This window comes from Ochotona curzoniae, unplaced genomic scaffold, assembly GCF_017591425.1.
Source record: "Ochotona curzoniae isolate NIBS_2020 unplaced genomic scaffold, NIBS_Ocur_1.0 contig_4692, whole genome shotgun sequence".
NCBI lineage: Eukaryota > Metazoa > Chordata > Mammalia > Lagomorpha > Ochotonidae > Ochotona > Ochotona curzoniae.
In genome coordinates this window covers 1,196,904-1,421,953 of record NW_024466361.1, presented here as the reverse complement: position 1 = coordinate 1,421,953, position 225,050 = coordinate 1,196,904, and the positions used below count along the sequence as shown (strand labels likewise).

General features: G+C 48.5%; 1 protein-coding gene across 3 annotated transcripts; it reads left to right on the top strand.

Moving 5' to 3' along the window:
* The first annotated feature begins 9,036 nt into the window (after window positions 1-9,036).
* Window positions 9,037-208,691, top strand: CHCHD3 (coiled-coil-helix-coiled-coil-helix domain containing 3). Of its 3 annotated transcripts, XM_040987487.1 has the most exons (9): window positions 9,044-9,248; window positions 17,461-17,548; window positions 47,336-47,417; window positions 82,143-82,260; window positions 138,174-138,188; window positions 139,407-139,490; window positions 170,582-170,652; window positions 202,234-202,369; window positions 207,985-208,691. In XM_040987487.1, the coding sequence occupies exons 1-9, from the start codon at window positions 9,168-9,170 to the stop codon at window positions 208,006-208,008; spliced, it is 699 nt and encodes a 232-aa protein (XP_040843421.1). In that variant the 5' UTR covers window positions 9,044-9,167; the 3' UTR covers window positions 208,009-208,691. The 3 variants fall into 3 exon arrangements, with proteins under 3 accessions (XP_040843423.1, XP_040843421.1, XP_040843422.1); XM_040987488.1 differs by lacking the exon at window positions 138,174-138,188 and having other exon boundaries at window positions 9,047-9,248; XM_040987489.1 differs by lacking the exons at window positions 138,174-138,188; window positions 202,234-202,369; window positions 207,985-208,691 and adding an exon at window positions 178,640-178,781 and having other exon boundaries at window positions 9,037-9,248.
* Window positions 208,692-225,050: the final 16,359 nt, after the last annotated feature.

Here is a 225,050-nt window from a genome sequence, read left to right as displayed (position 1 = left end):
ATTTGTGGACAAACAACATTATCTACTGATGGTCTAGTTTAAAAGTTCTGCTCTAAAAAGGAAAAAAAAAAATGAAGGGCAAGCTTAGTCTTCCTGTTCAAGTAAAGGAATACCTGGGCGTCGCACTTGCTTAGAAACCTCGAGGTCAGATCTTGTGACAGAGCAAGTTAACATGCTACCTGCAACACCAGCATCCTGTACAGCACAGGTTCAAGTCCCAGCTGCTCCACTACCAACCCAGCTTCCTGCCAGTGCACCTGGGAAAGCGAAGGGAGGTGGTCTAAGTACTGGGGCCCGTGCCACCCACGTAGGAGACCAGCTGAAGCTCCTGGATCCAGCAGTTGGAAGATTCTCTCTCTCACTCTGCCTTTCAAATAAATATATAAATGTTGTGTGACCATAGAAGTTGCATCAAAATCATGCTATAACTTGAAGCCTGACACCACACAGTATTTATTTTGTTCAGGAGTTTCTCTCTAGGCAGGATTCTGCAGTGAGACCCCCAAGCAGGCACGGTCAGGCTGGACTTGTCCAAACCTCATTGGCTCCCTGGTCTAGCACGTCATGTGAGCAGGAAGCTGAGGCTATCAAAGCAAAACCCACATGGAGAAGCAGAGAGCGAGGCAGAAGCTGCAGGCTCCTTGGGACCCGGCCCTTCCAATGTCACACGGCTTTGTCCCTGCTGCTCTCTAGTCTCTGAAGCAGGTGTGAGGAGGGGAGACACCTCAACAGGGATGAGACGTGGTCAAGAAAATCACATGGGTTGTAACTAGCAGAAACACCACACAGCAGTTTCTGGAACTTCACAGCTTGCCATCATCAGCACGTTGTCATAGGGAAACTGACACAACGGAAAGGCAGCTTCAGGTCTTGTCTCACGAGAGAATTTCCACGTGGACAATTCAGCAAGCACGCTGAGCATGCTGCAGTAGTCAAGAGAGGGGACTCTGAAAGAGGAAGGCCCGAGAACACGTGCCAAGTGGAGGGATGCACAATCTGCATGAGCAGAGTGACAACGATCAACGAGGGGGCTGGGACAAAACCTCTCAGCGGCCAGAACTGCAGTCCTGTCTGGCTCATGATAAAACAAAAAGCCATCACATGGGAGCGACCAGTAACTTCCTCCTGTTCTCGAGACAGAGCTAGGAAGTCAGAAAGGCAGGGTGGCCCTTGCTAAGAGCACCTTCTGGCCAGAGCGAGCCTCTGATGTCTCACTCCGACAGTGGCACAGCCCTAGCTGCCTACTGGCCCAGCCGTCACAGGACTGGCACACTTGATATACCTCCCTCCCGTCAGGTGGGCCACAGTGCTAGGGTTATGGAAACTGACCACCAGAGACCACTTGCTGGGCCCTGATGGACTCCTCTCTTGTGTTTTTAGAGAGTGACTCGAGCTACTGTTAGCACTGGTGGGGATGAGCAAGCGGGATGCAGAGGCCGACACACCGCAAGTTTTCTGGGGGCTCCCTGAGCTGTCGCAGCACCTCCTCCTCTCCTTTGTCTTCACCACTCGCATCTTCACCTGAGCCCTGGTTTTCTGCTCTGGCCAGCTCCCGCGTCACTAGGATTCCTTTCCGTGTGGTAGCGGAGGGGGGGTCCACCAGCAGGAGGCGAGAGCTGGTTTTGGTCACCTACCTGTCCCCACGGGCAAGCAGCCTGCGTGCCAGGTGTGGGCTGGAGTTCTTTCTTCTGCTTTGTACAACTCCTTTGGCCACCTGACATTCTGACAGAAGGCTGGCACTTGTTGAAGGCATTTTGTTCATGACTGAATTCCTCTCTGATCACCCAGGCAGCCCAGCCCTGCAGGTGGCAGCCCCAGGGAGCCCGACAAGCTCCCTCACATGCGCAGCACACTAAAAGGCCAGCACAGTGATCCATGAAAGCGACGGAGACGGCCCGAGTGAAACCAGCCTTTCGATGTCACCTCGCTCACTCTGTGTGTTTTGTTCCTGCGACGCGACTTGCAGATCACTGCCTGAGGTTTACTGATGGTTTCCTTCAGGGATCATTAAAAGTGATTTGTGGCCTGGCAGCCCTGCATTTCCCATGCCAGGAGTTCGGGACTGGGAAGGGGTGTGTCTGGAGCCCTGCCTCCTCTGGCTGATGTCTGCAGCATTTCCAACAGTCCCTGGGGATGGGGTGAAGGAGAGGGAGAGGAAGGGGGGCGTTTGTGTGGGAGGAATTGTTTCCCTGGAAATCAGGTGCAGAGGGTTGGGGGACCCCCACAGGCTGCTGCTTCTCTCGCTCCCCCTCAGGCTGCTCTTGTGCGGGGCACCTGGGGCGCCCTGGCTGTTGTGCAGCCTACATTCGGTGCCCCTCCTCAGGCAGATGCAAGGTTCATCTCACTCCACAAAAGCACCTGCCCCTCTTCATCCTTGGAGTGGTCCTCAGGTTTGGATGTGTGAGGCTTTTTTCTCCTTAGCAGGGATGAACCTCGGGAACTGTGTGGCTCAGTCTCAGGTCAGGCCACCCGCAATAAATCAGTCCCGCGACCAATGAGTCCAGCAATTTCAGTTGTCTGTGTAGATGTAACGGTCGGGTTCCGTGTAAACTCGATGAGCAGTAGTTTTATGGGCCGGCATATCTGTCCTTATTTCCAGTTCTTTCCCACCAGAGGTAAGAATTCAAGGTAAAGTCACAAACACAATGTCCAGGAGAGCAGGATTTGTTTAAAAGGGAGAGAGATTCCGCCCTGTGTGGGCAGAGTCGACCACGAGCAGAGGGAGCAGGACCCAGGGTGCAGACGAGCTAGAGGCATTTCCGCATGCCTTAGCCCTGTGACCGAGTGGGGTAGAGGACGCGACTCATGTATGAACGCGGTGTTCAGCGTGTATGAGGCTGTGCCCCACGCCTCACCCAGCCATCACCGTCTCCTCCTTCCTGGTCCCCAGGGAGAAACAGGTGCTGCTTTGGAAACTAGGTCTATAAGTAAGGGGGGGAATCACAATGCCATCCACACAAATTATGAAGAAACCTCTTGCATCTTTGTTCCTAAGAAGCTTATGAAAGTAAAAAGTTTGAACTCTAAGTGTCATAAGTCGAACATTTAAAAGACTTTTCTAAGCACAAATTTCAAAATAAGCTTACATTTTAATATTTCAGGAACTTTTGGAAGCCCTCAGGTGTGTGTACACACACATGGTTATGTTTCTATTTGTGTCTGCATCTGTCTGTCATCTATGTGTATCCCTTACTAACTGTGTTTCTCCGAAGAGCCACACACAACAGGGAACACTGCAAGGGACACAGGCCTGCCGATGCAGGTGTCACGGAGCTGCCCAAGTGCCCCGCCCGCTTGCTACTCCACTCTCCAGCCCTTGTCCCCACCATGCCGGGCAGCTAACCCCCGCTATCCCGTGCTCGGCTACACATCTGCCCTCCTGTCCCGTCCAGTCCCCTGCCCTCCGTCCCCTCCCCTGCCCTCCCCTCCCCTCCCCTCCCCTCCCCTCCCCTCTTCTCTCCCCTCCCCCCCTCTCCCCTCCCCTCCCCTCCCCTCCCCTCTCCTCCCCTCTCCTCTCCTCTCCTCTCCCCTCCTCTCCCCTCCTCTCCCCTCCCCTCCTCTCATCTCCTCTCCTTTTCTCTGCTCAAGTGTTTGGAACCCTGAACCCACGTGGGAGACTTGGAAGACTCTCCTGGCTTTGGGTTGGCCCAGCTCTGGCTGTTGTAGCCATTTGGGGAGTGAACCAGTGAATGGAAGATCTCTTTCTCTCTTCACCACCCCTGCTCCTCCACCCAACTCTTTCTTTACAATAAAATAATAAATAAATCTTTTAAAAATACTATGTGAGAGAGAGCTTCCTAGCAACCTGAAAGATGATCCTTACTGTACTCCATGAACGTAGAGTGGGGGTGGGTTGTGGTGATGGGGTTGAGCCGCTGGCTGCAAGGGCTGCAGCCATATTCCAGTGATGATTTTAATCTGAGTTCTTACATTTCTGATTCAACCACTTCCTGTGAGTCATCCTGGGAGGCAGTGGCTGCTGGCACAACTGGCTGGTCCACTGCCACCCATGTGGGCGACCCAGTTGCAGTCCCAAGGGCCTCAATTCAGCCTGGCCCAGCCTGGGCTGTTGGGGCATTTGAGGGAAGTGAATCAGGGAACGGAAGCACTCTCTCTCGCTCTCTCTCTCTCTCGCTCTCTCTCTCGCTCTCTCTCGCTCTCTCTTTTTCTGCCTTTCAGGTACATGACAGTAACAAACCATTCTTTTTTTGTTTTAGAACCAGTTAGAATGTGTTTTGTTTTTAAGAGATGAGAAAGCTTGCAGTCAGAGAAATCAGAAGGCATACCCTAAATCTCCCTCTGGGGCTTAACTCTGTTACTAACAATGTTAGGGCTACTTCTAAGACTTTTGGCCCCAGCTCACTACACCGAGTCTTTAAAAAAGAGAATGTACCTGATTCTCCTTCATTTCTGGTGATTCATCCAACTAATGAGGAACAAAGACCAGGGACCCAGGGCAGATGGTGAGTGAGCCAGCTACTGGACTCTATAGCTCCTCTCCACCGTCAGGAGAGAGGCAGCGTACGGGAGCTTTCCCTATTACCCTTCTGCTCCCTGGTTTCTCCTTCAGGGAACTCTGCAAACACCTGCAGCTCCAAGCTGAGCGGCTGCTTGGGGCAGGGGCCCTCTTGGTCATCACACAGCTCTCTGTGAGGCGCACACCAGGCTGGCCTGAGGTCGGACATGCTCTGTACGTCTCTGCTTGGGGAGGAAAGGACGTGAGGAGCCACTCCAGGATAGCTGGGGACAGCTTCTGTAGCGCAGGGCTTACCGCACCCTTCCCATGCTGTGTCTACTAGCAGTGTTCAACTTATTTTAAAGAGATAGTGAATAGCAGAGAAGATGATGTTCAGGAGGAATAAGGAGATGATTAAGGATTATGTAAAGCAATAAAATGGTTGGAAAAATTATTTAGACTCAAATTAGGTAACAGCAATTATAAGAAATGAGAGTAACACTGAATGATTAACAATTAAAAATAGACACAAAATAGTTTAAAGTAAAAAGCTATAATCAATAAAACAGAATTGCAATTAGTGTTTTAAAGTGGAATATAATTAATTAGACATTTTAAAGAGTAATTACTAAAAAGTAGAGAAACTATTATGTCAAAAACTATAATTGATTGAAATAATATTTTAGAAGAGATGAGTCTATCAATAGAAAAATGGATAAAGACCGTGAATTCACATAGGAAGAAATCCAAATAAAAATTTGTATTTGAGAAAGTGTTTAGCTTCATTAGTAATAAAATAAATACAAATTAAAACTCTGAACTAGTGAATTACTTATCGAGGTGTCAGTCATCGAAAACGCAGGGAAGCTACCAGGGAAGCGCTTTTGCATGTCATGCGCTTCAAGGTCGGACCACATATCTTGCCATTCTTGCTGTGGCTGGGGTGTGAGTCCAGTGATCTGGCCAGGGAACCCCACGAAACCTTGCCTGGGGTGACCTCAGAGTTAGCTAACGTGCACCATCTAGTCAGGGTCAGGTTTGGTCCCTCACCTGCACCAGTCAACGCATACACTGACGGATTGCAGCGTCCTGGTCAGTTCTGTCCCCACCCATCTCTCACTGCTGGGCTCTGGGCCCGGCCCAGCTCACCACATGTCTGGTCCTTACGCACAGCAGCGGGCGCTGCTCCTTAATCAGGGCAACTCCCAATAACCCTCATCAGGCCTTCCCCCAGCCCTGGTTCCTGTAAGTACCGGCATGTGCTGCAGCTTAGCCCAACCCAGCCCAGCCGCCATCCAGCTTTCGTGCATACCCATGAGAGCTGTGGCTTAGCTCAGCCTGACCTGCTCCCAGACCCAGTCCACACGTATACTGACGGGTGCTGCTGTCATGTGCAGCCTGGGTTGCTCCAGCCCTGTCTCTCATGCTCACCAGTGGCAGCTTCAGCCTAGCAGGGAAGTGCTTGCAACCCTTTTGTAAAATCTACATTTATGGGCCCGGCACCATAGCCTAATGGCTATAGTCCTTGCTTTGCATGCCCGGGGATCCCATATGAGCACTGGTTCATGTCTCAGCTGCTTCACTTCCCATCCAGCTCCCTGTTGTGGCCTCAGAAAGCAGTCAAGGACAGCACAAAGCCTTGGGATCCTGCACCCACGTGGGAGACCTGGAAGAAGTTCCTAGCGCCTGGCCTTGGATCGGCTCACCTCTGGCCGTGTGGCCACTTGGGAAGTGAGCCAGCAGACGGGAGGCTTTTCACCCTGTCTCCTCTTCTCTTTGTAAATCTGTCTTTCAGATAAAAATAAATAAACCCATTTAAAATCTCGTTTTTGAACACACCACAGTTTACTTACCATTCTAAGGATGATGGACATTTACTTGCTGCTTGGGACGCTGATGGCTCAGCAGCAGCGAACACTCCTGCACGTGTCTGTGGTCAGGGTTAGCTCTGACGTCTGTGATGAGCTGATGTGATGAGTGATGCTGCTTCCGTTTCCGCAGGGAAGGGGTACTGATTCACTCCAGGTCCCAGTTAGTGCTCTGCTGACCACATGCTTGTACCCTGTCCTTCCCCATCTGCACTTGGAAATCCTGTTAGCTATGCTTCCAGTGACCTTAACTCAACAGGGACGCCTGACGTGCGGGCCTCCAGAGCGCTGCTTCCCGCGAGCGGAGACGGCAAAGTGCTGGGTGAAATGGCAGTCGGGGTGGAGTCTTGCCAGGCTCTGATGTAAGCCGTGTGCTTTGGGGAATTCGCTCAGGCAAGAGGGCAATTAGAGGTAGGTTGTCAAGGTCACTTCCATTTTAAAATCTTCTGACTCCTAGTTAAATAAGAAATACATTATCCAGAGTCTTGTTTCAGGATGAAAGGTGAAATACACTTTTGAAATCTATTTATTTGTTTTACAGACACACACACCTGTCCTTAACAGCCAGGGTTGAGTCAGGCTGAGGCCAGCAGCCTAGAACCAACGTGGGCCTTCTACAGGCATTGCAAGCGAGGGCGGAGGCACTTGAGCCACCGTCGTCTGCCTCCAGCGCAGGCATTAGCAGTAGCTGGGTTAGAAGCTGAGCTGGTGTTTGAACCCATGGACTCTGCTAGGGCATGCAGGCATCTTAAGCATCGTCCCAGCTGCTACACCAAACACCTGTCCACTGCCCCCGTCTACCACCACTGTTTTAGAACATGTGAGCAAAACAGTTTCTGCGGAGTTGCCCGTGCTGGGTGCCGTGCAGCGAGCCAAGGCAGCACACCCAGGTAGGCCTTTGTGGAGGCTGTGTCTGCAGGGGCATTAACGACTCACATCAACACACAGGGTTTTTCTGCTGTCCGGCACTGCAACACAAGTGTTCCTACAACCTTGATGCATTCCAAGCATTTGTTATTTGGAAGTAAAGAGCCTAACCGCACTGCGGAGATCTCTCAAGCTCCATGACAGCTAGGTGTTGTTAAATGGCCAGGAGAATGTCCCTGTGCTCTTCAATAAAAAATGGCTTGAAAATTCATCAAGGCTAGAGGAGCCACTCAGGAGCAAGGACATGTAGCATGTTTGTGCTTGTTTAAGCCGCTTGGAGACCATGCCGCATCCCGCACAGAGGACCCCTGCAGGGCTGGAGTCTGGGAGGCCTGGGGGCTCTCATCATTGCCCTTCCTGGCCCTTACCTCAATGCTCAGCGTGGCAGCCACTCTACTGGAGCCAACGTAGCACGAGTTGAAAATGGAGTGTTAGGAGAAAAAAAGCTGTTAGGAGTAAAAACAGCGAAGTAAGAAAGTGACCAGGAGTCGCCAGAAAGCAGCTTTTTGGAACCTTCTACACATTTGGAGCAAACCTGAAGCCAGAGGATCTTGACAATCTTCCAGGGACGTGGCTAAGTCATGCCTCGCAGGGCTGAGCAGCACGCTCACCAGAGCTCATCCTCCAGGCTTGGCACATGTCCCGACAGGGGGGCAGGTCCGTGCGCACATCCCCAGACGGGGGGGCAGGTCCGTGCGCATTAGTGGACAAAACATCTCGTTCTGACGCTTTATTTTTAAATAAGGTGAAAATGAACACTCAGCAAAGCAATTGCTGCTGTTGCTGTCTCTGGGAGAAGACGGTGACGTGGTGTGTTAAGGCCTGCTGTTTATTGTTGAAAGGGGCAGCCTGGAGATAGTGCATTATTACCTAATCTGTAAGACACCTTAAGAACGGTGGTCACGTGCACCAGAGTGCTAACGGAAACAAAAATCAAGCATGTAGGTGGAAACCTCACAACCATGTCTGGTCTCGTAGAGGTGAAATACTCAGTTGTACCAGAAACTTTCCAAAACAGGTGAGCTCAACTCTGCTGGGTGCGTCTCAGCGGCCCCACGACCTTACGCTATTTTGTCAGTCACCTGAGTTTTCTCTGGCTCACTGTCACAAGTGGAAAGAGACGCCCCTTTGGAAAACACACCTCCCTACATACTTGGTGGAAATAATTTATTTTCCATGTTTTCTCATTATGCAGATGTCAAGACCACAGTATTCTAAAAATCTGCCGTACAAAAAGAAATACAACAGGTACGTTGTTACGAAATAGGGACATAGGCCAAATAGGTAAAAAATGTATACAAAGATACACACACATACACACGCGCACACACACGCACATTTTTACGGCTACGTTGTACTTAACGGGTGTGTGCACAAAGGAATCCAGGAGGAGGCTTCATCAGGAGAGTGCATCTTCCTCAGTTAGACTGTCAGTTCTGCCAAACCTGTGTCTCTGAACTCACTCGCCTGTTCCCAGAATACTGTTTTCAAAGCGAGGAAATTGAACTTGCAAGGTGCCCAGAGGGCAGCTACTTGGGCGTTCAGGACCACAACTCCCCGAATGCCCTGCGCTCTCCGTCCCAACACCCACCGCGCCTCACGGAGACTACAACTCCCACTTGACCCAGAGCTCCGGAAACCCAGTCAAACTCTCCCTGTTGCCATAGCATCCGGCGCGGGCCAGCCAACTGCTGCGCCCCGGCCGCCCGGAGGCGGGCCATCCGAGGGTCCGGCCACTCCGAGCGAGGCGACGGGGCGCGTGACCGGAGGAGGCGGGGCGCGGCGCCTTCTCCTTGCCCGGGGTCGCGGCCTGGCACCCGGCGCGCCCGGAGGGGTCCCGGCACGTGTGCGCGCGGCGCGGGCTGTGACAGCGCTGGTGCGCGGGCCGGCTGTCCGCGGAGCGGCAGGCAGGCGCCATGGGCGGCAACGCCAGCACCCGCCGGGTCACCTTCGAGGCGGACGAGAACGAGAACATCACCGTGGTGAAGGGCATCCGGGTGAGTTCCGGCGGGCGGACCCCTGCCCGGCGCTGCGGGCCGTCCCGGGATCTGTGCGTCCCGGCGCGGTGCCAGCCTGGGAGCCGGCTGCGGCGTCCCTCCCCTCGGGGCTCCGCGGGCACGTGGTGCCCCTCCGGCTCGACCCCGGCCGCGTGCAGCTGCCTCCCCGCGCGCTGGCCGGGGCGCCCTGTGGCCCCAGCGCTGGCACCTGCCGCCGGGCAGTTGCTCAGAGCAGAAGACACCACGACCCCCGAGGGCTGCGGGGTTCCCTTATGCCCTCCTCATGCACTTGGCACAGAAACTGCAAACTTGATCGTTCTCCACGGTGTCACTAAAGCACACGAACTTCACTTAATTCTGTCCGTTGCCCTAGAGTTTGGCGCTTCGCTTTCTGTTTTTCTTCTTCTTTTTTAAGTACCAGAGTGCAGCTAGTAAATAAAGTAGTTTTGACTTAAGGGGGTTAAATGATACTTTATATTTTTCTTCCTGTGACACCTACCAGGTCAGCGTCTGAATGAATGTTTCAATTATGTTTACTACTTGTTACTTGTTTACTATTTGTTACAATGTATTCAGCATTGAACGTGCTTACCAACTTTCCCTTCTTGGGGGAATGATTCAAGTCTTCTGTGTAGAAACAGACCGTGGAACTCTATTTTTGGGCTGTGACCAACATTTGTTGATATGTGAATTATAATAAGGACTATATTTTGCAATAAAAGATTGAAGGCTGCATTCTCTGTTACTGTGGTTTAGTAAACTGCATTTGATGCAGAGATTTTAAAGAAAGTCTTGCGTTTGGCTAAGGGTGTTCCACAGCTGAGGGTGGAGGAGGCGAGGCAGGAGTCTTAGGCGAGGTGGTTGGGTAGGAGGACACAGACCCAGCAGCTGGGGGAGGCTCCCAGAGGAGTGGACCAGACGGAGATTCCTCTCCCACAGGAAGAAATGCAGGAGCGGAATTAATTCTGGAAAGAAGGGTGGTCTAAAAATCTGTTTTAAGATTTTGAAAACAATCTCTGTATTGGCCAAGGAGCTAGACAGAGTTCTTGAGTGTTTACTTTCCTAGCAGGTTGTGTTTGTTGCATTCCTGGACTCCCGGGGGCGCCCGCTCTCCACCCCTCCCTGTGGGGCCCTTTTCTCGGTCTGGCCTCCCTTTGCCAGGATACCGTGCACCTGAGCTTCAGTTTTCTCAGGTGTGGAGTGGTGGGGCGGCGTCCCGGGTCCTGCTGCTGTGGTTGTTTTCTCTGGCCGCACTCGGCGCATGGCACACCGCTGAGTTGGTCAGTGTGCTCAGAGGTCATTCTCATTCCTTTGAGGTCACTGCAGTGAAACAGTTCTCAATTTCAGTCTTGGGCCTGTGACCTTGGGTAAGTCATGCGTCTCATCATGTTTCGTGCCTGAAAACAGGACTCCACTGTCACTCCTGTTGTTGCCTGGGACGCAGGGAAGGGCTTGACAGGCCTCTGGCTTCCTGTGGGTTTCCTTTTCTTTGCCTTCCTGTTTTTTTTTTTTTTTTTCAGATTTACTTATTTTTATTGGGAAGGCAGATTTGTAGAGTGGAAAAGAGACAGAAAGATCTTCTATCCACTGGTTCACTCCTGAAATGATCTCAACAGCAGAGCTGAGCTGAGCTGAAGCCAGGAGCATTGGGACATCCGCTACTGCTTTCCCAGGCCACAGGCAGGGAGCGGGGAGGGAGGTGGAGCAGCTGGGACAGGAACAGGTGCTCGTATGTGATGCAGCGCTTGCCAGTTAGCCAGTTGAGCCATCACACACCCTCCTCTAGATTTTTGATAAAAGGTAGCCATGATTTCACACGTAGAATTCTGGGAATCCCGGAAGTATTATCATGGAAAGAGGATGCTGTGAAAGAACTCAGACCTGAGTTTGATCTGGCTGTGCCTCTCAGAAGCTGTGTGGCTGTGGACGGGTCACTTTTGATTGTAAATGCAGATCCTTCAACTGGTTTGTGAGAATCTGACAGACCTCATGCTTGTAAGCAGCCAGCAGTGCCTCGGTTGGTGGCCTTGTCGGCACTGATGTATATCAGCTGTTAAGAGAACTGGTGGCCCAAGTGGATACATTCTACCCAAACTTAATTAGGTAAGAAGAGCCCACCGGCTGTGGATGCAGTGGGAACTGGATGCTGGGTTCTGTCCCTGTTGCCTGTGCGATTGTGTCTGGTAGTTTGTTGATTTTCTTTCAAGGTCGTTTTGTATCTTTCCGGGCTTGAAGGCATCCTGTAGTTTCCTTCCGGCACTGGGAAGGATGAGAAGCAACCTGTCAGGAGTTGAACTGCTGTCTCTGGTCGGCCCACTTGAGGCCCCACTTGGTGATAAATTCAGCTTGGCTGCCAAACCTGCGCTAGCTTTGTCTGGTTGTCTGGCTTTCCTGTCCTCGTGGTAAGAAGGGAGGCTGCACCAGCAGGTCCACTGTCAGAAGCCGAGCTCCGTGTTGTGGCCCTCAGTGAAGGGTAGGGCTTTTATTTTCATCTGTCTTAAAGGTAGAGGGACATTTAGTGAGCATCGTACCAGGCCAGGGATATTAATAGGTCATGTTTTCTCACTGAGGTTTGTAACAGCAATTTAAGGACTTGTCTACAATTGAACAGTTAAAGCTTCCGCTCGCCCCCCTGGTGTTACTGTTGTGATATTTATAGGGTCTGTGCTTTTCCCTCGTGTGTTTCCCTTTATCATTAGTGATTAAAGGGTTTTCTCCCCTCTTCCATGAACACCTGTGCTCTTGCACTTGGTTCCCGTTCAGCTCTGCACTGGCTCCTGCGGCTTGGATGAAGGACAGCCCGCTGCCTGGCTCTCCTCGCTGGGCCCAGAAGGAGTTGTTCTTGAAAGGAAGCCTGGGCGTGTTCATGGTTACACGTGCTTAACAGGATTTGTGTGTGCACCTGCTGTGCCTGCTTGAAAAGTATGCTTTTGACTCACTCTTTCACAAGTTTATCTGAAACATCAAAGCTGTGAGTGAACTCTTCCAGAGCAAGTGTCAGCTTCAGTGGTATCATTTTCAAAGTACTATTTATCATGCTTTCCAGGCACAGTGGGTCTCTGCAGCCCAGGCTCCCAGGAGCCAGTTGCAGCAGCGTGGAGATTTCTGTGCAATACAGCTCTGGCTTTGGGGAGTGTTGACCATTGAAAACGAAGAGCCTACTTCCGGTGGGCGGCTAGGGCAGATTCTGGAGGGAGCGCATCAGCAGAGACCACAGATCAGTTAGCCGTTGGGGGTGTTGAGGAATGTTGTGTGAATAATTCAGTTAACCACTGGATGATTGGCTCATTTCCACTTCAGATTCAGAGCACCGTGTTAGATGAGGCTTCCTAGGGCTCCAGAAAGTGTATGGCTTCTGTGCATGACAAATGCAGAGCTATCCCAGTGCTGTTGAGCAGGGTCGGAAATTGCATATTGCTTATGTATGGGTCTCTGTGAGTGGAGCACTCCCTCCTGCTTCCTATGCGTTTAGAGTGGTTTTGGAGCCTTTGGCCTAAACTGGTCCTTGAAGAGCCAGCGTGGGCTCTCACAGAAGGTGAGCCGTGCAGTGGGAAAGGAGGACCAAGTGGCCTGCCTGAGTTTGGGATGAGCAGCACAGCTGTCCCAGAGGTGGAGCCTCCCTTGTCTCCTTTGGTCCACCGCGTCCCCTCTTAGAGAAGGGGTTACTGCAGCTGCTCAGCTTGGCCGCGCCCTCCCTCAGTCTGTGAATCCGGGGTTCCGGGCTACTGGGTGATGTGCTTGGCCGAGTTCGGATGAGGACACAGCTGGGTGACACGGCTGAGTGGGGTCCTAAAGCCCCCTGGTGTCACTGTTGTGGTGAGGAGTGCTCCAGTGGATGGGTGGGCGATCGATCTCTCTCCCCCTCTGCCTATTTTTATTGCAAAAAGTCAGATATATATAGAGAGGAAGAGAGACAGAGGAAGATCTTCAGTCCAATGATTCACTTCCCAAGTGGCTGCAACAGCTGGTGCTGTGCTGATCCGAAGCCAGGAGCCAGGAGCTCTTCCGGTTCTCCCACATGGGTGCAGGGTCCCAAGGCTTTGGGCCATCCTTGACTGCTTTCCCAGGTCACAGGCAGGGAGCTGGAAGGGATGTGGAGCAGCCGGGATTAGAACTGGCGCCCATGTGGGATCCCGGGCGTTCAAGATGAGCGTGTAGACAGCTGAGCCATCACTCCTGACTCTGTTCAGCTTTGCGCATGAGTTCCTCAGTGGCTGCTGTTGGTTGTTGGAGTCAGCCAGCCCTGACGTCTTCATAGTCCTCCCTTGGCACTCAACTTCTCTTTCTTCTACTTGTATTCAAGAAAGGACTCTGGTTTTTTTCTTTCAAAGGGTGTGACTTCTGGGGTGAGATCCTCCTCTTTCTGTGTAACCTCCCTTCTTTGAGCCCCGAGCCAGAATAGCTGTACTGGAGCAGGCACTTCACCCAGGTCTCCCTGGGCTTTGATTAGTGCTGTGCGCAGTAAGCAAGTGTTGAATAATAACACATTCATGTGTGTTGGTGCCTGTAATCTCCTGGGAAGATAGAAAGCAGCTGTGGGAAGGCAACGGCGGGTTCTTTCCTTGGGACTGGCTCTGCCATTGGAAGTTTGTGCAGGGTACTGTGGGCACAGAGGTAGGCAGGGTTGAAAAAGCCAGGCTGTTCAGCTTGAGAAGGACCAGGAGGGTCGGCATTGTAGGCATGTGCCAAAGCAAGGAGCTGGCCACTTTCCAGGCGATGATGTGGAGGTCACCGGTGAAGGGTTGGAAGGCCAGGGTGACATCACCGTGCATCTGTTTATCCGTGGTACCATGAATTAGGTTGGAAGAAATTGGGAGGAGGAATGATGGAGTGCCTAAATACTTAGTGTTGAAGAACATGGGGTGAGAAAATGAGGGAGATGAGCTGAGGCCAGGTTTCATGCTCTGATAAAGAATTTGGGTGGAAATGGGCTGAATGAGAAAGGGGAGGAAGAAGGCATGTGTAAGGTGTGTCTGTTCCAGAAACGCGGCACAGGGAGGGGAACATTCCTGCCACCAAGGGCCATCAGGATATTTAGAGCATCATTTGTGGGCCAAATAAATTATGAAGTTAAAAATTAGCTTGCTATATATGCATCAAATCTGAGTTCCGCTTGCAGTTCCCTTGGTAAGGCCTGTCCACATGATGTCATAGGCTTGAAGTGTCCCCCAGGCTGAACAGCCCCCTGATGTGAGGGCTGGTGCCCTGGGGCAGTTCCATTTTTGGACCTCACATTTAGGGTACAGGTCTGGGGCTGCTTTTAGAATTTATGAATTTATCGACAGTATTTAAAACTGAGGTTAGAGGAAAGATCAGAGTATGTGGAATGAGAAGCAGGTAAGAGCAGGGCCCAGGTTGTGTGGCCCGGGCAGCAGTTACAGGTGGGCAGCAGTCTTGAGAGAAGTGGGAACTGGAAGGCGCGCACACGCAGGTGTAAGATGCTAGCGGGAGACCATGGAGAGGAGGTCTTTACACTTAGCAGGTGTATTTACTTAAGCAGATACTGAAGGCTCTGTGGCTAGTGTGGCTGTTACTTGAACGCCCCACTGCTGCACCAGGGTGAGGCTGCCAGGTGGAGAGTGGAGAAAATGGACACTGGGGGAAGTGTCCAGGAGGAGATCAGCCACTGGCTTGAATGTGGATGACTGCTGCTTGGGCCCCACAGCTGGTGAGAAGGGGACTTGGCAGTGATGACAGGTGAGGGAGGCGGCCTTGGGACAGCCCTCCCTGCGCTGTTGAAGCCGGGCAGGCCAGGGAAAATGACCCCTCTGGCTGTGCTTCAGTCTGACTGCCAGGCGTGTGAGGGGTTAACTAGGCAGTGCTTATGGCTTGCGCTGCGGCTCATCCAGTCGCTGGTTAACTGTGACCAGATGTAACATGTTATCGGTGATTACTCTAGAAGGCCTTACCGGTTTCATCACGCAGCAAGGTCTCTGCTGCCCTTAGACCGTCAGTTCCTTCCCTGGCCCTTTATAACCACTTGTCTACTCTGTGGCAGTGAACTTGCCTTTTCTGGGCTCTGCGTAAGCAGAAGGACAACACAGCCGTCTTGTGTGGCCAGCCTCTTGGTCCACCTGTGCCTGCCTGTGTGTCAGGATGTCACAGTCCTCTGTCGCTTGCCTGGAGAGACGGTTCTGTGTGTTGGTTTCCACTCCTGCTGATACGAATGATGCTCCTGTGAGGTCTTTGTGTAGACATGTGCCTAACAACCTCTTCGTCAATCCCTTGGCCTCCTGCAGGGTCCCTGCTGTTCTTGTCCCCCTGCAGTCTGTCCTGCGCCCCGGAGCCCCAGTGATTTCCTCAAGTCATTTGCCTGCCTGTGATCACGGAGTGGAGCCCAGCTCGGCCTGAAACCTCCAGTTCCCTCACTGCCTTCTCTTTTCATGGTGCCTCCTGTGTAGCTTCATGCTGCAGCCCTTCTTTTTTTTTTTCCCCAAATATTTGTTTTTACTTGACAGGCAGGTTTACTCTGGCTCACTTTCCAGCTGGCCGCAGCAGTCGAGCTGGGCTGGTTGAATCCAGGAGCATGGGAACTTCTTACACGTCTCCTGTACAGGTGCAGGGCCCAAAGACTTTTGCCATTTTTCATTACTTTCTTAGGCTGTCAGGGGGAGACTGGATTGGAGGGGAGCAGCCTGGACGTAAAGTTCGCACTGGTGTGGGATGCTGACAGCACGGGGGGTTAAGCTGTGCCCCACGGTGCCGGCCGCTGCTTGCTTCTCTGTTCTCTCACTGAAATGGCATTCATCATCTACCGGGGTAGGTGAGCGAGTCTGGGTGATGAGGTCATAGGGCAGCAGTAGCCTTGCTTCCCTGGACAGTACCAGCCCTCAGGTCCTGTGATGGCAGTGAGAGAGCTGACAGTGATTTGGGCTGTTGGCTCGCGTCTGCAGGCCTGGCTGTTCCTCGGAGTCAGCTCCCAGTCTCCTGCTTGGTCTCTGCTTGGGAGTCTCATGGAGGCAGACCCCCTTTCCTACCTATACGGAGAGTGGCTTCCGCATTCTGGAACCTTCTCCACCTACCCTCTTTTTTTTTTTAAAGATTTATTTTTATTATTTTTCTATTGGAAAGGCGGATATACAGAGAGGAGAGACAGAGAGGAAGATCTTCCGTCCGATGATTCACTCCCCAAGTGAGCGCAACGGGCCGATACTATGCCGATCCGAAGCCAGGAGCCTCTTCCGGGTCTCCCACGCGGGTGCAAGGTCCCAAAGCTTTGGGTCGTCCTCGACTGCCTTCCCGGGCCACGGGCAGGGAGCTGGAAGGGAAGCGGGGCTGCCGGGATTAGAACCGGCACCCATATGGGATCCCGGGCGTGCAAGGCGAGGACCTTTAACCACATGCGCCACGGCCCCGGGCCCTCCACCTACCCTCTTTTCCAAAACCCTTGGCCTCCTGCCGCTGGCTCGTCCTAGGGCTCTATATATACAGAGATGAGGAGAGACAGAGAGGAAGATCTTCCGTCTGATGGTTCACTCCCCATGTGACCACAACAGCTGGTGCTGCGCCAATCCGAAGCCAGAAGCCAGGAGCCAGGAGCTCTTCCAGGTCTCCCACACAGGTGCAGGGTCCCAAGGCTTTGGGCTGTCCTCAGCTGCTTTCCCAGACCACAAGCAGGGAGCTGGATGGGAAGCAGGGCTGCTGGGATTAGAACTGGTGCCGATATGGGATCCTGGCGCTTTCAAGGGAAGGACTTTAGTCGCTAGGCCACTTCACTGGGCCCAAAAATAACTGAATTTTAAAAAGAGCAATTGCATATGATTTTGAACTAGAGGAAGGGATGAAGAGAGGAAAAATTTGAATGTGTTTTAGGGAGTTTAGCAAGAAAGAACGTGCTAAGGGCTGTTGCAAAGTGGCTTCCGTCTTTTCCGAGGTTACACTCTAGTGTAGTAGAGTAAGTAGAAGTTATTTCTGATGAGTAGTTCGTGCATCAGGACAAGTAAAAAAGGAGTCTGGGGGACTGCATCCTGAAGCCTTACGGCTCTCGTGTGCTGCTTGGAGCGAGCCCAGTGTCCCCAGGCTGTCGTACGTGTTGGAGTGGATGGCCAACTCCCCTGACTGATACAGCCCTGGTGTGGGCCCTTCTGTGCTGCTCGGAGCGAGCCCAGTCCTCAGGTGTCGGACGTGTGGGAGTGGATGACCAGCTCCCCTGTTACCGCCCTGGCTGTCTGGTTCCTTTATCATTGATTTCATTTTGATGTTGTTGTTTCAGCTTTCGGAAAATGTGATTGACCGCATGAAGGAGTCCTCTCCGCCCGGCTCCAGGTCTCAGCGGCACCCTGGTGTTTACGGAGCCTCAGGTACTGCCAAATTTTCATTGTGCAGATTTAAGAAGAATCATGAGAACACCTGCTCATGAGTCAGGTTCTCTGCCTTTGGTGTCTGGCTGTGCAGCTCCCTGCAGGAGCGCTGGGATGCAGACTCAGGCTCCTGTGCTGACAGCCAGTCTACTTGGAAGTAGTCTTTGGAAATGCTGATTTTTCTTCCAATTCCTCAACTGTCTTCCAGGCTTTGGAAAGTTATTTCATGTTTGTGTGCATAATTGATTACTTGTAAAGATTTAGAAATAAATATTTATGAAATACTTGGAACTTTGAAAATACTGGTTTACTGCTTGCAAATTGTAAAATAGTTCAAGTGGATTTTTTAAAGCAGTTTCTTCTGAGTTCATGAAGATCTAGATTGTCGTACCTGATGTTTCTCACTAGTACAATACAAATGGAGGTGACAGTCTGTCTGTCTGGCTTGGATCAGAAGGAGGTGAGTGGAGCCCGAGTGTCTGTCTGTCTGTCTGGCTTGGATCAGAAGGAGGTGGGAGGTGTCACGTGATTTCTGGCCCTTTTCTCTCCCTGCCGCACTCACCTGGTCATTCAGCAAGGGCTTCGCACCTGCTGCGCGCCTTGCCCATTCAGCAGGTGGACAGGTGATGAGGATAGCAGCGAGACAGTAACTGACTGCGGCTGCACTGGGTGAGATTGTTGTGTGTGTGTGTGTGAGGGAGGCCTCCATCTGCGTTAAGCAGGTGAAAGGAGATGCCCCCCAGCGTCACGCCCTTGGCAGTTGTCATTTTCCCCTTCTGAGTCATTAAATCAGTTGCATTGAGTTTTTTTTTTTAAAGACTTGTTCATTGGAAAGGGAGATTTAAAGAGAGAGATACAGAGAGAAAGATCTTTAGCTTGCTCATTCATTCCCCAAGTGGCAGTAATGCCAGAGTTGGTTGAGCTGTTTGAGTTGAGCTGGTCCGAAGCCAGGAGCCAGGAGCTTCTTCTGGGTCTCCCACGTGGATGCAGGGTCCCAAGGCTTTGGGCCGTCCTCGACTGCTTTCCCAGGCCACATGCAGGGAGCTGGATGGGAAGTAGAGCAGCAGGGAAATGAACTGGCGCCCATGTGGGATCCTGATGCCTGCAAGGCAAGGATTTAGCCACTGAAAAAACAATGAGTGTATTTCAAACTTTTTGCAGCCAAGCAAACTTATCTTTTAATGCCATTTTCACATGGACTTGTTGTAGTCGAGTTTGTAGCACAGAGAAGACCCGGATAAATAAGGAAAGTTCTTGCTGGGCCAGCGTGGAAGCCTAGTGGCTAAATCCTTTCTCTGTAACTCTATAAAATCTGCCTTTCCAATAAAAACAAATCAGTCTTAAAAAAAAAAAAGTTGCTGTCCTCTTGAAGCTTCTTGGAGCAGTTTTGGTTAATTCATACAAGATGGGAAGTGGGTGTCTCCTTCCCTGCTGGAAGCTGTCGCACTCTTCCCTTCTCCTGGCTTGCAGTCCTCAGTCCACTGTCTTGCTGACTCCTGCTGACGCCCTGTTGGCTGCACTGGCCGTGTTACACGGCTCTAAGTGCATCTGGCTGGTAATAGCCGTACTGGACAGTGCCCTGGAATGCACCAGTGCTTAGCACGGTGAGCCCTGCAGTGGCTGGGGTTGTGGAGCCCGAAGGCTGTGTGTGTGTGTGTGACATGGTGAGCCCTGCAGTGGCTGGGGTTGTGGAGTCCGAAGGCTGTGTGTGTGTGTGTGGTTTCCTGCCCCTGCCGTATCCCAGCTGCTGTGCAAGTATTGGTTAGTGGAAACTTCAGGGACATTCCACCGAGGTCTGTTCTCTTCCCTCCATCTTGGGCACAGCTGAGCCGATGGCGCCATGGGCCTTGCACATCCCTGTCTTCCTGACTGCTCTGTCATCCACAGGCGCGTAGACAGACTTCTGCACACAGCAGGACTCCCCAGTGCCAACCGCACCCAAGGAAGGCACTAAGATGTGACACGATCTTTTGAAGTGAACTTGCCTTTAGGTTAAAAATTCAATTAGACTATGATTGCATAAATTAACTGTGATTTGTTCTTCTTGGAACAAAAAAATGTTGATATAAGTTGAAAGCCTCAAAATTTATGTTCTCTTTTGAGTTGTCTCATTTCAGGGTTTTAGTTAGTACTCAATAGATTTCTTGTAATTTATAATTTAGATGTGCTATGAAATAATTTTTCTAGCCTACAAAAATATATTGATGAAAATGTCACCAGCTTTTTTTTTTCCTTTACATTTTTCAGTGTCAAGTAAATTATTAAGTATGAGTTGAATGTTTAATGTTTATTATAAAATGCTTTCTGCCTCACAGGACTCTCACGGCAGCCTCGGGCTCCTCATCCTGTGGTAGAGGCAGTGTGAGGGGCCGCGAGCCACACGACCTTCTGCGCAGGAACCGAGTTTTGTCACATGCATGTTTTTTCCCTTAAGGGTTATTTATTTATTGGAAGGGCAGACAGAGGCTCGGCTGAGTTCCTTCCCAGCTGGCTGGGCCGGGCTGAGATGAGACCTGGTCAGGCTCCCACACGGGGCCAGAGCCCAAGGGCTGGGGCCGTCTGCTCCTTCTTAAGGCGCCCCAGCAGGAGCCGGGCGAGGGGCGGAGCTCTCTGGACTTGGACTGGTGTCATGCAGAATGTTGAACTCTGTGCCAACGCGCACGTGAGGTTTTGAGGCTATAATTTTTAGTGTAAAAGGAGTTGCTCTGAAGACTTTCCTGAAACTAATTTTTTTTTCCAAACCTTGCACTAGATCAATGACTTTTTGCCACAAGTATTTGCATACAAAGCTCTTTGGGCAAAATAATATTCTGGCTGACACACAGCAGATTGTAATTCCTCTGTAGTAAATGAGTGAGCTCTGAGGAACGGAGCTGTGTCCCCAGCGCCTCGCATTGTTGCTGCATTGTTTCAGCTGGATTCGGTTTGCTTTTATACCAGGCACGTTCTCTCCTAGGCTGACTTCAGGGTGTGCTGTCACACATGGGTAAGAAACTTCTTTTCATTAAAGTCTTGCATCTTTTGATTTAAAAAACCAATGTTGGGTATTGATTTTTCCCCTTTCCATCCTGGTCTTTGTTTTTTTCTGTCTTTTGGAGAGGTCAGATCTTTTGTGTTTGTTGCTGTTGCTGGAGGAACTGTGTGCTCAAATCAATATGAAAAACCCAGACAGGAAATTATATTAGGAGGCTATTTGCTGTTTTCCGGAGCCACAAGCAGCCAGGTGGCAATGACGAATCTGGGAAAAGAGACAAATGGGCTCACTTTATTATTATCCTCACAGCGCAAGTTTCTCTGAAAACCTCTTGTCATTGTGAAAAATAAGGAAGATTTGGCGATTTGTGTTAAGTATGTCACTAAGTATCAGGCAGACTTACGGGGAGCCGGGGAGCCGATGGGGGCAGGAAAGAGCAGAGCTCGAAGGAAACGGCCAATTTGGGGACACAGAATCATCTATGTGTTCTCTGTGTTTTCCGCCCAGAATCTGGCCCTTGTTTCTAAGCTGCTCTTTAAGGCTGTTTAGACAGAGCAAGTGGGCAGAGTTCAGAGGTGATGAGCCTCGCCCATTCCTCTGCCTGGTGAACTGAAGGAAGTGGCTGCGCCAAAGCTTGCAGCTTTTAGGGCTTGAAACTTTGTTGTTGCTAATGTGTACACTCTGTTTTTTTGAGGGTATGTTGTAATGCCTCATTTCCTTGTCAGTTTCTAATAGGAATATGTATGTCCACTATTGAATTAAAGAAACTAGATCTCCTGGCCAGGGTATTCTGCTCTTAAGAAATCCAGGAATGGTCCATGTGTGGCCGATGGTTAGGAACCCGTATCGTTTAGTTAGTTATGTCAGTCAGCATGTGTTGGCATGGTAGCCATGTGCTAAATACACATTTTTTGGTGTTTGTTTTTATTTATCACATAGACACACACACACACACACACACACACACACACACACACACACACACACACACACACACACACACACACACACACACACACACACACACACACACTGGGGTAGGGGAGGGGAAAAAGAGAGAGAGAGAGATATCTTCCATCCACTTGTTTACTCCCCGGATGGGCATAAGGGACCAGGGCTTGACCAGGCTGAACTCAGGAGCTTCTTTGAGGTCTCCCTGTGGTAACGGGGTGTAAGCCTTGGGCCGTCTGCTGCTCTCTCCCAGGCCTGAGCTGGGAGCTGGACTGTGGAGTGTCGGGGAGAGAACCAGCATCCCTACGGGCTGTCGGCCTTGCAGGCAACCTGACACGCCACACCACCACCACCACCTCCTAAGGTTTGTTGTTTTCCCATAAGACTGCAGTAGCTGTTGAGCAGTTCCAGCTAGTTTTAGGGTATTAGGTTAGAAAGTTGTATTAATTGCTCCTTCAGCTATACGAAGATATTGATAACATTCTCTTCTTTTTTTTCAAGATTTATTTTTGTTGGAAAGATTTAAAGAGAGAAGGCATAAACAGTGATAGTGAGATATTCTATCCATTGATCCACTCCGCAGATGTCAGCGATGGCTGGAGCTGAGCCCATCTGAAGCTAGGAGCTAGGAGCTTCATCCAGGTCTCCCGTGGGGACAGGTGCCCAAGCATTTGGTCTGTCCTCCGTTGCCATCTTAGGACAGAAACAGGGAACTGGATGGGAAGTGGAACATCTGGGACTGGAACCGGCGCCCATATGGGAAGCTGGGGCTGTAAGGTGGAGGATTAGCCAGTTGAGCCATTGTGCCGGCCCCATTAATACCATTGTCGTGGCTAAGAAGGCATACTGACTTTTCCAGTGAGATCTCTGCTCAGCAAATCTGAATAGTGAAAACGTGTGTTTTCCACTCTAGTACTAAATAAAGCTGCGTTCGTTTTCAGAGGAAAACAAGTAGCTCATAAATATCTTATTTGTCCTTGAATGATCCCTTCAGCAGCCACAGGCACGGCATCTGGACCCGTTGCTCCCGGTTCTTGAGGCACTGCGGCATTGTGGGGTGTGGAAGAGGACTTCCGAGTAGAAGAGTGTCGTCACACCGTAGGCTCTTCAGGAGCTGCAAGTTAGAGATATGGGAAGGGCAGAGAGGACTTGGGGGAACTTGGCGGTCAAGGGCGCCTCAGGGGCAGCAGCTCTGGACGCAGTCATTTGCCCATGGCTCAGGGCTCTTCGATGTGTGCCAGTAGCTGCATCACTCCTCGTGTTGGCGTTTGTTATAAAGAAACCTAAAAAATACAGGCTATTTTATCACTGAGAGAGACACTGCACAACATCCTTACTTTGTGACAAACTTAGTGACAGTGCAGTTTATATTCTGTGGCATTATGGGATGGCGAACAGGGTCAGGGAGAGCAAGCTGCCACAGGACGGAAAGGAATTCTACAAGAAAAGCTTTGCAAGGTGGGCTGTGTCAGTGAGTCCACCTCGCAGCATTTCTGTGGCTGGACACCTGGACTCATTGCCTCCGGCATTAGGATTTCACCCTTGGTCCCAGCTGCCTTCTGTGGAATCTACTGGGACCCTTGCCCTTGCGCCCTGTAGCTGCCCAGGGAGAGCCAGCACAGCTGCTGCCTGTGGTATAAAATGCAGCTGGCTGCAGGCTGCCCTGGGGCTTCTCTCGGGGGGAACAGAAGCATGTTGGTGAAACTTGCTGTTGTGGTTGACTTACGGATTATCAGCCTGGACTTTCTCATCGAACGCTTGTTATTGGGCGTAGCAGACGTCAGTCATGGCCATCACCAGTGGTACGTGTTTAAAAACCCAAAGGTAAAGCAGTTATCAAGTGTGGATTTTACTCTCGTGTTTCAAGATCTAAGATAAAATAGCTGACATTGGTGATGGGAGTGGGTCTAATGTAATAGAAAACTGTGATGTGCAGTGCAGAAAGCTACTAGTTTTTGGTTTACCAGTAAGACAGGCAATTGATAATGTTTTTTTTTTTTTGGAATTCAGCTTAACTTTGATTGGTCATCTGGATGGCCCAGACCTCTGGAAATAAATGGCCTGAAGGAATTTCTCGTGTGTGTTTTTCCTGTTGCAAGCAGAATCAATCCATTGACTTTCCAGGTTCAGCCAAGTGGGCTTTTGTTAGTGATATTTTTCCTTGTAATTTTTTTGAGTTCTGATCCAGTGTTTCGTTTCCTCCTTTGCCCTTCGTTGTCTTTGGTTTATGCACAGGTGCTGGAACTGTGCTCGGCGTTCATCCCGATCATTGCTACCAGGCCCGGGACATGTTTTCCAGCCCGCTTTCTAAGCTGCTCTGCTCCAGGGCACCTGACCACTGGTGACAGCTCCTGGGAAAGCTTTGGCAGCCCATTGGTCATCATGGTAAAGGTCTTCACACTTTGGCGCAGAATTGCAGTGGCCTCCTCAGGATACTATGGTTATACATGCCCTCATTCCTCTGAATGCATGGTTCATTAAGGCAGCGGCTTTAATGAGGCAGTCTCAGGTGGTTGGAGCTTGGTATTCCTCTGAGTTACACGGAGGCAATGATCGCTCTTGTTCCTACAAAGCAGGGAGGTGGTCAGGCTGTCCTCCAGGTGCACAGCTGCGCCCGGAGCCGGCTTTCAGGCCCTCACCCAGAAGGCTTGGGTTTGCTGATCTCTTCTCACCGAAGTTTTAGTGATCTGTGTGAAATCTGAAATCACTCGTGTTATTCCTGTGATGAGAAAGTTGTTTACCTGTCTAGCCCCAAGTGCATGCGCTGTCATTTCCTGCTTTCCCAGGCACATTAGAAGGGAGCTGGGTTGGGAGTGGTCACCCTGTGCTTGAACTGGAGTCCTTGTGGAGTGCTGGCACCTCATGTGGAGGCTTAATATACAATGGTGTTCATCCTACGGGATTTTTACATAGTTAATATTGTTGTTGACACAGCAGACATCTTGTGTCTTTATAAAAAAAGAAACATTAATCGCTATGGGCCATTTTGGAGGGTGGGCCTGGAGGATGATGTGAAAATCAGTTATAATCGAGCTGGGTTTGACTGAAATAAAAAATACTGGAGCTGAATGAAGTTCAGTAACCATGGGTGTTGTTGTTGTTTTATTGTGCAACCAGCTGGGCTATGAATTCTGAATCATGTTTTTGTAATTATTTAAACAAATTTAGAGCATAAATTATTTTAACAAAATGCCCCCCAACAGCCCTCAGTTTATTTTCTCCAGCGTTACGCTCTGCATGTGTGTGTTTGCCGTGGTGGTCAGGCCAGTCAGCCGTGTTTCCTCCCTCCCTCCTTCCTTCCTCCCTCCCTCCCTCCCTCCCTCCTTCCTTCCTCCATCCTCCCTCCCTTTCTCCTTCCCTCCATCCCTCCCTCTTCCTCCCTGTCTCCATCCTCCCTCCCTCCCTCCTCCCTCCCTCCCTCATCCTCCCTCCCTTCCTCCTTCCCTCCATCCCTCCCTCTTCCTCCTTGTCTCCATCCTCCCTCCCTCCCTCCTTCCTCCCTCTGAACTCCCTCCGTCCCTTCCTCCTCTTCCCTGTCTCCTTCCTTCCTCCTTCCCTCCTCCCTCCCTTTCTCCTTGCCTCTGTTCCTCCCTCCTTTTTGTTCTGGTGGAGGAAAGGAGGGTGGCCAGCCGGCTTTGCTTAACTTTGTGGAGTAGCACAGACACAGGTTAGGCAGAATGTTTCTCCCTAAATAATATGTTGACTTCTCTCTGCTTTTGTCTGATATCCTTTGAAAACTTTTTTTAAAAATGTTGCTTTAATATTTGATCTCAGAAATTTCTTAGTGTGAATGCTGTAAGATTATGGGAAGTTATAATCCTTATTCTTGGTTGTTCTTTGACCTTTGACATGTGTTATTAGTTTTTTAATAAAAAACTTGTAAAACATGGACTGTATAATTAAGCCTGTTTTCAAGTTTTAGTAATTTGTGCGATAAACACACGATTTAATGATTTATGTGATAAACACATAAATGAGAAATTATTTCCTCTAATTATTTTATTCCTATCCAGTTAACATTATACCTGTACAGATACAGCTATTGTTTCATAAGCCATGGTTTTTGGGTGAAAAATGATATTTCATTGATCATTTGTATTTCTCAGTACGGTCTTAGGCCTCTGAATCTTCTAAAGACCATGTTTTATTTTGATTTGAGGCCCACTGTTGGTCTTCCTGTCCGGTAGCATTCAAGCAGTTGAGCCTTCCCGAGCTCCCTGTAGAAGCCCACAGCTTCATGTGGTAGCTTGGTGGGCTGACGAGCAGGTGCCTAGACCAGCTGAGGTCCTCAGCTCTGCAATGGATGTAGCTGTGTGGTTTCAGTGAGCTGTACGACTTCATGTGGGGAATGGAGCGGTGCCAGTTGAATCAGCTCGAGTAAGGGTGTGTGTGTGTGTGTGTGTGTATTTGTGTGTATGGGGGAGGCAGTTCCATGATCCAAGAGCTTGAAAGTTGTATGAACTTGGGTAACTTATCTCATTTTCCTCTGGAATAAAATGGAAAGACTACTGCCAGTATCAGAAGGTTGTCATAGAGATCAAATGAGATAATGTATGGGTGCTAGAATATAGCAAGTGATCCATCACTGTCCCTTCCATCCTTTCTTCTTTAGCGTGGCTGCAGAGGGCTGCAGCTTTACTCCAACATGGGCGCAGGAGTCTCAGTTGCTGACTGAAGGTGCTGTCCCACCCCGCCTTTGTTTACTTGAGAGGACGAAGGAGGTGTAGACAGATGGGCAGACCAAGAGAGCTGGTTCATTCTGAAAATGCCTGAAGCACCCGGACCTGGTCAGGGTTCAAGGCAGGCATGAGGAACTCTGTCCTGGTCTCCTGCAAGGATGGCAGGGACCCAAGGACTCGAGCCATCACCTACTGCGTCCTGTGGTGTACAACTGGCAGAACCCAGGAGCCACACCTGGGAATTGAACCCAGCATTCTGTCGTGGGACCAGGGCATCCTAAGTGCCAGGCTCACCTGAGGCATGTTTAAGTGTTGTGCTAAGCTTTTATGAAGCATAAATATTAATCAAACATATGCCCTCAGACAGCTGTCTGATGCGGCTTTCCTTTCCTTGTTGTAGGCGCTAGAGTCTGAGTTGATGAAACAGCAGGGTGTGTTCATTCATGCAAAATTTAGTCCTCTTGAAAAATGCACCAAGATCACAGCCAAAAGGTATTCATCATGAAAATCTTGAATGAATTCATCATCAGATAACTTAAATAAAAGTTATTTCCTGACACTCTGTCACCGGAGTAACCCTTGAGGGCATTTTCTTATGTGTACATTTTTCTTTTTGCAGTGATTGCCGACTATCATGAAAATGGGGTGCTTCAGATGAATGTTTTGGGCAGGCTGATACGATCTACTTGGCCCTGATTGAGCATGGAGGAGCCGTGGGTGGTCCTCACAAGCATCTGTGCCTTGGCCTCTTCAGAGGCGGTGATAGCTGACGGTGTTGTGCTATCTCTCCTTAGTGTCCTGCACCCAGCAGAGTTGTGCTTCGGCCTTGGACTGGGTCAGCAGGTGTTTTCAAGGATGAGTGGTCCACGCAGAGGACTCGGTTTGTCTTGGGAAGTTCTCTGAGTTGTTACTGTCAGACTAAGAGGTGACTTGCAAACATGTGTGACATGTTCATGGGGTGGGTTTTGTGCCATAGTAGATTAAGCTGCTGCTGGAGACACCCACAGCTTTTGTTGGAGAGCCTGGTTCAAGTGCTGGGTACTCAATGCTTCCAGGCCAGCTTCTGCCAATAGCAGATTGAGTCCCAGCTACTTGAGTTCTGTCGTTCACCAGGGAGACCCAGATGGGGTTCCTGTCTCCTGACTTTGGCTGGCCAGGTCTTGGCTCTTGTGGACCTTTGAGGAGTGACACAGTGGGTGGTGGATCTGTCTCCCTCACCTCCTGCATGGCCTTAAAGGACGCTGAAATAGAGGCTTACGCAGCACTGTGGTTAGAGGCAGGAGCGTAGCTGGGGATGGCCCTTCCTGGGGTGTGACTTACAAGAACTGTGGGCTGTATCCTGAGATCTGCTCACTCTTGGGCAACTTGCCTTATTCCAAGTCAGTAGGACTCAAAGTACTTCCCTAAAGAAAGAATGGGTGTAGCCAAAGGAATGCTCCAGGATGATTTCTTGGGCTGACAGTAGGCTTCTGGATTAATGTGGAGCCCCAAATACTATTTCATTTTTATTGATGGCTGGACAGTGAGTGGCCTTTGCTGCTGTTGCATCCCGCAGCTTCTCTCCATACGTGTTTTCTGTACCTTGGGAGAGGCCTGCAGTGCCTGCTTTGGAGTCCAGCCGGTTGTCTCTGTTGGCACCTTCAGAGATCCATGCATGTAGGCATGAACGTGTGTGTGTGCACTTAGTTGCTGGCGGAGTTCACGTGCACTGTGGTTTGAATCTTCTCTTCCTCCTCTGAGCTCATGGCGGAGCTTAGTTGCTCTGGTTTTATGAGTGGTGTTCAGTGAGGAGCAGCCTCGTGTACCGTGGGCAGAGTCAGGCATCTGGAAGGCAGTTAGCTGGCTCTGGGTGGTCAGGAAGGGGCTGCGGCGTTGACGAGCTTGCTGGCTGCATAAGGAGTGGGAGAGAGGCCCCGGTTGCAGGCCACGCAGGCTTAGCTGTGCGTGGGCTTTGTCTCTGCCAGCCCGACCACACTCAACAGATGCCTAACCACAGCCGTGCCGGATCTGGATCCTCAAAACTGGGAGCCAAATAGACCTCTTTGTAAAACGTTAGCCTGCCTCAGACGGTTCACACTAGCGACTCTGGCTCTCCCTGTGGATGGCAGCGGCCCCAGCGCTCAGGGCGGCATTGGCACCTCTCAGGGCGTGTTCCGAGGAAGCTGGGGGGCGGGGAGCAGAGGGGCCCAGAGATGCTCCTCCCCAGTCCAGTGCGGAATGCGCATGACCCAGATGGTGGCTTGCACAGCTGCTTCACAGCCCCTGCCGGGATAGAGAGATTTTAACAATTTGTTGGTCGAAAAACACAAGCAAACAGCACAAAACGCAGTTTCATCACCAGTTTCCTCTCAGTACAGGCAAGCCTTTTCGATGGCTTTTTTGCCTAGGGCTGGCGTGGCTAGCAGGTGAGATGATGAGTGGATTATGGCAGTAATGTGCTTGTAAAGTACACCTTTTTACACCATTTCTGTGGACTCTGTCCGTTCTCCCAGGTGTGATTGCAGGTTATCTTTTTAGTATCTTTTGCTCCCCTGTGCTATTACTCCCTCCCCCAACCCTACCTGTTGCTTTAAAATAATTTACATAAGGGGCCGTGTAGTGCAGCGATGGGGCTAGGTGGCCTGAAAACAACGTGTTTCTTTCCTATAAAATTGAGTGATACTTGGGGTCCAGCATGAGAGCCTAGTGTCTAAATCCTGGCTTTCCGTCTGCCGGGAACCCATATGGCTGCTGGTTTGTGTCCCAGCTGCTCCACTTTGATCCAGCTCCCTGCTTGTGGCCTGGGAAGGCAGTAGAGAATAGCCCAAAGCCTTGAGATCCTGTACCCACATGGGAGACCCAGAAAAAGAAGCTCCTGGCTTCAGATCGGCTCATCTCTGGCTGTTGCAGTCACTTGGGGAGTGAACCAGCAAACAGATCTTTCTCTGTTCCTTCTCTCTGTATATCTGCTTTTCCAATTAAAAAAAATCTTTAGAAAACAAATTGCGTGATACTTACCTGTGACTGACTTAATTCTTAGAAGATTGCTTAATAAATAGAGGCTGGCTTGTTGTTGATTCCTGACTGGATAGTCTCCCCTGGGGGCGGGGAGCCGTTCAGAGTTTGCCCAGGTCTGTGGACGGACCCTTCCTGTGGCAGAGCGTGGACTTGTGGAGAAGCGTCGTCTTGCTTCATCTTAGTGTTCTAACACTGCCGCTTGCGTGAGGCGTGGGTTTGTAGATCAGTGATGGTGGCTGACAGCCCTGAGCATTTATAGCAACGCGGGAGAGGTGATTTGCTTGTCAGTGTCAGTCACAAATGGGGCTGTCATTTTTGAGATCTGTCCCTGAGCTGGGTGATGGAACCTTTGTATAGTTACTCACGGGACATTGTGTGTGTAAATGTCTAGAGTGAAAAGGCATTAAAATTTAAAAATTAAATGAAAGTACCTGAAAATGACCAAAGCACCAAAATACGCATTTTGAAATGTCTCGTTGCCTTTAAAATAATTTATGTATGTTTTATTATTTGGATGTGAAGCTTAGAATAGCTCAGTCAACAGAAAAAATTGTTGGCAGCTCCTAGACTTAACAAAAAAGTCCTCCAGAAGACTAGAGGGAAATTAGCAAGTAGAAGGGCACCGTGAGGGTAGGTAGGTCTGCGTTGGCCACCGCAGCCCTGCCATGTGTCGTGCAGTCTGTCTGCCCGTGTGTGATGCGGTGGAGACGCTGGCGCTGCTCCCATGTCGCCTGCACGTCACGCCAGGCGGCAGGAACCTTGTTTAGTGCTGGCAGGTGCAGAGCGTCAGGCGTGTCTTGGCTTGCTCTTATGTGAGAACGTTGGGCAGCATTTTGCACTTGGAATACTGTGTTTTATTGACTGAATACATCAGTCTCTGTGAGGAGCACTGTGTTATCTGAGCTGCTCATACCTAAGCTTCGCACTTAAACTGGGAATGATAAAATGCTTCCTTGTCAGAGTGTTCATTTTATATTTATGGGAAGACTAGGGAGAGAAAGGAGAATCTGAGTGAAATGAATTGGTTGTGGAGTTCTTGAACTTGCATGTGGAGTCCGTGTGCTCTGGGTCCCTTCCTGGCTGCAGGTGGCCCATGCCGTGACCTGCTGGGATCTGTGCCGTTAAGTGCTGGTGATGTGACACTTCCTCCATAGAGCCCTCTCCTGTCGAGTCTGGAGTTTTCTCCCAGCTGTCGCCCACACATGATGCTGCTGCTTTCTCCATCTTAGTTAGAAGTGTCCTGAGTACTACCTGGCCCATGCTGACAGTAAGATGCCATTGATATCAGAGATGTAAAGTGGGAATAAATGGGCACCGTCACTTCAGTGCAATAAGGCAGTAGCATAGCAATGTGATAAGGCCCTGGTCAGGGAGTCCAGGGGTTGACAGTGCAAGTGTGGCACATTTTATATGTGTACAATTTGTATATGTATATATACTATCTGTATAAACGTACATACATATGTGTATAAATCTATATATACATATGTATACATGTATACTATATGTATATATTTATGTTGATTTTAAGTGGTTTACACCAGAAATGATACTGCTTCTCATCCAGACAGTTGTTGTCTGATTGTTTAATTTAAATGTACAACTCATTTTTTAATGACGAGTCTTTAGTAACGGAGAGAGGGAGAGTCATATTTCCATTGGCTGCTTCACATAGTTGCAACTGCCAGGGGTGAGGAAGGCTGGGACCAAGAGCCAGGAGCGTGTTCTGCTGCTTTCCCCAGGCCTTCGACAGGGAGCTGCATTGGAGGTGGAGCAGCTGGAATAGGAGCCAGCGGCCACGGGGGATGCTGGGACAGGAGCCAGCGGCCACGGGGGATGCTGGGGCAGGAGCCAGTGGCCACGGGGGATGATGGCATTGCAGGTTGCAGCTTTATTTGCTGTATTAGGGTGCTGGTCCCTACAGTTATTATTGTTTTTTTTTTTTTTTTAGAGAATTTTTAGGAATTGTTAATTTATTTTAAAATATTTGAATGCATCGTCCAGCATAGTAGCCTGGGATCCCATATGGGCACTCTTGCATGTTCCAGTAGCCCCACTGCCCATCCAGCTCCCTGCTTGTTTCCTGGGAAAGCAGTTGAGGATGGCCCAAAGCTTTGGGATCCTGCTCCTGGCTACTGGCTTTGTATCAGCTTAGCTCCGGCCATTGCGGTCACTTGGTGAGTAAACCAGTGGATGGAAGATCTTCCTCTCTGTCTCTCCTCCTCTCTGTATATCTGACTTTCCAATAAAAATAAATAAAATTTTAAAAAGATTTGAAGGCAGAGGGTGAGATTTTGCACCTGTTGGCTCACCGTCCAAGTGGCTGCCAAAGCCAAGGACTGGGTTAGTCCACAGCCAGGAGCTGCCAATCCAGACCAGTTTCCCACGTTGGTGGCAGGGGCCGAGTACTTGGGCCATTCCCCACTGCCTGCCAGGGTGCCCGTCAACAAGAAGCTGGCATTGGATGAGGTAGGCCTTAAACCCAGGCACTGTGCTGGGGGTGTAAGCAACTCAAGTGGCCACTTCTCCGTGGTTCCCTGTACCTCCCGTTGGCAGTTCATCTGAGTGGTGAATTGGGCAGGAATAGCTCTGTGCTGTCCACCTGTCCTGCTGAAACATCAGGCTTTTGTATTGTTGGTGTGTAAATTATGAGGACTGCGTAGATGAGAGAGGCTTGCTGCCCTCAAGGTGAGTAAATGAGAACTGGACATAACCGCAGGTGTCAGGGCTGTGCCCAGACTTGAAGGTCTTACTATGATAAAGCATGCTTTGCATACTGGTGTCTTTGCAAAAAAACATATCTGAGTGTGTAAAAACTGAAAATCTAAGGATAAAATTATTGGCACTGTTTACACTGGGTTTATTAAACTGAATTAAATTTTCCTCCAAATGAGTTAAACCCATGTGTAAAGAAATATAACTAAAAATGTGTTTGATTCCAGATGAGATCAGAATCTGATTTGTTTTTCTCTATAGACATATATGTGTAAGTGAAGATAGAGCCTTAGATCTGTGCGTTGTATTGTGGTGTTCGGTCTTTCGCTTCTCGTGTCGTGTCGTGTCGTGTCATGGTGCCGCAGTCCAAAGCAGCTCGTGTTCTGATAATCACAGGACACGGAGGGGTAACGTGTTGTGAGAGCCGCTGCTGTGTGTTCATACCTGGCCTCTTAGCATGCTTGTGGAAAATGGAATGAAAACAAGTTGAATTTTGGTTCAAAAAATTTTTAAAAAAGATTTATTCATTTTTACTGGAAAGTCAGATATACAGAGAGGAGAGACAGAGAGGAAGATCTTCCGTCCGATGATTCACTCCCCAAGTGAGCGCAACGGCCGATGCTATTCCGATCAGAAGCCAGGAGCCTCTTCCAGGTCTCCCACGCGGGTGCAGGGTCCCAAAGCTTTGGGCCGTCCTCGACTGCTTTCCCGGGCCACAGGCAGGGAGCTGGAAGGGAAGCAGGGCTGCCGGGATTAGAACCGGCGCCCATATGGGATCCCGGGCGTGCAAGGCGAAGACCTTAACCACTTGCGCCATCACGCTGGGCCCCATCCATGAACTTTTTCATATTGTTTATCCCATTCAGAAATGTACAAACTCCAGAAAGCACATGGACTTACTCCATTTTAGGGAATATCCAGAAGTATACAAGTTGGGGCCTGTGCAGTGCTGAGGTAGGTGAAGCCTCTGCCTGAGCTGCTGCATTCCACATGGGCACGGGGTGGGAGACTTCGAGGGTCCTGGCTCCCGGCTTTGGATTGGCTCAGCTCCAGCCGTCAGGGCCATTTGGGGCAAGGGGTGAACCAGGGGATGAAAGATCTCGTTGTCTCTCTTTTTCTCTAGAACTCTACCTTTCCAATAAAAATAAAAATAAATCTGGAAAAGGAGCACAGATCTGCCTAAGTAGGTATTATATAACACTCTTACATGACCATGTTTTGGACAACATGTGACAGTGGAGTACATGTTAATTTTTTGGAGAAATCAAGGGAGAAGACAGTAATGGCAGCATTTCCTGTGAGGGACTCAGGAGCATTGTGGTCTTCAGTAGAGCTGGGGCAGGTGGGCTTCAGCCGCTCACTGCTTTGTCACGTGCTTCCAGCTCCTCTGTGCACTCATGTGCTTGACACGCCCATAGTGGGTCGGTGGTCAGAGCCTGGAAACATACGGGATACGCATGCTGCAAAGCAGGTCAGCACCGTCCAGGAACTCACATGTGTGTCAGGGCTCCGACACCAGCCATCACCCGTCACATGCCCAGGAGCATCAGAAAGGAGCTAGATCAGAGGTGGACTAATCAGGAATCAGACTGATGCTCCAACATCAAAGGCCGGCATCCCTGCCCGCTGTGCCACAGCACCAAGTTAGAAGCATTCCAAAGGGATTACCCAAATCACAGACATTTCAACAGATTATCAAGAAGTTTCTGAAGGTTATGTCTGTTGAGAAGCACTGGGACGTGCTTCTTTGTGCCTAGGGGGATTGTGTACACATTGGCACAGACTGCAGTCGGCTTGGAATGTCTCCACAGGTGTCTTGGCTCTGCTGGTCCTCTGCTGTTGCACACTTCGTTTCTCTGGGGGTCACCTAGCAGGGCGCCCGGCTCCCTGCTCCTGTTGGGGTGTGAGTGGAAGCAGTCACAGGGCAGACTGGACCTTGCGAATGATGAGACTCCCTCAGAAGGAGTTCTTCTGGGCTTACACCTTTAGCAGACTTTCATAGCCTGTGTTTACAGCAGCAGTATTTGTGGGTACTCGAAGGCGAGGCAGTTTGAGAGAATCTTGGGGAAATGCAGAAGTGTTTCTCCAGTGTAAGTAAGAGAAGCATTTTTAAGATTGTGCGAATACTGCTCATTAGGAAGAAATAGATGTGTTTCAACCAAGGTTGCTGTTAAGTGAATACATTTAAAGTGGATTATAGTTCTCCATTTACATCTTTTATAAAATTGGACATGCTGTGTTGGGAACAAAGGGCCTCTGGATATAATTTGCATTTCTTAAGAATGCAGAAAATCTATTATTGCATGCTTAAAATAATTATTTTCTTACAGAACGAGGCACTAATGCTAAAAACATTACCAGCACCTCAAATATATTCATATTTTCCCTAACTTATCTGCCCAGGCATACTGCTTTAGACCTAATGTTTATTTTGTAGCTGATAGTGGTAGTTCCCTCATGGACTGATAGCATATCAAAGAGAGTATTGAATAGGGCTGGAGTTTGCTTTGGGGCCCTCAGGGATGGGTACAGCCAGGGTAGGGCGATCTTAAGTCACATTCGAGTTTTGTGTGTATGGTTAGAGGGAGTAGAAATAGGGGAACAATGAATTCATGATCCTGCCCTCTTGTTGCTAATTCTCAATTTGTAAGAACCCATGGGAAAGATGCAGAGTCGAGAGGATTGGTGTTAGACTCTTACTGTTAAGCATGCTGCATGAGAAGACAAGGGGAAAGAATTTAGAGCATGGCTTCAACTAGTGACCATCTCAGCATACTTGGGCCAAAGCGTTTTACAGCATGCAGGAAGATGGTGGGGAGTCTGTGTGGTCCGTCAGACCATCCTGGAAGTAGGTGACTGCGTGGAGCCTGGAGGAGTTGCTGTTGTAGAAAGGTACTTCGGTCAAGTTGATGTGTGACCTGTGAATAGTTTTTTGGTGTGAGGTTTGAGGATTGCTTGCATAGGTTAGTTATGGGAGCTAACATGTAACCTGACCAGGTACTGGTAGGTCTCACAGCAAGGTGTTTTTGTAAAGCCCATTTCACAGGCGAGGAACTGACCAAAAGTAACCCATGGGAGAGTGGGATTTCAGATCTAGAGGCTCTGGTCTCAGACCAGCATTCCTAGCTGCTCTGCTTTGATTTTGTAGGAGGAAAATCACAGTCACACAGTATTGTTTACTGAGTTGTTGTAGCCCATGGCTGCCATTGTAGAAGGGATGGCTCTTCTGCAAGGATTGAGTAACTTGCCGTGTGGCTCACTACCCTGGCATGAACAGAACACCTCGAGGCGTTTCCAGTTGGTGTCTACATAGGGCGCGTTAAGTAAGGAACAGGTGTAGACTTCTGCCCTTCAGCTCCTGCTCACTCTTTTAGCACAGCCAGCTGAGCTGAGCTTCTAGCTTTTCTTCCAGTGCCTGTTCTCGAGGGCAAGGGGGAGCAGAACGTCGCATGTTTGGCATGTTTGAGCAGGATGTATGTTGTGGAATACAGGTCCCATTTTCTCATGGAGGTTCTGAGGTTACAGGGATTAAGAAGCTAGAATTTGGAGCTGGCGTTTAGCTTAGAGGCTAAGGTGCGTTCATCCCCTGCTCTAGGTCCATGGGTCTGATCACCAACCAGCTCTGCTTCCCAGCTCCAGCTTCTTGCTGGTGCTCACACTGGGAGGCAGTGCTGATGGTCCAGGTGATGGGTTCTCACCCACACGACCTGGAAGCAGTTCTCTGCTTCTGGCGTTGGCCTGGCCCAGCCCCAGGTTTTGAGGGCATTTGGGTGGTAAGCCTTCAAATAATAATTAAAAAAAAAAAAGAAAGAAAGAAAATCCATTGGAGTAGTGTTTTTCCATGCAGCATTTTGAGTAATTTGGTGGTACTTTATTATTGGTCCACAGTCTGCCCCATCTGAGTACACCTTTCCTGTGGCCTGCAGCTGGAGCTGCATGTACCATGCCATCTCTGCTCCTGTGTTGAACCCCGGAGCTCAGGCACCAAGCTGCCCTGCAGGCTGCACATGTAGTCCTTATCCTGGCCAGCCATGTGGCCAGCCGGAACTCGGATCACTGTTAGTCGGGGGGAGAGAGACAGACTGTGGAGGCAGCTCGGAGGGTGCCGCATGGGGCAGCCTCTGCTGTGTTCTGCCAGCAGTAGTTTTCTTTGGATTCCCAGGTGAGAGCGGAAAAGTGTCATCAGAACTGTTAGATGTGGGGAATGCTGTCAGTCCTGAGACGTCAGTTCCTTTCCAGATGGAGCTGCTTGCTTGGGGGTGCCTGCAAGCTCCATCTTGTCACTGGTCTGGAGTTCTCCTTGCGGTTTTAGTGACCTGATGTATCAACATGAATGAAGCGTCCACAAGACTTGGCATTTTCACTTTACATCCAGCATGACGTAAGCGGCGTCCGAGGGCTCCTCTGCTGCTGGGCAGGACGGGTAGTTTGATTTTCCTTTAAATCCAAATAAATAAGCTGAAGACCTCGCTCGAGAGGAAGCTGTAGGAGTGCTTGGTCCTGTCGTCTGTCGACGCTGCCTTATTTAGAAAGCTTTGCAGAAAGTGGTGGTTTTGATTGTGGTTATTGAGATACAGTTTCCAGGAATAAGCATTAAAAAATCTCCTTGTACTAGTAGTTGAATGCAAGGCTTGCATGCACTGAACAACTTAAAAAAATGAACTTTGGTATATTGAACAGTAACTTTCACTAGAGACACTACAGGCCATGAAACCCCAGTGAGAAATTGTCAGATTCCATTATGAGGAAGCAGAGCTAAAACTTGGCATGTATTTCTTACCAAGTATAGATCTTAGCATCAAGCAAAGAATATTAGATATTTTATTTTACTAGTGACAGCAAAGAATGTAATGATGAATATAATACAGTTTGAATTTACAGTTGCAGCTATCTCTTTTCAGCTTAAGCCGGTGGGGAGAAAACGGACGGAGAAGGCTCTGTGGCTGTATTACAGCCAGACGGGCAGTTTCTGGAGTGGGTTTCTAGGAAGCCCCCTCTGCTGAGACTGGAGTGGTGACTGCCGTGTGCAGGAGGTGGGTCTTGCCATCGTGCTGCCGGATGGAGAAAATGCCGTTTGTGGTTATCTCTCATTCCTGTTCTCCTGTTCACTCCCCAGTGGCTGTCATGGCTAGGCTTGCCTGCTTGATGCCAGGAGCCAGGTGCTTCTCCTGGGTCTCCTACAGAAGTACAGTTGGCAGCTTGACTTGCTGCTCCCAGCTCAGGATCATTGTTCCTTCAGACATGTTTCTCAGGATTGGCAGGACATTTTATGACCAGGTTGTGTTGTTCACTATTGACCATGTCAGTACTTTTTGGATATTTGATTTTTCTTCATGTGTTGTGTAATATGAGTTGTTGTACTTTTATAATATTTGTGTTTGCCATCAATCTTCTTGTTTCTAGAAGGAAAGCTTAATAGTCATTTAAATGGTCATAAAATTAATTTTGAAAAACACTTGGTCAACATCAATTGTACCTTACTCTTTAGTCTCCTCCTCACTCATCATAATTTCTGATTTCAGCACTGTTCAGACAGTGAGTGAGATTCAGAGCAATTCTTGTTACTGTCAGATGAAATTCGTTTACCACTCATTTGTGAACTTGGTGATCAGAGACTGCAGTACTTGTGTAACCGGACCTGGACCCTAAGCCCCTGTCAAGAACATAACACAGATTGTTTTTTGTTATAGGCTATGTTCTGTAGGTTTTAGGAGTTGTAGATCCTACTCTGTTGATATTCTGAGGATTATATGGCTCGGAATAGTCCTGGCTCAGGGCGACCCTGGCTCAGGGCGACGTTGAGCGGCATCTGATCCTGTTTCTGCGATGATAGCCAGTTTGATCATTCCCTGTGTTTCGTCGTGTGAGGGTAGCCCAGATGTCTGTGGGTCTCATTCTTTCCCTGCACGTGCTGGCCATGCTTCTCCTTGAGACCCGTTTTTCTGTGTGCTTGAGGTGAGTCAGATGTCAGCTGATGTTTTGGTGTCACCATCCTGTGATGTTTGTGTGGGGACTAACACACCTAGCTTGGAGTCCGTCACGTGTGGCATCGCTAAACCATTCTCACTGTTTCACAGCCATGTCTGATTCGTAAGAAGTGTAAGTCAAACATCTTATTCTGCTAAAGTTTAAAGCTTAACGTGGGGAATGCTTAGTGATTTTGTCCTGTTAAATTTTTCATAAACTTGGCCTTGCATGATAGCTCCATTGGCTAAACCTCACCCTGCAGGTGCCGGGATCCCATTAGGGCACCAATTTATGTCCCAACTGCCCTGCTTGTGGTGTGAAAAGCAGTGGATGGTGGCCCAAAGCCTTGGGACCTTGTACCTGTATGAGAGACCCAGAAGAAGCTCCTGGCTTCTGACTTCAGGATGGGATGTGGAGCAGCTGGGAAACAAACTGGCACCCACAAGTTATCCTAGTGCTTGCAAGTTGAGGATTTAGCCACTGAGCCATTTTATCAGACCCAAATAAATAAATCTTTAAATTCTCCATGCACTGTGTAACTGAGCCATATTAAGTGTTAACACCTGCAGGAAGATTGTACACACTCGGGTTCATTTAATTTCCAGTTTGTCCTGAAGGGAGAAGAGATCTCAGTTAATATGTACCAAGAGGTTAGGGAATGGGACACAGGTGGAAAGTGGGGGACACCTTGATCAGGTTTCTGTGAGGGCATCTCAGATGCCTAGCAAGAGATGTCTGTGAAGTCCTCTGTGTTGAGCCACCGTCCGTTTTATTTCCGTTAATAATTCCGGGGATGTTTTCCTCTGAGCAGAAGCACTTTTGTTCTTAATTGTTGTTATTTCACTCCAGGCAGTGTAAAGGACTGATGCCTTGATGTTCCAGTGCATGTGAAGTTGACAGAAATGAGATGCTGCTTCAAGGATGAGAAGTAGTTGTGCTGCTTCGCCCTGCCCTTTGTGGTACAGAGGCGGAGGCAGGTCTGGGATCTTAGGGCGTAATCCTGATGAGTGTCTTCGCTGCTGCCTTCTGTCCCCCTCACTTCACTTGCATCGTTTACTTCTAGAAACAGAGGGTTAGTACCTCAAGCGAAAGGGAGCAGTGCTGGGGTTTTGCAGTCCTCCCACTGTCGTGTTGTGAAGGTGGAAGAATCGGCCGTGAGCAGCAGTCAGAGCTTCCCAGTGGTGCGCGCAGACTTCTTGTTTTATTAGAGCATGAGTACTTAGGAGCGCGTGGAAATGGTGTTTTGTGAACAGTAAGCAGAGTTTTCTTGCTTCAGATGAAGGAATAAAATAAAAGTGCCATAGGTAGCACATTCTGGCTCCAAAAAAGGCTGATCTAATTATAAAAGCGAGAATTAAATAAACAAAACTCGGGATATTGCACTATAGTTTAATGAAACATGTACCAGTATATGGTGTGCTGTCTCAGCATTTTAGTATATTTGAACTATCATAAATAAAATATGATTAAGTGTGGGTGTAACATTTGAATTGCTTCATCTAAGACTTCCCAGGAGAGGCCATTGTTGTGCAGTGGTTGGCTGAGGTGTTAAATAGGTCCCTTCTTGGCATCTTAGCCATAATGGGTGATCAGTGCATGCTCGGGAACCGGAAGTCTGACGCTGTGACCTTCACCCTGTTTGTACTGCACTGTGGTCCAGGATCCGGAAGCAGGTACTTTTCTTCATTCTGAAACTCCCTGGAATTGGGTGAGAGTCCTATTTTCATTCAAAAGGATGTCCTGAGGGTTGGATTTGCTGTGGAAAGGTGGATGGCTTAGAAGACAGTTTTATTTTCAGCGTTTCAGTCTTTTTCTTTCCTTGTGCCTTGGTGGATGCACAGTGCAAGCCTCCTTCAGAAGGTTTTGTCGGTCAGAGTTTAACGCAGTAAAACTGGCTTTTAGCTGAATTCAGGAATTGTGTTATGAATAATGGATCTTCAGGCTAACTCCAGTTACAGTGTTTTAAAGAGCACACCTTCCTAGCCGGAGCAGAGCGGAGGGTTGCTGGTGGCTCTGAGTGGCACAGCGCTGGAGTTTCTGGTTAGCAGAGCAGCTTACTCAGGTGAGAACGTTGGTCTTGGGTGAAGCTCTGCAGCACACCTGCGTGGGCTGATGTGCCTCTGTTGCAGTGTGAAGCGCATATGTAGCCTGCCTCAGGGTGCTCGTTAGGAAGGTGGACAGGACTAGCCCGTGTGGTCCTTGGCTGTGCTGCTGTCCACTGCACGGCCAGATCAGTGTATTGATTATGTTGCTGCCTTAGGTGACTGCCGAGAAGCAGCAGCTAGCTGGCATCAGTCTCCAGTGCAGTGCCGCCCACTGCTGCTGGCCTGGCCTGGCCGCGATGCACTGCTCTCCACTCTACCTGAGTGCTTGTGGTGTTCTCACCCCGCTCTTTCTCCATTCTTTTGAAAACTTTGTTGGAAGAAAGGATGGTGACGGGCAGTTGTAAGCTGTGCTGCTACCCCCGTGCCACCCCCAAGTCCAGACTTGACCACTGAGTCCTAAGCACAGCACCTAACTGCTTCTGTTGGCTGATGTGTTTATCATGTCTGCACATACTATCCTGGTTAATTTCTTCCTTTCCATTCAGTTTTTTCTTTGTCTAATGAAGTTCATCTGATGGCTTTGTAAGGCCTGTTCTTTTTTTTAGCATTTTACTTTAGTTTTCTGTTTGTATAGTACACCCCCCTAGGCCCTGAATCCATCCATCCATTCCTCCCTCCTTCCCTCCCTCCTTCCCTCCCTTCCTCCCTCCCTCCTTCCCTCCCTTCCTCCCTCCCTCCCCCCCTCCCTCCCCCCCTCTCTCCCTCCTTCCCTCCCTCCCCCCCTCTCTCCCTCCTTCCCTCCCTCCCCCCCTCTCTCCCTCCTTCCCTCCCTCCCCCTTCTTAGCCCAGGAGAATTCACTGAGCTTGGATCTGTAATAGTCATTCACAAATCAGCATTTCTACCCAAGGCCCAAGTCAGATCTGAGTTTCAGGTTCAGATGCCTAATTGCCTGCCCTTCCGTGTGCTGGTTCTACCATTAGCTTCAATTGCCTGCGTCTGAGGCTGAGCTCATGATCTGTCTTCCGCAGTTGACCGTTGCGGGCCTTCATTTTCTGGCGTCTGAGTGCACCTTGGGCCTCTTGTGCTTTCTCCCTCGGCCATCTAGGTGGTCAGTTTCCCCTTGCTGAAGAGCCTGTGTCTGCCTGCATGCTCAGAGCCACGCCCGCTTCAGGTCCTCGTCAGCACGTGCCGGTGAGCTCTCCTGACTTCATTGTGCACCCTCAAGGGCCCATCACCGCCTGGGTCGCACCGCCATGGGTCCCTTCTGTAGTTGGCTGGTTGGGCCGGGTAGAGGCAAAGAATGTGCAGTGAGTTCCCGGGAGTCTCTGGTGCTTTGAGGAAGGGCGGCTGCACTTTGTGACCCCACCTCTTCCTCTGTAGTTTATCTGTAAGCCTTTTCCAGGTCAAAGTCCCCTGACACCCTCTTTTTTTTTCACATGGTTCCCAGGTTTTGCAACTTTCAATGATGTTCTGTTTTGTAACATTTCTTACCCCAAATCCTGCCTGGTTTCCAGTGTATCCACAACGTATTACCGTTTTTTATTTCCTACAGGCAAAGTTTATTTGGATTTCTTCCCATTTGTGTAACTTAGGACCTTGATCAGTTTCTGCTTTTTAGCTATAATAGATTTTGCTGTGTCCTTACTATGGAAGCCCAGTAGCACTGCGTTATTATCTGTCTGATGGCAGGGGCCGTTCTATATGTCTGCATCTCTTATAAAGCCGAGCATAGGATTAATCCCATGGGATTATTCCCGCTAGTGCACTGAAGGATCATTCCTCAGTTTGATTCCTCCAAGTGACTTGGTTTGGGGAAAACAAAACAAGCAACAAAACTCCATCTGGCTGATCTGAGAGCAGGAGCTTGAACTCGCTGGTGAACAGTGGGGTGTGCTTGCATGAATGCCATCTTCCTGCCTGTAGAAGCAGTGTGCTCTGGGGAGTGGGGCCTTCACATGTGCAGAGACCTGGTTGTGGGGGTGGTGGAGGTGCGGACAGTTGGGGTGTGGGTTGTATTGAGGAAGTTTGGGTGGCAGCTTTACTCTTTAGGAAGCCCAGCAGTGCCACTCTGCTGTGCCTTGTCCTAAAGCCCTAGAGGCTGCTTTTGGTAATTTGTTGGGGCTGTGACAGATGGGAGAGAGAGATTTTCCATGTGAGTCAACTCTAACCCTAACCTTCAAAGGAAACAACCGTTGGTTAACCTTTCATTCCTGCCTTCCTTGTAGTGTTGTGTCTGGACTGGGAAGTGGAGGCTCTATCCTGGATTATGCCCGCCAGTCTCTCAGGGAACACAGTTATGGGAGGGGGAGGTTGTGCTGATTTGGACCCTCATTCTACAGATGAGAGGCAGTCTCTGCACAAAGCCAGTGGTGGACCAGAACCCTTGTGGCTTCCAGTGTGGCCTCTGCTTTCGTGGCTGCTTCAGAAGCAGCTCTGAGCCTGGGCTGGCTGTGCCCTTGGTGTCGGGATGCAGTGGGCACGGGCTCGGCAGGTGTGTGTGCTCTCATTTGGGGTTGGAGAGTTAATGTTGCTTAATTTATAATTTTGTCCCCAGTGAGCAAAATATATCCATTTTTGAAACAAAAAAATTAAGCTGTGCATCAAAAAGCAATATCTAGAAGTAATTATTGTTTTTTAATTTAAATTATAGGTCTTATTTTCCTAGAGGGTTTGCGAAATCTTGCGGCTATTATTCAGGATATTAAGACGTAAAATACTAGATGTATCTGATTTTCAATACGTGTTTTACGAATTGTCTGCTTAAAATGTGGAAATGGTAGACTGAATTCCAAGCATGTCTGTTGCTCTGCAGCTTCTACAGGCCAGTGTTGATGTTTGTTTTTGCATGGAATGAACATGAAGCTGGCTTCTGTGAGTGCTGATTGTGAGGCAAACAATAAAATGGACATTATTTGCATATTATGCCATTCAAATTAGAAATTTACAAAGGCATATAAATCCTGATGGGGCAGTAATGCTGCAGGATCAGCCGTTAGCTTGATGCTGTTCATGTTTAGGTTGCCAAGCTCTTCGTTAACTGTGTGCCTCCTGATACAATATTTATGATTACGAATGTGGCATTAAGAGTTCTCCTGCTACTATCTTCATTAACTTTAATGTGCCAGGTATGGAGACAGATGGCATTTGTGTATATGTTTGTTTCCTAAGGGCTGTCTTCAGATATGATTATCCAAGGAGAGAGTGAAGGAAAACTGTCAGCCACAGTTAGACTCTAGTGTTGGCGTGTGCCAGGTAGGAGCTGCCACAAACGGATGATGGCAAACGATGACATTCATATCTGAGTCCTGAGATTTTCCCATGTTGCCTTTTAGTCCTCTCCCAGTCCGATGCTGCACCCAGGAGCAGGTCAAGACAGAGTTGAGCTGCCTGCTGTGCTCGGAGGGGTCAGTTCTGTGCTGCGTGTTACATGTGTCACACCTCATTGATTGTGTGGCTGCATCCACTGTCCTTGTGGAAACCATAAATGCTGCTTCTGTATTAATCAATTTAGCAGCAGCGAAAGGTTAGTGGGTGTTTACAGAGCTGGGGATTCGATGCGGTCAGCTTTGGGAGGGTCGGCCGTTGATGGACAGCCGGCTTGTGTTAGGCAGTTCCTTCCGTTCATTTTCTTCTCATAGCATGTTTTTATAGTTTCTTCCATAGTTTTAAACAACCATGTGAAAATAATAGACTTGACATAATTGGACTTGCCATGTATCAGCAAATGGTAAAACCAAAAAAAAAAAAAAAATAGTGCAGCAAAGGGAAAGTTCCTCAGTTCCTATTCTGGCGTCTTGCGAGGTGGTTTGACAGTCTGCATGCTGGTGAGCGTTACAGGGGAAGGGTCATGCAGAGGAAGTGAAGGTGTGGGAAGCTTGCAGAGGAAGTTGGTCTCTTAAGGCTCGGCGTCACTTCTGGTCACCATCCCAGCACCTGTCCTCAACCCTCCCTCTAACTTCATCAGTTTCTGGAAAATATGGAAATTTGGTTCTAACTAATGTAACACTGAAGACAGGTGAAGTATCTTAAATTTGTGCTACACTTTGAGGAATGAGACTGTGGAATACACAGTTCCCAAGAATACCTACCATCAAGTTCCTGAATAGAAGCCCTGGAATTCTTTGATTTTATAGCTTAGAGATTCAGATGGCTGGAGGATTAAAAGATTCCTAGACAGGCAGGATTTTGGCCCAGCGTTGAGCATCGCAGATGAGCTGCCTGCACGCCTGGTTCCGCCTGGATTCAGCTCCCTGGGCGGGCGGCAGGTGGTGCTTCCTATTAGGTTCCTGCCCCTGGAGGACATCAGGCTTGTGATCCTGACTCGCGGATTCAGCGTAGCCCTGTCTCCGCTGCTGTGGACCTTAACGGGTGAGTCCAGGGACAGGAGCTCTGTTGCCCTCACTTCTCTCTCTCCTTGCCTTTCATTTAAATAGAGCAAAATAACGCAAACAAAACAAATCATAGACATTCAATACAGAAGATTCCTTGTACTAATTGAAACGTTTGCTTAGAGCGTTTAGTAAAAAGAAGCAAAGAGAAGTTTGTTGGGAATCAAAAGCTGCTTTAACCATGCAACTATTTATTATTGTCAGTAATGCCTTCCAGTGAGCAGTTAAGGCCGTGCTTGGTGCAAGCAAGATGCTGCTCTGCTTGCTTTTTCCCTGCACGTTTTATGGTTACCTTGTAGCTTCTGTAATTGACAAAATGCCAGTGTTTTTGTTCATTGAGATACATTGACTGTTGGGAAGAAAATTATAGTGGTCTCTGGGCGGATTTAAAGACATGCAAGTATGTGAAAAAATTCTGTCATCTTAATACTTTTTAAAGGGAAGGTGTGTGTGTGTGTGTGAGAGAGAGAGACAGCAAGCGAGCGAGCAAGCACGGGAGAGAGGGAGAGCTAGAGAGAGAAGGCTGTGGCACCACACTTAGTGAAGTTGAAATAGTTCTGATCTCCGGGCAGATCTGATTTGTGTGTCTTGAACATTTTTCAACTTTACTCTTCTCATTTCACAACCTTTTTCCAGTTGCAGCGGATTTGCCTGGAAGCTCCCAGTGCTAATGGGCAAGCTTGGCCTTTCCAGTGGTTCTCTTCAAGCAGGCCAGCCTGGAACACTGGCCTTTTAGTTTAATAACCGCTTATTTGAGAGAATGCTCAGGTCCTGAGAACTGAAAGAGAGTCTTTTCAGAAAGGCTGCTTTAAAGAATGGTCTCCAAATGGTGTATCTTTTCCCCTGTTGTTTTCTGAATCGGACTCATCAAAAGAGATACACTGTTGCTTTCTGTATTGTGTTGATTTGAAAACAGAAAACATGAATCTGAGACTTGGTCTGGACCTGTTTCCATCCCTGGTCTATTTTCCTGCTGTTTGAGATGCTAGACTCAGTGTAGGTAATGTTGTACCTTCTGTTATTTTAAACTCTCCAGTGTATCTGAGGTAATTACTATTTTAGTTGTGACCCTGGACTTGACCCAGAAGTTGTGACTTGGCTACTTCCAGAAAGGCGAAAACAAAGGGATGAAATGGTAGGTGGTCCCACAGCGGGTGGTGGGGCTGGTGATGGTGGGCAGAAGGCTGTGGGGAAAGAACCAGCAAGCCTCCAGCATTCTTTCCACTGTCTGGGCTGTGGGACTTCCTCTCCATCCAATCAGTTCATCAGTGGGTGCTGGAACCCTTGCTTCCTGGAGCCTCTCCCAACTTGGTTGCATCAACATACAATTCAGTAGTTTTTGGTTTGTAGACTGTTTAGTCATCACTCTTACTGCAGAATATTCTCGGCATCTGAAAAATGAATGTGTCCTTCCTATCACTTCCCATTTCGCCTTTCTGCCTGCCCTACCTGTCCTGTCTGTGGCTTGGCCTGTCCTGGACATTTCCTCTCACTGGAACGAGAGAACACGTCTGTGTTTTGTTTTCTTCCACTTAGTATAATGTTGACAAGACTCTCCTTTGTCCTGCATGTGCCAGTACTTTATTGTGGCTGGGTAATACTGTACTGGATGGACATACCACATTAGCTAATGCGCATTTAGGTCGTCTCTACTTAAAGGATATTGTAAATAATGCTATTATAAATTATCCATGTGCAAGTATTTGTGTAGATTTATGTTTTCCATTTTCTTGGATATGCACAGTACCTGCTTCTCAAGATACGGGTGAGTTAATTTAGCATGTTGAGGAGCTGCCCTGGTGCTTTCCACTGTGGCTTCACCTTTGTGCATCTCAGCAGCAGCTAATGAGCATTCCAGTTGCTCCACCTCTTTACCAGCACCTGTCATTGTGTAGTTCAGCCATTATGAGTTTGAAGTCTGTATCATTGTGGCTTTGATTTGTGTTTTCCTAATGAGCAGTGCTGTCGAGCTGGCAGGGTTTTTTATTGAGCTTGAAGAATTCTTTCTGTAGAGAATATTCTGGACCTAAGTGCCTCAGCTGCACTCAGGTCTGCATACAGGTGACGTTGCACGCCAGCTCGCTCTGTGACAGTCCATAACTAAGAGACAGTACGTTTATGAATGTTCATGTCTTCTTTGTTGTTATTCATCGGCTGAACATTTAAAAAATTTTGCATATTCTAATTAATTTCCGATGTGTTACTACATAAGGATGGGGTAATGAGATAACAGCTGGTTTTCCTTGCAGAGGCTCGCGGGGAGACTCAGGCTCTGTGTGTTACTGATCCTCCCTCTTGGTCATCGTTCGGGTTGTGGGTTTCAAATGGAGAAGACAGAGTCTGCTTATGTCCTATTGAAGACCCCAAAGGAAGTGTGTTAAACTTGTCCCCCACAATAGCTATAAGAATCTCTACAAAACATCTCATTTGTAGCCTTCTGACTGGAGAAAAACCAGGCTTTCAATCCAGCTGGCGGGCGTTTCGAAAGCCCTGGCTGTTTACAGCTCTGTTCTCTCCTCTCCACTTGTTGACACTTGAATTTGAATGGTATATATTCCACAAAGCATGTTTTCAAGTCTCATGGGAGTGCCTTTTTCCCCATAAATGATGAAAAAAATGAATGTAAATGTGTATGGCTTCTGTAACAAATGCTTTTGTTAGCTGAGTGGTTATTGAAATGAGAAGATTTCAGTATCATTTTGTTCTCTAAAGTTCCTTCATTACACTTTGTTCCTGCTTTGCACATAACTGTCAGGCTTTAAGGTTAGGACATCATTTTAGAGAACCTGTACTCTATGGTTTGGTCTCCACCAGGCAGTAAGCAGCTCCTTGAGTTTATTATAAATTTTGGCAGGTGTGGAAGTTTGTAGGTGGCCAGGGAACTCGATTCAATTACTCCTGAAGTGCGCTAATTGGTCTTGTCCGCGGAGCTGAGGAGGTTCCAAGGAGCTGCTGACCGCCTGGCAGGCCTTTGCTTGGGTCTGGCCTCAGCCTGCTCCCCGAGGATGTGTCTGCCTTTGTGTTGAGCGAGTCACTTACCTTGTCCCCCGTTGCTCTTTCCTGATTCCAGTTTCTGATGAAGAATTGAAGAGGAGAGTCGCCGAGGAGCTGGCGTCAGAACAAGCCAGGAAGGAGGCTGAACATCAGAGACGGTGAGCTTCGTGGTATTGAGGCCTTTGCTGGGGCTTGTGCTTGCCAGACATTCTTAGAGAACTCATCATCGTGTGGATGAATCTTAGAATGTGACGAGCGCATGCCGTTTCTGGTTTTGGCTCGTGCTTATCAGAGCTCTGTCGTAATTAGCATTGTGTCTCGTGTGCAGTACTTAGCTGAAGAATACTGAGCCCTGCGTCCTTGGTGAGAAATAGTTTTGTTTTTTTTTTAAGATTTGTTTTTATTACAAAGTCAGATATACAGAGAAGAGGAGAGACAGAGAGGAAGATTTTCCGTCTGATGATTCACTTCCCAAGTGACCACAACAGCCAGTGCTGTGCCAATCCAAAACCCGGAGCCAGGAGCTTCTTCCAGGTCTGCCACGTGGGTGCAGGGTCCCAAGGCTGTGGACCGTCCTTGACTGCTTTCCCAGGCCATAGGAAAGGAGCTGGATGGGAAGTGGAGCTGCCAGGATTAGAACTGGTGCAGATATGGGATCCCGGCGCGATCAAGGCGAGGACTTTAGCCGCTAGGCCACGGCACTGGGCCCGTGTGAGAAATAGTTCTTGAAATAGTTCTTGGGAATTTCTTATCCAACCACAAAAGTTTCTGTGATTGAAAATGTTTTTGTCTTACATGGTTTTAAAATAAACATCATTATAGCTTATGCTGAATACCATATGCCATCCTGGTACCTGGATTAACAATTGCACTAATTAGTTTAATGTTTGCTTACAAAAAGGTCTAAGATGTTTCAGAATTCCGTGAGGTTGAAAATCAAATGCACCGTGCTCCCCTCCTCAGGGACCTTCGACTACCCTCCATTGAGGCTTCCGTTTTGAAGCCGTGATTCCCAGTGCTGCTGGTAGCAGCTGCAGAGGATGCTGGTGGAGTGTTTCTGTAACAGGTGTGGAGAGCAAAGCAAGTGACCACTCTCAGGGCCGCCGGCTGAACTGTAGAACTAGCAAGCTAAGTACATCCTCAGGTGCCGATCCAAAACGGTGGATCGGGCGCTTCAGAGAGCTTTAAACAGAAATAAAACAATGGGCAAAAAACAGCACAGACTTTTTGTTCTTGAAAAAATACTGTTTTGTAGAGATGTAAAGTGTGTACTTATTCATAAAAATATGTGAATGCATTTGGATCCAAGATCGTTCAGTGTTCCCATCTGTGCTGTTTGTGAAATCTGCATGTCATGCACAGTGCTAGGATCGGGGTCGGGTGAGCGTGCTGTGCTGTGAGCGCCTAACGGGCCCTGTGTCCGGGATGGGCTCCCAGGCCTTGGGGGAGCAGTGGGCCTGGGGCCATCGGGCAGACTTCAGCTTTGACTGCAGTCTCTTTGGACCTGAGCTATTTCAGCTGTACAAAGAGGGCTTTGGAAAATGTTCCTAATATTTCTTCTCTTTTGACAGTCTACTTAAGCTAATTTTTAAGTTCTACAAAACACATGGATGAGATTGTGTGTTAGATTAAGCCATCGTTTTCTCAGGAAACAGAAGGGTTACAGCTTGGGGTAGTGCTATCCACAGGGTCTGTGTATATTTCAGTGTTTTATAATTATTTAATTGGGTTAGGTTGATGGAGTATATAATTAGACAGTGAAGCTTGAATATTAAAAAAATTTCAGATTGTTTTGATTAAGAAGCAAGGGTAACTGGTGTGCAGTGGTAAAATTGCTTGTCAAATTTTGTTATTTTTACTTACATGTTGGTTTAATGTGGCATTCTGGCTGAGCCCTCGTACCTATTTGGCGTGCATTTCGCCTGGGTTTTTGTTTTAGTCTTCTGTCTGTGTGGTGCAGTCTTTTGTTAGACTCTGTGGTGTGTCTCCCTCTTGTCATTCAGCTCACTTCTGCCCCGCCCTGGTCCGTGAGAGGGTCAGGGCAGATGGGATGGGTAGAAGGTTCTGCTGAGATCTAATTTCATATCTCTTGTGGAATGGGGTTGGCAGCCTAGCAGTAACCTGGGCAAACGATTATTGATAAAGAATTTATTTTGTGTCGCCTTTAAGGCAAGCCAAGGAGGGTACAGCCTTTATATTGTAATTTTATTTTTTTTCTTAAAAGACGTGTTTTGCTCGAGGCCTCCTAGATACAAACTTTGCAGCTGCCAAGGCTTGGGGAAAAGTCTCGTGTTCCTCTGTATGATTGCTCCTGCAGGAATCAGTAGCTGGGTTTTCTTTCTTTCTTGTTCTTTTCCTCGCAGAGAAGGATCTTTGGAAAGGCACTGAGGAAGTTTTACGTGCAGCCTTTTTAGAGCAGTTTTCTCCAGCGACAGATTCACGCGCTGTTGTGTCTGTTGCCTGCATCCGAGTAGACCAGGAGGCAGTTGAAAGGTTGGTTCCTCTGCCACTGGGCGTCAGGTGGCCTTGCCCTGCTTAGCACGTTTTCTCTTTCACCCCGAGTGTACATAGGACCGTGTGCCAGCTCGCAAGTGTTTAGACTTGGGCCGTGGGCACATATTTATGTCTGGGAGTTTTGAACGAGCTTTTTGGAAAAGGACTCTGAAACTAATTTCTATTGTGATTCTCCACTTGTAGAATATTTATTTCCCTTGTCACCTTGTCAGGTCATCTGTGACACCTCACATGGTTTGGCTGATTCTCGTCCCATCTGTGACCCTCCTAACTCCTGTGCAAGCATGAGGAACAGGAGCAACCCAGTTCCTGCCAGGCTGGTGTGCGTGGTGGCAGAGCAAGTGTTCCCCATCTTCTCTAAGGGCGCTTTACATAGGGACCTTGTAAACTCCTTTGAAGACTAAAGGTTGAGTTGATGTAGGAAGCGTGGAAGTCTTTAGAAGCACATTATGTATCCCTAAAAGATCAAAAGGAAGATGAGAAACCCTGGCAGGGAAAGGAGTGAGTGACTCCGATTGAAGAGGAAGGCTGGCAGGGCAGAATGAGTGACAGGCAGCTGAATTGTGTTGAATTGAAGGTGCTGTTGGTTTGGACAAAATTTGAGTATGTTTGCGGTCTCACCAAGAAAAAATTGGCCACAGGTTTTTAACACAATAGTTTATCTCTTGGGATTTTCTTGACATGGCTCGTTAAAGACTGATTTTGGACTTTTCAAAGCCATATATCCCTTATGTATTCATAAAAGGAAAAAGTAAGGAGAATCGATGGTGACGATCGTTCCGAGCTAGGGACGATTCTGCTCCTGCAGGCATGTTTGACGAGGCTGTCACAGCTTGTCAGGTGGCAGCGGCATCTCATGGCGGAGGCCCGGAAGGCCGTCCAGCATTCTGTAATCCACAGGACAGCTCCTCCCAGTCGCCGAGAGAAGAGCCGTCTGGCTCACCTGTCCAGGCCCCTGGTGAGAAACCCGGCGTGTTAGACCAGTTCGACATGGCTGTTCCTCTTCGCCCTCACTTCCGGACCCAGGGTCTTGGCATCCCTATTTTGTCACCTGATAGCACGTTCTCTGTGCCACCCAAACCTTGGCAACACAGCATTCCTTCAAGGGTTGCTCTTCTGTTGTCCCTGGGCTTCTTCCAGGCTGCTGACATCAGTTGCACAGAGCTTGATGCTCTCGTGCAAGCTATGACAACTGCGGCAGGCCTGCGCCTGGCACACTGCGATCGGAAGATGCTCTCAGGCCTGTGGGAAAAGCGTCTGTCCAGGGCTTGATGAAATGCAGCCTGTATCCACTCCCGCCCATAAAATCTGTTCGATTGGAGCGACTTCCCGAGTGGCTTACCTTGTCTTTTCCTCTAGTGAAAAAGAAGCTTGGTTTCAGCAGTCCTGACTGGTACTGTTGCACACACTGAAATCTCATGTAGAAACCATTTGAACTGAAGATAGCGTGTGGCAGTTGGCGTTGGCTCCTTTAACTGTCAGCTCCCTGAAATCTGATGCTTACAGGGCTACCTCAGGTTGCCTTATGGGATGCTGCCCACTGGGCCGCCTGCTCGTAAGCTCTGTGACTGCACAGGTTGCATTCTCATTTTATAACTTTGTTCATGGACTGCCAGTTCAGGTTACAGGTTCACCCCCTTTGATGGGATGCCTGAGTCTGCACACTGCAATGGATCTGCTTGACTTGCAGTCTTAGTTTGGCATATTAAAACAAGTAGCAAAGTGTACCAAGAGGCCGGTGCAGTGCGTGGGCGAGTCCGTGTTGAGTGATGCTTTTGCAGCTGATTGGGTTGTGCTGTGGTTCGAGCAGGCCTGTGGCTGGGGCGTCAGGTGCTGCAGTTTCTGAGTTCAGACTTCTAAACTGTGACTTCTCTTCTGTGTCCTCCTGCCAAAAGTCAGTTTCTGGCAGCAAGAAACATGTGACTACTCTGACCTCTGACCCTTGGCATTTGAATTTCACCTCTTTAGCTGTAAGGCAAGTGGGAGCGTCTGCGTCTTGAATACCCTTTCTTCACAAAGCCACGAGCTGCCGTTGCTCTGTTGGGACTGGCTGTGCATCCAGTCCATTGAGGTCCATTGAGACTTCCCCACCTTCTTCCTCTTTAGTTATTTTGGAAAAAATGTACATTAGAGTTGTCAGAGCAAAAATAATTGATTTGGTTTAGTTTGTGGTTTAATTAGGCATATGCATCTATTTGGGTTTTGCATAGTTGTGTTTTTCGATGATGTCACTGCTGAGGACATCAGAAGGGCTTACACCTTATTATTTGTATATTTTCAGTTTTTCACAGTAGTGGAGCAGTTTATAGGGATGGTATCTTGTGTTTCAATTTGTTATATGTAATTCGTCTTGACTTTTATGGTTCGGTATTTCCGGCCCTTGGAGGTGAAGACCGAGGGGAGAGCAGAGAGCGCTGGGAGACCCGTGGTAGACCAGCACAGTCAAGGTCAGCGCCATGGAGGGCTGTCCGCCGGGCGTGTGCCGTGAGTGCTCACAGGTGTCTGCTGAGCGAGCAGTGGGATTGGAAAGTCTTACCCCTTTTCAAGGAAATGCTGTTTTATATATATATATGCTGTATATATTATATATGTATATTCTGTACCATGTTAACATAAATGCAGAGTGATTAAATTATGCTTTGAAGCCAGACCTTACCCAGAGACTGTAGACACTTAGCTTACACGTCTTTGTTTTAATGTAGCACAGTGTTGAACACCATTTTCCTGTCACAGGCACAAATTACACAGTTGTTAGGAAAATTACATGCCTTCAGCCTACATGTAATTTCTAGGTATATCATAATTTAGGAAAAAACCCCACAGTTCCAGGGAGCAAAGTACTGCACATAGCTACCATTTGTCAGGGCTCGTCATGGAAGTGTAGCTTGGCAGGGACCCGAAGGGATTGGTGGGCTGTCCGTGTTCTCATGGCGGCCAGAAGTGACACAAATGAGTTTCACTTCTACTTTGCAAATATTGGCAAGGGCAGTGATCACAGGAGTTGAGTGGTACCTCTGCATTGATGTTCCGCTCACGCCCTGAGCTCCACCCGTGCCACCTGCTGTAACGGGAGTCTGTTGCTGAGCAGCTGGCTTCCTAGGAGGTGGCGTTGGTTTGCTGGTGTTTGATCAGCTCCAACGTGACAGTCATCCCGTAGGTTAAAAGTCCCAGTAGGTTGTCCTTCTTGCTAACTGCATTTTATGTCTGCCTTGCTCCCACCCTACGCTTAGTGCGTTGCTGTTGTCCCGTACACTTGGAAGTCTCCTCCTGCTTTCAGGCCGGGCCCTCCCAGTTCTGACTGCAACAGGAAGAGTGCACGCTCACCACTCGGTAATCTTTGCTCGAAGATGCTCGAAGAGCCGAGTATGTATTACACACTGGAATCTGGTGCCATCTGCTCCTTTCGTCCTTATCTGTTTATTTTAAAGGCAGGGTGTTGAGCTGGGACGAGGGAGGACAATCTTCCATCTGTGATTCACTCTGCAAATGGCATTTACACCTAGAGCTGAACTGTCTGAAGCCAGGAACCAGGATCTTCTAGGAGTCCAAATATTGCACCCTTCTTTAGTGCTTTTGCAGGGGGCTGGGCTGGGAATGGAATGCCAGGACTTGAACTGTTATGGGATGCTGACTTTGCTACACAACACTGGCCCCAGCAGAAGCCATACCAGCCTTGCTGTGCCAGACCACATTTCTAAAGCTAGCCATGTTCTGGCATTGCAGGACCTTACCTGCTGCCTTTCTGAACTCCATCTGGGCTTCTGGCAAAGTGGTTAATGAAGTTTTGTTTTATAGGTTTCAGCATGGGCAGTTAAGTCTTCACTGTGGAGCTTAATAAATAATTTAGTTGCAGAACAAATTTGCCAATGGAAGGAGATTTTTGCTTTGTTGTTTTTTTTTTTTTTTAAATCCACATGGCTATAGCTTCGAGTAAAACTGTCAAAATACTGTCATGCTGGGTGAGGGTGATTGTTCTGGTGGATTTTGCTGTAATATGCTAGAAATTTTTCATCTCTTTATGAATAGACCTATCAACTGTTCAATTCAGTTTTCATAGAATTAAAGGAGTCCAAACTGTTATTCTGGTGAATTTTATGCAAGTTAGGTTATTTATGTAGCTCCCACACAGGTTTGTATTGGAAAAGAAGTTCCTGGAAATACTGAAGTAGTGACTAACTTCTGCTCACTGACTGCCTTCATTCTTATTCATGCCTTTGTGTTCCTGCTTTCCCCCTCCCAACCAGTTTGCCCTGTTGTCTCTGCTTTTATTGTATTATAGTTAAAGATTCATTTGTTCGCATGGCACAGTGACAGAGTGAGTGAAGAGAGGAAAGAGAAAGCGAGTGAGTGGGCAGGCTAGCTCCTGTACACTGATTTGTTCCCTGCATGGACACAACAGCTGGGACCGGCCCTCCACTCAGGAGGCTGGCCCTCTCTCAGGGTGCCCGTGCCCATGGCAGGGCCTCTCCACGCAGGAGGCTGGCCCTCTGTCAGGGTACCTGTGCCCTGTGCCCATGGCAGGGCCCTCCACGCAGGAGGCTGGCCCTCTGTCAGGGTGCCTGTGCCCTGTGCCCATGGCAGGGCCCTCCACGCAGGAGGCTGGCCCTCTGTCAGGGTGCCTGTGCCCTGTGCCCATGGCAGGGCCTCTCCATGCAGGAGGCTGGCCCTGTCAGGGTGCCCTGTGCCAGTGGCAGAGGTTCATGCCCATGGGCTCTCTGGCACCAGCTTTTGAGGTACATTGGCAGGTAGCTAGATTTGAAAGTAAGGCAGCCACCACTTGAACTGGCAGTCTGGTGTTGAATGCTAGTATCATAGGCTTAAGTGGCCATACCACATCGGGCCCTATTTTATTTCAAGAAAGAAAAGACTTATTTATTTAATTTGGAAAGTCAAAGTGGTGGGAGGTGGGATGGGGGACGAAGAGTCTTCTATGTACTAATCGCCTCCTCCAGTGGGCCAGGCTGGAACTCGGAGCCAGGAACCCCACCCAGTGTCCCACGTTGGTGGCAGGGACCCGAGCTCTTGAGCCTTTGTCTGTCTCCCAAGTGCATGATGAGGGAGCCGGATCAGAAGTAGAGTAGCTGGGACCTGAACCAGCACTTTGACACGACATGTGGGCAGTCTGTAGCTTAACACGCTGTGCCACAGGGCCTGCCCTCGACTTCCCAAATAGCTTTTTATATTGCGTCTCAGCCTTTCCATCCATACCCGTTCTGAACCAGTACTCTTGGCTGTTGAGAGGTGGTGTTTTTGTTTTTATTTATTTTTTAAAATATTTATTTGTTTTCATTGAAAAGTCAGATATGCAGAGAGGAGGAGAGACAGAGAGGAAGATCTTCCATTCACTGGTTCACTCCTCACGTGGCCATAACAACTGGAGCTCAGCTGATCTGAAGCCAGGAGCCAGGAGCTTTGTCCAGGTCTCCTGTGCGGCTGCAGTGTCCCAAGGCTTTGGGCCGTCCTCAACTGCTTTCCCAGGTCACAAGCAGGGAGCTAATGGGAAATGGGGTTGCCGGGATGCGAACCCAGCATGTGCCAGGGTGAGGACTTTAGCCACTAGCCTACCACGCTGGGCCCAATATTGTGTTTCTTGCTCCCATGCCACACAGGACAGTCTGGAGACCTTTTGGGATCTTACAACCTGGGGCGTGCTAATGGCACCTTGGTCTATAGGCTGATGATCTTGCTCAGCATGCCACAGTACAAGGCTGCTACCACTGAGTTGTTTAGTCCAAAGTCTTTATTTTCCCAGGTTGACAAACCTTAGTCCAAGCCATTGTGGTCTCTGTGTTGTGGCCGATGGACCCACTGGGCCGTTCTCTTCCTTCAGGCTGTTTATCATGAAGCATTGGTAGTGTGCTTTATTAATGTACTTCCATTCCTGTTGATTCTTTGCTGAAAGATGTCTAATAGCTTTTCACTAGATTTAGCGTGAAGTCCAAGGTTCCCCCTTGAGCTTTAGTCCTCTGCCTGCCTTTATCCATTCTTCTGTCCCCTGCTCACACCACCTCTCACTTCCAGCCTTCTCCTTGAGTGTCGGCCTGCCAGCGTCCCTGCCTGTTACCCCAGCACCCGCATGCCACCGGGCTGATTCCCCTCAGGACTCCCAGTTCCTCTCAGCCGCACTGAGAGCTGTCTCCTGTCGCTTTGTCCGAACCACTGCGGTCCTCCTGGAGCTCCCCGTCCTCTGCAGCAGGCGGTCCTCCCGGAGCTCCCCGTCCTCTGTGTCCAGCAGGCGGTCCTCCCGGAGCTCCCCGTCCTCTCTCTGCAGCAGGCAGTCCTCCCGGAGCTCCCCGTCCTCTCTCTGTAGCAGGCGGTCCTCCCGGAGCTCCCCGTCCTCTCTCTGCAGCAGGCGGTCCTCCTGGAGCTCCCCGTCCTCTGTGTCCAGCAGGCGGTCCTCCTGGAGCTCCCCGTCCTCTGTGTCCAGCAGGCGGTCCTCCTGGAGCTCCCCGTCCTCTGTGTCCAGCAGGCGGTCCTCCTGGAGCTCCCCGTCCTCTGCAGCAGGCGGTCCTCCCGGAGCTCCCCGTCCTCTCTCTGCAGCAGGCAGTCCTCCCGGAGCTCCCCGTCCTCTCTCTGCAGCAGGCGGTCCTCCTGGAGCTCCCCGTCCTCTGTGTCCAGCAGGCGGTCCTCCTGGAGCTCCCCGTCCTCTGTCTGCAGCAGGCGGTCCTCCCGGAGCTCCCCGTCCTCTCTCTGCAGCAGGCAGTCCTCCCGGAGCTCCCCGTCCTCTCTCTGCAGCAGGCGGTCCTCCTGGAGCTCCCCGTCCTCTGTGTCCAGCAGGCGGTCCTCCCGGAGCTCCCCGTCCTCTCTCTGCAGCAGGCGGTCCTCCCGGAGCTCCCCGTCCTCTCTCTGCAGCAGGCGGTCCTCCTGGAGCTCCCCGTCCTCTGTGTCCAGCAGGCGGTCCTCCTGGAGCTCCCCGTCCTCTGTGTCCAGCAGGCGGTCCTCCTGGAGCTCCCCGTCCTCTCTCTGCAGCAGGTGGTCCTCCTGGAGCTCCCCGTCCTCTCTCTGCAGCAGGCGGTCCTCCTGGAGCTCCCCGTCCTCTCTCTGCAGCAGGCGGTCCTCCCGGAGCTCCCCGTCCTCTGCAGCAGGCGGTCCTCCCGGAGCTCCCCGTCCTCTGTGTCCAGCAGGCGGTCCTCCCGGAGCTCCCCGTCCTCTGTGTCCAGCAGGCGGTCCTCCTGGAGCTCCCCGTCCTCTGCAGCAGGCGGTCCTCCTGGAGCTCCCCGTCCTCTGCAGCAGGTGGTCCTCCTGGAGCTCCCCGTCCTCTGTGTCCAGCAGGCGGTCCTCCTGGAGCTCCCCGTCCTCTGTCTGCAGCAGGCGGTCCTCCCGGAGCTCCCCGTCCTCTGTGTCCAGCAGGCGGTCCTCCTGGAGCTCCCCGTCCTCTGTGTCCAGCAGGCGGTCCTCCTGGAGCTCCCCGTCCTCTCTCTGCAGCAGGCGGTCCTCCTGGAGCTCCCCGTCCTCTCTCTGCAGCAGGCGGTCCTCCTGGAGCTCCCCGTCCTCTGTGTCCAGCAGGCGGTCCTCCTGGAGATCCCCGTCCTCTGCAGCAGGCGGTCCTCCTGGAGCTCCCCGTCCTCTGCAGCAGGCGGTCCTCCTGGAGCTCCCCGTCCTCTCTCTGCAGCAGGCGGTCCTCCCGGAGCTCCCCGTCCTCTGTGTCCAGCAGGCGGTCCTCCCGGAGCTCCCCGTCCTCTGTGTCCAGCAGGCGGTCCTCCCGGAGCTCCCCGTCCTCTCTCTGCAGCAGGTGGTCCTCCTGGAGCTCCCCGTCCTCTGCAGCAGGTGGCCCTCCTGGAGCTCCCCGTCCTCTGTGTCCAGCAGGCGGTCCTCCTGGAGATCCCCGTCCTCTGTCTGCAGCAGGCGGTCCTCCTGGAGCTCCCCGTCCTCTGCAGCAGGCGGTCCTCCCGGAGCTCCCCGTCCTCTGTCTGCAGCAGGTGGCCCTCCTGGAGCTCCCCGTCCTCTGTGTCCAGCAGGCGGTCCTCCCGGAGCTCCCCGTCCTCTCTCTGCAGCAGGCGGTCCTCCTGGTGCTCCCCGTCCTCTGTCTGCAGCAGGCGGCCCTCCTGGAGCTCCCCGTCCTCTGTGTCCAGCAGGCGGTCCTCCCGGAGCTCCCCGTCCTCTGTCTGCAGCAGGCGGTCCTCCCGGAGCTCCCCGTCCTCTGCAGCAGGCGGTCCTCCTGGAGCTCCCCGTCCTCTGTGTCCAGCAGGCGGTCCTCCCGGAGCTCCCCGTCCTCTCTCTGCAGCAGGCGGTCCTCCCGGAGCTCCCCGTCCTCTGTGTCCAGCAGGCGGTCCTCCTGGAGCTCCCCGTCCTCTCTCTCAGCCCCTGGGAACGCATTGGTTCTAGACCCCAGGGCAGGCGGAAGTTCAGACTGGCTGCCATGGCACCTGATTCCGAGCGTCCGTATGGTGCCTGCTTATTTTGTGGGTTCAAAGTTGTCCTGTGTTTTCCTGTCCTGCATCTGTTCTCCCACTCACTACTACCTTTGGTGTGTGTGTGGGGGGGTTGAATTTCTCATGTTTTCTTTTTCCAGCAGCTTGTCGCAGGCATGGTGGACACTTCGCAAACACAGGCTTTGACAGCTTTTTGTTTTTTTGCGACAAGAACAACGAATTCACTAGTCAGGGAACCAAGTGAGAGAAAAATGAAGAACAATATTAGAAGAGAACCCTTTGGGAAGCTGCACAGAAAATGTTATATTAAAATCAATATCAGGGCTTGACCTTTTGTGGTACTGTATATTTTAAAGCCTCCTATTGATTCTCTTTTAATAACATGTTTATTCTAGTTTACTGACACAAGCCTGGGAAGACTCAGAAAGCAGGGATCCAGTTCCTCCGGTGCTGGTCATTTCAGTTTGTTGTGGGTCTTGGGTGACTCCCGAGTGCGTCGGTTGCTGCGTGAGGCCTCCCGGGTGCGTCGGGTGCTGCGTGAGGCTTCAGTGTGCTGTCCGGGTGGCAGGGACTTCTTCCCTGTCGTTGGTTGAAGACTCTGCTGGCCTGGCTGTGACAGGACGTGACTTCTCTCGCTGCCGCTGCATTCAGAGTTGTTTTCTTTTCTGTCTGTATTTAGAGGCAGAAATGCATCTTCGTTGTTTTCTTTTCTTCTTCTTTTTTTTTTTACAAGTCTTAGAGTCTATTGGTAGCCTCGTCAGCTGTGATTGGGAGCATTTGGTGACAGCTATTTTGTATAAAGAGAACTATTTTACTGTGTAACTTACAGCAAAACATCAAACGTTGAGTGCTCGTGTGCTCTGGTTTTTTTTTTCCATGATGAAATGAGCAGAATTAATTTTCTCTCCTCATACGAATGATGGGAAGAAGCTTGCAGGCAGGCAGAACTTGCAAGAGGAGACCTGGAAGGTTGTTTTGTGAACGGCAGATTCAATGAGATCCAACTTGTAGAATATCAACTTAATAGGCTTGGGTGAAATAGGATGTGTGGATCTACTTCTTGGTTTTAATGTACTAGTCTTGTTGTTCATGGGACGTCTGATAACACATGTTGAGAAGCCAGACAGCACTTCCAGAAAGTCTGTAATGAATTAGAGGGCACTTTGAAAGGGCAAGTGCATTAGTTAAGAAGCAAAAAGAATCAAAAAAACCGGGATGCAGAGAGGTGGGGATGGTGGGCCAGGAAGTGATGCATTCGGGGGCGAGGGGATGGTGGGCCGGGCAGTGATGCATTCGGGGGCGAGGGGATGTGGGTTGGGCAGTGATGCAGTCACAGTGCAGGTGTGAGCTCTGCAGTGATGCAGTCACAGTGGGGATGTGAGCCGGGCAGTGATGCAGTCACAGTGCAGATGTGAGCTGAGCAGTGATGCAGTCACAGTGCAGATGTGAGCCGGGCAGTGATGCAGTCACAGTGGGGATGTGAGCCGGGCAGTGATGCAGTCACAGTGGAGATGTGGGCCGGGCAGTGATGCAGTCACAGTGCAGGTGTGGGCCGGGCAGTGATGCAGTCACAGTGCAGATGTGAGCCGGGCAGTGATGCAGTCACAGTGCAGATGTGAGCTGAGCAGTGATGCAGTCACAGTGGGGATGTGAGCTGGGCAGTGATGCAGTCACAGTGCAGATGTGGGCCAAGCAGTGATGCAGTCACGGTGCAGATGTGAGCTGAGCAGTGATGCAGTCACAGTGCAGATGTGAGCCGGGCAGTGATGCAGTCACAGTGGAGATGTGAGCTGAGCAGTGATGCAGTCACAGTGCAGATGTGAGCCAGGCAGTGATGCAGTCACAGTGCAGATGTGAGCTGGGCAGTGATGCAGTCACAGAGGAGATGTGAGCCGGGCAGTGATGCAGTCACAGTGGAGATGTGAGCCGGGCAGTGATGCAGTCACAGTGCAGATGTGAGCTGAGCAGTGATGCAGTCACAGTGCAGATGTGAGCCAGGCAGTGATGCAGTCACAGTGCAGATGTGAGCTGGGCAGTGATGCAGTCACAGTGGAGGTGTGGGCCGGGCAGTGATGCAGTCACAGTGCAGATGTGGGCCGGGCAGTGATGCAGTCACAGTGCAGATGTGAGCTGGGCAGTGATGCAGTCACAGTGCAGATGTGGGCCGGGCAGTGATGCAGTCACAGTGCAGATGTGAGCCGGGCAGTGATGCAGTCACAGTGCAGATGTGAGCCGGGCAGTGATGCAGTCACAGTGCAGATGTGGGCCGGGCAGTGATGCAGTCACAGTGCAGATGTGGGCTGGACAGTGATGCAGTCACAGTGCAGATGTGAGCCGGGCAGTGATGCAGTCACAGTGGAGATGTGGGCTCTGCAGTGATGCAGTCACAGTGCAGATGTGGGCCAAGCAGTGATGCAGTCACAGTGCAGATGTGAGCCGGGCAGTGATGCAGTCACAGTGCAGATGTGGGCCGGGCAGTGATGCAGTCACAGTGCAGATGTGGGCCGGGCAGTGATGCAGTCACAGAGGAGATGTGAGCCGGGCAGTGATGCAGTCACAGTGCAGATGTGGGCCGGGCAGTGATGCAGTCACAGTGCAGATGTGAGCTCTGCAGTGATGCAGTCACAGTGCAGATGTGGGCCGGGCAGTGATGCAGTCACAGTGCAGATGTGAGCCGGGCAGTGATGCAGTCACAGTGCAGATGTGAGCCAGGCAGTGATGCAGTCACAGTGCAGATGTGAGCCGGGCAGTGATGCAGTCACAGTGCAGATGTGGGCTGGACAGTGATGCAGTCACAGTGCAGATGTGAGCCGGGCAGTGATACAGTCACAGTGGAGGTGTGGGCCGGGCAGTGATGCAGTCACAGTGCAGATGTGAGCCAGGCAGTGATGCAGTCACAGTGCAGATGTGAGCCGGGCAGTGATACAGTCACAGTGGAGATGTGAGCCGGGCAGTGATGCAGTCACAGTGCAGATGTGGGCCGGGCAGTGATGCAGTCACAGTGCAGATGTGAGCCGGGCAGTGATGCAGTCACAGTGCAGATGTGAGCCGGGCAGTGATACAGTCACAGTGGAGGTGTGGGCCGGGCAGTGATGCAGTCACAGTGCAGATGTGAGCCAGGCAGTGATGCAGTCACAGTGCAGATGTGAGCCGGGCAGTGATACAGTCACAGTGGAGATGTGAGCCGGGCAGTGATGCAGTCACAGTGGAGATGTGGGCCGGGCAGTGATACAGTCACAGTGGAGATGTGGGCCGGGCAGTGATGCAGTCACAGTGGAGATGTGAGCCGGGCAGTGATGCAGTCACAGAGGAGATGTGAGCCGGGCAGTGATGCAGTCACAGTGGAGATGTGAGCCGGGCAGTGATGCAGTCACAGTGCAGATGTGAGCTGGGCAGTGATGCAGTCACAGTGCAGATGTGAGCTGGGCAGTGATGCAGTCACAGTGCAGATGTGGGCCAGGCAGTGATACTGTTTGGGGAAGGTGGAGGTCCATGGTGCAGTGCAAGCAGGGCAGCCTTTTCAGTTGTTCTCCGCTGTTGTGTCTTTATATGCTATAGCACCCTTGTGTCCACAGCAGTGGTGAAACCTCAGAAGTGGATCAGCATTCTGTGAGAACTAGTTTTTCTATTTATTTTAAAAAATTTTTATTTGAAAGGCAGAGTTACAGAGGGAAAAAGAGTGAGAGACAAAGATCTTCCATGCGTTGGTTCACTCCCCAAGTGGCCATAGTGGCCGCAGCTGGGCTGGTCTGGAGCCAGGAGCCACGAGCCACAGTGCAGGGTTCAGACACTCAGCCATCTTGTGCTGCTTTTCTGAGGCGCATTAGCAGGGAGCTGGATCAGCAGCTGAGACTTGAACCTGGGCCCACATGGGATGCCGGCACTGTGCTGCATGACACCAACCCCGAGACGTTTTCTTAGCACTGGCTCTACTTGCAGTGGTATGTGGCAGAGGGTGATGGCTGCTAGTGTGTGGTGTGGTTTTTCTGCTGTTTGCTGCATCCATGAGTCAGCAGAGTATTTTAATCGGACCTTCTTGGCTCTTCTGCTGCACTCTTCCTCTTCAAGGTTCTCTTCCCTTGCCGAACGGTCCGCTCTTGTAGCCTTGTCTGCTTTTCTGTGTTCTGTCATCACCCCACAGTTCACACATTCCTAGTGCCTAAGAACATTAGCCGGAGAGGACCACAAGGCTGCAGTTTCCACATCAGACCACTGCCAAAGTCAGAGCAGGTGCCTGAGTGTGGTTCTTTGTTCACGTTCTCTGTGGAGTGTGGGTGCACTTGGTGGCACCTGCTCTTCCCTCTGACCTCACTTCGTGTGGCTGAGTACAGTGCACACGCACAAACAGCATTTGGGAGCCTGGAGAAATGCTAGCTAGTGGTAATTCAGAGTTGGGGATCAGGGAAGAGCTGAGTTTTAGTCTTGGTGTCTGTCAGTTGAGCATGGGTGATTATCAGTTTACTTGAACTCAATGCTGTTGTTTTCGAAAATTGAAGCTACTGTAAAAATTGTACATACTGCTTTTCTGCTAGCCTTTTTACAAGGATCAGCTATATATTAAAATTGCAATGAACCCATAAACTGAATATGCTGCTTTCAATAATAAATTGTTATGACCATAACCGCTTCTCTAACTTTTCCTCTCTTCAGTAAACTCGCCCATAGTTACCAACCTGCTGATGGAGATGTGACACAGTCGTCCAGCAGCTCCTGGTGGCCTTGTAATCGTGATCAGACTCCGCTGAACCAGTGGAAAGAAAATTGCATTAGAAAAAATAGCACTTGAAAATTTTCTCTTCATTGCAAAGCATAAAGTTCAAAAAGTTTGTTCTCCCTCCTTCCCCTTGTTTAAAAAAGATTCATTTTATTTTCTGACATGAAAGGCAGATTTGCAGAAAGAGCGGAGGCAGATCTTCCATTCACTGAGTCACTTTCCAAATGGCAGCAGTGGCTGGAGCTGAGCAGATCTGAAACCAGGAGCTTTTGGGTCTCCTACGTGGATGCAGAGACCCAAGGACTTGAGCCATCCTACACTGCTTTACCAGGCCATCAGCTTGGTCAGAATGGAGCAGTCAGGACACCCATATGGAATGCTCGTCCCACAGGCTGAGGCTTAACTTCCTGTGACACAGTGCTGGCCCCCAAATTTCTTTTGATTTTTTTTCTACGCCAGATTTCTAAACTATTGCTCCTTGCGGTTGCGTTTCTGCTCGTGTTGTGTCATCTGCTGTTAGTGTGTTTCTCTTGCCCTCTTTTTAGGCATAGCTCATTTCTCAGTCCCTACTGTGACAGTGGTTCACCTCACCGCCAGGCTGGACAGTTTGATTCGTTCATTTCAGTCTTAGTTTGGTGATGTTTACATAGTTGAAAGGATTCATGTCCTTGTGGACCACTGGTTAGGGTGGGAAGGTCGAGGATTAGGGGAAAGTGGATGAGATCATTGTTTACAATTTTCTTTTTCTTCTTCTTGTATCTGGGGGAGGGGGCAGTGGGTGCTGCAGCCTAGCTCTGCCCAGCAGACCCCTTACTTAGCTGGCAGGCCGTGGCGTGTCCGGCTGCTTCCACACCTCGCCTGAGTTTTCGTGCTCACACTGGGAGCTGCAGCCCATCAGAGCGGTGCCCACAGTGTCCCTGCTTCCAAACCCGGATCTTGCACTTTCCCAGTGGTTTTGCAGTCTACCTGGACAGGACTTGCCCCCATTCGGCTGAAGTTTTAAACTATTTCTGTTGAATCTGACCTTTGCTTACAGGGCACCTGTGAATCCGAAGCGCACTGTCGCAGTCAGTTCTACTTTTCATCAACTTCCAAGGCTCTCTAGTCCCCTCGTCTGTGGGCGGGTGATGGATAGGATGGTGGGAACATTGATGTGTCTGGTTTTGTTTTGATGGTTCTTTCCCAGTAGCACATTAATTCTCATATTAAATCTTTGAGGTATCCTTCAGGTCCAGAAGTATTGATTTTCGAATGTAGATCTTGACGAAAATAATTTTCAGTGTGCCTGAGGTTTTAAAAGAATTAGAGGTAAATTGATTTATAAAGGTAGTGTCATGTGTCCATGTTTATCTGTTTTTGCGCCTCTCGGTCTGTATTGATCTTAGGTGTTTGCAGGGCGGGGAGTGCCCAGAGATGGCTGTCTAAAGGTGACTCTAGGCAAAAGCTGGACTGAAAGCTTTACGCTGCAGCAGGTTCGACCCAGGACATCCTGTAAATTTGAACGTGACAGCTATGTCATGTTCAGTGCATTGTCAAGGAAAGAGACAAAAAGTAAAGGTGATGTTTTTAGCCATGTGCTGCTTTTTCACCGTCAGATGGGAAGGATGATGGCACTCATTTCTTTACTTCTCACACGTTTGAGTTTAGTTTTGTGTGTCCTGCACAGATACATATTTTTAACGGGACCGCTGTGGCAGTTGTAATTCTTGATTTCAGAAACGACGGTCTACTTTGTTTCCTCCTGGGCGTGCTCAGAGCCGGAGTTGTTGAGTTTGCATCGCAAGGCCGTGTCTAAAGCACACAGTGCTGAAGCTCTGGAAACTCACAGGATGGACAGTGATGGGCGTCGCACGTCGTCCTGGGGACACTCATCCTGCCCGAGAGCGTGCCCTTTGAGGCTCGTCTTGCTGAATGTGTTTAGGATTCAGTATTTCCTGAACTGTCTGGATTTCCTCCTTGGCTGCTTGTCTCTTGTCTACTGCATTTCCTTACACACAGACACACACACATGGACAGACACAGACACGCACAGACACACACAGACACACACACACACGCACACAGAGACACACAACACCCCCCCTCACACACATACATGTCTGTCTTAGGAATTCAAATGTTTGTTTTATTTTTCAATAATTTGGCCATTTCATCTCACCCTGAAAAGAAGTGAAAGTGTATCAGAATGTCACTCGCTCATTTTTATTCTTGTTCGATCACTGTTTAAATGAATGGTGAGTTAGCATCATTGCAGCATTAAGTGCTGATGTGAATATATTGTATATTAGCGTTTCAGGAGGTGGTCATTGTTCTGCGGCATTCGTTGGAAGAGCAGCTTTGGTAAGGGTTCTGTAGCTATTTGAAAGGAGAAAGGACTTGTGCCTGTGTCCCTATGAAGTAGCAGTCCCCTTCCGAGTTAATTCTGTTACGGCAAGCTGTGGATGAATTAGAGGTGGAAGCGTGTTGTAGTTTCATCGTCTTTTGTTGTTGTTTTGTAGTGCTTAACTTATTCAAGTTATCTGTGTTTAGAGCATATTCCTTATGAACTAGTAGGTACTACAAATAAAATTATTTTGACACTAGGAAAGCCTAATCATAATGTATTATTATTATTATTATTATTATTCTAAAATCAAATCTGCCAAAAAATGAGAAGAGCCCCCGAGGCTCAGATTTGACTGCTGGCATTGTCCTTAGTGTTTGTAAGCTGTCATCTCAAGTAGGCAGCTTAGCCCTCTGCCTGGGTTTCCTCAGTTTGAAAACCAGAGTAGTGTATTTTCCAGTGATTAAATAAGATAACATGTGCAAGAGCTCTTCAAAGTGTTTTTTGGAAATGGAATTACAAGATAAGAAGTGTTCTGTGATTTTTGTTTGCCCCCCCCCCCCGCCCTGGTGACACTGCTGCAGCCGCTCATTTGGCTCTGAATGCAGCTCTCCTTCCTACAGGGTTCTTCCTCTGAGCCATCAGTGAGTGTGACGGCAGGTGTCAGGGTTCAGTGTCGCCTCTGGCCCGAGGTACCAGCTCTGAGAGCACAGGGTTTCTGACTTGGCAGTGAAGGGCTCAGGTGCTTCATCTGCAGGGAGCGGGGTGGGTCGTGCCACGCAGGAGCATCTTCAGGGCTGTTTGTGGGATCAAATGGGATTTGCAGGTGGAGAGCTTAGCACTGTGTAAATATGATGTGCATTGCTCCTTCCATCCTCCCATTTTCCCATCTACCTATGTATCCATCCATCCATCCATCTCAGAATTAGTTGTTCCCTGGTTGCATAGAGTGAAAAACCTCTCCTACATGTACCGGTTTTCATTTGCTCTCATTTTACTGTGTTCAAGGGACGTGGAGACCCTCGTGGTAAATGTAGGCCACTCAGCTGAGGGAAGCCAGCCGATCTGTCTCCGAACGAACCATTGCTTGTCTTCCTCCCAGGGTGCACCTGTGTCTGTGTCTGAGGTGCTGCGTGGGAGGAATAAGACGTGACGGCCTTTCTTCCCCAACAGATTTACAAGTAATTTAAGAAAAACTTAACCTTGAAAAATTTGAAAAATATTCATTTGACATAGGTTTTGGAATTGGTAGTGGTACTGAATGGTTGATCTTTTTAATATATTTATATAACAAACATATACAACTATAAATATATTTCTATATATTGATATCTGTCTGTCGGTGGGCAGAATCACACACACGGAGGAGGAGAGACGGGAGAGAGATACAGCTCTTTGTGCTGGCTCACTCCCAGAATGGCTGCAGTGGTTCAGCCTGAAGCTAGGTTGTGGAACTCTGCCTGGGTTTCCCATGTGGGCACCGGGGCCGTCTTTGAGTACCGTCCCGGGCTGCTAGCAGGGAGCCGGATCAGAGTGGAGCAGCCAGGACTCGATCTGGTGCTCATGTGGATGGCCAGCACTGCGTGATGTGGCCTAGCCTGATGTCCCACAGCTCCACCCCAAGAACTTAGACATTAGAGTAAGACAGCATAAATGTTTAAAGCAGCTTGATTTTTAAAATTATTTTTCAAGTAATTGTTAGATGCTGCTCCGGTGAAAGCAGGGAGATTTAAAACGTATGAGGGCTGTGATGTGAATAAAGGAATGATGTGTCAGTGGCAGGATCATCTGAGTTGTTTTAAAGAAGCATAGTGCTTTGCATGCTGTTCTCAGAATGCGATAAATGCCGAAAATCACTTTCATCAATGAGTAAAATGTGTATGCTGAACGGAGCTTGTCTTTTTTTCTGATTATAGAGATACTTGGTCAACTTTTAAAAGGTGATGTTTAAAATCTAGACATCAACCAGAAAGCACTTTACCTGTATGCATTCTAGAAATGAGGCGTTCTAGAAAGCACCATGGCACTACTGGAGGGGAAGGCTCTTGGAGCACTGAGGCTGCTCAAGAATCGTTCCAGAGGCGTGTTGTCTCCTCATATTGCTGTGACGCTTTCTGTCTGGCTTAGAACTTGAGCCAGTCTGATTCTGTAGTGACTGTTTGGCACAGGTGGTTACCATGCCCCGGCTGTGTGAGAAAGCCCGTCTGTTGGGGAGATGGTGCTGACAAACTCAGCACGAGGCAGAGGGGCGTCTTCCAGCCCAGGCTTTATCCGTGTTTGTTGAGTTGGCTGTTAGGAACTAACAAAAGTTTCAAAAATTGGACTTTATTTTCATCCTTTGAATAGTTTTTTTTTTTTAATTTTTTTATTGGAAAGGCAGATTTATAGAGAGACTGAGAGGATCTTCCTGCACTGGTTTGCTCCTGAATGGTCCATTGGCCAGAGCTGAGCCATGCTGGAGCCAGGAGCCAGGAGCTGCTTCTGAGTCTCCCACATGTGTGTATGTGGGCATGAATCAAATAGAGGAGTACTCCAGCCGATATGCTGCAGGAGCTGGCAGACTGGACCCCTCAACGGCCCTGGATTAGCTCTGCACTAACCCTCTTTCTTCCCCACCTTTGGCATGGACATGCGAGCTCCAAGTAATTTAGAAATTCTGATGAAGGACACTAGATGAACGGTGCCATGCCGTGAACACTGATAGACGCTGGGCATCCAGCTGGCAGAGCACCAACTTCACACGCAAGACCCCAGGTCCAAGTTTCAGCTAAAGGTTCGCCTGGCACCATCAGTCTCAGGGACCCTGACAAGTACAGTGAGTCCAAATCATATTTTTCTTCTGCATCAAATCCAGGCAGCTCTCTGAATCATTAAATATTAAATCTTATATTCAGGAACATTATTCACTCATTAATATTGCATTGCACTTTAAACTACATTGTTCAAAACATTGTAGGATGTGATGTCAGTCTGTCAGAATATATCACAAACTGAGTCATGTTCAACTAGGCAGAAAGTGGCCAACTGCACCACAAACATGTTGTAGCTGGACTTTTGTACCATGTACGCACTTTGTGTGGCGGTGGTCGAGGTCACCACCAGATGAAATGGGTTGTGGTGGGAGCCAGATGGAATGAATATTCATCTTTCACATAATATCTGCTCTATGTTCTAAGGAAATTTAGGGTTATGCCTGAATTTTTCTTTCTTGAGTTTTTATTTGTTTTGAAAGTGATTTTCATTGGGAATTGAAAGCATGAGTTGGCACCATTCTTGCTGCTCTGCAAGAGGAGTTTAGGTCCGGGGACGGAGGAGTCATCTCACGGAGTCGTCTCGGTGGTAACTGTCATGTCCGTGCAGCCAGCTGGCTGTACGTGGGGACTTCACATACCCCGCGGTGTGGGCAGTGACCGTGCGTGTGTCCTGGGAATGCCCCTGCTCTCCTGCTGTTCTAGAATTTGTCTTATGAAGGAGAAAGAGAAAAGCATTTATGGGTCTAAAATTGTTCCTTTGTTTAAAAAAAAAAAAAGATCAGTTTCTGATATGAAAATGAAAACTTGAATACATGCAGATGGAGAGATAGTCTTGTGGAGATGTGTGTGTGTGTGTGTGTGTGTGTGTGTGTCACAGCTTCTGGGCTGTACCTGCAGTATGATTCTATTGATTCTATTGATCCAGTGGTTATTGACCATGGGTTAGAGCTGAATGCGTGAGGTCCATCGGAGTGCGTGGCCGTCATCACACATTCTCGATTACCTTTACTGTTTGGGTGGAGGACAGATTAATTTCCCCACAAAGTTGGATTCAGAATGTAGGGCCTCTGGGTTTTTTGTCTTGAAGCCCTCCAGTTGTTATTTCAAACGTGCTGGAAATGGATATTGTGAAGTGAGTAATGAAGGTGGCACCATGGATTCCTGCTGGCTCAGAGTTAAATTATTCATTCTGTTAGTTTAGCTAACATGGTTCGTGCTGCGTGGGATTTGAGCACTGTGTCAATGACTAATACTGCATAATTAAAGAGCCTCGGCTCCTCGGGCCTGTTGTGGAGCTGAAGTTCAGAAATGGCTGATGTCATGGTGCAGATAGAGCTGTATTGGTCCTACATTGCTATTTGCCTAGTCGTTTTGCAGCTTTTTCGTTTCTGTACAGTGGGTGACACGTACTGCAGTGTGCCGGGGGTGGCTTCTAGAGTGTTCATCTTCCAGTGCCTCCTGCTTGCTTCACTCGCCGCTGCAGAGGTTTCTTCCCTCCTCGAGAAGCCAGATGTGCACACTCCCCAGCAGGGCAGCAAAGTCCACGTGGCTGGTGCGTGAGCAGGTGGGGACGGAGGGACGGATCACCACCTCTGGAAGTTCTCCATTTAGGAGACCATGTGGCCAGCGGTACCTTCACGGAACAACCTCCGTGTCCGTTTGTGACCAGCAGCAGTAGCCCTGCCTGACAGCAGCCTCTCGCTTTCCATGAGGTGTCATTTACAGTGTGTGTCATCATGATTGTTCAGTTGTATCTTGCCTCTTGCGTGTCTGCACTTGAGGCCATTCGCCATGCAGCTCTGCATAGCTTGGAGTGGCTCTGGAGGACCTGCGAGTGGAGAAAGGGGTGCGAGCTGTCATCTGATTTGCCGCTTGTCAGGTTGGCACCCCCTGCCCTTGCCCTACACGGAGGCACTGTTAGGGACGGTGGGGCCTGTGTGTGTCCGTCAGTATTGGAGTCAGACCATAAAGCATTTTAGTTTTGAGGTTCTTACAAGATCATGTAGTGCGTAGTGACTTCATTGAGTTTTGGGGTCATAAATCTAGAAAACAAATTCTACCACGTACATTCCCGTGGGATTTGACCAATTTATTTACCCTCTGAACTTGGGCATCCTTAGCTCTGGAAGGGGAACTGCAGCCACTCTGGGTGTTTATGAGGGGCGAATGAAACAATGTATATAAAACACTGCTTAACATCCTTGGCAAGAGGAGGTGCTTGATAGATGTAGCTAGTATATATGACATTATTGGTAGGAGAATGTTACTCATTTTCATTTGAAAGGCCTAAGTTTTATGTTAATGTCACTGATACTAGAAAAAGCAAAGAAAACAAGTGGAACTGGAAAGAAGCACGTAGACTTACTGCCTTCTAGAATGAATTGCAGTGATGTGTTCTGTTAGGTTCCTCTAGGGGCCTGGAGCCCATGTGTTCCTGCGGGTGCCTGATTGAGTCCCAGCCTCAGGACTGACACCAGCTTCCGGCTCACACGTGCTGGGAGAAGCAGGAGACGGCTTGCGTCGGTGGATCCTGGCCACTGCGGTGGCTGTTGCTGGTTCTGGGCTTCACCCAGCCTAACCTCTGCCATCGCAGGCATTTTGGTTAGTGAGCCAATGGATGGGGCTCTCTCGCTCTCTCTCATTGGCTCATAAAAGGGGGAAGTTTGGATACTTGTGATGTATCTCATGATGTCATCCTCTATTCTATGGTCTATGTGTTAGCTTTGTAAAAATGCCTTCCAGCCTGTCTCTCCACCATGTGTATAGTTGGCACCTGACCACTGCTTCCAGCCTGGCTCTCCACCATGTGTATAGGTGGCACCTGACCACTGCTTCCAGCCTGGCTCTCCACCATGTGTGTAAGTGGCACCTGACTACTGCTTCCAGCCTGGCTCTCCACCATGTGTATAGGTGGCATCTGACCACTGCTTCCAGCCTGGCCCTCTACCATGTGTGTAAGTGGCACCTGACCACTGCTTCCAGCCTGGCTCTCCACCATGTGTGTAAGTGGCACCTGACCACTGCTTCCAGCCTGGCCCTCTACCATGTGTATAGGTGGCACCTGACCACTGCTTCCAGCCTGGCTCTCCACCATGTGTGTAAGTGGCACCTGACCACTGCTTCCAGCCTGGCCCTCTACCATGTGTGTAAGTGGCACCTGACCACTGCTTCCAGCCTGGCTCTCCACCATGTGTGTAAGTGGCACCTGACTACTGCTTCCAGCCTGGCCCTCTACCATGTGTATAGGTGGCACCTGACCACTGCTTCCAGCCTGGCTCTCCACCATGTGTCTAAGTGGCACCTGACCACTGCTTCCAGCCTGGCTCTCCACCATGTGTGTTGGTGGCACCTGACCACTGCTTCCAGCCTGGCTCTCCACCATGTGTGTAAGTGGCACCTAACCACTGCTTCCAGCCTGGCCCTCTACCATGTGTGTAAGTGGCACCTGACCACTGCTTCCAGCCTGGCTCTCCACCATGTGTCTAAGTGGCACCTGACCACTGCTTCCAGCCTGGCTCTCCACCATGTGTGTAAGTGGCACCTGACTACTGCTTCCAGCCTGGCCCTCTACCATGTGTGTAAGTGGCACCTGACCACTGCTTCCAGCCTGTCTCTCCACCATGTGTATAGGTGGCACCTGACCACTGCTTCCAGCCTGGCTCTCCACCATGTGTGTAAGTGGCACCTGACCACTGCTTCCAGCCTGGCTCTCCACCATGTGTGTAGGTGGCACCTGACCACTGCTTCCAGCCTGGCTCTCCACCATGTGTGTAGGTGGCACCTGACCACTGCTTCCAGCCTGGCTCTCCACCATGTGTGTAAGTGGCACCTGACTACTGCTTCCAGCCTGGCTCTCCACCATGTGTATAGGTGGCACCTGACCACTGCTTCCAGCCTGGCCCTCTACCATGTGTGTAAGTGGCACCTGACCACTGCTTCCAGCCTGGCTCTCCACCATGTGTGTAAGTGGCACCTGACCACTGTAGCCAGTATCACCTCCTGTCACCCACTCCTCACCACTGTGACGTCTAACAGAAAGGTGAGCTTGGACTAAGGCATAGGCACTTGAACTCTTTGTGTTTCTTTTAAGATTTCAAAGGAGTTGTATTATAAAAAAAAGGCCATCATTATTCAGAAATGAGGCTCATTTTCAGAAATGAGATTGAATTTCTTTTCTAAGGCCAGTTTTAACTAGTCAGTAATAACTGCGATTATACCCAGCCAGATAAAATTTGATTCTTGAAGGCATTTATCCTCTCGTTGGAGAAGGTTTCCAACAGTGTTTGAGACCAGAATTGGTTTTACTCTGTACGTTCCTTTGAAGGGCTTTTGTTCTGTTCTTTGCTGCAGTGCCACTAGGCCCTTGCATCAGCTGGGCTTGACCTGAAGGCTGTGTCCTTCCCAGGACTGTAGGATGGGTGTGCTCTCTGGAACTTGATCCTGCACATCAGCTGTGCGATGTTGAATCAGCAGTGTTCTGAACAAACAGGCAGTCTGTCTGTTGCTTGATTATGTAAGACCTGCCCATCCGTTAAGTCTAATTGTTGTTAATTGAGATACAAAACTAGCTGTTCTGGTCACGCATAAAATGGCTTTTACTTGATTGTGTTTTAGTATTAATGCTTTTCATGCTGTGTATTTAGAAAGGCCATAGAGCACAGGGAGCACAATGAAACTTTGTGTTTTCTTCTTTTTAAACTGTTGTGTGTGTGTGTGTGTGTGTGTGTGTGTGAGAGAGAGAGAGAGAGAGAGAGAGAGAGAGAGAGAGAGAGAGAATGAGTGGCTGGACTCAGCAAGCTGAAGCCGGCATCCCAGCTGATGTGTGTGTGTAACATTATATATATTCTGTCTACTGGTTTACTCGTTTACGCTCAGTGGCTCCCGTGGCCGGGGCTGGATCAGGCCCAGGCCAGAAGCCACGGACTCGCTGGGTCTCCTAAGAGGGTGTTGGTGCCATCACCCTCTGCCTCCTTGGGCACATTCATAGCGAGCTAGATTGAAAGAAGAGCAGCCAGTGCTTGAACTGGTGCGCATGGCATGCCTGCAGTGTGGATGGTGGCTCGAAGCACTGCAGCATTGCACCACTCTTCCCTGTACCTGCACATCTTTACTCATGCACCAAATCTCCAAGGCTTCTTTATAGTAAAAGATGATATGGTAAAATTATTCCCTTTAGAGTTAATGTACACTGCCCTAGGTTGTCATATTCAACACTTTTTATTAACTCTACCTCAAATTCTTTATTTAACTCTTTGATTAAAAAAAGATAGGACATAAATTTTGAAGATGATCCCAGGGAGTTGGCGGCTTGAAGATCTCCACCATCTGGTCCGTTCGTGTCTAGTATAATCATTGCTTCTTCTTTGAAGGAAGTGTCTGATGATGGCGTGAGGCCTTGGCTGAGTATGAGCGGATGGCAGGGAGCACACAGGCCCCAGTCTGAATGCCCCTGCAGGGGCCTTCTGTCTTCCTTTTCCTACTCAGCTGGCAGGGAGAGTGGGGCTTGGGGAGACTGGAATAGGCACATTTGTGCCCTGATCCTCCTTCCAGGGGCTGCCAGCTTGTGGGCCACCTTGGAGGCTGCCACATTGTGAGCGGGTTCGTCCACCTTAGGGAAGCCTGGCAGCTGGACTCCCGGCTGGAAGGGTCCACACGTGAGGACAGGGTGGCACCTGCAGAAGCTGCAGACTGGCCCACTTAGCAAAGGTGGCCGCTGCCAGTAGCTTGCTGGTTCTCAGTGGTGCTTCGATGGCATCAACAACCGTTGTCACTTGATTTAAGCAACTGTCAAGTTTAAGATGCTTCTTGATTTCATAGATGTTAGGGGGTAGGGGAAAATAGCTGTCTGTGTTATGCAGTAAATTCCAGGAGATAAAGGGAAGAGCTAGACAAGAGGTGATAATTAAGTGATGTAAAGCGTTTTACAGAGTTGAAGACAGGTTGTGCTGTGCAAGCCAAAAAGACTCTTGATCCTAGGAGGAATTGGTGGGGAAGACGCACACCTAGTCCTGGGTTGCTAAATTTCCTGAAGGATAAAGAGAAAAAATTTCTAAGGCTAGAGAGAAAATCTTATAAGCCCCCAGACAGAAAGAGAGCTAATTTATAAAGGAAGCAGGATTATCACGGTTTAGGCCTTTTCTTGCACCAGACTGGAGGCCAGAGGATTCCTTGCTGGAGTCTCGAGACAAAGTGCAGAAAGCTCCAGCTTGGGGTTGCGCTCTCACTCCCCAATCGGGGTAAAAACGAGGGATTTAGAGAATTATTAATGTGAACAGCTAGCAGGCTGAACCTGGTAAGGAGACAACAGACATTAGTTTTACATGGAGGATTTAATGAAAGAATAGTTGATGAGGCATTTACAAAGCTGAAGAAAGCAGAAACAAACCAAAAACCTAACTCCAAGGAGCTGCTGTGTAATAGAATCAGTGTGAGCTTTATGTGGTTGATTTTCTGGTCACTGTGTCAAAAGTGAAAAGAAATAGGTGAAGCGATTTCTGTTAATTGTGTCCAGTTATATCTCAGATGCTCAAGTAGAATCAATACAAAGTCATTCTTCCAAATCCAGGGACTTCTCCGCGTGCAGCAGGCACACTTCGGGGCTCCATTGGCGCGTGCGGCTGAGGGTGGCATCCGTAGGTGGGGTTGGCAGGAGAGAGCGGCCACCTCCACCTGCAACATTGGGAACAGGTAGGAATTGTTCATATGCCAAGTATGGAGGAGAGACCTCTTGGCTGTGATGCCCAGGAGAGGGCTGGGGCGTGAGGCTCAGATTTCTGCAGGGTGTTAAGATTGGGGAGTGGGGTGCTGGGTGCAAGCCCCAACAACTTGCACACTGGATTGAGTGGCTGCTTCTGCTGGTGTGAGACAGCAAGTCTGACAGTAGCCCTGGGACTGGGAGTCCCTTTTTCTTCTCCAGCCTCAGGGTCTCCCTCGGGCACCCTTGTTGGCATAATCCAGCAGGGACTCAGCTGCAAAGAAAAATGAGTTGGAGGCAGCTCACCCCCAGGGCTACTAAAGGGGGCAGAGATGAGTTTCCTGGCTGTGTCTTGACACCACAGCCCATCTGGGGGTAACACCTGAAAAGAGAAGCTTTAAGAGCTGAGAGCTGCATATGAAGGGAGGTGGAGGAGAGAATGCTTTCGCTAGGAGCAGCCTTGCCTTGCGAACTTGGAGGTTGGACTGAGAACAATGAAGATTGCTGGAGTTGGAGAGGAGCCCCTGAGGATTTCAGAGTGTGGGAGTCCCAGCTCAGGGTTGGCTTAGGGATAAAGCAAAGGCCTGACATGATTTCCTCTCTGGGTTTAGGTGGGCAGTAGCAGGAAATGGGTTTTTAAACAGTGATAGGGGAAAAAAAAGTATGAGTGTTCAGATAGGAAGCAGCTACCAATTGAATAAAAAAGTACATAGATCTTTTGTGGGAATTGGGGAGGAAAATGGATGATAATGTAATACATCCAGGAAAACAAAGAAATGGAAAAAAACAGTAAAGTAAAATTAAAGAGTGATTATGATATAAAATGAAAGCGATACGTCAAGTATTCCCATTGTACTGGAGTAATCGAGAGTGCAATTACCCACTCAAAGATCATGGCCGCCAAATTTTCTTAACGTACCCACAGAGTTACAAATAATTTATGTGAAATGTTGCTGAAGCAATTTATTTTCATGATAATGAAAACTGACCATGAATGGATTGGCATAGCCATAGCAAACAGAAGGAAATGTGAGGATAGCGTCCAGGGCAGGTGTCCATCCACTGAGGAGGCTGCTGGAGGGTGCTGGGGACAGGGTATAGGAAGTACCTTCTGTCTGGGCATTTCCCTCCCACAGCTCTAAGAAGCATCCTCTCTCGAGCTTGCCCTTAAGGCACGGTTTCCTGTGTCTCCTTTTCCACCATTATTGTGCTTTATTCGTAGCTTTGTGATCAGTGGATACTGTGAGAAGACAATGGGTTATCTTGGTTTAAGATGCTTCTACATGTTCAGTTGAGACCCAAGAAAGGTACTGTTCTGCTAGAGGAACACAATGGCACTTTGGGGGATTTGATCATGAATTCCTGAGCAAGAGTGGTGCAGGGGCGAAGTCATGGTTGTGGTGACATTAACGTGTGAACTGAAGTTGGAGTGAACTGTGAACTGTTGTGACCGTGGCTAGATGACTCATACCTAATTTCAGTGTACTTTGTCTGTCTTTGCCTCAGCTGCCCAGCTGAAATAGAGGGACCTCATCAGTGGCGTTGGGCTTGAACGCTTCCTGGCACTTTGGACGTGACACCTGCAGCTATTGTAGATGTCTTTAGCTGCGTTAGTCTGCAGTTGCAGTCACGTGTCTGTTGTAGATTCCAACGTATTTCCTTTCGGAAATAATTAGAGCTGAGCGGTGTTAAGCTTGCTGTATTGCTTTTATTTTTGTGAAATCTTATTAGAATGCTGTATGCTTATTCTGCCATTATTTCTAACAGTCTGATAATTAGTTCATCGAATTACCCAGCTCAGCTTTTCTGTTTAAAAAATGAGTAGTAAACAGTATTTTGAATACTAGTTCAGCAGGTTCTGACAAAGTATGATGCATTAAAGTAAAAGTCATCATTAGCGTTAAACATGACTTTGGAGATTGCACTTGCTCATTTTAAACCATGTTTTAAACAGCCTCTCTGAAGTACCTTGTAGATATTGTCTGTGTGTAGGGGTCATGGTTCAACTCCAGATGTATCATCTAGTCAAATCACTTGAGTCAACCAGTCGTAGTTTTCCATTTATTCTCACCTGTTATCTGAGTTTTTTGCCAACTTTCTTGCAGTAGTGTAATGGCCTTCCCCATTAAATTATAAAGCAATTAGAGCTGTCTGGAATTACTTATGTATCAACACATGAAGCTAGATCTGTGTGTGTGTGAGTGGCTGGATGAGCGCTGTCCAGCTCCAGGCAAACATCCGGCCGTTGAAAGCCAGGCCCAGTGGCAAAGAGCTGCTAGCCACCTAACTCCGGCAGGTGCTCACACCTGCTACAGTCAAACTGAATTGAAGAGTTTCTTTTACAATCCCTACGAATAGTACAGGCTTTCAGGATTGTCTTTGTATGACCAGAAAGGTGAGTAGTATACTGGAAACTGTACATTGTTTTGGGTTTTTGAAACATGGCTCTGTAAGTCGGAGGGGGCTGTTTGACGCCACTGCTCGTGTCTTTGTTTTATTCTGGGTTAAAAATGGAGATAGCAGTTCCTCCTGCATGGACGGATGATAATGATGTTCAATCTAGAAAAAAATGCCTCACTGTAGTTATCCTTAAATTTCCTTTCCCACTTTCTTAAAATCTTTAGATTCTTCAGGATAAAATGGTACCAGCTGGTTTTTGCACTGGGACTGAAACACATAGAACTAGGTTTTACACCAGCTGTCTGTGAGAGCCGAATGGGCCCTCCCCTGCACTGGAGCGGCTATGCAGTGATCTCCACTGTGGGAGATGATGGCGCTGGGTGTGAGTCTGCCTTACTGAGGAAAGAGCAAGTGTGGCAGGGCTCGGGTAGGGCGACGGTGGCTGGCATTTGCTTCATTAAGCTTAGGCAAGCTATGCAATTACTTAATGCAAACAAGAAAAGTTTACACTAAACTCCTGCTTCTTTGCTTAAAACCCCAGAGAATTTCAATGAGGAGAGATATGTATTTAAAAAGAAGGAAATCTAAATGAAACCTAAATCAAGGGCTTAATGTAGAATAATGTTAGAGCAGGAGATCTGAAGTAATAAGTGGAGACTGGCTGGTAAACAAGGTGGGAATGTGTTCACTGAAGCACTTGGTGAGTTGAGTTTTTTCCTGAGATACTCTTGAATCTTTGGGAACCAAGCAAATAATGGAAGACTTACTTTATTTCCTGCCTTCCTTTTCACTTGGCTATATTCCAAACCCGTGAGGGTCTTGTCCTTTCTGTGTGTGTGCCCGAGGGCTACCACTGGGGCAGGCACGTTCAGAGGGGTCATGCTGTGAGGTCCAAACACGGAGAAGAACGGTGGACATCTCTCTTTCACAGATGGCCACTGAGTTGAGTCACTTGAGGGGAATCGGGAAGCCAGATAGGAAGCCCTTTTTTCGCTGTTGAAAGTTGCGAGCTTCTGAAAGGTAACCAGTTTTTTTCCCAGGGGTGTAGGTAGGCCATCCGCTGCCCTTCCTCAGGCACCATGGCAGAGAGCTGGGACTGGAGCCAGTGTTTGCGTAGGTGCCCCTCTTGCTCTAGATTTCCTTCTCAGAGATTGAAGTAGCGCTTGTTTTGTCACAAATAATTACCACATTGAGCGAGTCTTAGTTGCTCTTATTTAGTGTATAGTTTTTGTTAAGGAATGGGAAATGCAAGCATCACGATAGAAATGTATATTCCCATTGAGTGGAAATTACAGTATAAAATGTAAAAATTGTATTTTAATCTTTGAGTTTTTCCCTTGTTATCATCTTTCTCAAGGATTTTTATGGATCAGGAAATCAAAGGCTTACTGTGGTGTAGTGAAATGTTTACATCCGCCAGACCTTGCAGTTATATAGTTAAATCTTGACATTTGAAAGCTGGGAAGACTGAGGCGCACTGTGTCGTAGGGCCAACTTACTGTTAGGAGAGTTTGTCCTGGGTCCGACCAGCCAACTCCTTGAAGTTCAGTGTTGTGTTTCTTAAACAATCTTTGTGCAAAACATAAGGTTTTTCATATTTGCAGACATTTAAAAAAATCAGCTATTGAAGCATTTGTACTGTCCTTCTGGTAAGACTAAATGAAAATAATCATGAAATTTTTCTAAGAAAAGCAAGTGGTATTTTGACTTGGTATGCATCCCTGTCTGTCCTGTAACTTTGAGAGACTGAAAATGCAGTGAGGGGTCCGTGTCCTGTAGCCCTGCACAGTTGGGGACCCTTTGGCTGGGGCTGTGTCACATGTGCGCCCCCGCAGCGACACAGTAGCCAGGCCCTCCTGGGACAGCTGCCCTCCCAAGTGGCTTCTCGGTACCTGCAGGCTTGGTAGTTTGTTGTGTCTGGGACTGGAACCATGCGGGTTCATTGATGTTTGCACACAGTCAGCGGGTGTTTGAGTCCCTGCTCTGTGGTGCGCACTGTTGACATGACTGGACATGTGACAGGGACCAGAAATGGATCAAGTCCTTGTGCATGTGAAGTTCATAACTGAATGGACAAGAGAAAAAGAGGTCTGGGAAGGCTAGAGTCAGTCTTCAGTTTCAGCAGTCCTTGAAGATAATGAAGTAGAGAAGAAAACGAAGCAGGGAGCTGGATGGAAAGTGGAGCAGCTGGGACACGAACTGGTGCCTGTGTATGATTCTGATACTTGAAGGTGGGGGATCAGCCTGTTGAGCCTGGGCGCTAGCTCCTGTGTTTTTAAATGTTACCTATTTGGGAGAGAGAAAGAGAACAGAGTGTGCTAGCTGGAGCTGGTCAGGGTGAATGGGAGGTGGGAACTTGGTGGGAACTTAACCAGTGTCTTCTCTGCGGAGGCAGGAACCCACCCTGCTGAGCTGTTATTGCTGGGGTCTGTGTTAGGGGTCTGCCGTTAGGAGCCAAGCCGCTGCGCAAAGCCAGGTGCTCTCAGGTTGAGCGTAAGCATCGAGTCGGGCCTCTCAGATGCTGAGCTCGATACTCATCCCCGACTCCAAATTTTAAAATGTGGAGTCACTTAAAACTCCATTTGTACTCATGAGTAAATGCAATTAAAATGCTGTTATTAAAATAAGCAATGCTGTAAACTTTTTACACTGATATGGTAAAAGATAGATTTCATTTTATGTTCATGAAGTAGTGTCAGTTTTAATGAATGTTTATGTGTAAAATGATTAGCATAGAGCTTGGCCCTTGGGAGGTGAAGGACAAATGATGATAATTTTGTTATTTTAGTTAATATCTCTAAAATTGAGTAATGTTTTTGCAGGTGAAAAATTGCTTTTAATGCATAGTTTTAAAATCTAATGCAATAACTTTAGTAGTTATAATATCCTCTTTTTTTAAAAGATTTTTTTAATCTGAAAAAAAAAGGCATTTTCTCTGTGTGCATTCATTCCTCTGGTGGCCACAGCAGCCAGGGCTTCGCCTAGCCGAGGCCAGGAGTGAGGAGTTTCCCGTGGTCTGCTACCCGGGTGGCCTGGGCCAAGCCCCTGCGCCATCTTCTGCTGCTGTTCCTCGCTAGCAGGGAGCTGGGTCAGAAGTGCTGTAGGTGGGAGTTGAACCGATGCCTGCCTGAGATGCCAGCATCCCATTGGTGGCTTTGTCCAGCCCATCTTATTTTTGATGCCTGCTTCTCTTTTGCATGTCCCTAAGGTTTATTGGGTACAAGCACTTTTGCTAACGGAGGACTTTGGATTTTGGCTTTCGCGTGCATCAGGCTCACCTGCAGAGGAGCGGCTGGCTGGCTGCTGGGTTCAGGAGCTGTGTGGCGTGGCGGCTTCCCTCACAGTTAACCCAGTGCTGTGTGTTTATGGGCTGTTCGTCTTGTGTTTCGTAGTCACACATGTCTGGGGAGTTAATGTGGTGGCATCACTGATAATTGCTGAATTTATTACATGGCCCTTTAGAAATACACAAAATTGTTGTATGTACATGTGATTGTACTTTTTGCTTAGAAACTTTCCTAAAGATTAGTTTGTCATTAGAGGGTTTTGAAGTACAGGTTTTAATTTGTTTCTGTTTGTTAAATAACCACAACTTTGGGGATCACAATTTTGGGGTACATTTAATCTGATGATTTCATTTGTTGTAGTTGATTTCTGAGAATTCTGAAGTTTCAATATGATATGGTAACTTAATGCTAGTTATAGAAATGTCTTATCTTCCTTTGTTCTTTTCAAGATTCTTTGTGAAACTAAACTTTGACCTTGGTTCTGAGAAGGATTAAGTGCTCATCAGTCACGTAAGGTTTCCCGAAGTCTCCCTGACACCAGTGTAACATTTCCCCGTTCCTTCTGCAGGACAGCTCATAGCTTTGGGGATATGACGGTAGAGCACGGTCATTCTGCCGAAGAAGGAAAGGCAATCAGAAAACCTTTGTCCGTGAGATTAGACTGAAATGTTCTCTCCTTCAGTGATTCCGGAATGCCTTTATGTGCCAGCTCTCTGGCAAAAGGCAGTGCCAGAGCGTTTTTTTTTTTTTTTAAATCACATACAATGAGAGGTTCCAGTGGATTGTAGCTTAATACAGTCTGTTTGTGTCGTGAGGTTACTGATATAGTTCTTACAATCTTGGGGTCCATTAATATGGTAGTATGCTGTGCAGATCCAAGGAGCTAAATTCTGCCTGATTTTTGCTAGATTGTGTGTGATCCATTCTGTTTAGGAGCTCAGGGACAAATTGGAGTCCGTCCACCTGGAGGGCTCTGCTACGGGAGGCGTAGCCACATTTGCATGTTAGCCCTGTGTGAAGGAAGAAAGGCATCCTTGAGTCTGTCCTGTTGTGCGTGATCCTCCGAGGAGAGGGACCTGTCTGGCTTGTTCACTGCTGTGTCTTCACGGCCTGGCACGGTTTGGAGCGATGATGATGATTGCCTTCAAATATCCGTGCTTGGAGAAGGCTTGTTAATGAGCTTTAGGACCTCAGGTTTCAGAGGAGGCCCTGGCGGTGGGTGGGGTGTGGACTTGAGGTGTTAAGAAGAGGAGCTGGATGGAGTTCCCATATGCTCGGCCTTCCCTTGCCAGTGTGTGTGGCAGCTCCAGTGGAGGTCACAGTGGCGGTTAACACAGTGGTGGTTAGCGTGGTGGTGGTCAGCGTGGTGGTTAACGTGGTCGTGGTTAACAAGGTGGTCGTTAACACAGTGGTGGGTGACGTGGTGGTTAACGTGGTGGTGGTTAGTGTGGTGGTGGTTAATGTAATAAGCGTGGTGATAGTCAACATAGTGGTGGTTAACGTGGTGGTGGTCAGCGTGGTGGTTAATGTGGTCGTGGTTAACAAGGTGGTCGTTAACACAGTGGTGGGTGACATGGTGGTGGTTAACGTAGTGGTTAGTGTGGTGGTGGTTAATGTAATAAGCGTGGTGATAGTCAACATAGTGGTGGTTAACGTGGTGGTGGTTAATGCAGTGGTAGTTAACATGGTGCTTGCTCGCTTGCTCTTGGCTGTGATGGTTTTAGATTCTAGGTTTTTTTTCTATTAAATCTGATGTTCATTTCCACAGAATTCCATGTTCACTGACCAGATGTGCTGTCTAAATCAAGCCTCTCTTGTCTTTTCAGACTGAAGCAAAGTAAAGAGCTGGAACGAGAGCGGGCTGCTGCCAATGAGCAATTGACCAGGGCCATCCTCCGTGAGAGGGTGGCAAGTGAGGAGGAGCGTGCCAAAGCGAAGCACCTGGTAAGCACCGGGCTCCAGGGTGGCAGGGCATCCATGGGGCAAAGCACCTGGCAAGCACCTGGCATTCAGCACTGGGCTCCGGGGTGGCAGGGCGTCCTTGGGGCAAAGCACCTGGCAAGCACCTGGCATTCAGCACTGGGCTCCGGGGTGGCAGGGCATCCATGGGGCAAAGCACCTGGCAAGCACCTGGCATTCAGCACTGGGCTCCGGGGTGGCAGGGCATCCATGGGGCAAAGCACCTGGCAAGCACCTGGCATTCAGCACTGGGCTCCGGGGTGGCAGGGCGTCCTTGGGGAAACCCAAGCTCCTGTGGCCAGCGCTTTGCTGTTCTCTTTGCTTAGCGTGTCTGGATGTTTGCCTTTGACAAGTAGGCGGCGATTTGTTAATATTAACCACCCGGGACCCTCAGGTAGGTGACTTCAGAGGCACTGGAGGAAAATAAAACACAACTCAGAAACCGACGGGGACCCTCCTCCCCAGTCCTGCCGGAGGAAGGTTGTTTGTTTGCTTTGTGTCTGTCCTGCTTTTGGTTTTATTGTCTTTGAAACCTCTGGAGCCACAGCCTGCCTTCTCTCCCTGTTGGCAGCTACCAGATGTTAATCTAAGAAAACGCCAGCAAAGGTTGAGTAAAGCTTGTTTGATCAAGTACCCCCTGGGCCTTTGAAAGGGAACAGTGCTGAGGCAGGGCCGAAGAGGAACTGTTTTTCTTTTTAAGAGCACATGTAATTGTTTTTAAATGTCTTTTTTAATTAATAAAAAGGATTATGTAAAGTTTTTGTTTCACAAAAGCATTCTTAGTACGCCCATAGGTCTCCCACAGAAGGAGGTTGGCGCCGTTCTTTCTCCCTCTGTGCTGTTGCTGTTGGTGAGCGTGGGTCCTCTGGGTGGCGTCTGACAGCAGGAACACTTCCCCACAGCTCTGCACATCTTCCTGAGATGAAGTCAGAGAGAGGAAGAGGCAGCAAGAGTGAGCTCCCCGCCTACTCATTCACTACCTGGAGCTGGGGCCAGAGCCAGGCATCCACCTGGAGCAACCCGCGTTCCTAACGGGCCTGGCGGGGATCTGACGTTCTCAGCTGTCCCCACCCGTCTCTCAGCAGCGCGAGTGGCAAGCTGGCGTGGGAGTGGGAGCCAGGGACCAAACACAGACAACAGTGTGGCATCTAAGACGTAGGCCAGCCGCACAGCCCTGAAATGCAGTGTGTGATGCTCCTTGCTATCCTGTCTTCCGTGTCTCCATCGTGGCCCACTTGGCGAAGCGCTCCTGTGTTTGATGTCTGCAGCGTACCTGCTCATCTTTTGGTTAGCCTTCCCGGAAACCCAGACTGAGCCCGGAACTTGAGTCTGCTGGCAGTGCTGAGTGCTGCCTGATGCTCCTGCTGGAGCTGCTGGACACGGTTACAGCTTCATGCGAAAAGGGCCGGTGTTCTCTATTAGCTTGTAGTGTTTGCTGTTGCCTGATTTATTCATGTCAGTCAGGTGGACTCTTTTCCAGTTTCTATTTTGAAAATTGTAGTAGTTGTGCATTTTTATGGGTGTGAGCATTTGGCACAGTGTGTCCTGGTCAGGTCGGGATTGTCGGCATTTTCCTCTTCTGAAAGATCCGTTATTTCTTTGTGTTGGGAAGCTTGAGAGTCCCACCTTCTTTCCAAAATCGCTGTTGTGAGCTCTTCTCTCCTGTCTCCCGGGCGTTTCTTCCAGAAGTATAAGCCATGGCCAACTAGAAATAGAATAAAAGGAAGTCAGTGTGTGCGGTGAGCCCGTGACTCCGGGGACTGACCTGGGCTCTGGAGGGCTGAGAGAGCAAGAAAGATCCGCAGGCTTCCTGTTGGCCCATCCAGCCAGCAATGCGCGCTGTGCAGAACCCACAGCCAGGGAAAGCCGTGCGAGCAAAGCCTGCCGTGGAAGGGGTGCATTTCAGAGTTAAGGGAGTCAGTGGTGATTCGACCTGCTGACAGTCACGGCTGTTGTGCATCTGAGCCGAAAAGGGTTTTGGAGGAAGTTGAAACAGATGTGAATTCTGTGGGTGAAAGGGTGATTGTTATACACAACTGAGGTTTCCCAAGTGGAAAATTGGAGACTAGAACAGAGAGGGTTAATTGGTGCTCAAGGAACAGAGGGCAGAAGAATCCTGTATTGGTGTTTGTCTCAGCGTCTCTCTCACGTCTTGCCTTCACGCTCTGTTCTCCCAGGGTCCTGCTAATCTTCTCTGCATGTTCCACTTTGCACACCTTGCGTCCTAACCTTGAAGAACTCTGTGTGCCTTCTGAAGTCAGAAATGTCTTCTTCCCTTAGTTTATGGAGACAAATGCAACTCTGAAACTTTAATTCCAGACACACACACACACACACACAGCAATGTATGCACATGTGTGCCATGGTACAAAAAGAGAAGGATTCTTACAAAAGTGTAAATATGTGGAAAGTAGGAAGGTTACCCAGTAGCATCTGAAATGTTAATGTACTGATTAAAACACGCTAGGTCCAGCCTGTTGACTGTTAAGCGTCTGTTAGTGTCTCTCTAGCTGGCTAAGCCTAAGAAATTGACAGGCACATTTTTTGTGTCTTCCCTACCGATTCTGGAGTTATTTGCTGTAGTTGGCAGTCTCAGTGTTTGTGCCTCATCTGTTTCATCTGTTGTAATACTGGACAGATAGAATTCTGATAATGCTTGGGGGACAGAAGTAGAATTTGCACAGTAAGGTGATATCAGACTTCGAGTCCCTTCTATTCTCAGATATTTCAGTGTTGTCACGTGACCACTGGCATAGCGCAACCAGCATACCAAAGAATTCCCAATTTATTTAGCACATTTCCCTCTTCATTCTTAGGGCTTGTTATGACAGAAGATAAACATAGCTACAGGTCAGAAAACACAAAATTTCTCTCTTTTTTTAAGTTTTATTTTTTTATTATAAAGGCAAACCAGATTTATGGAGAGAAGGAGAGACAGAGAGAAAGATCCTCCATCTGCTGGTTCATTCCCCAGTTGGCCATAATGGCAGGAGCTGAGCCAATCTGATCTGAAGCCAGAAGTCAGGAGCCTCTTCCTGGTCTCCCATGCGGGCACAGGTCTCAAGGCTTTGGGCCGTCCTCTACTGCTTTCCCAGGCCATCAGTGGGGAGCTGGTTGGGAAGTGGAGCAGCTGGGACATGGACTGGCACCTGTATAGAGTCCTGGCACTTGCAAAATAAGAGACTGAGCCATTGAGCCATTGTGCTGGGCCCCACACAAAAATATTTAAAATTACTCACAAAGTATCACTATCTAGAAAAAATTCGTGCTGTTGTTTTTATATTCCTGTTCACTGTGTTCATATACAATATTTGTATTTGTGCTGTAAACATATTTCCTCAAGCACAAATGAAGGTTATATGTTTTGTAGAATTCTTTTGCTAGCCTTCATTTCTTAAAACATTTGTACTACATAGTAAAAATTTCCATACCAGTAAATGTTTTTGTATTGTTACTTTTTTGGTTGAATCTGTATCACTGGATTTTCTTCAGTTGTTAAAGCAATTCAAAAATATTGTAGCCAGTCTAGAAAATCTGAAAAAAACAGATAGAAGATAGGTGGTGCTGTAATTCCGCCTGTCATCCGTGCTTGGAGAGCTTTCCCTGTCCTGGCACAGCCGTGGGCCATGTGGACAAAGGCTGTGTGAGCCTGCTGTGGGGGGTCAGTCCTTTGGCCCCTCCAAGGTTGGCATCTTTCTGTGTGCTCACTTTGGAACTTTTTGAGTGATGGTCAGCATCCGGTGATTGGTTATAATTTAGCTCAGGTGCTACAGGTTGCCAGAAGCCAAGGTTGGCTTTCATAGGTTAGAAGTTGTCTGAAAGGTGTCTTATAGCAGACCTGGGGCAAGGGCCCGAGGGTCTGCCGCACATCAACAAGGTTTGGTGTCCTTTATCTGCAATGCTAGGCAGCCGTCATGTTTTGGATTTTTCTTCTCCAAGTGTTAGAGTGTTTGTATATTAATAATAAAAAATCTTGGTAATGGAACCAAAGACTGAACATGAAATTAATTTATGTTGCCATATATACACCTCATAGCCATAGACTAAAGCTAAATTTAAGCTGTGTTTTCAGTGTCTATGTATACTTTAAAAATATGTTCTGTGTGTAAAAAAAGGTTCTGTGTATTTATTTGAAAGGCAGGTGTGTGTTGGTGATGGGGCGGGGGTGAAGGGAGAGAGATTAAGAACTTGAGAACGTCCATTTACTGGATTGCAGCTCTGTGAATCCAATAGCCAACTCTTGGCCAAGTTGAATCCACAAGCCGGTAATTATATCCTGGTTTCCCACATGGATGGCAGGCATCCAGTACCTACCTGGCCATCATGTCCTGCATCCTCAGGTGCAATAGTCAGAAGCTGGATTGCAAGCAGAGTGGAGGAATAGAACCTGGTCTCTGGTGTGGGGTGCAGCTATGGGAACTGATGGCTTGCTTGTAGTGTCATCTTGGTGCCTGAAAGCTTTTAGAGTTTGGGTCTTTGTACTATGGCTATTTGTGGGGGAAAAAAAAATCACCTCTCTCTAGTTTTCCCTGGTTGTGAGAGCTGGCATATTTAGATGGCTGTGTGTCCTGCTCCCCTGCCCACAGCTGGCTTTATTGGAGCAGTTTGAAAGTCAATGGCCCTGATACTGCAATTTTAAGCTAGAATCAGATCAAAGCGCTTTTCCCTTTGGAAGAATGGCATGAACTGGGAAGCTGTGGGTCCCCCCAAGTCTAGAGGGGCATGCCAATGTCTCCTTTCTGGAATGAGTAGAGCCAGTCTTTTAATCAGAGGGTATTATCTGAAATTTCATGGAACCAATTCACTAATAAAATGGTTAATAAAACTCACATTAAAGGTACATTTCTTAGGAGCAGAAAAGCAGTGTTGTAAGAAGTGGTGACTGATTCAAAGGACAGGCCCCCGAAGCCTGTAAAGTTAGTGCAACCTGGCATGTTGTGTGTCCTGTGCACTCTACACGTAATCCAATATTTGCTGTGTCGTTGGACTTTTGGTTTTAGAGTTGTTCTTCCATTTTTTTGGTTGTTGTTGATTTTTTACTATTTGATTATTTTTACTAGTCAACTTATTTTTTTGAATTGCTCCTTTTTCTCTCGGATTAAACTGTTGGTTTAATGTTACTAATATCTTGTTTGAAATGTAAAAGAAACCGTGGGGCAGGCGTGTGGTGCGGTGTTTTAGTCACCAGTGAGATGTCTGTGTTCCCCGTTGTAGTGCTGGCTCAGGCCCCCACCATGCGTTGTGATGCAGGTTCCTGCTGATGCACCCGGAGGCAGCACAGGAGATCCAGGACTTGGTCCCTGTTATGTGGGAGACTGGGATGGAGTCCCACCTGCTGCTTTGGCTTGGCCTGTCCCCAGCACTGGCAGGCATTTGGGGTAGTGGACCAGCATACAAATCACACATGGAATAAAACAGGTTTGTGGGAAATGGCTAGAAGGATGCTCAGGGAAGCTTGAAGGACCTAATGAGGAGGGGATAGCAGGAAATGTGGAGACCACTGGGCTTGGGCAGTACCTGAACGAGGGCTGCTGACGAGGGTGCAGAGAGAAGAAAGGGGAAGTATTTGGGAGATTCCATTGCCAGAACTGTAAGGTTTGTTGATCAGCAGCTCTCTCATTCTGAATTGAAAATGTAGCCCTCCTTGCTGATGTGCGTGTTGAGCGGGCCCTTCGGTGCGGGGCTGGGAAGGTCCTAGCCTTCTGGAGCCCTTTTCTCATCAGCCCCCTGAGAGTGTTCATCTTCCCCCACTGCCCATCCTTCATGTCCAGGTTCTGTTCATTGCTGGAGGCGGAAGTTAGGTTAGCTCCCCTTGTTTTTCCTCAAAAGGTCTCTTGTCAAGTTTGTGGGGAAGGTCATTTTTGTTTTTCTCCTTTAGTTCTCACTTTTGGGTGTGGAAAATCTCATACAGCTTGCAGGGGCACAGAAGTGATGGTAAAAGAATCTGGTGGGAGAAAATGCAGAAATATAGTTTTTGCAAATTTAAGTGACTTTTTCACCAAAATGTCGCTTTTCATCCCCAATTTCCCTTTTGTCTAAAATGCACCAGAAGAATTGATTAATTTTGTGCTGTGTGCTTTTCAGTTCTGTTTTGTTTGTGCTTCAAACTGTGACAGTCAAAATTTCATGGTAAACAAGAAGAAGCTTTTGACTTTGGGGAACATGACAGAATGAGCAAGTTAAAGGAAGTTGATACAGAGACCACTACAACACCAGTATAAGTGAGGATCTGCTCAAATGCAAAGGCGCTGACTGCCCGGGTGGTCCTCTTGGACCGACCCCCAGGGAGCGTGGGACTGAGCACTGTGAGAGTGTGGGCAGTCCTTCGGCTTTCAGCATCTGACGCCAGGCAGGTGGGTGTCGCTGCAGTGCATGACTCTGGGTTCGTTCATTCTTTTTTTTTTTTTTTAAGTGGCCAACAGTCTTGAAAATGCTGTATTGAAATGTGTGACTTACGTGCAGAAGATGTGCTTGTAAAGACCACAGTTTGAAAAATGGGTTTTGAAACTTCTCAACAACCAATTGAATAAAAGAGATCCTCGCCAGCCCCGCCTCCTAGTGTGACCAGAAGCCTGGGGACCTGCCTCTGAAGCATTGCTCATTTCCGAAACGGAGAACACAGCTGCTCTAGGTGGAAGCCACTGGGGGTTTCAGAGAAGCAACAGTTTCTGAGCTCCTGGGTTCTTTCTTGGCATTTTGAAGTTTGGTAATATGCTGGTTGTCTTCCTTTTACCCCTGTGGTTTGGGTACGCCGTCAGCGTGCATTTGCTTTCAGTGCCTAAAATGGAGTGATTTTAGCTCTTGCTGTAGAGTCCTATTTCGATATAGAATTTCTAGCATTGTGAAGGAATTGAGCAGTTTTTTTTTAATATTGAGAATGAGATCTGGGATTCATTTACAAGTGCTTTTTAGAAGAGATTTATTTATTTGAAAGACAGCGTATTGGAGAGGGAGATGTGAAGACGCATTCTATCTTCTGGTTCATTCCCAGACGGCTGTAAGAGATGGGTTTGGGTCAGGTTAAGATGGGACATGGGAACTCCATCTGGCTCTCATGTGAATAGCAGGGGCCGGAGTGCTTAGACGGACCGTCCACTACCTTTCCAAGCGCGCTAGCCGGAAGCTGCGTTGGAAGTAACACATCCAGGACTTAAACCAGCACCCTGAAATGGAATGCCGGTGTTGCAAGCATCGATATAGCACTGACTCCAGGTGCCATTGTATTAGCTGTTATTGAGTCTGTGGCTAGAGAGATGGCTGCAGAGGCCTCCAGGACTCTTGAGTTCAGCCAGCCAGAATGGTTCCAGGACAAAGCATTGATGTCTTTAGTTTCCCTCATTGTTCTTTGTTGCTGCAGGTGCACTGCTGGTGGTGTGTGTGTGTGTGTGTGTGTGTGTGTGTGTATTTTCTTGCACCCTGGAGTTACTTCCTTAAGCATAAATACACTCACCGTTTTCTAGTGGTACTCTCTCCTCCGTTCCTTCCTGACTGTTTAAGGATGGCTTCTCCCGCAAATACCGAGGGGCAGAATTACCAAATGAAATCAGGCCGCCGTTCTCTGGAGAGCCAGAGCCTGTTTACAAACCTGCAGTATTTATTACATAGCTCATTTAGCCCATTCATCATTTTAATAGAAAAATGAGACATTTTAGATGATTCTGAAATAATTCGAGGTAAGCTACATAGCCCCGGGCAGAATATGATTCACTCAGCCGACACCAAGCTATTTTCCAAAAAAAGAAAAAATTATAATGGGATGATAAGCACCAATAATTTATGATTACTTATGGCAAACTTATCAGATGTCTTCATTGCCACAGAAATTTGTTGATTAGATTACACTTGTAGTGTTTTTTGGACCCCCTTCTTCAATCTTTTATGACAAATGGTTATAGAATTTCATACTTAGCTGTGTGTCTAAATATTCTTTGCTGTTCCAAATACTGGCTGTAAATTTAATTCCTACTTCTTAACATGAAGGAGCACCGGCCAGTGTGACTGGCTGGTCTCATTGGAGATTATAGTATCTCAATGTGTATTTTCTGCTTGGAAATTAAACATATCGCTGGGCCTGGCATGGCATAGCAGGTAAGGCTGCTTCCTACAGTGACGTCCATGATGGGTATCAGTTCATATGCTGGCTGCCTCACTTTCAACCTTGCTCCCTGCTAATGGAAGCAGTTCAGCAGAGTTGATTTTGGTTTTGATCAGTGGTGAGTTACTGCTGGTGTTAGGAAGGACGGGAGAGCTGTCACAGCCTGCACACGGGCAGTCAGGGTTACTGCAGGCATAAGCTAAAAAGGCCGTCAGGTGTCGTCATGTACACGGTGTTCATTCCCAGTAAGTGACAACACAACAGCCCTCTCCAGGATTACCAAGCAATCCAAACTAGAGCACAAGTTTTCCTCTAAGCCGTTTGGAGTTTGTCAAGTTGTAAATTTCAGTATTAATTCCCCAGCCCCGTGCTTTTTCATCCTTATATCAGAAAGGACACTTGATTGGATGAAGTGCCATGGTATTCATGCATGAAGTTGCTTCTTAAGGCTCACAAGAAAATACTTGCTATGCTCTTGTCACACTGAGAGGTGGTTGATGAAGTTCCAGAAGGACCTGCTTTGTCCCGGTAACCCTGGTCTTGCCCTTGGAGGACATTGATGTGTAAAGGCAGAAGTCTGCTCTGTGAGAGGAGTACAGCGGAGTCGCCACATGCAGGGAGGTCAGGGCTGTGTCAGGAACATGTGTCTGTGTATTTGTTACGGACATTCTAGCTGTTCCCTCATAAGATGTCAGTGAAAGGCACTGAGTGTTCCCAACCGGGGACACTTGTCAACACCCAGAAACTCGGCTTAGATAGTAATCTTTATTTCAGGTTGATTCCCATTTTGCCAAATGCTCTCCCTTATGTTCTTCATAGCAAAATTTTCCCACTCCTCATATGGGATACATAGTAGGGTCAACCATTGCAATCACTCTAAAACATTCTGTCTTAAATATGGTTTGCACATGACACGATCCGGTTGAGAACACGGTACTCGCTGCATTCACGACTTTCTGCTGTCGTGATGCGAGTTTCCGAAGCAAGAAAATAGGATGGACAAAAAAAGCAGTTTCATTTGGACATAGAGCCTGATGTCACTGCTGTGGGTGAGTTAAGGAAAAGTAACTGCCTGGGAAATTTTGTTTTCATGCACCAAAAATACTTTTAGCAGCATCTTGTAGCACTCGCTTGTCTTTGAAAGATGGAGCAGGCATCCCAGTTGTACTACTTAGCACTGGCGGCGAGTCAACACTTCTCTTATGCTTTTACAGGATTTTTCCAACAATAATTTCGTCTGAAATAGCCGCCTTGCCGTCCTCCCTCCCTCCCCTTGCAGGTACTGTTCGTGTGATTTCCAGCGGATAGCTTCCTTTTTCTCTATGTCTGTCGTTTCCATCTGGTTAAATGAGGACAGGGTCATTAATACACATTTCTTTCACTGGGTGAATAAATATAAAAATACAGGAGTTCTTACAGAATGCAGAGTTCTCTGTGTTCATAAATGGACTTTTTCTAAAGTAATTTTTTATGAATAATTTACCAATTCCAAGTGTCACGTCCATTTTAATTTTCTTTGGTTATTAAAAAAGACAAAAAATGAGGTTGAAAGCTTCTATTTTCTTGCTTAAATTGGGCTTTTGTTACTGAAAACTTACTCTGCTGAGTTGAAATGCTTTGGTCACAGCCATGGTGTAGGTGCTGGTAGCAGTGAAGGGCCAGAATAAAGGGGTCTCTTGCCTGGAAAGGAGAGGGTGGGCTCTGTCAGCTAATGTGTGCATGTTGGCTTGGAATACAAACTCATATTTGGTAGGAAAATAGACTTAAATTGATATTTTAAAATGCATACATTCAAATTAAAAGAAATTGGTCTACTTGGCAGGGGAAAAAATGACTGAATACTCTCAATTTGCAGCAGAGTGGAAGAACCTGGAATTGTTGAGCTAAGTGAAGTGGGGCAGACACAGGGACATGAGGGCTGTGTGGTCTTGCTCGTGTGGCTCTGCAGTAGCTGAACTGTTAAAAGCCGAGAGAAGAGAAATGGTCGCCACAGGCTAACCGGAAGGAAATCGGGAGATACTCGCCGAAGGCTGCATGCTTCGGAGTAAATCCTGGAGGTGTAACACACGGGGTGGGGCCTGGAGCCAAGAGCGCTGTTCATACGAAGAATCTGCTGCAAGAATACTTGCAGAAATGTAGCCACTTACAGATGAGGGCAGAGCTGTGTTAACACACTTGATCACGGTAGTCCTTATACACACACACACACACACACACACACACGATGTTACCATGTCTCGTCTCTAGATTTTATAAATTTGCCAGCTCTACCTAGTAGAGGCCAGTGACCTTGAGATGACCTTGAGGAAGAGGGTTTGATGGTGTTGCCCCCCAGCACAAAGGCTCACACTTTAATGCTACCTGAATTTTTGCTTGTTTCTGTGGTTCATTAAAATAGTGATTGATTTAGTTAGAAATGTAGTCCTGTTTATATGAGAGGAGGACGAGAGTTGCGGCCCCTTCTCTGTCGGTAACACTCAAGAGGCGGCCGTGTGTTCTGTCTTTGCCCTTTGTGCTGATGGTGATGATTATTTGATTTGCACAAGGAGCTTGGGATCCTGTGAAGACACCAGCTGGGCTCCAACCTCGAAGGCAACGAAAAGAACAAGTTCTGTGTCACACGCTCTCCCAAGCAGGCTGTCTGAGCTCTGTGGCTGGGGAGCATCTCGCCAGGTGCAGGCCACGGGTATCACTGTGCGGGTGCTCCAGCGCAGTGTCAGCGACTACTCCCCTCCCTTCTCCCCGTCGCGCCCCTCTCTCCTCTCTCTGATGTGCTTTTGGGTGAGGCTTGGGGACCTGTACACCAGGCCCACAGAGTGACACAACAAAGGCAGGCTGGCTCTTGAAGTCGGCAGGTCTCGTCCTTGTAAATTGCATGGAACAAATGCATATGTGTGGTTCAGATACATTTGCCTTGACAGAAATCTTTGGCTGGGAGTGGAAAAAGCCTCTGTCAGCTGTGGTGGCAGCAAAGGTGGCTGCTGTGGGGAGAGGGGCTTGCCAAGGCAGCGCGCGGCTCCCGTCTGCTCTGGAGACATGTTTGTGCCTCGCTTCTCAGCTTTGAGTTGTTGTAATCTTGTCTTGGTGTGCCAGCATTTGCGGAATGCATTAGTGTTGGTGTTTGCTTGGCGTTTTCACAGGATTCATTGGTGGGGATGGCGAGGGAGGTGGAGGGAAGTTAGCTTTTTGTCTGGCAAGGAGCAGAGTCTTGTGGAGTCCCCTGATGGATAGTGGTGAAGTAGCTGGAAATCACTGCACGTGCCTGTGCTGGAGCTGGCATCTCCGTGTGCCAGAGTCAGGACAGATGCAGGCGAACAGGTGACTGCAGTGGAGGGCACCTCACGGTGTGTGCTGGGTGACAGCTCGGGGCTGTTGGCGGAGGTTGGAAAGCGCCTGTATGTGAGCAAGTGTAACCCAGCCTGGGGCTCGAGCTCACCCTAGGTGGAGACGGAGTGCCAGTGTGAGTTGCCGCTGCTGCCACGTTATATCTTCCCAAAATAGACTTTATTAACCCAAAGTGGCATCCCCTCTTCTCAACTCCCCCTCTCATCCCCCTCACAGACCTTTTTGTCTGTTTGAAATGATTTTTTTAAAATTCATCTTGTTTATTTGAAAGGCTGAGTTGCAGAAAGAGGGAGGGAGAAATTGAGATAGGTGTCTTCTTCCTGCTAGCATACTGCAGCCAGGGCTGGGCCAGGCCAAAGCCAGGAGCCAGCAGCTTCTGCCGGGTCTCCCACTTGGGCATCGCGACCCCAGCACTTGAGTCATCTTCTGCTTTTCATAGGCCATCAGTAGGGAGCTGGATTGGAAGTGGAACAGCTAGGACATGCAGTGGTGTCCAGAAGGGATGCAGGCATCGCAGGCAGTAGCTCTACCTACTGTACTACACCTGCCGCCAGGCTGGGTAAGCCAGGCATCCAGAGGAGTATCTGTGTGTCGTGATAGTTGTATGTTAGTGTTTGTGCAAGGCACCTTCTGTTCTTAGTCTCTCCTGGTGTGCTGTAGTTTTCTTACCAGTTTTCACAGCAACCCTTTCCACCACCTGCTCAGCCCTTCACCCCAGAGCCTCCAGTGGTTGTGCAAAGATGAATGTCCTAATTTTGAAGACAAGGAAGCAAGTTCCTTCTGCTGTAATCTCTCCCAGATGATAAGGGGAGGTTCTGTCTGTTGATCAGCTCTTGTGAAGGCCACCAGGTGAAACTGTGCGACCTAGCCTTCCTTACCTGGGACCCAGGGAGGGGATGGCGGGCATCGGAAGACCTCATTGTGTGATTGGAATCACATCAGACTATACTTGCTTGGGATCAGCAACAATGCCCTTGCTTTGTGCCCAGTGGCTTAGTGAGGGTGCCTGCTTTCTTCTCCCTTACCCTTTGTGTCTCTGTTGATGTGTTTTTGTACATGGATTTCATTTCTACTTCAGTTCTTCAACAGTTACTTATTGAGGACCTGCTGCTTGCAAGGCACTGTGGTCTTTGTGTTGGGGATGAACGTGTGTAGCTTAGCTCTGTCTAAAATATAAAATCCAACCAATATGAAAACACCCAAATCCTTTGCTCTTACAAACTTTCATTTTGGAAGGAGGAATTGGTAAGACCATGCTTTAATGCTGATGCCTAAAGTACTTAAGCTGCAGCTGGGATGTGGAGCCCTTTTTCTGCCAGGGGCCATTTGGATGTGATGACACCATTTGCAGGCCTTGCAAAAATTATCAGCTTGAGAATTAGCGTGCTATAGATTGATTGAATCTTGAGCCTTGCCAGTTGCTGCCTTGCTGGGGCCAGACCAGATGATTTTTGTGGGCTTCTTACAGTCTACAGACCAGATATTCCCTAAAGGAGTAGAAACAGTTCATTCACTGAGTGATACTATAATTCAATATATTGATCGTATTTTGTGTCACTTAGCAACTGCAGAATACATTATAATTATTCCTTTTTAGTTTTCTATTTGATTTTGAACAACTTTGATATTGAATCAGAAGATTTTGAACGCATTTTGAAAAAACAAACACTGTATAAATAAATGGACTTGGCATTAAATAAATCTGGTTTGTTCTGGGTTCTCTATAGAAACCAAGCAAGCAAGCAAGAGGGAGAGAGAGATAGAGAGAGAGGGAGGGAAGGAAGGAAAAGGAAGGAAGGAAGGGAGGAAGGAAGGGAGGAAGAAAGAAAGAAAGAAAGAAAGAAAGAAAGAAAGAAAGAAAGAAAGAAAGAAAAAAGAAAGAAAGGAAGAAAGACAGACAGACCAACTTTCTCTGATTGTGGGGGCTGGCAGACCAGAGAGCTGGGGAAGAACTGGTATGGCAGCCCTGAGTGTGAGTGTGGTGGGAGGCAGGCTCACTCAGCCCTGAGTGGGAATGGGAGTGTGTGAGGGGGGAGGCTCGCTCAGCCCTGAGTGTGAGTGTGGTGGGAGGCAGGCTCGCTCAGCCCTGAGTGTGAGTGTGAGTGTGGTGGGAGGCAGGCTTGCTCAGCCCTGAGTGTGAGTGAGTGTGGTGGGAGGAAGGCTCGCTCAGTCTTGAGTGTGAGTGAGTGTGGTGGGAGGCAGGCTCGCTCAGCCCTGAGTGTGAGTGTGGTGGGAGGCAGGCTCGCTCAGCCCTGAGTGTGAGTGAGTGTGGTGGGAGGCAGGCTCGCTCAGCCCTGAGTGTGAGTGTGGTTGGGTGAGGCCTAAGGAACACTTTCTCTTTTGTCCAGGGCTTAGGCTTCAATGCCCAGCCCGACCTTGGCATCTCTTTGTTGGCTCTTGGAGAGTTCAATGTGAGCAGGCGTCCTGCTCTCCCAGCGGAGGGGCCAGCACCTACCCTGGCCCTTTGATTAGCACCCTGTGCTGCTCCTGGTGGTATCCCATCAGGGTGGTTTTACCAGAAAACCTGTGTCCTTGATGTGTCATTTCATTTTCCCTCTGCTGGACTCTGCCCTACTCCTGGATTATAATTCTCCATGTTTGCTTGTTGGAGCTGGCACTGTGCCCAGGCCCGCTGCTTTGCTGCAGCGTCTCCGTGGCCACGGTGCCTGGGCCTGTGTGCCTACCCACTTACCCCTTGAATAAGGTCTGCCTTCTATCCTTAACAGGTGGTGTAGGTCACAGCTTCTGTAACAGGCCTTCTCACTCAGGGGTAACCTGTTTACTCTAAGCCTACTGATTTAAATAGTAATCATGTCTGTGAACATGTGATCTTCACCGTGATGCTAGAGTGCTGTCTGAGCAGATGTGCGGCCCAGTCGGCCGAAGAAGTGGACTTGGAGTGGGACTGTGTCCACGTCCTGTGTGAAAAAGAAGTGCTTTGTGCCTTGCAGTCGAGTTTGCTGTAGAGAGCTGCATGTCCACTGCCCAAGAGTGGAAGGATGGGGAGATGTTTGCTTTTCCGAAACTGTAACTGTGGTTCTTTTACTTTGCAAAGGAGAAGTGAGCAGTGATGGTTGAAGAAAGCCACACACACACACACACACACACACACGCGCAGGCGTGCAGGTGCAGAGGTTCAGACCGTGCAGTGTTCCAGCTTGGGAGTTCTTACTGATGGCTCCTGCTTTGCACCCCTTGACATCGTTGTCACTGAGAGGAGAAACATCTCTGGTTCGTTGTGATGTCACAGGTGCTTTGCTAATGGAATCATGCTCAATGGGGGGGAGGTCAAAGAAGCCCAAATGGAGACGTAAAGGAGTCCCGCCATGTAGCAATGGGACCCTCGCTGCGGATGAGGCGAGGCATGCTTCGCTGTCCTGCTCTGCTGGCCAGACCTGCAGCTGTGGGGCTTCTCTTGGAATGTGCGGGGATGCCACAGGTGGCTCTGGAGAAGCTCTGGTGGCACTGTGCTGGCCTTGTCACTCGTTTGATGGCCTCAGAACAAATCCTGGGTTCTGATGGCTCTGGCGCATGCCCTTCTTCTCAACTGCAGAGTCCAGCGAGAGTGCTGTTGCCTGATGGCTATGACCGTCCACTTGAAACAGCAGAGGTATTTAATAAGACAGTACCGCTTGCTCAGCCCAACAGGACACGTGCTTGCTGTTGTGTGGATTCTGGCAGGTGCCACGTCAGGAAGGAGGAAAGGTCCCTGGAGCGTCTTCTGTATTTTCTGTGTTGGTGAACAGCGCCGAGGGCCCCTGTCGCACAGCAGGCACATGGTGCTGGCCCGTCGGCCTGTCATGGCGCCTCTGCTTTCCAGTTTTCGCCTCACGCCAGACACTTCATGCGTGCCTTTCATTCAGAGCAGCCACGTAAACATGCTCTCCGTAAAGCCTTCTTGGTTTCTTCAGCCCTCTCCCTGTTCCCCACACTCTTCATGTATGCGTTTTACAACTTGGGGAACCCTGTAATTTACAATCCAAACTGGGAACTGAGTGGTGGGCATTAGTAATTACGTTGGGACAATTCAGATGAACCAGCAGGGTGCAGGCAAACAAGACATTGCCACTCCATTTATGACCTCTCGGCCCGGTCAAGTGTGTGTGTGCACACTTCTGTTTAGGCCGTGCACTCTGTGGCAGGGCTGCACAGGTGTGCTTCCATCCCTGGGTTAACACGGAGTAGGAACTCATGGATGAATGCAGAATGAACATACTGTCTTTGCTGTGTGAGCAGGCCTGCAGGGACCTCCAGGAGGGCTGGGCTGTCCAGCGGTCCAAGGCTTGGCATGGTGGCAGTTTGAAGTCTCTGCTCGACTTACATGGCATCCTCAGAAGTTAGGTCTGATGTGTCAAGTAGAGAATGAAAGGGAAGTCTCTCAGGAGCAGTCTGGAAGGTGGAGCTGCGGCTCTGGGGCTTTCTAAGTGAACTGAGGAGCCCAGCTGGGTGAGCGAGCAGCCTTGCCTAAGATTCTCACAAGTGGCTGGTGACCCGGACCATGCTGACGTAGGCTCTTACGGGTCTGCAGTCAGTATAGATGCCTCTGGTGACAGAGTAGATGCCTTAGCGGTCAAGAAGATGGCACCCACCTTGGTAAGGCTACTTAAACTTACGTTGAACAGTGGACTCTGTAAAGGTTCTTTTGTTGAGGAGTTTCCATGATGCAGCGTGCAGGTAGAGTTCATGGGATTTTGCATGTAAATGAAGGACTTGCCATTTAAGCAGTCCTTGTCTCTGGCGAGAATAGGCAGCTGTTGGTATAACGAAGTGAGAGATTGAATATAATATTGAGTTTATTACCACCTTGTTCTAAAGTAAGTAAATAATGGATAGTCAACTTGTGCTTTATGGATGGCTGTAAGGTACCTTTGGAGAACACTTGGAAGGTTTTACCAACGGGGTGGTATTTTACTGCCACCTCCCTGTTGTCATTATTATTTAGTGCCTTAGGGCCAGCTCCTACTGAAAACGGAGAGGGTTTAAAATCTTTTTGTGGATAATGAACATTTGGTTTTACTGCCGTCTATAATTTGCACTCCGATGGCAAATTGTTAGCACAAACTTTTGAGCCCAGGGTATTATAACATTTTTTATCAGACACTTATGATCAGCAAAATCTATATAGCCTTAGTTTATGGCATTTTCTCTGAAAGTGAAGCTCTCATCTCCCCTTCCGGGGCCGGCTTGAGTGTTTTTCTCTCTGTAGTTAAAAATCCCTTTGGCTTGATATTACCTTCCTGGACAGAATTGTTTATTGTTTAATTCCTTGCTACACTTCCCATCCTTTACTCATAAAATCTATAGCCAGCTTTTAAAGTTGTGAATTCTGCACCAACCTTGTTTTCTCTGTCAACAGCAAACACAGGTGAGAAAAATGGGTACGGAGTCTGGCCAGATGTTGGAGTCCCCTTCTTAGGATGTTGGTAATACCCTCCCCCCACTGTACACAGAGTCACGGGGCTGCCCTGGGGATGTGCACTTCGGAAGCAGAGGCACAGCAGCCGTGGGAAGCCCTGAGCAAGGTGCAGAGGGCAAGGCGTCGGCCTCCTGCTGCTGGGTGTGCGGCAGGGCCATTTGCTGGCGACAAGTTCCTCCTATGTACTTGCTAGCCTCCTCCACACTCATCGTCAGGCATGTCATGCAACAGTCACGTTCTTCATATTTTTTTTGGAGGAAATGCCCTCCTTCCTCCCACCCCCTTACTGTCACTTCATTCTTTGGTCTTGGGAGAAAGGAGTCCTTAGATGGGAGCTCCTAGACTTGCCCTGTCTTGTGGTCAGGGTGCGTTCCCTTATTGGTCTCTTGGTTTGGGAAAATGAGAGAAGCCGTAGATGAGCACTTTGTAAAAAGGAGTTGCTCTATTTCGTGACATACAGACTTGTTTCTTGATGGATTTCTCATAGTGCCTGGTTCAGTGTTGCCATCAAACTGGGTGATCCACAAATATTCTGTTATGTTATTTGTTTTATTTGAAAGGCAGAGATAGAGAAGGAAAGACAGAAAGTGGGAGAGATCTTCCACCTGCTGCCTCACCCCCCACGTGGCCACAACAGCTAGAGCATTGCTGGTCGAAAGCCAGGAGCCACATTTGTCCAGGCCTCCCCTGTGGGTGAGAGGCCCAAGCACCTTGGCCATCTTCTACTGCTTCCTGGGCACATGCACAGGTGGCATGCGGGACTTGAACCATCACCCATGTGGGATGCCGGCCTCCTATCCAGTGCAGCACCGAGGGCTAGCGAGTCTTTCCTACAAGATAGGACTTCCTTTGCCTACAGGTTGCATCTCAGGTTGGAGACAGGTTAGTGCCAAAGCACGTGGAGCAACCTTCCCCACCTTCTTCATGGTTTAATTCCAGTCGCGTGTTAGAACAGCATTTCACCACTTCTGGTTTTGCTAATTGTCATGCAGATAAACAGAGGGGATCGTGAGGCTGGACTAAGAGGAAAGCTCAGGCTGTTAGGCTGAGGGAGCTCCTGCTGTTCTTGTGCCTGGAGTGAGGCAGCAGTAATGACTGCGCAGGTCCGGAACACCGTGTGACAGATCGCTGTGGCTCCCGCCGCCCTGCAGGCCTGTTCCCCAGCAGCTGTCACAGTTCAGTCATTAGCATACCTTTAATGGCTTCTTCTCCAAATAATTTCTACTAGGGTATTTAGAATGCATCAAGGAAAAATATTGACTTGTAGAGAAGAGGAATTCTAAATGTAGACAAATGGTTTTCATTCAGTCAGATGGCATTTTGATGAAATGGAGGAGCCACGTTAGCAGCCTGGTCCCGTGTTGTGCGGTTGATAGCACTGAATGCGATGCCTGGGAATGACTTTTTAGGCATTCTGTTATACTTAATTAAACAGAAAAATTCAAAGTTAATAAACCACCTAAACATAAACAACAACAACCAAAATACTAGAAGTTCCTGTTTGCAGCAGAGTCTCGCACGCAGGCCCTGGCCTGGCAGGTGCTTGCATTGCCTGTGGCTGGCTGGCCCACTCCGTGTCCTGTGCTTGCCCATTGGCTGGCCCACTCCGTGTCCCGTGCTTACCTGCTGGCTGGCTGGCCCACTCTGTGTCCTGTGCTTGCCTGTTGGCTGGCCCACTCCATGTTCTGTGCTTACCCATTGGCTGGCCCACTCTGTGTCCTGTGCTTGCCCATTGGCTGGCCCACTCTGTGTCCTGTGTTTACCCATTGGCTGGTCCACTCCGTGTCCCGCGCTTGCCCATTGGCTGGCCCACTCCATGTGTGAATCTTACTGAAGATCCCATTGAGGAAGGGTGAGCCTTAAGGACTCTTAATGTTTGCCCAGATTACATGTCATTACACTGATTTTTGAGGTTTCTGACCAAAAGACAATTTTAACAAGTATTTAGATGTTTAACATGTCTTGATAATGCCTTTGCAACTCTAAGTCATACTAGCTTTTTCATTACATGCTCATTTTAAAGTGCCAGATTTGATAATTCTCCTAGATATTGTGATGCTAAAAATGTTGTCAGTAAAATCTAGAATCTTCAAATAAGTTTTGAAAAGGAGTGATGGACCCAATGGGGTTTTAATTACACTGCATGGATTCAGCTCACCTGTCTTTTATGCGACTCTCTCAAGGGAAAGTGGAAGACTCGCTCAGCATCTAAGCAGCCAGTCTTAATTGCAGAAAGTGTCTAGAATCTGTTCTGCCATTGTGAAGTTTTGACTGTGAGAACATTGTCAGTTCTGTAATGGACGAAAGAGATCTTAAGCCATTGCTGCACGATGCCGAGGTGACGTGTGTTATTTAAACGTTAGTGGCTGGTTTTCTGCTCCGAGGTGTTGGGTATTATTGTTGGTCGTGTAAACACAGCAGAGACGCTAGTGTCAACCAGTTAATGTCCGCAGCTGGTTGACTAACTTCACAGGAGTTGTTGGATAGGTAGCGTCGATCATGAATCATCTGCCTTTCGTTGACAGGCGCTGTGGGTCCTCTCTGCCCCTCCCTCCACTTCCTGTCCTCTTCCCTCCTTCCCAGTGTCTGTGTCCTTGTTCGTCCCGCTGCACGGTCAGTCTCCAAAAGCCCAGAGAGGATTTGGCTTTGGGGAACAGCCTAAGGCTAGTGGCTGATGAACTTGGGGTCACTTTTTCAGTGACTACAACGCAGCGCATCAGTTTTCTTGTGTTCTGGAGAGGCTCTGTCTCTCAACGTACTGTGCGTGGTTGTGGAAAAGCCAGGCTTAGTGTTTGGTCATGACCACCCAGTTCTGTGTATTGCCTTGTCACCTGACTATGCCTGCACCCGCCTTTTTCCTGTGCTTGCGTCTGTGTCTGTCTGTGGGGTTGCTGTCAGTCGTGTTTTATGGTCTCAGTCATTTTAGAATTTTTAATGATAACTATATTATATTTGGAATATAGTAATTAAAATGATGTAACACTGTAGGAAGTCAACTTTCGCTCGATGTTTAATTATATAAACTTGCTACGTGTTAGACTTTTCTTTTTTGGAATATAACATTTGAGAATTCCAGAAAGGCGTCAGTGCTTGTTTTATGCAGCATCTTCGTGCAGGTCTGCATTTTTGAGTGCAGCGACAGTCCACATCACCGAATGCTGTATGTAATGCCAGGCTCGTACAGAGGAGGGGAGCGAGGGGAGGGAAGGTACTCTGCCATGCATGGTTTATTTCCTTCAATGTTTGATGACTGTTTAAAGTTAGCAGAAGATAAGTCATACATATAAGAAAGTCATTAAGATGTCCTTTTGTGTACTTGCTTTATTTTGCGCAGAAGCAGCAGTCCTGTGTAGGTTCTCTGGCGTTGTAAGTGCAGTCTGTTAGTGCTCGTTAGTTTGTGTGTCCAGGTGTGCGTGCCTCAGGAGCAGGACCCTGGTCCAGGAGTGGACGCTGGTGAAGCGAGTACTGGGTGCTTTAGGGCGGAATAGGGGTTGCTGGGAGTCTGAGCAGGAAACGCCCAGTAAAATAAAATGTACAATTTGCTTTAGATTAAAAATGTTTTCTAAACAGTGTAATTTAGTTTGTTTATTCATTTATCTCTCCATTCATTTGATAACATATAAAAGAGGCTATGAACTTAATAATAGAAATCCCGATTTATGAAAAAATACATGGTCATTTTGGAATACATTTTGATATCGTTTTTTGCATTCACTGTATGTTTATAAACCAGAAATATGAAACTAATGATTTTTTTAAAAGATTTATTTATATTTCCTGGAAATGCAGATTTACAAGAGAAGGAGAGACAAAGATATCTTCCATCTGCTAGTTCACTCCAAAAGTGGTTGCCATGGCTGCAGCTGAGCTGATCCCGAGCCAGGAGCTTCTTCCAGTTCTCCCATGTGGGTGCAGGGGCCCAAGGCTTTGGGGCATCCTCCACTGCTTTCGCAGGCCACAGGCAGGGAGCTGGATGGGAAGTGGAGCAGCATGGATGCGAACCTGTGCCCTTATTGATTACTGGTTGAGGATTAGCCAGTTGAGGCATCATGCTGAGCCGAGAGCACTGTTTTCTTTTGAAGGATGTACTTATTTCTTTTGGCTTAAAAGAGTTACTGAGTGGGTTGGGTGGGGAGAGGCAGAGAGCTTGCATCCTCTGGTTTACTCTGCAGATGGCTTTACTGGCCAGCACTTGGCCAGGCCAAACCAGAAGCCAAGAGCTTCTTCTGGGTGTCCCATGTGGGTGCAGGGGCTTTAGGACTTGAGGCATCTTCCACTGGGAACTGGGTGGGAAGCGGGTAGGGAAATTTGAATAATCCTTAGGGAGGAAAAGGCACATTATGATACATTATTTTTTCAAATTTAATTCAGAAAATCTGTGTATTTTGATGCACATATTGTTAGTAGCATGCATATCCAAGTAGCTTAGTTTTTCCTGGCAAATTCTCATGTAACAAAAAGCGTTGTTAAAGGAGATTGAGCTTTCTTGAAGAAAATGTTACACAAATAATGGCTTGCTCTTTATAGTACTAGTATTGTTAGGGCTGGCAAAGCAGGGTAAGCCACTTACATCCCATATCAGGACTCTGCTTTCTGAGCAGCTTCCTACTAAATGCATCAGGAAGACAGCAGAAGATGGTCTGTAGATGTTGGGCTTCTGCCTCCCAGGAGGAGTCCCTGATGGCCTGCAGGTGTCGGGCCTCCCCCAGGAGGAGTCCCTGATGGCCTGCAGGTGTCGGGCCTCCCCCAGGAGGAGTCCCTGATGACCACTAGCTGTTGGGCCTCCCGCAGGAGGAGTCCCTGATGACCACTAGCTGTTGGGCCTCCCGCAGGAGGAGTCCCTGATGACCACTAGCTGTTGGGCCTCCCGCAGGAGGAGTCCCTGATGGCCTGTAGGTGTTGGGCCTCCCCCAGGAGGAGTCCCTGATGACCACTAGCTGTTGGGCCTCCCGCAGGAGGAGTCCCTGATGTCCTGTAGGTGTCGGGCCTGCCCCAGGAGGAGTCCCTGATGACCACTAGCTGTTGGGCCTCCCGCAGGAGGAGTTCCTGATGGCCTGTAGGTGTCGGCCCTCCCCCAAGAGGAGTTTTAAAGGGTGTTTTTATGCTGATCCCCTTTCTTTGCTGGCTTTCCTCTCTCGTTATTGGCTTGGTTCCTTCTCACTTTATTTGCTACCAGTCCACTTACTGTTTGTGCATTGTGGATGTTCTGGATCAGCAGTGATCCCTCCCAGCCAGCTGATCAGGTGCCTCATGAAAAACGCTGTTACTATACAATGTTAGTTTGTTCTCCTGTGAACTTGATCCCACTAACTTTTGCTGGTTCGTTATGAGCAGGGAGAATTACGTGTGTGAATTCCACAGGGACATTTACATCATGCAATTCTCTCAGGAGGTTTCACGGATACTGTCATGCAGCGTTTTCATGTTGTAACATTGGCCTAGACCACCAAGTACCACTTTCTAGCTTTTCACAGTACTTCATGGAGTGCTTGTATTTCAGAAGCTGTCTGAAAAGCTTCGGATGCGTGAAGGCAACTGGATTCAATAATGTAAAATTGCAGTTGGGTTCTTTAGAATCTTCAGAGAACTGCAATTACTAACACTGTGAATAATTTTCTTTTTTTCTTAACGTGCAGTTGTTAGAGAACAATTTGGAAAATTGATGCTCCTGTCAAAAGTCTGGATGGGTAGGACACAGGCTCACTGTGGCTATGGCAACATGAAGAACCTACAACTTTTTCTAACTGTGAAAAATCTATTTTATACTCCATTAAACTGGTACTCAGCATAAATAACGTGTGCATTCGTTTTCTTTGTTGAGAAAGACACACTAGTCACAGTAGAGTGTGTTTTCAGGGTATGCAATTGTACTCTCCCTTTTCTCCTGTGTGGGATGGTCTGTGCCTTTCCCTTCTCCTCCTATCCTCACCTCCTCATTGATGGCTTGCAGCCAGTGACTGTAGGTCTGGTTATTGCAGAGATCCAGAGGACATGGCAGGGGGGCCTTGCAGCCAGTGACTGTAGGCCTGGTTATTTTAGAGATGCAGAGAGGACATGGCAGGGGGGCCTTGCAGCCAGTGACTGTAGGCCTGGTTATTACATACATCCAGAGGGCATGGCAGGGGTTCCTGCGACTTGGACAGATGTGTTCCCCAGCTTAACTGCTCACCAAACCTGTTCCTTTGGGTCCAGTCTTCTCATCTTCAGATCAGTACAGATCTTGCATTAGTCAGGTTTTATGTGTGTGTGATTACAATAAAATACTTGGCAAAACCGACCTTACAGAAAGGACTTAAGTAGCTTATAGTGTTAAAGGTTCAAGTTCAGGATTGAGTGGTCCCATTCTTTGGCCTTTGGTGAGGACGCAGTAACGGAGTGCAAGCAGAGAAGGGAAATTGTGGTGAGCCAGGACGCCAAGAAAGAGCTGCTACACTTGACTCAGGTTCTTTGGCGCAGCCCTGGAGAGAAGTGCTCTTCTAGGGCATGTTCCCAACTACAAGAGTCCACCGCCTGTAGACGGGGAATGTTCCATCCTCTCAGTGTCATCACCTCTGACTTTGGGATTTCAAGTCCTCCATGAGTTCAGGAGCCGTGTCTTACTCAAACTCTAGCAGGTCCTTGCTTGGGAGGAGTCAGTTGAGAAATCAGAGACAGATATATAGAAGTGCTTTTTAGTTTGTGATTCTATTCCATGTCAGATCCTGTTACTGTGGTTGTTTTAGTTCATGTTGACAAGGACAGGCAAGCCACAGACAGACTCTGCAGCTACATGCCAGGAGGCCATGGACAGCCATTAGCAGTCTCTCACTGTGTTCTATGCCTCCCTGGGGGGTCCCTCTCCTGGGAGTCTGCCAGCTACCTCGGGCTGGGCCAAGGCTGGTGCCCTGTGTTGTATTTTCGGTTTTGGAGCCTAAATGTAAGGAAACCTTATCTCCAAGAAGATAGCTTTTGATTGATGAAGATGGAGAGTTGATGAAGAAGGAACGTGTGGTTGGGGAGGACAGAAAGAGAATAAGGAGGCGGTGATTGGAGAGACAAAGGATCTCAAGGCAGAAGTCCACGTCGCGGTGTGATCTGCAGCCACTGTTGCTGTGCGTGGAGGCTGGCTCTCATGGGCTGTGCGATTGAGGACAAGGGAAGCCACTCCTGTGATCTGCAGCCACTGTTGCTGTGCGTGGAGGCTGGCTCTCATGGGCTGTGCGATGGAGGACAAGGGAAGCCACTCCTGTGATCTGCAGCGTGGGGACAATGAGCGCCAGGGAGTGTCACCTGCTGAGGATGATGTACATGTGGGTGCAAGAGCTGTCGCTCTGCTCTAGGAACCAGCCTTGCATGAAGCTGTGTCTTGGCTGAAGTACTGTTTTTTCGAAGATGGCTCTGAATCCTAGTATTGTGACTCTAAGTGCTTATTTCCACCACTTCCTATGCAGACATAGAAACGCTACACGGAGCGTAGAGTTGCCTCAACAACTCTGCAGCAATCTGCTGCCCGCCACAGCCTTTTCCTTGTGTCTGAACACTTGGAGCGTAAGGCTTAGGTGGAGATTGTCCGACCCCACTGCCAGGTGAGACTCAAGCAATCATGTGGTCTGGTCCTGCTAAGGCATCTGCCGGCAGAACTCAAACATCAGTACAGTACAGTAGCAGCACATGAAAGAATGGACGGAAACAGGTCATTCTTCAGGAGAGAGCTCATGTGACCTTGGAGCCGTTGTCCGTTCAGTGAGTGGCTTCTTGGTTTTAATGCTGCTTGGGTCTTAGAATGTGCAAGTCTCAGGGCTCAGCTTCCCCTTTGCTCTTTGTGCTGAAAGCAGCACCTGCAGGTAGGAACGACTCTTTACTCATCCGTTCTGGATGACAAGGAAGCTGCTCAGTAAGCCATCTGCTTTGCTCTGTCCCCATGGCCTGGTGAACCTGTGCCATGCCTTCCCCCCAAAACTGAACTCAGGAACTCAGCCTGTGTCCAGTGGTGGCCATCACAGCACCTGCTCCAAAGCCTGGCATTGAAGGAAGAGATACAATGCAAACAGGAGCTGTATCAAGGTGTTTTGTGGTAATCATTTCTAGTGTTGGTCTTGGTCCACCCTTAAAATGAAATGGGAAACCGTGACTCACTTCACCACTCCCTGTCCAGTGGCTGGAAAGGATGTAAAGACTGTGTGGAAAGAGTTCCCTTACTGCTGACTAAAAGTCTCATCAGGACCTAGGGCGTCTAAAAGGGAGTTCCCAGTTTTGTAGAAAATGCTCTTCAATGAAGATGTCAGAGAACTGAATTACACCTAAAATCCTGAGCTGTCTCTCATGTGTGTGCAGCCACTTCTAGCTCCTCTGTGAGCTGGGAAGTGTGAAATGCTTTGAAAACTGTAATTAAATATCTGAAATTGTGCTGCAAAACCACTATAAGCGTTGCCTCATGCAGTATTTCAGTGTTAAGCGCTAAAATGTAATCCGAGTAGCTGTGACTAATCTAGTCTTTATTTGTAACACGTTCAAATTAAAAGGCGTGTGTCCTTGTTCATGTACTTTCTCATTAGCACTAATATTGCTAATGGGAGTGACAAATGTATTCCATTTTCTCTATCACTCACGCCTTTTAGATAACCAGCTCCTAGGAGGCAGCTGTAATTCTCCCTGCAATACGTTCGTGGAGCTGTGCATTTAACAGTTTTGTTCAAAACAGGCTGCGTCCACAGGGGTTGTGAGTGGCCCCACAGAAGTCAGGGTGGCAGTTCATACAGATGGCAGCACGTGTGTGCAGCCCTCACACAATCATCATGACCGTTTTCTGAGATTCTGTACATAGAAGTACCCTGACGTGTTCAGAAAACAGTGCAAATGCGAGACACAAACGTTCAGTATTTAATGATCAGAAAGGTGAGTGCGATCGTTGTGATTGTCAGGTCTCCAAGAAAATGTAAATTTTCTTTAAATTTTTAAAGATACCTGCTAAGATTATTAAAAAGAGTGATAGGTGGGAGAGAGAATGTGAAGTGCTGTCCGATGTCGGTGCCTCACGGTTGAGGCATTCTATGCTGCCCCCTGGACACACGCGAGCAGGAAGCTGGAGGGAAAGCAGAGGAGCCAGGAGCTGTCATACAGACGGGGTGCTGGGGTCCCGAGTGGCACTCAGCCAGTGCGCCTCGTGCTTCCTGCCGTGCCGGAGGAGCACTGAGGCGTGGTGAAGTTATCCAGACTCCTCAGTTTGGCAGCGTGCTTTTAAGGAAAACACCTTCCAGTAATAAGGTACTTTGAAAAGGGGAACGTCCTTTGACTAATGAAAGACATGTTGTACAGTGCAGCAATATGAGCCATCTTATTAAATCTTAATCAGCAACAGTGTCTCACTAATTACAAGAGCTGGCTTATATATTGAGTAAATTGCTGTTTATAGATATTGGACTATATTAACTAGCACAGCTAATTGCCAGTTGCAGGCAAGGCTAGGATTCATCAGAGCTGCTGTGTGTGGCTCCAAGTGGGCATGGAGAGGCAGGTGATGACACTGGGATGTATTTATAATGCAGGCCAATTTCTTATGAAATGCATGTGGTATTGTTAGTTTCCCACAAGTCTGTGAAATGTGATTTATTTAATGCATTTCAGAGCCCCCATAATATTAAGATATAATTGAGATGTGAAGTAAAAAAGAATTGTATGCAGTCAGTGTGGTGTGTGAGTCATAGACTAAATTGCTTGTAATTTTAAAGGCACTTAGAGGAAATTTATATAATGCATTCTTGTGTTTGGCAAAGGGTATAAGAACAATAGTCCAGTTATTTCAGTATTTGATTTCTAAGTATAGGACTTTCCGAGTTGTTGTTAGGCCTCCGATAGCCGTATAGGTGAGCAAATGCAAGGCCTCTGAGCTTTCCCTTTCTGCCTCTCACGTAGCAGAGTAGTTGAGCAGTGTATCATTTTTATAAAGACCATAATCTAGTTTTTATACACCACACAACTGGATTGAATGACAACAACATAAGTGTTACCAGCATGTTTAGAAGGAAATCAGGTAAATGGTACTTGGAATTTTAATGATTATTGCATTGAAAAGACCGAAAATCACAGGTCTTGGCTTTATGGTTTAATTACTTGCTTAACAATTGCTAGTGATGCACTAAATCACAAGGCTTCCAAGCAAACAGCATCACTGACTCTCATGCCTGAGCAGCTCCAGTTTTCTTGACAATGGCCACCACACCATGTTTAACTTAATGCAAGCTGCGAGTTTCACCACAAGCAGTGGAGCTTCAAGCGTGCCAGGGAGCTGAGTGGTTCACCAGTGCTGACACTGGTGGCAAGAGTAACTTCGATATGTCTCATCAAGACCAGTTAGGGAAACAAATGGAATAATTATCCACATCCCTTTTTTGATATGGGATTTAATAATTGGCTTTCCAACTTTCCAGGGCTCCTAATTAATAGTTGTTTTTTTTTTTTTAAACACAGCAGGTGGTTTTTCTCAGTTTGAAAAAAGTCTGGAACTATGGCAAGATTAAGGTCCTACCTGCTCTTACAGGCCAGATTGTAAAGGCTGTTTCAAGGAGAGTAAACTGTAGGAAGCAGCTCAGCATTGCCAGTGTGAAAATCCAGCTTGTGCCTTTGTTGGCCCGTGTTCTTTGTGCGCTGGAGGCTGTGGCACCTCCGTGAGTGCCCTGCTCTCTCCCGTCTTACCCTTTTTGCCATGACCAGCTTTTTCTTTCACGTAGATTCTTCTGGAATTCAGTGAGCATCTCCGTTGTCACTGAAGGAGCAGCCACAATCTCGCACAAGAATTCCTGGCTCCTCTGCTTAGGATGCTGGCAGTGAGCACTGTAGCCAGTCAGCCCCTGCTCGTGAGCAAAGGCTTTGTACTGCTGGGCTAGGGTATTCACTAGCTGAAGTGGGTTAAATGCATTTTTGACTCATGATATTTTCAATTTAGGATAGGCTTATCAGGACGTAAACCCATCACAAGTGAAAGTGGCATCTTTAATGGGAAATGAACACGTCAGATGGGCATTTCGGAGTGGATAATTAGGTCTCGTACGTATTGAAGGCTTCCCTCATGCAGGCACGGTCCTCAGCACCCACTGCATGATTAACGACTGTGGCAGCATGCGATGATGGTATTGTCCCTACGATGGGAATAACGGGGTGCAAAAGGAAGTAATTTAACCAGAGTCCCCAGTCATCACGCACATCTGAGGCTCTGGGCGGCCTTGCTGTTTTCCTCTTGGGTATAAATAGGGAGTCTTAGACAGGGGTGAACACTGGTTTTTCCTGCATGGGCACTGAATGAGGCATGATCACTCTTGGTATAGATACATATTTGTAAAATTTTAACAACATTTGGCTCACAGTGTTACATGGTATCATGAGTGTATACACGTTCATATATAACAGGCAATACCGTATATGACTTATTCTGTTATGTAATGCCCTATTCTGTGTTTTCTCTTTTATCCTTTTTTCATTTAAAAAATGCTGGTTGCAACCCAGTGAAATGATTTGGCAGTCCCCAGTGGGTGGCAACCTGTAGTTTGAGAAATCACCAAGAAGCAGTCCCAGCCTTGGGGATTGGGCTTTGTGCTGGCAGGTGCCAACTTCCCCTCTCCACCGCCCATCCGCCTGTTCTCGCCCCCTGCCATGAGCACCACCAGCTGGCTCTGCTCCTGGGCGCCTTAGGTACTTGCACTTCTCCTGTTGTGAGCCCTTGACTAGTCTAGCCAGTGGGCATTGGTGAGGGATTGGATGCTGAGTGCGGCTGAGAGCGCTGCCGCGCTGGGCGACTTTTATCATGGTCCGTTGAGGGGCTGTGGAGTTTAGATTCCACCACTACGGCCAGAACCTGGCTTTCTGAGGCTTCTCTAGCTTTCTGAACTTTCTGCATGCCAGGCAGGATCCTTGTAACAGTTGAAGGAACCTGAAGTAGAAAAGGGTTTTTTTTTTTTTTTTCATTCTGCTAACCCCCTTCTTGCTCTGAACAAAATGTACCAAATGTGTTGTAAATAGAAGCTGGGAAGATACAAGACAATTTTATTATCATTTTGTAGGTCACGTGCGTGTCAGGTAGATCTGCCCACCGGAAGGCTGGCTAGGGGTGGTTGCCCTGTGTGCATTGGGCTGGAGTGAACCTGTGGCTAGGACCGGTACAGTGCGCCTCGGCACAGGGTCCAGTCCTTGATGAGCGGACATGGGCTGATGTCCACTCTGCCCTGGACCCCATTCCAGGTCTGCCCTTCCGATGAGAACTGAGTGTCCGCTCTCTGGGAGTTTCAGAATGCAGTAACAATGTGAGAAACAGTGGTGTAGAGTGACCTGATGTGTGCAGGTGGGCAATTAATTTTTCTTGCATAGAGATGCTAGATGTGTAAGCCCAGGCCCAAGGCAGAGGGCAGCAGTTTCAGTTCTGAGCCGTGTGCAGCTCGAGGGATGATGCGTCTGTGACTAGTGCTAAGTGTGGTTCTTGAACAGTGGCTGCGGCATTGCCTGGGACCATAGTGGGAATCCAGACTCCCCAGTCGGCTTAGACTGACTGAGGCAGAATTTGCCTGTTAACAAGATCCCAGGTGGATCCCTACACAAATTACAGACTGAGAAGTGCTAGAGTAGTGATGCTCACTCCGGCTGCTCTCAGATGGGCACAGTAAATCTCTCAAAGTGGAATAGCACTTAGCCAAGCCTGCAGTAGCCAGCCTGGGTCAGTCTGACGTCAAAAGTCAGCAACTTCATCCCTGTCTCTTGCGTGGGTCACAGAGGCCCACGCAGCTGGGTGCTGTATTGCCATCTTTCCAGGCACATCAACAGGGAGCAGGCTTGGAAGTGGAGCAGCTGAAACTTCAGTGGGTACTCTGGTGCACGCTGCTGGGTCCTGAAGTGCTATGCCACAGTGCCAGCCCCGCAGATCGCTTTAAACGTCAGCACATTTTTGCAGCTTAGAATCTGCGTAGTAGATTTATGGCACGAGTCAAGACCTGGATTTTACACATGACTTACAACGTGATCCCTGCGGTCCCAGACTTGCTTCTGGGGGTTTCTGTGTTAGCCTTGCTGGTTTGTCTGGAAGCTTTTCAGAATTGGTGCCCATAGAGTGAGCCAGGAGCTCTGTGTAGCCATGTGATCTTCATGGAATTAAGAGCAGAGCCGTGGCTCCAGGAAGGGACTCAAGGGGAAAGATTTTTGAGGTCCTAAGATATTTCCCAAAGTTTGAGCTGTGAGTCAGCATTTCGGAAGAGGGTCTCAGGTGGAACGATTGGAAGGTCCCCCAGATTTGGTAGGCTGAGAAATGTGAAGATTTAGCCAGAAAGGATTTGCGTGCTAACGAGGAGCCTGATGTGAAATCCTGTGCTTCCTACACTTTGGGGCAGTGGCTCCTAATTTGTGCATCCCCACTGAAGGGAGCAGTTGGAGGCAGCGTCTTCAGCACTCCCGCCCGCTGGCCCCGAGCTGTGCAGCTGTGTGCAGCATCCTGCCGTCCGGGCTGGAGGCGGAGGGCCTTGTCGCTTTGTCTAGTGCCGGCCTGTCTTTGACATGTACATGATAAAGTGTGCTGTTTGATTCCACACCGCTTGCTGCTCTGAGTGTCCTGCTGCAGTCCTTCCTTTTCATGTCGCATTACACAAGGCACTTTCTGCCCCTCTCCTGACCCCGAGTGCCAGCGTCGGGCCTGCTCACCCACAACGTGCTCTAATTGGCAAAACTGTAACCTGGCGGCAGCAGCTCCCCATTGCAGCTGCTAATTGGTGTCAGGGCGGCTGGGGAAGCCAGGCCGTGTTGGATTGACTGACAGACCAGCTGCTGTGACTGCTAGGTTTCCGTCTGACCAACAGGTTTATTGCTTTTGAAACTAAAATTAAAATGTTAGCTATATTCCAGAACATCCCAAGTGGCCCTGAGATGTGGTCAGCCGGTCCTCATTGAGCACTTTCTGTATTGGCTCAAGTCCCTGGGTTTATGATGGAAACTTTGCCATATTTCTCACTCACAGTGGCTGTTGTCCCGCTTCCATGGTGCTGTGTACAGCTGCATTGTGCTCCCAGCGTCTGCTGCACAGCGGGCTCCTCTCGGGGCGGGCGCAGACCTGCCGCAGGCGCGTCGTGGGCGGTGGGCAGGCACCATAGGCAGGCTGCTCCCCCTTGGACTGGTCAGTGACGCTGGTGGGGAGTTCTAGGAAAACGTCGGAGTGTAAGATAAAAGCTGGTTTATACAAATAACACTGGGAGTCTCAGAAGGCTGATGGGAACCGCATTTCAAGTTGTTCTCTTTGATGAAGTTGGTGTCTCAGGGTCATTTCAAGCAGCACAGTGTCCTTAGGAGAGCTGGCATGACCAGGAGCAGTTCTCTGCGACGTTTTATTGCTGCTCGTTTCGGTGACTGCACTCTGCATCCTTTCTACAACAGTATTTCTGTTGCGGAAGGAAAGGTTTGGGTCTCTCTTAGTCAGCAGACATTGCGGATATGATTGTAACTCTTGATCTCAGCCTGCGCTGTGCAGGTTTTCTGAAACGTTTTCCTGCAGATGATCTGGCATGGGCCCTGAAGAACCCAGTGTTTAGAATGACTCTTTGCCATGCTATTGAAGACACAGTTGGGAGAGCTTGAGCCCTGCCTGGGGTACCCTCTGACTGGCACAGCCAGGCACCCCAGGGTTGAAGTGCCCTGCCACGTGTTGGCGCCCGTGAGGGTGCAGAGGCCATCTGGCTTCTGAATGGTGAATTGCAGTCAGAAGATTGTCGCATGCACAGACAGCATCTAGACATGTTGGGAGTCGAATGAGTGCTGGGCTCAGGTCATAGGCTGAGTGAGGAGAGAAAGTGGAACGGTTTCTTAGAACAGTAAGTGTGAGCTGGGATTTTAAGCAGATTGAAAGTATGTTTGGTGTCCAAAAGAAGAAAACAGCTGGAATGAAACGGCATCATGAGGGGAGAGCACGGGTTCTCTGAGTTGCTGAGAACGTAAGGTGGTTCAAAGGTGGTGCTGCTCATACTTGATAAGCTCGTGAGGTGGAGAACAGGTGCAAGTGTCGCCTGATGGGGATGTTGAGGATGTTGAGAGGACAGGAGAGGAACAAAGAGGGAAATCTTTGGACGCAGGGTTCAGGCTCCTAAGTGAGGAGAAGTGCCCCGAACTAGAGGCCTGCTTGTTAGGGTCCAGCAGGCAGACTCTGTGAAGGTGCACAGGCTAGGAAATGGGGCATTGCAAGTCAGACAGGAGGTACACCGTAAACATTATTCCAGCTTCAAAGACCTCCAAACACCGCATTTTGATTTAAACTATTTGCCACTTTGGTTTATTGCTAAACCAGTAAACCAGCGACTCTAGCAGCGTGCAGGGAGCTGAGGATCCAGGGACCTGAGTGAGACTTCCTCAGTGCCCTCCTGGCTTCTCACGGGGCAGTCATGGCGTCCTGTCGTTATTGCAGCCGCCGTGATGTGCTGGGCGCAGGCAGAGGCCCTCAAAGCTGAACGTGGGCCCAGTTGCAGAGTCTAACCACTGCCATAAAACGGGATGGATGCGGCCTTCTGGATCCTTCTGCAACTGTAGGAGTCAGTGTGTGTGTGTTTTTTTAGATTTATTTTATTTTTATTACAAAGTCAGATATACAGAGAGGAGGAGAGATAGAGAGGAAGTGGAGCTGCTGGAATTAGAACCGGCGACCATATGGGATCCTGGCGCATTCAAGGTGAGGACCTTAGCTGCTAGGCCACACTGCCAGGCCCGAGTCTGTGTTTTTACATAAATAAATGAATGCATTAGACATTCCTCCAGTTTATGGACATTGTTGATTTTTAGGGGTAGATCAAGCTGTTTCTTGGGAAAGATACATCTTTATTGTTATTTTAATTTTCATTCAGATGGCAGGTTTTATGGAGAGATAGAAAAGGTGAGGCACCATTCCATGAGCTGGTTCACTCACCAAGTGGCTGCAGTGACCAGAGCTGAGCTGATCCGATCCCAATCTGGGACAAGGAGCTTCTCCCAGGTCTTCCCCTTAGGTGCTGCATCAAAAGTGGAGGAGCTAGGCTACCAACCAGCACCACTGTAGGATGCTGGTCCCACAGGGTGGGTTAGCTTGTTGTGCAGTGCCCCAGCCCCGAGACACGTTCCTTTAAAGAACGCATTAGAACGCAGTCATGGCAATGTCTGCCGGATCGCTCGTCTGTGAGGTTGGTTGTCTCCCTGGTGGGATCTGCCAGTGAGCCCTGAGATTCTGTCCCTCCAGTGCTTCCGACAGCAGAAGTGGACATCCAGTTCCAAGAACATTCCTAAATTAGGGAATAAAGAGTCTGATATGCAAGTGATGGAGCAATTTTATATCTTCAACTTTTAAAAAATAGCACTTATCTTAGAAATTCGGACTTTTTTATCAGTTGCTTCCATCCAGCTTAGCAGCAGCTGCTAGACAGTCGTGTAAGAGCTTGAAAGTAGCAGTGTTGGAAATCCGAGGGGTCTGGGGTTTCCTGCATATTGCAGGGTGCACCAGCTCACCTTGCATTTACAGATGTGCGAGGATCGTTCCGTGTCCACGTATGTGTGTTACGGGTGGGTCTGGTTGATGGCTGCCAGCGAGTTGGGAACAAGTACAGTGACTCTGGGGAATGGGACGCCTGTGCTCAAGCTGAAGGAACTTTTCTAGTAAGCTTTGCTGCGGTGAATGAAAGTGGCCCAGGGAAGGTCCAGAAGCAGGTGCAGTTTGTAGACCATTTCAGGTTCCACATTGCCTTGAGGAACGGGCCTGTCCACTTGACGTGCTTGGAAGCGCTATCCTCTTGCATCTTTTGCCCATGTGTTGGGAGTGTGTTGGCTGGCATTCCGCGTCCCTGTGACACTTGCCGTTTCTCTGTCCGCTTCCCCAGGGAGCTGTTGAGGGCCAGCTAGGGCCCTCAGCACTTGTCCTGGGTCCAGAGCACACGTGTGTGTAAGGAGCACGTGCTGAGCATCACACAGTTGGCGAGTCACTTCGTCAGTCATTGGCCAGCTCAGTGTCCTGTGGAACTTGTATTCCGGTTTTGTGTAACACTGACTCTTTACCCTTTAAAAAGATTAAGCCAGTAGACCTTTAATATTGGTTCAGTCATCCTGGTTAATTTGGTAAGGGTTGATACTGAAACAGTTCCTTAGTAAGATAAAGTGTTGGTAGGTTGTGGCAAAGTGGAAGATAACCAGTGACAGTTAAATTTTATATTAAGAAGCACAAACTAAATAAAAGTTTCATGTTACTGTCCAGAGGTGGTAACTGAGGGAGGATGGGAGGCAGACAATGTCCCCTGTGAATAAAACATTTTATTTAAGTTTGGTTTTACCATTTAAACTAAACAAAATTATGCAACTGGAGAATGATGATGAAGTTGTCATTTTGAGGTGAATTTCTGAGCCCCACAGTGGTTAGTCCATGGCATTCTGTGGCTCATACTTGTTTTACAGTAAACTGTGCTTGACGGAGAGACAGTCTCCTCTCGTCTCCCCTTCCTCCTGGGAACGGCAGTGACCTTCCCACATCCTTCTGCTTCGCCTCTGCTCTCTCCCCCACCACGCCACCGGTGCTGTTTTCATCTCCGGAGGATTGTTTTGTGTGTTGAGAATTTATTTTTCCTGCCTGAATCTTCACCATCCTCTTCTCCTGAACAGATAGAATTCAAAGCAAGAATACCCCTCTTTCATCCATTGTAAAGGGTTTTTCATTTGAGCACGTCATTTTGCTTTTCTGTTCTAGTGGAGATCAAAGGGATGCAGGTTCACCCCGTGTTGGGCAGTTCTTTCAGTTCTGGACCTTAGAGAAATGAGATCTGCTGGAATTTGTTGCAGCCTTCGATCTCTGCAGGCGTGTGGCACTCACGTGGCTGGGCATTACTGCATGCGGAAGGCGTCCTGTATCTTAAGGGAGTGAAAGAGCTGGGAATTTGGCATTTTATACACTTTATGAGACATATCTAAAGATGTATATCCCAGAGGAATGGGTTTAGGTTTACTTGTCTCTGTTAAATTGAGTTGAGAGTTCTTTGAAGAGCTTCATTTTAAAGTGTCTGCTCTACTGTCTGAACTCTGGTGTTGTAAGAATTCTGTTAGACTGTTGTGCACTTGAGTGGCCTTTTTTAGATTTAAATCAGTTAAAAAAGTCTTTTCATTCTTTATTATGACCAAAAACTGGTAAGATCTTTGGAAATGCTTTGGAAGGTGGTTCCTAGCCTCATGTTGAAGGTCTGGCGGCTGGGTGAGCACTGAGCACTGATGTGGACTTGGGGCTAGGAGGCGTTGACAGGCCGACACTAGAAAGAACACAGCTCATTTGGAATCTGTGTGGCTCTGCCTGCTGGGGTTCCTGAATTGATGTGCTGTTGTGAGACCAGGCAAAGCTGCGGCTTGCAGCATGAGTCTCGCTCTCTGGTGCTCTCAGGAGTTGGAATTTACACAGGAGCTGCTCCGTGTTTCTGGTTCGCTTGGTCTCCTTGTCGCTCACCCTCGTCGTTCTTGGTGCTCTCCTGTGTGAGGACTCACATCTCTGTGCCGAGATCTCCTTTGCCTTCTTTGTTGATTTCTCCAACTGTGGTCAAGGTGCCATTTGCCTCCAGTTGCACTGACTTCCTACTCCACAATTGAGAAAACAAATGTTATTCCTATGGTTTTGATGAATTCCATATTTTTTCATTATTGTCTGCAAAGGATTGCATTGTTCTTCAGAAATGCAATACCCGTTCATTTATTGCATAGGACTGATAAATATTTAAATAGTTCATCTCTATATTAATTTTTGTGCTTTGTCTTTTCTGTTCTTTAAATCAGTTTGAATTTCTGTGTGTCCGTTTCTTAGGGTGACAAAAGTGTTTAGATAAACTTTTCAGGGATCAAAGGCCAAAAATGCAGTTGAATGTCAGTTGTCTAGTGGATAGTTTGTTTCCCATTGATAAAACATGTTTGAAAAGGTGTGTTTATTTGGATTTATAACTTGGTTCCTGATTTGTTGTTCTAGTTTACACGTGATTTATTGGATGAGGACCTTAAGGTGCACTAAAACATTTATTTGAACTTAGATTTAAGGTTTCTGGTACTCTGAGTGGCAAGAGTTATTTTTTAATTCTGTTATTCAAAGTCAGTACTGTGTTATGACTGCTTGCATGTCCCAGAAATCTAATCATTGTATAAATGGAATTTAAACATTTTTTTCTTCACTCTGAATACTTCACATATTTACTTCTATCTATATCTAATCTTATCCATCCTATCCATATGGAAAAAGTAGGTTTGAAGTGTCCGATCACACATTACTCTATCTATAAACGCATAGCCATATTCAATCCAACTCTGTTGAAATATATAGACATTTAAAATCAACTAAAATGTCAATGCAACTTTTGAAGAACATCTGTTAATGTTTGTGTTGTTCCTAAGTAAATAAAAAGCAGAATTTTAGAGAATTTTTGAATCTAAAATTGTTTCAAAGGTTTGTTGTGTTTATTTGAAAGTAAGAGTGACAGAGGGGCAAGTGCAGAGAGGAACAGGTTGTACATCCGCTGGTTTTGCTGCAGCTAATGAGGCCAGGAGCCTGCGGTTCCCAGCAGACCTCCCGCGGGGAGGCAGAGGCCAGTGCTTGAGCAGCCTTCTGCTACACTCCCAGCTGCACTCATGGGGGCTGCATCTCAAGCCACAGGGCTCAGGTTGCCACTGTGGCCCCGGTCCAAGCGGATTCCAAGCGGATTCCAATGTTGTGGGGGGTGAGGCCGGAGGAGGCTTCACCATGAGGCCACGATGCTGGCCTTTTAGGAAATTTTTATTGATGCTTTTGAGGTATAAAAGGTGGTTATCAAGTTACTGTGGCAGTGTCTGCTGTGATGTGTATTTGAAAGTGACATGCTTTGTTCCTGTGTGGGGATGACATCGCGTCCCAGTGATGTCGCAGTGGCTCTGGTCAGGGTTTTCCTTCTTGGCCATTCTGAGGTTGCGTGTGTGAAACTGCCTAGGAGATCACATGGTTTTACACGGAGGTTCTCACACTGGCACATTCATGAATGGTTGATTTGTTGGTACAAGATACTTTGTCATGACATTTCCTTATCTTGATGGGAAGATTGAGAAAAGAAAGAATTGGTAGCTTTGTCATGTACAGTCCCATCCTTGAAATTTAGCGTAGCTATTTATAACTAAATCCAAGGTGAAGGTGGAAAGCTTGACTATAGCTTGACTATAACCCATTTGTTATGAACTCAAACATCCAAATACGACTTCATGCCTTTCCAAGTCATAACTGGCATGTGATCTGAGCTAAAATATATCAGTAGTACTTGCAAGTTCGTTTGCTTTTTTATTTTTAAGTAAAGCAAAGATACAGCATTGAGACCCACTTCATTGAGTAAGCAGATTAAGCTAGGGACTTGGTGCATGTCAGTGATTGGCAGTTGTTGAAGCTCTGGTTTTCTCTTTGGCACCTTTGATTTGAAGGAGGTGAAGTTAATGAGTTCTTGGGGATGGTGTTGATGCTGCTTTGGAGAAGTCACGTTTAATGCCACAGAAGGGGTTTTTGGGTTGGTAGAGAAGTGGCCAGCCCCCTCCACTGTCCTGGGCACAGTGCCCGTGGCCCGTCTGCCCTTTTGCGGTCTCTGTGCCCATCAGGACACACAGTGACTTCCATTGCTTCGCTCACATGTTTTCTCGTCTGGCTCCTGGATGTTCATTTACTCTGAGTGAAGGCTTGTTTTCTCCTCTGATCAGTGGTGTCCGTAGAGGAAGGGTTTCTCACGTCCTGTGAGACTATACGATTCTTTGTGTAAGTTGTATGTTCTTTAGGAAATGAGGCTTTTGGATGAGTTAGTGACGTCCACCTCTGAGACTTGACGGTAAGAAGCCCTTGTAGATCTTGGGGACAGACACTCAGAGTTCTAAACGTTTGCCTCTGAATTTTAATCCTTGTCTGTGATTTTTGTTGTGCGTGTGTTGTGTGTTTCTGTTCAGTAACAAGTCTCCCATTCTCATTTATTGCAGTTTGTTTACCTATAAACGGTGCGTCCCAGCACCTCGTCCGAGAGAAAGTGGGCTTATTTGAGGCTTACTGTGGTAGGGCCTCAACATGCAGACACTTGTGGGTTATTAATCTGACTGCAACGTGGGAAGGAACTGTTTCGGGGCTGAATATTGGAACTTGTCCCAGTCTTTGGAATTTACTTGCTTTTATTACATTTCTTAAATGAAATTTCAGAACCTGGAGGAAAATAGTCGTCTAAATATGTTTCAGGAATATATAATTGGTTTGAATTCCTTGGTAGAGAAGGGATTTGTGAAGTCAGAGCATCATTAGGGGCATAGCTGAGCTCTTTGCTCATGTACGTATATATGTGTGTGAGCCCTCGGATCTTTGTAATAATTGGAGGCGCAATTTACTCACCTTTAATAATCATGCTAGAACACAGTTCAGGAGCTAGGGGCTTTGTCCAGGTGTCCCAGTTGGATTGGTAGGGGCCAAGTTCTTCAGCCGTTCTCCGGTGCGTCCTCCAGTGCGTTCCCAGGCCGTTAACAGGAAGGTGGATTGGAAGTAGTGCAGCTGGCGCACAAATAGCTGGTGGCCACATGTCATGATGCCATCATAGGCAGCGGTTTTATGTGATGTGCCACAATGCCAGACCTTGCACACTAATTGAAGTATCTGACAGGAAGGGATTGGTTATCTTGTCTTGGAGCATATAATTTGGCTAAGAAAAAAGGTTTAAGTTTTTGTGGGCTTCTCCAAGAGTAAACTTAAAGGTGCAGGATTAGGGTAAAGATGATGATGGTGATGGTGGTATATCAAGTCTTATCTGCTTTCCATTTCTCTTAAACCTTCCTGTAGGATGATCTTGGCTCCTTAGCGCTCATCAGACATGTCTGCCGGACCTGTTGAAGCGCATACTTGGGAAAAGTTAGATGTTTGCTTCCAAATAGATTTGTCAGCTTTTTAAAAATTACTATTACGTAATATAACTCATTATGTGCCAGCTGTTTCGATTTCTATCAAAAATGAGCTGGATGCTTTGGCTATTCTGATGAATGTGATCTAGGACAGAGTTCTGCAGTTGTATACAGAGATTTCACTTTTCAAAACAGCAGACTCAAGAACTTGAATTCCTGACATTTGAATATACTCAAAATACACTGTGTATCTAGATTTTGTTTTAAATTTTCTGAGTTTTTCTTTTTTCCTTCTAAGGAAAATAAACACTAATGATAGGAACGATATACTCTGGTGGAAAGAGTTTTTTCTCAGTAAGGCTTGGGAACAGTTTCTGTTCTCTTCTCGTGGGTGCCTAGGCTATTATTTCTAACTCTGAAAAAGCACTGTAAGGGTGGGCCAGAGAGCAGTTGAACTAGTTAGAATGTAAAGTGGAAGAATAGATGATAAATTTAGAAGCTAGAAATCAGAATAAAGACATGAAATTCAGAGATAAAAATTACTGTTTAATCAGATTGTTGGGAAATTACTGGAAAAATAGGTAATCTGTTGTTAAGAGACTTGAAAATCCGTCCTCAGTGGAGAGGCACGGCCATTCCCTGGACTGTCACACTAAAGTGTTAATTCTTTTTTTTTTCAAAGTGCTAATTCTGTTAGTTGAATTACCACAAGTAGATGCATTTTTCTGTACCAAAAACTTTTTACTTTTTGGGAAAAATTACTATTTAAATCTCTATACCAAGTATCACAATGCTGTATGTATTAGCTATGAAACATCCTTAACATTCTTGTTTTCCATGATTGCAACATTCAAATTAGGTAAATGGTTCAAAAACTGACAAGCAGCAATATGAGCAAAGATGAAAAAAGCTAAGAATGCATTTGCTAACTCAGGTAAGGAGTCTTTTCCCTGAAATGCTACTAATTATGAGGGATTTTGAAAAAGTTAATGGGAAATATGAATTGTAGAACACGCAGGGGCCCTGCACGATAGTCTAGTGCCTGAAGTCCTCACTTTGTGTGCACCAGGATCCCATATGGGCAGCAGTTCATATCCCGGCTGCTCCACTTCCCTTCCAGTTCCCTGCTTTTGCCTGGGGAAGCAGAAGATGGTCCCGATCCTTGAGACCTTGCACCTACAAGGAAGATTGGGAAGAAGTCCTGGCTCCTGGTGCCTGGCTCCTGGCATTGGATTGGCTTAGTTCCGGCTGTTGCAGCCACTTGGGGAGTGATCCAGGGGATGGATGATCTTTCTTGCTCTCTTTGCTCTCTGTAAATCTGACTTCCCAATGAAAATACATAAATTAAAAAAAAAATACCCTGTATGCATTTCAATATTTTTGCCCCCAGATAAGCCTAGTTTTATTTCCATAGCCTATGCTTCGGATGCATGCTCAACTTAACTTGCTTGGAACGTCTTCATAGTTCCAACGCTGTGTACACCTTAGCTCAGCCAAGGCAAGAACAGAGTAAGGAAATAAAACCGTGGAAGGAGAAATGAGCAAAGAAGGTGGAAGGATGGGAGCCATGTGGTGAAAAGTCCCAAAGGAGGCAGCAGGAGAAGGAATGAGAGGAGACAGTGGCAGCTGTCTGCAAGGTCGCCTCCTTCTGGCCCCGTGTGCTCTGGAAGGCCATGCTTCCATGAACTGCCTTCGAGGCTTGTGTGGGTCTCTGCTGGGGTTCTTTCTCCCTTTGGTTTTGTCAGTTCGATCCACCCTGCTGTTTCTAAGTGGGCTTATTGCATTCGTCTGATCATGAATCGTTTAGAGTCCATCGTCTCCAGCTCCAGTGCATGTGTGTAGTCATGGGCAGGCACACGCTTGCGTTCTTGGACACACTTGGGCCTGCATCCCTTGCTCTTACTTTTAGATTTATAGTTGAGGAATTTTGAAGACTTGTCCAGAATATGAAATATTTTTTCTTTTTTAATATTTCTTTGAACTTACTATCACAGTAGGCCAGATTATGTTTAATATTTTCCCCATTCTATGAAAAAACGAATTTCCTATTGACTATACTCAGAATAGTGGTAATTTTGGGACACCCTGGATGAATGCAATGTATTTTAAAAATATTTATTTTTATTGGAAATACAGTTTTACAGGAAGATGGAGAGACAAAAAGAAAAACCTGTCATCTACTATTTCCCTTCGGAAATGGCTGCAATGACTGGTGCTGAGCCAATCCGAAGCCAGGAGCTAGAAGCTTCTTCCGGGTCTCCCATGTGGGTACAGGGACTCACGGCTTTGGGTCATTCTCTACTGCTTTCCCAGGCCACAAGCAGGGAGCTGGGAGGGAAGCGGAGCAGCCAGGACACAAACCAGCACTCATGGGGGATGCCAGCACTTCAGGGCAGAGGATTAGCCTCTAGTGCTATTGGGTTTGTCCTGATGAATGCAGTTCTAAGCACAGGGCTAGATGACGGGTTGTCCTGGCATTTGTGAATATTTGAGATGCGTTAGGCATTAGTGGACGTAAGCCACCGTGCCAACCCCTTTCCTTAGTGGCTGCTGTGTCTAAATTAATTACCCGTTCAAGTGCCTTTTCGCTGTGGGGAATCTTTAAAACTGTGTCTCTGAGACGCCCCCCGCTGGGATCGCTGCTGTCCTCATCATCTCCCTGTTTTCCTGTGATGTCACCTTGCTGTAGGTTGTCTTGATGCCCCCGTGGCCTCATCAGTCGCGTGCCTCTGAGCTCAAATCCTGCTGCCATCCGGTCTCCACATTTGTTCCTCTTGGCATGAGGTGCCAGGAAAGTCTTACCTCCGTTTCAGAAGTCGGTCCCGGGAAGACGGTGTCTGGCAGCCCCTTAGTGTGGCGGTGCGAGGGAAGCTCTCAGATGCTCACATCACATTGGACTGTGAGCCCGACTGTGAGCTGTCTGTCCTTCCTCCGTGGAGCTTTGTGTCTTCTTTTCCCTGTGTGTGTCTCCCACATACCTGCTGGGTGTGCAGCGACCCACAGGCCTGGATCCATCTCGGAGCCCACCTCCGCTAGGGAAGACCCATGGACTCCATGGATGTAATATCTCTTTCTTTTAAATTCCATGCATCCTTTACTATGACTTGGTGCTTGGTTGATTCTTTGTTAGACTTCCAGCTGCTTGAGTCGGGATATTAAAGGTGCCCAGTGCTGCTGAACTCTGGGCGGCCAGATGTCTGAAGCAAGTGTGTTCCCCGCACCCTCGTGGCGCAATCAGCTTCCTCTGTCCCGTTGTCCTTGACAGCGCTGGGGTTTGATTGGTGACATAGGACTTTATTTGCTGTGACGTAGCTTGTCTCAGTGTGCCTGGACATTCCGTCGGTGCTGGCTGGCCGCTGTGCTGGTGGCTGATAGAGTGCATCACACACTGGTTTTATTTAGCATCTTAACAAACTTATGGAGGAGTTGGAGTTAACGGTGTGTTTTAGGGATGAGGAAGCTAAGGGCCAGGGAAAGTTCAAGAATTTGCCCAGTGTCACCTGGTGAGTAGACAGGGGCCAAGGAGCTTGAGCTTGGAGTTAAGTTAATTTCCCTACACTTCATTGCCCAAATGTTCAGTGCTACTTTACCTTTAACCACTGGAAGCTGGGTTTCTGTGGTTTTTTTTGTTTTGTTTGTTTGTTTGTTTTTCTTATAGAGATGTGTTTGTTTATTTGAAAGGCAGAGTTACAGAGAGAGGTAAGTGACAGAGATCTTCTGATTCACTCCGCAAATGGCTGCAATGGCCAGGGCTGGGCCTGCCAGAAGCCAGGAGTCAGGAGCTTCTTCTGGGCTTCCATGTGGGTATAAAGGCCCAAGCACTTGGAGCACCCTGTTCAGCCTTGTCAGGGGCGTTAGCAGGGAGTTGCCCCAAGGTGAACTTCCTGGCCTGAGCCACACGTGTACCACTTGTGCTTTCCCACTGTACTGTTTATGTGTTCCTGGATCACGCTTTGGCTTCCCACAGGACTTTTAGGGAAATGAGGGTGGTTTCACTTGCTCTTGCTTAGGGATTTCTGGACCCTTGTTTGGGTCCAGAAATCTCTGCCTTTACCAGCTGCATCCTGGCAGTTGAGTGGCACAGGACACCCCTACCTTCTCAAGTCTGGATCAGGAAGCAGTCTATGCCTGCAGGTGGCGGTGGCAGGTATTCTGCGGTGCTCCGGGAAGGCCCTTGGTTCTGTTTGGGGGAGCAGTGGCGAGACCCACCTGGCTCCTTGGGGTCAGGATGTTTTCTTGTCTTGTCTCTGTCAGTCTCTGATTCCACCTTGTGGACTGTGCCTTTTCTTCCTGATTTAGTGATGGTATGTTCTATTAGATACTTTGGTGTGTTTTTTTTTAGATTTTATTTTTATTATTATTTTTTCATTGGAAAGGCGGATATACAGAGAGGAGAGACAGAGAGGAAGGTCTTCCGTCCGATGATTCACTCCCCAAGTGAGCGCAACGGGCCGATACTATGCCGATCCGAAGCCAGGAGCCTCTTCCGGGTCTCCCACGTGGGTGCAGGTTCCCAAAGCTTTGGGCTGTCCTCGACTGCTTTCCCAGGCCACAGCAGGGAGCTGGAAGGGAAGCGGGGCTGCCGGGATTAGAACCGGCGCCCATATGGGATCCCGGGCGTGCAAGGTGAGGACCTTTAACCACTTGCACCACTGCGCCGGGCCCACTTTGGTGTGTTTTGTTTGTTTAAGATTTACTTAGTTATTTTAAAAGGCAGAGTTCTGGAGAGAGAGAGAGAGGGAGAGATCTTCCAGCCACTGGTTCAATCTCCAGATGGCTTAAATGGCCAACGCTGAGCCAAGCCAAAGCCAGGAGTCAGGACTTCATGTCAGTGTCTCACCTGGGTTGAGTGGCTGGGGCCCAGCTACCTGGGCTATCTCCCACTGCTTTTCCAGCAGGGAGCTGGATCAAAAGTGGAACAGCCAGGATTTGCACCAGCACCCGTATATAATCTTAGCATTGCACATGGTGGCTTTCCCTGCCCCAGCACAGCCGGGGTGCCAGTGTTCCTTTGGTGCTGGGCGTGCCTCCTGAGAGTACGCTGTCCCTGGACTCGGTGTCCTCCAGTCCTACAGCCCGGCATGGTCTGTGCTGCTTTGGGGGCTTCATCTGAGTTTTCTGCAGTCCCTCTCCCCTTGTACTTCTCTTCCTTCTCTCAGCGTGTCCTCCGGCAGGCTGCCAGCTCCTAGTGCTGGCTCACGTCCCATGATGGGAGCTGCGCTAGATTCCATGGGTAGAGGGCAGTGAAGCCGAGCAGCCTCGGCATGAGCATGGCCTCCCTGGGCCTCCCCTTGGGAGCATAGGCAATTACTCCATTTTCTGGTGTGTCATGCACTGCTGTGTTCACTTTGATAGAGTTAGAAGGGGCAGGGCAGGTCAAGAGGAATGGAAATAGTGAGCTGTCTCCTTGGAGCTTTCTGTTAGAAAAGAGAGATGGAGTAAAAGCCTTCTAGAAACAGAGTCTTACGTCGGACACACTCAAAGGGGAACTGCAAAATGACACCTTTTCCTACTCTTCTTTCTGTGTCAAAAATGTATTCCTTGAAGTCCCAGTCGTTAAAAAGTATAAGAAAGTGGAAAAATAGAGGATGTGCCTTTAGCTAAACCCTCCTTTTTTCAAGCACCTGGGCAGTGTAGACAAGTATAGGTGGTGGAGGGAAGGCTTGCTGGGAGGCAGCGCTGCCTGCTGTACACCTCCAGGCACAGCCAGGGTCATTCAGTTGGGGAAGGAGGCATTTAGAGCTCACTATTGCTTTTATAGTGATTTCTATGCTTAAGTTACTCCTCGATGCATATTTGCCCTGTGTAATCTCTGCTTGCTTCCGCATTCTCGTTCCTGCTGAGCAGCAGCAGTCGGGACAGCAGGCAGCATCTCAGGGAGATCCTCTGGCTCGTGGGGAAGGGTCGGGACAAGCGGGCAGCGTCTCGGGGATGATCCTCTGGCTCGTAGGGAAGGGGGGACGCGTCTCTGTTGCCCTGAGAGAGGCGCTGCTGCTTTAAAGCAGAGCTGTCTTGAGCTGCATCGGCCTTAGGACGTGCACGGCTCTGCTCACCTCTGTGACGCTGAGCATGCCGCGCTGTGACCAGGACCATGGTTTTGGCAGGGTTTGTTTATTTGGCTGCTTGCCTGCCATGCAGTGTTCTAAGCACAGTGTGGAGACTTGGAGTCCTAGCATTGTTTTGAGAATTGAATGATATATTCTGAATCCAGAAGAACTTTGCAAACTCCAGAATGCTGCCTGATTGTTGGGGTTCGCTAGTCATTGATTCTACAAGTTGTTGTCCCCAGATGTCCGAGTTTAGGCCCCTCGGACGGCCAGCGGAGTGCTGGTGTGCTGATTCTGGGTCGTCTCCCCCTTGATGAGCCTGGCTTGTGTCTGCAGGTTTGCCCTTTGCTGTCCGCTCCTGAGTTCCTGCGTTCACTTCTGGTGAGATTTCGTAAGTGCTCGTGGCCCGCCAGTAGGTCCTGTTCTTACACCTGACTCCCTTGACAGCTCCCTCCATGGTTTCCTGACTGGCATTTCTCCTCTCTTTTAATCAATCCCACATATCAAAATTCATCTTCATATAGTGCGGTTTTTATCAATGCTCAGAAACCTGAAGCCCCCCACCCCCAGCCTACAGGGTGCAGTGCACACCTCCTGCCAGACAGCGCTGCCTCCTGCCAGCCTCGCTGCTGCCTCCTCACTGGCCACATCTTAGTCCTTCTCTGGTCCATCCGCACGCTTCCTGACCCTTCCTGGCTTCCTGGCTGGTTTCCTTTGTTGTCCCTTTCCTTGCCGTGTCCGCCCGCTCTCGTTGCAGTTCATCTGGCGCAGTCCTCCCGTTTCCCCGGCAGTGCAGGCTGTCCGTAGCGAATGCTGTCCTTTCATTTCGGGGCTTGTGCATACAGCTGCTGCGTTGCCTTTGGTTCTGGTTTGTAAGTTCTTGGAAAGCATGTAGACAGAAATGGATTTTCCATGGTTAAACTGTGGAAGTGGTGCTCCCAGTCACTGGCCGAAACGCGAAGGCGGGAGATTGACTGTGATCCACCGTTGCCGATCCTGTGTCGGGATTGTCGTCGAAGGACAGGTCGCTTTAGCATTTAACATAACATGTTAGTAGTTTTATGTCATATGAGTCATGTTTTCCAGCATGGGGAATGCCCCAGAGTCACTAATGGACCATGGGGAATTGTGCAGTACGCTCCCATTCTGGCCGTGTGCTTTGTGAGAACTAAGCCGGAGGCTGGCCCTTCTGCCGACCAAACTGGACAAGTCCTTCAAAGTGCAAGAGTAACCATTTGAACAATAAATCAACTAATGGGTGCATACTGCATGTCCTCTCTGGAGGCTGTGCTCTCCCTCAGGTGACAGAGAGCTCCAGCCGGGCAGCACTGGTCTGTTGCCAAGACCAGCGGGGCGGTCTCTTTACCAACATCCCCGCCGCTTGTCAGCTGTTCCTTGATCATGTCATTGTTACTGCTGTATTCATCTATAGCAGGCAGGAAGGAGAAAGGAGAAAAATGGGGCCCTTAGGAGAGGATTCCTTTAGCACTTCAACCCCTTGTCACACTGCATGGTCACAGGGTCTGCTTTTAATAATCTCATATGTCACTATTAGTAGTAAAATAAAAAGCTATTCTTTAGAAATTTAAAAAAAATTTTTGCTAAGATTATGAAATGTCACTTTTTTCTTCTTTCAAGAATGTGGCGAAACGGGTGTTAACTTGCTAAATGTCATTACACTGCTTGTTTTCAGTTTCAGATTAATAGCAGGTGGTAGCCATTTTTCAAAGCAAACAGGCTTTTTTAGTTCAGTTGGAAAAAGCAGCAATTCTTTACTGTAGCCTAGAATATTCTGTGCAAGGTGACAGACAGCAGGAGAGCACAGATCATTCAACGTTTTATAAAATTGAATAGCAGGACAGTACTGGACATGTAAGGACCACGCCACAGCTTCCGTGGGGATGATTCTCTTACTGCATTGGGTCGTGTTATGCTAAGCTAGGTGTCTGTTTCTCAGGGAATATATCTTCATGCAGCCAGTTTGTTTTATAGACTGTAACACCTGTGAGCACTCTGCAGCGCTCCTCCTGATGGGAGTGGGTATGACAAGAGAGGGTCACAGGCACATGCATGCCTTCTTCATGTGAGTGTGTGTCTGTGTGACCTGCGTGCCTTCATGTGAGTGTGTGTGACATGCATGCCTTCATGTGAGTGTGTGTCTGTGTGTGACCTGCGTGCCTTCATGTGAGTGTGTGTGACATGCATGCCTTCATGTGAGTGTGTGTCTGTGTGTGACATGCATGCCTTCATGTGAGTGTGTGTGCCTCTGTGTGACATGCATGCCTTCTTCATGTGAGTGTGTGTCTGTGTGTGACATACATGCCTTCTTCATGTGAGTATTTGCCTGTGTGTGACATGCGTGCCTTCATGTGAGTGTGTGTGACATGCATGCCTTCATGTGAGTGTGTGTCTGTGTGACATGCATGCCTTCATGTGTCTGTGTGTGACATGCATGCCTTCTTCATGTGAGTGTGTGTCTGTGTGTGACATGCATGCCTTCATGTGTCTGTGTGTGACATGCATGCCTTCTTCATGTGAGTGTGTGTCTATGTCATACGTGCCTTCTTCATGTGAGTGTGTGTCTGTGTGACATGCATGCCTTCATGTGTCTGTGTGTGACATGCATGCCTTCTTCATGTGAGTGTGTGTCTCTGTGTGACATGCATGCCTTCATGTGAGTGTGTGTGACATGCATGCCTTCTTCATGTGAGTGTGTGTCTATGTCATACGTGCCTTCTTCATGTGAGTGTCTGTGTGACATGCATGCCTTCATGTGTCTGTGTGTGACATGCATGCCTTCTTCATGTGAGTGTGTGTCTGTGTGTGACATGCATGCCTTCATGTGAGTGTGTGTGACATGCATGCCTTCTTCATGTGAGTGTGTGTCTATGTCATACGTGCCTTCTTCATGTGAGTGTGTGTCTGTGTGACATGCATGCCTTCATGTGTCTGTGTGTGACATGCATGCCTTCTTCATGTGAGTGTGTGTCTGTGTGTGACATGCATGCCTTCTTCATGTGAGTGTGTGTGTGTCTTCCAGCATTCCAAAAAAAGAAAAAGCAAAGATAACCTTTTAGGAGATCCAAAATGCTGTGAGAAATGGCTATTACAGTAATAGTAATGATTAGTTATTGGCCTTATTTACAGAATGATATAGTATGCTCTTTTTAGTAGCACGGAGTTGAACTTGTTTGAGAAAAGCAGCTCTGTTCAGCCCCAGTCTTAACCTTTTTAACCCTCCCGGGTTGTGTTGGACCCACCAGCACTGCAAGGACTGTGGCTCAGACCTTGCTGCAGGGTTGCAAGCTCAGTGCTCTTGCCGCCTCTCGCTGCTGGTGGTGCTTGCCCCAGGAAGCAGGTGTCACACATGCGTGGTTCCATATGACCCTGAACGTGTGCTTTTGCATCCAAGCAGTTCGTCAGAGCACACACACTTACTGAATTTGTGCTGGTCTTGCTGGGTAATAGAGTCAAGGTGGGTAATGGAAGAAATGTTGTGGTACATGTAATGCATCATGTGGATTGTAGAGAGAAATCGTAGACGTCGTTCTGCTCATCTCCTGAGGAATATTAAGTGATCTGCCACAGTCCATGGCTTGCAGCCTCGATGGCACAAAGCTTTGTTACTGCCTGTAGTTTCTTCCTGTGACACAGAACTTAGGGATCAAGTTGTGTTGCTTGTAAGAGAGCTGATTCCAAGAGGGATCGATAGCCTCAAGCAGACGTACCCTCACTCTGAGCTTGCAGGTGGAGATCTCTGTTGAACTGCAAGTTGACATTCAATTTGTTGTCGTCATTTTGCTTCGAGTTAATTAACAAATCAGATCACTGGGGTTCAGCTCGGAGCACTGGCCTTGGCGTGGTTTTGCAACTTGGTCAGAGCTGTGCTAGTCTCCTGCCCTCCCTCTGCAGTTGGATGTCCCCATTCAACCCACGGCCTGGGGCACTGCTGCCTTCTCTAGCCCCTGGCCATCGTCTTGCCCACACATTCCCTGCAGTCTCCTGCACTTTAATTCTCTGTCAATATTTGCAACCTGTGTACTGGAACTGACGCGGGAAACAGGTGGTTTCGAAGGTATTTTTAGAATGATCTCATTAACTCTTGAAGAAAATCTTTAAAAAACCTTTGTGTTGAGTAGTGCCCAAAATAACTACAGATATGTGACTAGTCATTTAACGTTTTTCTTTTCATTTCAAACTAATGTGGCAAGAAATAGAGCGAAGGCGAGGACGTTGCTCTCACGGGGAGAAAGTTCTAGAACCAAATGTCTTTCCAACCTTGCAGAATTCACTTAGCCAAGGAGGAGCTGGGAGCCTTACTGATTCCATGTAAAATAAATAACATGTAAAATAAATTCCATGTAAAATAAATATCGTGGCAAGAGAAGACCTTGGTTGGCCAGTTGGTCCCAATAGTGTGAATGAACATTAAATTAAATTGAACCAATACAAGTTAATACAAAAGAAAAGGAATTTAGGAGTTTCACAGTAATTGTCTCTGTGTTGCTGTCCAGTTTGTCAGAGAAGTGACACCAAACACCTTGGCACCGTTAGTGCAGTTTAAGGACTCCTGTATCAGAGTGCTTCTAGGATTTCTAATCTCCCTGGTAAAACAAGATTATACGTAACTACACCTTATGGCCTGAGGCCTCAAGCTTAGCACCCCTCCCCACCTGCAGCACAGCAGCTGTGACCTGGAGCCCACACAGCTGCGTTTACCAGTAGACAGCCGCCATCTTTGCTGCGGCAGAATGAAGTCCACGGAATCACACAGTGGCTTTATGGGATAGGAGCCCGTTTCCGTCTTTCGCTTGTAATTCTTACAAGTTTGCAAGCTCATTGAGGATTGAGTGACAGAGCCCTTGCTAGTGCTTAACCCTGCTGGAGCTGCGTTTTACATTCTGTTGCTGAATTTCTTTCAGGCCTGATGCGTTTTATATTCTTTTGTCTTTCATAAACTTGTGGTAGCTGAAGCTGGCATCTCTTAGCAGAGACAGAACTGTGTATGGGGAACTCTGAAGCCATACAGCTCATTTTGCTTTTGGTGCAGCACTTGCATCGGGTTTCCTGGGATGGGGATCGCCGCTGGGTATTCGTGTGTTAAGCCATTGTGGGAAGAAGGACACAGAACATTGCAGTGGTCATACTACAACTCAGCAGCTTACAGTTGAGATTCTTGTGAAAATAGCATATTTCGTGTAACATAAATTGTGTAAGTTACAATGGAACCACAGGTTGCCCTGTTTTCTGGAATGAGGCATCAAATATTTAACAGCTGATGTGGCATTGTCACTGCCCACACAGAACAAATGTTGATCAGCCAGTTCCAGTTCATCTAAGCCATCAGTCCTGGCTGAGCTGAGCACGAGGGAAATGGGCTTAGATTGTAATACAGACCTGGTTGGGGTGTTACAGAAAGTCGTAGAAACGCACGATCTTACTTTCCTGTTCTGCAGTTTAAGAGTAACGAAACTGAAATTTCCAGTTTCCTCTTTCCCTGGGACATGATTCATTGCTTTCCATAGGTGCTAGCTACCCTTATGGCTTTTTCTACATGATGCCTTCACACTTCAACACTCCCAGCAGCCCCCAAGCCCAAGTCTACAATGCAGACATTTATTAAATAAAAATGTGTGTGCCCCCAGGCACAGCATGATTCATGCAGCCCCTTATGTAAAAGCTAACCCAGTCCCAGCTGTCTGCTGTTAAAAATGCTTTATTTATGAAAAAGATCCACCTGAGGCAGATGCAGTTGCTTCTAATCGGTCGCGGACAAGTCATAGTCAGGGGCAGTGGGCCCACGTCCTGCAGGTGGAAGCCAGGGATGTCCCCACAGGCGGGGCAGTGGGCCCACGTCCTGCAGGTGGAGGCCAGGATGTCCCCACAGGCAGGGCAGTGGGCCCAGGTCCTGCAGGTGGAGGCCAGGGATGTCCCCACAGGTGGGGCAGTGGGCCCAGGTCCTGCAGGTGGAGGCCAGGGATTTCCCCACAGGTGGGACAGTGGGCCCAGGTCCTGCAGGTGGAGGCCGGGATGTCCCCAGAGGTGGGGCAGTGGGCCCAGGTCCTGCAGGTGGAGGTGGGGATGTCTCCAGAGGCGGGGCAGTGGGCCCAGGTCCTGCACATGGAGGCCGGGATGTCCCCAGACAATTTCCACATGAGAGAAGGATGATCTGGTTGTTCAAGAAATCTCTGCACATGGCTGCTCAGTGTTCAGCCTTTGTCCTGTCGAATACTGGTCACCTGCTCGTGTGGCTGAAACACCATGGCATGTAATCTCCTCTTGATAACTTCCATCTCGCTGGGAAAAAGCCCATATCTGATGTGCATCACATTGATTAATGAGCTGTTTTCACTAATGAACTCCATTCCCAGCAATGTGGTGCTAGTCCGTAAAACATCCTTATTGATGAAGGAACCCCACGTCGTGGCCTCCTCTACCTGTTGAGCTTTCAATTCTGAGTTTCCACCAAGAATGTGTGCAGGCCCGCTGATGGCTCAGTGACTAAGTCCTCACCTTGCATGCATCGGGGTCCCATATGGGCGCCAGTTCGTGTCTCAGCTGCTTCACTTCCCATCCAGCTCCCTGCTTGTGGCCCGGGAAGGCAGAGGAGGATGGGCCAAAGCCTTGGGACCTAGCACCTGTGTGGGAGACCCAGAGGAAGCTCCTGGATCCTAGCTTCAGATCAGCTCAGCTCCAGGGGTAGTGAACCAGCAGATGAAAGATCTTTCTCTCTGTATCTCCTTCTGCAATAGTCTAACTTTCCAATACCTTGCTCATCTCTCCTGGAGTGTATGAGTCACCCACTGGCAGCACCTGCCTCAGGAACTACCACTTATACAGAATGTGACAGTGTCTGCCATGCCAGCTTCTCCCCACAAGCTGTTGTCCTCAGTGCGGTCCCCTTCATCCACCATGTGTCCAGACTGGGCTGAGTCAGACATGCAGGGCAGGGCATGACCCTTGCTTGTCAGTGTTTGCAAGTAAGGGCAGGAGTGATGGAGAAGTAGCCAATGGAAAGGTGACTCCTATTATAAATGCTGTAAAGGAATGTCAGGACATTTCATTAAATGTATGAGAAATGTTTTGTCAGTCTGCTTTCTGTTCATCCTAAAGCACAAGGGTGTATTTCGGCTTGATGTCCTGGAGGTGGCCTGCTTGCTGACAGATTCCGGGGGCGCCATGAAGTGTCTCATGGTGAGCCTGGGAGCCAGAGCAGGTGTGTCCTCATCCTGCTCCCATTCTTAGGGAACTCCCAGTGTCTTGTCACGGGGACTGCATCATGTTGGCACTATCTAATCTCTTTACACCGCAGTTAGGTGAGGCCTCACAGTGGAGATTCAACTCCAGTGTCAGGGTCAAATGTTTCAGAGATGAACCATGCCCAATGCATGGTGGGGACCTGGATGGAGGGCATGACAGCTGAAAGCCCTTTTGGAATGTGGGTGATGGGTCATGCCAACACATGGTCCTGTGGTGATTTAAAGGGTCAAGATGGAGAGCTGGGTCTCTGCCAGTGTGGTTCCTATTATGCCGTTGTCCTAATACACTCTGAATTATGAAATTAAACCAGAAAACCAATGAAGTAGACATAGTTTAAAATCATCTCTCCTCAAGTTACAGAAGGAAGCTTGTAAAGTTCTCTCGAGTTAATCTAGCATTTAATTTTGCTAAGTACCACGGTCTACCAAAGTTAAAGGAGAACTTCTGGAAACTTTCTGAAAAACTACCGCCCAGTTGCTTTCTAGTTTAATTTATGTAAATGTATGTATTCCAACCACCTCTTCATTCATTGTTGGATTTATTGTTTCTTTAGCTTCAAAAACCATCCATCTTTCCCTCTGTTTTCTTATTTCAACAGAATAGCAGAGAGACCCCACAGTAGCAGAGTACATATTCAATTGGCCAGTTCAAGGAAATTATTGACTGTGAAAATGCCAAAACAAGTGTTAGCACAGTTTCTGGAACTTGCTGGGGACGGCAGGGTAAACGCCGCCTTGATCCGGTCCTGTGGGCTTGGATTTGGGTTTCAGAGGTGGAAGGAAGAAGTCTGCTGAGAGTGCATTTTGTAACTCATCAGTTGTCAGCCTGCGTAAGGCTCTAGTTAGCGGACTCTAGCTGAGCATCCTTGCTGGTCAGGCTGCTAAGGCGCCGCCAGTGTGCTGGGTGAATCGGGCATCGCCGACACCGGTGAACCACACACTGCAAAGCCCTCTGGGGAGCTTTGAGCGTAGTTCTTTGTTTATTAATGCCACTTGGCAAGGACTCCTTTTTTTACTAAAGGTCTGGCATTCAGCAAATGGGCTGCATGACTGCTTTAATGTTTGTGTTAATTGCTTCTTTTTCACAGTCATCACTTTCTGCAATTTTTCAGTGTAATATTCTATTTTATGAGGGTGTAAGTGTGGGACTCTGGCCCCGTTGATCATTTGTCAGATTGGTTTGATGTCAGCATATGGTTTTGGCACCTCAGTTGAGGTCCCGCTGCTGTGGCTGCCCCAAGTGCCTCAGGGTGACACTAGTGTGTGGGTCTATTGTAGACTTTCTATTTCATTGTGAACGATTAATCCCACAGCTTATTGTCTGTAGGTCTCAGGTTATTACACCATTCAGAATAAAAGGTGCTATGGCTCTGTGGATTATTTTGGAATTATTGCCAATTTGGATCCTTGTAGTCTTTGGGTTCATGGAGAACCCTTGGAAAACTGGACTGGCCCCTCTTCCATCCCCTCCCCTCCCTGCCCCCACCTTGAATTAGCAATTGAACAGGACATTCATAGGAACTCTGTCGTTTTACGTGAGCACCTCCCCTCATGGCACAGAGCCATGTCCTATGCCTTGTCCTTGGTGAAGGAACACTCGGTGACCGCCAAGCAACGACTGTGACGTCACTGAGTTCCAGTCTCCCAGAAGCCCCAAGGCTGGGAGGGCATCGTCATGCCCAGATGTTTGCGCTGCAATGACTTACCTCCGAATCTGTGTGGGAAGGTGAGGTTTCCATGTGCACAGTATGTTATGTTCATGATGCCAGTTTTATAGGTGTTGACTGGTAAGATGTTCTTGTAAAATTGCCTTCCAGTTCTTTCTTAAAGCCATGAATCTTCATGGTGGTAAATACATGTGTATTTCATTTTGAGTCTAGCTACAACACTGAGTTGAGACATCAGGATGTTGGAGTGTTGGCTTTAAAGACCGGGTTCTTTGTTTGCTTTGTTTTGCTTGTTCCCGGGATGCTCCAGTTTTCCATAATGACCCACTTAAACACACCATGTCACGTTTTCCAGACCATCATGGTGTGTGAAAACTAGCATACATTTCTTCTAGGAATAGCAAATAGGAAGCAGGTATATTCTTTATTTTCCTAAGAAATGATTCTACCACAGCAATAAATAATGTTACAATCTGTTTCCCTTTCTTCATCGATGGTGCTTCTGTACATCTGTTGGAAAGTTTTACCAGGAAGTTTATTCCCTGGCAGTTGGTTGCTGCTTTTTCTTAAGTTGGATGTGACTATGCGTCCTCAGCAGCCATTAGCCGGCCGGTGTGCTCCAGGCTTATTGAGGCCTCAGGATTCATGCTGTGTGACTCTTCGGCCCAGCATCACATTAACTGTTTCAGAGCACTGTGCCATTAAAGTGTTGTGGCCATGCTTCTTGCTCTGTTTTCCTTGAACTATTGATTGGATTTGCAGCCAGGCTGAGATAGTCGTGTTAGCCTATGGCTTCGTGTTCTCAGCTCTTTGCTGCCTGTCTTTGCGTGTGCGCGTTTGACCTTTTGGCATGTTGCTTTAAATTTTTTCTAAAGAATATATATTAGGAAAGTAAAAAATTATGTACACCCTTAGGTTGTAATCAGCTCTTCAGAACTTAAATGTGACGGTTTTTCTAGGGCGCTCAGTAGGGCTAAGCAATATATTGGTTGTGTTGAATTTTCTAGGTGTTTTCTAAATAGCTATCATGGAACAACTATTACGATTTCTTTGCTTTTCAGTACTATTCTAGCTCATGCTAGAAGCAAAGGAAACTTTTTTTTACAAGTGTTTTTAGAATGGTAAGTCATGTCCTGTATTGAATGGGAAAGACAGCCAGCCGGTAGGTAAAATTATTTTCATGCTGCCCATAACTGTTTAATATGTTTTTACAAAAAAAAAATAGAATTGTTAAGATGATAATTCAGTAGTCCACCATTTTATATACTGTGTTGGATGTCCATTTCAGTCAGGTATAAAGCATGTAATGCTAATGGTTGATGTTTCTGTAGATGTAGAAATAATACTCATTCCTTTAGACGACAGTGCATCTTCTAACGGCCGACTGCGTCTGCCCCCTGCCCCGCCATTCCTCATGTCTCAGTAACCATTGTCAACTGTGTCCCTTTCCTCCGAGTAACGTCCCCCACCCCCAATTTGTCATCCAAAAATCGCAACTTATTGATGATCCTTGGTGGCTTGTCTCTTTCCTCATGATTTGAGTCTTGAGAATATATTATAGGGCCCGGAACTTTAGCCTAGCAGCTAAAGTCTTTGCCTTGCTCCCGCTGGGATCCCATATGGGTGCCAGTTCTAATCCCGGCAGCTCCACTTCCCGTCCAACTCCCTGCTTGTGGCCTGGGAAAGCAGTCGAGGACAGCCCAGAGCCTTGGGACCCTGCACCCGCACGGGAGGCCTGGAAGAGGATCCTAGTGGCCGCAAAGGTCGGAGCTGTGCCTTTCTGAAGCCAGGAGCCTGGAGCTTCCTCTGCGTCTCTCACACTTTGTTTCGTGGAGGCTCTTCCATTACCTTGGTTCTCCATCTGCTGTGTTTGTGTCCTGGGTGTAAGTGTCGAGCCTTGGGGGACCTTTGCTCGTGTCCCTGGGCGACCGGAGTGATTGAGTTGTGTCGAGGACACAGTGCCAGGACTGCGTGCAGGCGGGTTGCAGCTGGCTCTTTGTGTATTCCAAGCTTCCCTGGAGTCTGTGGCTCCAACTGCGCGGGAGTCGGGCATCTCTCCCCACCCCGCCCCATTACCGTAGCCTTGCTTGCAGGTTTCGGATGGGATCTGTCAGATGTCTCTGGGATACTAGATCAGTGCTTACTAAATCACTACTGAACTTATTACTTAAATATTAAATCACTACTTAACTTTTTTTTTTTTTTAACATGCTGCAGGATATTGAAGACAAAGTAAGTAACAACACAACCTAAAATGTAGAAATAGATTGGCCGTCAGCTGAGTAGCTGCATGGACCCTCGCCTGATGTGTGCTGAGCCAGCCACTGTGTGATGGCTTAGGAAGGGTATTCTTAATGTGGACTCAGAGTGCACAAGAGGTGGCTGCTTTCCTTGGCGGACACCTGCATCCCATGTCCAGGGTGCTTCTGCTGCATCCAGTTCCCTGCTGATGCTCTGGAAGGGCAACGGCACGTGGCCTGAGTCCTTGGCCCCTGACACCTGGGGTGATGAAGACCTGGGTGGAATTCCTGGCCCCCGTCTTCGGCCTAGGTTAGCCCCACCTCTTGGTGACCATTTGAGGAATGAACCCGTTCATATAAGTGAATCTTTAAAATTGGTGACATTAGTGCATGGCACAAAGATAAATGTGCTTGATTTCATGTAAATTACAGCCATGCGTATATTCAGCACTGACTGAACAGAGAAAACAAATGAAATGGTTTTGTGACTCTGAACATCAGAGATAAAATTCAGTTGAACATGCCATTCCACATACAAAATAGTGCAAGTTTTATGAATATAGTTATGAATCTTGAAAATCTTTCCTAAATAACCATCTTTGTAATTTTTTAAGTTTCTAAAATATTTTGGTACTTACTTCTAATTTATAAAGAATTGATCTTGTAGATTAGAAATGTCATTCAATAAAGCTTTTTGAATCATCTTTATTTACTCTTTAAATTATTGAAGCCGACAGTTAGGGTGGTTTAGACCCTCCCCCTTCCTTTAGACTGTTGCTGCTTGAAGAGAACTAAACAAATGCAGGTCACTATGGCAGATTTCATTGGGTAATTTGAGACATCACAAACAAAGGGTTTATGTGAAAAATGTGAAATCAGCGTTTTTGTTGTGGACAAACACGTTTAATAGCCATGTTAGCATATGCCCAGAATAAAATCGAATTTCTGTTGTGTGAAGTATCAATACTGGAAGTTGTTCTTAGGAAAGTTCAGTACGACACTGTCACGTGTTGGGCAGAGTAGGGCACAGCTGTGATAGTGGCGGGAAAATACAATGCAGCTTCATTTCTTTGTATTAAGTAGAGCAGTCGTCGTATTCATGTTTTCCCTGCCAGAGACGTGGTCCGTCTGCATTGAGCTTTCTGTCTCACTCGCTGTGCAGTGTCGACCTCACTCACTCATCTCGTGGCTTCCTCCTTTCTGTCTTTAGGCTAAGCAGCTGGAAGAGAAGGACCGCGTGATCAAGAAGCAGGATGCGTTCTACAAAGAGCAGCTGGCCCGACTGGAGGAAAGGGTATGGCTGTCCTCTTATCATTCCTGCGCTCTCCTGTGCATTTGTTTATGGATAATAAATCACAACTCTGATTGTTCTTGTGAAGCTAGGCTGTGCTGAAGCCAAGCGAAGGAGTTTATAGGCTCAAGACTGCATTTCTGCTTTGGTCATGGTCATTACTGGGTCATGCATGCCGTTTCACTGTTCAGTATTGCCCAAAGTTTTGTCTTTGTGACTAGTATGTCCAAACTACATTTCCTCCAGAGCAGTTCATTGCTGTTCATAACTTCCCCCCAAAGATCGATATAACTTCCGACATTCTTAAAAACGATATAGTTTTAATGGCTTTACAAGTATCGTCATTGTGAAACCTCAGCTTCTCTGCCTTTGTGAGTCAGAAGTGAATGTCTCTGCTTAAGCATCCAATCGTGTGTTGGAGGTTGAAGAACATGGACTGGACATCTGTGCTCATGGCATTTGGAGTGCTAGGTTGTGATGATATGGGGTACAATAAGGGGCAGGGACAAGACATTGCCAGGGCGGAGGGTGCATGGTTGTGGCAAGGTTGAAGGGCTCCTTGAGGAGTGGCCCTGATCAGGCCTGGCCTGGTTGACCAGCAAATTCCTCAGAGCCTTGAAGGCCACTTGGCCTGTTCGAAAGTGCCATCTGACTGCAGCATTGAAGCAAGGGGAACTTAGTGGCAGATTATGGCACTGATTCAGAAAGCTGTGACCGCTCTGTGGGTAAGCAGTGTGGGGGATGGTTCAGACATAGCCTCCAGACCTCTCGATGGTGAAGGTGGACGAGAGACCCAAAGGGACGCAAGTCCCTGCCATGCAGAACACTGTTGATTCCTGACATAGGATGCGAGTGGGGGAGGAAATCAGAGGTCTGAATTGGGATGTAAATTTTGAACACTTGAGATGTGCAAGTAGAGATGTTGGATAGGCAGACCATCAGTAAAATGGTTAACAAAAGCGGTCAGCAGGGTTTGTTGTTTTTTGATTGTTTTCCCCTCTGTAAAGGGCCAGGTGTGGCCCATGCCTGAGCGACTAGACACTCCTTTTGGGATGAGAGCAGGCAGTTTTAATGTGTAAGTGATGGATGGTGGTTCGCTAATGTAAAGACAGCAGACCTGGAACTTGTGCAGCATGTCGGCGTGTTGTGTTTTGTCTGTGTAGCTGTGGTGTCAGGGTGCTCTGTTCCTGCGTCACCTTCATGGGTTAGACGACTACAGACAAGTCCCTGAAGGAGTGTCGTGCTTACTGTAGGACCCAGCGTACTAACACTCGTACTTACTCTGTATTATTCAACGTCTCACGTCTCCTGCCTCTCTGTAAGTCTCCTTTTGTGTGTTACTGTCACTTCTAAAATCACTAAGCCAATTTTTTTTTCCTGTTGGATTTTTTCCAGGGATGGAAGAGACATGTAAGTCACAAATGAGGAGGCATTTTCTAGGCTTAGTGCAAAAGATTGCGAAAGAATTTCTTCTCATCTTCTGATGCCAGTGGGAAGCGCGATGTCTGGTCGTGTGTGGTGTCTGCACAGTTTGAAAGGTTAGGGTCCACAGTGTAAGATAGCACGATGCAGAATTGTCTGTCTTCCTATCTTGACGGGGTTGTCCCAGTTGAAAAGGGGATCTGTGCACACACGTCTCTCTTGGTTCAGTCAAAGGCAGCAGTGAAGCTGTAAACCCCAGGCGCTCTGTCCTTTGTGGCTAGAGGGCCATTGCTGGAGGGTTTAGCTCTGTCATCTCGTCCTGGATCATTATAGGTTTGTCCTGGTCGGTCACAGAATCCCCAGGTAGGCATGTGGCTTTGCCATGCCAGTTAGTGATAGTGGCCAGTCAAGTGGGAATCGGAGGTAGTTTTTTATTTTAATAACTTAGAAGAATGAAGTATAATTTAAGGGATGCCAGTCTGGTCTTCCTTAGAACCAGTATTCAAAAGCAACAACCCTTGACTGAGCACCAAGCCAGCTGAACAGCTTTTCAGATCCAAACCTTTACTCCACAATTGATCGAGTATCAGATAGCATCATCATAAACAGGAAAGTAAGCTGTTATATTTTAGAATGACTGGAGGTGTCACATTTAGGTGTGTGACTTACTGCTCAGCTACTTGGAGAGTGCTTATTCCTGGGTTTGGAAGAGACCTGGAGACCCCACGTAAGAGACCGACCCCAGGGATGTTCATTGCTGCTTGGGGGCTTGGTGGGAGAAGACCTCTCAGTGCTTCTACGTAGTTTTCTGTAAACACATCCAGGAATTCTTTTTTACTTTTTCCATTTTTTCTGTGTAATCAGCATATAAATTTTAACCCTTTCTCTGCTATTATTTATGGTCCCACATTTTATTTATAGTAAATTGTGATGCATTTGGGCATTTTATCTTCTAACCTTTTGGAGGGCAGGGTCCATCCTGTTCCTTTTCCAAGACGTACACACAGTAGGGGTGCAGCAGCTGCTCTCGGCCTGGCTGAGCCTCTACCATCAGTTCATTCTACTCCAGGATGTCTCGTGTCTCTTTATTAGTCGTTTAGTTTACGCCCATGAGGAAGTCCAGTTTAGTTGTGAATAATCTGATATTATTTATAGCAGCATTTTGGTCACTAATGAGCGTTCATGCTGTGTTAGGCACTTCCCATGAGTTAGCTCAGGGTCGTCTGTGACCCCGTGAGTCTGTCCACTCTTTAGGTGAAAATACCAAGCAAGAAATCAGAACAACCAAAACATTACAGGTGTCAGTCTGCACCAGGCGCGCGCCCTGAGCTTGTGGCCACTATTCAGTGTTAACATGAAGTGGGTACGTCTGTAGGAAGGCTAGGTCCTACTGATTGTAGCATTAATTCTGTGGGAAGTAAGTTATTCTGGCTTCTCGTGCAACTTTTTAAGTCCTGATGTCATAATTCATGAGATCTTATAACCTGAAAATACTAAACATTCAAAAATATGTAACTATCCCCTGCCCTCCCCTTCCCAAAAGCAGAATGTTTGTTTCCTGGGGACCCTTCACAAAAGGAGCTACCTCACGCCTGTAGTATAATAACCCTAAGATTTATTTGAATACCTGGTTATACTTCTTTCCATTTGCAATGATTCCAGCAGCTACTGAATTGTTTTTGATAACTTAGACTTTGATAACCTTGCTAAAGGATAGTCATCTCATTCCATCTTCTAGAAAGAAAACCAGCTTTCTTTTACTTTTAGTATACTCTGGGCTGATTTCGTTAGGGCCTGAGTTGTATGTGTAGTTACTTCAGGAGGAGGGAGGAAGAGCCTGCGGGGCTTTCCCCGGATCACCCGGGGGTGAAGGCCACTCTTTCCTCAGGCCGCACCAAGACCTGGTCTCTTCGATGCTTGGTCAGTGTGCCTTGTGAGGGTTGATTTGCTCTTGTCTTGTGTTGCTCAGCCATGAAGGGAGGCATGATCGCCCTGATGGCGCCAGAGCAGAGCCCAGGGTGCGCCCAGTGCTTGTTTGGGAGTACCGCTGTGTCCACATCAACCCAGGCCTACAGTGCACATCGCCATCAATGTGCGGAGTCCCCTGGCTTCCACACTGCGATGAATCCCGCAGGGTTCAAAGAAGGGCAATGCCCAGGCTGGGGAAGAGAGGGCTGCGAGAGCAACGCTGAGGAGCATTGCTGGTCAGTAACCTCTGGGGAGATTTACTGATGAAGTTTGGAGGCCATGCTTACATCAAATGAGCAGAGTCGTTCACTTCCGGTGAGTGTTCTGTCTTCTGTTGCATTATCAAGTGTTGGCCTCATCTGGATGACTAATTGACTTTTTCGTTTCTTTGTCAATTAGTATCTTTGTTTTGGTGTTCTTTGTGCAAGGCTTGGGAAGAAATACCACCAGCCACGATGACAAAGAGAAAATGACAACAAAACAGCTTATTGTCAGTCCAGTGTATTCTTAGGGAGAAATTATTATAAATTTTTATTATAGCTGGAGTCTTTTGTGATAAAATATTTCAGTAAATGAAAGCTTTTCAGGAGATGAATGTAGGATAGAATCACAAACTGCTGAAGTCTGAGATGAATAAAATGCAAGCAATTCTTTTGGAAGAAAAAGGAAATAATGAACTTCGTTTATCAAGTGAAATGCCCCTTTGGTATTTCCTTCCTGAGGTGCTGTCTAAATAGCTGTCCCTTTTAGGTCGTGTGGGCAGCTCCTCCGGCCATTCCGTGTGAGGCAGCAACTGTAGCACAATGGTTGAAAGCGCGCCTTGCTGGTGTGCCCACGCGGGTTATACTCGTCTGCACTCGTCACGCTCGGGGTGGTGTCCGTCCTTTGAGCGTGTTGCAGTCGGGGCAGCTTCCCTGTGGTTTCCGTAGTTACCGAGCACCGCACGCAGAGCTGAGCTTCTCTGGACCGCGAGTTGGGGCACTGAAGGCAGCAGGTGCGAGTGTCGCTTGCAATTGTAATGTCATTGCAAGAGGCACAGGCTTTTGTAAAGGGACTTGGGGCATGTCCATCGAGTGACTCCCAATTTCTTATCATTAGCAGCTAATGATAGTTCACATAAATGCATAGATGTTAATTGTTAGGTAGAAAAATTTATAAGGCCTACTCTCACTTTTATTAATATAATTGACATAGCAATGTATGATTTAGGTGGAAAGACTGATTCACTTTCCACTTTTTTTTTAAGGTTTATTATTTGAAAGTTGGGCTATAGAGAGGGAGACCAAAAAGATCTTTTGTCCTCTGGTTCATTTTCTGTATGCTCTCAATAACCAGTGCAGGCCCAGGCCTAAGGCAGGAACTAGGAGCTTCTTCCAGGCCTCCCATGTGGAAGCAGGGGCCCTCCTCTGATGTTTGTCTCAGGCCATTAGCTGAGATCTGGATCATACGTGGTGCAGCTGGGATTCAAACTTGAGCCCTTATGCAATGCTGGTTCCCCAGAGGGCAGTTTTACCCACTGTGCCACTAGGCTGCTTTCTTAAAGTCTACTCAGATATTCCAGAAGTAATGAGCAAGAAGGGCTATACAACCCTTCTGCCCCATTTCATTCTCTAGGGAAAAAAAAAATCAGTGGATGTGGGGGTCTTATCCCTAAGTTATTATTCAGTAAATCCTCCAAGGCAATTGGCTTTTCTGTTAACCTCTCTGAAATTTTGAATGGGAAGTGTAGTCTTGCTTTTTAATCTGGCTTTAAGGATATGAGACTGAGTCTTGGTGGCGGTGGTGGTGAGCTGCTAAGAGTGTATCCCGTTAGCATGATCTCCTTCACTGGAGCCAGTTTCCTATGTCTAAGTTTAAAGGAAAGATTTGCAAATCATGGAATCAACACTTAATTTGAGGCTCTATTTGCCATGTAGGCTGTCAAGAAGTGTTAACCTTAAGGTAAGATGAGAACCTGGAGTACAAAGCTGTGAGCTGATGGCACGCAGTACACCAAGTATTAAATAGCATTATCCATCCTGCCTGCTACACTAAATAGGATTTCACTATTATGATGTGTCAGGGCTTTCAGGAAAATCAGATTTACACGACACTAAACCGCCATTCTCTCTGCTGAGCGCCTTTCTTCTGGGATCTTGCTTTCGCATTAATCTGTTGGTAAGAAATACTTGTACCAATTGTGCATGGAAATTATGATTTAATGATCTCTTCCTTTTCTCCATTCAGAGCTTCGAATGAACCACTGTGCTCTGCAGTGCAGCCCCAGGGCGTAGGGAAGCAGCTGATGTATGTTCATCCTTAAAGCCTGGGTGGCCTCTTTGTGAGTGCCCGTAATGATCGTAAACGCTGCAGTGCCTGCAGTATGCTTGTGTGCTGCCTCTCCTTCACACTGCCTTTGCCTTCTGATAGACGATACAGTGAAATCATTAGGTTCCCTCCATCTGATGGCTTCTCAAAAATCCTATGCCATTTCAAAGACAGAGCGAGGAAGTGCTGTGAAGTCCGCAAGAAATTAGTTCCGCTATTAATGATTCTGTGTATTTTGAGGCAGGTGACAGGCTGTTTTGCTTGAACAGTGATGCATGGTCCCCGTTCTTTGTGATTTTTTTCTTGCCATTGAAGGATGCTACAGCCAGGAAATCGCTGTTTGAAGCTGGGCTAAATCCTTGGCATTTCCTGCACATTCAGCTTCAAAATTAGTGACTGTTTTGCTTCTTGATGTCCTGTTTATTTAGAAGTTCCAAGTATCCTCCTTTTAGGCACACCAACCCATGCTTATTTCCTTATTTCACTGACTGTAAAATTAAAAGACACAAGTATTAAGTTTTTAAAGAGGAAATTGCAGGGCTGGAATTAGGAAAATGCTCCTCAGTCCTAGTTTATGATCATGAGACATTGCTTCAACATGGTAGAAGAATGCATTTGGTCGTTGTAACATTCGTAGATATTGGCTGGTAGCACTGTCACATGAGAAGCACCTGCAATTGAATGCAGCACATGCAGCGGGTTTGAATAACAGGAGCAGGTGTCAGGACCCAAGCCCAGTGCAGTCACCAAGACGGGCAGGACTTTGACCTCGATGGTTCTCACTGGACTTGGGCAGGGCTGTGCCACAGACTTCTCAGTAGTCCCCATTCATTCAGAGGCACATGCGTTAATCTTTGGTGAGCTGCAGACAGATGCGGTCATGACTACAAACTGCACAAGTAGCATCTTCCTTTTAGGAAACATTAATTTTTCCGAATGTATCATTGATGTTTGTGCACCCTTCCAAATTCCATTAGGTTCATTTGTTCATCCTCCCTTCTCTTCCCTTCTTTTCTTTTCCTTTCTTCCTTCCTTTTTTCCTTCCTTCATTCTTCCCTCCCACCCTCCCTTCTTCTCTTCCTCCCTTCTTCCCTCACTCCCTTTCCTACTTTCTCAGACAGAGCCTGGGTTGAGAAGCAGTAGTGCATGCCACTGTTGGGTTTGTGGCAGGTGCTTGAGTCTTCGCTTTCTGCTTCTCGGGCACGTTAGCAGCTGGAGGCTGGTCAGAAGCACGGGTGGCCATTGCTGCGTGTGCTGGACAGGTGTGCCAGGTACTGGCTTGCCACCTTGTTTGCCTTTGAGTTGCTGACGTGTGTTCTGGATAGAGAAGTCATGGAATTGTATCGTAGCTGAGCTGCCAGGCCTCTGGGACCCTGCAGGCATCCTGGGGTGAGCCCAAGGTCACAGCCACTGCAGCAGGACCATGTTCTCTATGCTCGGATTCTGTTGTACCCAGATTTTGAGATCCCCAGAAATCATCAGGAGCCTGAAGTTGATGCAAACGTATAAGGGTGGTTTATTCGTGCTGACCTGGGCTCCCAGCTGTCTCCCAGCCCAGCAAGACTGGGGCTGGGCAGCCCCAAGGTTGGACAGCATAGGGTTTTTATTGGTCAGTTTAACTGTTAACTTTTAAAAAGAGCAAGTTGGCAGGCTTCTATTGGTGGGTTTTAAACCAGCAGCTTTTAAATAGTACAGACTGGTGGGCTGTAGGGTAGTGAGCAAATAGTATCTAAGAAGCACACCATGGGCCTCCTTCCTGAGGAGTGCTCTGCCTGTGTGACCTGCCCATCCGTCGTGCAGGCTGTGCGGCCTGCGAGCTCACTCAGCCCCCAGTCACGCAAACACCACAGTTAGCAAGGAGCGAAGGGCACATGGCTGGGATCCTGACTTTGGGGGAACTATGCCATGTGTCTATGTATTTGTAGATATTCCTGATCTAAGCTTGGCTTGCCCAGCATTTGCCCCCCCAGAATTAGAAATGATGGGAGTATGGTGTTTCAGGATTCAGCGTGCTGCCTGTGAGCTCAAGAGGAAGACATGCGCCTTCCTCTGCCCTCTTCCCCATCCCCCGGTAGTTTTCTTTTCTTTTTTCTTTTTTAAAGAATCAGGCTTCAGGGATCAGCAGAGTGCCACCAAGCACCTAGGACCTCAAGAGATTTTTCTGCCCTTTCCTGAAAGAAAGACAGTAATCAGATTAGATCAATATTTTATTACCTCTGTCCATTTTAAAAAATCTTCCCCCAAGCCTTCCCAAGATATGAGCCTGAGACACAGCGTTGTTGGTCTGGCCAGGACCCACAAACTGTAGGCTTGGCAGTGTGAGCAGCTGCAAGCTTGGCTTGCCTGGCTTGGAACACACTCTTTGTCCCTGCACGGCAGCCTGGGGGTGAAGGCCAACCGTCACTGGCTCTGTGGTTCCGTTTGCTTTCTGCAGAAGCCGAGGACCAGAGTTCAAGGCTGGAAGCATGGTTCCAGCACTGCTGGTGGGCACTGCTGGTGTACGCTCTGAGGCTGGAATCCTGGTTTGCTCCGTGCTGGACCCAACCTCCCAGACCAGCATGTCGTAAATATGTGTCAGGACAGGCTGCTTGCTGTTTAGCAGAATGTCCTGCAGGCTGTCTGGCTGGCACCTCGTCTCGAGTTCTCCCCTAGCCTTTGATGGCAGTGGGTGATCTGGGCACCGGGAGTTTTGGTTTTCAGTTTAGGCTGTAGTTGCATTTCCCTGGCCCTTCTGTCTCCTCCTTTTAAGGTGTTGTGCAGGTAATGATAGAATATTTTTTATTAGAGCACTAGTCAAGTAGTAGATTCTCGCCGAGCTTCTTTTAGCAGCTTTTATAGTTGGCTGCTCTTAGCTAAATAGCCATAGGCTGACTTAATAGTGAGTCAGATTCAGAGAGAAATTACAGAGGCTTTGTCATAGGGCGTGTCCGGCATGACTAGGAAACAGGCCCGGGAGTCAGGGAGCTCTCAGGGTCCGTGGGTTGTGTGGTGTTCTACAGAGTGCAGGACAAAGAAGCACATTATACAGATACTGTGAGGAGCTGGTGTTGTGGCATATCAGATCAAGCCATTGCCTGTAATGCCAATATTCCATACAGGTGCTTGTTCGAACCCTGGCTGCTTCACTTCTGGGAAAAGTGGCAGAAGAGTGCTTTGGCCCCTGCACCCATTTGGGAGACCCAGAAGAAGCTCAGCCTGGCATAGCCCTGGCTGTTGTGAATGTCTGGGAAGTTAACCAGTGGATGAAAATTCTCAGTCTGCCTCTGTATGTCTGCTTCTCTGAGTTTCAAATCAATTTTTTTTTGAAAAGTGTGGAATAAACAAATCAGTAAATAGCCATATGGCCTTGTGGCATATAAGGAAAGGCTGCTGCCCGCAGTGCTAGCATTGAATACGGGCACCACTTGGAGAGCCCACTGTTCCCTTCTGGTTCAGCTTCCTGCTACTGCACCTGGGAAAACAGAAGGTCGCCCACGTGCTTGGTCTCCGTGCGGGAGAAGGCCCTGACCCAGCCCTTTGGGGAGTCATCCGGTGGGAGGAGGATTTGTTCCTCTGTGTGGCCCGCGGCCCCTGCACCACGGCTCTTTCAGACCAGTATGTCGTAAGGGAAGTCCGCAAGCCCAGTCAGCTCTGTCTGGTTGTGAGGCTGAGATGCAGTGTGACGAGAGCAGACCTCGGATGCGGTGCTGAAGCCCAGGTTCCACAGCAGCCCCTCCTGCCTCACCTGCTGCTGGGACTGTACACCACGGGACCCCAGGCTGTACATGTCCACAAGCTAGAATACAGGTGCACAAGTGCGCATGTACTGTCACTTTCTTTCTCAAGACCTAATTTATCCTTGTTTAAATGCTTTGGTTTCAGACCAAAGATGTTTCTTTTATCCGGGAACCGTTTGGACGTCGGCTGGCCTAGGTTAAGGCACTAAATTCCCTTTGGCTGGTAATGATCTCCGTCATAGCTGCATTGGTACAGGTCCTCTCCTGGGCACTCCTCCAGCCGGCCTTCTCTTTGCACAGTTCCTCTGCTCTGTGTCTGGGGTGCCCACTCAGCAGGCGAGTTTTCTTTTATGATGTTTACATAGTTGATCAGGGTGTGATGGATCGAAAGTTACGGGAAAGTGGATGAGACCACTGCTTCCAAATTGTCTTGTTCTTCTGCCTGTGTCTGGAGGGGATGAAAGAGATGAGGGGAGAAGCCACACCCAGCCTCCCAGCCACCCCAGTACCCAAGGCGATGTTAACACCGCTGAGCTCCAATATTGTGCGTGGTAGGCGCGGTGAGGAACTCAGTCACTAGGTCAAGACAGTTCATTCACACTGGCCCATGCCATCTCTGTTGCCTGTATCTAGGACTTAAGCATAAGGTGGCTTCTCCGTGAGTGTGTGGGATGAGTGGCAGCGCGTGGGAATGGGAGTGTGGAGAAGGCAAGGCGGTGCAGAGAAGACGTTTAGCTTATTACTTGGAGTAGACAAATCCATATGTTGAGAAAGGTTTCTCTCTTAATTTTATCCCTAAGGTGAAAATGTAAGAAGAACTGCAATGAGTGCTTCTGCAATTCCAACGAAATAACACATAATAATTTAAGCTGTCTGTTCTCATGGCGTGGTTGCTCTGAATTGTCGAAATTTGGCAGACATCCCCAAGGCTATTTGTTAAAATTCCATAGTATATAATTAAAGACAGAGCTTGCCATTTCACCCCTGAGTACATTAAAAATTATATTATGTGCCATTTGGATTTGACCCTGACTCATTTCCCAAAGGAATAATGCCAACAAGAGACAAAAAGGTTAGGGTTTCAGTCTAAATAAAGGTTCAAATTATATAAAGCAACTACATTTACAAAAATATGAGTTATATGCTAGGTGTTAAGAGTGAGTATGCAGAAGATCTTTTCTGAATGAAGTAGCATTTTAGAAGTGGCCAAATGGAGGCAGCAATCGTGGTGAAATTCGGGCTCCCATGCCTTGCCAGACAACAAAATGAGAGAGGCGATGCCCCTGTGGTATAATGTGGTATAACCTGTCGTGCCAGCTTTCCATATGGGCACCGGTTTGAGTCCCCGCTGCTCTACTTCTGCTCCAGCTCCCTGGTAGTGTGCCTGCAGTGGAAGACGGCCCGAGCCCTGGCTGGGGCTGACTCGGTTCCAGCTGTGGTGTCTGAGCTGTGAACCAGGGGTTGGGATACTTCTCTCTGTCTTCTCTTTCTGTCTGTCACTCTCCCTTTCCTATAAATAAATCTTTTAAAAAAAAAAAAAACAGCCTATCCTGAATATTGGCTTGCCCAGATCTGGACACAGCAACTTGCATAATGTGTTAATGAAATGAATTATGTGCTTCCTGGAACTTTAACATTCATCCAATAGAGAAGTATGCTTTTCCTTTAGAAAAAAAAAAAAAGGTTTATTTTATTAATTGAGAAAGTTAAACAGAGAAGCAGAGGGATCTTCCCCCTGCTGGTTGATCTCTCTTTGCTCGCTGCTGCTGTGATGCCCGGGGCTGGGCCTGGCTGCAGCCAGCAGCTGGGAGCTTCTCGAGGCTTCCTGAGTGCTTGGGCCATCTGCTGCGGCAGAAAGAGAGCAGGACTGGCACCCCCGATGGGGTGCTGGCTGCCTGGGTAGGTGCCAGCTATCTTGCTGCCGCACAGCTCTGGTCCCAGAAGCATGTTTTAAAAACAAGGACGCAGGAACTTCCAGGCTTAAACTGGGCTGGCAAGAGTGTGGTGGCTGTGCTGTTTGTCTCTTTGTTTTTATCACTATCCCATCAGACAGCTCTGGGCAAGTGACCTAGTATCTCCTGTTTAGGTACTTAGGGCTGATTTGCATGGGGTGACCTCCCCGATATTGCAGATAGGATTTTAAATGATAATTTCTTGACTATCATTTATTGGGTTTAGTGGAAAATGGTAAGATTTCACAGCTCTGTTTGTCTTGAACAAGTATGGGTGCCATAGTAATGTGGACTGCTGGGCTGAATGAAATGGATTTTCACTTATCTGAAACTTCTCTGACTTGTTCTAGCAGAGGAAAAGAGCACCAGCTTGCTGATCATCTCAGTTGTCAACTTTCAGATACTTCACGGTGTTGTAAAGCAGTCATTCCTAGGACTTGTCTTTGGCCATTTCATAATTGTGTGATTGTAAAGAGTAATCCGGGTGTGCGTGGGAGGGGCTGTTGTGGCTTAAGGGGTTAAGCCGCTACCTGCAGCGCCAGCATCCCCGTGGACACTGGCTGGAGTCCCAGCGGATCCTCTTCTGATGCAGCAAGCGGTGGTCTAAGGCCTGGGAGCCCTGCACTTACAGAGGACCCAGAAGAAACCTCAGCCTGGGGAGTGCACCAGCTGATGGCAGTGCACTCTTGCTCATGTTCTCTCTAACTGTAAATAAAATAAACCTTTAAAAAGATTTAAAAAAATCCCAGATCTTAGACTCTTAGGAAGTTGGCCTTTTTGATTCTGGAACATATCCAAGACTCGGCCCCGGCCTCCCTGGAGAGTCCCAAGGGGCATGTGGGTGTGCCCGAGGCGTAACCCATTGGGCCTCGCAAGGTCCTGCTGTCCTCTGTCCTGGGACCTGTTTGGCACTTGGATTCCTTATCTGTAATACAGCCCTTATAACAAACTGTGTGTAATTAAAGTAAGGTGCTAAATCATTAGTGGATTTATGGTTTATTAAATTAGGAAAGGTACCAGCCAATAGTGATGTCTAGAAAGTTGGTAATTACACAGCTGTTGGGGTTGCCGTTGAGAGAAAAGAATGGACAAATAGGCTTGTTGGATTCTGCTTGAATGATCTGTCCATTGTTTTGTTACGTTGACATGTTGTATTGGATTTTGCCAAAAGGAAGAGCATCATTGGTCCAACTGTAAAGCTATCTTTGTAATGCAGAAATAATAATTTCCAGCAAGCTCCGCTTAAGCCTGTTCGGTCTGGGATGGTTTGTGCCTCTGTAATGTGCGTCATTTTATTGACAAACAGCGTTTCAGTTGTGTGGATTTCCCTTCCGGGAGCCTGTGCTGGGGTCAGGGTAGTAACCTGGTACAGCAAGGGCCGCTCACTAAGGCCTCTCTGGAGCAGAGGCTGCCCCCTAGGCTGGGTGCACTTACTTCAGGGAACATAAGCCTAGCTTATACAGAGAGCAGAGGGGTCCAGCACAGTAGCCTCATGGCTAAATCCTTACCTTGCACGCGCTGGAGTCCACGTGAGCACTGGTTTGTGTTCCGGCCTCTCTACCCCGTTCCAGCTCCCTTCTGATGGCCTGGCAATGCAGTAGAGGACTGTCCAAAGCTTAGAGACCCTACTCCCACAAGGAAGACCTGGAAGAAGCTCCAGGCTCCTGGCTTTAGATCAGCTCAGCTCCCAGATGAGGCTGGGCAGTGAGGTGTATGGGGCAGCAACCAGCAGCCACTGTGGGAGATGGGTAAGGACCAGTTCCTGCGCCCTGGTGTATAAGATGAGGAGAGGAGGGGAGAAGACCAGAACAGTGTTTGGCGGGTGGTCACTGTGCAGTCGGGCCCTGTGTGGCCCAGTGTCTCCTGTCAGAAGGAGCCCGTTGGCTTGTGTCCTGAGAAGTGGACATGTGTCTGGGGCCGTGGCTTTGGAACGTGATGGCAGGGCTTTACATATCGCAGATCCATCATCCAGCATGTACCATCATTTCGTGCCATTTATGCAAGCGTCTACTAAAAGTGCGCGCCGAAGAGCAGAGGCGCCCGTCCTTGCAGTTACAAAGCCAGGCTCCGCGTCCTGCCGGCGGCCCGGCCAAAGGCCGCAGAAGGCCTTGTTGCCTTTCTGCCGATTGAGCCTTTGTGACTCAATTCTTCAACAGGCATTCTGCAATTGGGAAATTTTTAAATTGAAGTTAAATGACATTTCAGCCTTAAAATGCAGCAAACAATAATTCTTTTAAAATGTCCTTGAGTAATCTCAGATCTCTTGCTGATGTAACTTCAGTTCCTTTTTGGTAGTTCTCTGTGACTTCCTGTTCCCTCTGTCGCTCGCTCCTTCAAACCTGAGCAACAACATTTGATAGACTCTTAGTTAGTTTGCATGTTTGCACTGTGTGAGCAAGCATTCATGTGTGCTTATCCATGTGTATGAATGTATGTTTCTATACGTATATTGCATTTTCAGTTCCTAGTGGTGAAGTGTATTTTACTGATGAAAGCAGTCACTTGTCACACGGGAAGTAATGAATATTCCAGGCTTAAACCCACTTGCTCAGTTGGGAATGTGCCACAGTGTAAAGGGGAAAGTGCAGCTACTGCTTTCAAATGTTTCTGATTCCCATTTTCTCAGTGCTACAAAATACGGCCAAATGCCCATGACGTCACCGCCTTGAACACCCCCACTGCATTACAAAATACGGCCAAATGCCCATGACGTCACCGCCTTGAACACCCCCACTGCATTACAAAATACGGCCAAATGCCCATGACGTCACCGCCTTGAACACCCCCACTGCATTACAAAATACGGCCAAATGCCCATGACGTCACCGCCTTGAACACCCCCACTGCATTACAAAATACGGCCAAATGCCCATGACGTCACCGCCTTGAACACCCCCACTGCATTACAAAATACGGCCAAATGCCCATGACGTCACCGCCTTGGACATTCCCCACTGCATTACAAAATACGGCCAAATGCCCATGACGTCACCGCCTTGGACATTCCCCACTGCATTACAAAATACGGCCAAATGCCCATGACGTCACCGCCTTGGACATTCCCCACTGCATTACAAAATACGGCCAAATGCCCATGACGTCACCGCCTTGGACATTCCCCACTGCATTACAAAATACGGCCAAATACCCATGACGTCACCGCCTTGGACATTCCCCACTGCATTACAAAATACGGCCAAATGCCCATGACGTCACCGCCTTGAACACCCCCACTGCGTTACAAAATACGGCCAAATGCCCATGACGTCACCGCCTTGGACATTCCCCACTGCAGTACAAAATCTTCCAATTTAATACGGTGCTTCTGACTCTGCTATTATTCAAAAAAAATCTTTTTTTTTTTTTTGAGAAAATGTCTTCTCTTAAGCTTATCCATATAGCTGAGCAGATCTTACAGCTCTTATTCTCATCCTTTATTTACCCTAAAAGCAGCAATGGCACTAAATCCCTGTGTGTGTAGGCTATTTAGAGCAACTCTCTGGCTTTGACTTACCATATTCCTGCCGCTGCAGTAACCATTATCTGTTGACATTTTGTAGTGGAGAGTTTATAGATTTTAGCTAACAAATGAAATTTCAAAAACTCTAAAGAGGCTGTTCACATCTTGTATGTTTCTCTGTGAACTGCCTTGATTTCAAGAATAACTTCACCAGTTTCTTGCTGTAATCTATGATTAATATTCTCTTCAATGATTTGCTTGGATTGCTGTAAACTTTTAAAAGAATTATTACTTTTAACAATATTTTCATTATTTTTTATACAAGTTATTATGCTTGTTAGTAACAATTTAAGAGACTTACAGCGTGCCCTTGTAATTTCCTTTGCTTTATTTATCACTATTAGGGTAACCCAGGCTCAGTCTCATAAATATTTATTAAGCACCTGCAGTGTGGCAGACTCCCTTTTAAGCTCCAGAGGACGCGACAGGGAGCACCATCCCTCTTTCCATGGTGTTAACATTGTGTTAATGTAGGGTGATCAATAACCAATAGAGAAAAGGGCTCGAGATAAGGGGAGAGAGTGGGCATGGGGTGGGGTTGGAGATGCTGTGATGGAAATTGCTGGAACAGGGCCCTGAGTGAGCCAGCCTGCCTGTCATGTGACTGGGGAAAAGCCTTCTGGCGGGTCCTACTGGGCCCTGGCTGCCCGGCCCCCTGGCTACCCTCTGGTGGGTCCCGTCGGGCCCCCTGGCTGCCCTCTGGTGGGTCCCGTCGGGCCCCCTGGCTACCCTCTGGTGGGTCCCGTCGGGCCCCCTGGCTGCCCTCTGATGGGTCCCACCGGGTGCCCTGGCTGCCCTCTGGCGGGTCCTGCCTGGCCTGGCTGCCTGGCCCTCTGGCACCGATGCCATGCCGTGTATTGCCCTGGTGTATTCTTCGCTGTCTTTTCAGAAAGTGCCAGGTTTGCTTTTCAAGTACACTGTCGATCTTGCCAAGCCTGGCAGACGGTGCTTGTTTTGGTCTGTACTGTGTTAGCAGATCAGTTCTATGTTGAGTTCAAATGGTGCTCTGATTTCAAGAGTGGCTCTAATCCCCCCTTTTTTCTTCTATAATAGTAAGCAGGCAGGTGAGTCTTTGAGCGACTGTGGAAGTGTTTTGTGAACATGTCTTAGTGCATGGCCGTGCAGGCGTGGTGTTCCGCACGGCTGTGACCCCGTCCCAGCAGCCCCTCCCGGCCCCGGTCGACATTCATGACCCTGCCCCTCTCCGAGAGGAAGAGCTTACCAGTTCCGCCAACGCTGCAAGGCTGCATTTTTTTTAATTTAACCTTTCCAGTTCTCCAGGATCCTTAACCCTCATCTTGGGAGGGAGGAGAGCGAGACCCCGGGCTGCCATACACTTTGCGCAGGGTGCCAAGGTTACCTGCTTGGTGGAGCCAGGTAAGCCTGCACTGTGGCTTTCCGCTGCTCCCTGGGGAGCTTCAGGTCGGGGTGGAATTCCATTAGACACAAAGGACCTTAGGTGATCTCCTGGATTCCACGTTCCCACCGAAGCTAAAGACACAGGAGTTGGCCACGGTCATGTTGTGTTGTGACTCAGGCGGAGGCCAGACCCCAAGCAGTGCCTGCGGGTTGGAAGTGGTCAGCCTGTCCCCCAGGGCATCAAGGTTGGCACATGTGGTTGTAGTCACCTGCGTGGGCCTTTCATTGGCCTGCTCCATGTCCAGACACACAAGACCTGGACAGCCAGGACTTGCACCAAGTCTGTAGTTTTGTTTTTGTGTTTCTCCTCTCATGTTGGAATGAATTCCCTTCCATGATTTTCTTTTCCTAGCGCATACTCTTGTCCCTCCCAAGCCTCTGCTCTCACCATTAAAATAGAAAGATGGGACCCCCCGATGACTGTATGGCTGTGGACAGTGTGTTGAGGCGGCAGCACATGGGCCATGCGAGCTTGGCTCTTCCCAGCCGTGGGCTCAGGCTTGGGGGTAGCTCGCGTGGCCCTTCCCAGCCGTGGGCTCAAGCTTGGGGGATGCTCGTGTGGTCCAGGCCCAGCCGTGGGCTCAGGCTTGGGGGCAGCTCGTGTGGTCCAGGCCCAGCCGTGGGCTCAGGCGTGGGGGTAGCTCACGTGGCCCTTCCCAGCCGTGGGCTCAGGCTTGGGGGTAGCTCGCGTGGCCCAGGCCCAGCCGTGGGCGCAGGCTTGGGGGAAGCTTGCATGGCCCTTCCCAGCCGTGGGCTCATGCTTGGGGGTAGCTCACGTTGGCCCTTCCCAGCCTTGGGCTCAAGCTTGGGAGAAGCTCGCGTGGGTCTTGTCAGCCTTGAATCCTAAGTCCAAGTCATCACTGGGCTGTCCAAAGTTCAGATACCTGTTAAGCATACTGGTTTCCAACACATCAATTTAAAAAATCAGTGCCAATGATAAACTTTAATTAAAGCTACAATGCCAAAAAAATTTTTTATATGACCTCCAAAAAAGTGGAAACACTTTCATATTGTTTTGCACACCTAACTTGTTCTGTCAAAACCATCACTCCTTTTTTAGAAGAATGCTAGCAGCTTCTCCTGCTGATCACTGGAAGAGTTCTGCTCAAACTTCGTTTCAAAAATAGTGAAAGACCACTAAGATGAATTCTAATTTGTCAGAGATGTGTCCTGGAGTCATTTGGTTCTGTTTTTTCTATCTCAAATAGCAGTTAACCTTGCGTCGGAGCTGCTTTGCCGTGTCCTGTGTGTATCACTCATCTGGCGTGTTGGTGTTCCAGCTAATAGCCTACCTTTCGCGTTATATATGAAGTGCTAGTTTGGTGCAAATACCATCGCAGCTCCTCACTGAACCAAAAGCTCGACAAGCTGCTTGCTGCACAGGCTCTCGTTCTCCTGGCTGTCAGCTTGACTGATATTTTAATTTTTCTACCCTGTAGAAACCTTCAGTCTCTTATCCGATAGATGAATGAGTGAACCCCCAGGAAATGCAGCAGAATGTTTCTGTTTGCCAATGCAATAAATGCAGAAGCTAATAAATGTCTGCTTCCATCAGGAGGAGGCGTGTAATGAGTAAATGATGAGAAAAAGAATTCGGGAAAACAAATGATCAGTCCGATCTAAGATGACAAACAATTTCTTAATAACGTGGCCTCTGTTTGGAGAGCTGTGCTCACGAGGCAAGGAGGATGCCCGTTGAACCCAGAGCGCAGCGCACGCCGTTCACCTGCAGCTGCTGGTGGATTTGATCTGGTTACCCGTGGGCCACGCTGAGCAGTAGCCAAGATTCAGACACAGCCTGGTTCCTGCAGACTTTATTCAGCTGGGCTCTGGCTTCTATGAGTGTGTGCAAGGAGAGGGATATGGTTCTGGGCTCTAATCTACACTACCCAGATCCCGCTTATGTTTTTTCACTTTGATTTTCGTTATTAGGCTTTTTCTGAAGTAGAGTTTCTGTCTCTCTCCTCCAAGCTGGGTTAAGGTACAAGAATATCTTTGCTCTGGACAAATGTGGCATTTCCTGAAGCCCTGCTGGTGGCCCCTGCTGCCCACGCTGAGGAGAATGGGAACCAGCGGCTCTCACCGTCACGGGGCTGGCTTGGAGGGTTGTGGGTGGCCCTGATGAGGACGGAGTCAGTGACGTGGGCCCTGGCAGGGTGGTGGCAGCTCACCAGGAAGCCGTGTCTGTCTGTCCTTTGTGGGATCTTTCTAAGAACTTGCCTCAGAACAGTCACGTGGCGGAGACTGGCTACCAAGTGGCAGCTGTTTCAGGGACAGCTTTTCATGAATATTTCTCCGAGAGCTAAGGAACTGGCTTATTGTGTTCTTTCCAGAATTATCTTGTCCTCCTTCCTGCTCCACACCCTCCACTTTGTTCTTTCAAATACAACACAGTGTTTCAGTCCCACAGGAATGAGTGCGTTTCCAGGGTTCACGGGCGAAACTTAGGTGGCAGTAGTCTGAGGCCGTGATGCAGGAAAATGCTGGGCCCTCGGAGAGCAGGTGGGCCCAGTGACCCTGCGGGTCCTCCCCCTGTGCTTGGCAGCGGGAGGAATGCACCTTGCAGCTCCTCCACCGATCTCTTTCTGCAGCAGAACCAGCACTTCTGAAAGGGAGGACTTTCACTGTGCCCCTATTCACATGCATATTTCTCTGCCAAGCCTTTCAAAAGGCCTTTCCTCCGATCATCTCTCTTGCTGCTTTGGAAAACATTTTCCACTAAGAAATTTAACCCTTAAATTAATTCTAACTTTTCTCTCTCTCTCTCTCTTTTTTTTTTTTTTTGGTACAAGGTTGCACGCATTGCTAGCGCTTAGGAAAACCTTATCATAATTGTTATTAACATTTGAGCTGTGGCCAGATCTGTGAAAGGAAATTAAAATTTGAGAAAAGGTGCATCATCTGCTAAATATTGGGGTTCTTTGTTAGATGACTGCTACTAAGCAACTGCAGGCTCCGCGGCCACAGGAGAGTGTGCGTGGGTCAGGGACTCCGCCACTGCTTTGTATTTAAGAAATGAAAGTGTTTTTTAAAGGTTTATTTCTTTTTACACACAAGTCAGGATTATAGAGAGATACAGAGAGATGCTCCATCTTCTGGTTCACTGCTCAAGTGGGGTTGGAGCTGAGCAGGGCTGCAGCTGCAGCCTGGAGCTTCTCCAGGGTCTCCGTGGGGATGCAGGGCCGAGGGCTTCTGGCAGTCCCCGCTGCTTCCTCAGGCCATTACCAGGAAGCTGGAACTAAAGTGGCAAACCCTTGCCTGTTTGAGAGGCTGGCATTGCAGGCGAGGGATTAGTCCAAAATGCCACCACACTGACCTCCAAAACAGCGGTATTTTTTGAGTCTCAAGACCTAACAGCCTCTAGGGTTGAACACTTGCAGGAGCACCAAGCAAGTGTGTATCTTTGTTTAAACAAACTAGTTGTGGCAGGTAAAATGAAAAAATAACCCCTATCCCCACCTTCTACTTGTTTGGTTGTCGTGGTACAATCAAATGTAATAAAACTGATAATTGATTTGTAACAACATTTGCTTTTCATCAGGCGGGGGTGAGGTATCCCTGGTCTCCAGCAGACTCCAGAATTTTCAGCTCTTCTCTGATGCCAGAGCGCTTTCCACAGGGACACCCCATCTGTAAGTTCATAAGAGAGATAAGGGGGGTCTACAGAGAGCTTCCTATAGGGGCACCCCATCTCTGCGTTAAGGATTGGAACGTACAACTGCTGTCTCCTTTTCCTTTTCTCCTGTGATAACCCTCGGCCTCTAACCCTCTGCTCTGTAGGAGGTGAATGTCAGGAAGTGTTTGAGTGAAGGAAATATGGACCTTGACCCACTTAACACAGGACAGAAGGATTCCAGAGGTTTTTAAACCTTTCTAATTTTGAGAAGATTTGTCTCCCATCCATCACTTAAGAATTAATCCCTGCTCTTTATCTCTGTGCACCTCAGGGTAGATGTATTTTGTAGAATGTGGAAATGCCAGACTTTTGGGGTTTGATTCTTTTTGCCTTAGAGGAGAACTGCTATGGTTTGGAACATTATGAGATATCGTCATGTACCAGTTTACCTTATTTAAAAGCTGTTCATCAAGGATTAAAACTTAGAAAAAGGAGAAACATTTCCTCTCTCTTCAGGAGAGAAAGAAATAACAGCTTATATAAATAAATTAACAAGGAAGCCTCACACAGCTCCTATCATTCTATTGTATGATCCGTGAAGGCCTTGAGGAGCAGATTTTTAACCAATTTTCATATCACCCGTGATTATTTTGGAAATTTCTAGAAATGAAGCATTTGAGTCAAAGTCCATGATTGAAAGACATTTGAAACACATTGCCTTAAGTTGGTTTTGTTTCACTCCCCAAGTGGCCACAATGGCCGGAGCTGAGCTGATCCAGAGCCAGGAGCTTCTTCTGGGTCTCCCACTCACGTGCAGGGTCCCAAGGCTTTGGGCCGTCCTCCAGTGCTTTCCCAGGCCACAAGCAGGGAGCTGGATGGGAAGCAGGGCCGCTGGGACAAGAGTTGGTGCCCACACGGGCTGCCAGTGCTCAGAGGTGGAGGGTAAGCCAGTTGGGCCATTGTGTTGGCCTCCTTAGCATACGTTGTGCCAAGTTGCGTTCACACTGGCAGATGCTGGGGTTGCCCATTCCCCTTGTGCTAACAGTTAAAGCCAGTCTGAAAAGGGCAGAGTGAAATGCCAGACCTTACTCCCCCTCTTGCCCTGCCCTCAGCAGGACAGTTGTAAAAGCAGGCTTTTCTGTTGGGTGAATTATTTGCTTAGAAAATGAGGCCTTCTGTTTGGAGGCTCTGCCTTTACATACCTGATGACAAGACAGAGGTCCATGGAAGGGGCTGTGTGACTGGGAGGACCATGTTCCAGCCAGTCTTGACTGAGCATAAGTCTGAGCGTCTGCATGTGTGTGGGGTGACGTTTGTGCCGAGCAGGCGCGTGCTCCTTGGACGCTGCGGTCTGCTTTGCCCTGTGCACATGGTCAGATCAACTCCTCAGCAAGCCTGCCCAGCTCGGTTGGAAGCTTGTGGGCATCTTTCCCGGAGTGAGGTGCACGCTCCAGGCCTCGGAGCTGCTTTGGGGTGCTCACCCTGTGTGAAAGCTGCTTGGGCACTGCAGTGCTAGAAGACAGAGCTTCAGTCGGCCACCGAGAAGGGCCACCAGCTTTGTCTGTGAAAGGATTCAGTGGTTTGCACCATTTTTCCTGTAAATTCCCTGCCAGTGGGTTTTCTGAATTAGAATGAGTTCTTATTCTCAGCCATTCCTGGAAAGTCTCATTGGAGACGTCTGGTGCAGTCCTATTTTCTGAGAGAAGGTTCCAGGCAGAAGCAGGGCACAGGCAAGCTTTCCCAGCCTTGCTCTGCTGTCAGCATCCCTGGTCTTCCCCACAGTTCTCCTTCCTTGGGCGGGTCCTTTGTGGCTGCATGCATTAGTTTTTCCCTCTGAGCCGCACGCTTCCTTCCCTGATGGTGGAAGTAAACAGGCCTGCTCAGTTTCTCAGTGCGAGTTCCAAGGACGTAGACTAGAGGTCTCATCTCCCAGTTAGAGTCCTTCATGTCAGTGTGTTCCATCCTGTGACTGACAGAATCATGCCTTCAGCCAGCAGAATGGACATGGCCAGTCTGACAGCAGTCGGCCCGGACCTTGGCACACTCATGTGGCACTGTCTTAGACTAACAGGACGTGCCGATGAAGCCAGCTAGCTGCGGGTCATGCCATTGCCTCTGCCCATCAGTCCCTCCAGAGGCCTGCACCTGCCAGTCCTAGGGCTTGCTGCTGGGCCTGTTACCACTCAGCGATGCCAGTGCGTTGTGAGTGAGCCTGGCCAGAGGCTGACGGGGCAGGGGTAAATGAGCAAAGCCAAGATCAGCCAACTGAGCATCTGTGCTAAAGCCTTCCGATTATGAGAGAAGTCTGAACATGTGGAGAGCTACTGGCGTTGCTGATAAGTGAGACCCTGTTTGCCTGGCTGCTCGGGGGAGTGATGATCCGAGGCCGGCATGTGCCGGTTGCTTGGCACCAGCATTTGTCCTGAGCGCGCGAAGCTTGTAGATGCCTCTGCTCAGGAGGTGACGTGAGAGCAGCTAGGATCAAAAGGGGCGCAAGCCACAGGTGTGTCGGCAGTACAGACGTGACAGTTTGTGTATGAAGTCATCCAGCAGGTGCGCTGTTAGATGTGCACACAGCCCCTCCCTGAGCACTTCCTGAGTAAGACGACCCTGCGAGTGGCTGTGTCGCACCACAGAGCCCTCAAGAGAGTGAGCGCTTCTGGCGCTGGCGACATGCAGTAATATAAGGTTTCTCTTGGGTCTTGCAAGACATCACAGTAAATTCTCATGATAACCCGTCTGATAAGTGTGAAATTGCCTTGCCTCACCCCGCTGGAGGAGATGGGGAGGCCCACAGCCCCCTCAACAGCAGCGAGGTCTCCAGGGTGTAACATGGCAGTCCAGAGGCGAGTACACGGCAGCATTGCTTCATCCCGGGGAGGAGAGCCACCAACAGAAGGATTTAAGGTCCTGTTGCGGATGTGGATACAGAACAGAGTAACAGAAAGAAATGACGTGCCTTGCAGCGTGGAACATAGGAGTAAGGGTGGAGAGGGATGAGCCGCTGTCCAGGTCGGACCTGGAGAAGTGAGAAGGAACTCAGAATTCTTGATGGAAATCCAAGCACGATTAGCTTTCTTGTAAAACTTGTACGAGTTCTTAAGTCGTTACAGAAGTTCTTTCCTGCTCACACGCCTCTTTGATAACAGCCACTCGTAGCTTTTCTGGGCGTCTGTGTGCAGGTGTGTGTGCTTAACATTGCTTAAAAGCCCCTGTTCGGACAGGTATTTTGCTGTTTGCTGTTTTCATGTTTGAGAACTCCTTACTACATGTGTTTATGTGGAAATCTCTCTTATTGCTAGCGGGATCAGAATAAACTTAAAGGACAGAGAAGTTGAGAAGATGCTGGGATTGTCTGAGAGAGATGAGGAAATAAAGTCATGGCTACTGTTAAGAACTTGGTGGGAGGGGGAGTTAGATATGTCAGAGAAATACAGAGCTTCCGGGCCTTAGCAAAACCACGCCCTGGGAATAAAAACTTATACAGTGGTTCTGTGAGGCCACAGCTACTTCCTATTTGATTATGTAAATTTATTGGCATGATTTTAAATGTGTGTCCGTCCCCACCATTACACCAGGAACTCCATAGAAGTAGGCCCATGCACCTGCTTGCTCAGCATCCGAGTCCATGTCCCTGACCCAGTGTCCAGAACAGTGTCCATTATTTGTAGAAGGAAGAAATGAGATTTAGCATGCAAAGGAGATATTGGCACATGTGCTTACTTAAATTGTTCAGGTGCAGAAGTTGAGGTATGAGTTGATATAACTGAGTTATTTTTGTTTAGTGGCAAGGCTGCTGATGTATTTAGGATTCCTGTCCTAATTAGAAAAGTTAAGTGAGGGGGGAAAAAAACTCCCAAACTCTAATTAGTGAAGTCTCTAAAACTCCTGGAAATGCCAGGAGAATCTCGGAATAGTCCTGTTTCTTTATATGAGAAAGAACAAGATGCGGCGAAGGGGTAATTATGAAAGCAGTTCATTGATTCTGCCAGGATAGCCGAGGGACGATGAGGGCTTCGTGAGATGTGGCTTTTTAGAGAAGGTACGATTGGATGCTTGTTGGAGTCCAACATGGCTGCAGAATTCTCTGCATCCGTCCCATTCTTTGTCAGAGGAGGGAGGCATGTGACAGGTGGAGGTGAACCTTACAGTCGAGGACAGAGGCTCCCCACATCTCACTGCATTTGACTTTGTTGAAGCTCTGCACGAGGTGAAGGAAAAGCAAACATCTCAGGGCTTAAAGGAGATCTAGTTCCGATTAGCTGGGATGTGTCATAAAAATAGCATGGCTTAAATTAGAAAGTTTTTCTCTCATTCAGAGAGGTCTAGAGGTGACAGACCAGGGCTGGCATGCTGGTGTTACAGTCACCAGAACCCCAGGGACCTCTTGTTCTCTCCTGTGTCCTGTAAGACCCTCATTGGATGTTAACAATTGAGACCTCATTTAAATAACTTCATACCACTCCTTTTAGAACCAGAATACTGGATCTGATACACTAGGGACCTGAACCCATGTTGGCAAGATTGTTTTAAGGTTTCTTTTATGATTTACTTATTCAAAAGCATGACAGAGAAAGTGAGAGATGTTTCATTCACTAGTTTACTTCCCAGTTGGGCCAGGAACTCCCATTGGGGGCCCCCATGGGTAACAGACACTCAACTGTTTGAGCCCCCTTGCCAGGTGCTTTGCAGGGTGCTGGGTCGGGGCAAGAGGGGCAGAAGTTGAGCTGGTGCCCCGAGAGCAGCTACTGGCATTGCAGGTTCAAGGTGCTGTAGTCTCAGGTGCTGGTCCACCCTCTTAGTCCACCCTCCGTCTCAGCCGGCAGGGTATCCAGGAGCATGGGAACCAGGGCCTCAGCAGCTGTGCTGCTCCTGGTCAATGCTTTCTCTGAAGAGATGCTAAAACTGTTACATGAAATGCATTTGGACCATCAGAGATTAAAAACAAAAAACCTACACATTTAAAAATGTATGCAGTAGAGGTGCTGTATAATGTATGGCCCCTCTGTTGGTTCTGGGTTCTTCTGTAAAAAGACAGGGTGCTTGATGAGATGTGAACTCTCTCTGGCCACCTAATAACTGGTTTAGGGCTTTTTGATTTAGTATTTTACCTGAACTGTGTTTTCCAAATGTTCACTGGCCGCTTGGAGGACATGTACTTACATCTGGCCAATCGTGTGTCATTAGTTCCTGTGTGAGTGTTATAACAACAAAAAATAAATAATAATAATAATAGAAATAAGATTGCTTTGAATGTAGTTACTGAAAGGAAGAGGCTAATTGCCCGTGGGGTCTGTATGCTTTGGCACTGGAGCTGGTGATACTGTGTTGGAGTGGATTGTGTGACCAGTCTCTACACCCTGAATCACACACTCCTGCTACCATCCCCGTGTGCTCCTTGAGCGAGAGTCCCACAACTCCAAGCCACCTCCTGTGCCAGTGTGGTAGCTGGTCATGTCCTCATCTCCAAAAAGCCCCCTTTTTTTTAAAAGAAGCTAGCAGACCGATGTTCCCCTGATTTTTCCCTGTGCCTACAGGCATGGTTGCAGTAGCTCCAACAGAGCAGGAATGAGACTGAAAACCAGAACATGCTGCAAGGAAACTGTGTGTGAGCAGGTTTGCTCTTGCTCTGATATAGAGCTTGAAAACAGACAGTTTTCCAATCTAGCAGTAGCATGCGTCTGTGCATGTGCATTTTAATGTATACTTTGCAAAGGGAGACATTCTGAAAATGGAAAATGCCAGTGTTTCACACACCGAGAATGATGGACCACAGCCAGCGCAAGGAAATGTGGGGGTGCAGCCCACTGCTGCCGCCTCCCTTCCTCCCTACACTGAAAACTTCATTCCTGGATCTCAGAGTACCAGATGGACTCATCTCCCGCTCGGTCCAGGTTGGAAATCTGTTGGAGACCAGAGAGAAACACGGGAGTAATGCATCTAAAACCAGCCGTGTTCTCTGTGTGCTTCTGCTCCGCTGCCTGTGGCGGGGCGATAAATTGACTCCGTTAGTACCCATTCTGTAGCCTGCCTGCCTTCCCTTTTCTCCAGAAGCAGTTGTCCATTCCCCAGGCTTGATGGAAGCCGGGATTGGGGCATTGACAATTCTGGCCAAACAGATGCCACTGCACATCTCTGCTCCCTGCTTGTTCCTCTTTCTCCTTCAGAGCAGAACGTGCACCTGCAGCTGCAGCAGTCATGCAGGAGCCTCCTCCACATCTCCCACGTGGACACAGGGTCCCAAGGCTTTGGGCCATTCTCCACTGCTTTCTCAGGCCACAGGCAGGGAGCTGGAATTTGGTACTTTCCAAATTTAGTATGTTAAGTGTCACTGAGGCCTTTATTTCAAAATGTTAGTTTATGTTCCCTTTTGCCTTGGGATTTGGTCTGAGTCTTTCCAGGAAACATAAACTTGTTCCACTGGTCGGTAAGGAGGTCTCACTAAGCAGTGTGCTAGTCCTTGGGGCTATTCTCTGGAAACCTGGAGCTGTAGCTTAGGAAACTGGTAAGGAAACATCTGAGACCTTTCATCCTTGCCACCTTTGCATCCCCTTGCCAGCAGCCTGGCCACCTGCTCTTCCGAACAGTGGGTGGGTTCCAGAGCTTTAAGATTCTGGCCTCAAGAGTTCCCACAGAGTGGAGTCAGCAACCCCCAGTGCTGGGAGCTGATGGGGAAGCAGGCTCCGGCTTCTGTTTAACCCTCTCTAGCTTCATGATTTTCCCTCTTTTTGTGCCTTCGTTTGTTTACCTCCTGATCCATACTTTTCAATCAGGCTGTGCAGAATTTATGCTTTCCCAAAAATAGCAACCTACTTTTGTGAAGATTTTTGTGCACAAAAGCTTTTCTGCGCAACTCACAGCTTTCATTGTTGTGTGGTGGAGTAGATGAAGATTGTTAACGTTGAGGCCTGAGTATACAATCATGTCATTGGAAACTATTACAGGGTCAACGCCGTCGGAGTCATTCCTGCAGAAAGACTTGTGGATGGATGTGAAAAGATTGGTGAAGCTTTGTGCCTAATCTCAAGGCATCTCCTGGCCGCCCTGAAACCACCTTGCTTGATTCCTGCAGGGTTCTTTCTACCCCAGGATGCATGGCCAGGGTGTCACCGCAGGCAGCACCCAGACTGGATATCCTTCTAGAATCTTCCTGACCTGTGTCCTTCACAGCTCTGCAAATCCACGGTTGGTCACTTGGCGTTGGTGGCTTCCACTACTACTTGTCTTTTCTTGGCCAGATGCAAAGCTTCCTGAGGGTCTGAATCCCAAGAATGAATGTTCTTGGGATTTTGTAAGCAAATGCTTTGATGGTGGAGACACTGTCAACTCCAGATCTTATTCCAGTATCTGCTATATGGTGCTGCCTCCTAGACACTTATCTTTGTTAGATTTATGGAATTTATGAAACTGGTCCATATGGTGGGAGTATAGATTATAATTTAGTTGAAAACTTTATGCTAAGTTTACAGGTGGGGCATGTTTGGATTTTTTGTTTTTTGGGTTCTTAAATTTTTTTTTTTTTCGTTTAAAGAAAATCTGCAGAGGGTTCTGACTTTGGCATACCAGGTAAAGCACCCTTTGCCACCTCCTGCCCCGCAATGCCAGTATCCTATGTGCTGTTTCCACTTGCTAATGAATCACCAAAGTGCCTGGCCCCTGCACCTGCTTGGGAGACCTGGAAGAAGTTCCTGGTCCAGCCCTAGCTGTTGTGGCCATCTGCAGAGTGAACCAGCAGGTGGACATTCTTCTCTCTGTGTCTCCCTCCCTCTCTCTTTTAAACTGAATACACATAGCTTAAATTTTATTTTAAATCTCTATTTAAAATAAATACACAAATCTTTAAAAACACTTGCAGAAATGAAGGGAAACTTTGACAAAATCAGTGATTTTTTTTAATAAAATTTTATTTTGACATTCTTTACATAGTTAATTAGGGTAAGAAGGTTCAAGGGCTACAGGAAAGTGGATAATACTAGTATGTTTTCCATATTGTTACCTTCATGTTTAAAGCGGGGTATTAAGGGAGAAGGCCCACCCAGTTTCCCACCCTCCCCAGGTCCCGGATGTAAGGCATGCTCTGAGGTTCTTGCTCAAGTGGTTTTGATATTGCAACAGTTACGAATTGCTGTCAGTCTTGCCACTCCAAGCACTATGAGGGCTTTGAAAAATCCACTGATTGACATAGTCCATCATAGCTTAGATGGTTGGTTGACCTGTTCTGTCTTCTCTCTTTTCTTCGTTAGGGTTCTGAGTCCAGCATTTAGATTAGGAAGATCTCCAAAGAAACTTCTTGTATGTGCTAACAAGTACAGGGCCTGGCACTGTCCATCGCTCCAATCAACTGGTGGTTGCAATTGCTGGGTTGGTTCTGTTTTCACTCCCGACTTCCACTGGAACCAATGGGTGTTGCAGTCCAGCCGGTTCTGCCCAGCACATACTTGGCCCTCACATAAACCAGTGGGAGCTGCAGCCTAGTTGGAGCGACCCACAATAACCCCCACCAGGCCCACCCCCTACCCTGGTTTGCCAGTAAGTGTAGCAGTAATCCAGTCTGTCCCACACCCCATTCCACCCCAGCTGCTATCTTAGTTTTATGTCCTCCTGTGGAAGTGGTAACCCAACAGGGATGAGCCCACTATTTCCCTCCCAGGCCTCTCCCACTCCCAGATTCTAGCTGATGCTGCGTCTAAGCCCAAACCACCCTCGCCCACTTTAATTTTGTTTGCACCAGTAGGAATAATCCACCCAGCCCGGCTTTTCCCTGATCTAGTCCACATGAGGCGCACAGGTGTGGTAGCTCTGCCTAGTCTGGTCTGCCCCCATCCCAGCCCATGCTCTCCTGCGGAAGTAGCTGTCCTGCAAAGGAACCCTCCCTTATTCCCCTGCTGGCTCTGCCCACTTCCTTTCTTGTTCTCAGGCTGGTTGGGCACTGCGGTCCCTTCCGGTATAGGCAACCTCACCTCGGCATTCCATAATGTGCACTAGTCTTTGTTGTGACCGACCCTGGGTCGACCCACACTGGTGCCTGGATTTGCCAGTGGATGACGTGGACAGATTCAGCCTGGTCTTGCCCCCACGTCTGCCAATTGTATGCCAGTGGGTAGCTTTCCATGGCCTTTTCTGGGCTGTTTCCTATCATGTTTCTTGCGTTTACCTGCCGGGTCTGTGTCCTGCCAGAGGAGTTGCCCATGAATTTACCATTGCATTGCAGAGGGGCCTTCACTAATTTGCTTTGTGGCAGAATTCTTTTGTGGTCTTTATTATCGTAGGATTTAATTTACTTTTGGACATTTAGAATTGGTACCCAGAATGGAGTTTTCTAAAATTGTTATTTACTTCTGAAATTATTCTATTTGACTATTGGTCTTACTCTACAGAACATTTCTCCACTTTCAAGTTCTTTTGTCTGTGTTGCTTTCTGCAGCAGCTTGGAGTGGGGATGAACTGGCTTAATACTGATGTGCGTATTGTGCAAGTTAGACACACCGGAAGGCAAGCTTGGGGAGATGATGCGACTTTCTCAAGGTCAAAGAATTGAACCAGCAGTGCTTCTACCCTGTGTCCTTCCACTGTCGAGAGTCTTGGTGCTTAAAAGAAATAAAAGTATTAATCAAAACTCATTAGTGCTTTGCCAGCATTTTCATAGATAATTCAGTAATATAATGCCCGTTTGACAATTCATCTTTGTAATTTGGGAGTTTCGCTTCATTATCAATGATGAATTAGTAACTGTCCTTTTTGTGAAAAGAGTTCTGAAAAAAACTTAAACCAGACTGCTCTTTTAAAGGAAAGAACACGTTGTAAATGAAGTAGGTAGGAAGGTGTGAAATAACCCCAAGTTAGAACAGCCATGATGACGAGTGGCGTTTAATAGCCTTAGACCCACAGCTGAATTAAAACTCTGCATATAGACCAGTGCGGTTGATTACTCAAACTGCAATTTAGAAAATACAGAAGCAGCACACTTAGACTATTGTCTTCACGTCAGAAATGCACCTTCGTGCTTGAAAATGATAAAAAATTACAATTGATCCTTACAACTGTTCTGTTCATCTTTATTGATCAAGTGCAAGAAAGATAAATCGTAGTCCAAATAAGATTATAGTAAATGTTAGCATCGGAGGGGACTATGGGTTGATAGAAAGCCATTCATCATCTCAGATGGTGCCCTGTCCCTGGCTTCAGCCACCCTGTCTGCTGGCTAATCACATAGCTATTGATTTTATCTACATCCAAGAAACCTGGATGCGACTGTCACTGGGCAGCCGGACTGTTAAGGCAGAGGGGTCGCTGCTGTGAAGAGGATTTCATTTTCATTTTCTCACCGGCCAACGATGATGCATTAAAAGAAGAAACTAGCCAGGCCATGTGTGCGAGCCTGAGTGACCAGGGAGTCCGGCACACAGCAGCCCGTGTTGTGCTGGGTTCTTTTGTACCACCTTGTATTCTGCAGGATGTTTCATTGAGTCTCAGGGCACATAGGGACATTTCAGCCACCCCTTGCACGAAGACTGTCTCCAAGTTGTTTGTCAGAGTGGATCATTTTTAGTTTTGCTGCCCCAGAAAAGGCATTGCCGTTGCAACTTGGCTTAGCTTGTTTAGGTGTTCACTTGTGGACAGTGGAGACATTTGTTTTCTATGCAAATTATCTAAATCTACCACCTTTTCCTATTAAATAATTTGTTACACATGTTGATGCTCCTGTTGTCAGGTGGAGTTGTTAGAATAAATTCTGTTCCATAAAGAATCCCTCCCAGGACAAATGCGTTATGTAAAAGAAATGATCCTTTGATATCCTCTTTGGAACACTGATGAAATAATAGGCAAACATGAATTGTGTGAATTTCATTGTTTGATCTCAAGCATTCTTTGATCTTGCTGTAGTGCATTCCAAGTAAGGTAGGTCTAAATAATCTTTTTTTTAATGTTAACAATTTTCTCAGAAGGATCAAATAATGATGAATTATAGCTGTGAAAGTTTACTCTGTAATTACAAGCTGTTTGCCAAGAACTGTACTGGCATGTAAGTGTGTATTTCTGTAACTCCGTGCCACTTAGCCAAGAGATCCTTTAATTCCTTGAAAGCTCAAGATTTGATGCGCTGTTTGAAAGTGGAAGTCGGCCACATGTTCCATGCTCTTGTAGAGTAAAACCCTGTTCCTGTTCGTCCACAGAGCGCAGAGTTCTACAAGGTCACCACTGAGCAGTATCAGAAAGCTGCTGAAGAGGTGGAAGCCAAGTTCAAGTAAGTGTCACAGTTACGGTACTTCACAGGACGAACACCCGGAGACAGTTCGCTGTATCACACTGTAGAATAGTCGGGAAAGCCTCTGAGTGGTCGAGATGTTGGCCATGTTATTTGCTCTTGCTGAACAGAAAGAGATTTGATACAAGGTTGTTGCCATTTAGTTTATTTTCTTAATTGAAGAAAAATGGAAGGTAATAGTAATAGAATTTTAAATTGGAATGACATAAAAGATAGGATGTCCTTGATTGTGAAAGTGACGTTAAATTGTTATCTCTTTTAATAGAATTATATGGTAAAACCATGGATGTGTCCAAGCTGGGATATCTGGCTTCTCATGCTTAAAATGTTTTCATTTTCTCACACATTTTGTGAGAGGATGAATCGTAGAGTTTTTTTCTTGACCTTGAGTATGAAGGTAATGTTAAATTGCTAACTCTATTAGTGGAAACCTATAGAAACTATTCACTTTTGTTCAGTAAAATAACAAGCATGTCCAAATTGGGTGTCCATCTTTATGTGTTTAAACTGTTTTCATTTCTTCACATCCACCTTGAGAGTATTTAAGTATTAGACTTTTTCTTGCCCTGGATTATGAAGGTGATGTTAAATTGCTGTCTCTATTAATCTCAGGATGTTTAAATGAATGTTTTGTAATGGATGGATTAGTGTCCGTGACCCTCAGCCTTTCATATTCCTTTGCCAGTTCTCACCTTAGGTAAGAAGGCATCATTCGGAACTTTCTTGGGCATGTTACTAATTCTATTGTGTCACCCCTGTAAACAACACATGTGCAAATTAGACAAGCAAAAAAAGAAAGGTGTTGTGACAAGTGTGATTGAAAGGTTACCTTGGCTTCTGGCTTTCTTCCTTATCCTTGTTTATAAACATTTGAAAGAGGAACTAAACACTGAGGTGGCATTGCAGTGTTTTTTTTAATACTAGTTCAGTGTTGATTAAAATGTTCTTAAATGATGTGTTTTGAGGTTTAAACAGAAGAGAACTTTAGTCTTGCTAAGTTTTCTCTTACAGGTGGCAAAGCGTGAGTCTTAAAGGTTAATGTGAGATCTTAAAAATTGAGATGCAGAATTGGTACTGAAAGGTACTCTACATATATATTTCTCAAGCTTTTCCCATGGTGATAAAATAATATTATTTTAACTTTTTAAAAAATGTAAATACTATGAGAAATTTGACTTGACACCCTTAATATTTCATTTAAAAGTAACTATAAAATTGAAGATAAACCAGAAATCTGTTTTTATTAGAATGACCCACAAAGTCTTCATAACTAAGATATTTTGGTTGAGACTTGAAGAGCATTGAGTAGATGGAAGGACACACTTTTCCAGAGGAGGGGGAAAAGGTAAATAATGTTCTGTGGTTGATGAGAAATTTTTTATACATTTATTTTTGTTGAAAAGGCAGATTTATAGAGCGAAGGAGAGACAGAGAGGAAGATCTTCCATCCACTGTTTCACTCCCCAGGTTGCTTCAATGTGAGGGGACTGGGAGGGTGTGAGGGGTCTGGGAGGGTGTGAGGGATCCTGAAGGATGTGAGCGAACTGGGAGGGTGTGAGGGCCTGGAGGATGTGAGAGGTCCTGAAGGATGTCAGGGGACTGGGAGGCACCACATGGGAGATCTCTGTAAATGAAAGAGACAAGAGGTTGGAGCAAAAGTCACTGAAATACGGGCTGTGAGTTAGTACCTGCTTGTTATGCCAGCTTCCCAGGGATGCAAGGTACCGCAGAGTCAATGTCCTTGCTGGCACTTGGGGGGATTGGAATGTGACGTTGAAGCCTGGTAGGGTTGAGGTTTCCCTGTCCATGGCTTCCAGGTGAGCACATCCTCCTTGCATCTCCACGCCATCTTCCTCCTCCGTGTCTTACTCTGTCTCATTGGACCGGAGCCCACCCCAGCACCTTCTCTGCAGGCACCCACGTTTTCAGGTCTGGTGCTCCAACGCAGGCGTTTGAGGGAAGGGTGCACTGTTTAGTCCATGACACTTGAACAGAAGAGGGAGAAGGGAATCTAATCTGCGAGGTCAGCATATTGAGTGTGGATTTCAGCTGGTTCGATTTTGGACGAGATAAGCCTCTCTGTTGATGTTCTGCCCATCTGCCTGCCAGTCAGTTGAGGCGATGTCACGACTGCACACTTTCTTCAGCACGGGCTGGACCATGGGCTCGACTTCACGTCAGCTAATCAATATGGAATAGTCTAAGTGGCATTATTTTCATAAGGGTTCAAGAATTTGAAAAGATGTGTATGCAAAGTGACATATATCTGAAAATACTTGGGGATTGCTTTCAAGCATTGCAAGTGTAATTTGGCACCTTGGTTTCAGTTTCTTTGAAAGTTGCAGCTCTTTCAAAGTCTATGAAATTGCATAAATGAGTTTGCCTTTATGTGCCAGAGTTTAGAAGTTTTTGCTTTTATCCTTGAACAAAGTCATTGAACCTGAACTTGAAGGTTTAGGCTCATGGGAGAAGCTTGGTTGTTATTCTAAAGTATCCCCCCCCTCCCCCCGAAAAAAAAGTTACCCTGTAGATATACTTAGATGATTTGACATATTTGAGGAGTGCTATGCAAAATTTATTCAGATAAAATGGGTTGTATATGTCTTAGTAAGTACTTAATTTTTTTTTCTGTGTTACCCTTTAAACTGCCCTTTTGGTAGGGTGGGCTTTGACTGGCAGATCTTGCTTGTTTTCTGGATATGTGTCTTAAACAGCTATCCTACAAGTAAATTCCTGAAGCGCAGAGACCAGCGGTATCAGCAGGTGTTCCTCATGTTCTCTGTAATTACACATGTGACTCATGGACAATTTTAAGCAACAGAATTTAAAGATCCTGCTTAATTGGCTGTAAAAACTATTAAATAAGATTTTGACTGGCGAATTTATAATTCTGTTAGATGCATAAGGCAGTGTGCCTGAATGTCAATGTGACTTCAATTTGGAAGTATTAGATTAATAGAACTAATTGTGCCACAAGTGCAAAGTTTACTCTGATTAATAGTCTTAAAACTCTTTTGAAGTTTAGTCAGGTAAATTTATGTTACTTCCCTTTCTGCTGAAAGTTTTAATGAAGAGTTATTTCAAAAGTGTGAGCCAGGAAGTTTTGCCCTGTCTTTAAGAGGGTCTCTGAAGTTGAGCTTCAGCAGTTTCTTGTTGGCACCAAGCTGTCTCACCGAGTCACTTCCCTTATCGGTAGGACTAAGAACCATGTGGCCTTGTTTGTGCATCCGTATCTGTAGCTGACAGATGCTCTGCACATCTTCTCTAACACTTATTGATGTCTACTTATAACCTGCTTTAGTTCTGTGTGAATGGATCTAATATGCCAAATGTACATGATAAATGCTTTATCTCTGATTCTCATTGATCAATTTTGAAATGATCAAATGATTTATCTCAGTGAGACACTAATTCACATTGATCAAATTCTAAATGACCAGGTTGACTTGGTTTCTGCTCAACACAAATTGTATTAAACCATGACTTGAACATGGTGCCTTTTTGTATGCAGGAGTTAGGTTACCAGCAGTTCCATTGTAAGTAGAGTTATTGTATTAAGAAAACATCTCCTTCCTAATGAAAAGTTTACACAAGGAGAAAAGAATGCTGAATTATAGGAAGAACTGGGCTTGGGGCAAGGATCTGGGCTTTTACTAATTAAATTCTGCCTTTGTACTGGGCCTTTCTCTTAGCAGGAAGCGCAGCAGCTGCTGTGTGACATTTTATTCCCTGTGGTCCTCGGAGCCAAGTGATGTCTTGGTTATTCAGGAAGGGACTCGGGAATTGAAGAGGCATACTGTATCTGCACCCAGTGCCTGAGGACCTTGTTTCACAGCTCCCTTTTTAGAAATTCATGGTTATTCTTCAAGCATCAAGTCACCTAGGTCAGACTCCATGGTATCCCGTGTATGAGTTCTCCATTTTGTGTATGTGTTCTGGAATTGAGGGAAGGATGTTGGTGTTGTGGAGTGTACTGTGTGCCAGGCCAACGGCGAGGGCTCCTCTGCCTGAAATGCTGACTTGATTGTTCCAGGCACCTGTTCTTCAGGCTGGTCGTTTTATCTTTGACTTGTACCTTCCATCTGCAAAATATAAGATATATCCATCTTCAAAATATAACTGCCACGTTCTTTAGGGCACGCAAGCTGTAAAGGTCTAAAAGTTAAGAAATTAACATGGCTATTCGTCCTTATTTTAAGAGTTAGTCTTAAGTTGTTGCTTCCTTCAGCTCCAGGACACATAGCAGTTAAGGCATGTTAGAGATGGTGTCATGGTTCTGCTGGATCTCATCAGTGGCTTGTTCAACCCCAGCCAGCAAGCTTTGCGTAACAAACCAAGGGACCTGGGGCCTGCCTGGAAACCCACTACTGCTGCCTATACATTTAGAATTATGCTTGTAAAGAAACCTTAGATGGTTGATGCTACCCCATTCCACCTGTCAGAGGCTGGAGCCATTTTAATTAGTCCCATCCAGATTTCCAGGTTTCTTTGATTCTTTGGGCTCAAGCTTTGTACTTAGTCTGCTTACCATTTTCTACAGTATTGAAAGTGAAGTCTGAGAATCAGGGATAGCATTTTGGAGTTCTCTAGAATGCTGAAACAAGGGCAGAAACAGGCCTGTAAACCAGTACAGTGCTCTGGGTTACTTGGAAACAGCAACACAAACTGCAGCCATCTTGTGGACCTGTGCAGGTGGCGACAAGATTGAGGGTCACCGTGGCAACCTTGTCACCGATTCAGCGTCCTGTCAGGGCTCCCTAGTGTTGAGCTAGCTGGAAAAGGTCCAGTCCCAGGAGCTGCACTCGATTGTAAATCCTTGGTCGGGGGCTCCTCTCTGCCCAGTGTGCTGGCTTGCAGTAATGCTGTCTGCCCAAATGTTACATGGAGAGCATCGAGTCCGTCCTGGATTCCGCCCTTAGGTTCATCATTCCTTCCGTGTGATAACAAATCCTGCTGTCTTCCCCTACAGGAACTTAGCATTGAACTTTCCTCTTTAATCAATACAGTTCATTAAGAATCTAGAATACTTGGTTATATAAAATATTAATTGTATGCTTTTAGAAAAATGATAATTATGCTGACATGAAAACTTGTTTCTTTCCTTGCAGCATGATATTTTAGATAACATTTTGGGTTGTACAGTACATAATGTTTTGGAATTTATTGATCCTTGCTTTTTGGAGTAATTAACTGCCTGGCTCATTATTCCCAAAAGATATCTCTAACTGGAAACTACTAAGCTTGACTTGTGGCTGATTTTGACTAGAGTTCCTTTACATTAAAAAGAAGACGGCAATGATTTATGTGCTTATTTTTTTGAAAGTCATAATTAGAGAGATGAAGAGGCAAAAAGAGAGATCTTCTAACCGCTGGTTCACTCACCAGATGTGGCCATCCTGCCCAGGCCATTTGGGTCAAACCAAAGCCAGGAGCTTCGTCTGCATGGTGTATGGACGCAGGGACCCAAGTACTTGCACCATATTTTGCTTACGCAGGTCAGTGAGCAGGAACCCATGTCATAAGCGGAGCAGACGGGGCATGAGCTGCCACCCAAACAGGAAGCTGGTGCCCACAGGCGGCATCCAGACCCCACAAGCTGCCACCCTGCTGCTCCCAGTGCGTTTATTTTTTTAAGTTCGTTTTGAAGTTAATTTCTTTGCTTTTCCTTTAATGCTTCTAACAAGAAAACATTATTTGCCTTTTTGAGTGCACTCAGCTACAGGTGGAATACAAACACATTCCAGTTAGAATGTATTCGTCTGTGACTGCTGCATTGTTTACAGTCCAGTTAGACTTTTAAATTCTTTGTATCAAATTTGTAGCATGTATCTTGAGACTCAAATATGATTAAAAATTGAGTTCGTAAACTTGTACACAAAAATGGTAGTCTTCAAGTTAATACTTGGGAATTTGTGATGTCAGGTTAGGTTTTCTCACTCCAGAGTTTGGTGAACCCATGCAGAATGCCAGCAGTTCTTCCCTGCATCCGTCCAATCCTGTATGGCTGGCCAGTCACTGTGCCTGGGGACCCACACATCGAGCCAAGATGTCTGCACTGAACTATGCATTCTCATCCCTCTTTTTGGGTGTACACTTGTCACATCACCCCTGTGGTTTCTGTTCATCAAGGATTCCTATTCCTGGCTCATTCATTTCTCCTAAGGCAGTTAGCATACAAAATAGGAGACAGGATAACTTGAAACAGAATTTTTAAAAAATATTTATATATTTTTATTGAAAATGCATATATACAAAGAGGAGGAGAGAGGGAGGAAGCTCTTCCACCCGATGGTTCACTCACCAAGTGACCGCACTGGCTGGAGCTGAGCTAGTCAGGAGCCAGGAGCTCTTCTGGGTCTCCTATGCAGGAGTAGGGTCCCAAGGCTTTGGGCCGTCCTTGACTGCTTTCCCAGACCACAGGCAAGGAGCTGGATGGGAAGTGGTGCAGTGTGGACATGAACTGGATATCCATGTGGGATCCCAGCACATGCAAGGTGAGGAGTTTAGGCACTAGGCTGCTGTGCCAGGCCTGTGCCATCCACAGGGACCCCATGTTCCCAGCACAAGGGCCTGCCCTCCCCCGGAGTTACACTGCCTGGCTGCTGGAGGGAAAAGCAGCTTAGCGCATTCTTTAGCTAACTGTACCCCAATCATCCTAAATTCTGTGTTAAATTAATTTTAATTAAGGAAAATAGCCTAAATGTTGGATGTTCTCAACTTCTGAGTGTCATTTGTCCTAGGAAGTCTGTTTAGTATATGGATCAGTCTTCAGAAACCATGACTTTTCTAGTGCTTTCCATCTTATTTTTTCCTTAGAAATAGGAACTCTTGTCTCCAAGTCGCTACTGCCCGTGTTATTACTACAGCAGAAAAAGAGGAATAAATCCTGCCGTGTTACCCATCGTCCCTTCTGCCCACTCCCCATATTAAATTACTTGTGTCTGTTTTACTCTGTTGAAGCTTTGTAGGTAGACCTGGCACTGGTCGGAAAGTTATTTTCGGTCAAAGGATTTTGTAGTCAGTGTTTATAAGGGAAGTGCGTATACAGGAGCTCTGATGCTAGCAACTTGCTCCTGCTGTTTATTGAGTCCTGGCAGAAAGCTTGAGAACTTGTAAAAGCTTGCGTCTTGGCCCTTCCCTCCGTGTTGCCACGTGGCAGTGTAGCCAAGCATTCCCAACTTGCTCCCGTGGCTGCCGGAAGTTCTGCTGCATGCGTGCCCTGGCTCAGATGCTGCAGTGTCTTCGTGAGCATGTTTGTCTAAGTGTTGGTAGTCAGTTGCGTCCCTTGAAAGTTGGCAGAAGTGCTCGTTAAGGAGAGTTCTTGCTCTTGGCTGCAGTTCACACGTCACCTCAGTGGCATCTCTGGATGGAGCCGGCAAGAAGCCCACCAGTGGTCTGGCTGCTGGCTTGTGTCAAGGATCAGGGCCACCTCTTTGGGTATGTTGGACACGCATTGTAGGGCTCTTGCAAGCATGGAGAAGTCTGTTATTTACTAATTACAGTATTTACACAAAGCAGACCAGGGCTGCTGTGCTGTGGTAGGAATTTTCCTTTTTCTTTCTTTGCACTGCCATTTGCTCCTCATTTTTCCTCTGGTCCCTGCGATCACATGCATACCTGTTTGGGAGCTAGATCTGTCTAGAGACTGCAAAGTCCACCATCTTGCCACTCACTGGCCTAGATTTCCAGAAAATTGGCTGTGTTTGAGATGCATTCCTCATGGTTTATGATTGAGATGTTGAAGGCAGCGTACACCTGTTCCTGCTTTCAGTATGAAAAATGCAATGCCGATTACTGTAGACATGTTCAGACACAAGGTTTCCTATGGCAGAAGCATGCTCAGCCTGCTTTCTGCTGGGCCCCCAACCAGGAAAGCATCCGTTCTGAAAAGGAGGAGAGATGCATCAGCCCTGAGCCCTTCCTGTTCCTTGTGTGAGGTCATTGCCCCTCACCTTTGTTCCCCCAGCCGAGCTCTTGAACAAGATGAAGCAATCAGAGCGAGTGCCAGCACGTCACACAGTCTCATTACTTTGCAAGCAGCAAGCCCAGATGCCACCAGCTCAGCACCAGGCTTCCCTCAGCCATGTTCTTAACGCCTCCGTTGCCACTCGCTGGCTGCACTGCTCACCAACCAGCCCTGCTCTTCCTGCTGCCGTTTCTCAAACACAGAAGATGGTGACACGGACAAAAAAAGAACATGATTGGCTATAAAATAGAGTTTTCCGACATTCTTAGTTGTCATGAACCAAATGTTTGTCAATAAATGATTTAATTTGTGATTTCTGTTGGGTTAATTGGGTTTTGACTTGGGTGTATCATCGAAATCTTTGAGCTGGAGTAATTGGGTTTCCTCCGAGACCACGTTCACTGGCTTCCCTGATCAGATGTTCTTTTTCAGTTAGGAAATCCTGCCAGTGAAGAGCTCAGTGGCACATGTTTGTTTTTGTAAAGATAATAATGTGATGGTTTTCCTTGAGCTTTCCTTAAGCTCATGTTAACCACATCAAATTCATCAACGATCTCATTGATGGCCTTGGGTCCTGTGCGTACTGGAGTAGAGAACAGTGGTCGAGACACTGGGCAGCACAGTGGCTCAATTGGTTAATCCAACTCCTGCAAGTGTTCAGATTCCACAGGGGTGCCGGTTCATGTTCCCATCCAGCTCCCTGCTAGTGCCCTGGGAAGGTAGCAGGGATGGCCTAGAGCCATGGACCCTGTACCAACAGGAGATCCCCAGAGGAAGGCCCTGGTTTTAGATCAGCTTGGCTCTGGCCATTGTGGCCTTTTGATGAGGGAACCAGCAGTTAAAAGAGCTTTCTATAGAACTTTCTGTAGATTTATTTCTATAGATCTTTCTGTAAAAATCTGTGTTTGCAATAGAAATAAATAATTCTGTAAAAGCAAAGTCAAACTCTCCTTGAGCTTATCAGCTCTACTGTGGAGACGTGGGTACCTGGTATGAGAGTCCAAGCTCGTGCGTTGCAGATGGTTTGTGCAAGTTGAGAGTATAAGATAACTAGACTAGAGTGAGTGTCCTCGTGAAGGTGCCAACGGGGAAGCCTAGCGAGCCTCTGATGGCAGGCACAGGTACTGGCAGCGGAACCTTCCCACCCTGGGGTTTTATTGAGGTCAGAAGAAGACCTGTTCTCTGAGAAGAGAAAATTGAATCTCCTGGGAATGCTTAGAATGAATGTGGAAGGTCTGATGGAAGATGGGAACATGAAAGAAGCTTGGTATCAAAAGTTGAAGAACTTCTCATATGTTGTTGTTGCTTTAAAAATGTATACTTTTTTTCCCTTTTTTTTGGAAAGGCAAATTTTCAGAGAGAAGAGATAGATTTTCCATCAGCTGGTTCACTTTCCAAATGGCCACAACAGACAGAGCTGAGCTGATCCAAAGTCAGGAACCAGGAGCCTCCTCAGGGTCCCCCACGTGGTTACCGGGTCCCGAGGCTTTGGCTCATCCTTTGCTGCTTTCCTAGGCCATAAGCAGGGAGTTGGATGGGAAGTGGAACATCCGGACACAAACCAGCACCCGTGTGGGATGCGGCATGGGCAGAGGCTAGCCAACTGAGCCATCACACCTGATACATCTTAAGAAGTAAAGTTGTGAGTGTGAAGGTTCAGCTGGTTTGTTTGTCTTTCTAGAAGTCTTGTATGACATGGGATGCATGCATGTTCTTGCATTTATGATAATCGTGACAACCTGCTGTAACATTGATTGTTGTAATAGCTCTTAGAAAAAGAAGTATCTATTATCTTGTTGTATCAGTTGTTCAGGGCCGTGAAAGCTTGAGCAGAGGAGGCAGTTCTTGGAGTGCTGCTGGCTCAGGGTGCTCGGGAGAACCAGCAGCCTCTTCACACTGGCTGAACGTGGCCAACTTCGTTTTGCCTGTTGTACTTCTGGTCAACACTCCTTTGAATGGTGGCCCCTAAGCATTCAAATAACACCTAATTCTGCATGCTGCTGTAAAGAATGTGTTTGAGGCAAATTGTGTGTACTCTATTCAGATAGGTTTTATCTGGACATTTAGTTATTTTCAGCATTTATTGCTCTGATGCACCCTTAGTCCATATTATACATCTTAGGTCAAATTTCTCTTACTAGCCTACTTGACGATGTTAATATTATCAAATGAACCTCTCTAAGTATTCTCTCTTCTCATTGAGTTTTATGATCAACTTTTGCCTTCCCAGAGATTTAATGTAGTGAAAAGAATAAGGAATTAATATATACTAATGGTTTTGAAGGAATTGGTGAAGTGATATTTTGTCTTGTACTTTATGATTAGGGAATCCTAGCTCTTCCTCTCTGCTTGCCATAGAACACTCCTCTAACGGGAACATGTGAAGATGCTGGCATTGGAATTCGGCCATCCACATTTATCTCAATGAATACACATGTCAATAAACATATATATTGCTTTATTTTTACAAAACTATGAGACCGTACCCTATTTACATTCACTGCCATTCGTTGTGGACTGCCTCCTGTAGTCACCACGTTAGGCCTACAGCGTTCCTGTCCGTAGCTGTACTGCAGTGGCCTGTTAGGGCCACGGCGTTGCTCTCTGTAGCTGTACTGCAGTGGCATGTTAGGGCCACGGCGTTCCTCTCTGTAGCTGTACTGCAGTGGCCTGTTAGGCCCACAGCGTTCCTGTCTGTAGCTGTACTGCAGTGGCATGTTAGGGCCACAGCGTTCCTGTCTGTAGCTGTACTGCAGTGGCATGTTGGGGCCACGGCGTTGCTCTCAGTAGCTGCATGGTATTCCAGTGGCATTTTGGTATGCAGTAATTAATTGAGCCTTCCTGCACCAACAGGTACTCAAACTGTTTCAAATACTGCTTTTATTGACAGAACAAAAACAAGCTACAGTGAAAGCATTGCCTCTCAAGAACTGGTACTTAGGACTGTCACGGCCTGAACAGGGCGCCCTCTGGGTGGTCTGCCTCACAGTTCCTCACGCTGTTCATTTAACCTCCAGATCTTGTTTTTGCTGATTTACTGTGTGTAAAAAAATCCTTCATAGGGCTGTGTGTTAAAAACATAGATAAAGGGTCCTGGGCAACAACTCAGTGGCTAAATCCTGACCTTGCAAGGACTAGGATTTCATATGGATGCTGGTTCATGTCCTAGCTGCTCCATTTCCCATCCAGCTCCCTGCCTGTGGCCTGGAAAGGCAGAAGATGGCCCAAAGCCTGGGGACCCTACACCCACTTGGGCAACCCACAAGAGGTTTCTGGCTTTGGATCAGTTTTGCTCCAACTGTTACAGCCATTTGGGGAGTGAAACAGTGGTTGGAAGATCTTCCTGTCTCTCCTTCTCTCTATAAATCTGCTTTTCCAATAAAAATAATAAATTGTTTTTAAAAATAGATAAAAATACTGGGCAAATAGCTACTTACATGGTTTCCTCAGGACTCTGATTGGACCAGAGTCCAGGTTATTTAGGCTTATTAATTTTACTGGGGCAGGTGTCTGGCACAGTTGTTAAGATGGTACTGGAGACACCCATGTCCTGTATAACAGTGCTTGGGCCCATGCTCCACTTCTGATTCAGCTTCTTGCTGTGTGTGTGCTGGGAGGTAGAGGGGACAGCTCCAGATGGTTTTCCTGGCATCCACGTAGGAGACCAGGATTCGGTTCAGAGCTCGTGGATGAGCCTGGGACAGCACTGTCCTTTGTGGTCATGTGGGGAATGAGCCAGTGAGTGAACCTCAGCTCTCCCCTCCCCGGCACTCCCCTCTCCTGATCTCACTCCACCCCTGGCACTCCCCTCTCCCCTCGCCCCTGGCACTCCCCTCTCCCTTCTCCTCTGGCACTCCCCTCTCCCCCCATCCCAGCACTCCACTCTCCTCCCTCTGTCCTTGTGCATTTCTGGCTGATTGCAAATTAATTTTAAAAGAAAAGTTTAGTTTGTATCATAGTATGAATCAAACTCTAGCCTCCTGTACCTCTGTTTTATATATTCTAAAAGGAAATCCTGTTTTGTGAAAATTTTTTGACTTGTGTAATTTAAAAATATTACATTTTGGGAAAACCTCTACAGTTTTCGCTGCTGGTTTGTAATTCCCTAGAGGTGAATTGAAAGGATGAGTAGTAGAACTTTTTCCCTTAACTCCAGGAAAACTGCAGAGCAAAAACTTGTGCTTTGGCAGAAGTGCCAGCACATCCCTGTTCTGGAGCGTTCACAAGCTGAAGCACAGAGCAGCTGACTTGGTAGGAGAATTGAAAGCCAAAATGTATACACGTCTTCACCACTCCTAACCGGTGACAAGATAAATGAAAAATACATTCTCAGAACTTGATGATGCAAAGAAAATAGCTTGTTGCTCCAGAGAGTGCATTAAAGCTAGAATCCTTAGATGCACATGCTGAGCGTTTGGAGAGGCTGATCCGTTCTTATTAATGATCCATCTATTTGTACCTCACGCCGTGAGATTCGCTTCTTGTATGATCTAGTATCTAGGAAGTAGATTTAGGAAAATGTGGTGCAACAACTCCTAGAGAATGTGCTCGTTTTCTCATGTTTGTGGCTCTTGCTCGTCCGAATGTTTTAACTTATTAGTGCGGCTTCCCAGTCCTGTCAGCGTAGCCATAACGGCTAACAGTCATGAGCACATGATTTTCACGGGGAGTAATGTGTGTGGACATCCACAGCTAATGCAGTGAACTGATTCATCCCAGCAGGTGCTTCTCACTCCCACTCTGGTCCCACTACATACAGTGTCCTGCACCCGTGAGGCCTTGACAAGCCGAGGTGTTCTGTAGGAATGCATCAGATGACTTCATTTGCTCACTGCATCCTGGACTGTGACTGGTTAGCTCATTAGGAAGGTCAGCAAGAGTTGAGTGAGTTTGGGTATTTTTTTTAATTCCTACCCATCATTCAAGCCAATGTATTTTTCCCTTCGGGATAATCCCTGAAAACAATGAAATTGCAATTGACAAAATATGCTTGGGCATAACAACTGCTTTCTGTCAAATCATTAGCCGAAGTAGTAATTCTGTTTTCCCATGCTGAGTGAGATCTGTGTAATGCAGTCAGAAATGTATATACAGTGCTGTGCTCAGACAAGCTTTATCACCGCACGGTGAGCTGTCATCTAGTACTGGTCATACCTTCAGAATGCTTCTGTTAATTTGAGACTATAGGCAATTATAGATCGCTAGTCTGTAATGGACAAGACTCTAAAATTTGTTCTGAAGTCACTTTCTTAGTTGATGGACCGTCATTTTTCCAAGAAACAAAAACGTCACTTGTGGGTGAGTGTCCATTTTCAAAAGCCTCTTTAACACCTGTGTGTTGCAGTTACTGGTGGAAGGCAAAAGACTGGGGCATCAGCCAAACCTGGAGGAAGGGAGGAGGCAATACACCAAGTCTGCTTCCGTTCTGCATTCAGGGAAGGAGCAGAAAGCTTTGGCCTCACCAGGCACAGCCTCGTTTCCATAATGATGGCACGGTGGCACGCACAGCCTTGGCCGGCACACCTCCCTCCCTGTCCTCAGACCACCTGTGGTTTTTCAAACCTTTTTGTTGTTGTTCATTTTTCCAGTGCAGCTCCCATGTGCTAATACACTCCCCAAACACTTACAGTAGCTGTAGTTGGGCCATGCCAAATCTGGGAGCTGGGAACTTAATCCAGGTCTCCAGTGTGGGTGGCAGAGATCCGACTACAGAGCTAATGAACTGGAATAAGCTAGCACTCCCTGACACTGTCAAGGAACTCGAATGGCGAGCAGAGCTGTGGTGTCAACCCCAGGTACTCTGCTGCGGGCTGTGGCCCCTGGCAGCATCTTCACTGCCAGCCTGCTAGCCTGCCCCCAGCATGGCTTTTAGCAGTTAGTGGAATTCTACTTTCACGTGAAGCGAGGATAGAATCTTAATACCTACCACTGATACTGTTCTATTAGAGTAGCTAGGATTTTTAAGCTTATTTACAGCCTTTGCTTATTATGAAGAGGGCAGACCAGCGACGTGGCATAGCAGGCTAAGCCTCCCTGTGTGGGACTTCCAATCCAGCCCCCTGCTTATGGCCGTTGAAAACAGCCGACTGTGGGTCAGGTCCTTGGGTCCCTGCTCCCATCTGGGAGACCTGGGCACGGCTCCTGGTCACGGAGGCCATTTGCAGAGTGAATCAGATCTTCAGGTAGAAGATCTCTCTGTGTCATTCTGCCATTCAAATACGAAATAAATGAAATAATTCTCTTTTTAAAAGTAAGGCTTTGTGCTCGCTTTGGCAGCACTTATACTAAAAGTAAGGCTTTTCCATGAATGTAATGTTTCAAAAGTCGCATTGAAAGATGTTAGCTACGCTTCTTGTACCAGCATCAGCTCCCGACTGTATAATCTTACTTGGCTTTGCTGCAACACTGTGATAGTCCCGATTTGCAAAGGTTGGTAGTTGGGGGGAAAAAAAGGAAGAAACCTGGCCCTGCAATCACAAATACTCATCCATCAGTCTGGTCTCTGTTATGGGAGACAGAATAGCATCCGCTTCTCAGCTGAGTAATTGGCAGAGTCTAATCAATCATGACAGGGAAGTCGGGACAGACACCCAAAGCTTAGATCATGCCGCTGCAGTGTGGAAGTGGCATGTGGCACCGGCTCTGCCTTTGCCCTCTGCCTCTGCCCTCTGCCTTTGCCCTCTGCCTCTGCCCTCTGCCTCTGCCCTCTGCCTTTGCCCTCTGCCTCTGCCCTCTGCCTCTGCCCCTGCCCTCTGCCTTTGCCCTCTGCCTCTGCCCTCTGCCTCTGCCCTCTGCCTTTGCCCTCTGCCCCTGCCCTCTGCCTTTGCCCTCTGCCCTCTGCCTCTGCCCTCTGCCTTTGCCCTCTGCCCTCTGCCTTTGCCACGCTCGGCATCAGCGGCCACACAGCACATTTTCTAGCAGTTACCATACCTCCCCCATCTTTCTCCTGATGAATTCTGAAGTCCTTTTAGACACATCTCTTCCCGCTACACACTCACACACATTCTCTCTCTCTCTCTCTCTCTCTCTCTCTCTCTCTCTGTCTGTCTCAGGGAACTCAAGCACTTAGTGTAGTCTAATTCTTATCAGCTCGCTCTTGGAGTGCGAACCCTGTGAGGCACGAGCTGCATCCCCGCCATCTTTTGGCAGTGATGCTCTTAGTAGGTGCTCTGTTGCCGCATTAAATCCAGCTGTTACAGAACATGTGTGCCTCCTAACGCCTTCTTTGTAAGGACCCCGAGGCTGCGCTGAATGCACAGTGGAGCAAGCTACTGGCTGACAAATGGGAAAGACGTGCAGAGCCAGGCCGAGGTCACATATCTGCTTTCTGTCTTGGTCTCTCCATTCTCTGTTGAGTTGAAACCTTTTGGCGGGAAGAAATTGTATTTTACACTCTTATAGATTTCCTGCAGCACCCAGCACATATGCTGTATTGGGAAATACATGCTGGCATAAGCTCACTCAACAAATTAAAGGCCTGTGACCATGTGGACACTTCTGTGTCCAGCCATACCTAGCCGTCAGTAGTCTTCATTACGAAGCATTCATAAGAGCTGATTTTTATTGGATGTTAGCTAATTGCCAAATAAAAGCCAGGCTTTCTTCTTGACAGTATCAATAGAAAAGTTAGGACGATAGCAAATGCAAAATGTGGTGAAGTGTAATTTGTTAGTAAGGCTTGTCATGAATTGGAAATCCTCCCAGGTCAGTTCTTAGCATAGTGGCAGTGTCTCTCAGAAAGTCTTACTGGTCCCTGAGACCTTTTGCACTTGAGACACCTTTGAGGACTCATTTTTCTGTTAACATAAGACACATCTATGTATTTTGTGAAACCAAAGTAACATTTTTTTAATTGAATCTGAACACAGGAAGCGCTCTGCCAAGAGTGCCTGTGAAATACATCATAGCAAATCTTCCTTTTCTAAAAGAACACTTCTCTATGTTCCCCATGGACTTTTCCTTGTCGCCTACCTGAGTCTACATGCAACTTCATCCTGGACATTTTCTGAGCAAGGCCCAGAGGAAACACTTACACACCTGAAGAAAAGGAGAAGAGAGACATTTGTTTTTCTGGCTCAATTAAAACTGTACTGATTGTCAAGTCCTGTTAACCTAGCGGGTCACTACCTTGCCTGCGTTAGTGGCAGCCTCGCTGTGATGTGGAGCGGACTTGCCACACCATGGACACATTTATGAAGATTGATAAGAGCTCAAGTTCAGTGTTAACTGTTATTGTCAGGCGTGCTGCACAAGAAGCTGCTTTTGATTTATCAAACGTCCCTGGCGAGGGAGACGTCATATGGAGCATCCCTGCCAACAGCAGTGCTGTGAGATGCACTTGTCCTTCTAGCCAAGTCTAATTGGGGCCATCGTCCTTTCTCACTGGATGGGGCAGGCCCCATTCACAGAACTGAATCCTGCCCCCATTGTACCGGGCGGTGGTGGGAAGGAGTGTGTTTCCTAAAGGCTTCCTCTTGACAGTGTGCTGGCCCGGTGGAGTGGACGAGTTGATGGTCAGTTGTCCCAGGGTGGCAGTAGAGCAGTTCCCTGCTGACTTGGCCTCAGGGCACACACGTGTGCACACATTGCCACAAGCACGCCCATGCTAGAAGCAGTGCGCTGTGCTGGAGCCTGGATCTCTGCAGTAACGCCAAGTAATAGCAGGTGGCTCGCCTGGAAAAGGCACCTAGAGCTTCCACTCAGTAGGACTTTTGTCCCCAAGAATAGTCATCACCGCCTTCATTTCTTGGCATCAGTGCACTTTGCTATGGCAGAGTGGCTTTTCTGCCATAAAACCTCTTCCCTTTGAAATCTTTGTGTGGTCTCCCTGGTTCCCGTTGCATCTTAATATGCAGGAAAGACAGCTGTGTTTTCCTTCAAGCAAATGTAATTGTGGGAGGCGGCATCTCTGTTTATCCCATGGATAAATTCATTATGGATGGTGTGCCCCGCCCCCAAATAAAAGCATGGGGCCCCATGAAAGTGACGTAAATCTTTTCAACTCGCTCTAAAGTATCTGAGTGCTGCCCTTTGTAAGACTCTCTGCTGCAAGCAGCACTTTCTCTGGAGCTGGCAGCTGTAGGTTAGCAGCACACGCACCGGAAGTGGCCACCTTGCTCTTAGTTCCCGGGTGCACACAGGGATGCGTTTGTGCTGTGGAGCTTGGGTCTGTCCGTCCTGGCTGAGTGCATCCCCAGCTCACATTCAGGCACAAAGACGGCGAGCTCCCGAGTGCTGTGCCACCCCTGGATGCTGCAGCCGGCAGGAGACCAAAGTCGGACACCCATTCTGGTCCTCCACGTGGTTGGCAGGCTCCCATCTGCCTTCCAGGCTTGTCCTCAGCAGCAGGAAGCTAGTCAGGATGGGCACCTTGGCACTGCAGTGTGGGTCCTGAGCATCTCTCGTCTTCTTTTTTTTTCTTTCCTTTTTTGAGATTGATTTATAAGCTTATTTAAAAGTAGTTCCTGAGAGCAATTGGCCACAAGCTGACCCATGAAATGGCTTCCACAGCCAGGGCTGAGCCAGGTCAAAGCCAGGAGCCTGGGCTACCGTGGCTGTGGCCATCTGCTGCCCAGGCGCTTAAGCAGGGAGCTGCAGCTGAAGTGGAGTAGTCAGGATTTGAACCCAACACCTGTGTGGGACGCCGGCATTGCAATCAGTGGCTTAGCTTGCGTTGCCACAGTGGCAACCTTGGGACATAGCTGGGACGAAGGCATCTTAACCTCTAAAGGGGAGGAACAACCAGTCTGCAGGCCAGATAAGGCCCTGCCGAGGCAACCACAGGCAGAACTCAAAATCCAACTCATCAGTAGCATGCTAATTTTTTTAACTGATAATTTTAGACGGGTCTGAGAATGATATAATAAATATCCAAATTGTCCTTGGCGAAAAAACAGCTCCCCACCCCTGCTAAAATAACTGCCCACTCCCCTGCCTCCATTTAGGTAAATAATTTTTGAGGAATTAATGTGCCATTTATTCTAATTAAATTCTGGTGAAGTGTTGCCATTCTCTGCTCTTCTGTCAACTTCTGTATCGAGGGAGATCTTTCATGTAAGCCTGATAGCGCCCTCACAGACAGCGAAATGAAAGAATGCAGGCAGAAAAAGCAGGCCTGGGCCGTTGCTGGCTGCAGAACATGGCCCCGGCCCAAGCGGGCTGTGTGGCGTGGCCTCTTGCTGCCTGGAAGGCCCTGGGTGCTGAAAGGACTTGGAGTGAGCCGCCAGGCCCTTACCATAAAGGAGGAAATGTGGCAGCAGCTGGGGAGAGTCACATTGGGCTCACGACAACAGGTCGGCAGGGCTCGGGCAGCCCCGCTCGATGGGGTGCCAAATGCTGAGGGTTGGATGGGAGCTGGTGTCATTAAGGGCTCTGTGGAGAGCGTGTGCAATGAGTCATGAAGCCAAATGTGCAAGCGTGTTAGTGTGCGGGGAGGCACTTGTCAGGGGACAGCTAGTGAGTGTGAGGGGGGTGTTCTGCTTCCCTTTTAGACGGATGAAAAGGTTTAGAATGGAGTGGTACCCTGCATCTTTTTGACTTTCCAAAACCTTGGGTTTTTATATGAGGCGGTATTAGAAAAGAATCAGGCCCTTGTGAATTTTAATATCACAGAATGACCCAGTGTTCGAGTTGAGCGCTAAGGGCAGGTTTCACGCAAGGGAAGGCCAGTTCACTTCGTTTCAGGATCCGACGGTGCTGGTGCTTGGCTGCCACACTTTGTTGAGGAGGACTCTGAGGGTATGACAGGCGCAGCCTGGGGCTTCGGGGTCAACACGTGACGCCTGTCCGTGACAAACAGCGAGACAGTCAGACTTTCTCCCTTACACCTGCTGGCTCTTGCTTTCGCTGCATACCCAGAAGTCTGTTCACCCCTAACCTTGCCTCAGCTAGAGGAGAGGAAGGAAAGCAGAGGGACAGACTGCTAGAGGGAGAGCCCGCTCCTCCCCTGCGAGGGTGAGCTGACCGCCTGGGCACCTGGAGAGCCCGTTCCTCCCCTGTGAGGGTGAGCAGACCGCCTGGGCACCTGGAGAGCCCGTTCCTCCCCTGCGAGGGTGAGCTGACCGCCTGGGCACCTGGAGAGCCCGTTCCTCCCCTGCGAGGGTGAGCTGACCGCCTGGGCACCTGCAGAGCCCGCTCCTTCCCTGCGAAGGTGAGCTGACCGCCTGGGCACCTGGAGAGCCCACTCCTCCCCTGCGAGGGTGAGCTGAGCGCCTGGGCACCTGGAGAGCCCACTCCTCCCCTGCGAGGGTGAGCTGACCGCCTGGGCACCTGCAGGAGGTAACGCAGGTACCTGTTGTTAACTGTTGGTAACGTGTCTTTCCTGTGCAGTCAGACCTGCCAGTTCCTTTGTAATAAACGAGGAACTCTTAACATTGCACGTTGCGTATTATTTGTGATACATGCAGAAACAGTTACCTTCAGCACATTTCTGAAATACAGTCTCATGTTTACAAATAGGGAAATAAGATTTCGAATAAATCCATTCCTAAGTGATGCACATAAGAAAAGCTCCAGTTGTTGAATAGTATTGTCATGCTACCTGTCGGTGCTTGTAGTTCATATTAAAGATCTGAATGTGAGGGAATTTGACATTATTTGATAGAAGTTAGTATCATAAACTATCCTCATGTTGACAAACTTTGATAAAATTTTTTTATTATATGATCTCCTGTATAGCCATTTTATATTATGTGATATATGTAATGACCATGGCACAGTAGTACTGTATTCTAAGCACTTCATACCATCAAACAATATGTAATTATTAATCTATTTTATATTTGTAAAAGACTTATTTATTTGAAAGGCTGAGAAAGCGATTTTTCATCTGTCAGTCACTCCCTAAATGACTGCAGCCAGGCAAAGCCAAGAGCCCATAACCCCATCTGGTCCTGCATGTGGCTGGCAGGCCCAAAGCACCTGAGCCATCTTCTGCTGCCTTCCCAGATGCATTGGCAGGGAGCTGGATCAGAAGCAGCACGTCTGGGACTCAGCTGACTCTCACGGGGCTCCAGTGCGACCGGCAGCAGCTTAACAACCTTGGCCCCACCCCTGATGTCCAAGTGACTTTTCAACACTCTGGTTTTCTTGTGTCAGGCTGCACACCTCCATGCTTCACAGAACCCGCTCAAGCCCAGAGAAGTCCATCTCTGCCTTTCTGTGGGTGATCTTCGCACCCAGCCTTGGAGTGTATATCCGCTTTTCCTGATCTGTGCTTGGGAACCAGACTGCAGGCCTGTCCCCTCTGTCATGACCTGTCCATCTAGAACCCTTGGAAAGGGAATGATGTGAGAACCCCAACGCCCAGCCTGCTTCTTGTGCTGCTCTCAGGGCGGAGGAGGGAAGAACTCCCTTACAGCACAAGGAAACACCGGCCCTTCTCCGCCCCCTGCTCAGCCAGCCTGACCTTACAGAGTGCCATTTATGACAGCGAAGAACCAGAACTCAGCCGGCCTCTGAGCTGCAGGAGCGCTGGCTTAATGGTGACAGAACTTCAACTGCGTGCTGTTTGTTCTTCAAATACCCAACGTGCGTCGGACAGGTGTTGCTGGTATTAAAGCAATTTAAAGCAGCTGGCCATCCATTCTGCCGTGTTCCCCTCCCTGCTTGGTCACAAGTGGTAGCCATGCCCCCATCAGTGAGCAGATCTGAGCCCAGCATGACCACTTCAAACGCAATTCCGTTTATTCACAGGAAGCACAGCGGCTCCCCTGAGAAGTTAGCGCGGAAGGAAGAAAAGGCAGCTTTATGTTAATCGTTGCCTCCTGCTAGAGATTTGACTGGTCGCAGGAGCCAAGCTCTTGGATTCCTTTATCCAAAACATTTGCAACAACCTTCTTTGGCCACCACCTGCACGCTGTGTGGCGCCTTCAGATTGCAGGAGCCCCCACCAGCTCTCAGATGGGTTATGTTCTAATACTTTGGCTTGTTGAAAGCACAAACCCATTTTCTTTTAGAATTAGGATGAAAACAAGTCCCAGAATAACCTTCAGAAATGTTCTAGTTGGAGTAATAGTAGCAGCTCCTGTTAGTAAACCCTACTCTGTGCTAAGTGCTTCCTGGAGAACAGCAAACTTAGACACTGGAAACTGATGAAAAGTCATATCCTGCCGCTTGCAGGGTCCATCCAGGCTGATGGGTAAGAAAGAGTAGAGTGCATTACATGCGAGAGTTGGGCTGGAGACACAAACCTGCTAGCTACTGGGACACAGTTGGCGTGCAGAGCTGTGAGAATCTTTGAGAAACCTCTGGAGAGGAAGAACAGAGCGATCCAGGCAGGACCTGATGAGCTGCAGTAGTACGAGAGCTGTTAGAAGATGAGCCAGAGAGCCATGAGGAAGAGGCAGGCGGACTGAGGCCTGTGGAAGCCGGAAAAGCCTCCCCGGAAAGGGCACCTCGTTGAACTGACATGCGCTGCGTGTTCTGTAAGGTGTCTGCTCGCCCGTGGACTTAGGCACCTGCCGATCCCTGACTGTGGCAGGAGCTGAACTGCTCCATTGGACAGGCGAGTGTCCAGCCCCCGGGGTGCAGGTGGAAGGTGAGGAAGCAGCAGTGGCTTTTGGGACAGAATGTGCTGGAGCCTTACTCTTCTTTTTTCTTTTCTTTTTTTTTTTTTTTGGCCCTTTTCTCATTCAAATTTATTTAATTTTATTTTTAATACTGTTTACAGATTTGAGAGGGATGCCCACCCCTGTGGACCTTTACTTAGAGTGGGGAGATTCAAGAGATGGAGGAAGGTGGGACAAATGTTTCCTATCTTTTTTTTTCCCTCCAGCAGGAAGGGAGGAGGTCGCTTCTTGCTCTCAGACTACATGAACACCTGGGGATGGAGGGCAATCGTTTGATGATACCTTCAAGACCCTGATGTGGGAGAGTGTTCCCAGGGTGTTTCCCAAAGCTTGGCCAGGAAAATGGTCCAACCTGTTCTGCTTTCCATCCTCTGATGAGGCAGTCAACCTCCCTTGCTGGCCTAGATGAGCTGGCTGTCATGTCCCTATGTGCGTCAGGGCCTGTCCCTCTGCACAGGCCTCCACAGCTGAAGAGGCCCAGTCCCAGCACATGTGCTGCAAGGTCGGGATCACGTATGCTGTGACTTTCCCTATGGCTGGAATTCAAGTCCAGTGCTCCAACTGGGGATTGCCCCCCAAGAAACTTCCCCTGGGGTGACCTCCCACTGACTCTTGTGTCCATCAGCAGTGCAGGGTCAGATTTGATCTGTCACCTACACCAGTCATTGCACGTAACCGCTGGATGCAGCTGCCTGGGTAGTTCTGTCCCCAGCCCACCACAGGCCCAGTCCTTATGTACACCAGCAGGTGTCACTGCCAAGTCAGGGCAATCCCCAGTAACCCCCAGCAGGCCTGCCCCGGCCCCAAATTTGGCATGTGCTGGCATGTGCTGCTATGGCTTAGCCCAGTCCTGCCTGCATCCCAAGCAGCTCTCATGCACAGCTATAGGTGCCATGGCTTAACTCAGCCCCCCACCCCCCAAGAGCAGGCCCACTCAAATGCCGTCAGGTACTACCACCTTGTCCACCCCACTCCACCCCCAGCTCTGGCTCCTGTGCTCAAGAGCAGAAGCTGCAGCCTTGCAGTAGAGTACCCACTGTTGACCGGTCAGCTTGCCAGGGGGGTATACTGCAGTCCAGACTGATATGTCTTACCACCCAGTCCCAGCACTTGTCAGTGGGTGCTATTGCCTAGTCCCACCAGCCCACACACATTCTGGCTCTCATATGTGCCAGCAGGTGCAGCAGCCTAGCCCAGCCTAGCCTAGCCCTAGTCCCAGCTCTCTTGCACACCAGTGGAAGCAGTGGCCTAACAAGGGAGTCCCTGGTATTCCCCTACCAGGCCCAGTCCCAGGGCCAGCAGGTACTGCAGCACGTCTGACATGGTTCACCCCTGGTCTGGGATGTTTGCTGGCAGGTACTGCAGCCTGGCTCAGCTCAGTCCCACCAGCCCCCCGCCCCCAGCCTTCATTTGGAATGGCAGGTGTTGCAGACCTAAGCCAACCTGGCTTGAACCGGGTCCTGGAATGCAACATTCGTGGCAGCATGAGCTCAGCCTGGCCTCGCCTGTAGAACCATACGCCCACAGGTGGTAGCCTCTAGCTACATGTGACTGTTTAGAGTGAGGTTTATTAAAATTAGATACCTTTAAAATGCATCTTCTGTGATGGTCGTTTCGTCATGGCAGACAGTTCCTGGAGAACGCTGGTGTGCTGGTAGGGATGCTCAGATTGAGAAAGCTATTGGAGATGCAAGAATCGGCAAGAATCCACTGGAAGTTGGTGTGGGAGAATGGCAGAGTGGGATCCATGTATGTGCAAAGGGATTTTCTCCAAAGTAAAGATAGCTTCTATCATTGGCCAAGAGTGACAGGGAAACTAATGGGGTCAGATTTTTTTTTTTATTTAAAGATTTATTTATTTATTGGAAAGTCAGATATACAGAGAGGAGGAGAGACAGAGGAAGATCTTCTGTCCGATGATTCACTCCCCAAGTGACCGCAACAGCCGATGCTGTGCCGATCCGAAGCCAGGAACCAGGAACCTCTTCTGGATCTCCCACACGGGTGCAGGGTCCCAAGCCTTTAAGAAAGCTCCATGTTCAGCCTTTGGATGTGGACTGAGTTCCTATGGACATTTACCACTGCAGTGAAACAAAATCAGTCCAGGGAATGATTTCCTATCTATAACCCGAGGGGGAGCTGGGCCTTAGGGCTGTGTGCTCTCTATAGCCCGAGCCGGGAGCCTCAGGAGTGCGTGTCGCTGTGTTCCCTGGCTGTCAGGCACTGGTTTCTACCAGATTGTGTTTGAAAATGGCCCTGCAAATGTCACCATCTGTGCATCACTCTGGGGCCAGCATAGGTAAACAGTGGGTTTAGTAGAAGTTTCCGTGGGTACTTTTGCCTGGCACCACAAGGTGATATAGCTCGTGAGGAGACAAGGGATTTGGGGAGTTTGGGAAATGAACTTGGGTCCACTTGGGAGTTGAAGGAAAGGAAGAAGGAAGAATCCTGATTGACTGGAGAAAGGTTGGCACTTTCCAGCCTCTTGTTTGAGTGGAATTCATGTTGGGAGCAGGAAGAGAGGCAGCTAGAACATGAAGATGGGTTGGAGGCTGCAGTAATGGCATCCACTTGAGCTGCCAGCTTTGGCTCCAGGGATGCTAGGGGACACAGGGAAGGCTGGCGGTGAAGGGCGTTTCGAAGAACACCTGCCAGCCTCATGGCAATCACAGCACAAGAGCCCGAGCACCCTGCCTGATGCTGAGCTGATGGATCACTGCTGCTAACATCGGAAGGTGAATCTGGATTGGATGAGAAAATGGAAAAACTAAACCAGAGGTACGATGGAGTTCTCCTAATTCAGGGGACTGGAAGAGGATCATGAGTCTAGTCCCTGGCTTCAGGAACCTCTGTGTTTTGTGGAAGAGCCTGTTGAAACCTGAGCTCGTGCTGCAGCGGGAGACAGGAGACCCAGCTGAGTCCCACCTTCACCCCAGCTTCAGGAGCTGCATTGAGAGGGAGGACAGGGACCAACCTGTAAGGACTTCATGGGTGAAGAATCCTCAGCCTGCAGCTTCAGCAATTTCAGTCTCTCACAGGGTCAGTAGGATGTGAAACACAGAAGGCTAAAGTTGACAGCGGAGAGACACGGAAGCATTGTTGACTGTCCTCCGCCTTCATTATTGTCTCTGTGAAGCTTGGGATTCTCTATTTGGTGCCATGAAGGCCAGATCACTGCTCGCATGTCTACGGGGTGGGTACAGGGTCACTTCCAACTGAACTTCCTGATATCCAGCCCGTTCTTTAACGCCCAAAGTGCTTGGACACCACTTGGTCCCCAGCGTGCTGCTGCTTTTTGACCTCCCCATCCTTCTGCTCTGGCTGGACCATTGCTTCCTTCCTTCCTTCCTTCCTCCCTCCCTCCTTCCCTTCCTCCCTCCCTTCTTCCCTTTCCTTCCTTTCTTTATGACAGATTTACAAAGAGAAGGAAAGACAGAGAGATGTTCTATCCGCTGGTTCACTCCCCAGATGACCACAACATCCACAGCTGAGCTGATCCAAAACCAAGAGCCAGGATCTTTCTCTGGGTTTCCTGCACAGGTGCAGGGTCTCCAGGACTTGAGCCATCCTCTGCTACTTTCCCAGGCCAGCATGGAGTTGGATGGGAAGTGCAGCAGTGGGCACCCTGACCAGCACCATATGGGATGGTGCTGCAGCCAAGGATGAGCCTGTTGAGCCCAGCACTTGCCCTGGGTGGTTTTCTTGATGCTTCCACTGGCTGTGTCATCTTGACCTTTCCAAGCGTGCCTTTCTCCTCCAGGGGAGGAGGTGAATGTAGTGTCCCATCTCTGCACGGCCTGCACTCCCACTCCGCAGTGCCCACCATGGTGCTGTTCACGGGGTGTTCTTTCCACCAGGCAGCCTTGTGCCATGTAGGTTTTCTGGCATGGCCTGGTCTACGTTTCCTCTTGCAATGGCTATGCCTAAGCAGTTGGAACTCAGGTGCAAGGCAGGTCCCCATGGCCTCCCAGCTGCAGCTCCCTTCACTCCTCGTTTTTAGCTCTGTGATACTTAAAGGGTGAATCCCCCACCCCACTTGTCACTAAAATAAATACATTGGCAATTCTTGTTAAGAGAGTTAGACACGCTTCAGAAAGCGTTGATCACGGCTGCGCCCCAGTCCTGCGCTGTCATGGGGGCACCAGTACCGGACCCCCAGACCCCTGGCTTGTGCCCCTGCCCCCATCCTTTTCAGGTACTAGCAGTATCAAGTAAGAAACATGTGTTACAAAGCTGGGAGATTTTTTTTGTTTCCCCCATATTTTTGAGTATGTGGAGGTTAGTGTAGACATATTGAGAGTAAGTGAAGGTTAGTATAGATATGCAGGAGCCACACTGCATGACTTACTGGACAGGATAGGCAGCCAGAGTCCTGTCCATGGGCTTTTCCCAAAACCAGGACTTTTTCTCAGCTTGCTGAAACCATCTGGCAGTACTATGCCCTTTCTCTAAAGGTGGGTCTCCCTCTGGGAGTCTGTATTACTGAGTTGTTGCTGTAACATCTTTTTTCAGGGTCAACAGATTAAAATGATTTACAGATGGGTACTGCTGCCTCAAGCCTCAGTTGTGTAGGATTCAGGGAAATTTTTATATCCCACTCTACATCTACTAAATCTGATTTTTAGGACAACCAGTGGGAGGGATCTGTTCAATGAATGAATGGCAGGATCTCGTGAGCATGATGGTCATCTCAGCTTGATTGGGTCGTTTGAACTCAGGGCTCTGTCAGGCACATCAAGGCACTGTACGCTGCTCTGGGAACTTCAGAGGTTTCTTTCCATGTTTTGAAGCGTTATTAGGGAAATGGTTAGTAGTTACGAAGATTGTTGTAAGAGCTTGAGAGAGTTAACTGTCAGAGCTTGCAGTATTTAGAGGCTGTTTGCATCTTTTTCTAAGAAATAGTAATATGATATTGCAATTGTAAGCACAATGGCAGATGCCAAAAATGCTGAAAAGTAAATGATGAACACATTTTAGGTGAATAATTTCCTCTGCTGCCTTGCATTTTATTATGGTTTTGTTATACCAGGGAATGTGTGGACGTTGTATTTTTTTAAATACTGGTAGTGTGCCTGTAGTAGCTTCGGCTCTTGGTGCGGTTGTGGGTGTGGTCTAGAGAAGCTCTTGAGACAGCCTGACTCCTGGGTTTACACTGAATGAGAGTTCAGTACAGGATGACAGCTCTGGTGTGAGCTCCAGGACCGGGCGTGAAGCGCTGACTCCATAACAGGTGTGTCTGCTCCTGCACGCTCAGTGCAGTGTCATGAGACCACCTGACCTCAGGAAGACACACTGGCAGACCATGGGAGGTCTGTATGTTAGTGTTTTGTTTGTGCGTTAACTGCCTTCACACCTCCCCTCTCTCCCTTCCACCCTTCCTCCTCTCCCTGTCTGATGCCGCATTAGAGGATCTGCAGACCTCGGGGGCACCTAAACCTGAATGCAGGGAGGGCATCCTTGTGCATGTGCCTGGAGTCACAATGGGTGATTTTTGTAACCCCAGGAGCCTTAGGAAGGATGGCTGTGGGGAACGTGTCCTTGCCAGGCCGCACTGGCCTTCAGAGCGGACGGTGAGAGACTGCAGTTGCCGAATTCTCCTTAGCAGAACTAACAAGATGTGCAAGTCGTTTTCTTGAAGTGTAAAGCTCAGCCCAGCATCAGTGGGTTTGGGCAAAGCAGCAGGAATCCACAGATGACTGTACAGCCGGTGATTGGCGGTGTGTTTAGGGCTTTAAGGAGTAAGTTCTGAACACTGCTAAACTCACCTTCATTTTCACCAGGAGTGTGTTAGGTGTTCTGTAATTAACCCAGCTTATAAAAAGTGTTTCCAAAGGAAATCTTAGAAATGGTGGTATAGTTTTTGTTTGTATCCCTCATTTTTTCCCAAGTTTCTACAATGGACTTGTCAGAAAAAAAAAAAATGAACTTGTCGGAAAAAAAAATCCTGGATCTGTTTGCTTCCATACCCTTTAAACAAAACCACAGAAATGCTTTGCCAGCCGCAGGGTCCTTGCCAGGACTTGCTGCTTTTTGTTTGACTCTCAGGTCAGAACTTTGGGGGCGAATGCTGCCTCCACCTGCTGTCGACAGCCATTGGGGGTGGGAAGGATTCTGTGGCGAGCAGGCTGCTAGAGTTTGGAAGAGGAGGGGAACCAAGAGGAGTACAAGAAATAAAGAGAGATGGGCCAACCTTGTGGTTCAGTGGCTTGGTGGCAGCTTGCAAAGCCAGCATCCCATGTAGATGCCCATTTGAGTCCTGGCTACTTCACTTACGACCCGGTTCCCTAATGATGTGCCTGGAAAAGTGGCTTGGAGATGTGAATGGAGCATCCAGATCCTGGCTCCTTGCTCAGGACTGGCCCAGCCCCACCCCAGCCGTTGGAACTATTTGAAGAACTATCGGGCCTGGCACCTAGCAGCTAAAGTCTCGCCTTGCACGTGCCGGGATACCACATGGGTGCTGGTCCTAATCCTTGCAGCCCCACTTCCAATCCAGCTCCCTCTTTTTGACCTGGGAAAGCAGTTGAGGACGGCCTAAGGCCTTGGGACCCTGCACCCGTGTGGGAGACCCGGAAGAGGCTCAGCTCTGGCATTGTGCTCACTTGGGGAGTGAATCATTGGACGGAGGATCTTCCTCTCTGTTTCTCCTCCTCTCTATTTGCTTTTTCAGTTAAAAATAAAATAAATCTTAAAAAAAAATGAACTATCAGATGGAATATAGCTTGTTTCTCCCTCTCTCTGTAGCTCCACCTTTCAAAGAAGTAAAATAGATCTTAGAGAGAGAGAGATGCCCATGGTAGGCCCCTTGAAAGTCCCCTGTCATTTCAAGTGATCGCAGAACTGCATTTTTTTTCTTGTTTTTGATCAATGTGTATTTTCAAAGGTCAGTGGATTCTCCCAATTCCTTTTGGCTAAACAAGTTTTAGTGTAGCACTGCCTTCTCTGTTCTCTGCCGTTGTTCTCAGTTCTCTGGGTCTGTTCATCTCACTGTTCAGTTAAAGCTGCCGTTCACCGTTAGCTTGGAGGATCTTCCTCACATACAATGCAGTTGCACTGTTGAAAACTCCTCTGCAGCTGAAGACTTAATTTCCTTTCATAGGAGGCTTGATTTCTGCCTTTTGTTATTCTCCCAGCAGAGATGAGAGCAGCCAGTGAGAGTCAGCTGCTGACTCCATGGCTCTGGCGGCTTTACCATAATGCATCTTGGAAACGTCTTGGAAACCTTTTGCTGGCTGGGACGTGCATGGCTTGTGCTTTATGGCCTGCTAATGTTGGACGGTAATCTCGTTTAGCATTTTCCCAGTGTGAGAATAGTGCATTAGGGCGGCATAGCAAGCATCCTAGATCAATATCGAGGCAGAGTATTGCCTTTAACAACGAATCCAAGAATGTACCGGAGTCTACTCCAGGAACTGGCGGGCAATTATGCTCATTTCCATTGCTCTGCCCCTGCTCTGCCCATCCCATCATCAATACAGGTTGAAATGTGTACAAAAGGATTCCAGGGCATTGCATGTGAACGCACACACGTACCCCGGCGGCCAGGCCGGAAATCAAGAGCCCTGGAAGTGAGTGGTTTTGATTCATGGTGATCAAAGTATATTTTGACACAGTTTGAATCATAAATAACTCATGGACTTTAACTTGCATAATAATAGATGGTCTGGGGTAGGTGCTCACCTACAGCTTAAATGACCTCTTTGGAAAAAGTCCATGGTCTGAAGTGAATGATTCCACTGGGAAAGGTCTGTTTTTGAGAATTGCGGTCTTGTTTCTGATGTGCAGCACTGGGTGCCATTCTTCCAGCCCTTCAGCTGCACGCTGTCAGGGGTTGGTGGGGGCCGGCCTCCTGTGGGCGGGGTATTCCAGCCTCTCCTTCTGCCCCGCCCATCAGCTCTCGGGCCTTGGAAGCAGTTGTCAGCACTGGGTTGTCCCACACTTTGTTCTGAACCATTGGTCATTAGTCATGGATTTGCTGGATTCCTCTCACCTGACGCTTAGCCATGTTTTATTCAGCATTTATCCAGGTGTGGCCCTAGTATAATCAGTCAGTGCTAACTGCCCGGCCACCTCTGACTCAGCTGACTCCTTTTAAATGCTGATGTGCATCGGAGAGGGTTAGGGATGTCTGTCCAGAAAATTCCCAGCTATCTGAACTTGGAAATCTTAAAAAGAATCAAAACTTCTGGGATTGGATTTAAATTCTCTTCATAGGTATTTGACAGAACAATAAGGTAATGAATGAAAAAGTAGAGTATGTTATGTAAAATTTGTGGAACTCCTTCCTGCTCCTGTGTCCTAGTCTTTGGTGGGTAGCAGGAAATCCCATCCTCCAGGGACCAGTGACTTGGTTTGCATTTCTGTTCTGGTAAAATACACACTTGGTTAAAAGTAACGAGGAGACAAACCATCACCCAGGATTTCCTTATTGATGAGAAATATTCCCCGTGTTCTCCAGGGGTTTTCATAGAACCCATGAAATTTAAAATAATGCTATTTCAAGATTACTATGGAAATAACAAATTTAAATTTCATAAAAAGAACCAATAGGAAGGAAGATTCTTGTGTCAAACAAAACAAATTTTTTTAAAAAATAGGAATTTATAGATTAAAAAGGTTACTATCATTCATTTTCCCTGTGTGTATGTGGTCCTTTTAGTAGAAGTCCACATGCTATTTTAGCAAAGATATTTTGTTTTCTGTTGTCTTAATTTATGTGATTTTTGTCTTGCTATTATGATTTTTCAAGTGGGACAATGTGAACATTTTAGAAACATTTATCTTTGGAATAGTGTATTCACTGAGAAGCAATCTAAAATTCTGAGATCTTAAAATATAAATAGGAAAATTTGCACTCTGGGAATTTTTAAACACTCATTTGTATTCATTCAGAACGTTGGTGGTCTTGGTTCTCTGGAGCGTCCGTGTCCAAGCCGAGGACACAGAGGGAGTTCGGGGCAGTGTCTGTGGCATCTGCATTCCGTACACAGTGGCTGCCCAGATCCGCCAGATTGGCGTGGCATTTCGGGCTTACAGAGGGCAGGTGGCAGTGGCAGTGGCAGGGCTGTCCCACAGGGAATGGTGACTCTTGGAGCCAAGAACTGCTCAGCGTGTGTGGAGGTTGCAGTGAGGAAGTATCTTCCAGGTCCATGGGCATGGTGCTGAGTGAGTGCAGGAACGGCCTAGGAGACATGAACGCAAACGTGTTTCTGTAAGCAGGGTAGGGAGAGAACGCAGTTTGGTGCTGTTAGTGGGAAGACTACTGCTTCAGGGTCTAGGCCCAGCTCTGGGTAGGGAATGAAGGAAAAGAGGGGACAGGAACCTGGTCAGCAAGGTGTCTGTTGACCTTGCGTTTTATTTAGAAAGTAGTGGGGAGAGATGCGAACAGACCGGCCAGGAGTCAGACGCAAGCGCAGAGCGACCAGTTGGAGGTCATTGCTTGAATCAGGATTTGAGGATGGGAGTTACCTTAGACAGTGAATACTGGGAGAAAAACCAGGCTGCCAGTCCCTGGGGGGAAAGAGAAGAGCTGTACCTGACGGGGTGCTGGCGCAGCCAACCAAGCCGAACAGAGCTGGCACCATTCACATGCTTGGGGTTACAGCGTCCCAAGGTAACTCACGATGGCAGTTTATAGATGTAATCTCATGAAATTCATTTACCTTGTATACATCTTTATTCTGGGAATAATTTAGATATCTCTTTAAAAAATTTTTTTTTTATCAGAAAGATTTACAAAGAAAAGGAGATATAGAGACAAAGATCTTCCAACCACTGGGTCACCCACACGGGTGCAGGGTTCCAAGACTGACCATCCTCCACTGCTTTCCCAGGCCACAAGCATGGAGCTGGATGGGAAGTGGGGTTTGCCGGGATTAGAACCAGCGCCCATGTGGGATCCCGGCGTGAAGTCCTGAAGAAAATGATTGGATTTTTTCTGCACCTGCAGCATTTGTACCTTATTTAGTGTTTGATCTGTTCTAAGTCAAGGCCGTTTGTCTCAGTGGTCTCTGTCTGTGTCCGTAGGCGGTATGAATATCACCCAGTCTGTGCTGACCTGCAGGCCAGAATTCTCCAGTGCTACCGCCAGAACAGCCATCAGACCCTCAGCTGCTCTGCGTTGGCCAACCAGTACATGCACTGTGTCAATCACGCCAAACAGGTGAGTGTGCCGGGCAGGCTGGGCAGGGCTCCCGGGCCGAGGGCAGGATTTCCTGGGCCAGTGTGTGGACCTGCTGGGAGGAGTTGCTTAGGTCGTAGCTGCCTCCAGGGCCTTGGAGGAGAGCCTGTGGCCTCCAGGTGTTCAGCTCTGTCTGACAGGCACTACTGAACTCACGCTCAGTCCCACTTGCCTTGAACTTTTGTCCTCAGACAGTTGTGTTCTCAGGGGTGTGTTTGTAGAGCAGTGTTCAAAGCCAGCAGAGGAAGTGTGTGCATTGGGAGACGCACAGCTTTGGGTCCGTGAAGGTCAGGCATTCTTCCATGGGGCTGCAGCTCCCCCAGCGCTCAGCCTGCGGACCAGTGGGTTGTGTCCACCCGTCTAGGGACGGGGCAGCAGAGATAGGATTTGGACAAGAATTCATACTGCTTTCGTGTGCCACAGCCCCCACGTTCTCTTGACCCTTCCGTCAGAATAGTACAGTCCTCATGGGATTTGGATTTTCTCTCATTTATATACTTTAGAAAACTAATGATAAACTCTAAAGCAAATTGTCCATCCTGCCAGGTCAAATAATTGCCTGTCATTTAGCTGCTGTAGCGGTTGGATGTAGGTTGTTGAGAGACGGGAATCGTGGGCAGTGTTGGTTCTCTCTGCTAAGAACCCCAGACTGACCTCACCCCACTAATGCAGTGTTGGAGTTAACACAGCATGTCTTTCTGCAGTCTAATTTTCCGTCATCATAATAATACCACTTAGTGTAAATTTCTAACACTCTTTCAGTATCTGATGGGAGGGTTGGTATTGTCTGGCTAGCTAGAAAATAACAGTAACACTCTTGAAAAAAATATACTCAAGATGTATTAGAAGGGCTGTTTTTAAAGGCCTCGTAGCCTGTGGCTTTGTCTCGTGTTCCTCACTGCGAGCCGGCGAGTCTTTAAAGGTCTTCGTTAGAGGCAGCGCCGTTAATGCAGAGTTAGTGCATTTTATTTGTTAAAAGCCGCTCTGACCTGCTCTTAACAAGCTCCAGCCTTGAGAATGAATAAGCAGCCACAGCACTGTAGGTTTGTAGGTTGACCTCTCGTCCGTCCTCACTTGGTAATAGCGTATCTCGTTGATGGGGCCGAGTGGTCAGCCGGTGGACGCAGGGCGTGTCCCTGCTGGTGTGTGAGCTGGAGCATCTTTCCTCTGTGATCTGTAACCCGCTGGAAGCAGCCCGTGCAGCGTTGGACCCATCGGCTGCCTAGGTGCATCATTACCTCAGCTCGTGAGATCTGTCAGTGGCGTGTGTTTCCAGGATCAGACAGAGGAATCTGGGACAAAAACAGCTGTGTCGTCTGGTGTGGTGAGGCCTGGTTCCTTGTCCTCTGTGTTTCACAGGCAGTGTGGGAAGGGGCATTACCCCCTCGGGAAATGGCACTGTTTAGTTTGTATCCAAGCCTCCCCCCCCAACCAGCTCTGTGATCTGGGGCCTTGACTTTGCCGTTTGAGAATTGGAATAATGTAACGATTACATGTGTGTGAAGGCTTCATCTCTTGCCTTCCTTGTTCAGCTGCGTTACTTGTGCTGAAAGGCAGTACATCAGCCAGAAGCATCAGATTATTGCTAAGCATTGCAAAACACCCTCCCCAGTCGGCAAAATCATTTGTCAGTAAGTTCCAGCTGGGGGGGGCGGGATTGTTTCAATCCGGTTATTAGGAAATGTGTAATACAAGCTCATCTTAACGGTAGAGTCCATAAAGCCTTGATCCCACGATGGGCAGCAGTGTGATGGGCAAGAACCAAGAGACAGCCATCCCTTACTTTCTGCAGTTCTTAAGATTTCAAGGTCATTGCACAGCGCTTTCCTCCCTGATTTTTATGACAACCTGAGATGTAAATAGAGGTGGGTTTACTTGTTACCATTTCACAGTTGAGAGCCTTGGAGCTCAGGGAAGTCATGGCAGTAAATTTCACAGCTAGACCAAGTGTACCTAGTCATGAGACCAAAAACAAATTTTAGAATAGACTAAGTGGTGTGTGGCATGGCGGTGGGTGTGTGTGCAAAGGACCCCTGCACTCACTGATAACGCAGTGAGGGAAATGGTGGCTTGTGGCCTGCGCTCACAGGAGCGGCTGCGCACTGTGGCACTGTGAGATCCGGGGGGTGGCCAGCGGGAGCGCTCCTGCAGTGTTTCCTGGTACTCCCTGACACCGTGTTACCTTATGCTGTTGGTAAGGTTCATCTGAACGAGTGCACCCCCATGCCCACCCAGCTCTGCCTGGTCCGCATGTGCACTGCTTTCTGGCCTTCTCCGGGCATGCCCTCCAACCCAGTGTTGGGCTTTCATTTGGCCCAGAGAGCAAGGTAGACTGCCCGCACATGGCAGTGCCCTGCTGGCTCCTGGCGTAGTGCCTTTCTGATAAGCCCTCTCACCAAGCCCGCTCCACCCAGGAGCCGCAGAGGCGCCTGCCACGTGCCTCGGGCACTGTTCTGGAGGCTGCCACTGACAGGAAGTTCTCTGGCCGCTCCTCCACCTGACGGTCCTGCTTTCTGTTCGCCCACTTACTCTCATCAGTCTTGAGCTCTTCTGGAGCAACTGCTCATGGCTGACATGAACCATTCAGACTATTATTTCCAGTATATTAAGTTATGTGTTCTTCATGAGGATAAAGAGATATTAAATTGCCCAATTATTATTTCTAAGACATAAAAGCTGCCGGCCAGCTCTGTGAGACAAAGCATTTAAAAACGAGGCACAGCCACGGATACAGACGTCTGTCTTGAAATCTCTCATCTCTGCTCAGCCTTCTAACTGCTGAAGCAGCCTACAATTGCAGTACTGCGACTCACTGCCACAACCCGCTCAAAGAGGGCATGCTTTCTGGTGTGCGTTATTCCTGCTCCCTGTGGGCCCCCCACCCCACCCCGCACCCTGTGGGCCCCCCACCCCGCACCCTGTGGGCCCCCCACCCTACGCCCCACACCCTGTGGCCCCCACCCCGTGCCCTGTGGGCCCCCCACCCCACCCCGCACCCTGTGGGCCCCCCACCCCGCACCCTGTGGGCCCCCCACCCTACGCCCCACACCCTGTGGCCCCCACCCCGTGCCCTGTGACCCCCACCCCACACCCTGTGACCCCCCACCCCCACCCCGCTCCCTGTGGCCCCCCACCCCGCACCCTGTGACCCCTCACCCCCACCCCCACCCCGCTCCCTGTGGCCCCCCACCCCACGCCCTGTGACCCCCACCCCGCGCCCTGTGGTCTTGTACACCCTGGCTGCAGCGACTTGCAGCACTTCAGCTCTTCCCCAACTGCGACTACTGCAACAGAAAAGATACCCAAGCTTGGCTGGATTCTTGGGGAACGTTCTGTGTTCACCCGAGGATGAGGTTGATGGGAAAACAGTGTGATCACCCTCACGGAGTCGTGGTGACCCAGACTTTATTCTTTGACAGATTAAAAGCCTGAACCGGGTGACCCACGAGGGGCCTCCTGGCTGTGTTGTGTGTGGGAGCAGGGCGCACTGAGCACGCACTCCAGGGCCTGCAGCCTGTCCGCTGCGCCCACGAGGGGCCTCCTGGTTGTGTTGTGTGTGGGAGCGGAGCGCACTGAGCACGCACTCCAGGGCCTGCAGCCCGTCCGTCGCAGCGGGTGTAACAGAGCAGCACGTCCACTTCCTGTGCCCCCGCTCACTGTGCCCACGGGCCCTCCTGCTGCCTGGCCTCCCCAGTTACACACTCCGGGAAGCCCTGGGGAAGCCAAAGCCGTGGAATGATGAGGGTTAGAGACAGTTTCACAGTTTCTCTAGAATCAGTGAAGTGAAAAGCAGTTATCTCAGCCATGCTTGGACGAACGTGGGCTGCCGCCTAATAAACTCCATTAGGAAATGTAGGCTGCCTTTCGCCAGCCCGAGGCTCCTGCTGCACCACCATGCTCTCCGTCCCAGGAAGTGCGGGGCTGTGCATGGTGAGGGGAGTAGAGTGGGAAGCCAAGACGAGAAGTACTGGAGATGAGCGGACCAGAAGCCGAGAGGACGCTGTCCCTGAGCGGCGGCAGAGCTCGCGTCCCTGAGCAGAGCTTACAGAAGGACGAAGACCGGGGCAAGGCTGGGAGTGTGGCAGCCATTCCCACTTAGACCCGCTGCTTCCTGCCAGCCTGTCTGCAAAGATTGTAAAGGGCCTGGGGGGCCGGTGCTGAGCAGCTGAAGCCTCCACCCACGGTGCCAGCATCCGAGAAGGTCTGCTTCCAGTCAGACGATCACTCCTGCCTCCCTGCCTCCCTGGCCTTTCCTCCTCCCCAGTCCTCGGGCCTCCACACCCCCGCCGTCAGGTGCAGTGTGTCTGGGGTGTCAGCCCAGCCTTGCTCCTGGAGGCCTCCTGAGTGGGATGCGCTCTCAGATTCTGGCTGCATCCTGGGCCACGGCCTCACTGCATGAGGCCTCTGTGTCTTCTGCCCTCCTCCTGTCCTGGGCTGCTTCCCACCCTGCCCCAGCCTGCCCAGCCCAGCCCAGCCCCCTCGTGAGTTGGGGTGTTTCCCAGACCTGGTACTGGCAGGACCGCTTCCTCCACCACTACCTTCTGTGCTGGGCATGGAGAAAGGAGAACTGCCTTTCCCGGAATAGACTTTGCTCCTTTTGAATTCATTCTGAACATATTACTTATTTAATAAAAATCAGTCTTTGCATGTATTTAGCAAAGAAGTTAAATGTTGCCAGTTATTCAGTGTTCTTTCTTAGTTTTGTTCGGGTGTGCGTAACAGTCTGCACCTAACCATGGCCTGGTCACCTCGGCGCTCAGAAGAGCCAGGTGTGCAGGCGGCTGCAGAGGAGGGGTGCCTGGAGGGAGGGGGACAGATGAGCTGCAGACGCTGCGGGGGAAGCATCGCCTTGCTGATGGATCTCTCAGTCCCCGCCAGTGCAGGTCAAGCATTTGGAGTGCCTGCATCCCGTATCGGGGGTGTGGGATGAATCCCTGCTCAGCTTGCCTTCTGCTGCAGCCGAGGAGGCAGTGGTGACGGCCCACGTCCATGGGTTCCTGCCACTTGTTGGGAGACTAGGATGGACTTCCCAGCTCCTGGCCTTGCCCTGGTGCATTTCTTTTTTAAAAAGTAGAACATGCTTTGAGCACCCCACCTCAGCCGGCTATAGAAGTGTTCAGCTCTCACTCAAGAATCCCTCCCATCCATCCCTCCTCAGCTGCGTCCACAGCAGTCGGCGGCGAGAACACGGGAACGGCTCTCTGCAATTGGGAGCAGTACTTGTGGCAAGTACGCTGGGCATGCTGCCCGCAGTGAGCAGTGTCTAGGACAGACTCCTTCTCAAAGCCCCACCTTTCCTGACGCCCCGCCACCACATTGTCTTGGCAGTAGTGTTCTGGTCAGCGGCCAGCAGCTGTGCCCCCAGCATTTCCACGCGTGCCCGGTGGTGACAGCCCGCTCCCCGCCGGCCTCTGGAGGCTGCGCGCCTGGCACCGTGGAAGGATCGGTGCTGATAAAGCCACAGTGGTTGTGACAGGTGGTCCTCTTAGTGTGTTGGAAGTCGTTAATTGCAAGGAGTGTGAATCACCCTGACCACTCGGCTGCCTCTCCTTCCCCCTCCTTCAAGCAGTAAAGTGTGCTTTGTCTTTCTGTTGCAGAGCCTGCTGGGCAAAGGTGGCTAGGACTGCCTCCCGAGCCCACGAAGCCCTTCAACATTAATTCCAGAGGCGGAACATTTTTTTCCCTACTAATAAAATAACCGTTTAAAGAGAAGACCACTGAAGTGAAGCAGCAGAAAGCAGACGGAATAAAAAATCATGGCACATCTTGGATCCACACCAATTGGCAAAGCCGAGGCCAAGATCACGGACAGTCCCGAGGAGACAGCTTAGTGTTTGTAAACCCCGTTTATGCTGAATAAAGGAACCGAACGGCCTTCTCCCCCTTTTGTACTTTCTCTTCAGCTCTGCCCACCATCACATGCCTGTCTTCACACCAAGCCCCGTAACTGTCGGTCCTCAGACTGTGCGGAGCGGACAAGCTTGGCAGCCTGGCATGGAGTGGGGGCGGCGGAGCCCAGCGGCACGGCTGGGCAGGATTGTCTAGGCTTTGGCACCTGGGTTTCTGTCTGTTTTTTTCTATTGATTGAATAAGAGCTGTTCCATTTTAACTTATTATTGTGATCATGCACGGAAGACAAAAAGGAGAGAAAATGTTCCTCTTTTACTGGAATAATGTTTATGATTGCAAGGGAAATAAGGCATTTTTATCAATAGAAAGGCAGCCTTGACTTAGGCGACCTCTGTCGTGGGTACTGACATCTTGGCTTCACTCGCTATCAATAATAAATATATTTTCTGACAAAGACTGGCGCTGTAGCCTGGGGCCTCATGCATTCCTTTCTGCAGGTGGATGGCTGGGCTTCTGGGAGTTGAGAAGACTTCTCTTGGTCCTCATTTGCATTTGTGCCGGCCCCTCCCCGCAGAGCTCCGCAGCACCTCGCAGCACCGCAGCACCGCAGCACCGCAGGCAGGCTGCCTCTGGGTTGCTGAGCTCCAGCGAGGTCCTTGCAGATGACAGGAGCTTCCTCTCTCCCACCTGACTCGAGTCTTCTGCCTGGTGCATAAGCCACGCTGGATAGCCTTGGTTAGGACTTTGTGACCCCACAACGCTAAGAAAATGCTGTAAAGAAAGAGAGAGAATCAGCCCCTGAGTGTTTCTCCCATGCGGTGCTGCTTGGAGTTGCCGGGCTGAGCCCGTGTGTCCTTGGCAGCAGGGCTGCTCCCCCCAGGCAGGAGCAGGGCGGGCCAAGGCCGGTGTTCTCTGATGTCACCTCAGTGTCTAGCTGTGTTTCGTATTTGAGTACAGAGGAGAGAATTCAGTTATGAATGCAGGATGCACTAGGGTGCGTTTGTGTTGGGACTCTGACTCCCCTGTGTGCCAAGCCACCGGTTCTTACACAGATGGCGGTGGCGAAGGGTCCACGGGCTCACCTCCCGCACCGGGCCAGGCCAGCCGTCGGAGCTGAGGGCTTGTCTGCTTACTCAGAACTGATTCGTGGAGTCCCGAGCATGCCCAGTGTCTGGTTCAGGGAAAGCCGGGATGGGCTTCTTGTCACGGGCTGGTTTCAGCCCAGAACACCTCACGGTGGCTTGTAACTCATCCTCCTCCTGTCTGAGCTGGCTGCATTCGAATGACATCTTTGTGTACACTTGCGAGCGCACCTGTAGACCTGATGCTGATTCTGAGTGACATGAGAGACCCTTCCATGATAATTGCCGAGACGCTCTGATTACTGTTTAATGAAGGCTTTTTGTTTGGGGTGTGTGCGAGTTTGTTTTGAATGGTGCAGAAGCAGCTGAGTTCGTTTCAGTGTGAATGAAGCAGTCTTTGGGAGAAGCACATCTCAGCGCCAGGTAACAGGGAAATCAGGTACACAAAACAAATGTTTACAAAGTGACTTGCTGCAGTGTTTGCAAATCATCGAACTCAGATTCCCTCCTGTGCCGTTGTGTTTTGTAATTTAGAGCCAAGAACTTGGCATGTGCCAGACTACCAGTGAAATGCGGCTCCGGGGGGCAGGGAGTGTGGAGCTGGCGAAGTCCCTGGGGAGGGCTCAGCTCTCTCCCACCACGCACCAGGCCGCTGGGCTGGGCTTCTGCACCCTGTGATGCCGGCCAATGGGGGAGGCGAGCAGCACTCCGAGGGCGTTAGCTGGATGGGAGGTGCCTTTTTCTCGGCGTGGGAGGCCTTCCTGTTGCTTGCACAGTGCAGGTCTGGCTTGGGGAGGCTGCTGGAGCTCATGGAGCTCACTAAGTGGTATGTTCCATCAGGGTCTCCACTAAGTAGCATACCCCTTCATCCCCAGTTAGCTCACAAAGCCGAGAGGGTACAGTGCTTGGAACTGGTCTGTTGCTACCGCTTCAACCAGTGTCTGAACAGAGTCGCCTCTTTGACAAGTCAGCTCTGCGTTACAGAAAACCTGCCACTATCTGATGGTTTGTGGGAGGACTGGCTAATCGTGGAGAGCAGATGCAGACTGCTAAAAGCCTCACACACGTGGCCTGCTGGTCGGTGAACAGGACTCTATGACAGTTGGAAGCCATGTATGTCCTTGAACGTCTTGGCTCCTGACTCCAGCTGCCTGTGCAAGTGCACAGCTTGGGAGGCAGACAGGTGACAGAGCAGCTGACCCCTCCGCCCACCTGAGGACATGGACAGGGCCTGATGTTGAGCCGGCTGCAGCCCCATGGGCAGTGCAGGCGTTGGGGAATGCACCCAGCAGGCGGCAGTTTTCTCTCTCTCTGATACGTGTTTTTTTAGTTGCAACATGCAGCTCTTTGCTTGAGACCTTCCAGCATGCTGCTGTAGAAGCCGTTGCCAGAGAGCCCTGTTCTGTGAGCCACAGGCAGACATGCAGTGCAAGACCGGAGCAGCAGGGCTGGCAGTGGGTGCCATGGTTCTCACACCATTTGGGACGCCTGTTGAATGCTGCCTCCACTTCCAGTTCCAACTTCCTGCTAACTGTTGATGCACCCTGGAACAGCAGTGGTGGTGCATGGGAGAGTTTAGGGTTTGGGACTCCTGGCTTCATCCTGGCACAGGCCCTGCTCTTTGGGCATTTGGGGAGTGACAGGTAGATAGAAGATCTCTGTTTCTGCCACCTGCTTCCTCCTCCTCTGCCCTGGAAGCAGAAACTGTGTTCCACCTCGAGCCTGCCCGGCGCTGCCAGCGTCAGTGTTACTCCCAGGGCCCCCCGAAAAGGGTTGAATGGCTCTGTTTTAGGGGAGAGGGTCAGCAGCATCTACCCCCTAAAGCATTCCTGTCTCCGACGCTTGTGGATGAAGCCATGGGTTCCTCTAGAGCGTGTCGATCACCCCCTGGCGGTGCTGCTGCCTGAAACCTGCCCGGAGTCCGAAGACACGGCCGCTGTATTTATGCCTTTCAGTTAAGGAAGTTGGAAATTGAAGCTATTAAGTTCAGTCCCTGAAGCGCCCTCAAACCAAGTCAACTGTAAATGGAAAACAGCTATGCCTCAACCTGATGAAGTGCCGCCCGCGTCTTGCAGAGAGTTTGATTGGGTGAGACCTCCATATACTTCAAAGATTTTGCCTTGCAGAAAAGCTCGACTCCCCCCACCGACCTCCCAGAGCCTCTCCTGGGAGGACCTTCACTGGGCTGCAGTCATTGTCATGCAGCCAAGGGTGCTGTGTGCTTTCAGTGGAACCCTGAATTCCAAGTAAATGACATTTATGTAATAGCTTGGTAATGCAAATGGGCAGGGTCAGTGGGCAGCTGCTGGACACCACCACTGGAGCCCTGCCCTTCCTTCCCAGGCTGCAAAGATGAGGCGCCTGCTGCAGCGTCCCCTTCACTCTCAGGGCTGCCTTCCAGCCAGGCTGTGCTGGGCAATACCCACGGCTCAGCTGACAAGTTCTCTGGCACACTCATGTCCCTCCCTGCAAATGCATGCGATTGGTCAGGGGCTGGGTGACTGGGGCCCCTGTCCTTTATCTGCTACCTGTGCCCTGTGAAGTAGAGTAAGACCGCGCTCCTCACTGCTCCGCCACGGGCATCCAAGCCAGAAAGCCAGACTGGCACACCCCACGTGCTCAACTTGGCCTGCATTTCCCAGAGTCCTGTCCCTCCTCTCCCCAGCCTGACCACAGAGCTCTTGGAACAGAGTTCAACCTCGAGCTGAAGTGGCTCGGTCGTTTTATGTCAAGCTTGGCAGCAGGAGACAGACCCAGAGCTGGGAATCCACTTGGAATGGTGCCTGCACTGTGGCCAGGAGCTTGCTTTCGGTACTTTGTGTTTTTAGAACACCTTGTTAAATACTAACTCCAAATGAAGGAGCCCACACTCCTGGCCCGTAGGTGCTTCGGAATAACGGTGATGCAGGCCAGAGGTGTCAGGAGTGCATCTGTGCAGTCAGGTGTCTGAGCAGAGAGGAAGGGGTTGCGAGGGACCATCAGGCTGAGGATGCTCTGGAAGCTGTCTTCCAGAGGTTCTATAACCGTCCACCTCCTGCCTGGGGCAGGAGAGGCTTGTGTGTCGCCCATGGGGCCAGTGTGCCCTGCTCAACATGCTGCTCCTGCCAGCTCAGCCACAATGCCCAGGCGTTCTTCACTGGCCACCAAGTTAATAACGCCTGCACGCGGGGCACTTGAGATGCAATCCACTGATCCACTGAGGGGGGGGAGAGGTTTCTCGCCGTCAGATAAGGGAGTGACAGCAGCCAGGTGGAGTTGCAGCAAGTTCAGCTACTACTTCCGTCACTCATGTCCCACATCTGAGTGCTGGCTGTTCTCATCCAGCTCCCTGCTAACGTGCCTTGGGCCCTGCCCCCATGTAGGGAACTCAGGTGGAGTTCAGGTTTCTTAGCCTGACACTGGCCCAGCCGTGGCTGCTGTAGCCATGTGCAGAGTGAGCTGGTGGGTGGAATGTCTCTCTGTGTGTCTCCCTTATTGCCACTTTGCCTTTTCAGATTTCTCTCTCTCTATATATATATAAATATCTATATATATAGATAGATATATACATAGATAGGTTTGACATCATTTTAGAATAAAAAAGAGTTGTGTATATTACTTTATTTTTATATTAAAGGCAGATTTTATACACAGAAGAGAGACAGAGGCTTTGCATCTGCTGGCTCTCCCTCCCAGCAGCATCTCTGGTCGGAGTGGAGCTGATCCGAAGCTGGGAGTCAGGGCTTGCTCCAGTCTGCCACGCGGGTGCAGCCGCCTAAGCTTTGGGCCATCCTCCACCGCTGCCCAGGCCACAGGCGGGCGCAGCGTCAGAAGCAGAACAGCCGGGACACGAACGGGGCGCAGGTAGGACGCCCATGCTTCAGCCGACGATTAGCGTACTAGGCCACTGTGCCAGCCCCGAGTTATATATATTTTTAAGTAAACAAGAGTAAAGGAAATTTAAAAATAAATAAAGACTAGCTAAGGCATTAAAAAAAACAAGATATATTTGAAAGGCAGAGTTAGAGTGGCAGGGGAGATAGGTTTCTCTAGCTCTGCCTTCAAATAAAATAATGAAGAAGTAGCTGCTCATACTGAGGGATTCTATGTGAGATTCTAGAAGCTTCAGTCTGACTTACTTAAATAGCACTCCTCTTAAAATTGACTTGATTTGGTGAGGCCAGGCCAGGCCAAAGGCGGGAGCCAGCTGCTCCTCCCAGGTCTGCCTCCTCTGCTGCTCTCCCAGGCACGGTAGTAGGGAGCTGGATTGATTGTCACCCACAGGGGATGGTGTCATTGCATGTGGCTGCCTAACCTGTCACCCCAGAGCCCGGCTCCCAGCTAGGACAGTCCTGGGAGCAAGGTGGGGGCAGGTGCTGCACTAAGGTCACGAGTTGCAATCATTCAGAGCGTAATGCAGACCACCTCAGTGCAACCATGGAGGGTCCGGACACAGAGCACACATGTCTGGCGGATTTATCACCAAATCTAAACATCTTGTAGGTTGGAGAAAGTCTTTAAAAAAAAGAAGTTGGGGAGGAAGGTTGTGCTGCAGGCGAAGGATAGAGAGTGCCTCGTCTGAATACCGACACTCTGCTTTTGATGCGGCTTCCTGGAAGAGAGCAGAGGACAGCACGAGGAGTACCTGGCTTCCTCTCTAGCTGGGAGACCAGAAGGACCTGGCTCTGTCAGCCTCAGCGGTTGTGGGCCCTTGGGGAGTAGACCAGCCGCTGGAAATCTCTCTCTCTCTGCCACCGGCACCAGCCTTGCTCTCTTCTCTAACCCATAATCCTGCTTTTCAAATCAATGAATAGTTGGTTTTTAAAATTATGCTGGATCCGTTTGGCAGCCCCATGGGAAAAAAAGAGCTGTCAATTTTAAGAGTAAATGTACAACATTGAAGCTTCTAGAACCTCCTGTAGAATACCTCAGTAAAAGAAGCTGTTTCTTTCATTTTCTTTTAAATTGTATTTGAAGGCAGAATTACACAGAGACTGGGAGAATCTTCCATCCATGGGTTTACTCCCCAAATGGCTACAAGGGTTGGGATTGGGCCAGGGCCGAAGCCAGGAACCTGGACCTTCTTCGAGGTCTCCCACACGGGTACAGAGATCCAAAGACTTGGGCCATCTTCTGTTGCTTTCCCAGGCGCATTAGCAGGAAACTGGATCAGAAGTAGAACAGCTTGGACTTGAACCAGGCCTGCCTGGTAAGGGATGCTGGCATCACAGCTTAAGGCTGACCTGCTGTGCCATGATGCCTGCCCCAGAATGAGTGTTTCTTCAACAGGATGCAAAGAAAACAAAACACTAGCCTCAGGGAAGGTCATTGGGAATCAAGAATGCTTGTCCTCCTGAGATGGCGTGAAGAAAGTGATGCTGAGTGCCGAGGAGGAAGGCCCAGGTCAGTAACCCAGCAGGTGCATCCCCCAGGTGGCAGAAAGGACCCCCTCAGGTCCGCCAGGAAAAGAGCTGGACCAGCCAGGGGTACAGGATTGAAATCGTCACTTCATCCCAAGGAAATAAATGGCAACAAGCATGTGAAATGCCCACTATAGTGTGACTAATTAGGGGAATGCAAATTCACAATGAGATACTACCATTTATCCTGGCATAGAATTACATGGAAAATACAAAGTTTGACAAGGATGGGCAGCTTTGCCTACGCTGCTGACGAGAAAGTCAGTCTTAACACCAGTGTGGGGCACGACTTGGCAGATTTGGCACGCTGTGTACAGGCTGAGTGTGCACACGGCTTAGAACCCAGCAGGACCATTCCTGGGCATAGACCTAAGTGCTGTGTGGTCACTGCAACGCAGACAGCCAGACGTGCATCTCAGCAACGAGGAGAAGCATTCTGAGGCATACGGGGCATTACACAATGCCAATGGGTAAAGCACAGCTACATCAGTGACAGTTCTTCCCTGTGGAGCCAAAGCCGCGAAATGCTGAAGACGGAACACTGTCTCTAGTTCCTAGTTCCGTTCTTAGGAGTTTAACGTGGTGTTTAGGGTGTGGTGAGACAGCGAGAGTGAATGATGAACTGTCATCTTGAATGCATAGCAGTTACCCTCTCTGGAGGACCAAGGAAAATGATGGGAAGTGCTGTGGTCTGCGTGGGCTGCGGCTCCTGAACTCACTTAAGCCTCAAAGCTTTGATGTTAACAGTACTGAGACAACGAGGAAGGTACAATCCAGTGCAGCAGGTGGGCTTCGTGGAAGCTCCTTGGTGTCATCCGGACATGTCCTTGAAGGGCGCTCGGCTGTTAGCGCCCGGTTGACCCTAGCCGCTCTCTGCCGCCTGACTGCCCCCGCTTGTCCCTGGCATGGGCTCTGCTTGACCAGCCTCCAGGTCGCGAAACTGCTCCATCCGTGGGTTCCTGCCTTACTTGAGCAGCTTGCTGCAGGTCCTTGGGTACTGGGCTGGAATGCTGGCTCGATGGGAGGACACAGATGGTGCTGCCAGGGTGGCACATGGGTGCGTATACTCACGGTAGGGAATTCATCTCTGTGTTTGTTTACTTCATAATACAAAGATAGACGTCATTTTACAGAGATCGCTCTGACAGTCATTTCAACTCCCTTGATGATGCCTCCCAGGACCCTCGTGGAGGAAATCTTCAGAAAATTCAAGAAAAAGGCACATGAGAAAAAAAATGCATTGATTTTTCGTAGAATTTGGACCAAACTAAAGTTATATTTTAATCGTATTTTTGTGCCTCCTCTTTGAAGGACCCTCGTGGTTCTATAAATTAGGTAATTTTATTGTTCCCGTGTTGCAGATAAGGAAGCAGGTTTCGCAGTGCTGATAAGCTACCAGGAGCGTGTGGCTGGGAATGACCCGAGAGCACTCTCCTCCCCCGGAAGTTGGGCGCCTAACAGTTACAGGGGCTGCATCCGGGCATCTGAGGCCAGGTCTTCGGGGCAGCTGTGGCTCTGCGTAGCTCCAGCTCTCTCCTCCCTCCCCCAACCCTACACGAATGCTACGATGTCTAGTACGGTGTGTCTCACAGCACAAGCCACGTTGAGTTGGGAAAATGGATGCAAGCCACAGTTTTCCTTTCCATTTCCCGATCCTGGTACAGTTGCACAGACTGTCTTGTCTGTGCAAAGTGACTAAGGTTCCAGGCAGAAGAACAAACAGGGGCGCCTCCAGTCTGGGGCGCATGCTAATTCTCTCTGGGGTCTGTCAGACAAGCTCCCCACTTCCTTTTTTACTTTCCCTGCACTCTAAGACATCTGCCTGACAACACTGTGTTCCCTCCCTCAGCCTGCCACCAGGAAGCGGGAGATGGAAAGACACAGCCAGACTGGGTACACAAGCTCACAGCTTCTGCTCCTGGAGGGTGCCCCGGCTGGGCCATCATGGTGAAGGGCACAGAGCGCAGCCATGCTAAGTAGAGCTCCTAGGTCCATGTGGACTCCCAAGGTCTTCTGAGGCTAAAAAAGAAAAAAAAAAAAAAAAGAAAAACCTTTGAGGGGAAGTAACTGTTGCTCTGGACCCTTCAGGTGCTGTTCAGTGGTGAGCGATAGCAGTGTGGCAACCTGAAGCTGGCACTCCTCCATAGGGCACGTGCCAGGCTGGGAGCGATGTGAAGGCATCAATGGGCACCCGCATCCCACATTCGAGCGTCGGCTGGAGTCTGGTCTGCTTCCAGCTTCCTGCTGTTCAGCCTGAGGCGGCAGGCGATGGCTCGGGTTCTTGGTCCTGGCTTACACACCGGAGTCCCGCACTTAGTTTCCAGCCGCTGGGTTTGGACTGGCCAAGCCCTAGCCAGTGTGACCATTTGGAGAGTAAAGCTATAGACGGGGGAGCTCGTTCACGCTCTTTCCCTCCCTGTTTCTCTACTTTCCTCTTTCTGCTTTTCAAAGAAAGTGAAAGTAAGTATTCTCAAATAGACACATGCAATTTTAAATGAGTAGAAACTTTACAGCCCATGTAGATTCAGAGCAGGTTCCCTGAGTATCAGCAGCTTGGCTCTGCCATAGCTTCCCTCTGTCCTTTCCCTGGCATTGGAAGGCTAGAAGTGCCCGCCACGAAGAGGTCAAGCACTCAGAAGGTGGTCTGATAGGGTGGCAGAGCTGGTAAAGCTGCTGCCTGCAGTTCCAGCATCCTGCAGTAGAGTATCGGTTTGGAGCCCATCTCTCTAGGGTCCACCTCGCTGCTCATGTGCCTGGGAAAGCAGCAGAAGATGGCGCACGGACTTGGGGTCCTCCTCCCTGCTCATGTGCTGGGAAAGCAGCAGAAGATGGCGCACGGACTTGGGCCCCGCTTTCTCCACGTGGAGGCTTGCGTTTTTCTGAAATTTCTGTAATCTGTTTCTATCAAGTGCTTGCTCAAGATTAGGGTTTTAACCTCTGCTTGTGGGGTGCAGTGGTGTGACTGAGATCTCTGTGTGTGCACACTCGGAACCTCCCGAGAAACGTGCAACGGACTTGGGTAGACACGTCTTCAAAGAAGGTGAGCAGTGACCAAGCACATGATGGGGTGCTCAACAAGCCCCGAGGAACGCAAGTGCAACCGAAGCGAGGCAGCACTTCAAGGGGAGTAGAGGTCTGTTTGTATTCATTTCCTCATTAGAAAGGACAGCAACAAATGCTGGTGTGGATGCGCAGAAACTGGAGCCCTCATCCGCTGCTGGTGAGCGTGGGACGCGGTGTGGTTGCTTCGGAGAACAGTCTGGACTTCACTCAGCACGTCAGGTATACTGTGTATCCCAGCGATTCTGTTCCTAGGATTAGACTCAAGTCAGATCAACAGCTGGGAGTGTTGTGGACAGTGGTCCCACAGTGGAAAGAACCCAAAGCTCCCCTACCCTCGAGTGAATAAACAAAGTGACACGGATTCATGCTGCGTGACAGTGTTCAGTGAGAAGGAATGAAGCTCTGATCCTGCTTGGGAAAGGAGACAATAAGAAAAAAGCAAAGTGGCCGCATGCACGATCGCATGATTCCTTTTATGTGAAACGTCACAGTAGGCAAATCTACAGACACAGACAGTGGCTTTGTCACAGCCAGGAGTGCAGCACGACCGCTAAAGGGCGTAAGGCATCTTAGCCATTGTGGCAGGGCTTACGGTGGCTTCCCACGACTTCGGAGAGGGCCTGACACCCCTCCACTCACCCCCGAGTGTGTGTTGCCCTGAACGTCCCAGTGCACCTGCCCACTGCATCCTGCCCGCTGAGCTCTTGGCTCCTCCCTGTGCCCTGCTCAGCTGTTCTACAACCGCCCTGCTGACCCTGTGGAGGTCAGTCACCGGTGTCTGCCTCGCCCACTCAGCTGAAGTCATTGTGCGGGTTGAACATCCCTAATTATGAAATGTGCAATCCAGAAAGGCTCCAGCACCTGAAAGCCTTGGGGTTGCCAACACGATTCTACAAAGGGAAATTCCACATCATGAAATTTTGTTTCATGCACAAAATTATTAAAAATATTGTATAAAAATGCTCAAGCCCATACCTTTGGGCTATGTATGTACATTTGAGATGAGGCATCAATGGATTTCTGGTTTAGATGCAGGTCGCCTTCTGAGTTTTCTTATCATGAATATGCAAATAGTCTAAAAATCTGGGGGGAAGGAAATCCCAGAGGCAAAGCCCTTGTGGCCCCAAGCCTTTAGGGTAAGGGATGCTAGACCCGCAGCAGGCAGCATTTAGGGCAGCCCTAAGACCTACCATGTCACCCTCCCCACCCCAATTTCTCTGTTCTCGGAAGTGTTGTGAAGGCCACCCAGCAGAAACAGATTTGGAAAAGCTTCTGCCTCCCTCATGGCAGGCCCAAGGTCTTTCCTGGGACAGGTGGCACGCTGCGCTTGTCACTGGCTGAGTGCATGGCTCCACAGTGTGCAGCTCTTCCCGCTGGCACATCCCACCTGCTCTGCTGTTGGCAGCTGCAGCCCAGCGCAAGGATTCACCTCCGAGACGTGAGGGAGTGAGCCTCTGTGACCAGTCTGCTCATGGTGCTCCTGGACCTGCACTGGGGCCCACCTTGCTTCGGGGGCACCTGCCAGGAGGGGTAACCTCTCCCTGCGGCACACTCGCTTCCTCTCTCAGAGCCGGTGTTTTCCACACCTCTCACAGGAGTGTCACTGTGAATCTCATTACTGCTGGTGGCACCGTGTGTCCCACTCATGAACAGGCACACACATGAAAGACAGGCTGCTCACCAGGGCAGGAGAGGCAGAGCCAAGCTGTCAGGAGCTCCGAGGGGCACTGTGCCAGGAGTGGGAGATGGCACCTGGTCTGGAACACAGTCCCTGAGGTCTTCAGCAGGAGAGGCCTCTGTGGGTAGCGGTTAATGAGCTGGGTTGTGCTGGCCCTTCCTGTCGGCCCGGCAGGTCTTCTGCAGGCTGAGCAGAGGCCCAGCCCTTTGCCTCACAACCTCCCAGATGAAGTGGGAGCGAAAGCAGAGTTGCTGGGACTTGAACCAGGAACTCTGATATCATTTTAGGACCTTTCCATCACCCCAGACAGATGACTTGTGAGCTGATGGGCTCCATTTGCCCCAGCTGTCACTCTCTGGAGACCACGGATGGATTCTGTGCTTCGTAGGTGTGCCTGCTCTGGGCATTGGCTGTAAGCGCAATTACACAACCCGTGGTTTTCTCCGGGGCTTTTCGCTGGCAGAGGCCTCTGCTGTGGCACGTGTTGCTCCTTGCCCGTACCCCATAGCGTGCATCTGCTGCGCTCTGTTGCTGGGCCTTTCTGGCTCCTAGCAACAGCATTGGTCTGAACATGGGTGTCCAAGCTTGCGTGCATGCGTCACTTTTCTCCTTCCAAGGTCCCACATGCGGCAGTCGAATTCCTGGATCCTCAGTTTGGAGGACCTGCCAGGTTGCCTTGCAAAGTTTCCATACCTCCTTATGAGGACTCAAATATCTCCGTATCCTTTTCAATACTCATCATCTTTCATCTTGACTATAGCCCTCAAATTAGTTTAGAGGGTCTGGCGTGGTAGCCTAGCGGCTGAGGTCCTTGCCTTGCGTGCTCCAGGACTCCACATAGGTACCAGTTTGTATCTCGGCTGCTCCACTTCGCTTCTAGCTCTCAGCTTGTCACTGGGGAAACAATGGAGGATGACCCAAGGGCTTGGGACCCCGCGCCGTGTGGAAGGCTCGGGAGAAGCCGAGAAGTTCCTGGCTTCTGGTCAGCTCAGCTCCAGCCGCTGTGGCCACTTGGGGAGTGAACCAGCAAAGGAAGAATCTTTCCTTCTCTCTGTAAATCTGACTTTCCAGTAAGAATAAGTAAAATTTTTAAAATTGTGTACAGTATATTAAATTCAGATTGTATTTTGTTACATTTCCCTTATGCCCGGTGTTGTCGAACAGCCCGTGTGTTTCTCAGCCACTTGCACATCTCATTTGGAGAAATACTTTTTCAAATCCTTGCCCCATTTAGGAGGGGTTACTTATCTTCTTATTCTTGTTGTAAGAGTTCCTTATATATTCTGGATACAAATGTCTTTATCAGCTATGTGATTTTGAGATGTTTTCTCACATGTTGTATGTCCTTATTTCCTTTCTTGCAGCACAAGTATTTTTAACTTACAAATTATAATTTATCTGTTCATGATTTTGGTGCTGTAGCTAAGACAGCATTACCTAAATCATGAAGACTTGCTCTATTTTCTTCTAGGAGTTTTATTGCTTTCTTCTTTTTTTTTTTAAGTTTTATTTTTTAAAAGATTTATTTATTTTTATTACAAAGTCAGATGTACAGAGAGGAGAAAAGACAGAGAGGAAGATCTTCCGTGCAATGATTCACTCCCCAAGTGAGTGCAACGGCCGATGCTATGCTGATCCAAAGCCAGGATCCAGGAACTTCTTCCGGGTCTCCCACACGGGTGCAGGGTCCCAAAGCTTTGGGCTGTCCTCAATTGCTTTCCCAGGCCACAAGCAGGGAGCTGGATGGGAAGTGGAGCTGCTGGGATTAGAACAGGCGCCCATATGGGATCCTGGCGGGTTCAAGGCGAGGACTTTAGCAGCTAGGCCATGCCACTGGGCCCAGTTTTATTGCTTTCATGTTACATAGGTTGACCAATTTAATCCATGTTGAGTTGCCTTAGTATCCATGGGGAAGGAGTCCAACTTCATCCTTGAGCATGTGTGGTCAGATCGCATCTCCTGTCCTGCCTCCAACCCCAACCCAGGCACCAGAGAATGAAGTGGTCCCCAGGCTGTCTTGTTTGAAAAGATGTGCAAGGAAAGCCTGTGATCTGAGGGCAGCTGTGTGCTGGAGTGGCGCCTGCCGACTTTCCTAGGATGGTAAATTCAGGGCATCCTTGCACTGGGGAAAGTTTGACCTTTGCAAAAAGATTGAGTGTTCAGCTGTGCCTTGGGGTTTTTGTGCTCTGCAGAGCACAGCCTGGGGGCAATGGATGAGGCACTGGGCCTCCCCAGTTCCCGGCATTGCCTGGGGTCCAGAGTGCTGTGGGCACTGCTGACAGTGGACATGCTGCGGGCATCACTGGCAGCTCTGCACGGATATGCCTCACAGGGAGCGGGTGGATGCAACCAGTTGAGGCTGGAGAGTGAATGGGGAGTGGCATCATGAAAAAGCAGCCCACAGCGGAAGAGGAAGCAGGGACAGGTTAGGGTGTGGGAGCAGGGGATCCTGAAAGAGCAAGTAGAGATGGAAGAAGGGACAGTGACAGGCACACACTGGCCCTGCAGTGCGCCTGCTCCGTATGCTGGACGGCCAGACCGTATGCACTTGTGCTGAGATGCTCTGGCACCAGGACTGCCCCGTGTGTCAGTGTGTTCGCAGGGTGCTCTGCCCTTCCCTTACTCATGCCTCTCCATGCTCCTGCCCTTGTGGACTCCATGCCGTGTTCATCTTCCCTGCTCTGCCCCAGCCCTTCAGGTCCCCACACGCACCAGGCATCCCTGAATGAGCAGGTCAGTTGGAGCCCGGCTCTGGAGCACCTATGCTGGGTGGCTTGCTGGCTTGCGGTTGCTCAGGCTTCAAGGCTTCAGTGTTGAAGGACCCCTCACTGGGCTGGGGAGGGAGCGGGGGGAGACAGGCAGTAGAGGGGATGCTTCTTCCTGTTCAAACTCCTGCAGCGCCTTGTTTGTGAGCTGCACACAGGCTGAGCCAGGCTCCCAACCCCGGCGTGGAGGGTCTGACACCCCTCCGGCCTCCGCACTGGACCTGTCCCAAGTTAGACTGGAACGAGTTGCCAAGACACTCTCTCATGACTCCCGTGCCCTTGGGAATGGATCCATCACCAGTTTTCATCTTCCCCGAGTGAAGGACCAGTACTGGACCTCCCCGTCCCTGCCCCAGGCGGATTTCCATGACATCATTGTCCTAGGAAAGCAGGTGTGACAGCCAGCTCTCCTGTCCTAACACACAGCTGCACCTTTCTCTCCCTTGTCTCGGGGACATCCTGCCCTCCCAGCCTGTGCTCCTTGTAGGACGCTTGAAAAGGTGTGTGGATAGTGGAGTTCAAAGCCAAGTTATTTGGATATCCAAAAAAAAAGAAGAAGAAATCTATACACTTGTTTCTATAATACACATTTTTCATGACCTTTTTTGAAGACTCCTCAAACGCATGGATATCAAAGAGTGTATTTTCCCGCAATGTTAAACTTATCTTTGAAGCCCATCTGCTACAAGCTTTTTGATACACCTCAAGGCTGGGGTTCGTGCCTGGTCCAGCTCCTTGCTAGTCCTGTGAAGCTTAGTAAGCTACTTAAACCATTCCTGCCTCGTTATCCCCATCTGTACCGTGGGGAGGACTGAGTTTCCTTCATAGTGTCATGAGGATTGAATGAACTGATCCACCGGCTCTTTGAACCACCCACCTGGCCAAGAGCGCCAGCGTGAAGCCTGGCACGACCTTCGCTGCTTCTCTGTTTCCACCTGACCCCGCCTACTTGGAAGCTTTGCAGGTGTCAAGTCACGCTGATGGCCTACTCAGTTTTGTGAACTTGACTTTCCAAACCTGGGCTCTCTCTGATCAAACCTCTCTCTCTGATCTCTGGTGTCTGTCCTCTGACCCAGACGCCCGGTCCATGTGGTAACATGCAGGGCTCAGACCTGGGGCTTGTGGTTAGCACGGCTCTGGCTCAGAACTCCATTTATTTCAAACCAAAGCCTGCTCCGTACAAACCGGCCTTTCCCCGTGGCTGTAAAAGGCTGTGTTGCAGGCAAAGCCACGTTAACTACAGACACCAGTGAGGCTGCCTGTGCTCTGGCTCTTGCCCTCAGATCCCACTCTTCTGTTAGTCATAACTTGGGAAATATGCAAAGTGGGAAAGAAAATAAAAATAAGTTCATCGGGCTTAACGTGAAGCCTTTGCAAATAAAGCCCTCAGTGAACCTTGGAGGGCCCAACTCCTCTCTTGATACCATCTTCTTTCCAGAAGCTTCTGGAACTTCCATGGCAACCTAAGGGGCTCATGGAACACAAGTGCAGTGTTGTCCTCAATCTGGTCCAATATCTTTGTCCTAGAAACAAACCCAGAAGAAGGCAACTTGCCAAGTTCACACAAAGGTAAGTCATCAGTGAAGCTTGCAACGGAACCAAACTCTCTGATCGAGGCCTCAAGTTTCCACCATTGTGGAAAATCTCGAACTCAACTGTTAGAACCACTTAGGTATTTAAAATTTGTTCTTTCTTTCCGGGCACCACCACACAGGATTTAGTTCTGGGCCAGGGCAAGCCATGGTGGAGGGGGTGTGAACAAACTCCAGCATTGGTGCAGCTGCTTTGCTACAAACAACCGTGCGGTTCAGGCGTGTCAATGCGACGCTGCCACTGATCCTCGGCCCCCCAATGCAGCACCACGGAGGGCTCTCAGGTCCCTCCAGCACCACAGCTCTGCTCTCAACACCAGAGACTCAGGGATGGATCCTGCAACTAAAGGCTCTATTGGATCCCCTGTGTCCCTCAGCGGACTCTTCTGGAAGGTTCCCCACACATCCGTGCTGGTAGAACGTGCATAGAAACAGTGACAGGTGCACACAGGCGAGCCGACTAATCATTACCATCTGGGTGAAAAGACTAAAGGGAAAAACCCACTGTGATGGAATTCTCCCCCTTTTTGTTTTCTTATTTCTGGTGGCTTAAATACTGTGTTTGGTTTAAATAGACATGATCCGACCACAAACAGTATGGGCGGAAAAGCCAACACAGCCGACTCACTGCACAGACTGGCGTGCGGGTAGGAAATAAAAATAGTTCCGGTTGCGTCTCCAGGTGTTCCTGGCTCCTCTGAGCGCATGTCACCTCACTTTCCCCGCGAGTCTTCTCCATGCGGTTAGCGTGCTCCCATTGCAGAGAGAAGCAGAGTTTAGGAGGCTTGAGGCTGTGTTAGCCACAAGCAGAGCTTGTCTTGATTCCTGGGCCTTGCAAGGTACAGCTGGGTTCACAACCCGAGCTGCTGTACCAGGTCCCCAGGCTGTCTTCAATAATGGACACAAGCCAGGGGAGGGCTCTCTGTGCCAAGTGCATTCTTCTCTTTTTCCCGAATATTTACTTATGTTTATTGGAGAGGTAGATTTACAGAGAAGGAGAAACAGAAAGAAAGATCTTCCATCTGCTGGTTCACTCCCCAAATGGCCACAACAGCCAGAGCTGAGCTGATCCAGAACCAGGAGCCAGGAGCTTCTTCCAGGTCTCCCACATGGGTGCAGGGGCCCAAGACCTTGGCCTATCCTCGACTACTTTCCTATACCATAAGCAGGGAGCTGGATGGGAAGTGGAGGAGTCAGGACACGAGGCAGTGCCCAGTTGAGCCATCACGCTGGC

Excerpts from the sequence above, each read along its gene's own strand:
- CHCHD3 (XM_040987487.1), top strand. The coding sequence starts at position 9,168 with ATGGGCGGCAACGCCAGCACCCGCCGGGTCACCTTCGAGGCGGACGAG. Across the intron at positions 47,418-82,142 it reads GAGGCTGAACATCAGAGACG|ACTGAAGCAAAGTAAAGAGC; the intron begins GTGAGCTTCGTG and ends TTGTCTTTTCAG. Across the intron at positions 139,491-170,581 it reads TGGCCCGACTGGAGGAAAGG|AGCGCAGAGTTCTACAAGGT; the intron begins GTATGGCTGTCC and ends GTTCGTCCACAG.